The following is a 288,358-nucleotide window of genomic DNA, read 5'->3' as shown; positions in this document are numbered from 1 at the left end:
TGGCCTTGACCCTGTCTCGTCTTAAGACACATATGGAGCTCAGACAGGAGAAAGCCTCGGGGACGTGATCAATTACACTCTGTCATATTATAAGAATATCTCCAATAAGAATATTTTATAAGAGCTTTCCATTAGTGTGGAGGAAGTGAAAGTTGCCATTTGTACTTTGATACATTTGCAGTCAATTAATTCTGATGTGTACTGAATCATCAGGTCACTTTGACTTTAATTGTTTTTAAAAGTGCATTACGATGAACTGGTCAAAAGCGATGTAACAGATCAGCTTCTGGTCAGACTATAGTGACTGCACCATGCCCTGAGGCAATGTGGATACCACTGTTATCACACTCTCCCTGTTGATTCTGCCCTTTTTCTCTTGCTGCCTTATCCCTTGAGAAAGTCTAGGGATCTCTGACAGGCAGGCCAGTAGATGTCTCAGCTCAGGGCTTCCTGTTACAAGACCATAACAGACTTTGCTTGGTGAGTAACAAGGACACATTCCCTGGCTCCTTGCACGTCCATTGGGAGGCTGTGGATCACGTACGGGAATCAGTAATGTAGGCTGCAGGCCGGGGTGAAAGTCAGGAGCAAGAAAATAGGTGCTTGTCAAGTCCTTGCCTTAAAAAAAAAAAAAAAAAAAAAAGGCTATATTATTAAAGGTCATATTCAGTACAATCCTACAAAATGCAAAAATTCACCAGGTAAATGGCGAGGTATCCTTTAATAAGCTGTTCGCCAGCACTGCTCGCATTTCAACACTGATACAGTCAAAAGGAATGCAATGTAAAAGAGCGATGACTAATCCGTCTGTTTTTATTTTAAACTGTTTTAGAACCTATAAAACCTAGAGCCGACTCAAGCCTGGGCCTGACAGGCCTACAGCCTATTAAATATTTCCACATTCATAGTGAAAAGCGGAAGAGATGTGCAATGCTAATGTTTTTATTACCTTAGTTTTATGAGTTGCCAAAATCATCATAAGGTATTATTTTTCAGGCTGAGATGTATGCTGCAGGGGAAATTAGGAGATCTGAAAAACACTAATAAAAATGTAAAGTTTACAGTTGCTGGAGAGGAAACTGGATAAAAGTAACCAACATCTGTTTGTTTAGGATCGGCTGAGGTCAAGGATTTGCGGTTTATGTATGTTACATGCTTTAAAACAAACATTTTCCATGGCTCTTTAAAAAGAATACCATTAATCTATCTTGTTGACATGGATGTCTGTATATCTAAATACCCGCTGCATCGCTGTTTCTAAAAGCTGAACCATTAAGAATCAACACTCCACATACCAGGCAGTTAATGTGGTGGAAATTTGCCAAGTCTGGATTCCATGCAAACTGAGCTGCCCCGTCCTCTATTGGCCTGGGAATACACAAAATGCCCCACATGCATTATGTGACACTGAATTGTGCTTTGGAAAACGTGGCTTTTAATGTTTCCCTAATTGGGGGGCATTAATCAATTGTGCTCCATCAGCAGAGGCTAAGAGGGCCTGTAAGCATCTGCCCACCATCCAGTTCTCTGACCCAAGACCAGCTGGCTCTCAACCCACGCTCTGCTGCAAGAAATCACTTTTGACTCCATCCATCAAAGCTACATTAATATTCTGTCTTAAGCAGCCCACTACTTGGACTGCATTCACGGTCTTAATTACCTTAGGCCCTGCCAGGAGAAGGTGACCGCAGAGACCAAAGCAACTGTATCAGCTCTCCCTCTCTGTCAGTTACCATACATTTATACTCCATCAGGGACTAGTGACTCTTTCAGGCTTGTCCGCTTTGGCTCGTACATACCGCGTACGAAGGACGCGGGGGTATCAGAAATCGGGGACAATGGCAACAACTGCACATCTAATTTAGCTCCTTGTTTATCACAAGTTTGTAATCAGATCCGCCGCACAATGCAGGGGAGCACAATGGAATGGTGATCAGGGAGCTATTGTTTTTCAAGCTAATTAGCCTCTGGCCATACCTCTGAATCCTCTGGGGCGTACAATCCTGGAGTTAAATGTGGCTAAAAGTGGCATACATCCCTGGTACCATTAAAACGAGCCTTACAAGTCAATGGTATTTGGGGATGTGTTATATGATGGCCTAGTTATCTGCTCATTACATTGCTCTGTTGAACATAGCCCAGTACTTTGGGAGCCCGGTGTCCACACAACAGTTGTTTTTGCTCTAATGTGGTCCATTTATGTGTTGTGCTGCCAACTCACATTGTCTTGCCCACAATTGACACTGCAACTAAGCCCAAGAGATTATATGGTGAACGGGGTGGTGTCAACTGTGACGACTTTTAACTTTTCCAGCACTGTATCTTGGAAAACAATTTCATCATGTAGTATTTTAAAATAGATGCGAGCCTCAGATGATTTTCATTATTCTACAGAAACTTTAATTACCAGTTAGTACTGCAACAATACAGTCTCCTAAAAAAGACATTTAAATACAACTGATTTGAAACAGTAAAATATGTTGTGAGGGAAACGTAATGCTGAGCAAATTATGTTTTATTTTAATATAATAAGGAAATCTTGCAAATTAATATATCTGGCAAGCCACACAAATGTTATACTACACATATCAGCAAAACGTTTGCTATTTGGTTTTTTTTTTAACTTGTGTTATTAACATTTAACTGAAATCATGATCTTTCCCAGCTGGCCATCACCATTGTCAGATGTTGATATTTGGTTTAATTCAGGTTGTAATGTCTGGAGACCAAAATTCAACGTCAGAACAACGTCTCAGGCCAACCTCAATTTGACACAGAATACTTTTGACAGATGACGTTGACATTAAGTTAGTTTTAAGTTGAGTTGTTACCCAAAATCCAAAGCCTTTCAAACATCTCATTCCAATGGCATGCTGACGTAGAATAATGACATTTAGTCGTACGATATATGGAGCAAAATTTGACGTCTACAACACATCACAATGTCGTCCATGTAACATGAAATTCAAGTGTCATTAGACATAAAAAATATCATCAACCCAGTTTTCATTCTAACCAAAGTTTAACCTCTGTCCATCATAAGAGTCCAACATATTTCTGACATCATATTAATGTCAAGTGCCTGAAGCCTTAACCAGAGTGTGTTTGCTGCCAAAACCTTGACCAAGAATCTGGACTCAAACCCAAAGTTCTAGTGCCAAGGTCCTGTACTTTGTGACCCGCTGTCCTCTCCAGCCAAGTCCATGCGAAGCCTCTGCAGTACATGAACATAGTGTTTTGTTACCTAAATGACAGATCTCTGAATGTGATCCAGGCAATGATTACATTGGCACAACATTGAAATAAAGAAAACAATTTAGAAATGTAGCGATATAATGTCTAGGAGACCGAGTTGTATAGTAATCCTTAAAAGAAACTAGATAATGCAGTAATTTGACAATAATTTGTGCAGTATGCATAATCATTCTTAAAAGACAGTGTACAGCTGTCAATTGAGTAACCAGCTCAGTACATCTCAGCGATTGGTCTTAACTGTTGACTCAAACATTCAGCACCCAGGGTGGGAACTGTTACAGCCAGAGAAAGCAAGAGTTCCAAACCAGCCTTGTGGACACAACCTCTGACCTTACAGCATTAGCCCCTGACCTGCAACAGGTGGAGACAGTGTCTTTGCAGCCAGTTGGACCAAGTGTCAGGGGCTTTCTAACATCTACTCTCAGCTCGCTGGACAAATATTATCATTTTGCTGAGGACCACTCAGACAAACATGGTGTAGGCTACATGTGAGGTCTGATAGCACATGTTATTGCGGGTGTAAATGCTGTGTCTGGGACTAGATGGGGTCTGGGCTAGGTGACCGAATGTGGAAAACACACCAGACACCTGTTTTACACTTACAACTCTACACAATACTGGGAGTCCGATGAGAAGTGGGGGTGCAGAGATAAAGGAGAATTTATTATATCTTCTCAGGGACGGTCACCCAAGAATAGTGTGTCATCTAAAGCATGTATATATGGCGTAATGTGAATCATTTTAGTCGAGTGTAGTCACAGGGTGGGCACAACAATACTGTAATAATATTATATGGATGACTGAAATTCCCGTCGAAATCAATTAATCACATTATGTCGGTCTTTCTACATTCACAAAATTATGCATTTGAAATTCAAACAAGTTTAAGCTGTTAAACTTTAATGCCAGAAACTTCAATCTGTTTTTGGAAGAGCATGCAAAGTGAGAGGCAACAGCATTCTTTAATGTAAAACCCAGTAATTCTTTGTCAAGTTTAACAATTATTCCTTTCAAAATCTTTCTGGCTTTGCATCTATCAGACACCACACTGTTTTAGAGCTTATGGTTATTAGTAATGGGGCGAGGAGGCACAGAGTGGTCTGTTGGCTGCAGACCAAATGGACAATCTTTGATCTGCAACTGTGCAGCTCTTGGGGCCAGGCGGCTTCATGGGCCTATTGAAAAGAAGAGGCAGGCGAAGCTTCACCAATAGGTGTCGGCAATCTCCCTCTGGTCTGTCTTCATCACGGGGAGAATGCACGCAAGTGGTCCTCAGAGACTCTCCCTGACGTAGCTCTCAATGGCAAACGAGTTTTAATGGAGAGGTCAGGGAGAGTTCCTGACCAACGGAGCCAAGGGCCAGGTGGCACATCACAGCGTCCCTATGTGCAGCTATCCCCAGAATGCGACACAGTGGCGTCGGCAACTTTGCCTCTGATCAACAAGGGGAGGGCTGGGCGTGATAGCGTCGCCAAATGCTGAGGGGACTGTGGCACAGGCCCGCCGTGCCAACTCCCAGTCAGGCCATTCTGTTTTCTAGTCTGGAATGAGCTGAACGGCACAATGTGTTACTTCAAACTGCCAAACAAAAGTGATTAAATCAACAACAGGCATGATCCTATGGCTAACTCTTCTGTTTGTCTGTAAAACTTTGCTAAAGAAACAATGATCTTGAAGTGAAGCAAAAGTATAACAAGAATTGTTGTAAAAATTGGGATGTTATTCTGACTTCTGCACTGTTGATTATGTTTTTGTAGGATTTCATTTGTGCTACAACAGATACCTTCATCAACTGAATACCCTTAGTTTACCCTATTGAAATAAAGCCCTGTGATAATGTGGTAACCTAATTAATATTTTCAAGGCTGACATGTTGTACAGCAAGACAGGATGCAGAGATAACATTAGTTACATGATTGTTTGTTAGTGGTGGAAGAAGTATTAATATCTTTTACTTGAGTAAAAAATAGCAATACTACAGTGCAAAAATATTTTACAAGTAGAAGCTACTAAAGACAATTACAAAGGAGGTATTATATAAACATATAACAGTAAAGTATTAGCATCTAAATACACTTAAAGTGCCAAATTCATTATCCAGAACAGCCCAATTAATGTGTTTGTCACTTTAATGGTGCAGTTGGTAAAGGTGGAGCTAATTTAAATTACTTTATATATTGTATACTGTATACTCTATTTATAATGTGTATTAATAACTGAAATATGCAAAGTAACTAGTAATTAAAGCTTTAAAATAAATAGAGGAGTAAAGAGAACAACATTTCCTTGAGTATAAAGAGACATAATATGGGCATACACATGTAAAATAATACCTAAAAATTGTACTTAAGTACAGTATTTGAGTAAATAGATTTCACACAGATAGATCCTTTGTTGTCATTATATGCTATACAATGAAACTTTGTTGGAGCAATCCAGTTAGCAGCATATAAATGTGTTATTTTATGAAAAAAAATAGCAACTACTAAAATATTTTTACTTTGTTTTATACTTATTTTGTGGGTAAATGGCATTTTGGGTGTTTGAGGTTTCAACACTTGTAAAACCTGACTGCTCTATCACAGTCAGAGATCACTGAGGATGAAGTGTCCCCTTTATCAGAGCACTGCTAACACATTAGCGCCTTTAATAATAACATGTATCAGGGAAACTGTTGCAAAGTATCATCGGATTTTATTTTCTACAGCCTCATTTCACACACCAGCTCAGGCAGGTTTAACTTTGCTTTGTTGTTTTTTTTTATATTAAAGTTTAAATTGTGTTTGAGAGGTTTAAATTCTACCTTCATAAAACAAAACACAATTTTAGTTTGCTTTTATAGCTGGCCCGAGGTACAGGATCGAACCTGACACATCTTTAACAGAGATGTCAGCATGACATGAAACAAACATTTGTCCATGTTTCTGTGTCTGTTAGTGAGGAGTGATTCAGTAATGCCATCTACTGGCTGCATACTGTTTCACTCCTCTTGAAGAACTGAGCATATAGACAAATGGAAATCAGCCTTTGTGTTTATTTCTGTGCCTGATTACAATTCACCTGTCCACCAAACAGGCATCATCTTACACATTAGAGACTTTTAGTGTCCCCCCCTTTCAGTCATTCATCTTCACTTTAATGGAGCTCAGTCCCTTCTGGAGAGGACGACAAGGACTAATTAGGCTGCGCGCGGCCCACAAAGTGGCTCTGTCATCTAGTGGCCATTGAAGAGAACAAACAGTCCCTTGCTACTCTCAGCTGTTCGTAGATATTAGAAAAAACATTTTGAAACACCAGCTGTCTTGTGGTTTTCACTGCACAATCCTCTAAAACCACAAGCCTTGCAGCATAGCAGCATATCTGTCTGCCTCAAGTCAAAAGATAATGTAACCAGAGCCTGTTGCCGTATACGGTCCAATAAAAAAGCTTTGAGGATGACAGTGTCCACTTTTATATGCAACCAAATAGCCTGTTAATGACCTGTTAATAAAACCAATTTATTCTAATTCAGAGCATAAAGACCTCTTCTCAACTCAGTTTAACCCAACTGAAGGATACTCGCTGAAACCTTAAAGTAGCTGTGATGTTAAAGTTTGTGCTCAGCCGCCACTAAAGCACTGTTAACACTTGCTGGGTAGTTTTATTTGCATACAAAATGTAAATGTGTTCACTGGTTGCATTTACACATGAAAGAAAGACATGTTTGCACAGATTCTTTCTTCACAGTACGCTCTGTAATTAATGATGAAACAGCCATGGTAAGAAGAGGACTCATGCCACGTTTTTTTTTTTTTGTACACAATTAATCATGATTATTATGCTCATGAAGAATCACACAATGTCCAAATATTCAGCTGGATCAGCCTCTTAACATACTAAAAACCAAGTTGAGTGTGATTCATTTCTCTTTGTCAATACCTCCAATTAAAGCGCATGCCAAACACTCATTTCTCTTTCATATTCTGCCATCTAATCTTTAAACACTGGCTGCATGTATCCCTGCGTGGGGCACGCTTTTTTACGGAAAAATAAAAACAAAACAAGACACACACTGGAGAAAATGCAAATCAGTGTTTACACATCTGTGTATACATTATCGCTGCGAGTTGCCTGATGCAGTGTTGCCTGCAAAAACGGCAATAAATTCAGCTCTTCACTCTGGAATAATCATTAGTGAAAAAGACAGTGCTGTGTACACAACATTATCTGGTTTCCATTGAGTGAACATTTGTAATTTGTGTAAACAGATGTGCAGCCTTGTTTTTACACCTGCGCCGTTTAATTAGAAATGCACACCTCCCCACAGGCTAATTCTGTTATTTATCTATTTTGAGGTGGGATGTTCATTTGCACATTGCGTGCATTTAAAATATACTGTGTTTGTAATCCCCTGAAACTAAGCTGTAATCCTCAGACGCTGTGCATCTCCCCAACCACTGTAATGCAGTGTTACATCTCTATAAGGCAAAGCATTTCTTATTTATTACAGTCAGTTTATAGGCAGTGATAACAGTGTTGCTAAAATGTTAGGTAATTATCTTACAGTATTCGGTGTAGTTTATTAGAGACAGTGTACACTAGCCAGTATGACTCATTTTACAGTCCCTTTGCAGATACAACACAAAAAGACCACAAAGTCAGCTGAATAAGGACAGGGTCACACTCCTCTTGGTCTCTAAACCACAATGTGAGTTCAGTGAATAGGAAACGAGGAAAACACATTTTAGATTCCTACATATAAAAATGTTTTCTGTGGGAGCTGCACTCCTTACAAAAAGCTAACTGTCCAAAAGCAGCCCTCCTCCTCAGAGGAATTATACAATCGCTCTGGCAACAGATGCGGTACATCTGCTATCAGTTGTTTTCCGCCTAACAAAATCAGCACCAGGGGGGTGAAGCTTTGCAACGTACAGTAAGATCAAGACAGGCTTCGCTGGATTTGAGCAAGTCGTCTAAACTTAGCCATTTCTATTTTTTAAGCCAGTGGCTGTGGTGGAAACTATTAGCACTCTTGTCAGTCACCTCAGCAGCCAAGTGGTTATTTAAACTATTAACATAATGTTTGGCAGAAAATAAGTCACAGACGTTTGCAAATTATAGGCTAAATTTGCAATCTGCAATTCATAACTTGAACTATTGTGAACATTTTAGCATTGCATACAGAAAAAGACACACTGGAAGTTAAGTCACACTGAAAATATTTATGTGCAAAGATTTACAGTCCAAACTCAACCCAAACCCAACTTTGCTCTCTCATTTACAATTTCTATTCATTGTGATTTTTTTAATTTATTGTTGAGACAAGACACTGATTATGTAAGGAATAAGAGAGAAATATGGCCAAATATTGAAACATACGCATTTGCCTGTACATATCACAAAGCTTGATCAGTCTCTTATTTATTCCCTTTCATTAAGGGGACAGAAATCATTGCATGCAGACTACACACTGCAAACATACACAGCGACAGTGAACAGCTTGACTTCTGATCCCCGAAGAATGACACATTATCCTGCATCTTTTTTTTGGTGATAATTAGCCTTTTCACGCAGTGCATGCTCAAATGAGCTCCACCCTGCGATGGGATTATGGGAACCTCAATATGAAATCATCAGCTACACCAAGCACATGGGAACACTTGCCCTACCTATTACATCTTTGCGCAGTCGAGAAGGTTTTCTCTGCAGCTGTAGTGCAATAAAAAGTCTGACCTTGATCATCTCCCCAGAAGCTCAGATAAAAAGGAGATCAAATGCAAGCAGCGAGGATTTACCCTCCGTGCCTCCTTCCACTAAAGCTGACAGGTACTGAATTATGATATAGTAAAACACTTAGGAAATATGAGATGAGGTCCATTTAAGGCCGTTCATTCACCTCCTCTGGTTGGAAATGAGCGTTGTCAGAGCCTTATTCATGTGAGAACTTTCTCAAGGAAACATATGTGATAAAAATATAGTAATGTGTAGACAGTGATATCAATTAGTACATTAACTATGATTAATTATGACTGGGACAAAGACAAGATCTAATGAAACGGCAGAGGCTGTGGGCGTCAGTAACAATGCAGGGACGATGCAAACATAGAGGAGCCAGCACCTGTAGCCCTGCAATGTTTTTAGCAGCCCTTACTCCATGAATACATGACCATAATTCCTCTCCCCTATCATTCATCACAATAAGCTCTCAGACGATGAGGGTTTTCCTCTGCTGCTCCAACAGATGGAGCTAGTGCTGCACTGCAGAGCTCTGCCGTCAGCCAGCTAACCTCCCAGATGGTTTGAGTGAACACAAAAGCTTGTGTGTGTTTTTGCCATGTAATACCTTCCTGTTCCTTTTCCTTCTACATTACCATCCTGTTAACGGGGTGCGTCAAAGCAAAGCGCTGCCATGTCACCAGCTTTAAGCTCATTAGTGTGAAGAGAGATATACTCTACAAATGAGTAAATATTTTTGTTTGCAGGTGGAAAAACTAATTATCAGTATGTTCTAAATGGTGCAAAAATACAATGTTCATGCTGATGGTAAATGTGTGAAAGTTTCAGTGCTGTTGTTCATGTGCTAATGGAAATTAAATGATGGCAAATTGGCTGTGATCAGCTTGATTTGTGACTTTGTGTTATGGAACAATATGTCTGTTATTATTTTTCACAATAACACTTATTTAAACTTTTTTCCCTTTTGTGACTCATATTCTCTAACAGGCAGGAGAGACAGAGACATACATGAACACACACATACACACCTTAGTTAAAACAGACCCTTAGCAACCTGCTTTGTAGTCAACACAGACAACTTTAGCATTAAGCAACTACTAGAGATTTTTTCTGTTTAATTAATGTTACGTTAATGAAGTGAAAAAGAAACTGTCACAGAGTAAATGTGTCTCATATGTACAACATCTAATAAAAACACATACAGGTAACACCCAGATAACACTAAAGGAGTGTCTATGACGAGCTGGTGAAGTCACAGCAGAAAGTGAAATGTAACTGTGCGTATGTCTGGTTCTGTATGCATGCGTTATGATGACCTTGAGCAATCTGAGACATCTATGAAGCCTTCCTTACAGCAGTGTGTATAGTGTGTGCTGTTTAGTCTTTTATTCTGTGATAATGAACGACATCTTCCACAAAAAGAAGAACTGTGAGTGTAGTTGGAAAAAAAGGAATGTACAGTGTGAAGGCTGGTTTTGATTTGCTTGTGTTATGCATATTTTTCCTTTCTTTTCTTTTCTTTTTTTTTTATCTGAGGGGAAACAAACAAACCAAAAAAACGTTGTGACAATCCCACAAAGACTGGCTTTGGTGATTTTTCCCTAAACATTAGCGCTGTTATCTGATGCAAAATGTGACGTGCTTTGTTTTGCAATTGGCACATTTGCCTGCACAGCGAGAGGACAAAGCCTTCAGAATCTGATTGAAAAGATTTGTTTTCTGCACTTTTCAATTACCTCTTGCTCGACGTAGAAGCCCATTTCCCACACAGTGTGCCAATTGAAGGGTGGAGAGAAAAAAAATGGCAGTTAAGATGGACCAAAAAAATAACAGATGCACCTTGTTGACACAACATAAGAGATGGCATGCTTCATACATTCATGACATTCCTGAGACAAAGTGAAAGCCAAGGTCTTTGACTAAAATGCACTTCAACACGACTCCTTGATGAAGGCTGTCTGACTTTCCAGAGTGGCTTTTGTCCTTATGTTTGCACAAGCAAAGCAGTGGCACTAATGCTAAAAGTTTAACCCAGTTTCTTAAATGAGTTCAAAAGCAAAACTCCCTGTTGTACTTCTCCCACTTGTGAGAACCATATATTCAGTAATTAATGCAAGAGTATCAGAGGCAAAAACACTCTTGGTTGGTCTATTTTGCATGTACGGCCCCAATGAGAAACAGATACTAAATGTGTCCTTGGTGTGAAGGAATATGGATTGCAGAAGCGACTGATGTAGCCATTGATATGCACAGCAGTGTTTTTTTTTTTTTTCATTTTGTCTTCCCACACCAGAGACCTCAACTTCTGCTTTTAAAATGAACCGCCCACCTCAATCAATGAGTTAATTAACATATTCTAGACTCGCTCCAAGGAGTGTTGACGAAACTTAACACCAATCTTCAGCTGCAGTCAGTTACCCTGTGGAATGAGACAGTTCCCAAGGTCGTACTAATCAGACAGCTGATTCAAATTATATTCAGCCTAAAGGGCTCTAAAGTAGCAACAGTGGAGACAATCCACCATCAGTGGATGTTTAAAGAGAAGATGCTGCATCCTGTCATGTTTGTCAAACTAAACTGTGCTTTGCTACACAGTTCTCTTAAAAATGTCACAGTGGAAATAATGCACGGCTTTGTTTAGTTTGCAGCAAACTGTTTTTCGTCCTCTCAGGCTAGCTCCTCCGAGTATGCAGTGCAGACTCTTTTTTCAGTTGGGCTTGCAGAAATGGTTACATTATACTTTTATTGCAAGGAGAGAAGTCAAGGGAATCAGTTACCAATCATCCTTTGAAGTGCTTTTCAGCCTCAGCTTCTTTCTTGCCAGCACCAGCGCCACGCTGCCCTCTGTCAGACTGAATTGCTCTTTTCTCTTAATAACCTCAATGACGAGCTCTTTCTCTTCCTCTCGCTCTCTTTTCTCTCGCCTGCTCTTTATTCCTCTGTCACTAATGCTTACCCTTTAGGAGGGCTCTCTTTGCATCATCTGACGACCCTCTCAGTGTTCGCGAGTAAGCGAGGTATAAGGGAGAATCATAGGCTTACACTTGCCCTGACAAGCATTCAGATGAAGCATTTAACTGATGAAATGTTGTAATTTCTGAGGGTTTTTCTCAGCCTGAGGGAAAATAGATTTTAGGGTTGGACTCTGGGTTAGATGTTGAGTATTTCACATGCTTCTTTAAAATTTAGATGTTTTTATGTAACTATAAAAAAAAAGAATTGCCTTTTTGTGTTCAGTTCTCATCTTGTTGAGAAATATATCTTCTGTAGGATGGGTCTGTCAGTGCGTATAAAAGTGCTGATGAATATCCTACATCAAACTTGAAAGCCTGTTTGTCTATTGTTCGTACAAATGACATCTGTCTTTTAGGAAGCTGTGACAAGTGACAGCTGATTCCTGAGTGAAAAAAAAAAAAAAAAAAGGTTGAAGAATTTGTGTATGAAACATGGACAGCAGAGGTTCACAAAGATTGTTTGGCATCTACTTGTCTCTGAATTTCTAGAAACATCCCACAGAGCTGTCCCTGAATCTGCCTTCATCACTGACATCTCAGCAATAATGGCAGTGTTGTTGTTTTTAGACAAGCCACGGAAATGGCTGTACTGACAGCAGATGGAATTAAAGAGGTGGCTGTGTTGTCAAGACTGCACTAAAGGTTTGTCTAAGGTAAACAGTACTGTGTGCAAAATAAAGATTAGAGAGCTCATTTAAGATGGATAGTCTGTCATCTAATGTTCAAATTATCTTTATGTTTGTCATTGTATGTATGTCATTTCCAGGTTGTTAAATATAGCAGCTTGGTCAGCGGCTCTTGGTGTCTGATACCAGTGCACAAGTAGGTATGAGCGTCTGCACGAGACTCATTGGGCTTTCAGTATATTAGATGTTAACCTATCTGTGATAATATTAAATGCTCAAGGAAACTGACATACTCAAAATAGCGAGAAAGTCTGTGTAGGAGTTAAGGGTTGATGTATGGGTCGAACATATGCAGGACTTTCACCCAGGAGGCCAATGTTTGTTTCTTGTATAAAACCAAAAGTCAATGTTAGTTTTACCCAAAAATCACTTTTGATCTTTTCCTAAACCTAAATAAAGATAGCTTTATTGGTAGTTTAATAAATGTCTTGTGGGTGTGGTTAAAGCAGGTGGGGGGGTTGGTGGTAATGACCTATTAGCCGCTATTAGCCGCACCTGGAGGGAGAGTTAGAGAGGCTGGTGCCAAAACCTAAGTTTCCTTTAAACATGGAATTGCATTCTAAAAAGACAATATATGCATGTAACAAACGGAAACTGACACATTAAAAACTGATGCAAGAGAGCTACATAAAAGGTCGTAGTTTAAAGCATAGGGCCACTGACGAAGCTGCTGTATGTGATGAGTTTGGAGTGACGTGTTGGTCATTTCCTGATTGTGTACATTTTGAAATCACACCGATTGTCACAGTCAGCATTGATTAACTGAACAGAGGACAACATATGTTACTGCACAGTACCTGCAGTTCCTGAAGGCCAGGTGTCAGTAAGGGCTGGAAAAGATTTCAACGGGAAACACCATAATGAGCAAGCAGCTTAGAAATATAGCAACATTTCAGCTGAATATAAAAACAACCTACTTTGTGCCCCCTTAAACTCCCTCTAATGCTCCATCCCTGCTTCACCTAAGAGAAGAAGTCATAGAATTATCTGGAAACCAACTTTGATTGACTGTGACTTCCTTTTATACTATTATTAAATATTAATGACGGACAGATAATGGAAGCTTTATTACAGGAACTTTGAAATTAGCGTGGCACAATTTGGTGGCACAGTTTTACGAGTGGCTACAAATTGGAAAGTGTGTGGAGATGTTTAATTTTCATGTTATCAAGGAGGTTTGTGTGGTGAGATGTGAAAGCTCTGGGCCATGTCATAAAAATGCCAAGACTGAACCACTCTCAGCAAAGAGATAAATAAAAATCAGCCTTCAGTGTAATACCATTCAAAGCCACAGGCTTTCAACAAATACCTTACATCTAAGAAACTTTTCCTCACCTGTTAAGTTGAGATTGAGACCATAGTTGGAGGCTGTTGTATTATGTGTAATGTTCAGTATCATGCAATCCATTAAAATGCTCTATATAGTCAAAAATTGCCAAAGAGATGAATTAACTCCTGTCAAGGATTTATTGATTTATTAAAAGGACTTACCAAGTCAGCAACTAAAGGAGAGTCAGCACTTGCTCGCTTTGTATCCGTCCCTGACATCTCATGGACTCACGGACTTATCTACAGGCTCGGCTCAGCCTCAGGTTCAGGAGACTCTGACCTAGAGTTTCAAACTGATTCTCAACTTGCGCCCTCGGTGATCCTCTGCCTCATAATTGTTAGATCAGTGAAGAAAAGTCTCCCACCTCAAATGACCCTCCTGTCAGGAAAGTACCCCTGAAATTGATCTGTATCTATCCATACTAGCTGGGTGATAGTGACGATCAATCTCTTTCTTTCTCCCCTCCCCACAACTTTTCTCATGATCCCGCATTACACCTCCTCTCCTCACCACCTTTTCTCAGTTCACAGTTTTAAAAAAATGCTGGCGGGGAGGAAATCACTGGTGTTATTAAAGTGTAAGAGTTGGAGTAAGACTAAAGTGGAGGAGAGGGTAAAAGCACAGCATGTGAGCATTTCCACAGCAGGAGGGTATTGGTCAAAGAGGATCAGTAGGCAGTTACACATCATCAGATGTCATTGGTCACTTATAATGTCAGTTTCACAGTATGTGGTGGAGTAATCCAAAGTGCCTATTACACCATGGTAACCCAAACACAATGGTAACTGAAAAATAGTTAATTATGTATCAAATGACATCTTTAAACGTGCAATATGTAATTTTCTGCCGCTAGGGGTCTCAAACCAAAACAATAACAGAAGACGGAGTTGGATGACGTCACGAAGTAGCATGGGATCATGGGAATTGTAGTCATATAACACATACATATCTGCCGCTGGCCGGAGCGCTGGTGCCCTGGCGGGCAGCAGTGCTTGCAATGCACTGGTGGAAATGATTAATATTTTGATAACATCAGCCAGATGTTTGCTTACCTGTCTAGTAGAACACACGCGAGGTCGGCGTCGAATTGTAGTCCTAGATTTTCACGAAGCTCTCTCCATCTCGGAAAGGCCACACCAATATTTATCCTTGATTTAGCTCTCTTCTTATCCCAAATTCTTCTGGGATCGCTTAGTTGACCCGTACGTTTCTGTTTTACCGGCTCGTTTACCAGGACAGCTTCGGTGTCAGAAGGTGCAGCAATCGTCAATGCTTAGCCTAGCAACAGTAACGTTCACTCTCTGACGTCTCATCCGGTCTACTTCTTCTTCTTCTCCTTCATTTAATGGCTATGGTAACTGGAGTTACGTCGCCATTGACATGTGACCTAATGACACGGTCCGTAACTTTTATTAATATTTCATATTTATCTGGGTTTGAAAAATTGTTGGAAACATTTCTGATAATCAAAGTACACAACTAAGCAAAATATATAATATTGGTTTAGTCCTTTTTAGACATTTTTATGTGGAAAAACTACATATTATACCTTTAAATAGTCACACAGAATGAAGAACTTACAACCATAAATACAACCCTAAGTCCACAAAAGTCTTGCAAATCCCTTTTGACCTATATTCAATTGAATACAGTACAAAGACAAGATATTTAATGTTAAAACTGATTGACTTTATTGTTTTTTGTAATTATACACTCATTCTGAATATACTGCCCGCAACATATTACAAAAAAGTTGGGAGAGGGGCATGTTTACCTCTGTGTTACATCACCTTTTCTTTTGACAACACACAGTAAGTGTTTGGTAACTGAAGACAATAACTGCTGAGGTTTTAAAGTAAAATTCTCTCCCATTATTGCTTGATATACTGTTTCAGTGGCTCAGCACTCTGGGGTCTCTGTTATCGTGTTTTGCTGTGTCGTGTTAGTACCAACACTATTTTACTATGAAGCCACGCTGTTGTAACACGTGAATGACTCAGCCTTACGAGGATGCCCCTCTCATACCCAGTCATAATACTATCACCTGTTACCCAAAATGTTTCAAAAAGATCTTTTTTGACCATTCCAACTTTCCCAGGCTTTTTTTGGAATTTGAATTATGTACTGTAGTTAGACACACTATAACATTAGCTGAAAACTTGATAACTGAGTGGAACTGAGCAATGTCAGGATTTCAACCTGTAACATTATGACATGCTACTCCTGGCTGATATCCGATTGCAAGGCAATTTTGCTCATTTATACTCAGAATGCAGATGACCAGGAGTAGCAGAGTTCACAGGCTGCCAAAGGAAATGCTGCTGGCATGGTGACCTTTGATAAAAACTCGCAACACACTGGGTGTTTCTAATTGTGCTACAGTCATCCATTTAGACTGTTCTTGCAAGCTTCAAATAAGCAAAAACAACTGCGTGGCATTGCTTTGTAAGGCAGGACTACATGTGTATATGTGTATGTTGCCTGAATTTTGGCTTGCAGAGAAACACTACAACCGGTACAATAATACTTGGCTCACAGTGGAGTTACCTGACCTTTGTGCCAGCAAAAGCTTGGGGGAATGTTTTTTTTTTTTTTTAAAGGTAAAGTTAGCTGATAGCTTTTTTCATTCACAGCAGAGACTCAATGGATTTTGTTGCCTGCCTTTGTGCTTACTTCAACTCAAACTGGCTTAAGCTGAATATCAGTCCAGGTGATTAGTGACTACATGACAAACAGAATCCATACACTGTCACACCGTCTGGAAGCAACCACAGTATTTAGTGTGCCTACTCTGAATGCACACTTAGGCAGCAGTGGGGAATAAGCTTCATCTATTTTTGGCGGAGCCACAGTGTGTGGCAGGCAAGAGCAGATCGAATTCTCCTTCTAACAGGTACTGAATGTGAAATACCGATATGAAGTAATTAAGAGGAAGGATCTATTTGTAACAACTAAAACACAGCCACAAATCTTTGATCCATGTCATTCATAACAGGACTTTTAATGGCTTTAACTTTAGCTTTAACTTTGGAGCCTATCCCAGCTGACACTGGGCGAGAGGCGGGGTACACCCTGGACAGGTTGCCAGACTATTGCAGGGCTAACACATAGAGACAGACAACTATTCATGCTTACATTCACACCTACGGGCAACTTAGAGTCACCAATTAACCTGCATGTCTTTGGACTGTGGGAGAAAGCTGGAGTGCCTGGAGAAAACCCACGCTGACACTGGGAAAACATGCAAACTCACAACAGAAGGGCTCCCCCACCCTGGGTTTCAACCAGGAACCCTCTTCCTATGTAGCAACAATGCTAAACACTGAATCACCGTGCCGCCCTGAAATCAGCAGTCAGTGACGTTATAAAACAGTCAACAAAACAGGTTTTTCAAGTGCTGTAAATCACTGTAACCATGAGAAGTCCTTGAGCATACAGTCATAAAAGTGTACACATAATATTAGGCTGATTGGTCCAGTAGTATGTGATATAGCTGCCAACAGACATATACCCACAGGCACACAACTAAATACATGATCCCCTCAAGGTTTACACCTGGCAGAGATAAAAATGTGCAGCCCACACAAGGTCAGCAGTTCTAAGATGGTAGAATACAACCAGTCCTTGGTAGAATATGTCCACTTGATTACCTAAAACACATTCAAACTGGTAAAATATATAGAGCAGTAAGTGTAAATGGGTTAGTTTAGATTTTTTCTACATCTAAATTGGTCTTCTGCGTTGAGTTCTCTGTGTCAAGAAAGGCATGTTACATCATATTCTAAGGTCAGCAACTCAATCCTCAAACTACTCAGGCACATGCTCAAGCAATATGGCTGCCTTTATGTGCATTCTCTCGACAAGAGGTGATAATATAGCATTTGTATATGACACCATATAAATTTAATGCTGTGCCTTGGCAGTAAATATCCATGGGAGTTAGTATAGTCTACAGTTTAATGGTTGGCGTGGGTCACCAAGGTAAGCTTTTAGCACTGGGCCTGACAGGCAGGATGAGCTTAATGGACTGGAGTTCCTTCTTAGGCAAAGTGCACAGACGGAGGAGCTAGGCTGGGCCCTGGCTGATTGGCCATGACCCCAGGAATAACACAGTGTCAAGGAGGCTGCTATGTCTCGCCCGTGACTCAACTGAGAGCAAGAACTAGAGTGGTTACCACTACTGATTCCCATGCTGAAGTCCCAACACCAACACCCTCTCTGTTGTGTGAGAAGCCTGTGCTTAATGAGGCATGCAAGGTAATTAGCAGTGACAGAAGCCTCAATGTACACGTACTGTCTTCATCTTCTTTTCACTCATATTGCCCTCTCATCTTCTACCCTCCCCCCTTCTACTCTCTTTCATATCCTTTCATCTCTCCTCCCTTTTCCTACCTGCTCTTCTTCATGCCAAACAGATACAGCCTATTTTTGTCAAGAGGACACTAGGTACTGTCTGAGCAAGCACCCAGCAGTAAACACAACTGATACGGTAGATAAAGAGATAGACAGAAAGACAGAAAGTCGTCCCATGAAACAGGCGCATGAATGATGGACAGGCCCTGCACTTACTACAGATGATTAACTGCAGAACACAGACTTTTTTCCCAGGTCCCATAAGGGACTCAGTCAAGGTGAATGCCAAGACATGATGAAACTTGAAGCAATCTGACCCCCAGCAAGTGAAAATGTGAAAGCTGTCTTTCCAACTGATCGATGTTAAAACACATATTTTGTCACTTAGTGCAAAACAAGCCCGTTGTTCGTCGGTGCGAGGGGGTAAGAGAGCATTTTGTGACATGCTCAGGCTTTCAAACTTTAAATTTATTGAAAGATACCTTAAAAGCAGCAGTACGCAACTTTTCACCTTGCGGCAGGAAGCACAGTCCTGCTCTGCTCCCCTTCAGTTGTTAAAGTTCACCTCCCAACACTTGCCACTCATCCTGATGAGCTGTCTAACTTGAAATGGCACGTAGCCTGAGGCTCAGGTAACTGGTAAATATAAAGCCACTGCAGGTATAGAGGTAAGAGATTACAGGTACAGTATAAAAACAGGAACGCTGTGTTTACTCCTATTTTCTTTTTTATTGCCTGTAACATATTTAGCTACACAAATCGTTCATTTCTTACGGCTTTCTACTAAATCTGAATCTTCAAAACCTTCTGAATGAAGACAACCTCAAAACCAGAATTACATTAATGACAGCAACAGCTAATTTCGTGCTTTACAGATGACCATACAAACATGTACGCTGTGTTTTCGCTTTGAAGGTGTGGTGGGTTTTTATTAAAAATGTCTCAAGGCAGTGGGAACTGGCAGGGGTGAATGTGGATAAAAACGTCCTCTGCACATGGATGCTTTCTATCCTGTGCTCAGATACTGTAACAAGAGACGTGGTCTGAACCACAGAGGTGGTTAGTCACACGGATGGATGGGCAGAGGCTGAGGGAGGCAGGGGGGTGGACTTTAAGGTGTGATGGTGGTGAAAGGTGCCGGAAGTCAAAACTGGCTCAAAGTGGTGATCCAAAGTAAGCCAGTGGACTGGCCTTGCCCATTGCTCTTTCTCGCTTCCATCTAACAATCCCTCTATCGATTCTGTGTTTCCTAATGAGTTCTTTAGGGCCATGTGGGATTTCTTTCTGGCGATCCTCCATTTGCTGTCTTTGCTTGATGAGAGTGTGGTGCTGTTTCCCCACTCCACCCCCCTTTATTCATGAGTCTTCTTTTAAAGCCTCTACACATAAACTTCCCCAGTGAAGTTATTTGCTCATTAGCTAATATATAATAATTTATCTGTCAGGCAGGATTTAGTTATTTGAGGGAAAAAATAGTCTTACTGTCTACCACATTCAAGTTAACATAGCTGTTACTTGCGACCCTCCTTCTAGACTGTGTTCAGCTTGTTATTTCCTGAATTGTTTAAACATTATCTTCTGTAATTAAACACAAATCTGTTAAACCTCTAAAAAACAGGAACAACAGACAGAAAACAGACACACAAAAACACCCCTCACAAATCTCTACACCTTAAAAACTGAAATTTGTGTTAACTTGTATGTTGGCTTCACAATATTTGTTTTGGCATTAAGATAATAAAAGGCATTTTCATTTTGTGCTTTTTATGTACTAGTGTATTAACCTTGATTTGCGTTTAAGCTTACATGCCATTCTGCATACTTGGAAGGCTGAGTTGAGTTCATATCTAATGTTAGTAAGGGGTCAGTACATAAATACTTACTAGACTTATGGTTCAGACGCTGAATTGATTTGCCCTTAAGTGAGGAGTCTAAAGTCTGAATCAGGGCAGGATGAAACAAGAACCATGGTGTATTTTTTTATTTCATATTTAGTGCCAGCTACTGAATACTTATTTTCAGTCAAACAATCTGAGAAGGAAAGATCATTTTGTTTTAGCTGCTCATAAGTCATATCCACATTGAGGGATCTCAAGTAAAAGTTGTTTAATTTTAAGGGGTCTCCAGCCAAAAAAAGGTAGGGCACAAAAAGTGCTGCAGCTGAAAATTGTCTCAGATAATGCCCTATTTGTTCCTCTCCGATTGATATTAGAAAAACACTTTATTGACAGGTGTTTAACAAAATAAATTCTTAACCCTATGGGCCCGAACGACGCATAGTGCGTCCAAATTCACACCTGTTCTCTATGGATTTTCTCCACAACCATCATAGCAAGAAGCCACGCATATCACATCAAACAGCGGAACCGTAGCTTTCCGACAAGACCAAGCACTTGTCGGTAGTCTAATGTTTTCACAGCGAATTTTTTTTTAAAAAAAGTTACACTAAAATTATTTATAACAGAGCTTTCATACAGCTTTGCACACACATTACTCTTGGATGTATTACTCGTGAATGCAGGGTCGCACAGGAATGCCACACATATCACATCAAAGCGCAGGACCAGAGCTTTCCAGTGATACCACACACACACCATTGTGCTGTCATCCCATCACGCTATAAATACAGATCAATTGTCTACAAAATAAAAACCTGACGAATTTCTTTACAATCCATTATACAGATCTTGTTATCACTCACTTCATATAGTGAGGAATAATATTATTACTATTCTTCTATTATCTTAGATGTAAATATTGCATGTTTCTTTCAGATAAAACACATTTTTGACTTGTGAATGAGTCAATGGAATTTCTTGCAATAATGAAAAAATGCTGGCAATCATGTCTGCCTGGCACAAACCACACTGTGAAGTGACAGAATGTCCCACCATCATGGCTCTTATATTGCCAGATTCCAGAGAGTCTCCCCTCTTCATATATGGCAGAATATGCCAACTTCCAATTTGCTATGGTGAGATACATTTAAAAATGTAAGAATTTAGTAACAAAGATTTTTTTTCATTGATATAAAAATTAATATAAAATACAGGCACATAGGAGGACATGAAATGATGGCAAATCTGGGTAGCCTAGATTGCCCTGGGGGAAAAAAAAAAAAAAAAAAGATATAGCATGTGTGTAGCCTTTATATGACTGTGATATGAGCTTAAAAGTAAAGGCAGGAAAAATACCCCAAAAAGGCCTAGGGCCCAAAGGGTTAAAAAATGAATTTTATGACTGTTACCTGCTGTTAAAGGTTTACTTTGTCAGGCGGAACCATTAAGTACACAATGACACATATCCTGATTCAATGGTTCGTATGATATCCTATGAATTAGCTCTCCACGAATGACGTTATGTATTGTAGTGTGGATGACCTGACATAAACTCTGACCGAATTTTGTTAAGTGAGGAGAAGCAACTGTTCCCAGAGCTGGTTATCTGGATAACAGGAAACAGCAACTTAAGTGACAGGAAGTACCTTTTAATGTGTGTATTGGAAAGCTTATAGCTGTGTCAACTGATACTGCTTGTTTGTCAGACACTATAAATTGTCATGATGTACAGAATCTTTGGCTTCCTGGCGAGCAAACCCTCAAATGTCCAATCCTGTGTTTCGAGTCTCTTCATTCCACAACAGTACTTAATGTTAAGCTACATAAATAACATAAAGATGCAGAGGTTAGGTTTAGGTAAGTAAAGTTACTGTGGTTAGGTTTAGGAAAACAGACATGGTGGCAAAGTAGCTTAGAATAACTAAGAGTTCACTCAAAGTTGACACGGTTCTGAACATTGATCTCCTGGGGAAAGCCTTGGGGGACCTTCCTATGTTTCATGACCCACCCACCACTCCAACCTGTACCAGACTGCTTTGTTCTTTATTCGTTATTCCTACAGCACATCCGTCTAACAGTTAATACACAAATTACTGGCTCATGATTAAGTGAGATACAAATTTTGGTGCATTATTTTTCGTAGGGAAATATACAAACAATGTATGAGAACAGCCCAACAATTAGCATGTATACTAACAATATTAAGGACCCTGTTGTTCAGGTGTATTATAATTTGTTTCACCATGCGTCCCAGATAAAGCCAAGAATATTTATTGTAGTCGGTTCTTAATGAGTCTAGAGGTGGGCAGTATATGTATCTTGTACATATTATATTATTACAGCCATATTATCTATTAATAATCGAAGAACTTGTTCTCTAGCTCTGTTGTAAAATTCCCAGGACACTGCCCTGATTTAGTGCAGACTCCTCCCTTAAGGACACAGCAATTCACAAAGGATTTGGTAAATATCACAGAAAGAAACCCACCAAGAGATCAGTGCTTTCTCTGGGAGTGAGATATAAGGCTAGATTCTCTGGCACCATTCATCCATCCAGTGGTGGTTTGATTGCTTGGATTGTCTGGTTACTCCTGGCACACAAGGTGAATCTCTTGGATTACCTGCAGCCTTTCTTCTATCTGTTGCTCTGTCTCGCTTTGCAGCAGTTGCCAAAGGTTACGGCGGTGGTCAGGGATCCATTTTTCATGTTGTGCACACAGAGTAGGTCAGGAAATCCTCTCTGTGCAGTCACATTTTGGAGAGGGATGATTTATCCATCCATATACATCTATATATACATATTCTATGCAGCTACATCCTGTGTTTATTTTTATCCACCTGTCTGTGCCGTTTCTTCTCTCCTTCACCTCCTCAAACTGCTTTTTCAGTGTACCATTCTGGTGCAGTACAGACGATCTCTGCTCCCCTGACTCACCGCCTCTGAAACTCAGCACCATGTGACATCTTATGACATCTTCTGTGCCTCTAGTTTGTGTCAGCATGGCAGAGGACACGAGTCAATGAACAAGCCCTGACCACTGAACCGTAAAGTCTACGGGAACTCCTGTGGGGACAGCACTGGGAGGGCATGAGCAAGAGCACAGGGATGAGCCATCCACCAGATCAGCTGGCTGTACCTGATATTTTGACAGCTGAAGGTGATCAGCATCACCTTTATGTAACTGAGACACAGATGGGAGAGGTGGTTGACAAGACCATCAAAACGACCACTATGATCGGATTTTCCATCACAGATTTCAGTAATGTCAATAAAGAGAATTCTATTGCAGGTCAATAACTGGATGACACTGAAATATATTATGCAGATAACTGTGACTAAAATTGAGAAAAGAAAATAAGGTTTACAGCACAGCTCATGTTTTAAAAGTTAAACATTTTAACTTTAAGAGATTATGATTCATGCTAATTAAGCCGTTTTCTCATATGAACTCCAGATAATAAGGAGAGGGTTGGCACCTGGGTAGGGCATGTAGGAGGCAGGACATGAGGCGGATTACACTGCCGTCACATAGCTGATTGGTAATTTGGTCTTTTGCCATTCCTTGAGTTTGTCTGATGATTTCAGTTTCAGCCCATTTCGACAGAAGTTCCTGAATCTCATCATCTCTCCAGTTAGACTTTTTAGTTGCCGTCTTTGTGAAAATAATCCCCTCTTCTTCACCCTCAGATGTTCTTTCTTACGGTTTTTCACAAAGCGCATGATGAAAACATCATCGACACATCAACCTGCTGCATTCACTCATCGGCTCAATCAGACATTACACAGACTTAGTACAAGGAAGCTGGTAGGGTCAGATTAGCCCTTTAACGTTCACACTCAGACAAAGCACTGTTATAATGTTTGTAACATGTTACTATACCAACATTTATCAATTTGTTACCATGGAATTTGTATTATTACTACTCATATTTCCACATTTACCATTGGAGATGATCAGAAAATAACACAAATAAAATTTTGTTTTCATGATATATAGTGGAATAATATTAAATATGTTGTATTAACAACAGGGAATATTCAAACTTTTTATATATACATAATACTGTAAATCTATCATCTTAGTATCATTACTCAACGTAAAAGGACAATTCAAGTATTTGGTTGAACATAGCTTACAGACAGTAAAAAAAATCATACTTACGAAATTTTGTCAGTATATATACAATGGATAGCATTAAACATATCATTTAACAACAATGAATGATCAGAAGTGTTTATTTTGTAGCAAATAGTCAGTTTTAGCTACATTAGCTTCGCTTCAGTACCCTTTACCATATCAGGATAAATCAACCACTTAGTTGAGCGTGACTTTTATTTTTGGTATACAGTTACATAAATCTGTTTAGTAAGACCTCTTAAACTATCACACCATGAAAAAATACACCTAACTTTGAAAATCTCACATCAGAGAGCCCTCATGTTTAGAGAGGTTTTCTTCGTTACTAACTTCCTGTTGGTAGCAAAGTGAAAAGGCATATTATTTAAAGACACAGCAACATCTGGTGGATTTTTATTTTGCATAAAAGACCTAAACCGAATAGTAGCGATAGCTCAATCAGGTTAAGTTCAACACATTTTTCATTATAATATAATGACTCAAAGTGTGCTCTACCAGATGGTTGAGCAGGACCTAACTGATTTCTGATTTTCGCATTTGCGTTGCGTTCTCACAGCTCTTTCAGACAATGTCTGGATAATTTCAGGTTTGCAGTGCAATTGTGATAGGGGATTTAGGGTGACTTTGAAGACTCATTGCAGTTCTTATCTACCTTCCACGTACCTTTCTCTGATTTGTTTTTGGTTTGCTATTCTGCTCTGTTTTTTTTTTTAGTTGTTATGTAATCATTATCATTTACTTATTTGCTTTCTTGACACTCTATACTTGCAGTTTCATTCTGTAAATAATGCATCAGCTCTTTTATCTTTGTAAAAAAAAGAAATTTATAAAAAACGCTACACTTTTTGTCCTGATTCTGAACTGTTGCTTATGAAAAGAAACCAGTGAAAACTCTGAGTTCTCATCAAGGCAAAAACAATTTAGTCCTATTTGACACTGGCTGTCTTTTTCTCCAGGGGAGGTATCTTAGTGATCTGAGGACTGGACCCTGCAGACAGTGCCTGGATGTTTTCTTCGCTTTCTGCTGATGGAGCTAAGTGAAGACAACAAGCTACACTCCACTGTCAGCTACCACCCACCAGTATCTGGCTTGCTGCTAATGATGCATGTGTGTGACTATACTGTAGAGGAACCAAGACCTTGCCGAATCCATTCATGTGCATCTGTGTTTTAATGTGTAGGTGAGAAGCAGGGTTGGGAATTGGCATGCTGTCTTTTATACATTAAGGTTAATCAAGTTAAGTGTCTGAAAAATATATTTTCTTCCACTGCTCTCACAGTTAAAAGCTGCTAAGAGCTGCACTGAAATAGAATCTGTGCTGCTGTTTCGGTCAAAGTTCCGGCCTCTTCAGATAAATCAAGCATCTCAAAAACATTTTAATACACCTAAATGCATTCATTCATTTGTGTTCATTTTCCGTAGCCGCTTATGCAGTTGGGGGTTGTGGTGGGGGCAAGCCTATCACAGTTGACATTGGGCGAGAGGCGGGGTACACCCTGGGCAGGTCACCACATTATCACAGACTATGTCTTTGGACTGTGGAAGGAAGCCGGAGTACCCGAAGAAAACCCACGCTGACACGGGGCGAATATGCAGGCTCCGCACTGGGGGGCTCCCCAGCCTTAGGGTTTGAACCCCCCACTGTGAGTTTGAACAAGAAACTCTCTTGCTGTGAGGCAACAATGCTAACCATGGCACCAACGTGCCACCCACTCCTGAGGGGCGGTAGTGGTGGCACGATGGGCCGCACATAAATGAATGAATGAACTAAATGAAACGAAATAGGGGGCGGCACGGTGGTGTGGTGGTTAGCACTCTCGCCTCACAGCAAGAGGGTTGCCGGTTCGATCCCGGGCGTGGGAGCCCTTCTGTGTGGAGTTTGCATGTTCTCCCCGTGTCAGCGTGGGTTCTCTCCGGGCACTCCGGCTTCCTCCCACAGTCCAAAGACATGCAGATTGGGGACTAGGTTAATTGGTGACTCTAAATTGTCCGTAGGTGTGAATGTGAGCGTGAATGGTTGTTTGTCTCTATGTGTCAGCCCTGCGATAGTCTGGCGACCTGTCCAGGGTGTACCCTGCCTCTCGCCCGATGTAGCTGGGATAGGCTCCAGCCCCCCCGCGACCCTCAAGAGGATGAAGCGGTTAGAAGATGAATGAATGAATGAAACGAAATAGGGAAATACCTCATAAATGATTATTCATGCAAGGTAACACATTTAGACTTACATGTGAATCTTTTACAGTTTAGATGCTAAACCTCAAAGCTCTGGTGTGGTCTAATTGCACTGTAATAATGAATGGATGTCAGCCTGACTCCATTACCCTTAAAGTTCCTAATGAACCTCGTTTCTGCTCCTTTGATCTCAGCAACTGAGAAAAATGAAAACCCACTCTGTGGCTATTTATGAAAACATGCATGATACACACACCCACACAAACAAGGACACATGCACACCCACATTCTCAAATGTCAGAGGGGCGATGAGCTACTTATTAGAGAATGTGCTCCACAGAGAAGCCCTGCTTTAATTAATTTTGTGCCTGCCAGTGACAAGGAGAGGAGAGGGAACATGGTCAATTTGGTCTCCATGGAGATATCTTCAATCCACTTGGAGGTGGCTGTCCTGAGTCTACTTCTCTAAAACTTTGGTAATGATCTCAAGTGTCAGAAAAGAGAAACATGTATGTGACTGAGTAATACAGTTTGTGTATAATTACTTTATTCATAATAATGATAATGTAATAATGTTACAGTTTCAGAAATCCCAGTGTGACATTAGCTCTGACAACCAATTCATTCTAGTAAAATGAGTCACATTATATTGCACCTCTAACTGGGAAGCTTTGGCATGGACCATGAGCATTAGACCCTCAGCTGAACCACCCCTAAGGCCTCGTGTCTGACTAACAAGTCTCTGTAGCCCTTATTAGGCTCGTATTAGCTGGACACATAGTGCCATCCACTGCCCCCTATCCTCAGCGTCTGCTGTGTAGGATGACAAACTGTTTCAAGACTCTTCCACCCCCAACTTCTGAACAAACACACAATTAAACACTGACTTCTTCCCAAGAATTCCCTACTTTCTCCAAACAGATGGATGTATACAGTATGTGTGGTGGGAGGAAATGTGGGAGACAAAACAAACGACCAGAGAGGCTTTTTCCTCTTGCTCATCATTGTGTTGTGGACTGATCACTGTCCCAGGATTTGTGGCTTGCCACCACGGACGTGCAGAGCATAACCATGACAACCAGGTGCAATATTTCAAAAGGGGTCAGAAAGACCAGCATAGGCAGAAAATAAACTGCTTTTTTAAGGTGGAGGAGGTAAACAGCGGTGATATGTTAACCTTGTATACTCTCTGTGGTGAAATCTACACAAAAACTAATTAAATTAAGAATGAATCTGGCAGTACAAAGAGTAAAATAAAGTTTACAGGTAAAACTTCAAAACGTCCTAATGCGCAATGACAGAACAGGCATGTTCATCTTCAGTTCATTATACTGTATATCCTCAAGGCAGCAAGATATACTTTGGCTCATTAATCAAAGTCAATGCATCCTTGGAAGTAAATCTGAGGTCGGTGTAAAGGAGCAAGGCAAGACAAATTAGGCTTGAAATCTGTAATGAGACAAAAAACTTATCAACTATAACAAAACTTTATGGCGTATTATGTGAAAGTGTGAGGATCCTGAGTGCTAAGTTCATTATGAACTTTAGATCCTTTCCTATCAGGCATTAGCAGCTGCTGGCTAAAATGGTTTGCAAAGTTGATACTCAGAAAGTTGATATGTACAAAATATGCATATATTCTGCTCAGCGCTATGCATACATAAGGGGTCTAACTTTGCCTTTGGAGAGTGGGTCTATGCATTAATGCCACATTATCTTTAACTGATCACTGGTGTTTGGTGCAGCATTTGCATAGAAATTTTAGGCCTGTTTCCACCGCACACTTTTGGTATGGTATCTTTGGAACCAAAAGTAACCCTTCAGACATGGTACCTAGACCCTAGGTCCTAGGAAACAGTACTCTTTCATGTGGGTGGGGTTGTTGTCACTCACTGCTCCGTCCAGCACTCACTGTATTTCATCCTTCATCAGTCTGTATCTCGTGTATCGTCCACAGAACGAGGCTGCACGCTGACATTTTCAGAACACAACAGAAGAGGCTGCAGTGAGAGTCTTTCTTGATGGGATATTTAACAATAGTGGGTTTGTGCATTTAGTCCCTCTAAGGCAGGGCTGCCCAATTTGGGGCCCACGGGCCAAAGTTGGCCCGCGACCGATTAGTTTTGGCCCGCGGCCCATGCTCAAATTTTCAATAATTAAATAATTATTATTTTCCCGCTGCCAGCAGTCGGAATATCTCTTTAAATATTTATTTATTGTTGCACTTCCTCTACTGACCACAAATCAGCATTGTGTTACATTGAGGGTAGGGTGGCGCTGTTTAGTTCCCGTCAGCAGTGATGAATGTATTGGAGGCCTAGGCGTGAAATGTCTGGCACTTTGGAGCATGTTCTGCTCTGTATGGTTAATGTTTCAGCTGAAATTAATGTAAACACAGTTCAGTGATTTACAAGAAAAGGCTAAAAAGCTAAAGCTGTTGTTCAATTATATTCCTATTTGAAAATGATTGTTCAAGACAGTGGAGACTGTAATATATTGGTCTTGTAGGGACATGTTGTGTCCCATGTTTTTAGAGACATAGGCCTGGTACTTATTATTTTTCTGCTTTCAATAAACAGAAATGTTATTCATTTTCTAAATTACTTTGTATGACTGTTTATTTTGCATAGTTATATCATAGTCATTTAATTAAATGCACTGCAACATGAATGTTTAGTTTTGGCCCGTGACCCTCCACCCTGATTCATTTTTGGCCCTCCACTGAGAAGTATTTGGGCACCCCTGCTCTAAGGCAAGCTCAGGAGTTAGTGTTGCCGAAGCCCACAGGAATGACGCTCTGCGATGCTTTTTTTTCCCTAAGTGAGGATTAGAATATATGCAGTTTACATTATCCGGTTGAAATTAACACATATAAGCGCTTGAGGATCCACTCATTACTAAAAGTGTATGTCATCCAAGAGAGACAATAAAAGCTAATGGAATGGTCAAAGTTAGCGTTCAACCTTGAAAGTTAGTGGCAGTCAGCCCAATGAACTAAATGTTCTCAGACTCCAGCTGCTGCAAGAGGCAGCAAAACATCCTTTCATTTTATAGTTGACTAATAAAACTCTCCACAGTATGAACAGTGGTTACATGAGCCTCAAAACCAGCCACAACTCAGCCCTGAGCAGAGTGACCGTCCTCTATTGACCAATCAACAGACTGCAGTGTTCACAGCTCCACCTTTTAGTACCAGATCTGTGTGCTAGGTACCCCAACAGAGGGGGAACCGAAAATGGGGACAATATGGAAAAGTTCCATTGGTATGATCCACAACTATTCACAGTGGAAATGGACAAAAGCACTGAACTGTACCATACCACTCAGTGGAAACTGGGCTTTTGTCATGCATGTTTTCCTTGTAATGAAATGTTACTATAAAAATAAACATCCCTTGCTATGGAGATTTGCAGCACACATACAACACACTATATATTTACAGTATAGAGAGAGACAGTCAACAAAGAAATTGAAAAAATATATGTTTCACAAGGACACAGGGACTGGCAACACTGTAGACTGGCAACACCGTAAAAAGTTTCTTTAGTTTAATAAGAAAAAAGTTGTTTTATTCTTTGAAGTGTTGCAAGTCCTTGTGAAACATCCATGTCAACATTGACCAATAAAGATGTCTTTCTTCTCAGTCTGGTTCTAGTTCAAGGTGCCATTGAGTCCCCTTACTCTGAATGAATCCATACATGTGGAACAGACTGAACTGCATTTAGAAGATGGAAAACATGTTATTGGTTATACCTGCTATCAGCCCCTCCATTGCCCTGTCTCCTAGTAATTGTGTTTATATATAACCAATGCCAAACAGCAAATACGTTTTTGAGGGAAATATAATGCAGAGTGAAATAAGTTTTCTATTATAACAAAGAAAGCAATAAAAGTATCTGACAAGATGCTTAAACATTTATAGTAAATATATCAAAATGTGTCAGAATGTTCACTGACAACATGTTTTTCTATGTTTCCTACCAAAATAGGTAATCTTGCAATACACTATATGCCCATAGTGACTACAAAGCATCGTTGATAATAATTACCTTTCTCCCTAACATTTAATCAAATCCAGGATCTTTCCCTAACCTTAACCAAAGTGCTTTTGTTGCCTAAATCAAACCACAGACAAGTCTGGATGCAAACTTGAGGTTCCAGTGTCACAGTCCTGCACTTTGTTGTATAGCTGCCATTAACCCTTACCATCTCCCTACGAATCCAAAGGCCATACATACATGGAGTGTTTCATTTCAATGACTACATTATCACCACAACATAAATATGACAGCAATTTAGCAATATTCAAATGTAATGTCTAGGAGTTAGGGTTGCCCTTCCACAACCACTGATACTTAGACTGATGTTTTCACACTAATCCAACCACCTGAAAGTTGTGACTGGCACTAATGCAGTGTTGTGATGTTTTGTAAATTCTTTTATGGGCTCTCCCAGGGGGGATGTTGAACGGGAAAGAGAACTGAATAATTCAGGGGGCCCAGAACTATGCCCTAAAAGGTGTAAAGGATAATCGATCTTATTGTTTCAGTGTCCTGAGTAAGCTGTTGTCAAAAGGTCTAGGATTCCTGGCAGGGCTCCTGATCCTCCCTGAACCTGGACATATGTACAGTAGTACACAAGAATTTATACACACACACCGACAAAGCTGACATATTATTGACAATGTCTTTGATTTCATAGGTCAGCCACATTGTTGAAAATTAAATTAGTTAATAATGTGAGTATACTTGGCATGTTAACATAACTTAAGGCCTTTGGGCTAATGATGCATCATCAATAAGAACAGCACAACAGAGCATCAGAGGAAGAGCTGCAAAACGAGGCTATTTTGTGCAGCAGCTCTTCACACACCTTATTAAAATCATGCTTTGCAGGGACACAACTCAGAAGTTCAAAAAAGTTTGCATAGCAGTGCCTGAATAGAAACCCTCTCCTTGAAAATATATTTATTCACTAATTGTTTAAACATCAATTGAGCTTTGAGTTGTGCAAGATTCTTCATAATACCCTTATTATTCAAGCTCAAGGTAAAAAGGTGGAAAACTCCAGATCAAAGAGTTTACTGATTTTATTTTATTATATACTTTGATATATACTTTTTATATATACTCTTTATATACTTTTTTCTTTTGATGACAAGTGATTTTGTTTTACTCTGAAATATAAGACATTCATTTCGATTTAAATACTCAATGAATGACATTTAAACTTAGGTAAACTGAACTTAACCTGCTCATGAGCAAACTTCCCAACACTTTTATTTAATTCTATTTTAATTAGAAAGAAACCTTTCTTGTATCTTCCCATTTCTTACCTTAATTTTCACAAAACTGTATGTACCACATTATAGAGACAGACATATGAGATAACAATGAACTCTTGATATGTATCAGGTTGTGTTAAAATCTATACATATCCACAGATTTCTCACTGGCAGACAGTTAATACTGACATACACAGCTTTGCCTCTCCTTTGCCTTTCTGTACAGAAAAGGCCACTCCAGTAGACTACTGCAACATGACATGTCAGGAGAAATAATACTCCTCAGACAGCCAGATGTGCAATGAAAGTCTTGATTGGGGAAAAGAAAATCAGATGAACAGAAAATGTGCATCATTTGGCAGACACACAAAATGTAATGACCCAGCAACAGGTTTAAAAACCAACAAAATAAAACCAATATTAGTCCAACATGAAAGGTTCGTGATTTCAAACCGAACAAAAAAGCACACTCAGCAACGGAAACAAACGGCCTCAAAACACAGAGTAGATTCACAGTCTGCATTATCTATATTTCTGACAGCTGTTTCTAGCAGTGCTGTAGATGCACTGCATACCTCTGGCTATAACAATCAGCTCGAGTCAACAACAACTTTCAGCAACAAAGGAATAAACTAAAAGGAATCTGTCTTTGGTGTTTAAAGGGGTTAGTTTGGATTCAACAAAGCTTCACAATAATGAAGTCTAACTAAAGTGATGGAGGCAGATGTAGACCAGCAGCTTCCGTGTTCAGCGAGCCAAAGTGAATCTGGCGGCTTTGATGAAAGCATAGAAGAGGAACTAAAGCCCTTAATGGCTTCCCCGTTGGAACAGATGGGAAGGTAAAGCAATGAAAATACTCTCAATGTAGAGTACACATAAACTGTTAGATATGTTTGGGTGGGCCTTACTTTAGGTGGGTAAAATACTTTTTGATGGTGCCCCTGTCCACAGTAATGCATTACTTAGCCTCTGTGTTGGTACTCTGCCACATTTCAAACTACAATACACTGACTATGGATAAGTAGCCTCTATAAACCCACTTGACAAATATATGTCCTTCCTTAAAAATGCCTGAACACAAATCAGCAATAGAAGTGTATTGCAAACCCGCCCTCCCACAAGTGACTCTGTTAACTGACAATCTCCAGCTGCATGTGTCTGTGGTTGTCATAGTGATGATGGTTTACAACACAAATAACATGTCACATTTTCTCAAACAAGACTCCAGGGATAAATCAGATAGGTACATTTTGACATTGCAATTAAAAACTAAACAAAGAGATATTTACAAGGACAGGTATACATTGCCTTCCCATTTTCAACAGCTGCTGTCACTGCAACAATTGCAGATGCAATCAGCATTCAGTTGACAAGGTCACTCGTTAATCCAAAACACTGGCCTTGACTTGATTTTTAGTCGTCTGCTCGGTAGTTATGGACCTCAAATTTCTTGTTCACTTCAGTTTGAAGAGATACAACCATAAAAAAGAGCTAAATGCTTTTCCTCTGTCGACTGAGGGCTGCCTGGCTGCTCCTACATTACTCCTCTGTCTACCTCCACCAACATTTCTCTTTCCTCCGATCCTCAGGCCACGCCCCCTTACAACTGTGATCCTGGGGAAAAAGGTCACCTGACCCATGTTGGCCATGTCAGATAATGCATGGCAAAATAAAGCATGGGTGAAATGGATAAAGCTCACCAGAGGTCTAACCTTGCACTTTAATTTCAAATGATCTAATGTTTATATACTTATGCTCAGAAAACCAAAAATCACTGCACCGTGTGTATTTGACTATGCTGTATGTAACACATCCTCGTACTCAGGACCAAAAAATACAGCACAGAACCATGACAAAATGGTTTGTCAGGGGCCCATAACAATTAAAAAGTGACTCGTGAAAACTTTGGGATCTGCCACCGCAATGGTGGCAACTAAAACTAATTTGTTAAGCAGGGATGATTGGAAGAAACTTACACTGACGTTTGATAGGAAATGAGATATAAACCACAGACACCAGGTGTCACAGCCACATATTTGGACACCTGACCATCAAGCCCAGCCTCGTCCCTGATCTCTGTTTGTCACATTATGTACTTAAAGGGGCAAAAAGCGAAATCGTTTCACTGCTAGGTTTGCTATTGTGCACTGCCTGTAGACCAAAACAAAGTGTGTCATGAGCCACTCCTCCATCTACCTCTGCTCTCCACCCCCCACCCCACTCGCCTCGTCTGTGCAGCCGAGCACCGCAGCATCTCCACGGACTGTTACATCCAGTTTTTTCCACAGGCTCCACTTCACTCAGCTTCACTCAGCTGCCCGATAAACCTGCTGCTTCTTCCCACTTCAACCTGAATAACAAACCAGGGCTCAGTTCTCTGGTTGGATCCAAACGGAGAGCCGGGGCTAGCTGGGAAGCTAGCGGAGGCTAACTGACTGTGCTGGCAGCTGAGTGAAGTGGAGCCTGAGGAGGAAGCACCGGTTAGCCCCGGTTTCACTACAGGCAGATTCACTCGCCACAGGGGCTGGAGATCAACACAGAGAGAGGGTGTGTGAGGTCATGCTATATATACTCCAGATGGAATTACACCTCTAGTTCTTCACATAGCGATTTTTTAATTCCTTCAATCTAGAAATGATGGATTTCGCTTATTGCCCCTTTAACATAACAAGACAACATGATGTCACAAAGTGATGTTTTTCCAAAGACTTTGTTGCTCTTCAAACTAAGTGAACCACTGTATCCCCATACAACAGTTTTTATGATATCTAACAAACTAGAGCCCCACAAATAAAGTTAAATACGTAACATAAAGTTACGTAGGTTAGGTTTTATGCAAGTAAAGTTATGTAGTTTAGGTTAAGGAAAAAAATGTGGTGATGACTTACTTTAAAATAACCCAGAGTTAACTTTGTTTCTCAGGGCCCCAAACACCCGTCTCCTGGGCAAAAGTCCTGTGTTGTTAGGCCCATTCACCACCCCACCCTTCCTCCTTACGCAGACTTTTTAGCCTTTATATGACCTCCTTCTTTAATGCCATCAGCACATTGGTCACATTGCTGCAGTCTTCCCAATTATGTGGGTTATACACAAATTACTTGCTCATAATGACACTGGTTATGTATCAATTGGGGTGCATTACTTTTCATAGGTATAAGACAAACAGTGTATAAGAACAGCCTGCGTGACTTCCTCCATTGCTCCTGTCATACGAAGGACAACAGCCTACAGTGCATTAATCACGTGATCACAGCCTCTTAAAGGGAAATTTCGGTTTATTTCAACCTGTCTCCTATCATCCTAAATTTGTTTCAAGTGACTAGTGACATAAAAATAATAGTTAGCATGTTAGCCGTTAGCCTAGATACAGCCAGGGCGCATAGTAGTGTCAGACCTGTTAAAACGTAAGTGAACGGGCATACTTCAAGTGCAAAGTTAGTCCACTAAACAAGGATCACAAAGACCGCCTCATATTGTTAAGATAAATGTCAGAGAACATATAGAAAACGACATGTAAACGTGTTGTCTTACCTTACCGGTGTGCTACCATGTTTGTTTACCATCAAGCTCTGCTTTCCAAAGCGCTGCCGAAATATTGCGAGAACAAGCAGCGATCTCATACTGTGCCTGAAATCTCACGAGAACAAGCAGCAACAGCTGGAACGCAGAACCGGACAGTAGCCTGAAAAGTTCATTCATTTATTTTATGAAAGATTTATAGAATAATGGCTGACTTTTTTGCCAGACTTCGACTTTGTGGAGGAGGAATTTGATTTTGCAGAATTTGATGGCTGCCTTTATTTATTTGAGCCAGAATACATTGAGGAAGAGCTTTGTGAAATTGAAGAACGGAGGAGGAGAGAGAGAGAAAGAGAGGTGCAACAGGTAGAGGACGAGAGAGGAGGAATGGCTGCTGCAAGGCTGAGTAGCTCTGGAGATTGGTGGTGTACCTGTGAATGCTGTGCCCCAGTGCCCACAGAAGAGGAATGCCTCTGTTGCAAGGAATGGGACCGGTTGCAGCCTTATTTTCAAGGTCTGGATGTGACCGAGGACGAGACACCTCCACCTGGAGTAGTATCCAGCTGGGCTTTATCAGGGCTCGCGAGATATATTTCGGCTGCGCTTTGGAAAGCAGAGCTAGATGGTAAACAAACATGGCACCACACCGGTAAGGTAAGACAACACGTTTACATGTCGTTTTCTATATGTTCTCTGACATTTATCCTAACGATATGAGGTGGTCTTTGTGAAAAAAAAAGCTTGTTTAGTGGACTAACTTTGCACTTGAAGTATGCCCGTTCACTTACGTTTTAACAGGTCTGACGCTACTATGCGCCCTGGCTGTATCTAGGCTAACGGCTAACATGCTAACTATTATTTTTATGTCACTAGTCACTTGAAACAAATTTAGGATGATAGGAGACAGGTTAAAATAAAACAAAATTTCCCTTTAACTCAAGATTACACGGGTTGTATACAAATGGTGGAGCATTGCTTTCGTAAGTATGATCAGTGGATGGCAACAGCCTGCTATGGACATTGATCATAGCCTCTTAAACAGAGCACCACTGACTCATAGAAAACACTGTGAAGCGCTTCATCTTTGGGTAGGTCAAGCTTGGATTTATCTTCATTATGCTCAGCATTTATAATTACAAAATGTTAAAATTCAGGCTTTACAGCCTCAGTGGAGAGTAAGAGCTGTCTGAGCTGAGCAGTATAAGTGAGCTATGCTGTTGCAAAGCTGAACTTGTATTGCCCTGTAAGGTCTGACAGAACAGTTCGCTGCTTCTCCTAACTAAGATATCCCCTGTTAAATTGGCATCCCTGTTGTGTTGAGTAGGAACTGGCGGACTGGCAGAGCAGGAAGTAATGGGGGCTGAGAAAGGCAGTGTTGATTTGATAAATACTTTTTGCAGTGCTGGTGATGCTCTTCTAAGCAATGCTGACCCCCTGGCGTGATGGCATATGTTAATAAAAAGCACCGCAGGACGTCCTCTGCATCCTAATCTGCTGGTGACAAAATGAACTTTGAGTGTGTGTGTGCTTGTGTGTGATTCAACATCTCTGTGCTGCAGCATCTACTTGACAACTGTATGAGTTATGTGTGTGTGTTGTGCACATGAACATGCATACGTGCCCATTCCTGTTTTTGCACGTGGCAAATGTGTGCATGCACCGGGAAGTGACAGGCACAGCACCTGATCTACATATCAATTTTCCTCATTTGAATACACCACTTATTGGGTGATGGTGGTGATAATTACCTGTTGTGCAGTGAGTAGGGCACGGGCTCCCACTGGGCCTCTCTTTGTCAGCCTGGGTCACTGAATCTGTACACACTACAGTGGAGTATGTTACACTGGGGACTGGCGAGACATGACAGCACAGTGAAAGTCCCAGCTTTCCGTTACCAGCACCAGACAATCCCCGGTAGCGTGCGAGGGCCATCATGTAGGTAATGACACAGGGAAAATGTGTCTTAACATCTGGGGATATTTTCAGCAGCAACTTGGCAATTTGAGCCTAATAGTAAGATGTCTTCCAGAGCACAATCTGTTGTGTCAAGAAAAGGTTAAAGAGTTAAAGGAAAGGTCAGGAGATAGTGTCAGCTTTTGAAGGTTGTGAGAGCATGTGATGGAAAATATCCCCATTTTATTTTTCACAAAACACACTGAAGTGAAAACTGTTTGTTGGCACCATGGAGATTATATCTGACAGTTTGTCAGGTGTCAGTATGATCACCCTCGGACATGGATGCTTCATTTTATCTTGTTTCTTTGAGAGACTGTGGACTCACAATGCCCTAAAGCTCTTGAGCCATAATTGGAGGCAATATTGCAACACTGATGTAAATCAATTTGTGTAACAAAGTGTGTTTCTAATTTAATCAGGTGCATGTAGCAATGTTCTGATTTCCATAATTCACACACACACAAAAGAAGTACAAACTGTGTCATTGTGAGCACAGGTGAGTCATGCTTTCCAACCAGCAACTGTACATTCGACCGCCTGCAGCACCTTTAGCCATCATTCTGCATGGCTGCATCCTGAAGATGCCACTGAACATTAAAAATGATCCAGCTCATGCTCTACAGCTGTATGTTCACTGTCACTGTTAAACCTCTCTACTGCGGCCCAGGGCGCGCTGTGAAGGGCCCACAAATGGAAATGAACAGGTGTCACTTTAATTATGTGTCCTCTCTTTGGAACCTGGCAGAGTCGGTCAGGAGATGGTGGCTCTTTTAATTAACCTTGGAGCTCTGCTGTTGAAACACAACAACAGCGCCACGCTGGGCACTTGCAAATATAGGTGGACAATATCTGAAAGTCTACATGACTCCCTGGCTTTTAATTACAAGCACCAAGGGAGTGTGCTCACTATTCCTCAGCCTCACATGCGTTTTATTTGCCTCCCTTCTCAGCCTGTCTGCTAAAGATAGCATCGGTTTTGCATGTATCAGTCCACTCAGCTAACACCACTACCATCAGGCCATGGCAGATTGCTTCTTTTATGTCATTTTAACTTGAAATGAGGTCAGTCCACCCTCAGAAAGTATTTTCTGTTATCTTTACATAGATGTCTGGCAGCCTAAAATGAGCCAGCATTGGAACTTTCAATTTCGAGAGCCCTCTTCTGGTTCGGAGAGGGAAGCAAATTGATCACTTTGCTCTTCTCTTCAGACTGGAATGATGTCAATATTTCAATATGTTCATAGAGGTAATGCATGCCTCTACATACTTTCCTAACTCTGAGTTTTATTTAGCATGGTTGACTTTTCCACCAATGTGATTGAGATGTTTATTCAATTATACCTATAATTATGTACAGATGTTGCGTCTCACATGCTTATCGCTTCTTCTTCTCTGACCAGATAGAACAGGCTGCTGGAATCAAAAGCCCCTACTACACAGCCTGTTTAACACGAGACTGTTGCGCCATTAGGGGCACGATTGTGCAGTGGTTTGCAGTGTCACGTCTAGGGCTGTACCCAAATATTTGGATATTCAAATATTCGTTTCTATGGGTAGGTATTCGTTATGAAAATTTGGTATTCGATATTTGTTTTTTTATTTACTTTTTTTTTCTTTACATATTTTTTGGTGCTAAATGTAGTCTGTTGTTGTTGGTAAATGTAGGTTATCAATAAAAATCAAAACTTTTAAATTGCATTGTTAAAAATGTGAAAATATAGCATAGCCTACTGAGCTTGTGCGCACAGCACGCTTGAGCGCATCCGTCTGAGCCTGGCAAGGCAAGGCAAGGCAAGTTTATTTGTAGAGCACAATTCGTACACAAAGTAATTCAAACTGCTTTACAGAACAAGAAAATGCATTAAAATCACAATACAAAATAAAAACATAAATAATCATTATAAAATGAACTTTAAAAGAGAAGAGGGCAGATAAGATCCTTTCAGTCATATGCACAGTGAAATAGAGCTGTTTTGAGCCTAGATTTGAACATTGTCAGAGTAGAGGCCTGTCTCACATCTTCAGAAAGACTGTTCCAGATTTTAGCTGCATAAAACTGGAATCCTGATTCCCCATGTTTAGTCCTGACTCTGGGCACCAGCAGGAGGCCGGTCCCTGAGGTCCTCAGAGTCCGAGATGGTTCATATGGCACTAACATGTCAGAGATGTACTTTGGTGCTAGGCCGTGGAGAGACTTGTACACAAGCAGAGCTGCTTTAAAGTCTATTCTCTGAGCCACAGGAAGCCAGTGTAGAGACCTGAGCACAGGACTAATGTGCTCGTACTTCCTGGTTCTGGTCAGGACCCGAGCAGCAGCATTCTGGATGTACTGCAGCTGTCTTACGGCCCGATTGGAGAGGCCAGTGAGCAGGCCGTTACAGTAGTCTAACCTACTAGAGACAAATGCATGGATAAGTCTCTCCAAGTCAGGCTTAGACACTATACCTTTGATTTTGGCAATGTTTTTTAGATGGTAAAAAGCTGCTGATGTTATTGATTTGATGTGGCTGTTAAAGTTCAAGTCTGAGTCCATTATTACCCCGAGATTTCTAACCTGATATGTAGGTTTTAGAGAGAGAGACTGGAGGTGACTGCTGACACTTTCTCTTTGTTTCTGTGGACCAAATACGATGACTTCAGTCTTGTCTGAATTTAGCTGGAGAAAGTTGTTTTGCATCCACAGAGTGAATCCACTGGTCCATATTCACCTGCTGTCAGTGAGACATAGATCTGAGTGTCGTCTGCATAATTGTGGTAGGACACATTATTACTTTGTATTAACTGGCCTAAAGGCAGCATGTAGAGATTGAACAGAAGGGTCCCAGGATTGAACAGAAGGGGTCCCAGGATTGAGCCTGTGGATCAATGCCAAGTTTTACCACTTTATCACTATTTCTTCTAACTTGTAGCTGTTTTTTTGTTATCCTTTGAATTTAATATGAATTCTGGAACTGTTTTTGTCAACGTTTGTTTCCCCTGTTTTGTACAATAAATTATTGTTTAAAATTTCAACAAGTTTCTTTTGGAGTGTGTGACACGAGTGTGTTTTGAAAATGACCGTGGACTGTCACCTGCTCAACGCATCAGTACCTTCGGATGCCATGACAGTAATAGACAATAATGTCAAAATATCATTTACAGACCGATTTAACAGACGATCACTGCTGCCCGACCCGCAGGTCCATTTGCAGGTCCTGCGGGTTACGGGTCGACCCGCGCATCACTACTCAGCTCAGTCTATAAGGCTGTACACAACAGTAAGGCTATAGACATTATATTCTATTCAGGCCGGCAGAACCAGCAGCGCATCGGCTCTACAGTGCACGGCACTGCTGATTAACCATTTTATTGCAGCACACAGTGTCTGCCAGCAACCAGTTACTTGCAGAGGCTTCCTACAACTTGTTTCAGCCGTTCCGATTAAATCAGAAGACAAATTAAACAGGATGACTAGCCAATGTGAAAATCAAAAAAAAGCATAGAATAATGTACTGAAGGAGACTGTTGTGCCATCACATTTTTTGTGGTTTGAGAGCAAAGATCCGGTCGCTGCTGTGCAAAACTCCGCAATGGTGTTCTCCGGGTACTGCTTCCTCCCACCATCCAAAGACATGCAGGCCAGGTTAATTGGTGACTCTAAATTGTCCGTAGGTGTGAATGTGTGCCTCTGTGTGATAGCCCTGCGATAGCCCTTGGCAACCTGTCCAGGGCATACCCCGCCTTTTGCCCGATGTCAGCACCCCCGCCGCGACCCTAAACAGGATAAGCGGTTATGGAAAATGAATGAATGTTGCACCATTATTCGGCCTCACTGTTCCATATAAAAGGTATGGACACAAAATTGTGGGGCATTGTTGCTTCACTGCTAAGCCAGCAGATGAGGTAGTCACAGAGTTGAATCGAAATCTGTATAAAAGGGACAGTGGACAGCTGGCATGGTGGGACTACACGCACGCATCATGCCTCACGCCTCTTTTGCATGATGTCTAAAATCACACACTGGGTCAGCATTATGTCAGCTTTGTTTGGTTAAGTGTAAAAAGCAAAGCCAGGGTAATGATCAATCTTCTTCACAGCAGTATTGTGAAATGGTTTAAAAACAGCTAAATCTTATCCTTTGATTTAACTTAATTTCATGTCATTGTCATGCTCATGTGATGCTGTTATTTACTGTATACTTATTGAAGCAAACCTCTCATACTTTATGTTCTCCAATAACACAGGAGACACAATCAAATGTGTCAGGAGTGTTTTAAACAACCTGCAGCATTCAAACTGTAGATATAAATCATGTTTTGTGGAGCTTGAACCTGAATTAACTGACCAGATTGCCTTTGACTTCAGTATTACCCACAGGCAAAAGTTATACTTTATCAGAAAATTATCCATTTTGTACTGAAACAATTTTAGATACCATGCTGATGCATGATGTATCATGTTTCTAATGTGCAGATTCAGTGATCATCTACAGTGGAATCTGCGGGGCTTAAATGAAAAACTCTCTGTCCTGTGCGTTCTCTGAGTTACCTACCCTTTGGGAGTGCTAATGCAGCTGTAAATGTAGCTAAGAATAGACAACAGACAGAGTGTATAAGAAATGAGTATGGAGGATGTCATGGGGAAATTTTCGCCTTTAAAGAGGGATGTCTTTTGTTCCTCTGCATATGGCCCTTTGAGTCACGTGCTTATCACCAGTTCATGAGGAGAAGCATGGGTGAGGCCCAGTAGGATCATTTGACATGTCAGGATTTATTTCAAGTTAATCAACTGTGATGGTGAATACACAGGTCAGTTATAAGGATGGGTTTGGAATTCAAGTTACACCTCGACATGAAATGTCAGTCAAATGATTTATGAAGAGGATCTTTTCTCTGACATTTGGACTTAAAGTGCAGTTTTCTTACTTTGCCCATTGTCTATCTTCATTCATATGTCATCACAGACATGGATGGATGCAATAAATCTTGTTTTCTGGTTACACTACCGTTTTGATCACATAATGTGCCTCTAGGAAACAGTAAAATGTTATTGCATCGTTGTGTCTTTCAGAGTATTGAACATTCACATTGTCACATTGAGATTCAGCCGATTGGTTCTATCATCCACCTGCAGGCTCTAACTCCAATCCTCATGGGCTTTAATTTCATTAAAAAAGTTAAAGATTCAAACTAAATGTCATTATTCCTTTTTCTTATTAAACCACTGTAATTTCTGGCTCTCCCAAGAAAGACTGCAGCAAAGTTAAGACATACATTAACCAAGAAGCGCTCACACAATACAGAGAGCCAGGTAAATGTGCTGACTATATGCAATATGATGCTTAAGAGTTTGTTAAGGTGAGGAAGCAGTATTATTTTTCTTCAATTGGCAAGCGAGATGCTGGGTGCCAGAGGATAAAAAGAGCAAACAGAGGGCCTTTAGTACTGTAGGTGCTTATACAAAGCAAAAAGGTCAACGCAAATTACTGCTCACAAGTCGAGGAAATATGGGACAGCTTTAGAGATTTGCCTGAAAATTCAATATGCACACACCTAAATACCAAGGTTGTATTTTTGTCTAGTGGAATCTTTTTTTTTCTGTGCACGAACAGGTACTTTTCATACACTTGGGGAGAATGAAAATGCTAAATGAAAAACAAACCTATTGAATCTTCCTCAGTCTCTTTCTGCCAGTCTCTGCTGAGTTCTCTCTACAATGAATTTCTATTTATTGTGAAGTACTGTGCTGCAGACGCTTTGGTCAGATACAGCCAGGTTCCATTTTCTGCCTCCTTTTCTAGCTCTCCAACAGCTTCTGATTCTTTTCAGGACTCCTCTGGCAGTATTGAGTTTTAGGCCTTTGGGCTCGACGGGTATCACTCTCAGACAGCTTGCCTTCGCCTCGCACCCACTGCACTCTGGTTTGAATTAGTGGATGCTCTTCAGGTCTCATACTATCCCCCCCCCCCCTTACTGTAGATATTGGATTTTCTCCCTCAAACTCCACATCTTAAATCTGAAATATAACGGTGAATTGCTTCAGGGCAGCATGTGAGCGTACATGTGTTTGTTTGCGTAATGGAATGCTCGCCATGATGTTGCTCACCATGTCAATGTGCAAATAAAGTCAGGATCTTGGCCCACGCAGAAATCCAATCAATAATGCTGTACTTGATCATGATCCAATTTGCCTGCTGCACTTACCTAACAGTAAATACAACAGCTTTTGAGTTTTGCTGGCTCTTGCTTCACTTGTTTTGTTGTTTTTTTCTTTTTTTGAATGTGTGGGTTAAATAAGGAATGCAGCCCTGCTACTAGTGACATAACTCTTTGGTTCTTTGTAGCAGGCCTATAGAACTGCTTGTCAACAAGGCTACAAAACAAACTCATTTCTGAAAGGTCAGAGAGGTAGCAAGGCAAAGGCAATCCATGACTTAATACTCCATCCAAGCACCTCAGAAAACTTTACTGACTTCAGAGTTTTATAAAGAAGTGTCTCCATATTTTCTCACTGACCTCTGTGACCTGAGTGAGAGGAAACACACATATTTACGGCACCATGTATTTGGGATTATGGTGTTGTGGTGGGCTTTTTTTTTCAATGGATATTTGCACATTGTAATTTTCAAAAACTGTTTTTCTCCAAATTTAATGTTGCTCCCAAAGTGTATGGGAGGATATTTTGACCTGTTGTGTTCCCACACAGTGTCTTGATGCTGTCATCTACAGGCTGTTTTAAGTTTATTATTTATGCTCGCTGGTCCCGATATTGACACCGGGCTGGCTGCAAGTATTTCCATACAACTGATTTATGTCAGCTTTTTTTTTCTTCTAATAATTCGCCTACAAATAAGACCTTTGTCTTCTACTCAGTTTCATACCCTCGGTTTCACTGACACAACAATGACACAACACATGCAACGACTCTACAGTATGGAAATGTTCTCCAAAACTAATGAAATGATCTGAATCTGATCATTTAAAGTTACAAAAAGAGTAAAAAAGAAATGCTGATTACTTCAGCAGCTCATACAGCGTAATTGCAAAAGTCATCTCTTCACATTAATCATTCTCTTTGCACAGACAAACACTGTATGACACTTCAGACACAGCGATGTGTAACTGTCATTATACAAACTGGATAATGGAAATGCAATGATGTTTTGTAAGGATGCAAATTACGTGTTTCACTGCCAGTATATCGGTGAATACTCTCTTGAGTCTCCCTTTGCTAACAACATTGAAATAGAACAGAGGAAATCTGATGCATATTTATAGGCCTATAGATATCTAAAGATATCTGCATGCAGTTACATGTGAAAGCATTAATGTCAAACTGAAACATCATTCTGTTCACTCAGTGTGTGAGAACATAGGAAATGTGATGCTGCAGGTATCGTGCTTATATCTCAATTTTCAAAGTTTTTGGACATATTAGTGTTAACAGTGTCTAAGCTTCACACCACTGGGGGTGGTGGGGTTCCCATGGCAGTCGTTGACAGATGTTCAAGAGCTGGTGTTGCTAGGAGACGCTCTGTCAACTTCTTTAGTGCACTAGTGATTGGAGCATGGTACAGTCCTGTACAGCCTATTAAGACCTCTTCAACAAGCCCACAGTGTTGCTTGTGTGCAACCAGGTCTCATTCCGAAGTCACTGAATACCAGCGCTTGGGCAGTGACTTCCACGTCAGACACCATGGGAAAAAGCCGTCCTTTCACGTTGGCATGATTCATAGCTGGTCGCCGTTAGTGTATAAGAAATGTGGCTGGACAACAACTAAAGTTAAGGGGGGAAAAAGTCTGAGTTGAGTGGGCAAGCAGAGGGGGTGGTGGATGGGTGCAGCTATCACTGACTTTAACTCAGGAGGCCGGTGTTTGCTTCCTGTAGGGATGTGAAGCTAAACCCTGTTATTTTTTTCTAAACCTCACCATGTGCATGTGTTGGCTAAACATAACCATGTGCATTTGTTGTTGAAGAAAAAACAAAAAATCAATTCACGGTGTTCTACCAACATAGTATGCTTATTTTGAAAGAGACTGTTTGCAAACTGTACATTTCCTGTAACAACGGAAGTGTATTTTGAAAAGACATAATGCATGCAATAGGCTGAAGTTGACATGGTGTCCCAGATCGTCAACAACGGACGCACCCAGAGGCGGCACAAACTGCCATTCAAGAAGTTAATATATGATGTAAATGCTTCTTAATATGGGTTTGCCATCAACAACCAACACACTAAACCAGCTCCAATTACAAAACATTCTGCCAAGTCACTCTTTTTAATACACACACCCACATAGTGTAGCCACGTCTCTCCCTCTCTCTCCCTCCGTCGCCCTCTCCATCTCTCTCTCTCATACACCACACACATACGTCCACTATACACATCATTACAGCATCATTTGAACCAATGAATCTCCAGACTCAATGACTGGATTTAGACAGACCCAAACCCAAACATTCCACATTTTGTGTAATAATGAAAGCCAAGACAGGCGCCAAGAAGAGAATTAAATGCATGTCTTACCTTTAGAAGAGTTGCAAGCGGTGACTGTTGGTGCTGAACCTCCTAAGGACAGTGTCCTTCCACTCAATCATATACTTTCTGGTTAAGTCCATTTCAAACACCAGCTGAACCAAGTGGGCCTTTCTTTAGGGGAGCATTACGTGTCTTTGGTCTGAAAACATGTTTCTCAGGGTAGAGAATGAGTTCTCACATATGGCTGTGGAGACTCCAAATGTTAAAGCATGTTTGAACACAGTCAGTACACTGGGCACTGTGGTGAGATGTGAGTGGTACTTGGAGATGATGTGTATGGCAAGCCATTTTAACATTTAATCGCTAGACTGGATATTCATTGCTGATATCTGCAACATAATTTTGCCTAGTCAAAACTCTTATTCAAGATATCTATAATTAGATTTTGCCTAGTCAAAACTCTAATTACAGATATCTGTAATTCAGTTTTGACTAGTAAGATTCAAACTATTTTTGCCATTCATGTGTATGGGGTTTGTTGTTATAGATATCTCCAATGTAGTTGCGGATATCTGCAATTGTTATTGCGGATATCTGCAACTGAATTGTAGATATCTGTAATTCCAGTTTGAGATATCTACAATTTAATTTTGACTAGTCATAATTCAAATTCAAGATATCTTTAATTATCATCAATTGAAGATATCTACATGGTCCTTTCTAGATATCTTGAATTAAGTTTCAGATAGTCAGAATGACATTGTAGATATCTGCATCTGAATTATGACTAGTCAAAATGACATTATAGATATCCGCAACTGAATTATGACTAGTCAAAATGACGTTGTAGATATCTCAAACTGGAATTATAGATAGTCATAATGTAATTGTAGATATCTATAATGACAAACCCCATACACATGAATGGCAAGAATAGTTTGAATCTTACTAGTCAAAACTGAATTACAGATATCTATAACGTCATTCTGACCAGTCAAAACTGAATTACAGATATCTATAATGTCATTCTGACCAGTCAAAACAGAATTACAGATATCTATAACGTCATTTTGACCAGTCAAAACTGAATTACAGATATCTGTAACTGTAGTTCTGACTAGTCAGAATGACGTTATAGATATCTGTAATTACCAGACAGCAGGACAGCTCCATCAAATACCTGGCTATCAATCTTTGATGTGTCCAAGCCAGCTCCATCTAGCTCCGCTAAAACGGTGTTTGTTTATGTATGTGCATCACCATTAACAGCGGTTGCTATGGTGAGCAGAGTTGTGTTCACGACAGCTGCCAAATCCGGGCCGTTTTTAATCGTATAGTCCAGTGAGATTAGAAAAAGGCCGCTCCCTCCGACATGTTGTCAAAATCATATATCTTCCCTCTTGAAGGCTGCTGGTTGTCAGTCAGAAATCCCACAACGTCAATGAGAGGAGACATAATAACGTTACCTGTTCTTCCGTAGCTGCGTCGGCTTTGATGCTGTATTCAAGCCAGTCTCGGTTATGATACCAAGCGGGGACATGAACGCTTGCTTCCGCTGAAAATGCTGGCAGGGTACCGCTGTGAAACAATTTGGATGGGCTGGTCGGTCCCCAGGTCAGCCACGGGTGCTATTCCACAGGTAGCACTTAGGCTAGCAGGTGCATTGCTAGCTTGCTAGCTTCGGAGGCAGCGGTGCGGGGGCCGCGCGCGTTTGCTCCCTCCTCCGTAGATGGAGCTTGAAGCGGCAGCACCGTGTCGCCACTTTCTTATGTCCATTCTCCGTACGAGGAGTTATTTCAGTCCGATAATAGCTTGTTCTCACTGTGAAAGATGCTAGCGCCGTCTTGCTAACTCACTGTACTTTCTCTTGACGTTATGGCAACGAATCAAACCAATAGGTCATAGGTCAAGCATCGGACCAATGAGCATACGTCCCCAGATGTGACGCAAATGTAACCATCAAATGTGTGTTTTTTGTTGTTGTTGTTTTTTTTTTAAATTTTATTTGTTTTATTTTTTCATTTCATTTACCAAAGATGATTTCATGGTCAATATGACAAATTCAAAGTAATTAAAATACAAAGTTTGGCACAAAGTCTTGCCCTGCTTGTGCTCATCATGGATTAACCACTATGCACTTTGTGTTAGCTAGTAAGCTAGGCTAGCTAGGTTGCTCTTGAATGGTTGAGGCCAGAAAGACTAGCTTGCTAATGTTAGCCAGACGTCCTATTTAGCATTTCTTTTCACTCATGTTAATTTGGAATTTCATGTGATATTAGAAACAATTTTTAGTCCCTGCACACAGATATTGCACCACTGGAGGACACTGATGTAGGAGTTACTATTACCATATAAAAAAACATTCAGTTCTTCCTTTATAACTAAATAAACACACAAAAAACAATATATAGATTCCTTAGCAAAAAATAAGTCTGACTCACTGGATGTGGGAGTAAGTCCGCCATCTGCCGGCTATTTCAGCTGACATTCTACCCCCTCTATTATCTGCATCATGGATGTATGAAGAGAAGTGGATACAGTGTTGGAGGTGGAGCCCCATTTATTCCTATTAAAGTTGGCACATGACGCCAAAAAAGTTCAATTGCTGTGATTACCAGGATTATCAGCACTGCTTCTGCACTTTTTGACCCATAAAGCAGGAGCACTAGAGACTTCCATTGGCTGAGCCGACTGCTTTCAGTTTAGCAACTTCAATGGGAATATAACGATTCAGTTGTGTGGCTCTTGTATACTTTCTAAATGTTCTTGGCCTGAATCGATCCAACACATTCTCACTCCGACCTCATAACACATCGACGTTTGGTCATGGGCTTTCCGCATCCAGATACGACGTGAAAGGTACCCTAGGTGCGTTGGTTGTTGATGTTCTGGGACACCATGTCAAGTTCTGCCTGTTACATTGTCTTCTTCAAAAATATGCTTCCGTTATCACTTTACCTACACTACACCAGTACATCACCATAAATGTATGTATTTTTCCTTGAACAATTAACATCAGTAGTTGGATTTAGGCCACAAAAGCACGTGGTTAGGTTTAGAGAAAAAGTACAGGGTTTAGTTTTATAATCTTATGGGCTGTAAACGCTGCTCTCCCGGGTGATGCTCGTTGTTTGCTGGACCCATCTACCACCACTCCCACCCACCATAGTTTTGTCGTCTTAATATTCGCTCTTGTCCTGTCACATTTCGCCCATATAGTTTAACAGCGCTCAGCAGCGTATCATGCCAACGTTAAAGGACAGCTTTTTTTGAAGGCTTCGTAGTGAGACCGGGTTGATGGATTAACTTCTAGTAGTGAAACATATCATTTTGAGAGGATTATGACGCTCAAAAAATTATATCTGCTAATTTACATCTGCAGGGCATCATATGACGAATGTAATTAAACTGTTTGGCTACTTCAACAATTGGCTTCAAAGCCAAGCGCACTTCCTGGGGGCCTGATCTGCATGCTTTCATTATGCAAGGGCATCATTGCTACATTGTCAACCCAGAGCATTTCCCCCCTCTATACCAGAATGAAAGCTAGTGCTTCCAAACCTGTATCCAGCGCTGACACAGAACTGTGGAGACATGTGGATACGCAAGACTAAGTAAAAATGAATAGTAATTTTAGCTTGACTTTAATTGTCAGTTTTGTATTTGTGCAGCAATATGTTTCCGCTTGAAACCTGGCAGTTTTTGCCATCAACTTGAAAACACAAGAGATTTAAAACCACATTTAAATAACTAAAGACCTGTTCTGTGCTGTTTACCTCAGGTCTCCTGATGATCTATCGCTGACATTTAAATTAATACTCATTTGAATATGTGCGCACACTATCCGTCTTTTCCCATCTCTTTTTAGTCGAGATACTCTCTCCTTTCTTCTCTCTCTCCCACTCAGCTTTCAAAAGGGTTTATCACTTCATTGCACCCCAACTGTTCTCCACAGGGGATTTTGAGATAATTAGGATTTTTAACATTAAGAGTAAATTAATGTTAATCTTAAAGAGCCCTTTATGAAACACAGCACAAATAAAATAACTTGTGGGACACAGCCATACAACACCCTAAACTAGACGTTTCTTTGACCTGATGAATAAGATTGATGTGTGGGATAAATGATACACTCACAGCATCAAAGGTTAATTAAATGAGATAATTAAATAAGTGGCTTCTCGGGTGAAAATTGCTCCTTGTGGATGGAGTAGTTAAGGCACCTGAAAGGTATTTGAATGACTTCCACATCAGTTCTCTTCCATCCATAGACTTCTAATTATTATCACAGATGGAGGTGTTCTTCAATCACCTAATTCTGCACCCTGATTAGACCTGACATTTTACTCCTGAGTGTCAAAAATTTTCTCCATATGTGCAAATGAGTTCAAAATGTCTTCATTATGCAAATAAGGCGGGTAACATTTCAGGTACTCCAGGACAAACACTCACAACACATGACTCCTTCTATGCAATGACACATGTCATGATTGTGATTGTGTTGTGACAAGGTTGCAATACAATGTTGTAGGAGATGATTGACATGCCAGTTAAAGCAGTATTTATGTGATTGTCGCAGGTTTTGTGGCGTGATTATCACTTGCTGTGCAAACCAATGCACAGAAAACAAACCATGCACTGGCAGTGTGTTGAGAGAAATATGTTGTCATAGGCTGCGAACACAGGGGGGCAGTATGGAATCATAATCCCTGAGTGACATCCTCACGTAAATGAGCAGAGTTCAGGCTTTCGAAACAGAATATCTGCAAGTCTTTGATATCTGATCATAAATGGTTGATCTCTGCCATTTACTCCAATCTGTCATTTTGACTTACCTGATTTATTTTTGAGCTGCTGAGATTGTATTTGCTGCAGACACTAATGACATCTTCAAAAAAAATAAAGAAGAAAGGAAACAATAAAGAAGGAAATATGATGAAAACAAATCCGATCAGTATTAACACTTAGTGGTATCTTGCATTACAAAGTCTTGTTTTTTTTTTGCTTTGTGTGCCTAATTAGCAACTTTGAGCTCACATAATGTCATCACAGAGGTTGTTTTGTAATGTGAATGGTTCACATCTGACTGGCCAAGAGACACTTAGAGGGAATGTTCAGCTCATTAGAGAAATGACTCATTGTTTTCTGTCCTTTCTCCATTCCTTCCTTGACTACAGGCTTGGTCACAACCCCTGGGCCTAACCCCCCCTCCTTCCTCGCTTGTGTGAATAACTCAATAACTCCCATCCATAGCACAATTAAGGCATTATTACACCCTCCACTGGACCTCACGCTCAGGGGTGAATCGTGGGGGTAGAAGGGGCCTGGCCTGACCCCCATTTCCATCCCAGCCCACTGTGAAGCCTTGGCTACTCTTCTCCCTGACCCATTTTACACTCCCCATGTGCCCCGTTTCTACACAGACACACAAACTATCACACTCATGGCACACACACACACACACACACACACACACACACACACACACACTTACCCCCCCACCCCCCTTTCTGTTGTCTCCATTCAGCAGGCAGAAACATGGCATCGTGAGTCACGTCAGCGCCAGCAGCTGTGCAACGGGCGCCATGTGGGGTGCTAGTTCGGCCAAGCAGTGGGTGGGGGTGGGGTAAGCATCGTTAGGGGTTGAGGGCTGTGTGTGTGGGCACCTCTCCTCTGTCTCTTTCTTTTACCCTTCTCCTCTCGTGGCTCTGCGTGAAGGAAGCCATCTGCCTACTGCCAGTCAACCAAGGCTGCGAGAGCGTCTGTGACACTTTGCACTTTGAGCTTCACTCACCCACCTCTTCCTTCGCACACAGGATGAAACCATGCTGAGATCGACTGCTGACCATCTTTGGCTTTTTCACTTTTCTGACACTGCTAAGTTACTTTTTCCCGCAATTGTTATATAGTTTCACAGCTATCGTCCTTATTCTTTTCACCTTAAGACATGCTGTTGTATCATGTTGTTGTTTGGCTGTTCGCGCTCTGGCATTGTCACGTTAAATGTTTTTCTTTTCGCACACAAAAGAGAAACTTGGCAGCATTTGTGTCAGCCTCTGAAGAAAAAAAGGGGCTTTGAACAAACTTTAACTGAGAGTTACATTGGACTTCATCTGCCAGAGCATCTTCCACTAAATGCATTCTGTGCGTTATGAAGTGTGAATCAACTCTGAAAATTGTGAGCGCAAGAGAATTTGTAAGCTCAAAGAAATAACCCACTCCATCATAGTTTATCTATGCAATAAACCATCAGCGTTGAGTCAATATTTTTGTAAAGACTTCCCTCCCAAGCTGATCAACGGCAAAACAAAAATCCTTTTATTCTTTATCATTGAATCTGCTCCAGCCCCTGTCTCTTGATAACATCAGAGACCAAGGTCTTGTTTATCTGTATTCTTGCTTTGGGAAAGGTTATTTATTTATTTTTTATTCAGTGGATTAACTGAAATAAAGGTCATTACTGACTTTCATCAAACTGCAATAAACAATGTTTCATCGTGATTTACAGGAATTAACTAGATAAGCTTTGGTTTCAAACAGCCATGTTTCAAGCTGCCGAAACAACTGCTCATTTTATTCTCAGAGAAACTATCTCTGTGTCCGCCGTCCATGTGTTATTAATATTCATACACGCTAACATTTTCTTGAATGCATTCAACTCCAAAAGATGAATCTAACAAATGGACTTGCAATAGAAGAGAGGCTTGCACTCCAAATGTCACGTCTGCAGGCTGTTTTGAATGCACTCCAAATGAAAAGCAATTTAAGACTTCTAACCATTAGAAAGAGCCCTCACTACTGAAGTGCAAACCAAACCTTAATTAGGAAAATGATGATTGTTCTGTGCACGCGGCCAATTTGCTTTACAATTGGCCAAGCCTCTTTTCTTATACCACCCTCTGACAATTTATATACTTCAGCCCGTCTACATTTGCAAAATGTCAACATGCCAGAGATTAAATTAAAGCAGGTCTCTGTAAAGAAGACACATCTATCACATCATTACTGGCAGAAGATTAACTGGTTGACATTTCTCTCCACTAAATCGGCACAATAGGACCTGATTCAGAGGATTCTCTGTCAACAAGCCCTGTCAAACACATAGTGCATGATGGAGAATATAATTAAGTCAAATATCTGTCACGCATCTCTTTTTTTTCCCTCCATCCAAAGAACTCTAAAAGATTGTATGTTGACTTCGTTTGACTTTTGTTTGTGCTCAAATGTCAAGGACGCTGTGCAATTATGTTGCTGAAAACGTCCTTTCAGTCAATTTGACCATAAATCACGACGCACACACACACACACACACACACATGTCTGCGTGTACCGAGGCATGTATAATGATACATGCCCGCAGCCCCATGCCTCACCTGTTATTATATAGTGCAAATACAGGCAGAATAATTAACAGCCTAATAAGGAAAGCTAATATTTGATCAACCCAAATTGCCCATAGTGTGAGCCCAGTCAACAGCACTGGAACAAACAAGAGCAAACCTTAACACAGAGAAAGGTCATGGGATCAATAATTCATTTAAGATGCTCCCTGGGATTGACTCTGCAGTCGCCTTGTAATCAGGGGGAGAGATTTATTTATCTTAACCAACTTTAAATCCACATTCCTACGGTAGAAAAAACATTGCGCCACCTCGGTCGATTTTCAGTGCCCTCACAAGGCCATGAGATTTTCTGTTTTATTTACCCCCCAGGAGCTGGCAAGGAGCGGCTCTTTAATAATACTTCAACAGTGGACTAAGCATCTAAAGAAACGTTGAAGGAAAGAAAAGGAAGAAAGGTCAAACCCAAGGATAGAAGTGTATTTACTGTGGGGACGTACACCTGCAAGTTTTTTTAAATGAAAACATGTTACTCTGATGTATTTTGTTGGTTGAAATCCACTCAGAAAGATAGAAAAAATATGTGGTTACTCTTTGGATCTTTTCGAACTACATATCATTGGGAGTCAGTTGAAGGAGCTGTTTTATTAAATAACGCCCTTGTCATGATTTATGTATTCATTATCATCAAATGTCTCTGGAAAAGAACATGCTACGCAGTGCTTTCAAACATCTATCATTTAGTTAGGATGGCATTTCAGATGTGCAGTGCTCACACTGACTGGATGTCTGATTCACAGACAGAACCAAGTCCTCTGATTTAAATGTGCAGCCCTGCTGAGTGGAGGCATCTGGAGGCAATGTCAGCTTAAACGCTACAAAACCTGCCTGGTCGGAAAGATTTACCGAGTCGCCAATCAAAGCCATGTCCAGGTGTGAAACTAGATCTCCAAAAAATTCAATAACCTGAAATAAGGATGCAAATTTTGTTTTTCTTCACACATTCTACTCCACCTACCTGATGTGCAGCTAGTGGGTGACATGTTGTATTCCTGCTTTCGGGATCCTCTCAAGATTCCACGTTTCTTTGAAAGACAGATGCTGGTTGAATGAGTTTTCCTGTCGAAACAGCTGTCCTTAATAAACAAATGACTATAAAGGAGGCATTTCATAGGCAATTGCGTCAAGGAAGCAGCAGTGTAGAGTTCTGCTTCAACATGTCACTCAACTCACTTTTCAGCTTGCTATTAGACCATATGGTTTACAGTTTGGAGTCCATAAACAAGTTTGACTGACAATCCAATCAGACTGCCATAGCAGAGAGAGAGCAAGGCGATTTTAGTCTTAGTGTAAGTGTTGGCAAACACACTATGATGTAATGACCCCGACAAAATGATTTTGGTTTTGTTGGAGGGATTTTAATGACTTCACGTGTTGTTCAGCCTCTTCGCTCTGTACCTGCTGCCACTTTCTCTCTCTCGCCATGTAAATACCTGCCTGTAGATAATTTTGTAATAGAGTGCGTCGGCGCACCAAACGCTTACTCTGCCATTCGCTCTAAATTTGTGCCTTTGTTAAATTGGATTCCAAATGCAATTATCTGCCAAGGTAATTCATGACAGAGTAGCCTGCTGTAACTGCTCATTTGAAAGGATGCAGAGTCATTTATGTGTCATTTTGGAACAATACTGTATCTCTGGGAAGAGGTGAGGCCCACGGGGAGCTCGGCGAGCTCTCTACTTTGTCAGGAGAGGCAGGAATCAATGATTAGTGCCTTCCAATAACTAGTTCCAAGGAGAGTGTTTAAAGCAATACTGTAAGCAAATGTCTGGCCTAGATCTGTTTAGTAATGAGCTGGATCTCCATGATTAGTCAAATCCATCACAAATGGCGCTATTTGTATAATGTTTGCAAAACACAAGCATTTTTTATTCAGCATGGGAAAAGCTTTTCCAGGGAAGTCATGTTGCTGGCAGATGGAGTCTCAATATCAAGACCAGACTGGTTCTAACGCTCGCTTTGAGGTAACCTAATGCAGGCACGGCGAGTTCTTTGTCTGTCTGGCTGCTAGTTTTTATGTGTAAGCAGTGAAATGCTCACTTTTTTTCCTTCTTCTAAGCCACACAGTGTTCACAAATCACAGAATTGTTTCTGATGCGAGACTTCAAGAATGCTACGTTTCCATGCAGGCTGCAAGTGGATTAATCCAGCTAAAGAGTAATTGCCCTTGCATTGTATTGACTCTATGCATGAGGGAATTCAAATCACTTTAAAGTTTCAGTTCTGTAGGATTGGAGCCAGTGCTTGAGACAAGCTAAGGTGTTTATGTGAGTTCATTTAATTTGGAGTAAGACTGCAATGGTCCTATTAATGGATTAAAGGGCTGCGTGTAAATGTAATTGTGTGAATCTGCTGACTGCTGAGGAAAAGATCAGAGGGGGAAGTGAATAAACAGCCCGCTCTTAACAAATACTGTAAAACTATGCTCGTCAGGCACAAAATACTCAGAGTGCGGCTGATCAGTGGTTTCCTTTACAACAGTCAAGTAGTGATAAGTGCGTCAAGCATGCGACTGTGTGATTGTCTCTAATCTTGTGTCGCCACACCTGTAAGCTGCTGTAAATTGTGTGTTGCTAACTCTATAACCCCTTTAGTGAGCATACTCTTAAGCCCTTTTCCACTAAGCAGTATGGTACAGCACAGTTCAGTCTGGTACGCTTTTTTTCCATTTCCACTGTGAGAAGTTGTGGATGGTACCAATAGAACTGTTTCATACTGTCCCCATTTTTGGTCCCCCCTCTGTTGGGGTACCTAGCACACAGATCTGGTACTAACAGGTGGAGCTGTGAACACTGCAGTCTGTTGATTGGTCAGTAGAGGACGGTCACTCTGCTCAGGGCTGAGCTGTGGCTGGTTTTGAGTCTTATGTAACCACTATTCATACTGTGGAGAGTTTTACATATATTAGTAAACTATAAATGAAGCTGCCTCGAGCAGCAGCTGTAGTGGGAGATAAAAATAACTGAATTCACTGGTCTGACTGCTGGCAACTTTTAAGGTGGAATGTTCAACTCAATGCATGAGTTGATGACATGAATCCATCAGCACACCTTAAATTTAAATGTGACAACTTTGACCATTCCATTAGTTTTTATTGTCTCTTTTGGATGACATACACTTTTACTAACTAGTGGATCTTCAAGGGTTTAAAAATATATATTAATTTCAACCAGATTATGTGACCTGCATATATTCCAATCCTCACTCGGTGAAAAAAGGAGCATCGAGAAGCATCGCTCCTGTGGGCTACGACAACACTAAACCTGTGCGCTTGCCTGAGAAGGACTAAATGCACAAACCTGCTAGGACCTACTTTTTAAATATCCTATCGAGAGAGAGACTCTCACACCAGGCTGTTCTATTTTGTTCTGAAAATGTTGGCATGCAACCTCGAGGTGCAGATTGATGAAGGATGAAATACAGTGAGTGCTGGATGGAGCACTGAGTGACAACAACACCGCCCACATGAAAGAGTACTGTTTGTGGTGGAAATGCTAAGCAGACCTAGGGTCACTGTACCATGTCCGAAGGGTTAATTTTGGTTCCAAAGGTACCATACCGAAAGCGTTTGGTGGAAATGCTGCTTCAGAGCCTGTCTATGCCTGATACTAACATGCATCTTGGGTGATCCGATCACAAGTGTATGGCATTAAATACATATGAATGACCACCACGACTCATTGTGATTCGACGACTCAAACCTCTTGCCGAGGCAGTCTTGGACATATCAAGGCAGGACATGGTGGTTCCTTTGGTGACGGCGCTCTAACGCTGTATAACTTGCCCATTTTATGACAAGTTGGACTAAGTGTTGCATGATCATACATCTTTTTGCCCTATGGAAGGAGACATGTTGAATTCTGCTGACAGCGATATCTTCAGCTGTACCGACACATCTGCTTGCATGACTAACAAGCATCCTAGCGAGCAGCTAGCGAGAGTTCATTGTGCCCTTTAAATTCTAGTGCAAGTGACACAGGCACTAATGAAGTCTGCACACAAGTGCTGAGATGCATGATAGATACAGGTGTGAACAATGATGTTTCTGAGCTGTGCACTTGTGTCTGGATCATCGAAAGGCACGTTAATACCAGGTATAAATAGGCTCTTAGTTTCATCTATATTCTTCCTCTCTAATGTGATGCAACACAAACCAATCTTTAAGTAGAAGAACCTAAAGCAGCAGAAAGTAAAGTTATATAGAAATGATTATAGCTTCTAAATATGTTCGAACAGGTTGTTAAAAAGAGGCAAGAGAGGCAAGGTTGTAAATGCAGCAAACAGACCATAGCAGGTTCATTATGGTTATGTTTGTAAATTGGTTCTTGGGTTTATTTGTTTTTGCTTAATTATCGCTGTACAGCACAAGAAACAATGCTCTGGCCTGATCTCCTTCCCTTAAGGTGTTGTGGAATATTTCACCTGAGCTATTAATGATTTATGCTTCTCTCCCGAATTGTATATTTTGTTGTAATATTAATGAGAATTCCATTTAATTTTTAATTGTTGTAGCAATTGTTTTTGGAAAAAAGGCCGGTCATTGCAGAGAATGGCCGCCTTTACATGCATACCAGAGTGAAACCCACACTCAACATTTCCAATCTACAAAAGCAGCAACTCCTTCTCAGTGAGACCCCTGATCACAACTGTTTGTGAATGCAACCTCTTAGTCTCCGAGAATATCCTACTGAACTTCTGAGCAAATGATATATTCATGTAGAAATAAAAGCCTCCCCTGTGAATCTCGCTCTCCAATCTGCTCATTAATTCTCCTGACAGACAATAGTGCAAAATAAACACAAACTCAAACATCATTTTTATTCTCCAAATATACAGAGCAAAAGCATCATAGATTCACAGACCAGTACAGTTAAAATACAACCATTTTTCTTTTTTTTGTTTTTTTTTTTGTAGATACAGAGGGCCACTGCCTGAAAATAGTGGTTTACCCAGTAGAATTTACATGTTGTCTTTTCATTACAATTATGCTTATGGTTCACTATTTATACAAACTCTCCAAATGACCATCAAAGTTAAGTACTTTTTTCCAGACCTGGGTCATGTAGTATTTGCAAACTAGTTTGCGTTATTTGGAATACAGAACAATTCAACCAATCACAGGGAAACGCACTCATTTGACTTTCAAATACTCTTCTGTGATTCTTTCAATTTTCTGTGACTAATCGTACACTGTGTGCTGCAAACCAAACCACACTGATTCCTGGCGTGCCCTGCAGGCTAATGCAAACTCTGAGGATTATTTGCAAATGCTATTTAGTCCAGGCCCTTTTCCTTACACTCACATGTTATAAAAGTACTAACAAGGTATTGATTGGAAGAAAAGAAAAGAAGTGAGAGAGAACGAGAGAAACAGAGTGATAGAGAGCATTTACACAGTAAAGAATGATGATCAGTTCAATGTGTCAAATGGCATCCTCCCTAATGAGTTCCATTAGGAACAGTAACACTTATCATACAATGAGCGAGACTTCAAATAGCCTCATGTAAACCACCCTTTGCAGGCATAGGCGAGATAATATTGGCAGTACTGACGTTCAGCATTTCTTTGTCCAGGTTTTTCCCCAGTTTGTTTAGACCCAGCCAAAAGTTTTGTGCAGTAAACAAATATAATATAGCCAGTGGGCAGAGAAGCCATTACAAACACTGACCAACAAGAACTCATTCCACACTGCTCATAACTTCTGTCTCTCACCTTTTGAAATGTGTGTATCCAGTGTACTACAGGCTAGTCTTATGCATCTCTGAATAATAGACTACCCTGCATCCTCTCCACTCTGAAAAGGGTTGCTTTGTTTTATCAGGAAAGGGCAGCAACCCCTTGTAATTGTTCCGGGTCTTTGTGTTTATTCATCTGTTATGCCCTGGCATCTGTGCAGTGCTTGTAGCCAGGCAAACAGGCGCCGCCAGCACCAGCCGGAGAGGCGTCCACAGGTGAGGAGGGCAGACTTTCTCCCCACATGGGCTTTGATTCCCAAAGACTGACATGGCACTCACATCCTGTGGTACTCTCATGCCCACTGTTGCTGCTGCCATGGGGGGATGGGACAGAAGGCTGGCCCATCAAATATTTATCTGTTTGCTGTGCAGTGTGCAGATTCTCTGGACTGGGAAAATGCATTATGTTTGGATCAGTGCGAGAGCTGCATCAGATACGTAAAACTGGACCTTTAGAGAGGAGTGCATATTTGTTTTGTTTTTTAAGGAGAGACATGCTGAATATCTGCGTTCTGCTAAGTTTTGATTGGTGACCATGTTTGAATTCAAAAGCTGTGGATGTAAAATGACACATAACATATGCAAATAATATAAATGGAAACTGTATCCTGTCCCATGCAAACTAGATCACGCTGTAACTGACTCTTGCTGATATCGAGGTAAGAATTTGATCCTCCACTCAAATGCTGAGAGAAATACAGAAAAAACGGAACAGGCATACTTGACAGTCATCATGGTGCCAAATGCAATATATTGCTGGGCATCTGGGCATCTCTCAGAAGGGCTGAAGGTATAATAACCTCTTACTGCATCTCACTTCAAAGCTGTCCCAGCTAAGCTCAGCTTCTCATCCTATAGCCTCCCGTGTGCTCCGTGTACAGAGTGTGAGTTTCCCCCCTGTGAGATCCGCGGGGAAGAGAAACCGCTCGCACAAGCCTTTCATGTAATTTGTGAGAAACAAGTAAGGTTGATGAAATTTTTGGATGGGAAACAAAGAGAAAATGATTGTCTGTCGTACAGTTTTGATGCCACATAGATTTGTGGAGCTCTAATATGGTGAAATCTGACTGAGAAAAAGAAAGAAAAGCCAGGGAAAAAAAATTATATACAGAGAAAGACAGCATTAGAGATTTATATACAGTCTGCTAAGTGCCAAGCTGGATTATCAGCGTTGAAACAGAGCTTTTTGTCTTAAGCTGTACAATGGGCGCCAATCCATTTGTAAAATTAGAGTCCAAACCGCTGCCACTCAAGTGGAAAACCCCATTCAAATGCCCTGAATATAATCAAATGTAAAGTGCTTACAACAACAACTTGCTTTTGTTTGAAATGCCGTGCTTGGTTTTTTTCATAGGTTGTTTCAGCCTCACTTCATCCCGATTGACTGCTCCGCTGTGGAAGATACTAAAAAAACCCTACCTAATTAGATAAGATATATTGTAACCTAGTAGACTTTCTGTTACGTTTTAGTTTGATTTGACAAAACAGAAGTGACATTGAGAGACACTGTTTTCAGACTTGTTTTACAGCAATCTGCTGTTATTTCCCAGAAACTCCTCTTTACCCTTCAAAGAGCTGATCAAATAACAAGCAAGCTGATTCTATAAAGGTATGTCTGGGACAGAACCTTAAAAGACATATGAGGCTTTTGATGGCTGAAATCAAATGTGATGTAATGTATGATGTAACTGTGGCTGTTACAGAAATGATCTGTGTTTACTGCCAATGGTTGTCCTTATCAAAGGGCCTGCTTTAATACAACTTAAGTAGACAACAATGGGTTTTGTTCACAACCTTAACATCTTATTCAGAGGTCCAAATCTTACTTGACACAGTGAGGTGTGTGGACGGATCCAGGATAGAATTAAGATAAAAGATTTTTGCTCATTTGCTTTACAGTATCTGCACCACGCACAAATCTGCATTAAGATTCCCAGTGTTTAGTACTGCAAAAAAAGCAACACTCTCCAGTCATCACTTTGCACAATGAATGACTACGACACTCTTGACGACAGGCTCACTCTGAAATCTTCAGTAAAGTATGAGCAATTGTGTAGCTGCGAGTTAAATCACTACTGTCTCTACTCTCAACTAAAACAAATACAGTGTCAGTGATTAAACAATAAATCCAATTTCATATATGTCACATACAGTGCAGAACAGAACAAAATAAAAAAAAAAAAGGATGCACTTGAAAAGAGTCAGTGTGACACCATCAGCTCCACAGTAGCCAAACACATGAACAGCAAAGAGCAAAATAAAACACATTTTCTAAATTTGCTCTTCATGTCCCTTGATGACCGGCACGATCACAGGTAGGTATACAGTCAGGGTGCACTAAGCTCCAGTGTCAACAATGATATTGACAATAGCAATGGGATAACCACACAATAAGAAGCTCAGCTAAAATATAAGGTTTACATTTCATTCAACAGGTACCCTCAAGTAAATGGCTGATGATCTGCGGCGTTCGCAGGAGAAACTCACAAGTACAACACATGTTGCAGTTTGTGGGCTTTCCTGCCACATGCCTCGGAGCTGGATTTGGTGTGGTAACACCGTGGAGGATGCAGCTCCCCATCAACAGAAGAGCTGATAGTGTATGTCTATCTCGCTTAGTCAAAGTTTGTATTGACACAGATCAAACAGACCCTCAAGGCAAAGTAGATATGGACAAGAAGAGGCGCTCATGTCTCATTTAGAGTCCTCCGTGAGGGAAATTAGATGCTAGAAAAAGAAATTACAGTCACGTATGTACACTGATATTCTTTTTGTGTCACAGTAAAATAATGACTCAGGGATTTAAAATGAGATCTCAGCCCCTCTTTATCTGCCCAGCTATGTGGCCCAGATACTGCTGCGGAGAGAAAAACAGTCGCTCTTTTAAACGTTCGAGACGTCTGTGGGCACATGGAGAAAGTTTTCTTCCACCCACACAGGGGACGAGTTTCAACAAGCCGAGCTTAACATACAGTGTTTGAAACGGAAGGTGGGGAGAGGAAAGAGTTATTGCTTTAACAACTAAAAACCACATGCACATTCATTTTTGTGCTTCAAACTACAAGGGAGCAGCAGGACATGGGCTCGCACTCATTATCGTGACGTTCGTGCTGAGTGTTTCAACACTTGTAACAACAGTCTCAGTTTTTCTGAATGACAATCTTCAAAAGGCAAAAAATGGTCTTTGCCGGGGTTTCTGATTGTCACACAAAGCCTTTGTAGTATTCCTGCCCAATTCCACTGCCGAAACTAAGTGTTGAATATTCATATTCCAAAATTGTGTTGTCTCTGTGTTGGCAAATAACCTCTCTGTGGCACAGTTCTGATAATGGGCTAAAAAAGGAGGTGGCTGATGAGTTAAGCATGAGGGAAATATAAGGCTTCTTGATCCACTTTTTGGGACACTGAGAAGTCTGAACAAGTCACATGGTGTATTAAAGCCAACCAGCCCCTGCATCTCCCGGTGTCCAGAGGAAACAGTAACAACGTTACTTAAGGGGCTCCTGGGAGCTGATTCTGTCACAGTTTTACAATCCTGGCTGCTTGTTACACCCCGTTCAAACGCTCTCCCTCCCCTGGTGGTCAGACGTGGGTCTGCATGCGCTTCTGGAGCGGCCGGGTGAGGTCTGAGTTCTGCGAGGAGGACTGGGAATAGTGGGAGGAGGAGGAGGCTGACGCCTTGCTGTCTTTATCGAACTGCACGTAGCCGTCCGGCTTACTGTAGCTGCTGACGCTGCTGTCACACTGCGTGTCAATAAAAGAGCTGGAGTCGCTGAGCGAGCCGCGCTGGAACTCCCGCTCACACAGCTCAATAGAGCTGCTGCCCATGCCCAGCACGAAGCGTTGGCTGTAGTCATAGAGACGGTTGGGTCCTGCTCCCAGAGTGGAGTAGATGTTGGTGAAGGACATGCCCGTTGGTACCCGCTGTTTGCCCAGGGTACCTGTGTTGGTGGGGTTCCTCACCTCGGTGGACTGATTCCCAGCCATGGTGGGCGTGTGATGCTCCTTAAAGGTATTGACACTGTAGTAGCCATTTGTAGGATCCTATTGAAAAACACAGGAAAGAAAGATTATTATCACGATTATGATCAATTTTTTTCCCCCTAAGCTTTACGTAATAGCAAATCAATATTGGAGAAAAGGGGGACACTAAACCACTGCCTTTTTTATATGCCTTTACATTTCATTTTCTCAAAGCACAACTGGAGCCAAGGTCAAACTGGCAGTAATTACCTTTCAAATTTTGAATAAATAAGAAAACAGGCTGCCGTGTTCATCATGAGAAAGAAATAGAAAACAGTGGCGAAGCTTAGTGCTAGGATTTAGTCAGCCCCCACGCTAACCTTAAAATCACGTTTCTTGCTAATTAAGCGGGCCTTGATGATTCATAGTTTGGCATCCAACGTGTCACTGCAAAGTTCACTAACATACCAGCTTTAATTGGACCTAAATGGATTGTAGTGTCTGTGATTTCATGTTTGCACTGAAATAGCTTCTGAGGCTACAGCTGTGCCACTTGTTTGTCTGCTCAGCGGCAGGCACCGTGCTGTTGCTAAGGGTCCAGTTAGGTCATTAGTGTGTGTGTGTGTGTGTTTTTATGTCCTCTTGTGAATGTATGTGAATGTCAAGCCTAGTGAGCATGGTGGCAAATCCCAAAGGAAGAATGCTTATAATGGGGAAATGAGAGAGACAACCTGAGAGGATTCTCGTTATGCTTGTCATTATCAGACAGCAGACAGGGAGATTGTTTGCGCCTGGCCTTCATCTCTTGTTCAGTCCCCCCTTGTGCTCTCGCCTTGTGCACGCTGTCATTAACTAGGATAAAAAAAAAATCTGGCCCCAGGGGGGAGCAGGTAAGCAGGCAAACACAACAGAAGCGCACTCCAGAGAGCCAACGCCAACATCCGTTTGGACAAAGGGACTAATGAACAGGTCAGAATGTGTGATAAGCACCGGTGTGCTGCAGAATCTCAACGCACATCACCTATATCACCCATACAGGGTCAAAATGATATCATCTTTGTTAAATATAAACTGCAGCGTGAGAATGCATCTTCATCCTATTCTACATCCACAGCCATCGACAGTCATGTTGACAAGAATGCAGGTCGTAGGTGGAAGAAACACCTGCTGAGATAATGTGCTGTGCTTGATTTACCGACGCATTTACATGAAAAACGACAACAGAGTTCTTCTTAAGGTATAGTAAACAATTTCACCACACTTTTGAATAAATTCAACAGAAACTTGCTCATAAATATTGAGAATTTATCTTGCATAAGGGCAGGATGTGGAAACAAATTGCTGCTCCGCTGTATTTCTAAAAGATTTAAAAGCAGTGTGCAGGATTTAGAGGGATATATTGGCAGAAATGGAGTATGATAAAACGTTTTCTTTGGTGTATAATCACCTGAAAATAATAATCATTCTGTTTTTGTCACCTTAGAATGAGCTGTTTATATCTATATAGGGAGCTGGTCCTCATCCATGAAGATGTTTCTACAGTAGCCCAGATTGGACAAACCAAACGCTGGCTCTAGATAGCACCATTTGAAGTTGGCAGCCCCTCCGTGACAAGCAATTTCGGAAAAACATCTATTTTCTAATACAAAACCAATTTATTCAGTGTTTTTTCTGGTTTAAATCATCCAGTCTGTTTGTCTTATCCATAGGATGAGACTCCTATGGATAATTTGGCTCTTTATAAAGACCTCCTGAACATCAGGATCTTAAGTTATCTGAGAAAAAGGTGAGTTTTATCAGTGTTTCGTCACTTAAAATCACCGGGTCTGTTTGTTTTAGAGAGGAGGAGAGCTCTGTGGATAATTCGGCTCCTGGTAAAAACCTCCCGAAACAATGAGCATTGAAGGATCCCAACCAGGATAAGCTTAAGCTGGTTGCAGTCTGCCGTCCTCACTGCTAGATGCCACTAAATCCAACTAAATCTTACACACTGGACCTTTAAAGACAGACAACAGAGTACAAAAAACCCTCAAGTATTCTATTTTTCTGCTCTTGACAGTTGGACTGGAAATAAGACAGTATACAGAATATAGTGGTGTAACAGCTTCAAGCAAAGAATAATTGACTAATTTGAATGAAACCTTGTAGTAATTATGATTTTGCAGGTGGCTTTACTACAGTAGAATAAAACACACATAGAAGGGAAAGGTGTCCTTCACTTGAAGTTAGCCTCTCAGGGAGTGAAAAGGGGCTTTAAACATGAATCTGTAACAATCTGCCAAACTGCGTGCGGATCATTTATTGCAAGAGTTACAAGTGGTAAAGTGCTTTCATGTGCGATAGGAGAACTGAAAGCAAAGCGCCTCGTCGTCTGAACAGACTGCTCCATTCACTGCCATGTAAATGGGCGGACGGCTATAAATAGCTCTAAAGTCCGTTTTTATTACATTCATTGAATCCTGGCTGCGCTGAATAAGACACATTTGGTCGGATCTGACCATGCTGACATTTTAGTATTTTTTTCATACGCACAGAGCCGGCCTGCATACAGGCTCCAAAAGGTTTATGGAGCAGGACTTTTGATATTAAGGGACGAACACATGGAGTGGATGTCATTGATCAAACAGCGGATTGAGCGCATTGGGTCAGACTCATATATCAAGTTTCTAAAAATAGCATTATTGTCTTTTGTTACCTGCCACCAGAGGGGTCGAAACTGGGCTGTGACTCACACTGTGTTTACTCATTCTTTTTCACATTTTGATTGTGACACTGCCCATCTAGCGGTGATGTAATCAAAATGAGTACTTTAGCTGCAGCTGGTTGTAAAGATTACATCATCTGGTGTAACACAGTGGGTCAGTATATTAGATACGGTGTGATTTAGATAACATGATGAGCGTCTTATTGAATTTCCTCAGGATGGTAAATGACACATTGCCAGAGTTTATCCTAAATTTAGCTTAGCTTTTACAATCAAATTACAATCCCATAAAATTTCAGTGTGTGTTATAAGCATTGTCGTCTCACAGCAAGAGGGTTCCTGGTCCAAACTCAGGGTAGGGGGTTTGAACCCCAGGGTGGGTGAGCCCTCTTGTGTGGAGTTTGCATGTTCTCCCCATGTCAGCGTGGGTTTTCTCCAGGTACTCCAGCTTCCTCCCACAGTCCAAAGACATGCAGGTTAATTGGTGACTCTAAATTGGCTGTAGGTGTGAATGTGAGTGTGAATGGTTGTCTGTCTCTTTTACACTGCCAGATTTTTGGTGAATGTTGGGCCGATTTGCCGGCAAGCTGTGAGCGTTTAGACACACAGAGTCGGATTGGCGAGTTGATCCGAGGTGCCCAATTTTCCGCCTCGTAGGGTAGACATATTGGCGGAACCGTTTTGGTTTAAAAAGAACGAGGCGCCCTTCCGCCATGGGAGGAGCTGTTGATGACTTGTGGGAGGAGCTGTTGATGACGCCGCACGTGCGAGCCACTAGCGGTGGATAAACAGGAAACAGCTGATAGCAGGAATGAGCAGCTAGTAGCAAGAGGGAAACGCAAACCTAAAAGACACTGTAAAGATGAGCAACTGGGGAGACAAGGAATTGCGCGCCCTCCTTGTCCTCGCAAACGAAGAGGCCATTAACCGTCAGATGACGGGGACGGTGAAGGATGGGCCAATTTATGAGAGAATCGCTGAAAGACTGGCCAGCTGCAGCTTCCCTCCCACGTCACTGTTTACGTCACACGCTGAGCTACACGACGTTACTTGCTCACGCCCCCATTGCCCCGAAAAAGGTGCATTCTGTATAAACAAAAGTAGGCAGGCAGCATTTCGCTGCACTCCCCGATTTTGTTTTTATACTGTCAATGCTGAAAGAAGACTGATTGGGCTTTCCTGCAAATTTGCACAATTCCTATTTAAAAAGGGCTTATGTGTCAGCCCTGTGATAGTCTGGTGACCTGTTCAGGATGTACCCCGCCTCTCACCCAATGTCAGCCCTTAACCCCCGACAGGATTAGTGGTTAAGGAAAATGAATGAATGGATGTTTTGATGCTTTGATACAAGTGTAGATTGAGTCTTACCAAAATCAAAAAAGAAAGAGCATGGTAACAGTGTGTACTCTGGGACAGAGTAGGGGAACGTGAGTATCTAACAGTAATGTTGCAAGAAAGCAAGTAATGTCTCTGCCCTGATATTACAACCCTGGGACCAAAAAGAGTTGTATGTATTGTTATTAAAGGTGAAACAAACTAAACTTTCCTGGGCGAGATACTCAGGCTGTTCTTAATAGACTGGAGAGGTTCACAAGTTTATCTGCAGGTCCCAGTGGTTTTGATTTGACAGACACATTAATGGAAACAGAATGATGCTTTAAAGTGTGCTGAGGAAGATTTTTAAAAAAGAAAAGTATTTTCCAAATTCAGTATTGACTACTAAATCACTGCTGCTGAGAGCAAAATCAGTGCACCTTATAAACACTCAACACTTTCCCCAGTCCTGTATGTGCTTTAAAGCATCCGAATCCCATCTTTATGGTATAAGTAACACTTTAAGTAACTTAAAAAACAGCTTAAGGGCCAACCAGCCTCTGATTTCTTGAACCACCTTTGATGAGAGACTAATTAATAAAAATTATACCTCCAACTTGAGTCATTTTGCCTCTGGATTTATCCTTGGAAAATCATGTGTAGCAAGAGGGGGATTAATGTTTTTCTGCTATTTTGGTACCAGAGTTAAAGACCACCCTCTACCCCAAAGGCGTTCTCTCTCACCACCTTTTACCCGCCCCTGTGCGGTCGTTGTTCATGAGTTGTACCTTAATGTGCTGATACTCCTTCTCTTCCTCTTGTAATACCTCCAGCTGCTTCAGAACAGACTCCTGCTGGAACTCTCCTCGTTCAACCTGAATAGGAATCAAGAAAAGAGTCTGTGTAGTTTCCGAAACTCTTCCACTCAGAGTAAAAAGATGTTTTGAGATGGAAGGATTTCACTTTCATCACTTGTTCTCCTCTTTTATTATCAGTCAGACATGTTTCACCTTCACTCGGGGCTGGCAGGGACAATTAATAATGTATCCGTGAATATCTTTTATTTATCTCAACAAAATGCAGATTTGTAAGGTAGCTAAGCTCATTTCCCTGCACTAACATCAAGTGCCGACTGTATTAAGAATTTCTGAAAGAAAATGTAAAACCTCACACTGCAAATAGCCCAGCCCTGGAGCAAACTGCATGATAACCAAAACACTGGTACAGTTCCAAAGAGGAAACAGTTCTTTGTGTGTCTAGGAGGCATGTAGATACAGAAGTACACCCACTGTAGGATTACCCAATATGCATCAGCGTCTGCATAGTTACAATGTATTGGGGCCTGTTCCGCTCATAGGACTTGGCATCAGATTGATAAATATAGACCCTATGCCTTGACTACAGCACATCTAAACGCCTTTCTGTTCTTCCATTACTCAAACATAACATATTGCATGGGAAATAGCAATGACAATAGCATTCATTATTTTAAGAAAGACAACAAATTTAAACATAAAAAACATAGTTGAGATGTTGAGAAATGGAAAAGTAGTATGTTGCGACACTCACACTCACCATCAGTTGTTTCATGGAGGTGTGTTCTTCGTTTTCTCGCGCCGCGTTGTGGTCTTTGTGCACAATCTCCACCCGGATGTCATTTTTCGCCGACACCACTCCTTTCAGATCTGGCAGAAACAGATGACACATATATCTCAATAAGCTGGATAAACACCATCCTGTATTTGTTGACATTATAATTCCCCCCCAGTGCAGTTTGCAGTATTACAGAATTTAGCAAAGATCCCTGGGTTTGGTTTGTGAGAGCTCCCCCAATTTCCCGAAAAACAATACAAATCATTATTAATCATTTGTTTCCTGCCAACACAAGATTATCTTTTTTTCTGCATACATATGCAATCTCACACAGCCTTTCCACGGGCGGCTCATTCTGTTCGGGACAATGCTGATGATACTGTCATATAACAAAGTCTTACTTTCTGTCTTAATTTTGCTTGCAAGTTCTCTCTGGTGAGCACAGATGGAGACGGGCAGTGAGGGCATAACCAGGTGCGCTTCCTCTGTAGTATACAGACAATAGACATGCTGAAGGGACCAGTAGCACAAATTGGTTCTTGGATAGAGACAGTGGCTGACTGTCTCTAACCTGAGTCACTTGGTACATGGGTGGGTGGCAGTGAACATAGCGCAGGATGTAAATAGCCTCAAAAGCGAATGCAGCCAGACTGAGATTGCATGAAATGAGCCCTTATTACAATCTGGCTATCTCTGCACCACAAAAAGATGTCCATCACAAGCAGTGTTCCAGCAATTTATCTTGTGTCAGAAAATTTCTTGCAGCAGCTGGCAATGTAATTTTTTATTTATTTATTTTTTTTTTAAATAGATGCTCCATTTTTAAGAAACCTGCAGACAACCAAACTCCTGCAAGCAGATGAATGAAAACAATATCTGCATCCGCATAGATGGACATTTTTTTCTGGGGTGCTTGGGGGCGATACAGTACTTTGGCATGCATGCTTCAATGGATGTAACAGTGGAAGAGGAGACGTACTTCTCTGGGAGCGGGTGCAACAGAATGCTCCGATGGTGCCCATGAGGACAATGAGGGCCACAAAAGCTCCCACAGCAATGCCGATGATCACCGCCACTGGGAGAGATTCTGCAGAGAGCAACAAAGAGAAATGTCCTTCTACAATAACACACGACAAACATCTCAAATGTGCGTCAAATTCAATATAGGGCACATGACGGAGAGTACAGAACAGCAAGCAGGTATAATGTAGAGGCCACTTTTCTCTGTCTGGCACATACATGCGCCAGTTCTCCTCTGCTCTGCCTCTTTTCTGTCTCTGCAGCAAACAGGAACTAAGAGGAGATATGCTATATTTCATCCCTCTAAGTGACTTTGACATTATCCCTGAGGCACAAGGCTAGGAAATAAAAATACACAGACACAGTGCCAAAGGAAAAAAAGAAGAAAGAAAAAAAAGTTGTGTACTGAAAACGAAAAGTTATTACCAAACCTTTTGTTATCGGGGTGGGTAAAGATTTTCCCAACTAATATTGTCTCATTATCCTACTGTCTAATAACTTTTAATTTACACTCATTTAGCCTAATAGAAGCCTTTCACCCTGGGCTTTTATTTTCATTGAGTAGAGCGCGAGGCTGTGTGCATTAGTTTAGGCATAATCATGTTTGTGTGTTTCTGCAAGGATGTTACAGTGCATTTGCGACTAGGAAGAGATTAAACCTGCATCTATATGCCGCTCCGACATTAAAGGTTCTCATTAAAGCACACTTTAATGACCTGAGTTACCAGCCCACGTTTATGACCTTCTCGCATTTTAAACAAATGCAAAACAACCAAGTGCTCTTCCTACACCATTAAAGCCTATTTAATGTCTTCATTGATCAATGTCACTTTCACATAAGCAGCTTATAATTTATCATTTGCGATAAGTGGATAGAAAACACTGCTTCCCCTACCGTAGAGGGGAAAGGGTCAACAGATAGAAAGGATTCATTCTTTTAATCAATAGAAACAGGGGGTGTTGTAAGTCGCTCTTTTACATCGAGAAAGCAGGACGCACAGTGCATTTTATGTTCAGCATGCAGTTTATGCTAAAGGTCACGAGTTCAGATTACCAGACTCATTTGTTAGGAATTCATCAGTGTCATCAGCACATTAACTGTACATCAGACGTTTCAGAATTTAGCCCACACAGTATAGCTTTGTGTTATCATCTTCGGTTTCAAGTTGATAAAATGCTAATTTTTAAAAACTTTTTTCAAATAGAATATATATCGAAATGGTGCTTATGTGTATATAACTGCTGTATCAAAGTTAAAAATGGCTATATAATATACTAAAATCTATGTGTCCATGTGTCTTAATTGTTTTTGTGCATCAACATGATTCATAGATGACCAATGCATTATGAAATCACGCCTCATGCATACTTACACATGTACGCAAAAACACATTTGCACATGAACATACTAACAATCACTGTACAGTCACGGGCTCAGAGTCACAGTCACAGGGCAGGCACAACCACAGTGATGCACACAAAACTCTACAGCTTGGTTCTCGTCTACCATCCATCACTATCTAGAAAACCACAGTCACGTGATTCGAAGAAGAGGAAGGTGGAACCTGTCGAACCTTGGCTCCCACCTTGTTCCTTAAGGCGTATGATCTCGGTGTCCGAGCCAAAGCTGTTCCACGCGGTGCAGTTGTAGATGGTCTGGAAGTCAGCCGGGACGATGTTACTCATGGTCAGTGTGGAGATTACTCCCTCCTCTGTGGTGACGGTCTCCACGGTGTAGCGGCCAGATGTCCCAGACTCCAACACGGTTTCCTTCCATGACCAAGCCTGAGAAAAGACAGAGGGTAAACAGATGTATTGTGTATGAGATTTTTAGCATTAGCAGCAATGTAGAGCAGTGTTTTATTACATGTGTTCATGTATTGTTTGTATTTCGTGTTGTACAAGTTGGGAAAGAAGGAGACACAGCAAATGTATATGCATTGGTGATCCCCTGACCTTTCCTCTAGCACTACCACTAGGGTGACATTTCTGTTTTTTAGGGAAATATATTATCAACTATTGGATGGAATGCCATGAAATTTGGTTTGACATTCATGCCCCATTTCAGGATGCATTTCAATACATCTAGCACCACCAGCAGGTGGAAGTTTTAATTTGCAAGTTCAGTTCATGACCAGTCAAATGATGTGCTTATGCGCTAATGTGCAAATATTAGCATTTTTATTGGGAACTTGTTACCATAGTGGCATTAGCATTTAGCTCAAAGCGTTGCTGTGCCTATGTAAAGCCTAACTGTACGTTCAAACCAACAGCGACCAGAGCTTCCAAAACGGCGGAAGTCATTAATTTTCAATGAGAGCCTGGTGACTTGGGGGATTTGGGCGACCTGGTCATCAGCCACATGTCTTGGGCGACCAAAGTGACCGGAGCAGGTCCGGAGGGGAGTTAAAACTTGTTTAACTTTATGGTAAGGAGCTCTGATGCGGTTCAGCAACAACCAGTCGAAATGCTGACGTGCTTCGTTGAAGCGGGTCCCAGAGAACAAGCCATGTAGTTTTGGGTCCTACAGTACACTTGTTCCGACAATGGATATTGAGAAGTTGATTTCTTGCGTTGGCGCCCACTCAGCCCTTTATAATGTGTCGCTGTTCGGTTACAGAGACCAAAATAAAAAGAATGAGGCTTGGGACCGCGTCGCGGAGGTAGTTGGTTGGTCTGGTGAGTTTTAAAGTGTGTAATGTTAGTAATAGAAGAGAGAATTACAGGCTAATGTTGCGACGTAGCATGCAAGTCTTCCTGGCTTGGTTTGACATACTGCTTCCGCGAGAGACTTTGCCTCTTTGGAAGCTTCTGGTTTGAACGTACAGTCACAGAGCTGATAGCATGACTGTAGACTCTTAAAGACTTTAAGTAAGACATATATACATATGCATTAAGGAGGCCTACACACAATACAAAACACACATGTTGCCAATGGAATCTACGTTTGCACAGTTGAAAAGCCACAGCCAGGAAGCTTGCTCATATGTTAAAGGCTAACGAGCTATCTAATACAGTCAGTGACTAGAAGAATAGAAACATGTTCAACTCTGACCGTGATAACAACTACCATATGTTATGGCAGTGATAGAACAAGACACCTGCAGTAGTATTAAAGCTTACCAAGCAAATGCACAACTACCCAGTGTTTATCGGTGAATCCACCCTTCAGTGTGTGATTGTGTTCATTGGGAGGTGTTTAATGGGATGGTGCTAACCTGCAATCATTATTTGATTTCACCTATATGTTGGATGATTCTTGCACTCTGTCAGACAGCTTTGTGTTGCCAACGGTAGCCCACACATCTCCATGGAAACACACAACGACCATGAATAGATGAACTTAGTGCTCTACAGTAATAAAGGCATAGGTGAGATACTGGTCACTGAGCAGACATCAGCTCATTGTGCTTGATTAGTAGTTTAATGATTAAGGGAAGTATCAGAGTGGAATGAATCTGATGTTATATTGTTCATGGTAAAGACACTCTGTTATCTTTAAAATGTTGTGTTTTTTTTCTGGCTGTTTGCTGCTGTTCATCTCATTTGACAAGCTGCCAGCTCACTGATATCCCTGACATCTTCAGCATTCTTTGAGCTGATGTCTAATGGATAATTGCAAATTGCTTGTACTGTAGGCAGATCTCCTCTAACTGCTGGGTTTGAATTACAGCGCTTTTTGGAGTGGGCTGCTGGGAGACTCTAAACAACCATTTGTAGAGCAGTGATGGCTTTGAATTAGAGAAATATAAGTAGGTACTGTAGGGCAGGAGATACAGTGTATTTGAATATGGTAAATAATTATGATGGCAAAAGAAGGATGAGCTTAAAATGTTCTTCAGAAAGAAAAAAGATTACACCTTAAAAACAATAACAAAACTTTTAATTTCTATTAATGATCCAGTTCCTTAAGGTTCTGAATTGTTAGAAGAAGATTTTTCATACTGTAAATTGTGATGTCAAATGGGTACATGCATTGCATTAGATGCAAATTTTGTACGTGTTAAATAAATATTAAAAAAATGTTAACATGTTTTCAAATGACACCGTTCTTGCATTAAAATTCATTTCAAATCAATTAACATTTGGTGTCTCTCTGACAGACAGCAACTCAAACAGAATATTTTGAATTAATGTGTTTTGAAATACTAGCAAAACAAAATGTCAAAAAACTGAGGGGGCTTGAGATTTTTGCAGGGCATAATAGGTAAAAGGAAGTGATGGATGTGACACATGATGGACTAATGTGAAGTGGCGTTGCCACTTCGAGTGATGTGGACGAGGGGTACGCAGGAAAACAATAGATATTTGCATATAGTAGGCTTATTTATGCAGTGCTATGGTAATGTAGCACGAGCCATTTAGTGGCTGCTTTTGTTCAAGGCTATAGTGAGAATTACATGGTTAGTTTTTGCTGATTTTAAATGAACAAACGAGGAAATTCATTACACTGGGTAAGAAGCGAGAAAGACAAATTGATACTCAGGGGATAAACAACACATTCAACTTCAAGCTTGCAATAATGGACAGGTGGCTAAATAGAGTTGTGAAATACAGTGTTAAAGTGTTACAAAATTTGGCATGTTTCAAGAATGCTGTTAATTGACTTCTCAGATACAAAATGACTAATATGAAGAGCTTTCCTTGCCCTTTTTTTTTACAGAATATTTTTGTGGAGTTCTACTTTATCTGGGTCTAAGAATAAAGGATGTTGTGTTTTAAAGCCCTGTGTGTGACAAATATCAACTTTGGCCATATAAATGACACTGACTCGACTTAAAGGAACAGTGTGTGGGAATAAATGGCCTCTAGCAGTAAGCATTGCAAATTGCAACCAGCTAAAACTCCCTGTTAGAATTCTGACAGTGTTTATTGTTCAAGAGTTTTTAATTTAGAGCCGAATAGTCTGCAGAGGTCCAGAGGGGCTGCTCACTACAGTCGTGGACGCAGAAACGCGAATGGCCCCATCTAGACCCAGTGTTTGGTTTGTCCATTTTGGGCTACTGTAGAAACATGGCAGTGCAACATGGCGAACTCCATGGTCGAGGTCCAGCTCCTATGTACATATAAACGTCTCATTCTATGGTAACAAAAACACAAGAGTTCTTATTTTCAGATGATTATACACTAAATAAAATATTATTATGTTATACTTAATTTCTGCCTATATACAGTATATCACCCTAAATTCTACACACTGGATCTTTAACTTGCCGTAACCACATCTCAGGTTTCACATCTGTAATTTCTGTAGACATAAAGCAAAAGAAAGTAATGCTGCACTGTTACTTAAATAAACAATTTGGAATCCAGAATAAACATTTCAGACCCAGCAGCCCGGCCTCCACATGAGCCCCTCTCAAATAAACCTGATATTAATTATGTTGCTAGTTAATGCTGGACACCAACATAATAAAAACACACATTAGATGACAAAGTATGGCAATTAACCGCATGCATATGCACACACACACAGACACACATACACACGCACACAAATTAATAATAAGCACAATGTGAGCTCAGAGAGTACGCTGCTTATATAAGGTCCATAAATCTTAATGGGATCAGTGCTAACAGAACATGAGTGTATTTTTTTCATGCCTACCTTTTCATATGAACAAAAATGATGGAGCTAATGCTGTAAAATTCTTCAACTTATCTTTAATCATGTATGCTGCCTATATGTAGTTAACAAATCAATAGTGCAGTCGGGCATTATGTCAATAGCTCAGTCAAGCATTGTATTTCAGACACAGATATTAAAGAGTGGTCATTATTCAGTCTAATCTGCATCGTTCAGGCACCACAGATCCATAAAATATCTACACATGAAGGTGACGGTGAAATCAGATAATAATAAAAATAAAATTAAAGAAATAGTCAAGTGTACTTACAATGCGGTCTGGAGGAGGTGTACTCCGAATGAAACATTTGATTTGTCCTTTTTCTCCGTGTAAAGCTTGCTGAGTCTGTGTACTGGAGATGGTCGGCGGGCCTGGAAAAAGTACCATAAAAAAAAGTTTGAAGATGAGTTCCAGAAATTGAAACATGAATAATTAAATTCATTTTCAGTCTCAGGTCATATGACAATTCTGCCCAATGGAGTTTTTGTGGCACATTATACCCTAACTGCTGTCCTGTTCCACACAGTAACACCTGAAGTGTTCAGTAATTTGGGACTCATGGGGAAGATTGTGTTGCAGCGTGATATGAACATGCCTCATCCCTCAGTACAATCTACCCAAGGACACGGCAGGACTGAATGAAGGGCATGAGTGGGGGCCTAGACCTCATTCTGGATCAAGAAATTGTTGATTTATGGCTGGCTTGATTTCTCCCATGGAGATAAACGTCGGTGGAGAGTGCTACAGCAGTTCTTTGGAGCGTAATCAGCACTACACAGATGGAAAGAGAAAAAAATGCCATTGTGCGGAGATAACACACTTGTCGCAGTGTATAACCTCAATCAATTTGCTTGCAGCAAATTTGACCCCTGAACCAATAGTTTCGCGAAAAGAAAAAAAAAATAAACCACTGAACATTGAGCCGCAGCTCTCTACAAACACTCAAAAAAAAAAAAAAAAAATCAAAGACATCCATCAAGACACTGTAAATACGCCTCCTATAACTTCTATACAATGTTTGTGTGAGCTTTATGTTTCTTCATTGATAATTTTGATTAAATGGAATGGCTTTGTTATAATTACAGGGTTTGTTCAATCAACACGGGTTGCAGGTAAAGGACTTGGAGCCAGCATGTGTTAAACCTTGGTCAGGCTACAAGATCTTGCCTGACAAGGGCAGCTCAGCCTAAACGACTGGTCTGCTTGCCATCTGGTCTGGAGGCTGTTCACACCAGGTGACAGCACTAATATGAAGACAAGATGTCACACATGACCCAGTTCTGTCTTTCAAGTGTATTTTCCCTTTGGTCTCGAAGAGCCCACTGTAAGTGGAATTTCAGAGAAGCAAAGTACGGAGGCAATGGTTTACATTTACCTTAGTCTTACATTTAAATACATTCAATTACAGTGCTAGAAAAACACTGTGGAAAAATTCTGTATATGATCCAAGCATATTTTTTATTTTACATAAGGTAATTCCAAGAAAAGTTGTGTAGCAGTTTGCCAAGAGTGTAATGAAGACAGCTGGTAATCTTGCTGATTCAAACTACATGAGAATGAGTCGTGTTTTTGTTCAGCTTATTTTCTCTTTCAGTATTTTTTCTCATCATGTTTTCTTGCATTTAGTTGTTGTTTGCTGTTTGTATTTAACTGCACATTTCTGATGTGCAGTGTTGATGTTTATGATTTTTTCTTTGCGCTTGACTGGCTTTTCCAACAGTCGCTCAAAGACTCAAGATATGGGCCTATTCACAAGACAGCCCGCGCTCACCGAAAAAATGACCACACGGGTGGAGCATGCAAGGTGGTGCTCTCAAGTGGCTGTAGTGATTCCTACAGGAGCAGAGGAGGAAGTGACGTGATGTAGCCAGCCTGTTCTCATTCTGAAGCTACTTTTCATGGCGGCGTGATATGCCACCAGTCGAAATGATGGCACTAGTCACGGCACTATGATACGTGGATGGATGGTGTCACTTCATAATGCGTTGGTATGATAGGTGGCTGGACAGTGTCAATTGTAAATGCTGCTAGTAACAGCTGAAATTCAGGAGCTGGAAAGTCCCTTTAGCACGGATGGGAGGGGAGGTGGATTGGTTCAGGAAACCCTGGACTTTCATCAGGGATCACAGTGTTTGCTTCCCATATGAATGCAGAGCCAAACCAGAATGTCTTTTTCTTAAAATAACCATGTGCTTTTGTTGACGTCCTGTCCTGCAATGTCAACATCAGACACAGAAGGATACCTAGCATGTAATATGTAGGCGCAAAATTCCACTGAGAAAGCAGCGATATGTGAGGACTTGGGATGAGAACGTGTTGGACGCAGCATATAAAACAGACAAAGTCCTCGTAATGTACAAATGCCTAAGAAGGCCTTACAGGGTGGGTGAGAGGGGCGGTGGATGGGTCAAACAAGCACAGGACTTTTACCCAGGAGACCGGTGTTCACATCCGAAAGTCACGCTGACTTCTTGAACAACAACCTTGCATAGTAGCTATGTGCAGCATGCTACGCTAGTTGCGTATGTGACATTTCATATGTCATGTGACAGTAGTGACAAAAGTAGTTAGTTATGTTTTTTTCCTAAACTGAATCAAGTAGTTTTGTTGCCTAAACCTAGCCACATAGTTTAAGGGAGGAACTGTAACAGTTTTATGATGCTACAGTAAGAATGTGTTTAAAACTGTGATCATTAGAAAGGCAATATATAGTTTTGGGGCTGGTCATATAAGTCGTTTTGGAAGTCAGTGGAAACTGCAGAAGACAGATGCCCAACCACACCCAGCCTGACATAATCAATCATGTCCAAAAAAATCACATGGGCTTCAATCAGTAGCCTTGAGTTTGTTTACAAGATGACCACATCCTGATTTAAGTGTTCTGGTAAAATTTGCTCTGAGCCCTCCAGGCTTATTGTGAGAATATTCAATTAAACATAACACACGCACAAAGTGACATTATCCCTCTCATCCACCGTTATTTCTATAGATTTAAAAGCTGGTTTTCTAAAGACATGTTCCCACAAAAATAACACAGGGAACTGTTTTTATCTTTTTTAATGGTAAAAAGGCCTTTAACAAAGCTGTTAAAATCAAACATTAAGCATGTCTCTTGTGATGGTTAAGGCTAAGAATGTGGGTTTGAGGGGGTGGCAAGTGAGGCAGCTTCTTGATTAGTGAGACAACTCGCTTCTCCGCCAACTTCCCTCAAACTCCCGCTCTCTGCCATCTCTCTGACGATACATAATTGCAGTTTATTACCTGTCTCTTATTAAAATGAATTAGCATTTTAATGAGACTTTGCCAGATGGCGTCTTGGTATGCTAGCTGGAGGATGCTGGAAGGCTGCTACCCCTGCAGAATCAATGCTGCAGACAATTTAAGAAAAAGAATATTAAAAGCTGTTCCCCTTCTTTCACTGGTCTGTCAACATGTAGTGACAGTAGAAGTACAGCATGCATGTGCTATAGTTCATATAAGGACATTTTTACGTGCATGTATTAACCTGTGATTGGGAGATGAAATGTGAGTATGTGATTTGTATGAACTACGACTGTCTGCACACGACGAGATCGATTGCTTGCAGGCTGCTAAAGGCCGGTGGTAGTGGCTTGGGAGGATCTATTCTATGGATCAGAGCTGCAAATGAGGAATATAATTAGATAGCTTTATCTCACTGGCTCAGCCTGGGTTTAAAGTACGTGCCTGTATGCCTGTGTGTGTGAGTACGTGTTTGCTACTCAGACTATGTGATCAGAGCACAAACACATTGGTAGCAGAGAGGTGGGTGGCACTACAACATCAATGTTAGCAGCAAGGGAGGTAATCAAAATGTTGGGAGCAATGTCTCACTCATTCATTTGAGGAGGTGTTAACTCTGGAGTGGACATTGCAATCTGATTACACAATATCGGTGTGGGTGTCAAAAGGCCGGGGCTCACATTTCCTTCCAAAACCGTGGCATCGGCTTTGAACAAAAGCTTGACATTTCCTCGCTACCTCAGCGCTGCTCTTTTGATTTTTCTGTTTACCTTTGTGATAAAAGAGAACATAAAACAGCTACAGGGCAACTGAAACAAAAGAAAAATGTCTGGTACGGTCACTGGTGGCCACATTTTCCTCAGGGAGAAATCCATGGAGAGTAGATCCTGTCAAAGCTGCCAGGCAGAGATTGATATATTTTTTTTTATATTTTTGAATAGTTTAACAGACTTCAGACGGCTCTGTTTTCAGCATTTTTTTCTTCTTCTTTTTTACTTTTTGCCTTCAAGCTGATGACAGTTTGTGATGGGTTTCTTTATACAGTCATCTGCTGCAGGCATGCTACTGAAAGTGTTTACATTGAACATACACTGCTACATGTAGCTACATGCTAACATCAGAGAAACACGTAAACTTGGTTGCCAGTGTTGTACATTTCTCACTGATCTGGTTGTGTTTAGAAGCTTTTATCGGTGAATTCTAATGGGAGAAAGTGTGGCCATACACAACATTCCCCGGTTGCAAGTACACTGCTATATGTAGCTACATGCTAACATCAAGGAAACATGTAAACTTGGTCGCTAGTGTTTTACATTTCTTCCCGATCTGGTTGTGTTCAGAAGCTTCTATCTGTGAATTTTAATGGGAGAAAGTGCCACTATACGCAACATTCCCTGGTTGCAGGTACACTGCTACATGTAGCTACATGCTAATATCAGGGAAACATATAGTCTTGGCTGCTAATGTTGTTAATTTTTTGGATCATTTTCCTGCTGGAACAAGTCTGGTTGTGTTTAAAAACTTTCATTGGTGATTTTTCATGGTAGCAAGTGCCGCTATACTTCAGTAATTCAGGTGTGATGACATTGCAGAGACACTGAGTGTGCAGAAGACCTGGAAATGCTGACCAATAAGAGCAGACCGGGCTTTCTTGAGAGGGGGGCTTGAACAGAAAATGACTAAAATGAAGCTTCTCAGACGGAGGGTAATTACAGGTGTTTTGCACACACAGCGTGACAAAATACAAGCACAAGTAAAATAAGCAGAGTAGGTCCCCAATTTCATACTCGAAATGTAAATACATAGCTAAAATTATGTGTCCACAAATAGCGGATACATAATTTCCAAAGGAGCATTGCACCAATGACGATTCTGACTATTAACCCCTGTACTTTGAGTCTCAGTTATTTCACACACTCCAGTCATTCTGGGCTGTGAACACACATTGGTTAGTAAGAGTGAGTGTATTGTTATTACTGCTGTTAGTTCAACTATGCTATGCATTAACAGTAGTAGGTCGGAGTGGATGTGGAGCCGCAATCACGAATAATTTCATCTTTATCCTTAATTGGTCAGCAGAGGCAGTCATCATGTTTAACTTCTGCAATAATGCACACTCTCATACCCCTGAATGTTCTGACAGCCTCGTCACATTTGCCTTGCTTTGGCTCGATACATCTTTACAACAGGGACCAGGCTGTATTTTCTCCCCATCTTCTTTTCCTGCATGCAGTGTGAGCCATGCTGTCATCATTTCACACTGTGAAATGCATTTACAGTAATAACTCTGTACAGATGGCACAGGTCAGAAACACTAAGCATTTTGGTCCCCAGCCACAACTAGTGCTTTATCCAAATTTGCTACTTGTGAAGGGCAATAATGTCTGGATCTGCCTCAAAAACAATATACAGAATTATAGTTCCACTTCTCTTCCTTGCATTATGCTTCAAGCTATCAATTTTAGTAAACAGTAACGGTAGTCTTGAATGATCAGCCAGTGCAATGTCAACACTTGTGTTCAACATTTTGAGGAATTGGATCTCAAAGGGGAAACATGTCAAGAATGAAGACGAGACTGTCTGATAAGACATTATAAAGGATCTTACTTGTTCTCAGCAGCAAATGCACAGACACAACAATATCATAAAGGAAAATGAGCTCAGAAGAAAGCACACTGACAAGATAGCAGTTTCAATAGGCTGCTACCAAGTGTTTACAATGTGTTGATGTGGTTATTCAATTACATTTCATGTCTCTCTTTGAAAATTGTGTTAACATTCAAAGAAAATTATATAAAAAATGTTTTAGCCTGTGGTTACTTATTTAGTTAACAGGTATATTCTCTTTTTTATGAGCCTGTGATGAAATTCTAACTGTCATATGATTTCTTAACTATTTGACCAGACAAGGATCCAAGGTAAGCTCATTGATTATTAGCAGTGTGAACTGACCTCTAATGTGCTGGTTGTTTATTTCTAGCCTTCCTTTCCACTTCAGTGAATGTACCAAGACGGATTTCTCAACCATTATGCCCTCCCTGAACAGACAGAGGACACCTTGGAGCTGCTGACCTCAGAGCTGTTGTGCTCCAAAAAACCTTATAAGCCTGCGCCTAAACTCCAATATGAGCCATCCTGTTAGAAAACCCCACATGTAGCTTTTTAAACATAGTGAGGAAATAAATTAAAGATATTTTTCCACACGTAAAAAAAAATGAGTGTGTGTGAGCTGAATAGACACAGTGCTTGTGACAGGTACATGCAAATGGGAGAAAGTGAGTTCAAAGTCTTCCAGGAAGCCTTGCAGATCACATCTTACTATGCTGAAATTTAGCTGGTCAGATAAAATGTGCTGCATTTTAAATGCAGTTTTCTCCTTCATTAATTTGCACTTTTCTTTCTTATACGGTGTCATTGCCAGTTTAAAGACGGCTGGAATGCTAATTAAGCAGGCACATAAAAGCTGTCTAGAAAGAGAAACAGCAAAAAGAAAAAAAAAAGTAAAAAGATCTATAACAACCTAGTGCTCTGTGGGATATTGAGGGATTCTCCGGCCCTCCCTCTCCCTTACTGTGGTAATGGGCTTTCTCTCCCTAGGCTGCCCAAGAACTGTATGTGTGTCATTAAACATATCGCTTTGCCCAACACAAACGATTGTACAAAGCTACTCACGCTTGTGGATATATTAATTAATATGTATTGCATGAATATATGGTCCTTAAGTGTACACAGGCTAAATCCTTTGAAGCATGTCAGATAACTTCTCTCAATTCCAACTTCTGCAGGACTGTGGTAAAAGCCATGCATATATATTGTATGCTATATAAATAATCACACGCATGGACGTGCACAGCCCTCTTTCATACATGTAGCCACTTGACGGCCGCATATGAAATGCTGAGGAGCTTTTTCCATTGAAAATGTTTGACTGGAGTAAGCAATATGTATCCATTAGTGACTTAAACACAAACTGCCTCCCCTGCTAGCTGTTTGATTATAATTAAATTACATTCTTCCCCAGGGAAAGCAGGAATCCTCATGTCTATGTGGTATGCCACAGTGGGAGCCGGTGACACACAACGGCAGAGAAGGGAGAGACAGAGGGAATGACAAATTATAAACACATGTACTTTAAATGATGGCATTAAGGAGTTGAGGGATAACTGCAGGGAAAACAAACAGTGAAGAAACATTTAAATGTGCAGCAGACACCGCTGCATAGTAAATGCTGTGAAGATGCACGGCATTGCCCGATATTTACTGCATCACGGTCGTCCTCCCCAAAAGCTAGCTCATCTATTATGTTAGTATTCATTGAGACCTGCAGACTATCAGTGATGTTGGGTTTATAGGCTGATGGGTGATAGGCAGCGCCCACATACATCTGCAGTTGAGACAGTAGCATAGGGCAATCAATGAACCTCCCCCAACACGCCACCACTTCAACCGCAGTGTTTGCACTTTCACAACTTTGACAATCTGATTCGCCTCAAGGATCGGGGTAGGAAATGACTCAAGATTCCTCATGTGGTTTGGAAAAAAGAGATGAATTTCAATTATTCAGAAGGGTAAAACAGGAAGGCGGCTCTTGAATGTCAAATACCAATTCAGGCAGGGAGGTGCAAGACGCAAGAGAAGACAGGAGGAATATAAGCAAATGAAAAAAGAAAGACTAGAAGACGCAAGAGAAGACAGGAGGAATATAAGCAAATGAAAAAAGAAAGACTAGAAGACATCCAAAACTTGCTTGAATGAAGTCTGCAGAGACTAAATAAACATGCCATTTCAGCTTTTGTTGTATGTTTCCCAGTGTGCTCTGAGTTGTGTTATAATCTTTATTAAAACAATCCGTCTTCTTTCTCTCACGGCGTCGTTTTTGAGAACAACACGTTCTCCATATAGTTACATGGGCAGAAAAGAGATGCATCAAACTAAAGTGGTACACTGGATGTTATGTATTCTGTTTACATATTAAGGCTGCAGAAAGGATGCCAGTATAGGTTGCAACGGAACGAGAGACAATAGAATTAGTCATGATTTTTTCCCTTATACGCCTCTTCTGCCTTGATTTCAACTGAATTCCTGGCTGAGAAGGAGGGGGCTCATCGCAGTTCATAGAAAGTCATGGTTCTGATCTTGTGCTGGAGGGAATACTGGTATCCCATTCTCTCTGATATGCAAAGCTAACGTCTGGGTTTTGAAAAGAAAATCTTTATACACACTGTTTGCTACTTGATGTATCTTCATCCCCAAATCAGCACCAGCGTTGCTTACAGGCAAATTCTTTTGTTAGCTTTCGAAATGTACAATGATACACTGTCAGCATTAACTCAACATCATCTTGCCAGCTTCTCCAAACCCTTGCCTGGTTTCTTTTCCTTTTTTATTTTTTGGCTTTTTGGCCGACGCCTCTTTCAGATGGACACGGGGAAAATAAGAGACATGTAAATCCCACGACTGAGAACCTCTGCCACACCGAAGCATGCTCCCTGAATATCAAGCACTGATAATGAAGTCATTTGTTTGAGAGTTGCCAGGTCTCCCACCAAGGCTGGTATTCATTAGTCAGTCAGTGCCTCAGAAAAGGCAGTTTCCCTGTGACTCACGCAGAATATAATTAGCATTTAAGTACATTTCACCTGTTCATGAAATGTGTGACCATATCTTGAAAAGACTAAGTCTATATTTATTGCTTTCTCTACTTAAAGGCTTCACAATGATGACAGTTGATGAAACGCCTCTGTTTTATCACATTACCTTTGTCAGGGAAAATTAATTTGCATGGGCACGCTATGTGCCACATCCTTGTGCTGCGTGTGTGTGTGATGGCTTGTGTTTTGTGACTATGTCTGCCTAGGAAAATGAACCGTGTCTCCAAGAAACTGCCATACTGAAAAAAATAGAAATACAGACGAGAAATAAAGCTGCATATTCTGTTGGAAGTTTTATAGGTGGAAGGCTTTTGTAAACCACAGAGGATGCAGAAGACTGACTCCTGTGACAAATTGCTTTCTTTTTGCCGCCGTTGACCCCAGACCTCAAGATTCACACTTGTATGTGAATGCATTTGACAACTTTGTGGGTGTGCATCTGAACCTGTCTGTGTGAAAAACATATCAATAATAGAGCTTACCATTGACAGTGAGAGAAACCTCCTTCTCCCCCGCTCCTACACGCGGGACCACTGCGCGGCAAACATATTTCCCAGCATCTTCTTGTCTCACGGATTTCAGTGTCAGGAGGTTCTCATTGCTAAGAACCTGCAGCAAAAATAATGTCAAAGATGATCAAATGCAGTGACAGCAAAGGCACCTTTGCATTTGAGCTAGCAGCACAGTAGTGTTATAGGAAAGAATGAAAGGCACCATTTAATACCTTAAAGGGCACCTCTCCTCAATTATTAAAATCCAATTTAGGGTCTGGGCTCAGTGGAGTAAAGGGGTTGGCTTTGGCCTTTGATGTTGACAAAAGCAAAGGTGGAATGACTCTGAATTTGTACATCAAATCAACAAATCTCATGTGAGAGCAGGTCACCAAAAGGCCGGGACTGTAATGGCCTTGAATTCTTAGGTTTAATGGACATTTCAAAACACATGATAGACACTCCATATGGGCCACGGAGGTGCTCACATCATAGAGAGTCTCAAAAGCTTCATCAGAGAAAAGCAGCCTTGAATCTATTCTAAGCCACAGCATGTGAATGAATGTAAAACATACTTGTTGGCAGTGCAAATCAATACACTCACCACTCCAGATCCCCTCTTCATCCACACTATGGTAAGAGAGGGATTTCCTGTCCAGGCACAGTTGAACACGGCGTCAGATCCAAGGTCCACCTGCAAGGACTGAGGCTCCGCAGCCATGCGAGGCCCAACTGTTGAAATAAACATCATTTACTGTCGATGATACATCCATAATTAAGCATCAGCTGTGGCAGCACCAGCTCTTGGAGCTCTGTGTCAGAATATACAAGGCAGTAAAAATCCATAACCGTGCATTATCACGTTGCTGGCATTATTGAAAGGCATGCGGTATTGCATAAAGAGCCACTCACAATAGACGTCAACGTTGCGGCTGATGTTGGTGCTGCCAAGAGGGTTGGTAACCTCGCAGGAAACGGGTTCGGTAAAGAAGGAGTGGTCCACGATAACCTCATACGTGTCTCCAGAGACCTCCTTGATTATGCTCCCTCCTTTGGCCCACCTGGTGAAAGGATTAGAAGGCAGAGAGAGGAGAGATGGGAAAATGAAGGAAAAGGGGAAAAGGCATTAAGACAGGTTTTCACACCTCCTTATGTCAATAGCATTCTTTTGTGTGAATAAATCATCATTCTGGGGCAGGTTTTTCTGTGCTGGCTTCAGCATATTTTTGTGGCAGCCCTCCATGCTGTGACAAGCTCCCCGGTGACTCGGAGCAGACAGCACGTTCCTCATTACGCCAGGCAGAGGGGGAGAGAGCAGCACAGAGTGCCAGCTAAGAAAAACAAATCACAGAATGACAAATGGGTATTGCCCCCACCTATGAAGACGCTGGTTGACGTGTACTGTATTACACACAACAGCTGATGTTAATAAATTGACACGGGATCACATAAAGAACATCTGTTTGTGTGCGTGAGTGATAGCTCATGTGACAGCGATACAGACACTCCCTACGTGTTTAGGTGAGACTTTTATGAAGTCACGGGCAGCGGTGTCTTGCTCTGCATGGTCTGGATGGCTCTCTGCTGCTACAACAGACAGGGCCCATTTATAAAAGTGAAGCGAAGGCATCTGTGGATGTCTCGGGTCTCTTTGGAAAATTTAGACGGTGCTGTGGGACACACAATGCATCACGCATCTAAACGCTGCCATCCTCCACAATAGAGATGTGACTGCATGCTGATGTGGCAAATGAAAACAATGACAACGGAACCGGTGCCTGTCTCCATTTTATATTCCTGCCAGTACTGAGAGCAGTTTTCACGGGATAGGGAACTCATTTGTTTTCCATGACTAAGCTGGCCCCATGCTCGACTGAAATGCTATCATTTAAATGAGAACAGATTACCTCATTCAATCAGTAAGTGAAGTGAAGCAGAATTCTAATTGGGCTTCATGGGATTGTTTTGTGCTTTTCTTTTCCGGCAGTAGATCTTTTCAGAGTTGTGTTCTTGTGTGACAAGGATACAGCCGAGAGCTCTACAACACCTGTGTTTCCAAAAATGCTGAAAATAGGGCAGCATGGTGTTTTGGCCCGTCTGCCCTTTTACATAACTCGTAGTAGTTCTCATATAGTGTCTGTGTGTGTGTCAGTGAGCATGAACAGATGCACAACCCAAATAGCCTCAAGACAGAGTAATATATACACACTCTACATCTGCAATGTCTCAATATCATATCCCCAATATATTAGCACAGGAAATCCTGTGTATGCTACATACTGAAAGATTAAAGGGATGTGAACAGCATTATGTTAATGAAGATGACTGTCGATTGTAGCAGTGTGTCTGTGAATATGAATATCATTATGAATGTTTCTGCTGCTGTTCAAATGACGATGATGATAAAGACGATCATGATGAGGACGATGGTATTAATTACTGGTGACGTTTGCGGTAATCATGTGCAGACAATAATGACGATGATTAGTATAATGACAACAATGATAATGATGATGAGGACCATGATAAGAGTGATGATGCTGATGACGACAGTGATGACAACAAAAAAGATGAAGATGGTGATACCAGTGACCCTGGTGGCGAATTTCAAAGTTCTTTCTTGTTCTTGGAATCAGCAGCTGACAAAACAACCCCTCGTCACATATTGACGTTCGGTCGTGGACTTTCCACTTCCACATGCAACACGCAAGGTGTGTTGGTTGTTGACGCTCTGGGACGCCATGTCAACTTCAGCCCGCTACATGCATTGTCCTTTTTCAAAATACACTTCCGTTTTCACAAGAAATGTTCTGTTTGCATTTGGTACGCTTTGCCAACACACACGTGGTTGGGTTTAGGAAAAAAGAACACGGTAACGGGAAGCGAACACCAACCACCCAGGTGAAAATCAGTAGCTGTTGGACCCATCCACCACCGCTCCCATCCACCCTACTTGGACTTTCGCAACTTAACTTTCATTCTTGTCCTGCCGCGTTTCCCCTTGATGCTGCTGGACGCTGTATATCATGCTTACGTGAAAATATGGCTTTTTTTGTCAGTGTCTGACACCGGAAGTTGCTGCCCGAGTGTCGGATTTCGACAACTTCGGAGTGAGACTGGGTTGATGGAACGGCTACTAAAGGGAACTTTAGAGCTGGGACACATGCTGCGTCTTTTACCACCTGGAAAACATGAGGTCCGGCACTAGGTGCTACTTTTGTGCCTACTCTGTGCTAGCTGTCAATGGCGTGGAGGCAGGCTGCACCTCACATTGCTAAGCAACTACAACTGGCATTATATCACAGTGCACTTTCTAGAAATCCTGAGTTTGGAGCTGATCTTTCTCCAGGAGTTGGTTTTTAATTGTGTAGGTCTAAAATATTGTCTGTGGTACAAATGTAAAGCTCTGGGTAGCCTAGCATTAAAATAATGAGCTTCTCCTCCATAATTATCGTTAACTGATATTTACAGAAGATAGAAAAAAATATTTGGCGACTGTGATTGGTTGCTTCTCGTCACGATACACAGTGCTGCATTCCAAAAGTTGAAGTTTGTTTATCTCAGGGCCTGAAAAACAGGCTTATGGGAATACTTGCAAAAGCAACGGCGTCACATTGACAACAACAGATTTGAGGGCACAAAAACACAGCACGTGTACGAGCCCTTAAGAGAGCACGCTCTGACAAACATGACCACTATGACGATGACAACAATGATGATGCATATGTATCAGAATTCCACCTACACTTTACCAGCTCATACTGAAGGAGTTGTAATAGGGACAGATGTTTGGGCAGCCGGCTGCTCCCGACTGGAGGTTGCGGCTGCCAGGTTTGGGAGCCCTTGACGGTGTTAGTGGGAGCAGAGACAGAATGGCTTCGTCCGCAGGGAGCATGGCAGCTCTGTTGGTGTGCTGGGCCATGTCCAAGACTCATGTCTAAACATAGCTGGTCCACGGTAACACAAACACCTGCATTCCCTTTGGGAGGTTAGAAGGGCCGGTGCGAGCTTACTCAATAGCTGACTCACTTTACACTGCTGTATTCTATTCGGGGATTTGATTCAGACAAAGGGTGTGAATCCTGTACGCTTGAGCGTCTGTGTGTGTGTCTGCAAGCACATGTGCATAAAAGGTGTGTGTTTTTGCGGGCATACGGGTCTATGAGCTAATGCTGTTATACACATAAACAGGTCTGCCGTTAATGGAAGCAGAGGATGAAGGAGACGTGGAAGAGGGGGAGAGTTTTGTATTCGCTGAATGTGATTAAGGCAATAAAACAGTAACAATTAAATTAGGCAGGTATCTGTGCCATCAGCATCAAGACCCACAGTAAATCAGGCCCCACAGTTATTATCAGCATGGTTAAGCACAGCACAGTGCAGCGCCATTCCATTCTCCCTTACATGCATATTGAAAGTGATGACTGCTGAAATCTCAGGGGAATATAAAATAAATATGCAGGTTTAGTTATAGCTTGCTGTCATGTTGACATGGACATAAATTACAGAGCCACCTTATGTTCTGCCAAGGATTAAGTGTCGGTAGACACTTATATGTGTGTACTATTTAAAAAGAAAGACATGTCATGTAGACTACGCCATTAAAGCTAAAGGAAAGCCGGGATTGCTCCAGAGAGTTGGGAGAAGCCTAAAAAAGACAGGAAAAACCAACTTTTGGGGTTATTCAAGGACTTTCTTTCAGACTTCTTGGATCTCCTTTCCTTAACTTTTAAGCAGTGTTACAGACTTTAAATGTTTAGTCCGAACTTTTCAAGGTAATTTCCAACTTGCTATTGTCGCATTGATTTGTATGTTTGCAGAGATGGTGCACTTTAATTTACAATTTTGCAATTGTGCTGTGAATTACTGAGCCGATTACATTTTAGGTGTTGCACCTCGGCACTTGCATTTTTTTCTTTTTTAAAATAAGTAACACTATGAGATAAGATGATTTTCTTTCACACATTTTAAGTGGCTGCTGCGAGAGTAGGCATAAGAATGCTGGCAGTCTTGTCCAAAACCAATGGCATTTTTCAATTAGCTACCTTCAAGGTTTGCAAAGAGTTATGGTGATTTTAGTGTCAGTCAGAAGTAAACAAACAATCCACAGCAGCAGCAACAACACTGAGAACATAAGTATGGGGAGGATTGGAATATTGTCTGCTGCAGTGCCATGCAATGGGTGTTTTTTTTTTTTTTTTTTTGTTTTTTGTCGCTCTGTGCATAGCTGTATGTGCAGACGAGGGACCTGATTTGCTTTGTTTGTTATTCTTTCTCTTCTCTCTGGTGGGTTCTTGTTTGGATCTGAGAAAACCCTCTGTGTCTTCATCAGAGGGTGGTTGAGTGATTGTGATGTATGCCAGTTAGCCCTCCTCCTATTATAAACAGTAATGAAGATGTTCCGATCCACTCGTCTTTTCCTCTTAGAGAGTGTTGATTCCCCGAGTGCAGACTGAAACGCATGCCCATTACTCTTACCTCATTCACACTCAGCACCACTTTCATCTTCTCCTCCAACCCCCGCCTCCACGCCAACTCCTCTCCTGTCCTCTGACTTCCTCCCTCTTTACTCTCCCCTTGAGCTGTGTTCTGGCAAAAGTTCAGGTATCTGTAGAAATATATCTTATTTCCATTTTCACGTTTAAAGTCAGATTTATTGAATTGGGATGGCAATCACGAGAGGTTGTAGGCAGCAGAAAGCGCCAAGCCTTTGACTGGTGCCCTCGCTATCCTGGGTCTGTGTCTCAAGTGTCCATTGAATTGGAGGATGGCAAAGTGGCGCAGTGCACATTGGGAATGGATGGCTCTCTCGGGGATGGAAAAGAGGCCATCCGTCTAAGAACTACTCTGTCCTTGTGCCGTATCTGATCTGGGGGAGACAGAGTGTATTAGCACTGAAAAATGGCCCCACACTGCTTGACCAGCTTCCTGCTCTTCTGTGTGATATTGCTCTATAGAGGGGGAATTTGTGGGGGGCTCTCCCGAGTCAAAGCCTCTCAGGCAAGCATTACGAGGCCCAAAAATCCCCAGTCTACCATGTCTTGAACTCCAATGGTGCAGGGGAGTCCTGAAGCGCTTGTGTACGTAAATTGCAGATAAATCTAAATGGGCGACTATGAAACCGGGGAACTGGTGGAGAGCATAACCTTGAAGTATCAAAAGTTATTAGTCTGTGTGGATATTATTCAATCCTACAATGGATTGTGTTGATGACAGAGAGCGAGGCAGCCGAGAGAAAGTGAAAGAGAGAAAGCAAGAAGGGAAAAATAAATTGGAGAGTGGGAAATTGGCAGTTTTAGTCTCTTTTAGCTTCAACCTCCAACCTTTTTTCCACTCCGCATTTTGTCAGACTAAAAGAAAAAGTCATCTGAACTGCCATTGCATCTTAGCTCCTGATACCCCGGGGAGAAGTCTGATTCTAGCATTGATCCAGTCTCGTAACAATAGAGGTGAAATCCCTTTGCAGGTGCAATAGACGTCCTGTCTATGCTGTGCACCTACACAATCAAATACAAACCTTGTTTTCCACAATATCGCTGCCCTCCCTCCTCCTTTTCTTTCTCAAAGGGCAGAATCCATCAAAAAGGCTACATCTCTGTTTTGCCACCTGTGAGTGTGTTGTACATCCATTTCATTTCCCAGTACCATTACAAGATTCAGAGCCGGCCAATTCCCTTTGCTATCGATTTCATTCCATTTATTTTTCGCCAGGTTTTTAAAACCTCCCACACAGAAAACCATCTCTTGACAAATCACTTGAGTGTTACACTTCTAGCGGGCCATGTAAGACTTCATGAGAATAATTACTGTCCATTCTGTTGTTTCATCACAATTACAGATGTAAAAAAAACAAAACTAAATTGATTTTAACAAGTGCAACTGAGAATGTGCCTATCAATAAGCTTTAATAAGCAGGAAATGGGTGAGAGGAATGCAGCTTTACACAGTTTTGGAACAGAATATATGAGGGTTAATAAAACTGCTGCAATGAGATGTTGGTGGGTTTTTTTCTACAACATTTATTAGGTTATTTTATTGCCTTTTTCTCTTTCTTTTTTTGGATGAACTTGATTTGGATTATTACATATTTTGTAATACAAGCCCAGAAAATAAAAGACTTGTGTACATGTTGAATGCTTCTGCAGAGCAACATTTATGTACAGTGCCAATGTGGAGCCAATGTAGGTACTGTTTATGTAGGTGTTAAGCAGTGATACTGTAGGGGAAAAAAAATGCTTTTAACAAATGTTATCCTTTGGCGATAAAAAAACCCTTTTATTGAATATAATCCCAGGTATTGTTGGATACTTTTATGTACTGTAAAAAGTCTGTGAGGTTAGCCGAAGCATGAAATGGGCAGCCATCTGTTGATGTACTATTATGAAAGGTGCAAAGGTGTTTTATTTGCACAATGGACTCAGACAGCATTGAAATATCTCGGTAGTTTTTTTATATTCTTTGATGCTGCAATTCAAAGTAAAACTGAACAAACTAATAAAGTAACAACTAATCAGACTGAACAGGGATGGAATGACTGATCTCTCAGTCAGTGTGAACAGGTGTGAATTTGAGTGTGAATGGTTGTCTGTCTCTATGTGTCAGACCTGTGATAGTCTGGGGAACTGTCCAGGGTGTACCCCGCTTCTCACTCAGTGACAGCACCAGCATGCAGTTACAGAAATGAATGAATTAATGTGTTTTATTTTTTTAACCAGAATAAAGTATCTTTTGTCTCTGGAGTTTGTCTGTTGCCTCCTTAGTTAACTCTGCTTTGTTGACTGCAGTAAATTGTCTTCTTGAGTCATATTGTAATCTTCCTCTGAGTCAGTTTTGAAATTTTGTTCGGGTAAGATGAATGATGTCTTATGAAAAAGTCAAGATCTTTGTTTCTATCCCTTCTCACAATGGATCTTTTCTTGTAAAATCATCTTTGGGACATTTGAGTAAATTTCACTGTGTCCTAACTGGATGTGATGCAAGTGAGCATCAGTAACTAAACCAGTTGATTGCATTGTTCTCTGTTAGAATGTCCTAACTGTGAGTGACGCAGCACGACGCCGGGTGTTGTTTGAGCTAAACTTTTGTTGGACACGCCATTTGTATTTTAGTTCTTCCACTCGTGTTGAAAGTGCCACAATGGATGAGGAATGACTGATTTACAAGGTTAAAATGAGGATGAGGAGTTATCTTTATGGAGCCTATCCCAGCTGATGTTTGGCAAGAGGCAGCATACACCCTGGACAGGTCGCCAGACTATCACAGGGCTGACACATAGAGACAGACAACCATTCACACTCACATTCACACCTACGGACAATTTAGAGTCACCAGTTAACCTGCATGTCTTTGGACTGTGGGAGGAAGCCGGAGTACCTGGAGAAAACCCACGCTGACATGGGGAGAACATGCAAACTCCACAAAGAAGGGTCCCCCACCTTGAGTTTGAACCCCCCTGTGAGGCAACAATGCCAACCACTGCACCACCGTACCACCTAGTATTGTTGTGAATATGAATAATGAGGAGGTATGTGTTTAGCCATCTTTTCAGTGGTTATGTCTCTGAGCACACAGCTGATAGGTAAGTGGTTTGTTTGCATAATATTTAATGGATTCAGTGGGACAGGGAGCATCTGATGTAACGTAATGTGGCGCAATGGTCAGATGCTCACTTCCTGTAAGTACATGGTGTTAAATTATAAAAATACCATGAAGTAAAATGATAACTGCATGAGCTTGAATTCAAACTTGCAGTTTGCACTGTCTGCCATATTCAACCACTACTGTACAACACACACACACACACACACACACACACACACACACACACACACATAAAAACACCAGCAGACCCCCGGGGGTAAACCTGCCTCCTTCCCTCTGTATACTGTGGAGCACAACCCAATCTCAGAAAAGCTGTAATCTTGACAGCTTCATCAGACGTCATGCACATTATGTTTCCAGCTTTCCTCCAACACACTGATGGACATTTAATGTTCAAGGGAGATGATATGACCACAAAGCAAGCAGCTATGCAACAAAGTCCTGTATTGCTTTGCTGCAGCCCAGTGGAACATGACAAGCTATCCCAAATGATTTTCCTGAGGTGTATTTTCATTATTCAGTATGACAGTGTAACATTGTTTTTCTACTCTTCATTTCAAAGTGTGGGCAGATGTAATGGTGTCATGGCATCATAAGAAGATGTCTGGCAATGATTAATGCTTTCAATAATGACTTGTTAAATCTGGCTTAATGTGAACACGCATTATCTACCAGCAATATTGATTAGAGAAAACCTCATTTAAAGTTAATTGTACCAACTTTTTCTTCCTGGTTTACATTACAGGGTTTTTGTGTATGTGCAGTCAAAACACTTCTTTTTCTGATCTCACCTGTAGAGTGTGACAGGCGGGTTGGCCTTTGCAGAGCAGTGGAACTTCACAAGGTTTCCTTCCAGAACGGGCTGAGGCTCCACTGAGAGATTGACAAGTGGGAGATCTAAAACACAAAACAAAACATAGAGACACAAAGACAACCAATTACAAACTGGCAGCCTCCTCAAACACCCTGTAGTGAACTGTATGCAAGCAACAAACACCATGTTGTTGACTTTTTCCCAGGCTAAATAAGTTTCCGACAGAAAATTAGTACACATTTTGCAGAGCGGGCAAAATAGATACCTTATGAATAGTTTAGAAAATGTGCAACCACAAAAGAAAAACACAGACATGCTAAATAAATCCCCAGTTTTATGCAGAGGACCTACATTTTCCAAATGGTTTTTTTTTGTGACCTAAAACTGATTTGGCAGCCTTTTATGTAGCTGCACCACACATACAGTATTGCAGGTAAATATGCTCCACTTAAAACCACAAGGTAAAAAGTCCCTTTATTCGTATTATCTTACAACACACACTGTGGCAGCATTTAGAACAGTTGTGACAACTTATCACAGTTTGTGGCAGCATTTTCTCCCAAATAATAGGCAATTACTCTTGAATAATTTGATGCCCTATTTGTTATCTTCTTGCCACCCACCTAGGAGGTCTAGGCCCAGCTGCTAAACAACACTGTAGTGTATTTCACAGGTGTGGGAAAGAACATGCTATTTTTATCCTCATATATTCATTAGCGACGTTATAAGGAGCGAATCAAAGGCAAACTTGACTTGATAATGAGTTTCAGTAAACGGCAATTTGAAAACAGTGAATAGTCCATAGTGCAATTCCCCGCAATTAAAACAACGAACAACCTCGGTGATACAGTACAATTAAAACAGTTCTTAGAATAACAAGCATACAGATTATGCAAATCTAATAAACAGCTTAATTTATCCTAATTGACAAAGGTGGGATTCTTTTTGAAGATACGTGTTAATTTCCATATCAATCCCGTCCCATGTGAAACAAACAGCTATTTACCCAACAGACTCGGAGAATGAATTTCAAGTAGGTGAAGCTATGTGTCCGTGTTTCTAAAAGGAGGCTGGGTTTATATTGTTGAGAGCTTTAAATGCAGATGGGGGAAACTGATCAAACCGACCTACAGCTCACCATCAGTTGTTTTTTTTAATGTATTTCTAATGTTAATGAAGAATCAGATGGATGGAGTGTTCCCTGTTAGAACAATTCACATTGTGTCACTGTGAGTTCGCTGTCAGGGAAACTAAATGTTGTCCAGCACATGGTGCTTCATGGCCGTGCATTTTTCCATCTTATTTTAATGTTAAAAATGTTTGCACACTACTGGCTAATACACTTGTCTCATGTCATATTCAGGACATGCATGTAAAACAGCCTGTAGTATTTTCATTGACTAACACTGAGAGGACAAACTGTTTTCTGTGGTGCCACTATCTCAGACTAAACCACCACAGCTCCACAGCCGTGTGTCATTTGCAGCACCAGTGGCATACTGGTAAAGCATCATGGACAGCAGATTAGACACATAGGGAGAGAGCTGGTTCTGGGTTTGATGCCGATGCAGCCATCTGTTTCAAAGGTGTACTTAGTCTATGCGCTCTGTGTTCAATAATACTAATGTACTAACTAGGGACTGTGTTTGGATTTGGATGAATAGCAGTGGTGGGCACAGAGATTCATACAGAATTAAAGAAGCACACAAACACCGCTGTAATGAAGCCAAACAACCCTGTGTATAGTTATGGAGAGAGATTCTCTGTGTGTGTGGGCATGAAGTGTAGGAAAACTGCTTTTTACCCTGTGGCTGTGCAGATGCTCTGGGCTGGCTCAGCTGCCACAAAGCCCTAGAGAGGGGGGTGGTCCAGGTGCCGTATTCCTCCCTGCTCGCACACACCAAATTCCCCATCAGGAGCCTTATTTCCCTCCTAGACAGTTGCCCCCCTCCATCCCCCACCCCCACCAACCACCCTGCCACTTTCAAATCCGTGAGCTCCACCTGTGCCAGTTCTCCCCAGGCCAGTAAAGAAAACAACAACACTGTGGATCCTGGAAGACTGAAGGCCGCAGTGAACCAGCTAGTCTCTCCAGGTACCGAGCAGCCATCTGTGTGTGTCTGTATTTGCATGTGTAGGCACATGTTTAAGGGGGGGCTTGTGTGCATATGAAAGGGCATGTGGGTGTGTGTTATAATAAAACAGGAAACCTATCCATGCCTTGAGCAGCAGTGTTAGCTGCCCAGTAGGTGTTTTCAGCGTCGCAAGCGGTTAATTGCACGGACAAAAATATGGGCAGAGGGAACCTCAGGGGCAAAATGACAGATGTGGTAGTGGTGGAGCTGGTAATAAAATCCAGCTAAAAAAGCTGGAGAGTACAGAGAGAAACAGACATAAGAAGAGAGGGAGGGAAATCTGGAGGTGGTGCCTGTGCTAATAGACACAGTGTATGCGTGAAAGCTAATTGTAGAAGCTAATTCACAAGCTGTCTTCACTAAAGGTGTTCCTACACTGTACTTTTCAATCATGCCAACCTTTTTCTCTGGTCTTCCCGCCAAAAGACTTCTAAGAACACAAATGCTCGTTACTGTCAATCCGGCTACTAATTATTGCTCTTTTCAAATGACTGAGGCTTAAAAAACGACCATCCCTTAAAAAAGACCTCAATCTCACTCAGCGAGGGGTAATGTCATGACGACTTTACATCTATTTCTAAGTCAGATGAGCAATTTGTTGGATAGTTGTATCTCCCCGAAGAACCACAAGCAAAGACAGCCCTGGGAGCAACAGCTGTCAAAAGTCTGCCAGCAAAGGCCTTGGGTGTAAAACCGGGACTGTCGTTTCTCTCACCTTTGACCCTTCAGATTTGACATCTACTTAATAAAGAAGTCCATTTGCCACTTTGATGTATAAATGCATGAGCTGCTGAGCGAGTGCATCTGAGGCATCACGCAACAGCGCATCAATATGCAAGATTGTTAATTCCTCTGATTCGTCAAGAGAGTAGTAGCGAGGGACCGAGAGGAGGAGGGATGGATGAATAGAGGGAAATGGGGATAGTAGGACTGATCGGAGCTCCAGTGAAAACAACAGGATGAAGGGGGGGGGGGGTGGTGTTGTGGTTGGCCGACAGCTTTTGATCGGTTAGTTCAAAGTGGAGACCAGATGGTGTTTTTGGAACAATCTTCCAACTTCTCTCTGTTTCCTGGAGATAGTGCCAACATAAATTGTTTTTTTCCCTTTCTTAAAGCTCAATTTCCAATCTCTCCGGGTCACTGTAGACAGCTGTTCTCCAGTAGGACCAGCCTCAAACTCCAGGAATGTCGGCTGCCTCTGAAGGATGGGGAAGCTGTTTGTGGGCCATCCGCTTGTGGCTTATAGCCTTAGCAATATGGGCACACTGTCATATGGTTGGCTGAGTGGAATACTTGAGGGGAGAACAGACTGACTGAGAACCTGAGGTCCAGCATATTGATCATGAGATACTCAACCGTAGAACAGTGAGGAATTTACTCAGTCTAATGAAGGCAGATGTTCTGCTTTTCAAACAGCAGCTTAAGTGATCAAATCAAAGGATGGTAGTCAAAGCTTTGTTTAGAGCATCAGAGAGATCTTCAGGACACTGGACGTGTGGTGTCAGCATTGCAACATAATAAGAGATTCATCTAATGTTAAAAAAAACAACTCATGCACCCTTATCCTTACACTCTTTTTCTCTCAGTTTCTAATTCTGTCATCTGCCTTCAGATGAATTTGCCATTATCTGCTTGATTAAGCAGGGAGAGCATGTAGCTGCTACCAAAAACAAATCCTCCCCAATTGCACATCTGCATGTTCTTTATTAATTAGTCTCAACAAATGGCATTCATTTTCCCCCCACATGGCTCAGCTTGTTTGCAATGCAAACACACGGAGAACCTTGGCTTTGCTCGTCCCCGGCGCATTCATTTCCCACTACGTGTTTGAAAGCGGGCTTCTATGTGGGGCAATGCTGTGCAGATATGCAGCTGGACTATATTTGAGGAATATTTTAAGTTGTGTGGATTCAGCGGGACATGAAACTGTGGCATCAGAATCATATTTCACCGCAGTGGTTTTATGCCGGGGGGTAGCGGAGTTTAGTGATTAAAGAGTAAAGGGCATAATGCAAGTTAAGTCATGCTGCTGGAGAAAACAGCATCAGGGGGTAGCCACCCCTCCGCTATCAAATAATTACAGTCTGCTAATGGACTGGTATGGACAACCGAAGTCAGCAGTCTATCCAGGGTTCTGAATCACCTCTGTTGGCTCTAAATCCCTCTCATTTTGGCAACATCACCAGTACATACTGTATTTAGATGCTAATTTGTCCAACCCTTGGTCAGATAACTCTGTATGAACTTCTGTGGGAATGAAAATGCTGAGGTGGATGTAAATCATGAGCATTAAAGTCATGATAAAAGAAAATACCGTAGTGAAATGCATTGGATTTTAGGCTGGTTTAAGCTGTAGAGCAGTGTGCCGGGTTGTGTTTAGATTGCTCTCATTTGGATTTCTATAAGGATGGAACGGAGAGTGAAAAAGGGCACCTAGGCTTAGAGGTGAGCGGAATACGAAATGTTGAGAAGGGGCACACAGACTGAGAAGATTTTAATTACTTTTGTTGCCATTAATATTATCTCACTAATACGGTCAATTAGAAAGCTCTGGGAAGGAAAATAAATTAGACTATTAATTCTAAATATTGGGACTTGCACACAAGGAGACATGCGATGGAAAATACCAGCCTTTATTCAGAGAGAGTAAACGCTCAGTATCCACAGTTTCAGGGAATACACAACCATCTGGGGACATTTACTTTTGCTGCCTTACTGAGAGTCACATCAGAGCATCAATATGAATCTAATCTTCAACACAGAGCCAGATGTCAAAATGTCAGGGAAATATTTGCAAGGCATTATCTCTGTAGTCGATAGCAGCTACCTGTCAACTCATAATTTCTTAGTGGTAATTAAGGCGAAGCTGATATGATTGTCAACACATTCACAAGACTGTATACTTTGATATCATTTCTAAGTATTAAATTTTAGGAAGGCAAATTGAACTTAGACAAGTAGGCATGAGTGTACTTAGGTCCACTCTCAAACTTTTGACTTCACACCCTGTCACCAAAAATGGGGTAAAAGCTCTACCCAAAGATCAAAGGGACTCTCAGGCCAGCAAGTTATAATTTAACTCAATGAGATCTTGGAAGGAATGGAGGAGTGATGGTGTGCACTCCAGCCTCATCACTGACATACTGCATCCGGCTCTCACCAGGGTCCCACTTAGACTAATAGCAATGGTTCACCAGAGACTGACATTAAGGACTCGTGCACATTGCAGCAGGACTTGTAAAACACTGATGCACAACATGCAAAGGAACAAAAAAAGGAGTTTATTTATGCACTAAGCATAGCAACCAATTAAGACTGTTTTTATATGCGTGGGAGAACTCTCAGAAAAAATTGGCAAGAAACAAAAAAAAAAGAACAATATATATATCTTTATTATTTGTTCTTTTTTTCCCCTCAAAGACTGAAACTGCTCTTTTTTTTGAGTAGCTACGAAAACAACACAATATATGAATTAATTAACGAATTTGCATTAAACTAAATTTAGTCATTATCTCTTGCAAATGGCAAATGAGTTTGATAGCTCTTAATATGTGGATGATAATTACTCATGTTTGGTATAACTATTTATGTATAAAGTATATATATATATATGTGAGCATTTTGTTGTGCACACAACAAACAGTATGTGCATAGCAACAAAACATGCCAGTACTACACAGCATTACATTTCTGCAGGGCTTTTTCTAGTGACCAAACTACAGTATCATTCACAGATGTATGCTAAGTATATGAAAACATCTACATTTTGATTATGAATGCATGAACGTGAAGGGCATTAGGGACAAGTTTACCATAAAAGAAGTAGCACCCAAATAGACTTTAATGCAGAGGTGTGAGCTAGAGTCACATGACTTGGACTCGAGTTAGGCTAGAGTCAGAAATTTGATGACTTTAGACTCGACTTGACCAAATCAAAAAAGACCTGCAACTTGACTTGGACCTTAATACCAATTACTTGCGGCTTCACTTGGAGTTGACGCTTTTAAATTGAAGCCCAAATACTAAAAAGTAAGTGATTTAATTTATTTTCAGTGATAAAAAAATATGCCATGAATCATTTCATTTCCCTTCATTTCCAGAATCAACTAATGTTAACATTATCCATGCCCAGAAAGTCAGCACAATTGTGTCGGAGGACAAAACCATGAAGCGCTAACATTACCTTACTTAATATTTGGAAAGAATTAAACAATTAATAATGTTGTTTGCGTACAAAAATTATGTGGTGGTCAAAAAAAAATAAAAAAAATTTAAAAAAAGCCTTTAAACAACCAAACTTGTTTTGACAGATGACTGCAAATAAATAAATAAATAAATAAATAAATTAAAACAAACAAAACAATAAAGCAAAGTTTAGGACTTGGGATTTGACTTAGGACTTGAGTGCAGCGACTTGAGACTTACTTGACTTACGTGACTTGCAAAACAACGACCTGGTCATCGCGACAGCCCCATGTAAACCTGGTAATGTTTGATGATATACAACTTGACAAGGACCATTTTATGCTGAACATATTCTATATCAGTGCTGGCCCTGCTACCAGGTAACCTTTCTAAAGGCATTACACACTGCCGACAATTATGAAGCAGTACTGTTAAATCCTGACTGGTGACTGCTTCTTGTTGTAGAACAGAGGGAACACTGGGTACAATTCTAAAGAAGAGATGGTCAAGTGTTACATTTATTTCACAAGCTGACATGGAGAGCCTGGAGGAACCGTTGCCTTGATAGGTAGGATGATGGTTTTCACCTCCTTTGAGAAAGGCTCACTGAGAGAATGGTATAGTGGGCAGAAGAAATAGAGTTCTGTTTCCTGTTGCTCCAAAAAACTAACACATGCTCCCCTGTTTGGCACCGTTCTCCTGCCTGGCAGTGGTCTCTGACTCTGTACAATATTAGGACTTGTCTTTGCTTCTTATTCTATTATTATCACCAGTGCATGAGGAGCAAATAGATGAACACGTTCCCTTTTTGAGTAGCTGGCACCAGTAATGTTGCCACAGATTCTGATAATTAGTTTTTGGAGGAATGTATTTTGTTGACAGCTATGACAATACCGGGTCAAGGTTTTTGGTGTTTGGATAATGAAGTTGCGTTGTTTTTCTAAACTAGATAACTGAATAATGAAAATATGAAAATCAAGTCTTCCAAGAAAGCCGTGAACATTTGCAAGTACAAAAGGATCTTTATATCAGTGTTTTTGGCTGCAGAGTTATCAGGGCAAGGGAATATTTGGTTGGGGGAAGATTTGAGGAAAGCATATTCTGCTGTGTGTTTGATTTGTGCATGCGCCCAGTCGTTTCTCTCATCTGTCTCCCCTGTGCTGTGTGTTGTCCTGTGCAGGTGTTCGCTCATTTGAGAGTATGTGAGTCTGTGCTGTGTCTAGACTAATCCTTGCTCACAGCTGACTGTGTCCCATTTGGGACTCTGGATCCTCCAAAGTCTGCATTTCTAGACCAAATGTGTCGGTAGAGGCAAACAAAGCCTCATCCATTTCAAAAATATCTTCTCCAAATATGCCCATGTTGTACGAAATTCTGAGGACATTATTGAATTATCTAGCCCGTCTGATTTGGTTCAGCCTGGCTCTCAGATCCTTTAAGGACTCACCCCTGTTTGCTGCATCCTTTGGGGGATCCAGCCATTGAATTAGGACACGGCTTTTGGGCTCTGCCTTCTCAGTGTGACAACAGCAGCTCCCCATTAATATTTACCACTTGGTTGTCCTGCTGTCCTCTGCAGAGGAGCAATCACACAGGCCAGACCTATCCAGACCCTTGTGGTGTCAAAAGAAGGAGGTTAACCCCACAATACCACTTCCTCACAATATTAGCTCATCTCTGTAAACCTTTACAAGACACAATTTATAAAATGCAACTGAGAGCTGAATGCATAAGCTCATGTTGTTACAGTAGGCATGTGTGTCAGCTGCATGCAGTGGTGGAGTGTAACTAAGTACATTTACTCAAGTATTGTGCTTGAGAACAATTTTGAGGTACTTTGACTTACATGTGTCCATATTGTGCTACTTTATACCTCTATTTTACATCTCAGAGGGAAATATAGTACACTTTACTCCACTACATTTACTTGACAACATTAGTTACTTCACAGATTCAGATTATTAATACAAAATGTAAATCAAGTAATAAATGAGGATGTGTTATTACAGATTAATTCTAATTGAGCTCCCCTCTTACCAGCTGCAACATTAAAGTGATGAACACATTAATGCATCAGTCACTATAATCCAATATTCTAATGTGTATTATTCTGAAAAGGGCTGTTCCGCATATTAAGTAGTTCTGCTTTTTATTTTGAGTATATTTTGATGCCAATACTTTTAAACTTTTACACAAGTAGAAGTTTGAATGCAGGGCTTTGGCTTGTAACTGAGTATTTTAAGACTGTGGTATTACTGCTTTTACTTTAAGGAGGAGTCCGGTATTTTGCACTTTGAGCCCCATTTCTGAGTTGTTTATGATGAAATAGAGTGGCTAAGACCAAAATAGTGACAATTGCTCATTTTTGGAGAAAACTGCTGCCTATGGCCATGTGTGAACCTGTCCTATAACCACCCTAAATGTTTGTTTTCAAAGCCGTGAAATTCACCGAGTGGTCAGTGGTGTTCGTTAATGTTCTGACATAAAAATTGTAGCAAACTGTGGTTTCCGTGATAATTTGTTTGACATTTTGTCTACCCTATTGGTTTTCTATAGGAAGCCTCATTGTCCGTTGGTAGTAATCCACCACCGGAAACAGAAACGGGGTTGTTTACGACAAGGTTGTAGTCATTGTAGTCTTTTAGCTCAGCGAAAGTGCCGGCTCGACAGTGCTGTGTGCGCTCCTAGAGGAAGAACGAGAACGAATGAAAAAGTTTTGTAATAAGTTTAAACAACTGCACAATGGATTACTCGCTTGTAAACATCCGTCGCAGTACGATGCCTTTGAACACAACAGCAACCTTCTTCTGCTTCTTTTCTGTGTTCCAATACACTGCAATGGTTTCCTGCTGGTTGGCGACACCCACGTAAAGGAGCATTATTGCCATCTAGTGGGCTGGAGTGTTTAATGCTTCAGGGTCAAAGGAACGATCAAGCGGAAGTTTACACACGGGTGTGAGGCAGCTGAAAAATAGTTCCACAATCGAGATGAGTTCGCTATGAGTTTCATGGCTTTGAAAACAAAAGTTTAGGGTGGTTTTAGGACAGGTTCACACATGGCCATAGGCAGCAGTGTTAAGCCAGGCAGGGGAAAGCCAAATTCTCTGAAAATGAGCAATCATCACTATTTTGGTCTTAATCACTCTATTTCATCATAAACAACCCAGACATGGGGCTCAAAGTGCAAAATACCAGATCTCTCCTTTAAGTAAAAGATCTGAGGACTTCTTCTTCCACCACTGGCTGCAGAATACTTAAATAAATCTGTGTTGTCAAGATATGGTTTACATCTACATCATAATTTGTATTTTGTTTTATTTTTGTAAAAGAAAAAAAAAACATGAAGTATTTCAGATTCTTTTGTTGAGCCAAGAACCTTGTAATCGAATTAGGCAGCACTGAAATTAAGCAAATTGATGCCCAACACGAATGAATCAAAGTTCAATTACAGCTCGTTTCATTTCAGGAGAAGCTTAATTTGAAAGTGGTTCTTCGCACAAACTCCGGAGGCTCTGCTGAACTGTGCTGAACACTTTACCTGTCAAGTCTGAGGAAGTGGGTGGGGGAGTGAGAAGGAGGGAGGGAAACAAGAGGCTAAGCCTTGTGGGAGACTTTTTGAATCTCGACAATTAGTCTCTGCTGTCGCTCAGTTTGATCTCACACTGTGAAAAATGTTGTCGGGAGCTTTAATTGTGTAAAGAGCACATTTTGGAATGCTAATTAGAAATCTGCTGCACTCATTTTTCAGGGTTAAATCATACATTCAGAAGCGAGGATGATGCTATGATGGCGAGCATTTATCACAGACACATCATTATACATGGTGACAAATCAGTTTACATGTGGGCAGACTTCCCTCTCTGACTGCATGACAAAAAAAGAATGACGAGGACAAACTGCAAGGGTTGCAAACACTAACAACTGTTAATCATTTTTACTCCCGCGCCTGAGTTGGCCTGATCGTGCCGTGCCCGCTCTTGCCATGCTTGCCTCTTGTGGTGCACATAATGAAAAGAATGGAGCCGTCAGTCATATTGCCTCTCTAAATAGCATTTTCTGCTTTATTAGTCATACTTAATGGTGTTGAAGGGGCCGAGAGTGATGCAAAATCCCTTTGTTCAAAGCCCCTCTCTTACTGTGAACGGTTCTTGATCGAAAAAAGATTCCCTGACAATTGAGGCTGAATGTGTTTTACACGCTGGGCTTACTTTGCCTATTTTAGAGGGGAATTGTGCATGCTCTCATCGAAAAGATTGATGGCATGAGCAAGGAAATAAAAGAGGTGGAGACAGTGTGCATAGCGCCACAGCAGGCAGGTAGCTGGACCAAAAAAGACAGTCCCATTCATTTCAGATGGACAGCTCCTTTTGATATTTCATTAAAAAAAAAAACGAAAGAAAAAAGGAAAAAGTGATGCATCATCAATCCATCCACCCACCTACATGGTATGAAAGCAAAATGGAAACCAATTATAAATATCCATCAGAGCCTAAAATGAATCCTAGATGTTTACAGTGTGTTAGTCACGTATGCCTGTCAGACAGTTTCACGCCTCTACATGTGAGAAATACCTCAAATACTGAGCAATGCATGTCACACAAAGAGTTTTTCCCCCCATCTGCACTGATCGCTAACCAAGGGACTTCAAAAAACAATAACTTAAACAAGAAAGCGTAAAAGTGAAGGGGGAGACAGTGAAAGCAATAAAAAGGGAGACGGAAAGGGAGAAGTGGTATGCTTACGTTGGATGTCAATTGTGACACTGGTCTCCTTGCCATTGGGGATGGCCTTGTTGGAGGCCTTGCAGATGATCTGCTGACCCGTCTCGATGTTGGAAGGCGATAGGTAGAGCGTGCTCACGGTGCTCTCTCTCCTGCCATCCCGGAGCAAGGTCTGCAAAGAGTGAAGCAAAGTTAAGGAAAGTTAAAAGTGACGGCGCTGATAATTGCAGATGAAATGTTTCAGGCCTCTAAATCGACGCCATGTGGTTGGTTGGTTGGTCTGATGGATCGCCATACTTTAATATTTAATTTTTTATAATTAATAAACAGAATCTCCAGTTGTTGTGATTTTGGGTGGTAAAAAAGTCAAGTCAGAGACATATTTGATTGTATCGTCACTGGCTCAAAATGAAGCTGGGATCCTAGTTTAGTCCTAACAGTTTAAATGATATACAAACAGAAAGAACAAACGGTTCACCAGATAAGTTTTGATGGAGGAGGTATAAAAGTGGAACAACAACAGAAAAAACCCCCAACAAAACAGCAGCATGTCATGAATACACACATCTTGTCCCTTGGGAGACCACAGGCAAACCCTCACAACGCTCCAGCCTGTAGTTTTACTGCAAAGCTGATTGAAATGAAAAAATAAAAAAGTAGAAATATGTTTTTTGAGCCTCTTTTGTGTGTCTGGAGAGCTGCGCTCTAGTGCATGGCTTGTCATACTCCACAAAGGAAATCAATCTTCTTTTCAGCGCTCATCCTCTGAGCCCTACATTGTGGAAGCCATCTGGAATCGGTTGGTAGCGCTCAGTAGCTCTCACTCTCCCCAAAACGCTCTGGGGAGGGCTCCGGGAGTCTATGTTAACCAGTGCGGGGCAGAACAAAGTCACTGACTAGAACAAATTGCGTGGGCAACGGGGCACAGTGTGGTCAGCCACAAAGTCAAGATGCATTTCCTTGCCATCTCTTTAGAGGAGGCTCACTGTTGCTTTGTGTCTTTGAAGAAAAGAGGGCCCTGCTATAGCGAAGTACATCAAACATTTTCTTAACATAGAAGCAGAACTGCTGTGTTGACCAGAGGGAGCTCACAGTGGGCTTGCTTTACTGCACTGCTACCTTTGGATTAGCCTCACACATGTATGGATTGTTCATGGATATTTCCTTTACTTAGATTCTAATAGCAAACCACACAGCAACAAAAATATTCATGTCACACCTCAACGTCTATACGAAATTTCAGTCTGCAAACCTATACTTTTCCAAATGTTATGGCCATTTACTTACATACAATAGGTTCACTGAGCTCTACAGAGGCACAAAAGGTAAATGCAGCCAGGTACATTACTGTATATTTAAAGTGTTCTCACAAAGTTTAAGAAAGCTTAGCAGCATATGGTATATTTCAACCTCGTAATCACTACCCATTAATCATTAGCTGAGCCAAACTGTGGTTCGTTGTCAGTGTGCAAACCAGTGGTAATTATCTTCTCATTTCTCTCCTTTAGTATAAGGCATTCTTTTTAATGAAAGTGTAATCTAACTATGGTCGCCTCTCTAAAGCATACTGTATTCTGAATAATATAATTATACTGTCATTGAACTTGTAAAATCAGACGCCAAGACATTTCAAAAGAAATCTTTTTTATCTAACCACTTTATAGTTCAAGTACCTAAAGGTACCTCTTAAGTCACAGCAGAATGTCTGGAGTATTGTAGTGAGGATAAAGATTTTTTTTTTCTCCTGTGTATTAATAAGCATTTTATAAGTAGACGGATATTATAGATGCCATCCATGTTCCTGTGAAGTCCATTTGTATGTGAAGAACCATGAGATGAAATTCATAGCTGTGCGTGAGTCACTTCTAAAGCAGAGCACATTAGCTGTCAGACGTGGGATATGTCAATGTAATATCCTTTCTGACACAATCAGGATTGTTTCCCTCGTCGCTCTGGACCTGTCTGAAGTCATTAATCTTAAGAAGGGGGTTAGCTGGCTGCTGCATTGAATTCAACACCATGCCACATTACAAATTGATAAATTTTCATATCACTGCCTGGAGCCTGTGTGAAGAATACTCTTAAAATTAACTATGCTGGGAAAGGAAAGGCAAAAGTAACAAGATTGAGATGGAAAGAGCAGGGTTTTTTTTCCTCAGGAATAATTAAAGCTGCATCAGGTGATTTTTGACCACTACAGGGTAAAGGAGACGGAGAAACACACAGCAATGAGCCAAACTATTGCCTATCAAGTTGATTCATGCTAACATTAGCAGAAACAGGGGTACCTCACCGGCTCTCTGTCTTTTGGACAACCTTTTTGGCTTTTAGTCTTGGTTTGGGCCATGCGTCTCTCTGCCATCTACCACATTTTGTATTTTGTTGAGGGGGTTCACTTACTGTCAGTGTGGCTTTTATTGTTAGATAGACTGTCTTCTACCACAACACAACAACAGCTAACCTGGCTTGACTTAAAGCTGCAACTGCTGAGCCAAATGTTAATTAAACAAGAAGGTGACCTGTCAGTAAAGGACCAGACAGTGGCTTCAAAAAGCCTATCCATCCGGATTATTTAATTAAAAAAACGGCTGAACCAAATGGATTATCTACTGAATAAAACTTGATGTACTGCCAGCCGAGCTAATTCACTGTGTTTACCTCTGTTCTGCCTACAGGCCTATTTTAACGCTGCTGGTAATCTATTAGTTGTTTCAAGAAGAAGTTTAAAATGCCCATAATGTATACACCTGAACTACCACAACTATAAAAACCTTTTAATATGAAAGTCCTTTATCTTTACATTTTCGGATGTCTAATATGTAAAATTTAAGGCAGAGTTTTTGTTAGATTGTTTAAGGATGTTAAGTGATCATAAAAGACAATGGATTTACCACAAACATTCACATTTTTATTTCAATTTTTGAAGCATTTTGATTATTATAGATGTGCTAAATGACAATATCTACTTTTTGAATTATTCTTTTAAAGGCAAAGTAAGAACTAAATTGCCAAACTGGACTACATTAAAGTGGATGTTGTACATCAGAATCAGGGACTTGTGTCAGGAGTGTCATCAAGAACATATCATATTTGTGACCAATTATCACATTATCTTTGGTGGCAGCACTCAATGATTTTGGTGAATTGCCCGCTAGTATTGTAGGTGTTGCTGAGAAGTCAATTCATGATCAAGGTTCTAACTAGATAGTCTAAAGTACTATTCGGATGGGATTAGTTTTACATAGGGATGTGGACTAATTGCAGTTTACCACAGGATGTCTGTAATATAAATGTCTGATTTGCACGAGACAAGAAATCTATGTAATTACTACCAGAGATGGGCGTGGTAACTCGGTTTGCACCCTGGCGTCACCTCCCTGTTGACATGTGCGTGCTACGTTGCTTCCTGTAAGCATCAGCTGAAGGATAATAATGATTAATGATTAGCCCAATATGAAATATTGCCCATGATCAGGATTGTGTGCACACAACGATTAGCAATATGAATTTATATTAGGCCTACCTAACACAACCAGAAGTCTCGTGCCTCTGAAAAGTGGTTTCTTCTCGACCTTTTTGATTGGTCTCCCATGTAGGGCTATGCGATCATTAGAAGAATGTCCACTATCACGACTGCCGACAACACCGAATGCTTCTTCAAACGCCTGCATCATCAAAAAACACGGAAAACTAGTTGCAAGCATGGAAACAAGGATTGCGTTCGCACGGGATTAATATTACCCAAGGTATTTTCTTTGGACCATTTTACAGAAGGTAAAAGTCGACGTAATGTTTACTGACATTATCTGTAATGATTACAGACATGGCGTGTTCGGACGGGACTAAAATCCCTGGTAATAATTACTTCACCCCACGTCTCCATGTTAAACTAATCCAGTCCATATAGGGCTTAAGGGTTTCCTGTGGACAAAGCTAGCTACTATACAAAAATCATACATACATACATCATACATTAAATCTGCACGTGATAAGAAAAATACTCTGCTAATGGAGTCAGTTAAGAGTTAACACTTGCAAATAACAGACTAGCAACCATGAAGTCACCATATCATGGAAGCTCTTGCAAATATTACAAGCATATTATATAAACAGAATAGCCTTGCTCCACTGGCTGCCTGTAAAGTTCAGAATTGTTTTTAAGGTTCTCCTGTTTGTTAACAACATGGTCTGGCCCCATCCTACATTGCAGACCTTCTAACTCCTTATTCTACCCCCGGGTCAGCTCACCTGGGGGACCTGGGGGTAGAATAAGGGGTTAGAAGGTCAGGCTGTCCTACGGTCCAGTTTCAAACTCAGGTTTGATTGTACCTTTTGCTGTGCCTGCCCCCAAAACTGGAACAGCATCCCCCTCCCAATCAGGTCTGCTCCCTTTATTAACTCTGTTAAGTCCAGGCTCAAAACCTACTTTTAATCATTAGTGTTTGAGTTCCCCTGGAGTGGCCTGGTCTTGATGATTGTCTGACGCCCATTTTAAAATGTCATAACTTGATTAAATGGGCTTTGGTGGTTATAAGCATCATAGATATGGGTTAAAAGGTCCTGCTACACTGACTAGTCTGTTATGAATGCTGTTATCACCCATTACATGCTCTATAGCATCAAGAGCAGTGTTGTTAGCTTTCACTTTCACTTTCATTTCAACAATGTGGTTAGGTTTAGGAAAGACATCGTGGTTGAGTTACAGATCAAGTAGTGTCTCTGGAATTTCTCAATTATGGGATCAATAGAGGTGTATCTTATCTTAAGTAGGTGACATAAGCACTAGGTGTAAGTCATCTATGTCATGTGACATAGGCTACTTCACATGACATCTCACACTTAAAATGACTCACCAGTAACTTTTGCTTTCACACTGAAACATGAACCGTGGTCTCCTGGGTAAGTCCTGCATTTGTTCCTTTCACCATCCTGACTGACATCCCTACACAGCAGTACTCACTTGCTATACCACCGACACGTCAGCTGACCTCCCCCATTGTCACAGAACAAATACGTGGCAGTTTAATGTGCTGATAACACACCAGTCTGCATCAGGGGATCCTACTAACCCATATCTATGATGCTGATAACCACTACTAACACACATTTAAGTGAGCGATAACATTTGAACCTGGTGATTCTGACAGTTATAGGGGATGTAGATGTAGACAGCCTTCCTCAGGGACGGGGCCAAATTTACCAAGTGAGCAATAAGCTAATAATACACACATCATTAATATTCTGCTAACCCATCCAACACGCCTTTGATTTGATATCAAATTAATCTCTGGGTTATATTTAATCAGCCATTTCAAACAAGGGTTCTTTCACTAAAACGGATGATTGCTTTAACATTGTACTTTATGTTTATGCAGAAGTGAAAATATGGCATTTTTTTAAACCCTGGTCGCTGAGATGAAATAGGTTTCTTTTGTTTCACTTAACGGACTATTCACCTCAATAAGATCATTTCAAAGGTCCTTCAAAGCAATTAATTGAAGAGATCTATATTTCAGATCACACTTTTAATTTTCATCCTGAATGAATTAGGTTAATTAGCTTGCCGAAATCATACGAGATCTTTAAAAACTAGCACAATGACTTAAATTAATGTTGAAAGTAAAGAGCCCTTTGACTTGATATCATTCTCCGCTGCTGGGAAAACTATACCTGTCTCATAATGAATAAAAGTTGACTTGTTTAATGCGCACTCAGATTTTAATAGGTTATTTTATTTGTAAGTATTTTCCCACCCTATTACTCAATGGGTGTGACGATTAAAATGCAATAAAGTGTTCCAATTACACACACACACAAATAACCTCCCATGAAGGATGGGGGGGAAATAATGACACAGGTAGGCAGAGGAAGCAGCTGCTTTGAACAGTTATAGGAAAGAGGAGTGGGGGAAAAAAGAGAAGACCTAGGAATGGAAAATGGATAATTATTTTTTCTGCTGAAAATGATATCCATCAACGGCAGCAGCTTCATGTACTTTAGCAATTTTACCTGATATTAAACAGCAACATCATTTTACTGCAAAGCTGAGAGGGGTATACAATAAAAAAGCACTATTCTGCTCTTGCCAGCAAGAAGAGCTCATAAAAATGTCATTATTTTTCATTTTTTTAAGCCTCCTAACACGGAGATAACTCCCCAGTCTCCTGCTCACCTCTCAGCATGCCACCAGAGCATTCAGAGAAAAAAAAAGTAGCACACTGGGGAGGGGAATGCATCATGTTTTTCAAATGATTTGTTGTACCATTCCAGTGTAAAAGTATCACAGAGCAAGTGTGCACACCTCCGAACCACAGCTCAGACCTGGGGGCTGCTTATTCCAAACAGTCCTTTGCTGTTTGCCACTGAGCGGCTCCACTGGAGCAGATGGGAGATGAGTGTTTGTGGGAAGAGAGAACATTATTCATTAATTTCGTCTGCCCACATTTTCACAGCCAGTCTTGATATTTGAACCATTCACCTTGCTGTGACAAGCTTCTGCCACTTCATTATTTGGGGAGCCCCCTCCATCATGCACTGAAGTTCTGCTTTTTTTGAAAGCTACCCTCACTAATGATACAAACTGCATCGATTCGGTGACTTTCTCATATGATAAAACGGACACACATTTTTGCTAAGCGATAGCTTTAATCATACACTTTCTCTTTAACCACTGGTCCAGTAAATAGTTTTCTAAGAGGTCACAGAGATGAGCTTTTGGAGGCCTTAGTGGAAAATTATCTTTGGGTCAGAACTATCATTAGATATGACACCATCAGGAAAGCCATTTCTGTGAATCCTCCACCACATCTGCTCACATTAGTCCTCTTGATCGGCGGGATATGAGGAGACCATCAGAGCAGATGATTATGCTTACAAAATGTCCCCCCTACTGCTCTTCGGACCCCCCAAAAAAAGAAAAAAAGCTCATCTCCTTTTAATCGAACCCATTGCTTTTTAATGGTAGGCAATAGAGATAAGAGGGAAGAGGGACATACTTGAGCTCAGAGGAGACATGTGAGCATCCATCAGCTACCAGCACAGAATGTCCTCATATCTGCCTTTGCTCTGAGAGGAAGTGAAGGCAGGAAACGCACTCTCCGCCCACCATTAGCGAGCGGCACCTCAAGCAATCACTTTATTCAAATCGGCCTGGTGCCGTACCCCAGTCCAATCAATGGCATTTATCTGGTCTTTGAAAAAAGCTGATAATGGGATGAGGCAGAGTAGGGAGCGAGGGAAGGCGGGGGAGGTGTTAGTGCTCTAAAGTGCCTGGTCTCTTTATGTCCTTTGTTTAAATGGAAATAGAACATGACAGTGTTGATTGCATGATTAGCCTAAAGGGTTAGTGTCATTCAAGAGTCTATGGGTTCAGGTGATCACGCCACCATGCTGCTGTGTGAACAGTGGCTATTGTGTGCCACAGCATCAAAAGTGGGAACACGATCTGTCAGCGAGAATCATACTTCGCCCTGAAAAGGTTCAGGCAGATTCCAGCACTGAAATGACAAAATAGATTTTCTAACAGGTTGGGAAGAAGAAGAGAGACAAACGCCACTGAAGGAGGAGATCAAAACACCAGTGAGAAGCGTAAAGTCACTGATAGTTCCCCGATCTCACCATCTGCTTGTCTGAGTTGATTTGTATACCGGAAAAAAAGAAGGCCAGCCATCATTTTTGGAATCAAAACACAACCTGGATTTTCAAGGGTTTTCATTTCAAAAAGCAGTCTGGGTGCTGAGGCAAACGCCCACCAATGACTCAGACAGTCACTCTGAAACATCTCATGGGTGTTTAGCACTTTCACAGTAGTTATTTACAGCAGAGCAAGACATGCAGAAACAAAGACTGTCCTCCCCCCAAAAACACAACAACATGGCTCGTTTGTGCAACAACTTATCACAACCCATATTTACGTTTACTGATAGACGGTGACCTCTAGTGGCCGTAGTAATTATGACGGCAGCAAAGAAGGAAGACTTTATATCAAGAGCAACATGTCCGCATGGGTAGGAGACTGGGGTGGTCAGATCGGTCAAACAAACACAGGACTTAGTTCCAGAGGACCACTGTTTGTGTCCTGTGTGACACCAAAAGACAACGTTCAGTCATTTTAGCTTTGATGTTATGTCACGCTATGTACTTAATGTCACATTATGCTCAGTATTTAATGTGACAATGTGACATGAAGTTGCATAACATAGTTATTTTACCCCAAACCTTGATTCTTTTCTAAAGCCTAGTTCACATTACACGATTTTCACCGCGATTTTGACGTTGCAGAGAATCTTGAGAGCCACCTTGGGTCAGAGGTGAGTCGGCAGATAGTCTGCCACGACGAGTCCTCATGTGTGAACAAGGCTACGAGCAAGTCGCCCCCTCGTCTGCGACTGGGACTGGATATCTGGCAGGAGGACGTAAGAAATGTGAGGAGGACAAGCCGCAGGGTTGCCAGGTCCACTTATTAGCCGCGACTTTCTCTTACTTGTCGCTTACAAATATTGGTAGTCACGGGTTGCGTTTTTTTGGGCTTGTTTCTAAAGTGCTTATTTGGGCTTGCTCTCTTAACGTCGCCTTTCTCTATATATCCGCTGCTTCTTTTGGGCTTGTCTCCATAGCCCTGGTTGCTTGTTTCTCTCCCAAGATCTGGCAACACTGACAAGCCGGCAAGCAACAACAACAATGGCGCATCCACAGGATTACGGGGAGCGCGCTGTTTTTGGACACAGGCCCTGAAGGCAGATCTGATTCAACACTGGGAAGAATATCCATGCCTTTACGACGTGTCGTCTCCAAGTTAAAAAACGTAGTTTGGTGACATCACCGCATTATCTGGGGCTCTGTCGGTGAGGGCTTGGTGGAGAAATCTTGTGGTGTGCACACACAGGTCGTAACGCAGTTGGCGAGACTCCCGATGACAGAAAGACATGTCGCTACGTATGACCACTCAGAAGATTACGAGCATGTGACTCTTTAGCCCCTCTCCAGTTGTTTCCATTAGCTTTAGCCATGGATTTGAAAAAGAAAGGAACAGTCTCAGAGGGTAAAAAAAAAGTATTTAATAGTGCATGGACAGATTTGTCTGCTTTGACCACCAATGCTACAAACAAACAAAGTACTAAATAATCAAAAAATAGTTCACTGCAGAGTAGCCACCTTGTGGTAAACATATTAATGAATGCTTATTTAGGCCAATTGGGTTTGTTGAGTTAATAGGCTGTGTTACCTTCATTTTAAGGCTCAAATATATCTTGCGGCTCCAAAAAGTTTTTTTTCTTTGGCCAAAAATTGCTCTTTTCACAGTAGAAGTTAACGACCCGTGTATTAGAGGGTAGGAACAAACAACCTATGTGGCTGTACTGATTGGAGGACTTGTTGCAGCAATGTAGTACTAGGTGTTTTCCTACAGTCCAGAGCAGTGGTTCCCAACTGGTTGGTCATGGTCTTAAAATGGACTGCAGGGACTCGCAAACATGTAAAGTTTGTAAAGAACACAGGACAGTACATTTTTGGCACAGAGCTTTTATTTTGAAGTGCCATTTCCTGCTGTAAAGCGAATCACTAACAGACAGCTACCTGAGAGAGACAGCAAGCTAGCTCGACAACACGGCCAAATGCAAGCATGAATGTATTAAACTGTGTGGACCTTGAACTAATGGCTAATGACCCCGTGGCTGGACCAGTTGGGAACCACTGGTCTAGAGAATGAAAACACACCCACCATGCAACCCTCACCCTTCATCCCACCCCCACACCCTTCAAACCTGGTATGACACACACCTCCATGCTTACCTTGGAGTACATGGCCCCATTAAGGACCTCTCCATTGCGGATCCAGATGATTGAGGCTGCCGGCTTGGCATTGTCAGCATGGCAGGTCAGATTGAGTGGGTCACCAGCCCTTAGGCTCACCACAGGCCCTCCACTGATGACTGGGTCCTCTGGGGGAACTGTAGATACAGACACATGGAAAGAGACAGCATTAGCCACATGATAACCACATAATGATAAATGTAGACTATTAATAAAGTGCGTAGATGTGTAATTAAGTTATAAATCAATATGTAATATGCATTATTTTTGATGATTGCACACTGACATGTAATGACTTCACTGTTGTTGTTTTTCCACGCAATTATCAGTGGGATGTTTTCTGTTTCCACAACATTGCAATACTGGCAGTTTGAACCACATAAGACAAAACTCATTTCAAATGGCACCTGCAAGGATTTGACTGCATGACACCCAATCTCACCACACAGTCAATTCCCATATAATGAGAGTGCTTATAAAGCCACCAAAGTTATTGTATATACATATTTTTTCCTAACAAAAAAAAAAAAAAAACCTCTACAGTTGCTCATTCAGGCAGGGTAATAACTTCACAGTAAGACACAGACTCATCCTGTACTTAATCAAAAACTAGCATTACATGGTGCGGTTAGAGGCACGGAAAGCTTTACACAAGTCCCAGCATGACTCTCTAAATAACAATCAACTCTTCCATCAGTCAAAGCAGATGAGATTTACCCACTATACGTACAATGCGCACAGAAATGTCAGCATTTAATGTAATACAGTCTGTGTATAATATGTATAACCCCCCTCAGATACACAGATGTGCAAAGGCTCCTCCATTCCCTCCTCTAAGCTTTGACAAATACAACAGAGACGAAGGCATCACAACAGCTATATGTGCCTCTCAATGGCACTGATCAAAGTCCTCTCCCTGTTTTACCCACGAGCTGATCTGTTTGTTTTTTCTTTCTTTCTTTCTCTCTCTCTCGTTCTTTTTTATAACTGAAACTCCAGTGAATTATTGATTGACCTGAGTGCTCATTACAATGCAGATCTGGGGCAAGATGAAATCAAAGGCTGCAGGCAGCTGCCATATTCCCCCTGCAAAAGCATCATGATTGGAAGGAAGGTTATTATGGGTTAGATTTATGCTGTCAAACAGCACTGTGATGAATGAAAGGAGATAAAATGTAATTGGGATACTGTTTTGTACATTTAATGACAATAAGTATAAAAGGGCTCTTTTATGGCAGACATAAATGAGAGCATATAGTGCCAGAAAAGTACGCTTCGGTATTCTATGCTGTTCACTCTGCACTGAAAATACTGACAGAAAATGTTTTCACTTTACATACCTCAACTTTTTTCTAAGTTGCTGCAAATTTGTTTTTAACATTATTAAACAACTTCATTTCAAACTTAGCTAAAGTTGTAATCATTCAAACTTTCATTAAATTTCATTAAATCAGAATGCATTTCTGCCTTATTACATTATTTATGGTTGGCATTTTTCAGAAATAGTAATCCAACGTATTTACATTCTGTAATTACCTTTTTATATGATTTTTTTTTTCACACACAAGGGATTCATATGAAATGATGCGGCACATAATTCAGTGTCACTATTTAAAATTTTATCAGCCTTTCTGCTCACTGTTCGCTCTCCTAATGCTGTATCAGAGCTGTATTAAGTTTGTCACAGAGGTCAGCGCTAACCGCAACCATTCATTAAAAATGTGTCCTGAAAATGAGACATGGACATTTGTTTTGTGGAAAACTACTTGCCCGAGCGCAGCAGTAACAGTTGCAATTATTTATGAACGCCGTCTTTATTAAAACAGTGTCAGTTTGTTTGTTTGCAGAATAATCAGATTCACCAGTTGCTCTCAAGTTCTATTTCTGACAAAGTAGCTGCTTGAGGAGTGTTTGCTGTAGTATTAAACCACTTAAATGTTAAAGATATACTAGGCAGGAGTTTCCTTAAAAAACAATGTACATACTCATATAAATGTAATCCCTTTTAATCATCAGTTGAAGTGTGTGATGGTGTATTTTTCTGCAAAGACGCTGCTTTCTGCTTGTACTCTCTTATTTTCTTCTTATTTTCTATGTTAAGGACGTTTATGGGTGTGTACCCTCGGTGCTCAGGTAAGGTTGGGGTGTTATTAAAAGGTGACCAGGTGCCAGATCATAAGCAGCAGGCAACAAAGAAACACATTCATTCATTTTCATCTTCCGTAATCACTTATCCTGTTAGGTGTCGTAGGGGGGCTGGAGCCTATCCCAGCTGACACTGGGCGAGAGGTAGGGTACACCTTGGACAGGTCGCCAGGGCTGACACATAAGCCCCTTTTACACTGCCAGATTTTCAGAGAATGTTGGGCCGTTTGGCCGGCAAGCTCCGAGCGTTTAGACACACAGAGCCAGATTGGCAAGTTGATCCGAGGTGCCCAATTTTCCGCCGCGTAGGGTAGACATATTGGCGGAACCTTTTTGGTTTAAAAAGAATGAGGCGCTCCCCTGCCACGGGAGGGGCTGTTGATGACGCCGCATGTGCAACCCACTGGTGGTGGATAAACAGGAAACAGCTGATAGCAGGAGTGAGCAGCGAGTACTAGTAGCAAGAGGGAAACGCAAACCTGAAAGACACTGTAAAGATGAGCAACTGGGGAGACAAGGAATTGCGCACCCTCCTTGTTCTCGCAAACGAAGAGGCCATTAACCGTCAAAAGACGGGGAAGGTGAAGGACGGGCCAACTTATGAGAGAATCGCCGAAGGGCTGACTAGCTGCGGCTTCCCTCGGAGTACGTCACTGTTTATATCCAATGCTGAGCTACACATTTGGTTACTTGCCTCCCCATTGCCCTGAAAAAGGCGCATTGTGTATAAACAAAAGTAAGCAGGCGGCATTTTGCTGCACTCCCTGATTTTGCTTTTATACTGTCAATGCTGAAAGAAGACTGATTGGGCTTTCCTGCAAATTTGCACAACTCCTATCTAAAAAGAACTATAGAAACAGACAACCATTCTCACTCACATTCACACCTACAGCCAATTTCGAGTCGCTAATTAACCTGCAAGTCTTTGGATTGTGAGAGGAAGCCGGAGTACCCAGAAAAAACTCACGCTGACACGGGGAGAACATGCAAACTCCATACAGAAGGGTTCCCCGCGCCCTGGGGTTCAAACCAGGAACCCTCTTGCTGTGAAGCGACAACACATTACTATGCCGTCCAAGAGGCATATATATAGCGGGGCAAAATGCCAAACAAGGGTGAATCTGGGTTTAACTTCAATTTAACACAGGTCCGAACACACAGATGCACAGACTGGACCTATACATGCACTAAGTGGAGAGATGTCAGAGTGGGCTGCCCATGACAGGCGCTCCGAGCGGTTGGGGGATTCGGTGCCTTGCTCAAGGGCACCTCGGCAGTGCACAGGAGGTGAACTGGCACCTCTCCAGCTACCAGTCCACGCTCCATATTTCTTTGGTCCGGACGGGGACTTGACCCTCCGGTTCCCAACCCAAGTCCCTATGGACTGAGCTACTGCCGCCCCACGTCACAGCTCTTCCTCACAGACAAGCTCATCTTTGTCTTCAAATGCTGTGGCTAATCAGTGCACAGGGCGGGGGTGGCATTATGGTCCTTTGCTCTTATGACTAATGCCTTTGCATCACTAAAAAATATTGACTAAAAAACAAAGAAAAAAACTGTTTTGCCAATTTTTCAGACAACATCCTTGTCAGTACCACACGTATACAGTGAGTAAGGACTGAATCAGACCAGTGTGGGAACACTGATGTCTGGACTCTGACTTGACCAAACTGAAACTCTGACCAGCTGACCAGTGAATCTGCGATTTCAAAGACAATGCCCACTCACTAGTTCCTATTGTGCGTCTGAGTTTGAAATGCAGTGTTAATTCTGGCAGGCTCCCTTTCATCTGGTCTTCATTGATATGCAGGGAGGGGTTGGGAGAGGTAGAGGAATCTCAGGTCAGCACCAGCAGATCAGACAACAGAGTGTGCTGATCTAGGCAAGTAAGGGAAAAAAAAAAATCTTTGTGAGAATGTGGTCACCTTCTGGTCCTTTATCAGCAATTGGAAACAAGGTCAAGGAGATCACATTAGTTTATTCTTCTGCTAAGAATAGAGCTAGTGCCTGGTATGCAAATGAGACAGGGAGCATGTGAACAGCATTATGAGCCAGGAATCTCAAACAGCTCTCCCATTTGTCATTAAAGAAAATGGACAAAATGTGAGGCTCAGCGATAGCACTGTGACAGTTGATTGCAGAGATCCAGCAGTATTGGCTTGCTGTCAGTGCTCTCTTACACATATGACTGAAACATTAATTAAATGCCAAGCATATAAGGCGGTCATAAAAAAAGGGGGTTTTACGGAGAGGAGGAGATTAGAAAGGAATGTCTGACAGTATGTGACTGATAGGACTCAGGCTTGAAATGAGGTGATATTTCTCTTATTGCTTACAAGTGCTCAAAACTCTCAGAGAAGGAGAGATAAGAGGCTCCTTTGCTCTCCCTCAAAGGAAGTGTTCTTCCTGTACACACATTAGCACACATCAGTGCTATAAATAGGTGCAACAGGGTCAGAAGGTGACACCACTAATGAACGTGGACGAAAGGTTATACTATCGCAGTCACTATGTGCTTCCCTTTGACCTTTAAAAGTGTCTACTATTATTCACCTGTATGTTTCCCGTTGAGGGATGTCAGAGCAAGAGTTTATGATTCTGTGCATAGTGGAGCTACATGGGAGAGAGGGAGGTCACACGCAGACCAAACAGAGCACTGCTACACTTTCAGGTCATGTCCCCCTGGAGGGCTGGCTGCCAGCAAGACACTGAGGGTGAATGGTGAACAGACAAGGAAGTAGACGGACATGCCTGGCTGCCTCCATCCTGCATCCATACCTTTTGTACCTTTCTGTCTTCCATTGTGTTTGAGGTCTTACTGTATGTAGAGATTGTGGAGACAGTTTGTGACAGCCTGGACAGAAATCTGTGTGGCGAGCACATATGCTTGTGCTCCTTTGGCATCTTCTTGAAATCACCCTGACTAAAATAGCAGTGGAAAAAAAGTCTCACCGAGGCAGAAAGGCAGTTAGACTTGATAACACAATAGTTCGGTAAAAGGAAACTTTATTGTTCTTGTTCTTGGCAGGTGGAAGCGTTTATGTCTGCTTAAGAAACGGGAAGATTTGACCAATAACCCAACATCCATGGAATACAAATGAATGACTAGGAAAAATAATTTTAAATAGATATTTTAGCTTTTTCTCTTCATCTGAGATCTTCCACTGATCCCGCCTTATGACTGCCAGGTCTGACAGTTATACAGAGGCCAAGCCTTGAACTTGAATCAGCCATCATCATTACTGGGCTGTTTGCAAACTCGGCAGTCCCTAATGGTTCTAAATTAGCTCTTTACTGCAGCCATTCGATGGACTTGGCATAAGTAGTGTGGTCAGTGGTACAGATTGATCGCTCCTCTTTAATTACAGGGCTGACTCACAGCAAACCCTGCTCCGCTCACTACTTTCTTCCTGGGGATAATAATGTAATCTCTTTCAACGCTTTCACAAATTTGCATTCTCCCATGCATGCGGAGACGTGGACGCTGTCGGCATGCATATACGCACAGACAACGACGTTCATGCGTGTCTCAGTGATTACAGGTTTTATACAAATCAAAGATAACTAAAAGCTGATCAGTCACAAGGGATTGGATTTTTTTCTCTTTTTTTGCATGTATTATTAGAAGATGTAAGATGTGATTTCAACTAAAGACTTAAGCTGTAATACACAGAGTTTGTTGGGGTAACTTTTGACCTAACGCTATTACATGTATGATAGATCAGACCACTGTAATAGTGGGTTTTAAGCTCCAATCAGTGTTTTTTGTTTGTTCGCTTGTTTGTTTAAAGGAGAATGGCCTGTTACAACTTACATTGAAGGAGCAGCGTATGCGATTTAGTGACATCTAGTGGTGAGGATTGCATATTGCAACTAGTTAAAACTTCCTCTCCAAAACAAATGGACCAGGTGATTAAAACCAGGAAACACATTAAAAAACGACTCATCTCAGGTGTGTTGCTAACTATGGTGGCTGCTGTAAAAACACTAGTGGCCCTATCTAGAGCCATGGTTTGATTTCTTCATTCTGGGCTACTGTAGAAACATGGCGATGCAACATGGCAGACTCCGTGGACTGGGACCTGCTTCCGAACAAAAACACAATTCTTATTTTCAAGTGATTATACACCAGAAAACATACTTGTCATATTATGTTCCATTTCTGTTAAGACCTTTGAGTCATCCCTCTCCTTTGGATGGGTAATTCCACTATTTTGTTTTAAGGCTGCTTACATTTTATGGAGGTCCTCCACCTCACCTTACCCACTCTCAGAAAAGACTTCATTTATGTATTTTTCCAGATCTACCAATGCTGGACCCAATTGACCACAAGCCCCACCTTGGTCACAAAGTCTGGACGTCAGTGAGATCATTTACTTTTACTGCATAATCAAAGATATCCATAAATGAGACCAAGGCATATTGATGTGTAATTAACTCAACAGTGCAAGGCGGTAAGTCCGTCACCTCCAAGAGGGGTCTGAATAAACCCTGGGGGTCATAAAGCTGCCTTTTGTCCTTTAATACATGTGAATTCCCCGAACCTCAAACATAAAATTCCCCAAACACAGAACATAAAACTTGGATTGATGTGAGGGGAAGCTGATAACATGAGTTGGCTGAGAAGTCCTCTTCAGTCTGGTAACAACTTGTGTTGCTGATGGTGAACCTGCTGGTTTTTCCAGGCTAAACCAATATTGGGCGGGGGGTCGGGGATGGGACTTCTCGAAAGCAGCCGATGAAATCCTGCGAGCGCCCTGGCTTTCCAGGAGCGCGAGCAAGGGAGAAAAAGCAATTTGGAGGCGAATGAATGAGAGAAGGCTCCTCACAAGGAGGCTGGATGGTGTAGGGGAGGGGAGGCTGGCGACGTGTAGCTGCTGTAGCGCTGTGCTTCAGCAGACGTGTCCTGAACAACAATGAGCCTCCTGACTTGACTGTCTATTTCAGAAGAATGCTCGCACGGGCCGCCTGTCACCCCATCGCGACAGCTTGCAGAGTTTGTGATAGATAGATCAGAAAAAAAAAAAGACAATAAGGAGAGGAGAGGAATACCCAGCGCAGGTGGATACAAGAGACATGCGTGGCTCACTGGCCCAAATCACCGGCCCTCTTCAAGTGCTGTCATTGTACATCTGTTTGAGAGCCAGAAGATCCCGAGCCATGTGTGAGCACATGCACACACTCACAGGATGAGTGAAAAGATACGAGTGAATGAATGAAAAAGATTGTGAGACAAACGCACAAAACCATTTTACTCTCACAAACAGGATCACAGATGGCAATCTCAAACAATATGGCAGACTGTACAAAATGTATACACAAAATAAGAAAGCAGCAGAGGACTGATTTTCAGGGAAGTGTGTGCGACCACATGGTAAACAATAATAAACTGGAAGGGCAAATATGGGATAGGAGATGGAGGCAGCCGGAAAAGGGGGAGGACAAACGAAGGGAATAGGGGACAAACAGAAGATTCAAAGGCAGGGTGGGGTATTGAATTTTAATAAGTGTAGTAAAGAAATGCTTAGTAATCTTTTGGTAGCGTTGGTGTCATGATCTACCGAATAAGCAGTGCCAAATAAAATGGAGAGATGGAAGGATGAAGACGAGATGAGGAGTGGGGAGATGCCAGAGCTGTCAGAAACATGCGGAGCCTGCTCCTTCACAGCGCAGCCATGTGCAGCCCGAGAAGCTGCTCTCCACAGATTGGGAGGGTGCTGACATCGCTGCTCACCACCCGGCTGTGTTGCGCTTATAGCTATGTGTGTGTGTGAGTTCGAGGGTGGGTGGCAGAGGATTCGGGTTCCATAAGGACAGTTAAAAATAAAAAAATAAAAAGCACTTGTTTCAAGGTTCTGCCAGTTATTAGCCCCCGTAGCTCTCGATTTTTGTTAGTGCCAATCATTAGTTTGCTGACAACAATTACAGTTATCTGAAGCAAGCCTATTTACTATGTAGTGTGAATTCAAATCAGCTCAGCACCTGTACGCAGTTGGTACTGTTGTTTTGCAGAGCACAGATGTATTCGTGTCATTTCTCTTCCTTCTGTTGAAATGCTAAGAGGGAAAAAAAAAAAAAAAACATCCTACATACAGTCTGTCTACCATAATCACGCACCTGTTCCCAGCCTCTCTGATATCATAGATGTAGTTATCATTCCATCTCGTGTTTCAGACAAAATGGCAGAAAAGGCAGCGCTACATAAACGTTAGTCATATTTTCTCCCAGAATGACTGCCGTTTAGGACACCTTATCTCTCCCTGTACTTTCACTGAGATGCTTGGCTAGACCTAAATTAACTTTTGTAAGAGACAAATTGGTTACTTAGACGGAAGGCTTTAAAGCTGCTTTTTTCCCCCCACACTTTTACACACACAATTTCACCACTCAGGAAGAGGGATATGGATACGACTGATTTCTGCAGCCTTAAATGATGAAATTAGGAAAAATGAAAACACGTGGATCTAAACACACAAGGTACTTAGCATAAAATCATGTTCCAAGTAACTCATAAAGAGGCAAACAACAACACCACTCCTTAAACATTCATTCATTCATTTTCTGTAACCGCTTATCCTGGTACAGGCTCTCGGGGGGCTCTGGAGCCTATCCCAGCTGACACAGGGTAAGTGGCAGGATGCACCCTAGACAGGTTGCCAATCTCTCACAGGGCTGACACACAGAGACAGACAACCATTTGAACTCACATTCACACCTACAGGCAAGTTAGAGCCACCAGTTAATCTAACCTGCATGTCTATCGACTGTGGGAGGAAGCTGCATAACCTGTAGAAAAACCCACGCTGATGCAGGGAGAACATGCAAAGCCCACACAGAAGGGCCTCAGCCAGCTGGTGATTAGGATCCATAACCCTCTTGCAGTGAGACAACAGTGCTCACCACTGCCCCACCATGCCACCCACCCTCAATTTACGTACATTTCAGTATACGCTGATGATAATAACAATGCAGGTGAACAGATGGAAAACAGAGGAAAATTACGTCTTTGCACAAGCTTTCTTTTTCCAAGGAATAACAAATTGCACATATTGTTATATAGTCGAGCCAACGATGTCTGTCATTACAGACCTATCATTGCTCAGGTCTAGTTCAGACTCAGGTCCCCAGTTGCTGTGACAACTATCACTGGCTTAGTAGTTACAGCTCACACACTCTCAGTGGAGACCACTGCTAGCACCATGGACAGCGTCTCATTGACTGTGTGGAATATTAGCCCATCTGTGCCTTGTTTCCGCATTAAAACTTCAAATCCCTCCATCGCTTTTTTCTTTCTTTTCATCCTTTAACCCTGCCCTCAAAGTTCAGCCCCATTACTAAAAGGATGCCAGCATGATCCTTGAAAAATAATGAATTCAGACTTATCCACAGAAACGGCTGATTCAGCTTCGGCAATTGGAAACAACAATAACAAAAGATACCCTTGGGCTTTTGTGTACATGAACATTGTTGCTGAAGCACGGGTCCAAAACATTAACAATGCAGGGAAGGGAAAACAAATATCTTGCACACAATGGCGCATTCAAATGGCATGCTATCAGCTATGTTTATCAGAAGACAGGGATCATATTGTGTTTGTGAATGCCTGTCATCTTGAACGATCTTGGCAAAGGTCTTTTAAGTTTCACCCTTTACAACAACTTTACAAACATCTCATTGTGATAATGGAATAAAGCAGTCATGGGCTCACATGCAAAGCTAACAAAAAAGCACGCTGCTGAGACTATCATCTCGCAGCAGCAATAATATCTATGAAGACAAAAAGGCATAATGACACGTGCATTATTAACTGATAACAGAACAATTATTATTGTCTGGAACACTTAACAGTGTGCCTGTGTACTTTTAATATTATAAATAGTGCAATAATTAACTCTTATTAAATGTTAACACAATTGTAACGTCTTCAGACACAATGTAAAAGCACCAGTAGGCTACGCTGTTTCTGACAATTAAAACATACATTAACTTTATTAAATGCATATGATATAATACTACAATTGCAGCGTATTACGGAGTCTGACAGCGACGTATATATGTAATATTTTCTCCTAATGAAGAGTCAAGCTTTGCAACCCCACTTTATTTGCTTCAAGCAAGGTTAAACTCTTGAAGCATTTCCCAATTTCTGCCTGATCTCAAACGTGTGGTCTGCGAAATGACCTTTACGACCCTGCACTTGGCAGAGCTGGAACATAGAGGTTACAAAAAAAAAAAAATCTGAAATGTATATATAAAATGTAGCTGCAAGTAAACCAAGCTGATCACCCACACTTGCAACAGTTTGAAAAGCAACAGTTTTTCTCAATCCTTTGCAGTCTTATAATCAGCAAAAAAAAAAAAAAAAAAAGTTAATCTGAGTTAACTCTTAAGTTCACATGAGAAAAAAATTCATGAAAACACTGACAATAACTCAAGTGTACTAATGACTTCAGATTGAGTGGAAGTATATAAGTCATCTACACCAATTAGTTATCTTCAGAGTTCATCTCTGGTAAAGTTAATACCTGATGAGCTATTTTAAAACCTCAATTAACAGAGATTACACAGATGTACAAAGCATCTCTGCATTAATTGTGTATGCTTTTAATGCAACACTTTAAATGAAGAGAATCCAGCAATCGAACTCCACGGCTGTGCATTAACTTGGAATGAAGTAAAAAGACAGAGTCGGAGAAAGGATGAAAGAGACAGAAACATTTAAGACAGAAACTGATGTATGAAAATGTCAGCAATGAGTCAATAAATGGCACCGCATTTCACTGTGACATTATGACACATTTTACATTTGTGGAAAAGATTAACGCGCTTCCAATTTACGGAAAAACCCAGAGCACCTCAAAGTAGTTTTTCAGCCAAACACCTTAATCAAACAATAGTGAACTCCTTTCTCTTTGTTCTAGTGGTCCCCAACCTAAGGTAGAAAGATTAGAGCAAAGGTCTGGAATGTTGCCAACTTGCTGCAAGGGATATAATTAGCCCCAGGGGTCTTTTTTGGACCTGAAACCCTCCATTCTCTTCCTTCATGACTAATTCACAAGACCTTGATTCTCCTTTGGCATGTGAGGGCAAGCCTGCAAGCCATGCAAATGCTCGCAAGGGTTAAGTTCAACATCCATTTTGCTCTCGAAGCCCTTTAATGAAGGAACTTCATTATTGTTTGTGAATGGGAATGTGTTGTGTGTTTTCCTCTTTAATTGCATTGCTCTTGCACTTGAAGTACTGGCTGAAGTGAATGAAAGTAAAACAAAAGCCTTCTTCCACTTATTAAACATTTTCCTTTAAATGGGCAGGTCAGGTAAGGTCACCGCCGCTTCATCTTTGGCTCAACCAAACCGCTTGGCTCACAAGGACGAACTCAAGCAAATCATTAAAAAGAAAAGCAGAGTTTCTCGTCTCTGGCAGTGATAAAGGTCTCTCTCTATGTGTTAGTAAATATTTATGTTATGTTATTTCCGAGCCTATCAAAGTCAAGAGGAGAGAAGTTCCTCTGATGTGGCACATGGAGGAGTTTGGGCTGATATTGAGTTATGAAAGATGGAGGGGAGAGTTTTAGATTTATTCTGCTGTCAGCTCGAAGAAGGGAGGCTGCGTGTGTGTGCACTGGTGGATGTGGGTGTGCGTGTAAGCATATTGTGTATATGCCTATGTATTTGTGTGTATGTGTGTGTGTGTGTGTGTGTGTGTGTGAGCGCATAGGTGTGTGGGGCCGTAGCTGTCTTCCGAGTCGATAGACACACTCTGTCACCACTGGCAAGTAATTGACAGCTTGGAGTTTGCAGTGACACAGGCCTTGCATATATTTCCTCCATTACCTTGTGTGTGTGTCAGCCTGCAGTTCTCCCTGGCAGTGCATTCAGGAGTCAGCTAGCTCGGCAGGGGATTAAACAAACACCTTCTATTTGGGCTTATGGGGAGGAATGATAAACTCTCTCAGCCTCAATCAGCCAAATAGGTAATAAAGGCTTCCCCTTTTCTCATTGCTGATTGGTTATTTAAATACAGTAGGGGCCAACTAGTGTACTTCCCGCTGCTGTACGTCGCTTGCAGTCCAGAGTCAAGCATTTGCAAATAATTTGTTTCTTTGTTTTAATTACGTTGAGTAGTCAGTGTAGGGTTTGCCAAACCAGGAGAGCACAGTGTCAAGGGGATTAAAGCGAAAAACCAAGAAGTATTTGCATCTGCTGTATATGGCAGCCATCCACTCATATATGAATAAAATGAAGTGGCAGTTTCACATATATATATGAAAACTCCCAAGGATGCTAGGAAGGCTACAGAAACAGGCAATAAATAAAATGTTTAGAGATAACATTGCTGTAACCTAAAATGTCTTAAATTGCATTTAGTTTGAAGAATACTTTACCAACAAAATAACCACTTGTAAACCAATTAGTCATGCTGTGTGATCTTGAATTTGTGGCAAAAACATCCATAGAAAACGACAAGCACGTGATATATTGATTTACTGGAGACCTTGTTTAAAAACAGTAAAACTATTTCAAAAATGTGTGTCCAAATTCAAGCACACAAAGTCTCATTTCTCCAGTCCTGTGCTCGTACTTCCCAAACAAAGGCATTTTGGCTACAAAAATTGGAATCTGGCATTAGAGTGTTTGGGAAGTACTGAGCATTACATATGCTACATGACATGTGACACAGGTCCATGTCATTGGTCCGACAGCACATTGGTCCGACATCCCATTAGTCCGATGGTCCGCGGTGCTGAACGACTCCCGGCGGCCGTATTTCTACATTGATGGTGCGCCGCGACCGTCTCTGGGTCAGCTGGGAAAGTCTTGAGGCGAAGCAGGCTCACAGCTTATGTGTTTGTCACTTTCTTTTTCATTTTAACCCACACCATGATCTTTTCCTGACCCTAACCAAGTGGTTTTTGTGCCTAAACCTAACCAGACCTTAACCACAGGGCATCATGATGATTTCGGAACGGACTTCGGAACAATGGGTTTAATATGGTTGGAACAATGGGATGTCGGACCAATGGGCAGTTCCCTGTGACACATCTAGTGAACGAGTGTAGCATGCTAATCAAGTTATTAAAGATAGTCAGTGTTGACTTCGGGAAGCCAACATCGCTCTCCTGGGTGAAAGTCCTGTGTTTCATGTATCGGTAAAGGATTTTTAACTACAGTCTGAGTATCTTGGATTTTGCCTGCCTGTACCACAGACTTCCACACTGAGTGAACTGGCCAGTCATTCTTCTTGGTCTTTATATGACTATTTTCCCTATCCACGAAGAGCGAAAGTCCTTTGTTTGTTTGACCCAGCCCCCAACCTATCCAATGGGGGCTCCTTTGATTTTTGTGCATGGACATTGTCACTTTTTATATCGTGTCACTGTAATAATTACTACAACTTTTTGGTCAGAGTTGGATGTTTTTCCATGGAGACATACAAGGAACAAAGTTTTCTTCACTAATTCAACATAACATGGCATGACTCACTGATATAGTCATTTTGTGGGTGAGGTATTCCTTTAAACGGCTGAATTACATTGACAACAACCTTGCTGAAACACCTGGATACACACTGGATTCTTCTCTCCCATCTGTCCTTGACGCTGTGATCAAATGGCAAAGTTTCTGTGCAAAAAACACTCCGTCAGAGCAGCTAAACTCTGAGAGACCGGAGCAAGTCGAGAAAGGACAGTAGTAGACGGTAGGAAAGTGCAGTTGCATTTTCAGCTCTCTGTAGAAGTATCCATAATTATTCACTCATATCCATTTGCAGGGGGCTTGGCAGCCAGAGAAACGTTATGCCGCAATTTGTCTTCCCCTCTCTCTTTTTACTCCTGCTGCCTTCTCCCCTACAAATCGTTAGTTTCACTTTTCATTAGGCTGGATCAATAAGGCGGATCAGCCGCTCGTGGCGAGGATACTGCATGGCAGACGCTCCCCCCCCCCCCCACCCTTTCTCTTCCCCATTCCTTCTCCCTTGTTCTCTTTTGCTCCATCATTGACTCGAGCGATCTATCCAGCAGTCCTCCAGCGAGGGAGGTTGTGAGAGGCGGCAGGAGACAGGAAGCAGCGGGAGGCTCGAAGGGCCCAAGAAAGAGACGTTAGCCTGCGATCACACCGGTGCTAACCAATAAGGCAGAAATGGCATCGCTGAATGATAACCCAATAAAGTTTAATTAAGAACCAGTAACCTCTCAAGCTTGCAGTAATAATGAAAATGGAGGCTGCATGGAGAGGAAGGAAATTAAAGTGGAAATGTAAGGGTCTGTAAAAGTTCAGTCATATTGACACTGTCTGCCAAATGGGAAACATTAGCATTGATTTAATTCCTTTCTGATGGTTTTAATACAAAATCTTTTGTTCTCGGGTTTTACTGCATGTTCATCATGTTTTGAGAGAGACTGGATGAGAACACCTGTGTTTGAGCATGTACCTATATTCATATTTTCTGTGTAATTGGAAAGTGAACAAGGACTCATACTGTATACTTTTATTGTTATGAAGCACCACTTTTGTAAGGGGCCCCTAGAGCTCTGGTGCTACTTCTGCCCAGTGTTTAGGCTCAAGAGTGTAGATTTGGGTTGAACATTTGGGATGATGCATACGAGCTGTTTTTCTCCACACACCTGGATGTGGATCTCAGTGTTTTATCAGAGGCTGCACAACACTGCTTATGCTGCCTTTATCCTGAAATATCAGATATCACACTTGTAGCTAAAATAATAATAAAGACATGTTCTGTGATGTTGATTTGGTCCTCTTAGCATGAAAAACGAATGACAAAGTGAGAAGCCAGTGACGCCAGTGAAGCTTTTTCCGCCAGTTGCTTTGCACCTCCACAATTGGGGGCGGTTGCTATTAGAGTGGTGTTGTTTGGACTGTGTGTGTGTTTAATTCGGACTCACCCAGCACAGTGAGACGGGCAGGACGGGACCTCATGGCAGCCTGGACAGCCTGGCACTCAAACACGGCGTCATCCATCAGCTCGACACGCTGGATTCGCAAATGATGCTCTCCCGATCCATGGTCTCCAATCACTGTGTAGCGAGGATAGCCTACAGGGCAAACACATTTGTTCATTTTAGTTAAATTTGAAATTAAAACACTGCTCAGAAGATAAATTTGTCATTTTAAAGCTGTGAGTGCTGGACCAAGCACATCTGATGCCCAAGGCAAGCTTCCCCTGGTGGTGTAAATTTGTAAATTTTGTCTTCTTTTTTTTCCCCAAATGGTTTTTGCCTTTTGATTTTCTCTTACTCCAATTCTGTCCACATACACTCCACTGCACTATTTTCCTTAAGTTTGATCTTTTTTTAAATTTTATTTTATTTCCTTACATCCAAAAGAAATTGGTGCCCACACTCTGGGCGGTGTCCTAAGTGGCTGGAGGATTCACCATTGCTTATAACAACAATAACAATACACAATATAAAGACAACACACAAGCTTAATGTATCTTATTGTGAAGTCAATTTTAATTGGCAAATGCATTACAAAGACAATACTGGCTTGAGCACTATAACTGAGCTGCATTACAAGTGAGTGTTATAGATTACTTCATAGGTGAGCACCGCTTTTGATTGTTCATTTGCTAATTAACTCACAGTACAGAAATTAACACATCAAGAGTCAAATACATGTTTTTATGGCACTCCTGGCAATGTTAATGAGCTGCTGTAGAGGTTGCTGCATTCGGCAGAATGAGGTTTTACTGCAGCCGTAAACAGGATCAGCTACAGTTTGAGTTGTTTCAGCAATGCTCTGTGCAATGATTTATAGTTTAATAATGCAAGAAATCAGAGCAATATCCAAGAGACCTGGGCATTTTACACAAGTCAAGTGAGATGGTTTTAAAGATATCCCCCTAACTATTATCGAAATATGCATTGAGAGTATGTTGTGGAGTGCATCCCTCCGCCGGGGCAAATAAGCAAGAAGAGGAATGCGTTTGACTGGGGAGCTTTATGGGGTATTTCTCATGCTTTTAGAACTGCTCGTCTCTGAAGATCCCTTTTCTTTTTCACTCCATCTTTCTAATTATTGGTGATACAGTATGTGGAATGAAATAAGAATGTCTGTTCATAAAAAATGCACTCCAAAAAAAATGTTATGAATTTCCTGCAAAGAATTGCTTTTTTCCTCCAGTGGTCCTTAAAAGTAATTAATCAATGACGAAGCGAGTAGATAGGATTGGAGAGTTCTACAGCCGAACAAGGCGAGACTTTTAACAAAGCCCCACTTTAACTGTGTGCTTTGTAAAAGTAAACTTCACACTTTAAACTCACACACTTGTCATTTCCTTTCCAGCAAAAAAATCTGTCAGTACCCATCCAACTGTTGGGTCATTGCCAACAAATGTTGGGGAGAAAAATATTGATTTCTCAGTAACACCCAGCCAATGACTCATGTTCACTTCAGAGATCCCCAAACACTCCAGTCTTTCACTGTAAAGGTTTTTACAGGCTGGTTATACGTTTCTGCGCCCAAAAGGAACATAACAGACTGGGCAGCCTTAGAACAGCTTTTAAATCCTTGAATTTGTCTACTGCAAAAACCCATCGTCTGCTCAAAGTCCAATTACTGACTGTTGCTTCATTGAATCCAGTTGCCTTTAATAGAGCATGAAGTGGGCCTCATTTTATGCTGGTGGGGTGAGTTACAGCCGATTAAGCCACTCTCTGCATTTCATCCTCCTACGTGTAGCCTTTAATCTTAAGGGTCTATACAGTGGGAGGACGAAGGACAAAAGAACGCCTAAACATAAACATTAAAGCTGGGGAGGAGATAAACAAAGAAAGGCAAAATAAGTGGCAGGCTAACTTAAAAAAAGTGAACAAAGATTGAAGCTGCACTGGATGTTTTGTGGAAAAACTAGTGCCTCCTTTTTTAAGTTTCACCAGACTTTCTACAACGTGTCCTACACAGTGATACCACGGCTTCGGTAACACAGGTTGTAAATGTCACAGGGTTAATAGTGACCCAACCTCAGAACCCTGTCTGATGACGATAAGCCTATTTTGGTAGATCTGATGTAGACTTCCTCTTTTGTGTATTGTTAACAGTTCAATTAGCAACGTGAGACAGGTCCAGACAACACTTCAGCTAATCTCTATAAACAGAAATCTGCATATGAATGCAGATGGATGAGGAAAAAGCTAATAAAAAGCTGAATTGAGGTCAGACGTTGGTCGATGGTTTCCCAGATTGCATTCTGCCTCTTTTGCTCTCCACGTGGATTATTTATCTGCATGCAACCAAAGCCCGTTCAAACTTGATTGGTCAATACTAGTCAGGCTACAAAAGGAAGCCAGAATGCTTCAGATGCCAACTTCTTGCTCTGTTGCCTACAGATTCTGCATATTATGCAGAAAGATAACTGTTTATAGAGGTTAATAGAGACCTGATCACAACTAAAAGCTTCCATTAATAATGTTAATAACCATTGAATGAAAAAGAGCTTCTTGCTTTTCCATGCTCAGGATAATGCCTAAAATAGAGGACGCACCATTATGCGCACAAGGTCATCCAGAGAAGCATTTTGCTTCAATTTTATGTTCATTGATGAGATTCACGGCAATAATGCCATTGCAGATCGCAAGGGTAATGATTATTGCACATTCTGAATGATGTGACCTTGAGTTGACTCCAGTCCACCAAGCGAGTGCTGAGTGTACCTACCCCAGAAACAGAACATACCTCAAGTGCACTTCTGTTTTGCTCGTTTTAATTGTTGCAAGGTATAAGCTATGTAAATTCCTGTTAAACAAACAGATGATCTGGCCAATTACCTCATCTGTGCCTCTGGCAAACTAAGAATAATTTTGCTGTGTGAGAATATGGCGCCGTTCCAGTTTCATCTCCATGTATTAGCTGGATCCAAAAGGAAAAGTAATTTGCATTTGTGGAGGATAGTAATGATAGGAATTTCCTAATCTCATTTTCAAACAATGGTAACATACCATAATGCATTTTTATCACCTCGTAAGCACCTCGATCATGCATTTTGTCAATTTGACTAAAGTCATAGTGGCACACATGAAGACTGATCACCCCTGCACATGTGATATGTACCTGTAAAGGGCCATTGATCTTAGATCTCAGCAAATTTCAAAGACACAATGTGTTACCCAAAGCAAACAATGTAAAATAGGCCCATTAAGGAGTAATGAATCCATCAGAGGGGAATGGATTTGTCTTGGGGCTGGATCAATGGTGAACGTGTGTGTGTGTGTGTGTGTGTGTGTGTATGCAAGTATACAGACACTTGAGGCGTGGCCTAGTGATTTATAGCGCTCACCTAGAACATGTTTCACACAGTGTACCCACAAGGGGATGGAAACAGGTTAGCTGCAGCTGTGAACAGGTGACCGGTGTTCAATTTGCTCTCATGAGAGGCAAGTGTGACACATGCATGCTGCTGAAGGTTTGCTACATGCCAGCTTATCTTCCCTAGAGCTCATTCTCCCGTATCCCAAGTGCATGGCGTAATGTATACAAACATTTCTTTCTCCGTCTTTACCGCGTGGCAGGAGAATTCACTTATGCTTTGTCTGTTGTCACCATGATCATGCGTGGCAGATTCTCTGTCATGCATATTCATGACATTGATTGGTATGTTCTGAGCGGTTGTGGGGCTACTTTACTTTTCTTTAATTAGAGTGGAAAGGCGTGACACAAAAGGGAATGAATAGGAAATTCGGGGACAGATAGGAATCATTGACTTTTGTGCCGTGATTTCTTGCGCTGAATGGTGAAAGAGTTCTCTCGGTTTTAATCACTGCTCCCGTGAATGGAAACAGGTCCCAGGCGGAGAACACCGTTGCCGACACAGCTTCTTTCTATGAATAGCCAAGCAGACCTATATTATTGAAACGCTCCATGCAACATTTGATTCGTCACACTTTTTATGTATACAGCTGCCACTTTCCTTTCATTGTGTACATCTTGCAGTGGATGTACCATCACTCTTTTACTGCCGCGTGCATTGCTTGTTTATGTAGGCAGGAGTGATAAAAAGGACAGCTGTGGAGCTCTTTATTTTGAAAAAGTGTCATCCGTCTCAATAGAAGGCACTCAGCCCCTGTCCGTATCATACTGTTGATTTTAGCAACCTATCTTCTTCAGGCAGGCAGCTATTCCACCTCAAACAAAACCCTGTGCATTTTTTAAAATGGTTTAGGAGAGAAGGATCGCTCCACCTGTACATCTTGGGCCTGATTATTTGGCGAAATAGGAAGAAGAGAAGGGTTGTGGAGAAGGTCAGGGTTACTGCATCTTGTCCACGACTGTCAAACTCTTCACAGATGTGTTGTTAAAGGTTGATCTACTGTAGTTCCCTTGACTTTTCTCTCCGTTTTCTTTGTTCTATTCCTCCCTCTGTCTTTGTCCACCGCTGAAATGAGATTTCAACTTGATTGTCTTGTCTTGTTAAATCAATAAAAATAGAAGAGGATAAAACAAACTCTACATCTCTGCTCCACTCTGACCCCAAATAAAATTGTGCTCTCTCTTCCTTCCACTCTCTCTCATTCTATCTCGATCCATCATAAGTACTCTCCCCCGTCTGCCTCCTCTCCCTTCAAAGGAGACTCGAAGACTGCAGGACCATTGTTTACTGCAACCTCTCAGTCTCCCCTGGGCCTGATAAGAACCTGAGGAGGGAATAGGATGGCTTTACTGGGGCTCTGTCGGCCACTGAGGTTTAATTACAGACCGCATCGGCGACGTTTACTAAAGGTCAGAGGGTAGAAAACCCCCAGTCTCACGCGAAATGCTGATGTAATCGTTCCTGTTTAAAAAGAGACTTCTGCATTTTAAAAAAGGCTGCAGCTGGATAATTTGTTGCACTGAATTGAAATTACTCTAGAGTTTTTAGTGGTCACCCAGGGTGGTGTGTGAGGCCAATGAGTAAGCTCTAAAATAAAGACCGTGCCCTTATAGAGTAATGCATCCTACTGTGTGTGGAGAGCTGTGTACAGATTCAAATGGATCTCTGTTTTGGAAGAATTTAATGATCATTTCAGTAAATGATGCGTGCGCACTACGCTTTTATGGATTTTCTCATTCAATAGCTCAGTGCTTCAAAGGTTGTAAATGTTTATTTAGAGGAGTGATGTGCTTCCTTGAAATTCATCAAGGTCATGAATATACATAAAGCCTGGATTGGTGGAACAACAGGCTACTAAATGACAGTGCAGTAGTCACTTTTACTCCAAATTAAACAATTAAGGCAATTATACATGAGGTGCAGTGTAATTAGAGGACGCCAGCTACTCTTCAAAAAGCCATTTAGCAGCCTGAAGCACCAGAGAAAGACCAGTGCCACTATTGATTTCATATTTCATTCGGATTTTTGTGCTTCCCTGCCAAATGCAAAGTATAAGAGATTTAGGTCTGCATCTAACATGGAGACAGAAATGAATTTTTAATTCTGTTTGGTCACGTTGAGTGATATAATTATTGATGTTTTACATAACACTTGTAATGTAATACTTGTGTTGTAACACACTATTACGAGACCTCTTTTATCCGTCTGTGGAGTGATATATTTGGCAGAGGGTAGGATGTCGACATGTGGGGGCTTTAGATGACAAAAAGCAGCAATTTGAATATGACAGTTATATTAGAGAGTGTAATTAATAGAGGAAACTGAGGGTGATGGAGAAATGCAGGGTGACACGCACAAGGGAATAAACGCTGTTACTTACCAGAGAGGTCCCTGCCAACTCCCAGCGCCAGGCCATCTTTGATCCACAGGACAACGCCATGGTAACCGGGGATAGTGCATGGTAACGTCACGGGCTGGCCTGCCACCACCACCAGGTCCTGTGGCTGCTGGGAAAACATGGCAGCCCCTGTAGAGCAAAAGAAGAAGGGCAAGGTTAGGTCTGACCCATTTAAACCATTACATCACTTTAATGTAATCAGGAGGAGAGGGCATAGAAAATTCAAGATCAAAGAGGGGAACAAGTGTGGCTTTACAAACACCTGCTTTCAGCGACTCAAGTGCTGAATGAAGGGAAAATGAAGGGAAGTGCACCATATGCCCATTTCCACCAATTTCACTCAAACCTCTTGTCAAACTCATGTTAAAGGAAGCCTAAAGGGTGATATACAAATGTGGCACATTCTTTTACTATTCATGATACAGAGACAAGATACTGTACACGCATCAGAGGTGTCAGTGCGGTACCAGGACTGAAGCACAGCCTAAGAGACAGCCGTCACAGCTCGGCTTGGTTCATTTATGAAGGATGTCACCGTACAGATGGGCCGGGCTCTTACACACCACTGTAGATAACACGATCTTGTCTGCCAACACTACTCTAGTGGCATACATTAACTCGAGCTCACACCCATGTATTCCAACTGTGCAACTGCTATTAGCTGCACTCCTCTACTGTGTGTTCAGGCGGAAAGTGGTGTGCAGTGAACTCCATTAGAGGCAGAGGGTGTGTTAATGGGGAGGGGTATGGTGGCGGTGGAGGGGTGGTGGAGGCTGGGGGAGGTTATGCTGTGGATCAGAGTGGAGGGTGCAGAGTGGTACTGATGTGTAGTTAGAAACACTGGCAGGCTGCCTATCAACTAAAGCCTACACACACTGACATGCATTCATACAGACGCACTCAGATTTGGGAGCAGGAACTGCAGCAAAGGTTTAAAAGTGTCACTTTCTCTCTCACACACTTTACTGAGGCAGTTTGTTAGCAGCTGTTTCTTATTTTTAAACTTCTAAGTTCCATTGCTTGGATCGGAATGTCTGCCTTTTTTCTTGAACAACTTATTCTTTCTCCTCGATTTGTGCAGCAACACAAACACAGACATGCATACAAACCAGAACATGTACTCCCATCATGCTGAAATGGGCGCACACACACACTTTTTTTAATCATATGCAAATATAAAGCTGATAGAAGAATAACATGTAGTGAATCACAATAATAAGCAAGCAAAAGACGGCGGAGAACGAGAAAGCGCGTTTTTCATCTTACAACATCTTTGTATCACATTGCAGTCATCTTCTGCAGTTCTTTGTATGATTGTTTTGATATTCAGAGGAAATTACTTATCCTGCTGCAGACAGGGAAATTGATTGGCTTTGTTCTACAATTTCAAACCACATCAGAGAAAAAAGATTGTTGTCATACAAGAAACTGATTTTAATTTAGTTGGAAAATGCCATTAGAATCCCCACAAGTCATTTTTCAGCCTTGAACTGAATTCCATGTGATGGATAGCTTGTTAGAGATGTAAGCAGACGTTTTCATATTGATTCATGCACTCTCTTTCCTCACACCTACGTATCACACACACACAGACGAAAATACACACACCTCACTCATTTTAATTAATACACAGTATATCCATAGGCGCAGGTTTCAGGGGAGGAACACAGGCGATATGTCCTCCTCAATATTTAGAACACTGGTATTTGCCCCCGCCTCCCTGCCCCAATGGAAAACTGGGAAATAGCAGAGGACCTTTATTTTGTAAAACCGCTAGACAGCTACTAACAGATGAAACAACAACTGTGGTAAAGCAGGGGGCAGCAGGGAACTTCAAAAGCAATGGTTGCCCAAACACAGAAAGAAGAAGAATGTTGAAGCTCCACTTCGATGGATAGTGCAGAGAGTTGGCTGCTGCTGGAGAATGAGGACAGAAGCAAACATGAAGCTGCTCTTACACAGCTGTAAGTCAGCAAGAATTAGATACACCTAAAAGTGGAATTGTTGTCTGTTAAAAACAAAAATAATACTAATCAGAAATTTCACTAAATAAGTCATCATATTAGAGAATAAAGTCATAATAGAATACATTGCGCCGAGTGATATATGCATGGTTTAGCACTTTCTGACATTCCAGGGCTACAGTTATTTTGACGTGTAAAAAGTTTGGACTACGGTGCTGCATCTTTCGTCTGACTGGCAGCTCTGTGTCACGGGTGTGCTGCCGACTGAGAAGCTGTGATTTATCAAAGGTGGTGAAGTTAACATTTGTGTGGACAATAAGAAACACAATGGTGAAATCAAAAATGCTTTCAGAGCAGCACACAGCCACTTCCCTGAACTTTGTGTCATCCAGAGACATGTGTCTGTCAGACGGTCAAATTCTCTGATAACTCATATGTGGAATATGTTTTATATGTGCAGACTGTTTTGAACATGAGCAGAAATCTTCCTAAATATTCACTCCTAAAGTCCAGGAGTTTATAAGTGAATTAAAATTCATTTTAAAGCGGTTGCTTCCCCAAACAAAAGATGCAAAACAGGACGTAAGAGTATAATGCCTATATGTGTGCTGACTCAGCAGGGATAATATTAAATGATACAAGTGGATCTACAGGGGAATAAATATTTGAAAGCAATACAGAATTGCTGAGAATATACTTTACTAATGAGAATACTAAATTTTGCGTTTTCCTTTACATTAATAAAGACTATGCGCACATCTACGTCATAAACTGGTGCAGAAAAAAGGGTACAAAGTAGTGCATAAAAATTCACCAGAATTCCGAATGGGCTTTTCATCATCTTGCGACTCGACTGTTTCTTCCTGCCTCACCAGGCCCTTTGTAAGCGTGCATCTATATCGTGGGTGCTGCAGGCTAGGTGAGACTTTATCTCACCATATGTATTGCCCTTCAAACTTAGGCAGCTTTGTTCAGCCCTGACTGTGTTCCCACGTGAGGAGCTTATCTCCGCTGTACTCTGCTACACAGCCAGCACGCAGATGAAGCACGCCAACATATAGACAGCTACTCGACAGATCTCTTGGCATGTTCCGGAAAAACAATGTAAACGCCAGGGAATCTTGTATCTGCTCAGTCATGACTGATATTATCAAACAGTTCAGACTGGGCTGTAATTGATTTAACACTGGACGGACGTCTCTGTTGGCAGCACACTCGCCTGCATGCTTCCTACAACCCACCTATATCCTCACTCCCGTCGCCCTTCTCTGGACTCCTCGCCCCAAGGGTTATCGAGAAAAAAATAGATTTGAGATTATTTTTCAGAGACAGGCTACCTGTCATGCTGCTGTGCGTTCTCTCTAGACAGAGCAGCTCAGTATCAGATTGAACCTTCTTAGGTGTTACATATATTGATGTTGTGTTTGCACAGAGGAAGATTTGAGCACATCATTTGCAGTAGGAGTTCATGTTAATTCTGTGAGACATTATGCCCTGAAACCGTCGTAAACAAATACCTGACTTCTCAAACAGCTCTCTTAACAATGTCAACTAACTGTACTCAAAATAATTGCACGTCTCTCACACAAATACACATAGGTGAGCCATTACTTCACCTGCATGACAAGCAGCACATTGTTGATGTTGCCACACATTCTTACTCTCAAATCTCTTCAAATACTGACACTTGGTTAGTGCCCGAAGCATCAAACTATGACTCTATGTATCCCTCTGGCGTCACTTTTGGACTCTCGGGGATGGTGTGCTAGTTTCTGCTCATTACATGTAAACTATATTTTCTAAATGTACTTATGTTTTCAAAGGAAACTGTGAACAGTTGTGAAACGTCTCAGTTCTTCAAAGCTTTTATTAACAAGACAGCCTGGTGTGTCTCATATAGATGTATAAGTAACTGAAGCCAACGGCTACTGACCAAGAATGGGTCTTTGACTAGTTGGGAACGCCCCGGATTTTGCACACCGAGATCAATTTAGTTGTCATTGATCGGGAAGCACTACTCAACCTGAGAAGACATTTGCATAATATGTATGTCTTAAATAATAACCCTAAAGATGTCATTTGGGTTCTCTTGGTTTAGGCTTGGAGACCTAGAATTCTTAAGAAAAAGCCTGTGTTTCAAGCTGGAGGGTGTGGAGTTTGACGACATAAAAATTCAATCTAAGACATGACACAATTACGTTGCATCATGGGATTGTACGATACAGTGTTCTATAATCTTGGCCTATACTGAGGACTAAAAGTAAGTCCCTAGTTTTCTGGAAGTGCAATACTAAATGACAAGAATAACCCTTTAAAAAGACCCTCAGACCAAAGGAGAAGAATCGTAGCTGCTACATGTAGCAAGGTTACTACAACACATTCTCGCTCCAATCTCGTCACATATCGACGTTTGGTCATGGGCTTTCCATATCCAGATACAATGTGCAAGGTACCCTGGGTGAGTTGGTTGTTGATGTTCTGGGAAGCTCTGTCAAGTTCTGCCCGTTACATGCATTGCCGTCTTTTAAAATACACCTCTGTTTTCAAAGGAAATTTAACATTTACATACAGTCTTACATACTGTACAGCCAAACAGGGTACGGCTTTATAATCTTACGGGACCTGAACACTGCTCTCCCGTTTTCCCCCCTGACACCGCTGAACACCTGTAAACTATAATGGCGACCCACTGGGTATCATGCCCACGTGAAAGGACAGCTTTGTTCGTGGTGTCTGACATCGCAAGTCACTGCCCAACAGCCACATTTGCCAGATTTTGACAACTTCAGAGTGAGACAGGTTTGGTTACTGTGGTACATAGCATAGCATATGCATGACACAATAAGCATAGTGAGTATTCCAATTGGAATTCCGATTGAGCAGACCCAATCTTCGAAATCATCGGCTTTCGGGTTTACGAAAGCTTCTGGGGCCAAGGGCCAATATTTCAAAGCTGAGCCAGTGAAGCAAGTGGAAGTCCAAGCCAAGACTTCCCTTTCATGTGCTGGCCATTTTGGCAAAACTTTATAAACAGTTATCATCATATGAATGCAGATTTAAAAAAATAATAATAATAATGCTAACTCATTGTCTCAGATTTCAGCCAATATGTTCCGCCTCTCTACACAGACTGTTTACCTGTCATTCAAACCTGATTCATCAACATCACTCGGACTACAAAAAGACAAGAAACGAAAACTAGAATACTTCCAATACCAAAGTTCCCTTCTGCAAACAGAATCTTTTGATAGAGAGTAGAGCACACCAAGACCATTCTCAAACAAGGAGTCTGCCAGTTGCATCACATTTTAAGGACACTGAATGTCACTTCAGTGTGCTTATCTTGAATGGGGCTTGAGACTTTGACCTCTGTATTACATCAAGCATGCTTTAAGCAAATTTTCTTAAAAGTTTGCACTGCAGCCATTCAAAGACTGATGTCCTAGAAAGGCTATTAAAATACACCGGTGATATAGAGAATCAAAGACTTAACCGACACCCACTTGTACTTGTCACTTGAGCAGTTAAAAAGTGACCTCCTTCATTCAATTTAAAGCCTGGCTGAGTCTTCATAGGGACACAGCAGTAAAGAAATGAGGTGATGTGTTTTAGAAGGCTGGGGCTTACATCAAGGTGGCTACATTCATTCATCCATCCCCTCTGCACCAAATAAATCTCTGTCACATCTGCCACATTTATCCTTCACTGGGCATCACAGTGTTGGCAAAAAAAAGCAAAAAAAAAAAAAAAAAAAAAGCGCCCATCCCTAATCTACCTCTTATTTATTGTCTGCCAGGCATGACGTGCAACAGAGCGAAGACAACCCCTGTCCTCTCACTTAGTCATGAAAAATATTTTCATAACAAAAAGGCCCAATTAAGTATTAAGCGCCCCACTTTAGACTTCATCACTGATGATAACATGATGGGAGGAGGGTGATTGTGCTCAGGTAATAATGCTTTATTAAGCATCCTAATGGGGTTACTAGAGAGCTTGGTCTAAAAAAAGAAGAAAAAAACATAAATGATAAAATTAAAAATGGTCTAGACATGGCAATTTGCTGTGAGACAAATGGGCCTTGACTTCAGGGGTTAGGTTCTGTGAATGTGTGGGTATACAGAGCAGAACCAGACGTCTTTTGTCTGTCGCCAGAGACAACAGCCTTGTGGGTTTTCTCACAGCAACAGCCAAACCTGTACTATGAATAGAACTTCAAAAAAAAAGTTAACTACTTAGTATTTTTTTTTTCATGTATTGTCTGGGAAGATTAGTGACAATAACAGAGAAATGTTTTACTTCAGCACTTTGGATTTGCTAAATCGAGCGTTGTGCTGTTGCTCAAATCTTTCATAGGAGCTTATCCACCCGTTATCTAACAGCCATCTTTTCTTAAAGACACACTGCAGATTTTTACAATATAATCACATACTTAACAAAGAGGGTCAGTACATTAGAAAAGAAAGAAAAAGAAGTGTACCAGCATAATGTTCAATTATGATAAGAGCAGCTAAGCAGTGGTCATAGTGCAACTGCAGGGCACTTCCTCAAGGATATAAAAGAATTCCTTACACAACATTTGTCTGCACGGGGTTGTAATGCACATACTTGTAACTGACACCTCTGTCTGTGCAGATGTTACATAACCATAAATTAAAAATGTCAACAAAGCTGAGGTTGTTTCAAAGAGAAAATGTCAAAGCTCGTCTGTATTTATCCACAAACATTCTCTATGCACACATATCTTCTGTTATATATTCAGGTAGGTAAATATCAGTGTTGTACTCCTTTGTAAATGTTTAACGCATTTCCTCATACTGAATATGTTTATATGCATCAAATGACGATCACAAGACTATGATTCGTGCTGGGTTTAATTGAATGCCCTATATTTCCAAAGGTGAAGCCAGAGATCTTTGAGAAAGACTGCCCAGTTGCTCCAAATGGTGGGAAAACGGCAGGTAGTTAAAAACTGTGCACAGAGCTATATTCATAATGTGGACTGGCACTTTGCATCGCCTAATGTTGTCATTTCACTTGAGATAATTTGTTTACCATTGGACGGCTGCTGCATTTCCACACACTCCAGCACTATTTTCCCCTCAGTGCTAACTGCCCCCAATTTCATCGCTCTTTGCCAATCAGGCCTGGAAATTACCGTTACGGACACACATCCAGCCCACTTCAGAGAAATAATCAGCATGCTGTCTGTGCGGCATGTGGCCACACAGCACCAAAGCTTAGCGCAGGATCATTATCAAAAACTATTACCCCTCTGGCCTGGGCATTTTATACCAGCAATTTAGAAGCACAGGAGGGCTTCAGAATATGGAGGAGTGGGTGAGTTGGTCATGTATTGTAGTTTGGTAGCCAATGACCATGGTATCTTTTTATGACATTGCTGCTGGTAGTTTTCAGCGGTAGATAAGTGGAGTGAAGCAGTGGAGAGAGAAACAGGTGGGGGAACTGAGGGGGAGAGGTTTATTTTTATCTTCCTCTAATCCACTGGTAGCGTTGCCATAGGTGACGCATGCCAGTTGCTTTTGATAAAGGTATGACTTAGAGACTATCAAGTTATTCTCATAGATCCAATTGCAGTGACCACCTGGACCTCAGAAAAATACCATCCACACACCCTTCGGGGGCCTCTACTGGTCCATTTGTTTAAACCACAAAGACGAGATTCACCTCACAGGACCCAGAATGGTACAGTTTCCAAGCACATTCATACTTTCCTTTTTCTACCCTCTCCAAACCTTTGTAAATAATTTTTTAGTACTTGTAAAAAGGCTTGAGTGGTGCCTTTTTGGCCTGTAGTTCAATATAAATACAGATCTCCTTCAACATAGATCTTTCCCAACAGAAACTTGTTTACTGCCATGCATGGCCTGTATCTATCTCTGTACCAGACTTCCTGCTCCTCTGAAGCAGTGACGCACATTCTTGCCTGTTGTCATCAGACACTGATTAGTCATAAGCCCACAACTCCAGTATGCATTCTCTCATTCTCACCATAGGTCTAATGTCCATGATTTGTGCACTTTAATTATTTGCAGCATGATCATTAATTTGACACCGTCAGTGAAGCGCACTGCTGTGAGAATCATCAATCCATAAAAACCACAAAAGAACGACTTCTATCTCGCCTGTGGTTATATGACTCCCGTCCATGTTTGTGAAAGTCAGTTGCAGATTGATGATAAGTGCATTCTGTAAAATGTCTGGAAAAACATTCTGACAAATTAAAAAAGAGAAAAAAAAGGGAGGCAGGCCCATTTTCAGAGATGTTGAAGCAACATTACTGCAATTATGTGACAGAAACTTGGCAGGAAAATAGCCAACTAATTATGAGGCATGGCCACTGAAAGTCACGCTTTGATCAACTATGTTTTATATCTAATTTATTCACAATATAAATTCAGAAGCAATGGGTCATCACATAAGTCACCCAATAATTCTGATTAGCTGTGATTGATTTACCCCTGTGGTGTAATGCGGCACTTAGAGGGTCATTTTCTTGATTTTTTGGCACTTTAAACTTATTAAAACCATAATCAGCCATATTTCTAGTATAACATGTTTAGTACACAATAAATAGAGATGCATGACACATAGAGCCAGTGCACTACACACACACACACATACGCACACGTACATACATTGTGCTAGACAGCGCGCTAATCTCAGCGTTAAGTCTGAGGGCGTGCAGGCAGTAACTCTGCAGATGAAAGAGACTGAAAATGAATGGCTAAGCTCACCTCGCTGAAATAAATCTGTGAAACTCCATGAACGGTACAGCATGTAGTTACAAAGAGAAGAACTCTGCACCCACAGCTGATGCACAAGAAATTGTTTAAGTACGACACCTTTTTATAAACTCAAGTCATTCTGACATAAATTGCCTTCAGTGTGTTCTGTAAAGAGGAAATTTCATGAGACCACAGACGAAAAAAAAAATACCTTCACAGAGAAAGGGAACAGCAGGAATGACAAGGCCTCAAATATTTGCTGTAGTATTTATGCTCTGCTCTGGGTGGTACATAGGTATTCACTGTCATAATGGCATTTTTTTTTCTTATTCCCGTCAGATGCTGGTTTTTGAAAACCTTGCTTTCACCAAGGTTTCGACGCCCTATTTCTCAGAGCAGCTCAGCTTTTGTTACATGGGCTACTTCATTAATATAAAAATGTAATCCCTCAGATGCAGCTGGCAATGTCACAACAATAGTTACCGATAATGAATATTTCATAAAGCTCTATCAAGCCCATTAGAGGAGGCATGTAATACTATCAATCTGTCTTCCTCATCACAGTGTTCAAATCCTTTTTCCTGCCTGTCCACTTGTAAAACAAACACTGTTGTATGCAGACTGATAATACGCCAAGCCTATCTGTGCTGTGATGGCTGCCATTATTAGTAAGATTTGTCTGTGGGAATGCAAATTCATGAAGCAAGGAAGATAAACATCAGTGCTGCTGGAAGACGTTGTATTTATGCCCTCTCTCACACTGTGCATTAGTGGAGCATGACAGTTGCCAAGGCATAATCAAGACGGATCGCCTCCGATGATGACTTCTAAAAATTACAAATGGCAACAGCGGGAAGGCCTTACAGGCACACGCTTTATCATCAGCTACATGGCCAAAAGAAGTGAGATTCCATGGACATCCGTAGCCGGAATATCAGGGGCCACAAACGGTTTATTAAATCTCTCTAGGCTGCATCTTTTCTGGGAGTTCAAACACTGGGGGCCCAAAGGTCATCACGACATCATGAGCCATGGAATGGATTCCTGCGTGCATCCAAAAAATCCAGTGCAGAAAACAAACAAATCTGTTTTAACTTCTCCTACAGTGGATAAAAGTGAGAGTGCTTTAATGAAATATAAAAGTCTTCAAGGTCGCCAGCCTCTAAGCAGTCCAAATAATGTGAAATCAAACACAAAGTAGTCCACTTATTGGATGTACAGTATGTGAGCTTTGTTCTGGAAACACAAGACCAAGTCTGACCACTGATGGTAATTACTGTTATAAAGCAGCAACTCCTGTGGGCTGGTTTCCAAGGTAACTACAGTTCAAAGAGAACGGTTCAAATATTCTAGTTAGCATAAATGCGACTGAACGCCACATAACCCTCCTCCCCTGGCTGGTATTGATTAAAAAAGTGTGGGGAAATGAAGCGACTCGCTTTGCAACCGGACTACTTTTTTTTTTTTTTTTTTTTAGGATATACTTTTGCATAATGAGAATCAGGGACATAAAAGAGATGCAAATGAGTGAGGGAGATGGAGAAGAGGAGAAGTTTGGGACCTCAGATGGGGCCTGATTGAATAGGAAGGGTCCCTTCTGTTTCTCTACTCCATCATTACATCCTTTCTTTGTCAACTTTCACCACTTCACCGCCTCCTGCCTCTTCAGTGCTTCCTGTCACTGGAGTATTTGTTTGAATGTTTATTTTCAGAGCTCAAGGCCAGCGTCGCTATTGTCTCTTTGCTGACACATGAACACTTGAGTGTTTACTGAGTGTATTATGTCAAGACAATGATGGTTTGCGAGGGGAAAATGTTTGTGCAGGGGAGGGACCTTGAGGGGTGTTCAAAGTGAGCCAACATTGGGATTGATCATGTTCATTAAGGAATGATGAGCATTTGAAACAGACTCAGGTGGCTGATTTGATGGATGCGGTGTAGAGAGGGCCTTAGTCCAATAGGGCACATCATATATTTTGAGGGAAAGTCCCATTTTTCTATTACATGATATGTCACAGGCACAGAAAGCCACATTAAGCTGCCTTTTGTCCAGCCATAACTCATATTTTGTAAGGCTGACAAGATAAAAGTGTACCTTGACTTTCAAGACTTGGAGCAGTCTCTTTGAGTGAGATTAAATCAAGAGATAGATCAAAGCTCTTGGAAAATAAAGCCAAGAGGGATGTATCTGTGTGTCGGGAAGGTTTAGGAAAAGTGTCCAATTTATATAAAGGTTTAAGTAAGTCAAAGAAGTTGCTAACAAGTTTTCATGTATTTAAGAAAAAGTCTGTATTTGATTCAGATTTGTTGCCGTTAAAAAATAAAAAAACAACTTCAGCATAAGGTTTTTCTTTTTGCTAATGAACACATTAACTTTTTGTTTCCCCTTATTCCACAACTTGTAACTTGTGTTATGACTATATCCAGGCTACATTTCTTTATAAGAAAAAAAAAATCATAGGAGACAAACCCACAAAAAGGTGAACTGGAGAATAAGAGGCTCCATAAATAAGCCACCTTCTCAGAAATGTTTTGTCCAAGAGGAGGTTCTCGCAGCGCAACAGTGATGGCACTTTGAGTTGTTTACTGTTTTCAGCATTCCACTGAAATGCATGTCACATCTGTCAAGGTTTCTCTTGCAAAGCTGTGTTGTATTTTTTCTCACACACTATTCACCCTAAGCTGTGGAACACACATCAACACGCATCAACATTTTGTTCTTTATGAGGAAATATTCAGTCACAAAAGGCGGTGAGTTAACTCTGCATCGTTGCTGGCAGGATGAACAAAGGTACAGCACAGAGTGCGTGAGATGTGGGGAGAAATAAGGCTGGGCTTGTTTCCTTCAACTGATTCACATGTTGTAAGTGGAAAAGACTAGATGGATGGATGGATGGATGGATGCATAGAGAGAGAGAGAGAGATAGACATATAGATACAAGAGGTGAGGACTTGAGTCACATGACTTGGACTCAAGTGATACTTGGACTGTAACACCAGTGACTCATGACTTGTGGCTGGACTTGAGCCTTTTGACTCGAAAATACCTCAAACCTTCCACCAAACCCCAAAATTAAAAAATATGTTATAAACTGTGCCACAAATCATTTCATTTCACTTCACTTCCTGACTCAACTAACATCAAGGCTATTAATTTCTAACAAGTCAACTCTCAGATCCCCTTAGTTCAAATAAATGGTTCCCAACTGGTGGGTCGCAGACCAAACGTGGGTCTCAGGTCCATTCTGAATGGACCTCAAGTGACTTGCAAATATATCATATTTGAAAAAACACTTTTCGGCATAGAGCTTTTATTTTGAAGTGCCATTTCCTGCTGTAGAGTGAGTGACTAATGGACAGCTACTCAACAGAGACAGCAAACTACCTGAACAACATGGCCAAATGCAAGCATGACCCTAAATGTATTAAACTGTGTGGACATTGAACGAATGACAAAGGGGAAATCTGGACCCTGTGGCCGGAACAGTTGGGAGCCACTGGTTTAAACCAGTGTTACAGCATCCAATCAAGTTGCAAAAGAGCACTATGATGAACTGACATACGTCACAGAGTTAGAAAAAAAATGATGCCAAAGATCATTTTGTTTGCGCACAGCTTCCAGTTTAAGGCGAGGCGAACATAAACATAGTTAGCCAGCTAATGCTTAGCTAATGTTAGCTAAAAAGCTAAGTTAGCCCAGTAAGACACTGGGCTGGGAATTACAGTAAATGGGCGACTCTGTTGTTAAAATAGCATCACATTTGGTGAAGGGCATATTATGACTTGTTTCGAAACTCAAAGTTTAGGACTTGTCAGTCTTGACTTTGGTTTTGACTTGGGACTTGGGTGCAAAGACTTAAGACTTAAGGGGTGATCACGCAGAAATGAGACGCTAGAGACGTGGGCGCTTCAAAGACGCTTGAAACGCTGGAAGTGCTTATTCAATGTGCACTAGCTACTGGCGTTTGACGCTCAAAATGTTGAAAATATTTTAACTTTTCAGCATCTACGCGGGTCTAAAAAGAAGCGTCTACAAAAATGCGCGTCTAAAAAGACGCCGGAAAAACGCCTGTATAAAAAGATGCTTGAACGCCGGTCAGACATGCCGTATCATAGGAAAACAATGGTTTTACTGGCATCACATTTCTGGCGTTTCATCTCGGTGTGATCGCTCCCTTACTTGTCACTTGCAAAACAACGTCTTTGGCACATCTTAGATAGATAGATAGATAGATAGATAGATAGATAGACAGACTGATAAACTACTAGACTGATAGATAGATAGATAGATAGATAGATAGATAGACAGACTGATAGACTACTAGATTGATAGACTGATAGATAGACTGATAGATAGATAGATAGATAGAGATAGATAGACTACTAGATTGATAGACTGATAGATAGATAGATAGATAGATAGACAGACTGATAGACTACTAGATTGATAAACTGATAGATAGATAGATAGATAGATAGATAGATAGATAGATAGATAGACAGACTGATAGACTACTAGATTGATAGACTGATAGACTGATAGATAGATAGATAGATAGATAGATAGATAGATAGATAGATAGATAGATAGACTACTAGATTGATAGACTGATAGATAGATAGATAGATAGATAGATAGATAGATAGATAGATAGATAGATAGATAGACTGCTGGACTGATAGATAGATAGTACATACATAAATACATAGTGGAGGACATTTTTTCAAGAACGTAAATTCCTCTCTTAGGTGGCTTAATTCAACACATTCCCCATTTCCTGTTGGCTTCAATGGATTTGAGTAGAAAGAACGATACAGAAAGAAGGATGAGAGCCCTGCTACTACCATTTCTCAAGGGACACAGCAGTTAATGCTCACATTTCTCCAGTTGAGATGGATTTATAATTATCCACTTCCAGTGATTAATGGTCTTATAATTATCTGCGATGAAATATATCAACACAGACTCGTGCGGCTTCACTCACAATCACATTCCATGATAATAAGAAAAACACTGTAAGGATGAAGGGATAAGCAATGTGTTAATGATACCAAGTCACAGCGATTAAACAGGATATTTCCACAAATGTTAACTTGGCTTGGAAACACTCTTATAACTGCAATACAGCCATAACCCTCTGTCTCTTTAGGAATTACTGACATAACCAGTGTCACTGTTACTTTTCTGAAAAAACAAAACAAAAAACATCCTGATTTTTAACAATCACCAAGCAGAAATTGAAATGGTGTTCCAAAAAAAAACCCGAAAAAAAAAGAATGCGGTCTCATTAAAAGAGATGTTCTCGCCAAGCTTTCTCTGACTCATAAAATCCCCATTCGCCACCCTCCAGACAGTGGAGACATCCATTTTACTCTCATTGTCTTCAACTATTCGCTTCCCTTGGAGACAGCCTCATCTCATTCTTCTTCGCCGGCTGCTGTGACATTGAAAGAGACCCCTAATCAAAACATTTGTCTTTCTTTCAGCCTGCGCTCAGACCGGTGAATGAGAGCTGACACCAGAGGGAGATGTATTTGTCCCAATCAGGGCCTCATCTCCGTGTCACCGCCGGGCGAGTGTTTTATCTCGACAGGGCACTGATGAATCCACCACTTAGCCTTGATTTGGAGGAGCGGCTCGCCACTGCCAAAGTGCCAGGTTAAATCACAACGTCAGTGGCTCAGCCATAGCCATTACAGGCAAGTCAGGCATTCTGTCTTTACCATAAATGCTCATAAATGTTGCAATGAGAATCCATGCCTTCTCTTTTGTCAAGGGAGCTGTAATTGCACTGTTATGTTGCATTAGGAATGAAAATGATAGTTTTTTTCTTGTATTCCCATTTGTGTTTATGTGAGTGTCACGTAAGTGTCAATTATGGTCTTAAGATGTCTGATCTCTTAATTTATTTTATCTTATAAATGTGGCATTAAAGTAGGATAAATGTGGAGTCTGCCTTTATCTGCAGACATTAAAAGCAGATGGAGTGACACCACTCCTTAGGTGGTGTTACTCCATAGTTATGCCACCGCACAGACTCTTAACACATCTTTTAGCTCAAAATTCTTAAGCGTGCATCACATGTGCTGCCTAATTAAACTAACCAGCTAAAAGGAAAACAAAAATAGGCAGCGTGTGTTACACATGCCAACACGCCACATAACACATAAGACACATGGTAAACGCTGAGGAGAAGACTGCTGATGTTTTGTGTCATTTTGAAAGGGCGGCGATTCAAAGGAAGGGCTCAGATGTTGGACCTCGACATCTAAATTTCCTCCTCCTGCCTCTGCCATGTTTGAATTCCACAACAACTCCACAGACAGTTGCTCATCTCATGTTTGATTTTCCCGACACATCACTGTCACCAGCGTCCCACAATGAGGGCGTTAATGACAGCCTCCATTGTTCCATTGGAGAGTATTCAACTTAACCCGCCTGGTTAGCAGGTTGTACAGTGTCAGCAGCCCAACGCGTAAGCGCAGGTGTTGAGGATGAGTGTAATACACTTTGGATTTAACCAAATGCATGTCCATCGCTGCAAGCGCTTTCTGCTACATTAGTGAAAAAAGCTTTTTGGGAAAGTGGAGAAAGCCGCGCATGTGTGTGTGTGTGTGTATGTGTGTGTGTGTGTGTGTGTGTGTGTATGTGTGTGTGTGTGTGTGTGTGTGTGTAGAAAGAGAGAGAGATGAGAGGCAGACTCCTGCTAGCTACAGTACCTGTCAGACAGAGTGGAATGTTGTTACAAGACAAGGGAGGAAAAGGAGGCTTTATCAAGGTGTGCAGGATACCACTGACACGAGATAAGAGGCCTGAGTCGGAACTACATTATGCCACACCTTCACTAAGAGGACTCTGTCAAGACAGGAGTAAAGATCCATTTCAGTGTGGGAGCCACCATAATACTTGACTGCAGAAAGCCATTACCTTTCAAGTGTACACTCTACCTTTAAGTGCATATAAGGCAATAAGCAGACACTCTATCCTGTAATTTCATTTGGATTCCCAAAGCCTTTTCTTTGAAATCTGCCCTTAAATGGACAAAAAATATTATTTTCAGAAACTGTAGGCAATGTCTTTAAAGTGCTGAACAATAGTGGAAAGGCGCTTTTATAAGAGCTGTGGTTTATGGTGAGAACACCAGACAAGATTATGGTCTGCAAAGTCTGTACGTCATGGATGGCACTTGAGTTAGGAGCTCAACAGAGTGTCCTAGAGCGTCCTTTACCAGTCTGTGTGGTTCTTCAGCAATACATCACCAAACCCCAAAAGGGGACCACAAAACATCTCCCCTTGGACTTGCTTTCACACTGCTGCCTCGTACACAACACCCTTTCCGTGAAAATCTCTCAATCAAAGCTTCATTTGCATTTCAAAGTAGCACTTTACAGCCATGGAGAGGACATAAAATCACACCTGCCTTCAAATAAATAAATGGGAATTCAAAATGATGTAAAAAAAAAATGATATAAAGCAAGAGCTGGCAGAAAACTAAGCTTGTCATATTTTATGTCATTTACAGTACATTAGCAAATGCCATAAAAGTGCACAGCTGTGCGAGGTGCAGTCGTTGTAGGATTTAGGGGACTTAAGGCAGTAATATAAATGGGGGGGTAATGATAGAAAAAGGTTTGCCAGAAACTGTGTGGGCAAAAAGCCTAAAAACTAATTGAAAATGCTGCCTTTTACTTTAGCATTTTCTCTTCGGGATCATGCAATATTCTAAACAGATCCATTTATATAAAAAAGCTGTTTATCAAACTACTTTGCTTGAACTGAAATAAATATGCTTTACTTAAGAGAAGGCTTTTTTCCCCCACAAGTGGATGGTCCTTCACCTCAGTCAGACACATTTTGTTAAATGTTCTGACTTCAACAGATGCTGTATATCTTCCTCTTTGCGAATAAAAGGGTCATTTTTAATCCATAAAGCAAAATATAATATATTTCCAAAGGCAGCAGAGGCCTTTGTAATTCCAAAAGCATTTCTATAAAAGACATTCAACTAAGAGACACTATTTGTAAACCTAAATTCACTCTACTCGACTGGTGTCTATCACGACCAGCAAGACCAGCCGGCTGACTGGACTGTGACGGGCGCTCTTGTTGGCCATTGTTAGCGGGAATCAGTGAGTGAACACAGAAGCCATAGTCGTCAGTGGATCACAGGAGTGGTTTGATGCTGAAGCTCAGGTACCTCTCATCTTAGGTTACTGTCTCTCAGTGCTCCTGGCCTCCCCCGGGGCACTTTGCCACATCCAACTCAGCATCCTGGTTACTAGACTGTGAAGCCTCAAGAAAGCCTTTTTTTTTTCAAGACTACTCCTTTTCTTTTTTCCACACCTCTTGAACTTTCTTTTGCCGACAGCATTGCCCGGGGCCATAATTCAGCTCCCGATAGTGGAAGAGCTTTGAACCCCCACACTCCTCCCACCGCTACCTCCAAACCCCCACCCAACATTGTCTCTATTTATACTTTTACTCGTTCCCATTTTTCTAATTTGATATCAGCTTTTGCCAATTTTCATTTTCTGTGTAGGTTAAACACTTTGAGGGATGCAGCTGAACGTTTTGTTTTAAAAAAATAAAGAAGAAGAAAAAAAAAAACAAGGCGCCCTCACTCCTCTCAACTTTACCTCCTCCACACTTCTAACTCAGCTGGGCGTTGATTTGACTAATGACTCTGACAAGGTTTTACAATGCAGCGCTCCCACCATGAAGTGTTTAGTGAGGAAGCTGAGGAGTTTAAGAGTGGAGGTCAGACATTATTAGGTCACTGTTTTTTTTTCAAACCTGTAGAGTCCACTGAGTGACTCCCACGGCCTCAACAAGCGATGATGAAGTGTATGACTGAATAGTTTCCCTCCGCACTTTGTATCTCATTAACATTAGAGGAAAAAGTCAGGTTACAGCCAGTGCCTCTTACTCACAATTTAGCTCTACTAAGGCACAGGAGATAAAAGAGGGAGGGAGAAAGAACACTGAATGACCACTGTGGGTTTTAGAGTGGGGAAACATCATGGACTGCCTTTGCCTTGGTGAGAGCTCATTGGGAATACAGACCGTTACAGATGCATCAAAAGCAGTCATAAAAACGGTGCCATCCACTGTGGAGTTCTCTCCAGAGACCAGCTATACCTCATTATATCAAACGATCTTCCATTTAAACCTGTTAATGATCCAGGGTGGGTCCTCACCACCTCTCCACTTAGTGTGCGTGACTATTGGGTTGTGGAGGCACATCTTAAACCACTCTAAGTGCTGATGACATGGGTTCTAAACCAATTAAAGGCCCTCTCAACAAGAAGCAGTCATAGTCCTCTGCAGTTTTTCACTGGGCACTTACAGGCTCTCCTGCGCCTGCTTTTTGCCTGGTCACTGAACTGCCTCTGTGACTCCAGCACTCGTGGACTTACCCTTGGCTATTACCTTTGGCTGCCATTGCCTTGGTTGTCGGAGCCTTTGTCCCATTGCTGGGCAGGATGCCAGTTGCAGGCTGGAAAATCCTGCCATCCTCTCACACAGACACACACAGGCATATGAACAGCATCTAGGTGTACACACAAACATACACGCATATAAATATGGATGTGCCCGCATACAGAAAGGGAGTGCTGCTTTTGTAGACACTAATGGAGATAATGTTGCGCTATTGAAGGTCAGGTCAGGGGAGATTAGAGTGGCTGCCCCGCACTGACAGTCTGACCTTTAGTAAGCTAGTCCTCACAGTGTGACTTCTCTCCTGTTGCCTTGCATGGTGTCTGTGGCAGCGGCTTACATTCACTGCCCAGAGGCCTCAACGAACTCTATGTGTCCATTCATTATCATTTGGAATAGGACCTCATAGCAAGTCTCAAGGCTTTAAAAAGTCTGAAACATTCAGTACTAGAATCTTCACCCTGGTATTTTCTTGCAGAATCAGAAAGTGCCACCACTGATGGAGGGACATTTTGGAGGGCAGGAATTATAGGCTGTAAAGTTCTACCTATACAGACAGCTGAAACAGTAAACAAGCACTTCTCCTGCTCCTCGAAAAAAGTCCAATAAATGGACAGTGGCATGGGAAGGTGAGGCTGCAAGAACATCTCCGTTAGCGAGTTTGTTGCAATCAGCTGGAGTGAGTTGGACCGGCGATGTGACGTGATGCCCTTTGGGATGATAAACATCAGATTCTGCTATGCTACCACAGGCGGTGCTCATGTGTGCATGTGTGTGTGTTTGCTTGGTTGTTTGTGTCAGTGCTACCCTTCAGGTGTGAATGAAGAAGAGTGGAGCTATGACTCCCAGGCAGTTTTAGACCCTACAGGATGACAACTCTTTCCTTCAACCTGGCTGCAGAGGAGCAATTAACATATCACAACCTGAACCTTCTGTCCTAAGCTTTCTCCAGCTCTGTCTGACTCCCTGTGTCTCAATTTCTTTTTTTCTCTCTCTCTATCTGTAACACAGCCCTTTCACAGCTTTGTTTCCAGTGCTGTCATGTGCACCCCGCAGATGACCGAAACTGCAACAGTTAATTCTGCGGTGGTTGACAGCAGGTGTAAAACCACACATGTGGTATGATGTTCTATATACTGTTGCATACACAATACAAAACAACATATCCCTCGCTAAAGATTAATGGTTTCTCACATGCATGTGATAAAATTGTCCAAAATCATTTATGTTCAGTTTAAAGCACTGGACACTTTGCTACTGAACTGCAAATTGCTTCTGCCAAAGCCCCGGTAAATAACAAAAAGAATTCATAAACCAAAGGCTGAGTGTTTGCCTGATAGGAAAATTCTTGAGTGCTGTATATAAGTGGGGATTCGGACAGAAATGAGCTGTGTGCATTAACATATATCCCTTGTAGTGACACCATTATTACCACTTTGTTCCTTCATACCCGCATTTAACCTTGGCTGAAATAGTGCTGAATATGAATAATAGGTTGCAGGTCCTAACCTGTGTGCCGGTGATACCCCGTGTTAAAAATACCTTCAAATACATTACCAGGATAGAACAGTATGCATAATGCCTCTCCATTAATTTGCAGGTGCATATTTTTTATGAATAATTATCGCTGGTATCCCTGAATCGCCGAGGTAATGAAGTCATCATGCAGAGAGCGGGCGAGGGAGAGGGATGAGAGAAATGGGAACTTGCCAGAATAATGGGGGCTGAGGCCACTGGAAAATAGCTCTGCGGAGAGGGCGACAACCTGAGAAGAGACACTTTCTGTGATTCTTAAAAAGAGCGTTATTAATAGAAGTCAACCTCGACTGAGTTCCACTTCAAATGAAAATAACTCTTAGTCTGGAAAACATTTGTGCCCATGAGAATCTATCCTCTTGACTATTCAGGCATGTTAGTGCAGCATAATATTAGCAGCCCAGAAGAAAAAAAAAGGGAAACTACCCAATGTATGACAATGTAGTTCCTTTGGGCCAGCACAGCATGGTGTCTTCTACATCTGCTGGGATGATGTGCCTAATGATGCACCAAATGTGTTCAGTATTAAACCTGTTGGGGATGTATTCACTGATAAGTATTAAGGTCTAGTGTGTGGGATTGAGTGGCATCTAGCTGTGAGGTTGCAGCACTAAAACTCTCGTGTGTGTAGGAGAACTACGGCGGCTGATGTGAAAACATGAATGGCCCAAACTAGAGCCAGTGTTCGTGTCCGTTCAAGGCTACTGTAGCACATTATGGCCAACTCCATGGTGGTGGGGCTCATTCTAAGTTAACAAAAATACAACAATACTTATTTTCAGGTCAGTATAAACTGATAAAAATACAGTTATGAATATTGTTAACCATTCTGCCAATAGAAACCCCTGAATCGTATAAACCATGTTTTATGTGTACACACACATACTCACACGCAGTATGTTTGTGGTTGTTTGTCTTGTTGTATGAGGGCAGACAGAAACAAACTTTGAGAAGTGATATGAGTTGAGTGCCCATGTGAATCAGATTAGCATGCGGAGCCCAGACAGGAAACCACAGCACAGCCACTGTTGCTTAAAGCCAGTGTTTTTGAGAGTAGCCATGCTAACTCAATCAGAGATATGATTCTATCTACAAAATAAAACAGAGCTGAGAGCATGAATATGAACAGAAAGGGCAGATGGGAGGTTTACAAATGTTATCCTGCACAACAAGGACAGACACTGTGTTTCTGCTTTGCTAATGGCTGTTTGTATTCGCTCTCACAGTTGGCTCTGAGAGATAGAAATGATTTATATGCATTTTTCATCTATATGGGGCACTATCAAACATTGATGTTGATATCCCTCCGGAAACGTTGATCGAATAGCCTTCTTACCCACAGTATATCTGCCAGCTGCCTCATCTGTGGGCAGCATGCATCAAAACTAGGTCTGACACGATGTGACTTTTCATCTGCGGGCTTTGGAGTCACATAGGTATAGATTATGTCTTCTCCCTCTTCTCTCTTCTGTCTGTCTGCATTCGCCCTCTGCCTCTCTCTTTCTTCGAGCCCAAAGCATATAATTTGTCATCTGGAGAAATCGTTCCCCTCTCTCTTGCCATCATGGTGGAGCATATTTTTCGTGATCTCCAGGATCAAGGGGTTTTCAATAAAAAAAAGACTGCGTATCATCCAGTGACCCTGGCTTCACACGGCAAGGCTCCTAATGAGCCCTCAGCAAATGGGCTGATTTTTTTCGTGTCTGTGCCAATTGAGCTGTGACCCGGCTAAGGCCTTGCAAATCAAAGACATCTTGAGTCTACTCATTATTTACTTGTGACAGCTAGCAGAGAAACATGATTAAAGCGAGCCAACCGAAATAGAGGGGAGAAGAGAAGAAACGGTGCTGTTGAGATATGCGGTCCTTTTTTTTTCTTTTTTTTTTTTTATCAAATGTTTGCTGTGCACTTCAACACAGCTGAAGGTCATAGCTGCCAATTAATCAGAAAAAAACAAACAGAGGCTGTTTATCACACTATTTTATATTTACTGAAAATTCACCCATGCAACAGAAAAAAAACATTCATTAAAATATTCTTACAATCAATTATGCCATCGTTCTGGAGGTGAAGTGTTTATATGTGAAACATGGCGGAAGATCGTGTCCCTGGGAGGAAGATAAAAAGATGGCCAAGCTATGTCTGTGGGCTCATCAATCACTGCTAGGTGTGTGCATGTTCAAAACCTTTAATATCTCAAAGAGTCACTTTGTCTGGATGTCACCACACTGTGTCACATTGCTAAAGAACATTCAGAAGGTCAGCCCGCTCGACAGGCTTCTCATATTCATGATGTTATGTTTAGGAAAGTCATTCCCTTGTCAAAAGGTTGAAAACATGAGTCACACACGGACATGTTTGGAATTATAAACTCACAAACAGAATGCAGCCTGCTGTTTTACAAAGGAGTTTTTTTTTTTCTGAGCAAGTGCAGCAAAGACAATGAGAAAATACCAAGCCTAATATTACTCCAATCAATGATAGTCTTCATTAAGAGAGGTCCCTGATGAGCAAAGAAATCTGACATGTGCACTGGTTCGGTGCTTATGCGCTGCCAGAAGAAAGAAGCCGACAGTAGATTGTGTGTTATCAAAGCTCCGCTGCTCGAGCATATGTTGGCACAGACAAACATACATGCCAGACACAATTTAGCCATTAGAGGAAGCTTTTAGATGTCAAGGCAACACGTCCTAGAGGAAGAGATGGAACAGGCCTTTAGGGAACTCAGAGTGAGAGAGAGAGACTGAATCTAGCTTGTCCCCACCAATGTGGAGAGGGCTTAATTAGGGCCCGGGCATTTCATTAAGGCAGCCATTAAAGTCAGCTTCGTTTAGTACAACACTGGCATGCCACAGTGGGACACTTGAGCCATCACACACACACACATGAACATGCACGCAGCCATGGCAGCGCTCATCCAGTGGACCTGAACAATATGCAGCGGGGCAAATTCCTTTCACTGTAATTAATAGGAAGTCTCCCATCCCCCACCCCTGCGGGTGGAGAATACATATTGTATCCTCCACCCGCTTCCCTTACACACACAGGGACCATCCGTCATTTTGCCTTAATGTGTTTAGTTGCACCACACAAGGACGAGGGATTTTGAATGAAATCATAAAGGACACTTAGATTGCCGTTACATGGAAGAGGGGATCCCATATATCACACCCCAGTGTGTGTTCATTTCCAGGAAATGACTCGGGCCTTATGCTGTAATAAATGGTTGATCCCTCTCTCCATCTCTTTGTCTCCACCTCATAAACACATATAATATAGGAGGATGGTACCAGGCGGTAATGTTGTAACTTCATTATGTTACTGATTGGGATGCATTTCATACGGAAAATATTCATTTTGTGCTGCTTTGCTTCCCTAATCATAAACAAAACATATTGTGTCCTATTTCCGAAATTCATAATCCTCGCTAAATGCAATGGGAAAATGGTGTACAATGTGATTCTGCTTAGCGTCAGTTTAAGCCAAGCCATTGACTCGCTTTCCGCCAGCCTGCTTTCCATTCTTTCCAGTCAACTGATCTCTAAACCGTTTGTTAGCCTCTGCATGCAGGGACTGCACAAGTCATCCCATGAAGGGATTGGAAAGATGTGGGAAAAAAAGGGGGGGGGGGTAAAAGTGAGTGAGGGAGAGATAAAGTCATCTCTGATCTTAAGTGACAATTTGACTTGGCATTTTGCCAGGAGAACGCCATACTGATGAAAGAGTGCATAAATAAAGGATGCAGAGAAGATGTCAGCCAGCTACGGGAGAGTGGAAGAGACGTAGAGGTAGAGAGAGGGGAGGAGAGACGGAGAAGGAGAGTGAGCCGTTTGGACACTTCTGGCTAGATTCCCTTGCCCATTACCGAGTCTGGATCTGACTTCACATACCATTAGAGGCAGTGTAAATCAGCAATTAGGTGCACAAATGAAGAAATGTCAGCTATTACCTGGAGCACAACACGCTGACAGACCTTGCCACGGAGCATTCCAGCACAGCCAGGATCCCTCGTCTTACAGCCAGCCAAACACCCACACATGTTCATACACACACACACACACACACACACGGGTCTCCACTCACAGTTCAATTGAGCGGTTTCTGACTGGTTTTGGCAAGAGGACGGCACTGAGCTGCGTGGCTCAATTAGACATGTTGTTGTAGTTTACAGTAAGTATGACAACTGTACCCTGTGGAACTGTCACAATCTCTTCTCTCTGCTGAAGGCCTCAAAAAGCCCGAGCAGATGAAGAAAAATGCAAGAGAAAGAAGGTGGGGGTACACATACCTGCAATATAAAAGCAGAGCATAACATTGCAGAGATACTTTTTGCTTCGTGACCAGATCCTGATGAAAGCAATCAAACGACTTAGACTCAGATAGGTGAGATAAAAAAATGTTGGGCTCTTTGTATGTTTTTTTTTGTTTTGATAGAGAGAGAAGAAAATTAAAAAGAAAGCTCCTGTCCTCATTTAACTCCCCACATTTCTTCTTCAGTTATTCTACTGAGGTAATGCTTTTTAACCCTGTGGCCATGGATCTATCCAAACACCTGTTTTCTATCTGCTTATTCCCACTGAAGGTCACAGGGAGCTGACGTCCATCCCAGCATGCATGAGGTGAAGCGCGTCAAAGCACTCTGGATAGCTTGTCAGCTAATTTAAAGTTTCCAGTTGAACTGATCTCATGCGTGTGGACTGATGGAAGAAAACTTGCTAACACACGAGGGAGAACAACATGGAGCCAGGACTTACTGTAAACCCAGGATCCCTGAAACAAAAAAGCCTCTATGCATGGGTGGATTATGAGACAACAGGGCCCTGGGCACAGATATGCAAAAGGCACCACCACCTCTCCTTCACAGAGGCAAGAAACATGTTACGAGTTATGTATTTTTTGTGGTTTTGTGTCTCTGTATGGTAATTTTGTGTGCTGTAATTTTGCATCTCCTTGTGGTTGTTCTGTGTTGCTTTATATAGTAGTAATTTTATGTCTCTTTGTAGTCGTTTTGCATTTTTTTATGGTTGTTTTGCTCATTTTTTGTAGCTAATTTATGTTTCTTTGCAGTTCTCTTGCATTGTTTTTGTTTTTTTGTTTGTGTGTGTGTCTCTTTGTGGTCATTCCTCATCATTATGTGTTAATTTGTGAGACATTTTGCAGGTAAAGGCCAGGGGGCCCATTGACACTTTGGGCCCCTGAGGCCTGTGCCTAGTGGGCCCATTCAGAAAATCCATCCGTGCCCCTGTGCCACCTAACAGTAGCGCTCATTTAAATCATTTGCAAAAGTGTTGCCTCTTTGTACTTTGCCATTCTTTGAGCTGATTTTTACTTATTTATTTATCCATCAGCTCCCATAGTTCATTTAGGTAGGTTTTGTTTAAAGGCTGGGCTTAATGTGAGGAAACCTACAAAGTGAAGGGACAGAACAGAGAAGGCGAAAATGTGCAGTGTTGAAAAAGCAGGCCACTTTGCAGCACTGTCAACAGAGTTGTCCTAATTATGCAGCCACCCAAACAGAGGCCCCTCTAATCCGCAGGCACACTGGCCTGTCAGATTTCCTGCGAAGATCAAGAACACACACACGCGCACGTACACACTCCACGCTGCAACTCTTTCTGCATACTCACCTCGCGCCCTAAGCCAGCTAAGGCATAACTTTACAGTGTTGAAGGAAATTTACACAAGTGTGATAAGATCGAACATGAGCGTGCGGTGCCCTACATTTACTCTTGTCCAAGTGTTGGCTTGCCAGTGTGAAGGATAGGGTGCTGTGACCTAGGGAGATGGAAGCGTTAGACTTCATCTCGAAGCACTCCCCTCCAGGGATGGGCTTACTCTAATGCAAGTTATTAAAGCCAACAGCTGCATTAGCCGTGGGGAGCCTTTTGTGCGAGTGTGTGCTCCACATGTTTGGGCGTGAGGAGTGTAGAAATGTACAGTAGTGACACTAACACTCAGTGTTGATGTAGGCAGATATTGCACGCAAATGAATATTCTGTTTTTTTCTGTGACTGTCGTCTCTTGCAGCATTTGCCGATAATTTCTGAAGCAGCCTATAGCCTCCTCGATGATTTCCCTGGTAATTAGGTATACTCCCAGTGTTGCTAGCACTAAATATAATTATGCACTTCATATAGCTTCTTCCTCTGAGCTAGGTAACACATTATAATGAATGCCTTTTTATTCCCACTGCACCCTCAAACATATACAATACCTACCTTTACACACATAACACACACACACATACACACACACATACACCATCACAGTGCCTGGTGCAAGCTGACATTTTAAAGGGAAAATTTGCTACTTTTTATGTTAAAGTCCAATCAGTGTTGATGATAAATGCAGTCAGCTGAGGCAATGAATTCCTCAGTGCGTGCTATATTGACTGAGAAAGCTGAATTCCCCTGCTTGCGTGCAAGTTTTGCACTCACAGCTGTTACTAGCCTACTAGCCTTTAGCTATTACTTTTGCTTTGTTGGTCAAAACATAGTGTTAAGTGACAAAAATATTCACTTCTGCCCTCTCGGGCCCTGCTGGTCTCAGTTGTCTTTTCCAGTTTATCTTTGGGATCCTGAAGAAGGTCTCTGGCATGCCTCTGTCCAAATGAGGAGTAAAACTTTCATGCATAGTAACACACACAGGGGCTCTCTCTCTCTCTCTCTCTCTCTCTCTCTCTCTCTCTCTCTCTCTCTCGAGGCTCTCCTGGCGTCTGTGACAGCATCCAACAAAATCTGCCCACGTTAAGAGTCATTGCAGCAGCATGATTCAGTTTCCGTTGGCATCACAGGGCAGTTTGAGCAAAGGAACCATCAGTTGGTGTTTGCTCTCGGGACCTCAGGTTCTGGAGGGTCCCTGCTGATAGTATCCTCTTGCACAACAGCCACAGCCTCAGCCTTGCCCTGCTGCTTTTCTTCTGCCCTGTACTCTGGCCAGTATAAATACAGCTGAACATCCAAGTCAGCCAAAGTAGTCTAAAAAATATCCTTGCCCATACTATCCTCTGCACACATGTTTGTAATTCTCGTTGGAAACAGACAAACATAGTTTGCGATACAAGCAAAGAAAACAAGGAAGTTCTGTTTTTCAGTCGCTACTGGCGGCTGGATGCAGTCAGAGCAAGATTTTGTTGCTTCAACTTTCTTGGTCAATATAGCACGCACAGAGCAATCAATTGCTTCAATCGACCATCAACACTGATTGAGCATCTACATAAAAGCTGGTAAATCTTCCCTTTAACTTTATGCTAGGATCATATCGGGTGCTATATGGGCAAATTAAAGTGACACCATTTTACTCCCTACAGCAATGGTAGGTTAAAGGTGAAGCTATCTGGCACGGAAAAGTGTTACTTAAAAGGGAAAAGCTGTTTTGGCTTGAGTTGACCAATTGGCACCAGGGCTGCTCCAGTAAACAAGAGGGAGGAGAAAAATAAATTAAGTCAGACTTTAAAGTTCCTCTGCACTTTGGAGGGCCTCCAGTCTGAATTTGAGATATTCTGCCATGTTTTTTTGGCCCTCCATAATTTTGTGTATGTGTGTGTGTGTGTGTGTGCGTGCGTGCTGTCTTGTTTCTGTTAGTGTGAAAGAACTCGTCACGGTTAGGGAGGCAAGGCTGAGGGAAAATGAATAGCTTGTTGACTGGGTGTCTGCAGCTCCTGTCTCCCCCTGACATTGCAGATGCTTCCCATTTAGGTAACGGAAAGCTGGAAGGGCTTGAAGATGCTGGAGATACTTGGAAGGATGAGGGCAGACAACAACCATGCTGCTGAAGGCAGCAGCTCCCTGCATAGAGATGCGTTTTTCAGGCTTAGCCTGGCAGCAAGTTTACACTGCAGCCCCCAAACGCATGACAGGCGTGGCATCCAGAAAAAAAAAAGCCAGCACCATCTCCCAGATGGAATAGGAGGAGATGCCTTATGAGTCCTGTTATGAAAGGCGTGGAATGATTTCCCAAAAATAAAACCGCCCATCTAAGCAGAGTTTATATTCTTGCTGCATCTCTTTTTCCCCTCTCTCTCACATACACACAAACTCAGCTGAGTAAGCACAGATGCCTGAGTGACTTTTTACCTTTGCCCAACTTCGTTTTTTCCTTTGCCAGATGCTGTTTGTCTTCGACCCTCTTGCTTATAGCATCCAGGGCCATCTGAACAACTCTGTGGTAGAATTGTGCGCTGCTGGGTTTAGAGCGGTGTGTGGGAAGGATTAATGTGACAGAGCCTCCCAAACGTGCCACAAAACCATCATCTTTAGCCCTGGCAGCAGGAAACGCACACAAAGGGGGTTAGTAAGATGAGCTAACTGGCTGGCTGCTATCTACCACGACCCCCCCACCACTAAAACAGGGCTTTGTATGCTAATGAAACTCCACAGATAAGCAACGGCAGGCAGGAGAAAAATGTGTGAGGCATTAAATCATGCCTCTGCTAGCATTAAAGAATAATAATAATGGAGAACATCGAGACGTCTCTGGTTATTGATGTGTCTTTTATGACATGCCTCTATAGAAGAGAGTGTGACACTAATGTCTGCCCTGTGGCAGGCAGAGAAGGAGCATCAGAGACAGTGGCCGCTGTTCATTTATTTGCATAAGAAAAAAAAGAATGCTGTGTCAAAAAACACGTAGAGTAATAATTTCAGAATCCAATTTAGTCCCCTTATGAGACTTGGAAGTATATATCAACAATAACACCAGAATTTACACACAATTCAGGGTTATCATTTCACTTTTTTTTGTAGATGTCTGCACAAATGGCTTTGGAGATTGGGAGAGATGAAATACTTATCAAGTTGGCTAGAGGGAGAAGAAAGCTTATATTGCAGCAGTTTCTCTTCAATGCACCCGTGGCCTGATTGTGGCAGAGTTTGGTTTGGGGAGACTCATGCCCCAGGTGCCACCCTGTGACAGTTGGGCGCAGATGGATCTAAACCACCATTTGCACCGTTGGCAGCACTTTGCTTCCATATGCTGTGGAGTGGGCAGGCAATGTGGGACGCTCAGCTGGCTGTGTGGAGTGGGTCAGGGGGACAGGGTCCTTAGCCCAAGGCTAGCTGTCTAGGGATTTGCAGTTTCTTTGTTGTGCATGGCATCAAGACTATGCTGGCAACTTACTGAAGCCCAAATCAACCAAACAGTGGAGTGCACAGAATCTCACTGACTCAGGGGTTAACGAGGTACACAGATGCAGCGGCGGCAGTGGTAAAAGTTGTCTCACAAGACCTTTATAGGAATACATCCAGTGAAGGTGAAAAGGAGGACCCTTTTCCATTTTTATTCAAGAACAAGCCCTGTTCATTTAGTCCTCATTTGAATATTTTTAAAGCTGTCATGGTGATTCGATGTTCAAAGATGTGCTACTTTGATTAATAGGGAGTGCTTTTACACTCACTGATCAAATTATCTTATTAAAATAAACAAGACTGTTTCCCACATCTTTCCCCCTGCTGCATAACATCCTTTTGGAGAGAAGCTACTTGTCTCTCTAACACTGAATTCCTTCTTTCCCTTCTAAGACAACTATCATCTGTAACACCTCCTCTTCCTCTTGGTCAACAGATATACAGTATCGCAGAGAGGAGCCCTATAATAGCAATATAATATGTGTGTAAATAGTATGTCCTTGGTCTTTCTCTATCATCCTTTCTCTAGCCCTTATTTGTCTCTCTCTAAAGTCACCAGCAGTGCATTCTGACACTGAGGTCATCAAACAGCCAGAGTTTTGGCTCTATTTCGGTTTCCAATCTTTTTCCGCCCTCTATGTATTTGCACTGTACAACCTAAATTCTCAGAGCTCCACCTGTATGACCCCACCCAGCACCTAAGGCCTGGATGAACACACGGAACCACCAGCAGATCTCTACATGCTGTACAGCTTCATCAAATGTGTTTGTGTGTTTCTCCGAGGGAGGGGGGTTGGTGGTAGGGGTAATGGAATAGTGTCTTCCTGGGGCGAAGGCTGAGCGCAGAGATGGTAGAGAGCATCGTTAAAAGCATATGAGCGTGCTCATAAGAGCGGGGGGCCAGGCTGCTCAGGAAAGGGCAAGCTTTTATAGGGACAACCTTTGGCTATGAGTGCAAGCAATCAACATCTTTTCTTTGTCCAAGGCTCTCAGAACACTCTCTGTCTCTCTCAACATGGTTGTCGTCACACGGCCGTGACAGAATGTTGAACCAGCAGGTCAAAAGTCCTTAATAGGTTGTTGGTTCTCAGACGCAATAATGGCGCTGATTCACTTTCTTTATAACACCGCGGCGTTAATGGAGGGCCAAGGGTGACAGTAACACCATATGAAAATAATAGTGTTTGCCATGTACTGGCTTGTTGATTTGCTGCCTGATGGATTTTTACACAGAGAGGTGGCAGGGGTTGGGGAAAGACAGAAAGGGTAGACACTTCAAATTAATGATGGTCTGTGGCAAGTCTGCTCTGGCCTTGGCCAGTCTGAGAAGAGAAGATGTATGTTCAATGACTAAAAGGTTTGTTCTAATTAACAGAAGTGACTGTGTCTGGATGGAGAGGCAATAATCAGGTTTGGGAGGACGAGAAGGAGAATGGGGACACAGTGACCTGTGAGGGGAGAGCGACGAGCAAATAGAGAGATGAGGAGAAAGCAATGCAGACTTGGTTAACTAACTGAGACAATCAAAGTGCCCTCCTACGGCCCTGTAGCAACAACCTTGGGTGACTCATTGATGTCCAAACAAACCCTTCCCGGCAGAGCCATATTGTAGTCTTGGATAGCTTTATCTGCTCAATGTACATTCCATGTCTTTGGCACAATGACAGTACTGTCCATCTTTCAACAGATCCTCTTCTCTGAAAAGAGCAGCATTGGAAATATGATTCTCCAGCAATTTCATATTGTACGCCCATGAAGTACGTGGGCTTGCACAAGGGAAATTAAAGAAAGAACGGTCGAACTCAAAGCAATTGTATCAGACATATCTTGACTTTAAGTGGCTAGTATTAGTCAAGCTTTTAAAACGCTGGTGCCTACATTTCCCACTCAATAGCATCTTTCATTTGACCTTCCCTGCCCTAATCATTCAAACGCCATGCCCCTAGTTTGCTTTCTACCAAATATGTGAAGCCTCAAGCCTAACTGAGACTAACCTTGATGACATCATCAGTTATTTCCTCTGACCTCAGAAAGGTCCCTCCAGAGCCACAAAAGACACTATACAACTGTTATCAAAGGCTAAGCTGAGCTCTCCACATCATAAGTCCCACACCTTTTCACTCTGTGCTTCAATAACACATGAGAAAGCTTGGAATCTAACAAAAGCTCAGTCAACCTACCTGTTTGCTATTATACTTAGCTATAGTTATACTATGCTATATGCTAGGGTCATATGTTGAAAGATAACCACATTTTGAAGATGGTTAAAGATGTGGCTCTGGGACTGTCATGGTCATTATGGACACATTATATTGCATGTAATCATGTCTAAGGTTGGCTACTGTTAGCAAAACAATGGCTAACTAGCTAATGTATCTACAGCAAGAGGAGTTAGCCAAATGTCAGATCACCAGTGTCAGCCAGGTTTGCTTCCTCCTTATTTCTGTGGTAACATAAAAGGAATTTGGAAAAGGACAAATTGGTTGCTGACATTCGTAAGTGCTATATCGTAGGCAACTGGACTTGCTTGCGTTTCTTGAAGACGTCTCACCTCTCATCCAAGAAGCTTCTTCAGTTCTAAATGACTGGTATGAAGTTGCAGGTTGTTAACCCTGTGTGGGTGGGAACCCTTGCAGAGTCGTAGGGGTCACGTGAGCTCTTAGTTTCAGAGTCGTTAAGGTCACTTGTGTCATTTAGAACTGAAGAAGCTGACTGAGAATCTTCACCAACAGGTTGCTGACATGAATTACTTATAGCCAGATCAAGGCTATTATCTCAGGAAGGCTACGTGGGGTCCTAAAACAACCAAGCACCATAGTTTATAGAGAGCACTTTACTGATCCACAGAAGGGGAAAGGGGGACACATACCCAGAAGTTCAGCAATGTGTTGACCAATAATCTTTGGTCTCTACTTCTCCCCATTTCTTAAGTCCGAAAGCTTCAATAAGCATCTCATATATCTTTCAGTCATGTACTGGAGCTCTTGCTGCCTGCTTTGTAAAGCTACATTACGTGACACCCAGAAACACTGCAGCACCTGGCTAGGTAGAGCCTGCATCGCCATGTCTTCTTTATGTCAGCTTGTCAAACCTAGCAACAGCAACTAAGGGGGCAGGGCTTAGGAATGGCCAGTTAAACTGATTTTTATGCATAAAACTGGTGGACTAACCCTTTCAGAAACTTGCAAATGAACAAATGAAACTTCCTCTGGTGTACGTCCACTATCAACAGGACTGACAGATGTGGACGATAGGAAAGTTTAAACCAACAAACAAACTGGAAATTGTCATCATTTCCCTTCTACAAGGACATGATTGACACATAGCAACTGCATCATCCAAACAAAGGTGATAAATTATATCAAATGCTGAAAAACAAATATCTAAGTCTGTAAGTAAACACATTTTAGAGGTATTATGGTTTCGCACAAAGCCCTTTGACACACATTTGCTAATTTGATGTGAGATTTAGTGTGAAATCGAGCAAATCTGACATCCATTGACAGCCTTTCCCGTTTTGCATCTGTGCAGAGGTCAATACTTTCTGAAGATTGCTCTGAAGAGTGTGATATTTACACCTCTGCCGCCTATACGCAACCTCTTCCGTCTAAGTGAAATGAACCGCAGTAAACTCAGTACCATGCATGTTCACTACCTGTCATCTTTCACACAATCTGTAATTGGTTTCAGCAGTAGCCAGTGTTTCTCACTAACAAGTTATTTCATCAAACTGTCTACACATGTCTTTTTGTCTTGGTTTGTCTTTGTATAAATCCATTGTGAGCCCTTCTATTTACAACTCCTCTCACAGAATACATTCCGCCCGGCCGCTGTGTTATGTATTCCCCTTCATTTGTAGGTAGGTCTAATTTGACACCTGCCTCATCATTTACAATTAGGCATTATGGGATGTAATTGGCCATCTGCCTCTGCCATCTTGTGTTCCTGGAGAGGGGCCATGTTTGTCTCCTGCTGTTTAGAGAGCCTGTACACTTGGAGATGCCGTTGCTCTGAACGTGACCCCTTGATTCTTTTAGCTTAACGAAGAGCAGCTGGGGAAGTACCTGAAATTTATCATTCAGCATTTTACTTATACAGAGCAAAGGCCCACACAACACAGGCATAACACTTTGTCACCAAAGCACTTCAATTACATATTTTGAAGGGGGAACTTTATAGAGGAAGACTAAGCTAGAATCCTTTTTCTATGGCTGAGTTCTCAACTCAGCAGTGAATTTTGCACAATCTAGATGGGCAATACTCCTCTGCATCTGAACAAAGACTGAAAGTCACTGTTTTGTAACTGTTGAGCACAATTGAATCCTTTTTATTTTAAGATATAGTGCCAGGGAGAAAATCAGTGGCTAGTGAGTATCTGACAAAAACATGCAGAGATTGAATTGAAAAGATTTAAAGGAACAGATACATTTTTGCCTCCTCAATTATCCTCACCTCTAGTGAACTCAAACCCCTTGGCAGGTGCTGTAATTGCTCAGTTCTTCCTGTCAGTCACAGTTAACTCTCTCCGTAGCTGTTCCCACTTTTAGCTCCACCTGTGCCCCGTCGTCTGCTTGATGCGATGACAAGCACCACGTTTCTGATGACAGGCAAGAAAATCTTGAGTGACAGTGGCTTTCATTCCTTCATCCCTGTCACTCACGCTGCCTGGCCACTGGGAACAAGTGTTTCAACTTAGCTTGTTGTCTCTGCGCTGTAAGTGCTTAGCATTGACAGTGAAGAATTATACCCTCGCGCATTTCTCAGAAACCCTGTGGTTGATGTGGGCATTAAAAGGGACAGCCCACAAGCTACTCTGCAATAAGTAAATGACCTCATGCATGTTGCAATGATCAAAAGAGCCTTTGCCAACAGGTTTCATTTGGCTTCAGGCACATTGTTTCCCGCAGTTTGAACAGTGCCACTGAAATCACTACTCTTCCTCTCATATAATGGGTTATTTCAAGTCCACCATTAAAACATGGGGGCCACAGTACCTGTGGGACCAAAATGTGTTTGCCCACTGGCATACTGCACAAACAATAGCTCAGTCTCTCCAAAATGCAGATTTATTGCTTGCGGCAACGAGAGAGCTGCAGTCTTGTTTGCCACATATTACAGTTTCCAAATAAATTATATCTATTTACCAATACTTTTTGTTTGCACAGTTTAGACCAGCGTTATACACTCGGTTCAAAAGTGAGAAAAGCCACAAAACTCTGAACAAAGCATGTAAAATAAAGGTTATAACAAATTAATTCAGCAAATAATACTCAAAATGTGACCATGACCAGGAAATCACAACTAAAAAAATGCTTTGTGTGGTGTGTTTACAAAAGGCAAACATCCCAAAAATTGATTTAATATCAGACTCTCTGGGGAAAAATGGTAACTTGAGACCTTATTCAGAGCTCAGCCCAGAGATTTCCACTGTGACCCCTGCACATCTTCATTTATTAACATTTCTGTCCTCCACACTGTCATGGCTTAATTAGCATGGCTTTAGGAGCATGTGGGCACACACATTCCTAAGACGTGTGTGTGTTGCTCATGTCAAGAGCCACTAATAACATTTTTTCGCCTTTCAGAGAGATACAATACTGTGCTGATACTAAAAGAATCCATGGGGTTACTGCCTGTCAAAATCAAGCTCACCACAGGGAACTTTGACCACAAAGAAGTAGCATATCAGCAGGGGCTGACTCTTCTTAAATAAGCTTTACACTGTACCCATTCCAGCTTGTTTTATTCAGTACAGCTCTCCAGCTCATACTCTGGGTGTGTGTGTGTGTGTGTGTGTGTGTGTGTGTGTGTGTGTGTGTGTGTGTGTGTGTGTTTTAGGAAAAGACTAAGAGAGAACGAAATATAGTCAGTTATTTTTTTCCCAGGCACACATTTTGATATTATTTACCTCACATATTGATCGTGCATTTCCATTTCAGATATACTTATGTTTGCAGGTCTGTGTCCTTTCAAGGCAACAGCAAAAACAAAAGAGAATTTATCATCTCAGAAAAACAACAAACACATAAAATCTTCAAACTTTTTTTTTCCCTCGGACACTTGTTTATAACTTAATGCCTCTTAAGTCAATATTGGACCGGCGGATGCTAAAGGGTAAACAGAGGCCCAGAAGAACACACCATGCTGCGCTAGCCAGCAGACATCTTACCGATTTGTTTCACTTTTCTGGGTTAGATCTAATCAATTCCTGTTGTCATCAATACTGGCTGAGAAACTTTAGAGAAAAGTGAATCAAAGAGAATAGTCTTGCACAGGGGTGTTAAATAAGAGTAGTTTCAGATGGAAGGAGGCCCTTGAAGTACCCTCAAGTTTCTTTATTTATCTATTAATTTTTTCTGCTACTTTTATACATCATATAGACACTCAGATATAATGGCCTTTGCCTTTTAAAAATGAATGTGAGATACAGTGTATGATGTTGCATTAATTAAACAACACAGAATGGGACATGAGAAGATTCAGATTCAGATTAAAGATGCTGTATAGTTAGGTGGTATGAATCAGACCACTGGGCCAGCAGGATGGCCAAGATTTGAACTTTAAGGCGAATTTGCAGCTTTTGAAATGTAAATGATGTAATACCGGATTGCCTGGCGGTGTGTGTGTTTGTGTCGGGATTTTTTTGGCTTGAATTTATGCTCAGTCATTTCTGCTTCTCTCAGCCTCTCTCCTGGTTTGCTCTTTGTCACTTTTGCATCCGGTGCTGTTTATGCATGCATCGCCTTGATAGTGCTCAGTATTAAGGTTACCACTACAACTCCACCTCTGTCTATCTCTGTCTTTTACACATGTTCCCATGCAGACAGATCTGCAGTGTGATATAGTATACCCTGTCACTGAGGTGGGAGTCGACTGGTTGCTGTGTCACTATGACAAAACATGACAGATGTGTTTAGGCAGCGGAGTGCCGGACCTGCCACACAGCATTAGGCTCACACAGTCAGAGAGGAGAGTGCCGGGTATTCCCACACAGGGAGTCCAATCATAGACATAATAATGGTTTGTCCACAGTGAGGATCGGATGTCTGAGCCGGCCTGAGAGACTGCTGCCGAACAGGAGAGCTGTAACTCAAATCATCCTGGATATCAGGGATTCACTGGTGGGTTTGCTGGTGTGTGTGGATTTCGAGGAACACTTAATGGGCTCACAGCTTACAGTGAATTTTTAACAGCTGAATTCAGATGACTTACCACAAATTACTGACATGAGCTAACATAAAATGATCAAAGACAATCTCATTATTCTTCCGTCATTCACCGAGACTTTTCCTCAAAATCTGATTAATCATTAATTCATCATAAGGAGGGGCCAGGCACACAGTCAGTTGGGGGGAACTGACAGATTTGACAGGTATCCTAACGCAGCTTTTCATGTTCACATCTCATCTGCTGCTCAACTTGTCTGGAAAGCAATCGGTGAACTACAAGGCAGCCTATTGTCCATAAAAAAATCGAAGCTGATGACAGATCCCTCTTGAAAAATTCAGTGTTTTTGATGAATTATGAAATGGCGTGATGGAAGTTGCGGCGGACCTTTCTTTTCATAGAGGCTCGTGGTCAGATGAGTCCACCCACCCCATAAAAGAGCTGACTTGGAAAGATAATGAACATGCCTTTTGTCCCTATTATCCGCTCACCTGTGGTCAGTTTTACTGTATTGAACAATGGCAATTACCCCGGATCCCCTGATAGCAACTTCAACTCAGTTTAGTGCCAAAAAAAAGTACAAAGACATGACTTTGTGAGTAACCTTGGGAAAATGGGGCTTTGATTACCATAAAATTAACTGCCAGATTCATTACATAATAAGACATACATAAAATGAGTAGAAGGGAGCCTTTGCTGTGGACCATGAGGAATACTTATACAATATGATTACCCAAGGCTTAATTACCATATATGAATTAATCCTATAAGTCCAGCCTACACATGTGAGAGAAATGACACTCTGGATGTATTTGTTTACAGTATATGTTTGCACATTTGACACCTCTTTACCAATTAGCCTTAAAGATGCTCAAATAATCTTGGTATGTGCTAATGTGTTAATTTGAAATAACACTAAATATATTTTTTTGAAAATATACACAAACATTGCTTGAGCAAGGCTCCCTGGTTGGCTGGCTGGCTTTGAGGACAATTTTCACAAGTCAGAGCTCAAGTACTAGAGCAACACATTGGCCATTTAATTATGTCACTTTGGCAGAAAATAATAAATAAATAAACAGATCAGTGCTGCATCTAAAATGAGCACATGCTGTTTCCCTACCCATCAAAAACTACATAAAATCCCCAACAAACATGAAGGCTGAGCAAATTCCACCTCAGTTAACTTTGACATGGATGGTTTTACACGCTACGCATGGGTATACTCTTTTTTTTCTGTTCTCCGTTCGCTCGGGTTAACCAGCTGAGATGAAAATGTGTCTGTGAGAAGGAGGTGCTGCTAGGTTGGGTCTTTGTTAGTGAGTGATACACCATTTTTTGGTGTTGTTTTAGTGTCCAGGCTGTAGTCTATACGTCTTTCTATAGTCTGGTCTCATCTCTGAAGGATAGTGGACACATCAGGCCTGGGGGAGCGTGAAGTGCAGCTGCTGTCAACACGACTGTGGTCACAGCAGAGGTCAGCGGTACTCTGACCCTCCGGCTAAATAACCGGTCTCTTCAATTTCATACCATGAGTAGATGTCTCCGTTTCACTTCTACTTAAATACACACATGTACGTTTATCACCCCACTTCTCTAAAACCCTATCATATCCCTATCATGCAAAGCTAGATGTACACAATCATTTAAAACAAACCCATATACTCGTATAAAGTTCTGGTGCCCTGCATGTGAACAAACCCCGAAATTAACAAACATTAGTGATTAATTAGTGAAGCACTGACATCCAAAGGCCCCTCATGTGTTACTGAATGACCACACTGCGCTTCACTAACACTTAAACAAAGTAGCCCTCCATGGTGAAACCACAACAAGCCACGATAAACAAATCCAATACCAGCATAAGCGCCTGCATATTGCAATATAAGTGCCTGCAAATATGGCACTGTATGTCACAAGCTCGCCCACTGCTCCCATCCTGAGTCATGCGGCTGTCGCCATGGCAATTGAGTTTCCTGATGAAAGCCGTCCACCAATGAGATGCCTACGTCACTCTAATCGGTCAGACAGCCTGTTCCTGCTTACAGCCGCACATCTACCCACTAATTTGTCAGCCGTAGGCTTTTGAATCTGCACATTTCCTTTCCTCCCCCCCACCCCCCACTACACGTACAAGAGATCCTAATGAGAGTGCACATGTTCAGCTCTAGACCGAGAGTGGTTTTGACTTTATACCTTAAGCTAGGACTGAATTCAACACTTGATGTTGCGGTGCGGGTGTGACATTTCCCAGGCAAGGGCATATTCACACACCTTTCACAAGCCTCTGCTTTGGGGCAGAGGCTAAAAATAATTTGAGAATGTTGCAGTGAAGCTGTTGCACAATAAAACCCCTCCTGAGCCTCAGTCTTTTACTGCTCCCTAATTGGCTACAGGACCTTCTCACCTATTTTATTGGATGTTTTGACAGTGTGGGAGCCAAAATACTGCCAGAAGCCTCGCAAGGTTTTTCATTTTATCGTTGAATCTCGTTTTGTTCTCAGATGGGGCGACAAAGAGCTCGAGAACTTTAATCACATAATCAGGCAAGATCTTTATGTCTTCATCCCAATATTATTCTATGTACAGTAAGTGACGTATTGACTGACTTCTGTGGGAATATCAGCGGTTTCTGAATCATCCAGTGGATCTCGTAACCGAGAGCACTGCATATCTGAATATGTTATAAACATGGCCTATTGCTCAAATGACACAGGATTAGAAGTTGGCTCACAGTGGAGTTTATGAGAGACTAAAGCAGATTTAGGTAGATGAGTCATGGGTGGCTGATGCCTGTAAAGACGACTATGCTTCTTGCATATGTGCAAAATCCAAATAGTATCACTCTGCAATCTCTCTAGTGCTCCGAGAAGTTTTTTGCAAGGGGTGGCCAGATTAGGCCACTGAGAGTCTTGGGTCTGGCACACCAAATCCAAAACTTTTAACTGAATATCAGGAATTCAGATATGTTTTATTGTGGTATGTATATGTTTATTCAAAATAGGCTGGTTGTCCTTTAACTTAAAAAGACAGATAAATGGCTTTAAGATTGATTGTAAGGAACAAACATCTAATGGGAAAGCGCCTTCTCAAAGTAAGGTGAGACTCATGGGTACCCACAGAACCCATATTTGTTAAGATATCTTGAAGTGAGGATTCAAGGGACCCTTACGAGTTGTTCTCTCACCAAATTTTAGCCTCATTTTGGAGTGGTTTTTAGCCCCTTCCCTGACAAGCTATGCCAGCGTGGTACTAATGGATGCCTTGATGTCTAGTCTCACAGGATACCACTACATTTGCACTAGCTTAAAAAAGTGAGCATGCTACAGCCTCTTAAACACAGTAATGGCAACCTCTAGTTATTTTTGCAAGGGATGCTGGGGTATGTGTGTGTGTGTTGGGGGGAAAGGGTGGCAGCAATTGTATCTGCCCCTCCTTTGGGGTGCCACTGCAATCTATGCATCTTCTCTCTCAAGCTGTTTGTTGTCAATCTCTTAGATCCAAGCATCAATGAAAAGTGTCTTGCACTGTGCAGGCTGCATTTCCTGGCTGTCAAGGATAACATTGTTGATCCTTTAAAAGAGCAGCATATAAAAGGTGACTGTGCATTTTTTAAATTGATTCCCTTCTGGAAATTCATATGAGATCACATCTCATTTTCGTGGGAAAAGAGGAGAGACAAAAAGATATGCTAGTGCTGCAAAGCATCCAAGACAGAGTGGGATAGTTTCCATTAGCTGGCTTTGACTGCCACTCTAGGTTTGTATACTATTGACAAACTTGGACTCCAGAGTGCAAGTGAGGGAGCATAAGGCTAATGGAGAAACCTGCCTGAAGGTGTGGCTTTCCACCCTCGGGCTCTATTGTGCTCCCGAGCAATATGGCCCGGAGTAACAGGAGAATTAAAAACAAGCGCTGTCAATTTTCATTATTAGGCATCAGGTGCTGTGCCAGGTCCAGCAGTCATGCTCGGCTGCTCCCCACCACCCTCGGAGCCTTTTAACCGTAATTGACAGTCTTAAGTCCACTATCCTGGGTGCTGCTGAGGAGACGGACACAGAGAGGGAGAGAAAAATAGAGATGCTTTGCAGAGATACAGTAGAAAAATGGAGAATGTTCTAGGTAACCTCATGACTAATGTGTTCCAGTCTTTTAGCAATTAATTAACATAAACACCACTATTTCAAAATTCAATCTGAGTGCAGGAAATAGCCAGAGTTTTGTGGAAAGTGCAACACCTCAGCTGAGCAAGGCTAAATATTCAAAATGCTCTCCTTATCATGTTGATTTAATTGGGACAACGGAGCCTATTACATTGTCTCTGACTCCCGAGTAGGTGAATGCCTTTATCTGCTAAACACTGCTGCGCATTTACCACTGAACAAGTTGACTCATAAGCTGTGTAACCATCCCTACTGCTCCCCTCTCCTCTCTCCTCCCTGCCGTTAAATGCTAAACCGGGCGAGCCATGCTAATCGGTGGGAAGAGGCGACTAAAGCTGCTGCTAATCCATTCTGGAATTACGGGGGAGAACAAATTAAGAAACTTCAACTCATTAGCTGAGCTTTAATTCACCGCCCCTCCTGGAGTAATCCCTAAACTCAGCCTCTCCAGTTAATTATACTGAGGCCCTGGATGAGAGGCCCTTCATTGTGTTTCTGTTGTTGTTGTGCTGTGTTAAGTTTGTGTTTGTGTGTGCCTGTTTGCCTCGGTGGTTTCAACTCAGAAAAAGCAGGCTAAGAAACATCAATATCACAGCGGTATCCTACAGTGAGAATCACCTAATGCTAAATATTCTTCAGTTGGTGAGATAACTGCAAAGCTTTGACAATTCCAATGATTTATTTATTCAAGGGTTCAGGCTGTAAGGGAGATGAAGGGGTGTGTATGTGTGTGCGTGGGTGTGTGTGTGGATGCACTTTTCTATTTGCGGCGCGGGGCATGAAAGTAAACTACATGAAAATATAAACACAGTCGATCAAAAAATATGCACCGAACTCTTTTCTTCACGCGGGTTTAAGGGAGTTTTTGGGGCCCTTCTGTGCATGTGGGAAATGGTAGGTACCGCTGTGATGAGAAGAGGCAAAGTCAGAGAAATCAAAAGAGTCCCTTTCAAGAAAAAGTCACCTGTGCAGAGCTACAAACTAAATGATTTACAGGCTTTGGCATTTTCTCTCAGCTCCGAGTATTGATATACACAAACTTGTGATGCTGGCCCTTTTCGAGCAGGAACCAAAGAGGCATAAAATTCTGTGAAAGTGACTTCACTTTCTTTTGAATGTTTAAAAGGTAGGAGATAATGCAGTTTAAATGTGTGACACTGACATTGCATGTATCGGTATTCCAGCACCTTTATATGGACAGTTGCAAAGTATTTCCCACAGTGACCTCATTATCATCCCAGCATAACTCTTTTGCAACTATTTTCTGTTACTGGACTTGTTTGCGATGCTTCATGTCCCCCCAGTGAAACTCTTAGCTGTGTGCCCAAAAGTGGAAATCAATACCATCCACATTTGATGAATGGTGTAGCTACATAGACAAAGGTGCTAACAAGGACACCTTTACTGACTGTTGTGCCAAGTGAATATGCTGTAACTCAATGTGCTGTGGCTCAGAAAATAACAATACCAGTCAGTCCTCTCAGAAATGCACGTTACACAATGGATTTAGCTCTCGTGTCTGCAAGAGTGTCGAACTCATTTCTAATCTACAGCTGCAAAATTTCCATCCGTTTTTTAGACCCCAGGTACTTTGTAAATTGACAGTAGTTGCTGTGGCCACTAGTGCCTTTTTAGAGAGGATTTCAATGGCTTTCTGAGCTGTGCGGATGGATTCACATTTGAACTTTGTCATTACATGGCCGATAAGCCACCCATAAGAGAGGCTTTTGTAATTTCAAATATGGATAAGTGGCAGTAGAGGATCAAGCAGGAGCGATGGATGGATACATGGATGGGAGGATAGATGTGCATGCCTGTGCTTTAAAACCACTTCATGTGCCTCACTTATCTTGCCCAGAGACACATGCGGTGATTGTTGTAATCAGACGAAGCCCTCCGGGAGGTCTAATATGGAAGCTGTGTAATACCTGGTTCCAATTTGCTTTTGTTTACGCTCCATTCGCACAAGTGGCCTGGCCATTTGCAATCACCGCCTCAATAATTAACCCCAAGTATTGTGGTCCACGAAAAGGACGGATGCTCTTGTCGCCCCTCCCTCCCACACCCTGCTGTGAGCACATTGATTTGTGGGCCACGGGAGGTTAGTGCGGGGGCCGCTTGCCATGGATCTCCCATCAGGCTAATGAGGCACGGCGTGACAGCTTTGGTGACTGGGTGAACGGAGGACGCTGCTTGTGGCTGTTCTGTCACTGAGTACTACATACTGCTGCCAATAGCCCCTCAGTGCTGTGCTGTTGTCCGGCTTTAGGGCCTTGTTAAAAACAGGGGTCAAAAAACAGTTTTGATGCACACTTCAATGTGTGTGTTCCAGTTAAGAGCACAGAGGTCCTCCATTCACAATGGATATGATGTTTGTGGACATCAATTACGAGATCAGACCCTCGAGACTAAACACAGATACTCTGTATTTGGAGAAAAAGCGAAAGAATTGACTTTGTGTCCGTGTGTGGGGGCGAGTGTGTTCACATAAAGGGAAATACACTTTGTCAAATTCAATTGGAAACTGCCTTTTCAAGCATCTGAAGGCACAAAGTCAGGAAGAAAAGAACTGAAAAGAAACAGAATAGAAAGCCTTGATCTTTTTCTACTGTTGTTAATTAGTTTTTCTGCACATGAAAAATAAGCTTTTGTTCTGTTTGGCTCACTATTGTTCTGCAGCGCGATAGTGTTCATTGTGTTGCGGATCTCAAGGTATAATAAATGTTACTGAACGCACACACACACACACACACACACACACACATTTCAACATGATGGAATTGTCACAACACTTGAACCCTTTACACCCTAACTCATTTTCTCACACACGCGCGCTCAGGCACACACAAACACACACGCGTGCTCACTCGTTTACTGGATTCCATCTCCCCTAAAGGCTCAATCTGACGCCAGATCAGATCTCATCTGACGCAAGGCGAGACCACATCCACACTTCTGCCAGCAGCTAGAGTGAGAAAAAAAATAATCTGTCGTTAATACCTGAACCTAATTAGCTCTGAAATCTGAGGTTAATTAAACAAAAGAAGGTTAAATTAAGTGACTGGGATTTAAGTGGCGACATACCGGATTAAAAACGCCCCCGTCTTCCTCTGAATCACTCATCCTTGCTATCCACAAAAATCCTCTTCTCTCCTCATGCATTTTAAGACATTTTGGACCCGTGTAAAGAGGTCTGTGCTGCAGTTCATGTGTTTAACCGTCACTTTCATACACTTACTTTACTGGTGCACACACAGCACAATGACACCAGATGTTCCTCAGAATAGCACGATGCGTGTTGCTCATGTAAAGGTCAACACAAAGGCTAGTTATTATTACAGTCATCCGTGCGCAGTGTATCCGTTTGCACCTCTCTAATTGTTGGTGCCACAGTGATCTGACTTAGAATACCTGTCACATATTTCATCTAATAGGCGAACAGTGAGAGAAAATTACAGTCAGGTTTCTCACATATAGATAGAGGGCAGCCTCAAAAGGATCAGAGTGCTCTAATGAATGCTTAATTGACATATAAACTAATGGTCATCATAAACCCTCCCTGAGTTGGCTCGCGACTCGGCACAATGAAAGCTTTTGTCTCACCATAATCAACTTTGATCTGCAATAATGCACTGTCAGCGAACTCTGAGGTAATGGATTTTTTTTTTTGAAATATCATCATTTGGAGGTCAGATACGAGTAGAGAAGAGATACTCCTGTTACTCTGCATAAGGTCAACATTTTTGTTTATTCATTTGCAGGGTACCCTTGCCCAATCATCCCATTCAGGATGACAGACAACAAAACACAAATTCTCCCTACTCCCACACACACACTGTCTCCTCATCCTCGCTGGACTGTAGAGATGCATGGAGTGTTTTTAGCACACCTGACGTACGCACACACTTTCCAAATCATGTTATTTAAAAAGTTACACAAGCCAGTAGGCATTTTTTTTTTTAGAAATGAAAATATGGAGAATCTAAATTGCAGAATAAATATTTTACCTATGCAGAAGCATCTGTACCTCCACCAAGGCCACCTAAGTAGAAAGCCTGCCATGTTTTGTCTGAAAGCGCTGCCTCTCCGCAAATGACCTTTCGTGGGTGGAGAGAAAAAGCAGATTGGCCATTCAGTTCTTTTTTTTTTTTTTTTTTTAGGGACAGAGGTGACATGATGATAGCCCAGCCATCGCTGGCACTTGAAAGCCCACTACTCTTAATGCTGCCACATGTGTTTGTTGCACCGGTCCGTCTGCACTCAGGCTTTCAGTGCTGGTTACTCTCCCTCGGCAGCTCGCTAATGACGTTCACTTGGCTTGCAGGGAGAAAAACCCAGCTCTCGATGAAAGACCCTAGGTATCTCAACCTTATCAATAATGCCTCTTACCCACTATAGCATGCCAGTGTAAACAACCTTAAAAGACAAAACAAACAAACAAATAAACAAAAAAACATCTATTTTCCGAGGCAATGCTTTTTCCACTAATGGCCCTCACACAACCTGTTGCCTCGCTATTTTCTTCCACATGGCAGACTGAGTCAAAAGAAAGAAGGCGACTTTTTGAGCAGCGATTTGGTCTTTTCACATGGAGGGAAAATGTGCTGCAAGTGGGCTGTGTGCTAATGCTATTAGTGAGCTGCCAGACTAAGAGAAATGAACAAGCTGCTCAGAACGCCCTACAAAGAAATCTACCGCTGGATCCCTATAATCATTGGATTCCTGTGTAGGCAGAGCCCTTAGTTTAACCACCATTCTCTCCCTACCTGAGGTCCATCATTATCAGGTAGAGAGCTCAGCACATCTCCACCTCTGCTGGAGTGCTTCCACATGGTGTGTGGGTACAAAAATGTAACCCTGTTAAACATCTCTCTGTCTGCCTTCCCCCGCTCCTCTCCGTCCTTTCTCCCCCCCTCCTCCTCTTCTACAGGATGAAAGGAATGGCCTGAGGGGGGTCATTTGTATCTGCTGCCCCTGTTCCTTGTCTTAGTTGTCCAGCCTGTAGGCCATCTAGTCACATGGAACCAGGTGTCAAAAGGAGTAATAGCACAGATCGATGTCAAAGGATGCACTAGCAACGGGGGGAAGCTTCCTTTCTCCCACATTTTTCTCTTTCCCACTGAATCGAAACACACCGCTGGGGAATCGTTGGCTTTGCGAGCTGGCGGTGGTGAGGTGTGCCGAGGAGCCAGCGGGGTGACATGCAAACATTTTTATCCTCATCTTACCATGCCCGCCTCATCCCCTCCAGGCAGGGCATACATCATGAACATGTAGGTGTGGGCCGTGGCAAAGTTTTGGATGATTTGCAGAATATGTCTCATTTGGAGCTCTCTGAATCAAATCTATTTCTACCACACAACACCTTCATGGTAAAATGATTTTTAAAATTGCTGATTTAGTATAATGGCAATATCATGAAATTCTGAAATAGCCTTAAAAAATCACTGCTGGTTAAATAACGGCACTCATAAGAGCTTGTTAAATTTGAAGCTTTTTCAGGTGTTTGTCATCATCCATTTCTTCCACCGCCACTGAGAAATGTCCAAACTACTGTACACTGCTGACTGATCCATAGACCAAAGCCTTTGGAAGAGATTACCAGAGTAATCATCAGAATGTGGTTCCTCCAGGAATCAGTTATGAGAATGAATGGATTACATGAAAGTAATTCCAAGCTCAATATCAGAAGCTATCCCAAAGCCAAGAAAACAGATTCTGATCTCATACTGCTGCTGTTTCCTCCGGCTCTCTGCAGCAGTCTAAGTACCTTTGAGACTCTCCAGTGCATAAACCACCTTCGGTTTATAGCACTGTCAAGGTCACAAGTTCACAAGGATATTTTGCGCATCTCGTTCTACACACCTGCCCGTGTTTCCTTGAATGTTTGTGAATCTTGCCACAGTCCCTGGATGCATTTACACATCACAGACATTCATAAACACATAAGTGATCCTATGTGTTTAGACACACACACACACAAACACACAAAACATTCAATATTATTTAAGCAAGTATCCCTTAAAAAAATGTTTTGGAAAAGGAGAATCCACCCAGTGTTCTCTCCTGCAGTAATGATATGGGTGCGCATCTGTCACTCTCTGCCCGTGGCAAGACCCCATCTCCTGGGAGAGAAGGTAACAGGCGGCTAATCAGCTCCCTCTGACATCTTCATCACAAACAGCCACACGCAAACACACATGGCCGCTCGGTCGCACACGTACAGACGCGCACACACATGCCCGAACAAACACAAAGACTCACAAACACAGCGCAGACAGATAAAAAGGATTAGGGTCTAACAGGCCAGCAGACAACAGGACAGAGGAAGGACATGCCGTGTGTGTATGCATTAGCGAACTACAGCTCCCTCTCTTCCTCTATCTATCTATCTGTGCGTGCTAGATTATGTCTGTCTCTCTTACCTTGCGTACACAAATGTGCACGACATGGGGTCCCATCTTTCCCTGCTAAACACACAGCTCTTTCCTCCTCCCCTGCCTCGATCACTCCTCTGTGATTAACAGACAAGTAACGTAAAATTGCTTATTGACTTGAACAGAGGTTATTTATAACATCAGTGTCTAATTCCCCTCAGGCCTCCGCATGCAACATCTTTGTGACAGGTTTATGCTTCAGCCGGTGCACAGGTTTGGCAACAAAAGAAAGCATTTACTACCCCGTGCCTGATTTCATTATTTCCTATTTAGCATATGCACAGTGGGCTGCACACAATGGCGCGGCAATAAGAAGCATGCATTTTTATGACAGTGAATGCAACAGGGTACATTTACATTTCAATTTTAAGCATTTAGGCGATACATGTATCCAACTACAATAAGCTAGGAATTTGAATAAGCCTCGATTATACAGTGCCCACACTGCCAAAAGTACAAGCAGAGAGTATTCTACAAGTGTGAGGGTAAACGCAGCAACACCCAGGCAGTTTTGATGCTTTGAAATGTTTGTGTCACAAGGGTTTCTCTAAGCAAAACAACTACAGTGCAACAGTGCGTCATTTATCATTGTGTTATAAAACAACTGAATGAGCTTTATCGTCTTTGAACATTGGTTGTAGAACACCACAGCTCATCTTACGGACAAGAATGATTTCTGACAGAGGCTATTAGACCTGGCTCATTTCAGCGATCACAGGAGGTTTACAAAATGTTGCATAGCCTGATGTCCCGGTGACCTCCACTCTGCTTAGCGTGAGCTTGATACAGCCACGGTAAATTATCATACATCTATTATCAAAGTGGGAACAGCAAAGACAACACAGCGGGACTCGCACTGATTCCCCTTCTCATCTCTGGGTGTAAACAAGAGCATGTTTCTTTATGCTGTCTGGGGCGAGATCACTTTGGGACCCATGTTCAAAAAGAACAAGAAAGTGTCTTCTGTCTTCTTCTAACTTGTGATAGTATTGATTGCAGTCTGACAGAAGTAAGTGAATTTCTTCTGGGGAAGACAAGTTAAAGTCTATTTTAGCTGAAGCTGTGCCTGTGCTGCTGCCTCTACTGCACTTTAGCATAGGTTATTAATGTCACTTCATGGTGAGTACACTTAAAGCTGTAACATTCATAAAACAAGTTTTTTGCTAAAACTGTCACTAATCTGTATGCGGACAGTGGCACATGAGACAGATAACCTGTATCTTCTCTATCTTTAGGTGAGAAATAGGCAAAGTGGTAACAGACAGCTGACTCAGCATGCCTAGTTTTAAAATTTGATTGTAGATTGATGTGATCGATAGCTGCATTAGAGACACTGATTGGTTGTTTTCCTTCAGCTGCGGTAGATATTAGAAAATGCGATAAAAAGCATTATGACATATATCTGTCTTATGTACTACTGTGTAGATGAAGTGACAGCATCAGGCCGGCTCAGCCCAGGGTCAGACAGCAACACAGCTGTGCTCCATTGACTCTAATGCAATCATTTCAGATTTCCTTCATTTTCAGGCTGGTTTTGTGGATTTGGAGCTAAATGTTGTGCCTGGGGCACGTCGTGTATTATGATACTCATTACTTTGAGAGGTTGGAAAAAGATATACGTTTCTTCCCTGTTCCAAAACCAAAATCAGACCCTGAAAAGTGTAGGGTTAGCTAGATAGCTACTGAAGGTATAGCCTACTGAGTGTATACACATGCTGTTTTTGCGTTGTTGTTTTTTTTAAAGATTATTTTTTTGGCCCTTTTTGCCTCTATTGTATAGGACAGAATGAAAGGGGGTGAGAGAGAGATGGGGGGGGGGGACATGCAGAAATGGTGGCAAGCCAGAGGCTTCCCTGAGGTCCAGGTGCTGGCAGCAGCACGGATGGTGAAGCCAAACACCGTTCATCTGCACACACTGTGATGCCACACAGCTGGATCAATATCAGCAAAGTTTCCCTTTATATTCATTGTCTTGTGTGTTGATCAGCAGTGATGTGGTGGTTCACTTTTACACTGTGATCTGTAGCCTATAGTTGGGCTTTAGCTTCTAACTATCTTTGTCTTTTTAACCTGTTGTTGCTGCTGAGTCAGTTTGACATCCTGGATATATCCTTCAAACACAGACTGTAGACCCCTCTGTCTGCTTCTCTCTGGAATCACTGGTTCATCTTTCCAAAAATATGATAATATTTCTTCAGAGAGTGCAGTTAGTGACAGTGTGGGCTCCATGATTACTCTGACAGCTTGTCAAACATCACAAAGGGGCGGGGCTTAGGGAAAGGTCAATTAAACACATGACTGCTTCTTCTGTTAAGTAATTTCACTGAATAGCTTGAGTTTTAGTGGAGTTTTTACTTTTAAAATTGAAGTGTTGGGGCGTCGGTGGCTTAGTGGTAGAGCAGGCGCCCCATGTACAAGGCTGTTGCCGCAGCGGCCCGGGTTCGACCCCGGCCTGTGGCCCCTTGCTGCGTGTCACTCCCTCTCTCTCTCCCCATTTCACACTTGTCTGTCCTATCCATTAAAGGCTAAAAATGCCCAAAGAAATATCTTAAAAAAACAAACAAACAAACAAAAAAGAATTCAAGTGTTAAACTACAAAAAAAGAGCAGAAATTGTATCACTTGATGTGCGACAGTTTAAGTTTGAGCAAACTTTATTGGAACCGCAGCCAAAAGGGTTGCAAGAGCAACAATACTGGACAGCCAACAAATACCACCATGAAAATGTGCCAGTATCAGCATCCAACAAAACATGACCAGATGACTCAAAATCATGTTTTGCTAAATTAAATTTAGTTACACATTTTGTCATTAAGTCTCTTAGAGAATCAAAACAACTGTTGTTGACACACTCAAATAGAATGCAGAAGTACCAAGGCTCGCACCCAATTCACTCATAACATAAGACAGAATGATGAAATGCAACTGTTTTCCCAGTCTGATTCACACTGTGTGCGTTGCACTCTCGGCCCCGTCAAATGGCCCTTTTGTACCCTTTGTGAATATTTCATGAAAGAGGACTCTTCTGTCAAGAGACAAGCGTCTGCACTTGGTGGTACTATTATCTCTTTTTTTTGTGAATATACGCCCTGACGACACAAAAAAGTCTCCTGACATTCTGCAAAATGTCAGCGATAAAGAGAACACTGAACACACATGGTGACCACAGAAGTGCTTTTAAAACTGCACTCTTGTGGAAATTAAAGAATTAAATTGTGCTCCCAGTTACATCCCGCTGTTGCGTTTGAGCATACCAAGTGAAATAAATACATTTCAATTAGGGTTGGGTGATATGGCCTAAAAAAAAAAAAAATCTCAGATTTTTTCACAAAAAATCTGATTCACAATTTAAATCGATTTTTTCCCCTCCTTGTTAAAAAAATATATATATATTTGTGGCTTGGTAGCACATACCTGCACATCCTTTCAGCATGTGAATAAACCCCAGCTTTTCCACAGTAGCCTATATATGGGCACCATATCTCTTGCAATACATTGTGACTGCATCTGTGATCGCTTTCCACTGGACCCCTTTCTTATCATACGGCAGTGTTTCCCCTACCATCATATTGGATCACAACAGAAGTCATTTAAGGTTACCTTTCCTGTAGAACAGGTCTATACCTTGTCCTTTTATTAAACAAACTAAATAGCCTAATGTGTGTGGCTTGTGTGTGTGTGTGTGTGTGTGTGTGTGTGTAGTTGTGTATGTGTGTAGTTGATGTAGGAGGTATGAGACGTTAGTGCGCCGGGTGTGGTGTGTGATGTCAGACGGATGTGCCCCAGGAAGAAAGTGAGGCATGTGTTATGTTGTTTACATCGAGCAGCCACAGTGAGGAAGCCTACGCAGTTCTGCATGCTGTTTTTGAGTTATTTCCCTCTATGTCAAAGTCAGACACTGATGAGAGAGGCTGTGCATCATCCCTGCAGTGCTGAAAATAAAGTGCCGTTCTTTAACGCAGACGAAGTCCCGTTGTTTATGTGTTGTTGCCACAACGAGCTAACACAAGCTAAAGGAGCTAATGGGCTTCAGGGGTCCCTTTACTACAGTTCGGGGGTCTGCCAGCTTGGCGTTGGTAACACTTACACAACGGCATGTCATTTATGTCCCTACACGGCTCTTTGTGTTGTGCACGGCGGAGTTCAGCGCTGATGCGCGCGCGCACACACACACACACACACACACACACACACACACACACACACACACACACACACAGACACACACAGACACAGACACAGGTGTGCACACAAAAGCGCTGAAGAACTCGTTCCCTTTCTTGAGAAGGAGAAGGTGGTGGCGGATTTTAAATAGAAACTCGATTTTCATTAAAACAAATCGGCCTAAACTGCAAATTTGAATTAATCGATAAAATCGATTTATCGCCCAGCCCTAATTTCAATTAAACTGTTGGCAATAAAAAACACCAAGACAACTGGATAATTGGAATAAGCATTTGATAAATTGACCAACAGTTAAGATTACCTCTACACCTGTCGGTGAAGCTGTCTCCGCACACCTGCTGCCAACTTGGGTGAGATCAGCATTAGCCTGACATTAGCCCAGCCTCGGCACCCTAATCCCTGGGCAGAGGGCAAACACCTATTGGAAATTTTGCAGGGAGCAGCTGCAGAAATGAAGCCTGATGCAGGGAGGAAGAAGGAAAGCCATGAGGTTATAAAATCAATCTTCCTCCTTTAACCTTCTTTCTCTCTTAACCCTTCCTGCCTATTGCTCACCTCTCACCTCCTTCCCACTCTGCAGCCAGGCTAGACTTTATCTTTCTCTCTCTCTGCCTGCTTCCTTCTTTGCTCATGCATAAAAAATATGTGTGCTTGCCCTTAATGCACACACACACACACACACACACACACACACACACACACACACACACACACACGCACACACATAAAGTTCAATGCTGACAACCAGTGGGCTAAACCTAGCGTTTACCTCAGCAGCTGGGTTCACCACCAGCTACAATTACAACCATTAGCATGCTTAATTAACAGATTCGCTGGCAGCTCACGCAGGCTGAACATGGTTCCCCCTCTCTGCCAAAACCACCAGGCCTCCAGAGATCCAACTCCCACACCGCTGTCTTGAAAAGGTGGGCAATTTGCGGGGAGGCTGGGAAAGTACCATTGTGCTGCTCAGTCTCACAGGACACAGATAATAAAATAACTTCTTTTTTTTTTCCCCGCTTGGCTGGCTGTCCCATTTGACCTCGGCTGTGTTTGATGCAGACTGCTGCGGCAGTGTCTTTTGACGTGATGCGCACGGCCAGAAACACTAAACATGTAAACAAAAGCTGTGTGAATAAAAACATCAAAGCTGTGTTCCTCCTCATTGTGGCTCACTAGGTGAGAGACACTGGCAGCAGCGCTGGCTCTGGCACATGTCCGAAACACTTGAATGCTGCCTAGTGGTACCAATAAATGCCCACTCTCTGAAAAGCTCAATCCCACCTCATGCTTTAAGAAAGTGAGGGTGGTGAGAACACATTTCTTTGAAAGGGAACGTCTTTCAAACGTGTACATATGCATTTTTCTGTCTACAGTAAGGAACAGTTATTGTTCCGTTCCCACATACTGACCAGCTGCTCATTTGCTGCTAAACACTTTTTGTTGAAGTCACACCGACTCCTACGCGAGTGGTATGTGAAGGAAGAGGGAGCCTCATTACTCAGAGCAGAACAAGATTTTTCAAATAGCAGCTCTTGACCACTTCTCGCAACATGTTTGTTTGCTGGGAAATTGCAGCAAATCCCACTCCTTCCTAAAGTCTGCAGCAATCAGTGCACTATTTACAAAGAGTCGTCACATGAGGTCCATGGCATTCTATTGCAATAAACACATCATCACCATGTTTATGCTTGATTAGGCATAGTCTGATGTTAGAGAAGGCTACTCAACATGCTTGAATGTTCTTTTATGCTGTTACTTACAGTGGTCCTCTCTGCAAATAGACGTTACATTGTATGAAAGGTTTGCAGAAAGTGTAATGCTCTGACAATTTAAACAAAATACTGCACAATGGTTCAACCACACTGACAACTGAAAGGACAGAAAGAGACAAAGGTGCCTCTGAGCAGGAGTGGAAAAAAAATACCAGTCATTGGTAAAAGGAACTGGAAGCTTAGCATCAAAACGTGTGAGGATTTAAATGGGAACAGGTTCCTGCTTCACAGTCAAGTGCATAGAAATACCTATACCACACTGGAACGAACAGACAAAGTGTTGCCTCGGAAAAGCTATTCTTCAGACTTCACAATAGAAACAGAAGGTTAGTATAGGGTTAGCACTGTATCAGCTGAACATACTATGAATTGACAAATCACAGTTTAAACCTCTTCAGCCTAACCGCTGAGCGACCGCAGTGGGTCCAATGAAAAACAGGTTCCCAGAGTAATTAGAGCCAAACTGCACCCTTGTGGTTCTATAATGATTAAGGGTCACTTCTGCTTCTCTGGACTGGAAACTAATTCAAAATCCAAGTTCTTACAGTATCCTCCCCTGTCATGCAACACTGACGTGAACTGACTAAATGGAAGTTTGAATCGTCTCATTCATCTTCTTCTTTTTCCATTTTTATCAGTAGATTTCACATTTTCAAGAATCATATGGTCCAAACAGTCTCAATGCCTCACTACTATACTATAAAAAACTGCACAATGATGGAACCAATGACAGGTAAGACAATACTGTGCATAAGTGGTGTGTGACCAACTGTAAGTGGTATGCACGTCTTATACTTCAGTTCTCCCGTCGTAGGTGATGTCATCCAAACTTGACAGAAAAGTAATGGCAAAGAAATATAAGAAGAAAAAAATGAAAGGTGTCATGGCTGGAAAATCCTCAGTAAAGTACTTGGGGATAGGGATATAACTTTATACAACAATAATGTAACGCTAGAATGATGCTGGAGGAAGGGAAAACCCAATTAGATGTGGGCACTGGTGCACAGTCCTCCGGAGAGACGGACTGGCTCTGTTAAAAATGTATCATAGTGCTCAGCTTATTAAGATGTCATCTGTGCAAGCTCTGCAGGTTCAGGGTAAATACCCTCATGGCATATTCTTCTGTGGGCACGTCGATCCACCCTGTCGCCGCTTTTGCAGTCGATGGCTCTTTAGTGGCTGTCATTGGCTGCCTAGAATGCTTCATAAACATCTTGTGCTTTTTCACCTAATTAGGCTGGAGGGATTTCACTAAAACACAGGCAAGGGTGGGGGCTCTCTACTCACGCCGGCAGTACTGAGGAACCTAGTGTAAACTGTCACCCAGACCCTACCCAGTGCTCTCTTTTCCCCTCTCTCCCTCCCTTCCCTCTCAGTTCTCAGACTTAACACTGTCACATCCTTGCTTTTTTTTTTAAAATCATTTTTTTTCTATGTCAGACAGGCTTGCACGCATTGTAACATTTCAAAGCCGCACTGACTGTTTGTGGTTAGAGGGCCACTGGGGCCAATGTGCGAAAAAGTTACATCCTTCAAAAGAATCTTTGCAATCTTTTGTGAATTCCATGTTGTTGTTTGCTTTCATCAGTGCAATGAATATAAGATACAGCAATGCCATTTACAGAGATTTACCATGTTTACTATGCACACTGTATTCATCCACATCATACATTCAAATACTGCCAGACTTCAGTGTTTATAATTGATTTTATATCTCAAGCATTATCTGCTAAAAGCAACAACAATTTACAATCCAATTAGACTCCTGGCAGAGAAAATACTAGCCTGATGCAGTTATAACATTTGTTGACTGACTTGTTCTGTATCTGGTTTCTGCCAACAATTTTCACACACACACACGCACACACACACACACACACACACACACACACACACACATTCATGAGCACGCATCACACACGCTGTGTAGACATGTGTGAACGAGACATCTCCATAACCGGACCAGCTGACCTGAGACTTGCAGAGCTGCTGGTGACTCCAGGGAGAAGGATAATAGAATTTCTCCAGCCGCCTTCCTGTTAATTACAACAGACCTTGGCTCTGAATAAATATTTATTCAGAGGGTACAACAATCTGCATGAATATTGTACACAAGCAAGCTCTGGCCAGCCAGAACAATGGTTGAATATGCTGTGAGTAAACAACATAAGAAAAAAAAAAAGAAATTCACAACAAAAGTAATAATAGTTTGTATATGGAGATGTGTGGGAAGAGCATCGCAGCGCTTTTAATTACCAGCAAACCACAAATGCTAAAAATAGATGCAATGGCACTCATGTACGGTACTACAGGATATGGTTAGTTGGTATATCCTCAACCTTTTGGAGCAGATTTAGAAAAATACGCTTATTTTAGAGTCAATACTTTTATGAGTTACATAGTTGAGAGGTTAAATGATCTTGCTGATCGATGTGTGGGTGGGAGAAGGGTCAGACTGCAATAAAATACAGTGCAGATTTTTGTGGAATACAAGAGCTTGTTAACGATTTGTCAGTGACTTTGTCAGTGATCTCAGCATCAGATACGGATGCACACACTGGCACCTTTCGCGGCAGTATGACATGCACTTGGTGGCTACTCCTGACGCCGCCGGCAACCACTGTAGTATAAAGAGCAAGAAGTCAGTACAAAGTGGGTGGGAGGGGAAGTGGTTGAGTCAAACAAACTCTGGACTTGAACCTGCTGTTCTTGTCCTGTGTACAACCAAAAGCCAATTGAGTTATTTTAATAACAACTTAATAACAACACGTGGGCTAGTATGTAAAGCATGCTACACTAGTGATGTATGTCATGTGATGTGACATTATCTTAGTAAGAATCACACTTATTTTAAGCCAAACCATGATGTTTTTTTTTTTTGTCTAAACCTAACCACATGTTTTTGTTGCCTAAACTAAAGAAACTAAACCTAAAGACAAAAAGTTTTACCTACATTGTAAATTTAATGTGCAGAATCTGTTTTGGGTGGCATGATGGTGCAGTGGTTAGCATTGTCGCCTCACAACAAGAGGGTTTCTGGTTTGGACCCATGTTGGGGGGGTTCAAACCTGGGGTGGGGGAGTTTGCGTGTTCTTCCCATGTCAGCATTGGTTTTCTCCGTGTACTCCGGCTTCCTCCCACAATCCAAAGACATGCAGGTTAACTGGTGACTCTAAATTGTCCGTAGGTGTGAATGTGAGCGTGAATGGTTGTCTGTCTCTATGTGTCAGCCCTGTGATAGTCTGGTGACCTGTCCAGGGTGTACCCCGACTCTTGTCCAATAAGCAGTTACAGAAATGAATGACTGAACAATGCATAAAACAGGCATCAATTAGTCCACTAGCATCCAAAACTGACACAGGAGGCTACCTAGCATTTTATATTTTGGGACGAGTTGGGATGAGAACTGGTTGAATATAACAAAAGCTTTAAATAAATGTAAGTACATTAATTTCTTCCAAAGTCTAGCATTAATTATGGTATGAAAGGGGAGGAAAAATGCAATACACATTTCCTTATTTATTGATCAAGCAGGTTTGGACCATATTTGTTGCTGCAATATTAGAATCAGCATCTGCAGTAACATATTACATTTCCACCAACACCACTTAAATATTCTAGGTCGATGGCTTTGTTATGGCGTTTATTTCTACAGAAAACATTTGCAAATAACATACTGTGAAAAAATACATTAAAAAAAGTCTTGCCTATGTCCTCTATGTTCGTTGCCCATGCACTTCCCACAGCAAAGATATGGAATCGCAGTGCAAACACACTGCTGAGTTGCAGAAGTTTTCTTTGACAGATGGAAAGGAAAAAAAAAAAAAAAAACATAGAATCTATACTTTGGCAGGTTCACTGGCAGAACCACCAAACAGTTGGCAGGGAAATGTTGAAGCAATATAAAGAAGGACAGACTGGATCCAACACCATACTGAGGTGATTGAGAGGAGTAAAGAAAAAAAGAAAGAAAGGAACAACATGTCACTGGCCTGGTTTATCTATGTATCTATATTGTTAGAGAGACTTGAAATGTACATGTAGAACAACACATATGAATATGAATGGAGCACTCATGCACTCTCTATCTCACACACACATACACACACATGCACAGACACATTCCCCTTTGCTCTGTGGGCCAGGCAACAGCTGTGTTTGGTGCAAGTGGAAGAGCAGCTAATGAACCAAACAGAACGCTTGACAATTCACATCTGCTGACACTCTCCAGCTGCTGCCAGCAGGCTGGCCTTTGCAGGCCTCCCTAGACCAAGACCTAACGCCAGGGTAAACACCTGGGAGAGACACCATGGACACACACACACACACACACACACACACACCCTCTCATGCGTATACAAAACACACCACAAAACCAGCACACGCAAACATGCACAGATTCCTGAAAATCACCTGTGAGTGTGATCTCTGCTATGCCAAAAAAGCCTGAGTTGGATGTTTTAGAATAACTGAGGTCGCAGTTGATGTGGAGGCGGGAGTGAACTGAATCCATTTGACCACAGTTAACTTTAAACAAAACCACGAACGCCACAAATGAGTAGTGATGCGTTTACTGTCAGTGGTTGCATAAACTGCTCGATGCATTTTGTCACATGCAGTTTTACCTGAGTATAGCTCAGAGCACAACATGCTGTTTGAGCCACTATCTATGATACTGTGCTATGTGTTTCACTTCACTGTCACTTTCTCTGTATGCAAAGGATTATTTATAGCCAGGTCTGAAGAGGAAGAAGCCTTGCTGTCATTGCAGCAGACAGGTTAGTGGTCCTCGTCTTCCACAAGGTCTCATTACAGCCAACACGCAGGACAAAAAGAACTGAGCCCCTGATGTCTCCCTCATCTCATGCAGACTGTATAGTATAAATGCAGTCTGCATCGCAGACATACATATATTTATTGAAAAATAACAAATTACAGACATATTGTACAGCACCCACACATAGGTTGAAGATAGACTGATGCTCCATCTGCTGTAGTAACACTGAGACATGAAGCAAGCATGGCGAGCAGCACCGTGGCAATGTAAAAGCAGCCTTAGTGCGAGGATGCTAAGATGAAAAGTGTTCTCCTGGGTGCTTGTCGCTGCCCTACTCTGTAGCCTCATTTAGTGAGGAATGGCTCACCTGTTCAGTGAAACCAACATATATACCATGCGCTCACACACAGATAGGTCCCATGTGTCTCCCTCTGTCTCCATGCCTCATCTCATGAGCCTGTTTCCTTAGCACGCACTCACTCACACATACCTATACACAAATTTGTTCTCACAGAACACCCTTTAGTCATCGTATCCTTCTCCCACCCACTATCTTCCAATTTGCCCGGGATCTTAATGCGGTGAAAAATGGCTCGTCTTTTCTGATTGCATTTGATAACAATTTTGTCAAGGCTCCTCTGGCAGCCGGCGAGGAGCAGTCCCATCAGCAGCTGTAGCTAATTAGCCACTATCGCTAGCTCTTTTGGCTCACCCGCCGCTGCTTCCCTTGGCCCAGTCGCTTCTAAGTATAAATTATTGGATTGTCGAGATAAACGAGGGCTGGCAAATAAGTGAGCAATAGAAGGAGAGAGATGAGAAGAGGTTCAAGGAGGAAGCATGTAGAGGCGAGAAAAAAAGAAAATGCTGCAGGGATAGCAGTAATTGTTCCTGCCTCCGATTCTCATAGTTTACCCAAAGCTAGGACCTTGGACATGACAAAAGAAGTTTATGTGGTAACTATTTAACATGTAACTGGTAATCATGTCCTGGCCATGGTCAAATGGATTCAATAGCCTGTGACCTTTTCCAAACTACTCAAAACATGCCTTTATGTTGGTATGATGCTGAAGTCTTCTGTTTACTTCTTGATATCGATTTGTAAAGAGGACACAACATTTTCTACACATTCACTAGTTTGAGATTGTTTTAGAAGCGCACAATTGAATGCCCCTTTCCTTTCATTTCCCCATAAATTCCCCAGACTGAGTTAACAATATTGAAGATAACAGCAAAACATAGCAAAACCCAAACTCTAGAGGACTTGGGCATAATTTGCTGTGCACCACTAAGGTGCTGATAGTTGCTGACCGTACAGGGAAAATGCAACTGAATTACTGTGATAAAAAAAAAAAAAAGAAAAAGAAAAGAAGTGGCCTGATGAAAACACAAGGCAATCACAGAGAACAGAAAGTCTAGTCAAGGACAAGTGGTGAGCGATAACACATGGGACAATCTTTTATCCCCTTCTGATTAATTCCAGGTCCTCCGCGCTGTACACTGGATACAGTGTCATCAGCAACCTCTATGTTAATGGGACTTTCACCAGGCTTGCAGGAATCTGGCCCATAGAGAGCCGTTGGAGTGTACAGCGATTAACCTCTTGGCCATCAAAGGCATTTGTTTGCTGTTTTTCATCCTTCATTCTGCTGCAGATATTGCATCTGCGGCACATTAAACATCTTGAACCCCAAGAGGAGGAATGATGACAAGACTGGCTGACATGAGGCAAAAGATAATCAGCATTCTCATAATGACTAAATCAATCGAAAAGGCCCCATCCTTATGGAACTACCAAAGTGAATCCATGAACTGTGCCTTTACAGTTACAGAGTCTGATTTGGAAATCTAAGTCTTTCTTTAAGGTAAAAAGGAGTCAAACAGAACTGAGAACGCACTTCATTTGGTAAACGAACACAGCGGTCTCACATCAATGGTCAATGGACTGTTCACTTAAGACGGGGAAATAAATCCCACTTCTCGAGGATAATGGTCCTTCAGAAGATTCGCTTCACATCCGCTAACGAATAGTTATACGCTATGAAATAATTTGCGTGGCACCTGTTAATCAAATTGCAGGGCCCTTGAGCAAATGAGGAGGCAGTTAAAGTCAGAGGAAATTAATAACAACGGGACAGAAAAGGCGTTCATTTAGATTGAAATGGCATCATGTTGCATTGCAAAGCTCGGCACCTGTGTGCGTACAGGACCCAAAGCAATTACTCATTCGTCTGAAATGCTGAGGCTTTGCCCAGTGATCAGCAGGTACCGCTCCTGATCTGATGATACTGTCTATTTTTATCACACTTTACTCAAACTTGTACTTGGGCTCAATTTATTTTTTAATTTTTTTAATTCTATCAGATATTCATCTTGTGCAGGGTAGTCATCGCTTGAAAAATAACTCAATGAGATAGATGGCCGAGCACTGAATCTTTCTCAAGAAATTGTTACTTAGGCTTTTGGAACTGTCTCTCAAAAATGCATTAAGGCTGGTGCATCATCAGTTAGCTTACTGTCTATGCCTCATTGGCAGTATCCCAATAAAATTTACAATGAGTCATGTAATGCAAAACTCCAGACCATCAATTTTACCTGGCCATCTAGTTGATGATAAATTACTGTGACATAAAACATATGATTTGTGTTATGGCTCTTCACAGCCTGATGAAAGCACACAGCAGAAGGGGACAGAAATTGTATTATATTCACATTTCCCTAAAGCCTAGACTAGATTTCATTTATTTTGTATAACATGACTTTATGCGATGTTTGTCAAGGGATTTCAGTATTTACTTAGGGGAGCACCCAAGTCCACGTTTATGCAGTATTTTTTTTTTTGCTTTGTAAGAAAAATCCCAACACAGCAGAGACTGATCAATCTCAAAGCTTTTGGAAATGTGTCCAACCTTTCTGCATATCTCCCACTGACACTCTCCTGTTGAATTCAGGAGCTGTTTTACCTCAGAGTGTGAAAGCAATCCAGCAATGACACGACTGTTACTTTGACTGCCTTTGCTTCCGACGTCCCTGCAACGTTTCCTATTATCACTTGATAAACCAACATGGATGTTCGGACTACATGGGCTGCTGCCTTCCTGCCTAACAGATTGTCAAGTAAAATACACTGTAAGATTAATGACAGTAACACAAAATGCAGTCTGACATGCTTAGCTGTTACGGGTATAACTATTGCCATTTCAAGCCTTTGCAACATGCAAACATTGTCTCTGCAGGAGGGTTTTGTATTTGACTGTGGTGAAATGCTAAATGCAAACTGACTGCATGCCTCCTCTATGCATTTAATAAGGCGAGAAGCAGGTATATAAAATTCAACAAAGTCTTCCACAGGTTCGTTGACAGGTGTCTTTGTGCTAATTTTGTGCGAACATATGCCAGCAGGCTTTTCGGTGTCAAAAGGAAACATAGCCACGGTAACTGTGATACAGTCAAGGTGAACGGTATAAATGGTGTTAGAGAGGTTCATTTTGGTTCAACCAGCTCCCTGTAAAGCCAACACTCCACGGGCGTAAATATGGACAGTGTAGGCAGTGTTGTTGCTCTGGAGGTGGGGGGGCTCATAGAGAGAGCAGGCCTTCCAGCAATATGTGGGGTGGAGAACCTGCCCTTGCGAGTGATTCAGACAGCCATCTCGGAAATATGCCTGTGTATAAAGAGGAACTTATCTAATTACGAATAGTGCCATTTGCCATTATCTGTATGCCCCCAAAATGGAAAACAAATCTCCATCATGGTTTTCATTTTCTGGGGCTAAATAGTAAAATTACAGTCTCTGCTCATTCGACATAACTGTAAAACTATAAACTATTAATAACTATTCAACTTAATAAACACTTCCTTATTTTCTTTGGTATTTATGTCAGATTCTGACACATATGCAATGATGATTGCTGGGTAATATGTACATTGATGTTGTTAAATGTCAAGGCTTGGTGTAATGTGGTAGCTATTTCAGGCACAAAATCTGTCAAGACTGACAAGCTGAGCGCAACTGCAAGCCAAGCGAGCAGTCATGCCTTTCAAACATTAAAGCTGCAGAACGATTCTCTGATAACTTTCTTTTTGACCTCTTTACTTTCCCTGTACAACAGCATATAAGTCACTCATTTAACTGTAAAATCCATATTATAAACATATATATATATATATATATATATATATATATATATAGGGCCCATCATAACTACATTAACACACACAGCCTGTTCTCATTCTGAAGTTGTCAAATAGAGCAGCTTTGTCTGTGATTATGGCGTCAAACACCAATGCCAAAAGCCACCTTTCACAGTGGAATGATATGCTGGCGGCGTCAGTTTGCGATGCATACGGACTGAACTTTTTGTGGTGTTATGACATAAATCTGGTGGGCCAAATGGCACCTGTTGTGGCAGTATGGTACACAGACAAGTGGCAGCAGTTCATTATGCAGCCGGCCAGAACGTACCGTAGCGGGATGATACATCAGTGAATGGCATCAGTTTGAAAACCTGCCAGTAATTACGTAATAAAGGAGCTGGAAAGTCCCCATAGGGTGGGTGAGTGGAGTGCTGGGTGGCTCAAACAAAGCCCGATCTTTCACCCAGGCCGATGATCATTTCCTGTATGAATGCAGAGCCAAACTATGCTCTTTTTCTAAACCTAACCACATGCATTCGTTGCCTAACCTAACCATGTGCTTGTGTTAACTGATACACCGTCCCGGAATGTCAACAACAAAGTCAGGAGAGTACCCAGTGTGTAATATGTAGATAGGAGCAGCACTGACCAAGCAATGACATGTGATGAGTTGACACACAAAAATCTCTCACCACATCTGAGTTGAAATGTGTGTTTCTGTGTGTGTGTGTGTGTGTGTGTGTGTGTGTGTGTGTGCTTACAGGAAGTTTTCGCCGGGGATAAAAGAAAGCACACAAACAAGTTACTGGCAGCCCTCAAAAGCTGCTAACCAGTGTGAGATTTGCAATTCGTGTATTGACCTTCACATGTCAAATAGGCCTACATCAGAGAGAATAACATTCCCTCACTCGTACTTTGTGTGTGTGTGTGTGTGTGTGTGTGTGTGTCTGTGAGAGAAAGAGAGAATTTAGGGTGTGCTGGACTGAGTGTCCATATATATATATATATATATATATATATATATATATATTTTTTTTTTGTTTTTTTTTTTTTGAGCAAAAGAGCACTGGCAGGATACTGGCAGCACCAGCACCTTTGTGAAAAGTTCTGCGATGCTGGATGCAGATGCAGATGCTGTCCTCATTGGGAACAATTAAAAAAGGATGCTGGCGCTCAGAAAATATGCGATATGGACACTTTACCCTATTATTTATTCCTCCTAAGTCGCAGCACTCATTATTAATTAAAGATATACTGACAAAAGTCTCAATGGAGAGCTAGTGCATAAAACTAAGCTGTTTTTTGCCATTTAAATGATGAAAAGTGGATTTATGTGAGCTATGTGTGATAAAATAGTGATGTGGACTGGATCATTACTGGGCTCAGTTTAAAATCATTACATTTTAACTTGCCCTTCATCTCTGACAGCATTAAAAAGTATTGATTTTCGTCTTCTTGTTGGCAATCCAGAGCTTCCTCTCCACAAACACCCCTCGTTCCTATTCTCCCATCCTCTTTCACTTAAGCTTCCGCGGGTCTATTGACGTACAGAATCCCGGACGCTTGTGAATGACAAACTGCCCCTTCAATAAAATTCTTCATAAATCACAAATAACGGTGTGCACCCCTATGCCACACTTGACAGATAACAGATGGATTAAGGATGCTGCAGGAGTAGCACCAAATGACGCACCCCATTAGGTATAGGGTAGAGATATTCAAATCAATAACTCTGTCTTGTTAAAATAATCCACCTCCTTCCCTTGGGGTTTGGACTTGTCAGCGGATGACAACTCTATTTTGTTTACCTTGTCACTTTCTAATCACGCTACTGTGGGCCCTGGTCCTCAAAGTGTATTATGTGATTTACAGGAAGTGACTGCAAGTGCGTAAACCTTTGAGACAGCTGTCTGATCTCTGGTTGAAGCATTTAAGTAATTTAAACATTCCATTTTCTTTAATATGTCATTATTTGCCATTTATCATAATTTTCTGCCATTTTATAGACACAAGAGATAAGACTAAACTGAGTTACACATAATGGTTATACAGTAGTACAAGGTATAGCTGATAAAAATAAATGCATCAGATGCTCCACATTGAGGCGGAGAACTTGAATTGTGAGCTTAATTTGTCACTTGTGACCAGTCATGACAGTGTTAATCTGGTCATCTCAACGTAAGATACCCATGAAACAGCTGAATGCACCAGAGGCCAAGATGCTCACCACTGCGAAAGCCTCATTATCTTAAATAAATTGTGTCACACTGTCAGGAAGAGTTGATAAATGGGCCAACGCATGACATTTAAAATAACAAATTTGTCTTATGTTGGGAAAAAACACGTGTAAGTCCAAAGGAAGCCGTCCTGCTGTGCTCAGATCTCGTGAAGCAATTGAAGTACAAAGACCAGAGAAAAAACAGAAGAGAGAGAGAGAGAGAGAAAAAACATGGAATCAGAGTGAGTTGTGACTGATTGTTTTTGAGTAATAGCTCCACACACTGTGTTAGATCCTCCAGGCCCGCTGCACTGCATCTGGCCAAAGACAAAGCTAATCGCGGAGGACGGTGACGTGAGGAATTGCGGTGGATGGGCCCACCGCGGGGCAGCTAGGCTCACGCTGGGTGTGATGTTTGCGCGTGTAAATGTGTGTGCGTGCGGCTTCGATCATGAGCTCAGTGCAGGGGTTATAGCACAAACATCACAGAGGCTTACCTCAAACTCTGCATCTTGTGTGTGTGCCTTGTTTATCTTGTTGTGTATGTGAAAGGGTGCATTGGTGTTTGCAAGCTTTGACTTAAAAGCTAAGACCACCCCAAGCTGCGATTGCTTCGCCAAGCATACAAGATACTTTTGCCCATTTTCTGTGGCTGACTGTTTACAAGACAAACAACATTAGTCATCCTCGACAGTTGCTGCTATCACTCTTGTTTAATGTTATTCCAAATAAAGTGGCCAACATTGTCTCATCTTTTTATACGACTTATATTTGTTTACGAACATCCGCTATGTGAGTTGACAAGACTTGTGAGCATGAGCATGCCAATGACTAGTTCATTGCACGCTGTTTTTTGTACGGAAGGCTAAACTCAAGCTTCCAATGAGCCTAGTCTGAATTGCAGTGCTCTGAAATTGGAAAAGAGCCAAGCTATTTTAATGCAATCATGTTTTTCTTTTGCCTTTTCCACCGCCATGCTTCTCTTGTACTTCAGCATCAATATGTATTTCATTCCTCAGGTCCATGTTTGAAATTATAGAGAGCTCTTGGGATAATGGCGAAGGATTCGATTCACTCTGGGCACATTTAGCACAGAAAGGAGCTAAAGAAGTTCGTCACATTTTAGGGGGGGGGACTAACATACCTACACAGGATAAGGTTGGTAAGAGGGTTCTGCGTGGCTCTAAGCCTATGATATCACTGACTCCCTGGTGAAGGATAGAGACAAAAGCTTCCAAGCATCTCCGGTGAGTGAATGATGAGCGAGGTTGTATTGCTGTGGACCGACATTGTGTTAGAAGAATGGGATTGGGAGGGAAGTAGTCATTTGCCAACTTAGACACCACAGGGAAGCATTGTCAAACAAGAGTGAGGATATTGAATGAGGGATGTGTGGGGCGGGGAGGGGGGAGAAAGTAAGGGAAAAGAGCAGCCTGCTGGGTCCTCTGTACTCGGGCAAACAGGAAAAAGTAGTGGAGGTTGTGAATAACAAATTAATTAGAAATGGGAGCAAGATAGCGATGGATGAGAGGCCCGACGGACAGGGTCCAGGGAAAAAAAAGCCAATCACGGAGCAGTGGGCTGTGAGCCCCATCCATTATGTGGGGACTGACAAGTTACCAGCAGTCAGAGCAGGAGCTGCACTTAATAAATCAAAGCTGACAACTCCTCCTTGGCCCTATCTCAAGTACAGCTTTCCCACTTCCCCTTCCCCAGCTTCCATTAAGCTTCACCTTCTGCGGATACCAGCTCCACCACTGCCCACCTTCCAAGGGCTTTGCAAGCACTGGATCTGTTATTCCCTTGGTTGTTTCCAAAAATATGTACTCCACGCTGGATTAAACCGTGGCAGCGACAGTCGGGAGGCTTACAAGTTTAAAAGGGTGCTGAATCATGTGACCTGTAGGGTTGCGCAAATCACAGAGAAGAAATCTACTCTCACTTAAGAGGCAGGACATGCCACATTTAGAAGCTGAGCAGCCAATAAGCAAAATGCTACTTCTACAAAACAATGAGTGGCATTTAACAATAATGACAGGGAAGTATATGGGAAATGATTCAGTACACTTTTTGTCTAATTGACAGCTAATGGCAGCTGCCACAGGAGAGTTTTGACACGATAATTGCGTGAAATTGCGTTAAGGAGTGAGTCTGTGTATTTCTATAGCCCTCTACGTCCACCTGCCTTTACTCCCAAAGTGTTCCGTTTTTGCAAGTGAAATAGCCTTTTTCAGAGCAAGAAGAAAAATCCATTGAAGCATCAGCTCAACAAATGGATTGGATGCCATTATTTAGCACTTGTAATTTAGCACAGTTTGCTTTTTGACGAAGGCAGAGCTTCAGAAAAGTTAAGTGTTAATTAAAAAGAAGTTTGGGCTTCTAACAGTAACAAGTTTTTCTTTCTTTCTCTCCTTTTTTTTATTATTAGGTCAAAAATCTTTCAAAGGGTGATCAATTAGCACCTGCCAGAGAAGACCGATGTCTAAACAAGTCCTGTGCACTACAGCACACATTTTCAGCAATTAAGACTCTTGCTTTTACTAAGTGGAAAGGGCTCTTAAGGGAACTGTTACACATACGCAAACACATACACGACGGAGGGAAACAATTACTAGTACAGATGTTTTAACTGTAGACCTTGCTGGGATCAATTCTAATCAGGTGCCTGAAGATTGGAAATCAGCCTTGTTTTCACTACATCTTCTGGTCCCAATAAGACTGCTGCGTTGCGGCATGTCTTTGTTAGCTCTTTACCACAGGCGCACACACACGCGCGCACACACACACACACACACACACACACAGTGCATGTGCATGAAAGCCTCATTTGGGTTAAGCTGTAGCCTAAAAGGTTAAAAGAGTGGCTTTTTATCATGAAGGTCACACAAATTATGGACGTGGGGGAAAAAAGAAGGGAAAACTGGGCAGGGTAAGTGAACCAGTGGCACTCTGAAACACGATGGTTATTAAAAAAAAATTGATTCTGACTCACAGTGCAAAGCAAGAGCGGGTGATTTAACCCCAAACTGCTCTAGTAGAGCTGCTCACTGACCTAAAAGAGACCCGGCAAATCAGGTTGTGTTTAACAGGTGCACATGAGGTGTTGCTGAAAAGTAAATGTTCATTCTGCCATAGCTCTCTCTCTGCTACAAAACATATTAAAAAGACCTAAATAAAGTCAATAAATACATAAAAAAAGGAGAAATCTTTAACCTGTTTTTTGCCCACGGTAAGTGGGAAACAGTTATGTCCAATGATAAGGTAATGACCAGGTAATTTTCTGGCACAATCATGAAAATGCTATGCAGCTTATTCTTTAATGCCTGCTTTTTTCTGCTCCATTATCTCTGCTCACATGTGGCAGATTTTGTTGTAAGACACATTTGTTCAAGGTAACGGAAAGGTTAGTTGCCTTTAAACAATCACTATCACGCTGCGCCTACAGTAGCTGTGGGCTGAGAGTGGACAAGTCCTGCAGAAACACTGGATTATTGCAGCAAACACTTTTTTTTTCCACCCCTGAGCATTTAGAGACTCTCTAGCCTGTGCTGACATACAGCATGAACTGTATACCTGCAGTTTCCTGATAAAGGGAAGAGAGATTTCAGAAATGTACTGAACACAACAGCCCCCGGAGTGATGATGGTAGTAAAGAGGAAAAGCCACTGTTTCCCTATCACAACAGAAAGCTGGTGGGATGATATGAGCAGCGTCATAATCTGGAGATCTTGTTTGATTTGATAATTATAAATGCAAACCCCACCAAAAAAAAGTGGAATAAACAGGAGGCTGCTGAAAGGCAGAGGCAGGTGAGCTGAAGTCAAATCTGGAAATTTACATCCTTCTGTGACGAGCTTTTACTCAGGGAGTTATTCTGGTAGTCAGAACGTGTTTAGGATGTTAATTAAATATACAAACATACACGTACATAAGTGGCGACTGCTCTGAGACAACAAGGGAGGCTGAACGTTCCCCTAAAATTTCATAGAAGAAATGATCAAGTATGCACTATTGAATTTACATTAAAATAAGAATCTACATTGCATTAATCGTGCGCTAGGATGCGTTTAACATCATGACTATGATGTTCAAACATCAGCTGTTTATCACCAGTTTTCAAACGCGACCTCCCTGTTATACATTCTCGTGTCAGCACGGTGGATGCGGAGCCTCCAAGCATTCCTATGAGACAGCGCTGAGCAGGTTTTTTTCACGCAGCAAAGCAATACAGTCATTGGGTAAATGCGACAAAATCGTCACTACCAGGGAGGCTCAGCTTCCCTGGGACCTCATGGAGCGGCAGGCGGGAGAGGATGCTCGGTGTATGCATGGTGATTGGAGGAATTGTCTAAAAGGCTGGACCCCTTTGTGATTGACAGCGCTTTGGAAGTACACACCGGCATCATCGTGTTTCAAGCTCAGTGCCACCCTCACAGCTCCCTCACACACACATACACGGAGCACTTTGAAGCATCCAGTTAGGGCTGATGTGTGCAGTATACCTGTACTCATACAGGTCAAAATTAACCTTGTAAATCCCCTGGTCCTTTTCAACATCAACAGTCATAAAACATACAATTTACATACATCTACAGCAGTGTCCAAACATAAACAATTAATGCAAACACATTACCAACTAATGCGTTCAGTAATCTCACTGGTATCTATTATAATGAGCATGGCACATTGTGACTGGCCATCAAAAATAACCCTGTGCAAATAATGAAGCTTGTCCCTTTTGTTTAAATTTTGTAGTTGGTGACTGCTCCAAAGTTTCTCCTCAGAGAAAAAAAAAAAAGATCATGCCCTTATAGCTGTGTTTCTGAGCAGATTGGTGCTCTAATTTAGCCATGACCTCCCTGGCAGTAGAATTCGGCAGCATGCAGCTACATGCCTACCAGAGCATTTTAACCCATTTGGGGGGGTTTTTAGTTTGAGCTGAAAACAACATGATGGAAAAGTACTCATTTAAAAATAATTGTGATTCTTAATGCGTCACAAATTGTACATCTAGATTTCCCATTGCACTTTCGATATGCTGCACAAGCTAAATGAGCACACTGGCTCAGGACCAAATGCGAACACAGGTGTCTTCCCATGACACAGCCCCTGATCCGAGCGATTTTTATCCTGAGACAATAAGAATAAACATAAGATTACTCCCCTCAAAGGACAAAGTAATTACCAGCCTCAAAACCCTCAAAATAGACTCTTCCTAATTTGTAGCTTTGGGTTGTATACAAGTGGGTGGTGCATGAGCAATCACTTCCTGAAGCAGTCCTCCACAGCACCATTCAGTATCTTCACTGCTCATCCCTACCCTGTACTCCGTTGCTGTTCTCTCGGGGCACCACTTGCTATGCATTTGCTCTTGAGGAAAAACTTATTGAGGCTAGATGGGACCTTTCCCATGCGAGGTAAGTTGTCAGTCCACTACATATGACATTAGCTTCTTCCCTGGTTTAAGTAATTGGTGTGCCTGTCCCTCAGCCCAGAAGGCTAGGGGTTAGGGGGCTCAAAAGGATGGAGAAGGAATGGAGGTAACGGTTCACCAGCAGCAGGTATGCCTTCACAGAGCCTTTCTGATGAGGTCCCATGAGCGCTGTGCATCTGCTGCTTCAGATAAGCATACCTCAGATGCCACTGGGAGAGGTGGGAGGGGAAAAAAAATGGAAAGATGGATCTTCTCCTCATCTTTCCCCATTTCAGAATGAAATGAAGAGAGAATTTCTCCCAAAGTAATACATGGAAATCCACAGACAAGTCTGTTCCACGTTGCCGGGGCTGGAGCCAGAACGCATGATGTTGTGGTCATTTGAGACAGGGCGGAGAGAGAGAGAGAGAGAACTGGTGCTTCCTTAATCCCATACTCAATTTTCCTCTTCAGGAGACTCACATCTTCCCTCTGAATTTAACTCCAGGCTTTATCCCTGAGCAAATCTCACTAGCAAATAAAATTAGGAGTTGGTAAAAAAAAAACAAAGTGATAGAAATCTTAGATAAACTCTGTACAGTCAACAAACTGGCTTTCCTGTGTAATTCTCAGGTGCTAAACAAGGATGGCGAGCGTGCACACTCTCACAGATCTGAACTGGAATCCAGAAAAGTAACAATCCATCTTTGTCTGGTTTGATTCTTCCCTCCCGAGGCCGTGTGACAGACAGATGGCTGCTGAGATTATACTAGTTGGATGTGCTGCCTGCTTCCTCCCTGAAGTCGCTCTGTTTGATGTTGCAAGGCCAACACTTCCAAAATAATAACAGGCCCACAGTCTAGCTCATGCATTATGAAGACAGGAAGGAAACAGCTGCAGAACATCAGCAACACTAATAACATTGGCTTCAGCAAGAAAAACAACACAGTGACAGTAGCCTTGGTTTAGTGGTTTACTTTGCATTCTGGAGCTTTTCTTATATTTTCTTTTAAGCACACAACCCACCAGCATCAGCCCACTGCAATTACACTGTGTACATGAGACAGCACTATCTCATACATGCTGTCTGATTCAATAGGTAACGCCAGGACGACACACCCCTGAGAATGTGTCGGAGAACAGATGCAACAATTATCATACGCTTTTTACTAAAGTTAAGCCGTTTAATATGCAAAGGACTTTATCAAGTTGTTTGAAAAAAAAAAAAAAAAGATTAATTTGAGATGTTTCTTCACTTTGTCTGGTTTTACTCAAGCTGACCATAAATGAACCTGATATTTAATCACTCGCCTGAAAATAATCGCAAACCAATTTATTTCCTAGAGCTTTCAGACTATACCCTATTTGAGATACGGCTCTTCAGCAGACAGTCATCCAGCTCTTAATTGTCTTTGCAGATGACCTGCTTTGTGTGTGGATGCTTATACAGTATATACCCAAGTTTGTGTGCACATGTGTGACGCTCAGCATACATAATTCTGCAGTGACAGCATGGAGGATCTCTGGTTCAGATATGGTTGGATGGCTGCAGGGGAAATTGCTCCCTCTTCCTCACTCTCCAACCAAGGCTATTTCTCTCACAGACATGGTATATACAAGGTCAGACAAACTACCTGAGAAAGCAGTCATTGATTCCAGCGAAATAACAAAGCATCTATTCACCCAGTCAACCCTAATTCTAATTTTGCGTCGTACTGTATTCTTTTTCACTGTGTACTGAATCCCCAACCTTGTACAAACGAAAACATCTTTGTTTGGTTAGAATTTATTCTGGAACAAGTTTGTCTCCAACACACGTACAGTAATCCTTGACCCAGAGAAAAAAGGCTGCTCCAAATGCTACATGATTTAGCATGAATTATAGAGCACGGTGAATTTGAATCATTCAGTAAGACAAACCGGGAAAAGGTCAACATCCTCATCCCTTCAGGTCCCATTCCCCTCTGTGTGACTTTGCCACTGTTCCTGAGTAAATGTCTGGCTTAATTAAAACATGACCAAGACGTCTCTCTGCGAACACCTGTACGATCGTAAATCCAGCTGTACTGTGGCGGTGCAGCGAGAACGAGGGGGAAAGACGGAGAGGGAGGCTTGTGTGTACGAAGGTGAGGGGGGGTGTTCTTGGGGGACCATTTCCATTCTTCTACCACCATCTCTGAGCTGCAACACCCTTGACCCGCTTGTCACCAATCCGTCATGATGGCTGAGTGACGGCCTCAGCGCATCTCTTAACCTTCTTTTAATCAACCTGTCTCTCTGCATCACCTTAAACATAAGACGCGGCAAACAGGGGGGACAGGGGGCATTTGTCTTTGCATTACGGGCGGACGGCCTCTCCTTGAGAAGCCCACCAGATTCATCAGTGTGATAAAGTGGTGTGTGCACTCTTTAAAAGAAGCCTTGGGAAGGGAGGGAGAGTGAGAGAAAAGAGACAGAGAGGGACAGAGATGGAAAAACCCCCAGAAATGTTAGGGAGAGAAGAGCAAGCATACGAGTGGTGAATGTATGTGTATTAATGTGTGTATGTGAGGGAGCGTGTGAACTTGTTTGTGTTGAACCTTGAAACTCAAAGCTTGTGTTTATAGGGAGCATCCAATCAATAATGATGTGCAGTGAACAACGGGTGTTAGGGTAACCTGCCTTTGCTTCTTGTCAGCATTGATTGTAAGATATTGAAAAGACATGGGTGAAAAAGCAAAACAGTATTCGTATATACAGTATATATATATTTATCATTTAGTATATATATATATATATATATATATGAATATGTACCCATATAGAAGAAAAAAAATAAAACAGCAACAACATAGTGTTTGAGTCAGTGTCATGTGACTAAAGAACCGGTTTCCACCCAGCAGTACGGTGCGGTCCAGCTCAGTTTGGTAAGCATTTTTTCCGTTTCCACTGTGAAAAGTTGTGGATGGTTCCAATAGAACCATGCTGTACCGTCCCCATTTTTGGTCCCCCCTCTGTTGGGGTAACTAGCACACAGATCTGGCACTAAAAGGAATGTGAAATCTGTGAATACTGCAGTCCGTTGATTGGTCAATAGCGGACCACCACTCTTGCTTAGTTTTATATTACTAAACTATAACTATAAAAATAAAGGATGTTTTGTTTCCCTTTCGCAGCAGGTGGAGTCTGAGAAAAAAAATTCACTGGGCCGTCTGCCCGCAACTTTTAAGAAGGAACGTTTACTTGTAATGTCAATGCATGAGTTGATGACATGAATCCAACAGCACACCTTAAATCTCAATATGACAACTTTGATTATTACTCTAGTTTTTATGGTTTCTCTTGCATGACACAGACTTTTAGTAATGAGTGGATCTTCAAGTGTTTTTTTTAAAAAAAAAAAAAAAAAATATATATATATATATATATATATATATATATGCTCCTGCCGGCTGCACTTGCCTGAGAAAGACTAAATGCACAAACCTGCTACTATGGAGAGAGACTCTCACTGCACTGCTTTTATTTTGTCTTGAAAATGTTGGCATGCAACCCCGTTCTGTGAACAATAAACGAGGCACAGACTTCCATCGGTGTCACCAGTGATGAGGAAATAAAATGAGTGCTGGATGGAGCAGTGAGTAACAACAACCCCACCCACATTTCCAGTCCAAGGCACCATATTTCAAGGGTTACTTTTGGTGTCAAAGGTACCATACCATAAAGTGCTAGGGGAAACGAGACTTAAATGTGCCCAGGTTTTATTACCTGGTAGCCTGGTTCCAGACCATAGACCCCGCCCACTCAACTGAGTAGGCTTGCATCTCTGGTCTGGCATACTGCAATGAATTTGCGATTTATCTCGTCCAAACGATGGAAGAACCAACGAACGCCAGGGGTGGGGGCAGGTCTAGCAATTAGCCAATCAGCGCCATGCTGATGTCAAGCTGTGCACCAGTGGGTAACTGGTGATGATAGCAACAATGGCGACCGCAACAGATCCTACAGACCACATTAACGATGCTATTGAGGTATTTTGCCACTGCTCGTGTTAATGGAGGACCAAATTAAGGAAGCTGCTAAACTGGATTTAATGGCGATGCAGCTGGGAGTGCACGACGACAGAGACATTTTAAACGGGCAATGCTCGCTTGTTTTCGGCACCCCTGAGGCATGGATACTAATGACGTCAGATTCTGGGTGAGTCGTTGATCTCTACTGATTGGTTAGGGAAAAAATTAAATTCCCTCCCCCTTGTAAATCGCCTTCAATGGAGGCGATGTCAGACTGAAGGTTCTGGGAGCTTCAGTCTGACACTCAGAGATATTCAACAGAATTTCAATTGTTTTGGACAGATGTAAAAAAACACAGAAAATTGAACCTGTTTCAAAAAAGGTTTTTGGACGAAAACATGCGAAGCTGGTGAGCAAGGGCTTTAAGAGTCCACAAGCATGCTACTGACTCTGTGGGGCTGTCCTTAGGCACAGTGGTACTTTGAGCTAAATGCTAACATCAGCATGCCCAAGTTAACAGGTAATGTTAGTCATGTTCATTTTCAGCATAGGATGCTAGCATGCTAATGACATGGTCATTAGCATTAGATAAACAGTACAGCTGAGTTTGATGGGAATTTTATCAGTTTTACAAGTATCTGGCCTTGAACCAAAGGTATCGCACACACTGGGGGAACATGAATATCAAAACAATTCATCCTGATGCTGTGCATTGTCTGGCAACCATGGATTTGCTGTCTCTACCAGTCCACTTAGCAGTTGTTGAGATATTTCACTGGGTAAGTGCTAGATCAAAGGAAGAGGGATCAACAGAGTCAGGAACCATGGGTCTCTATACAAAGGTTCATGGGTATGCACAAATTGATACTATCACCCCTCTACTAGCGTGGCAAATGCAATTTTCCAAATTTAGACTTAACAACCATAGTTAAGATGCACATTTCAAGGTTCAAACCAATGTGAGTCATTGGCCACAAGGTCAATCTGTGCAAAACCAGACTGAATGGTGCAGGCCATTAGCCATCAAGCCCACTGTTGTTACTCCTCTCAGCAAGCTCCAGCTGAACAGCCTCCCCATTTTATCTGTACGATTTCAGACAGCAACAGGCTGGTTTCCTCTTGAAGTCTCCACCTACCTGTCATCTTCGATCGACTCCAGCAGTGCTTTTGTTTTACCTCCTGCCAAACCTGAATCTTTATGACTCACCCAGAGCTTCCTCCTCCTCCAAGCTTCATATCAAGCGTACACACACTATTATTGATGCCAACTAACTTTCATACTTGACTATAAACACCGGCAAATCCTTAACCCAGCCCACCCACTCAAGAGGAGGCAGCCATGAGCATCTGCTGTGCCGTCCCAACAGAGTACTGGGCTCCTTTACAGGTTGAAGGTCGATGCTCCACCAAACAGGCTTTGTGTTCACCAGGGAGGCCCACTTCTTCAATCAGAGGGCATGCTATAATCCTGCCGAAAAGCTGAAGTTCTTTACCCTAAAATCTTTTTAGAGATGCACCACAGACTCATTAAGAGAGAGACTATCAGGGGGAGAAACAGAAAAAAACTCAATCAAGTGTTTTTTAAAAAAGTCCAAATCTAAAGTCTTTCTATACAAGGTAGAAAAATGGACCCATTAGATAAGGCCTGACAAACCGAATTATCAGACCTTGATAACGTAGTTAGTTAATTAACATAGCACAGACTGAAAAATGTTCATCATTTTCCTAAACCCCTTTGCCTCTTTTCCTGCATTCCCTCAACCCTCAACCCACAGTTTGTGCGTTAACAATCTAAAAAGCACCCTAGGCATTTTCCCATGTCCTTCCATTGTCTTCAAGGACAAATCTCATCACAACACTGTACCTGCTCCCTGCACACAACAAGAAAGTTACAGACACACACTTCACACTGAAATTCACCTCACATACCCAAGGGACTGGGGAGAGCTGAGAAATCATTAAAAACAATATTTCATACAATGCATACCAGCGCAGTCTTTTTCACCTTTGACTGTGATAATCTAAGTAGCAGCTAATTGATTACCTGCTGGAATCTAAAAGGACTGAAAAGGTCAAGGTATGGCACCATGCAAAGGATAAACACTGCAGGCAGCGAAGAAAGGTCACGGCCCTTTTGCCTTTTTGAAGAAAGGAGCAGTGGATGAGCTAACAGGAATCCCAGGGGAGCCACAGCATGAGTAATTTTGGGGCAGACGGCACTCTTGTCTAAATATAAGCACTCAAGCTGTGCTGGCTGGCACATGTTGAAGACCCAGTCTTGAGACAATGTTGAAATCCAGGTCAGGAGGAGATAGCTTTGCTCTGAGCTATAAGCTGTTCGGAGCAGTAGTTAACACTGTATGCTGCTGCTGCTGCTGCTGCTGCAAGGTATTTGATATGTACATAGAAAAATATGCTAAATAAACTTAGATGTGGATTTTGCCTCAGCAAGGTGCATAGCATTACTTTTCAAGGTGGCAAGCAAATTCTTTTAATTAAATTGTGAGGGAAAAAACTGGCAGTGTTTTTTGGCTACATGTAGATTTTATCTGATATGATGAGCTGAATATGTGCTCTACTAGCTTGTGGTGTAGATATCATGAGTCACAGAAACTGAATAAGAGTAGAATGGACATACCCATTCAAATAAATGCAGCAGGATGGGAAGAGCAGAAGCAGTTATCATGGGTTTTATGTGCAGATCTGCATATTTTCACATCTAACTCTGTGAATTTATTTCAACCATAGGAGAGCTGGTGATTGTTAGAACAGTAGATTAAATAACAAGATGACTAACACAACTAACTAAGACGGTTTAACATGTTGTTTAACAGTGAGGTTGGGCGATTGACCTTTTGCTAAGTCCCGTCCCTGGATGCAGACTGGCCAATCATAACATAACATCGTGCCGGCTCAGACCAGGGTCCAACAACAACACAGCTGTGCTTCATTGAATCAGATTTCCTTCATTTTCAGGCTGGTTTTGTGGATTTGGACCTAAATGTTGTGCCTGGGGCACGTCGTGTATTAATGATACTCGTTACCTGGAGAGGCTGGAAAAAGATATACGTTTCTTCCCTGTTCCAAAACCAAAATCAAACCCTGAAAAGTGTAGGGTTAGCTAGCTAGCTACTGAAGGTATAGCCTACTGAATGTATACACATGATGCTTTTGCTTTTTAATGATCATAACAGTGAAACAAAGACCGACCCTGCTGTACAGGAACCAGTGAAGGGAAGCAGGGAAACTTTGCTGATATTCAACCAGCTGTGTGTCATCAAAGTGCGTGCAGATGAACGTTGTTTGACTTCCCCTGGAGTTTCCTGCCCATCCAGCAGCAGAGGTCCAGGTGCTGGCAGCAGCACGGGGGGTGAAGCCAAACACCATTCATCTGCACACACTGCGATGCCACACAGCTGGTTCAATATCAGCAAAGTTTCCCTTTATATTCATTGTCTTGTGTGGCAATCAGCAGTGATGTGGTGGTTCACTTTTACACTGTGATCTGTAGCCTATAGTTGGGCTTTAGCTTCTAACTATCTTTGTCTTTTTAACCTGTTGTTGCTGCTGAGTCAGTTTGACATCCTGGATACATCCTTCAAATGTATTTTGTAGACCCCTCACAAAGGGGCAATTAAAGGTCAATTAAGCTATGTTTTTTCTTAGTGTGATGAAAGAAAGAAACTTGGATTGGTGTAAGACTGTATTTTTCTGTGTTGCCCCACTGACTTGTGATGTCACCATAACAGCAAACAACAATCACCATTTTATTCTATACTAGTCAAATGACCACAGCAAACAGTTCAATGCCTGTTCTACTCTAGTTCTGTCTCTATGTCATGGGTATTCTCTTGCCAGCCAGCTCTACCGTACTTTAGTCTCTTTGATTCCTCATTTTGATGGTCACTGTATTCTCTATTGTACGTGAATTTAATTTACATTGAAGTGTGGGATTATAATGAGAAAATGTGTTTCTGCACAGGGTAAAATGACATGGTTTAGACTAAATCCTTGTCATTCCCACAGTACCTTTTCAGTCCTTTGAGTCTCATGTATTGGATAATAATGACGGGCTGAATGCAATAAGTGTAATAAAACATTATGACACTGCTCCACACTGACTTAACTTCAGAAATTAATTTCACAATATATAATATGGCTTTAACAACAAACATTTTGCAGCGTTTTTTTTTCTTAGTCATGGCATCATCTCTGTAACTGAATATGTAATGTTTTACTCCTCATTCCAATTCAAAATCCAAACATCTACCAAGCCTCAGTAGCCAAGTGTGTGCATTAGCAGAGATTTACATCTGTGCACACACACACACACACACTGCTAAATCCATTATCCCGACACACTGTCTCTATCCTCAAGAGTCTGTATACTCAGGTGTCTGTTATCATGATTTGGAAAGCTGTGTTATAAAAAAAGAAGAAAAAAAGACAGTAGTTCCATTTATTTGTCACCAAGCTGCTTTTAGCGCATGTCTGACGACAACGCTCTACTTTGGCCTTTTATCCACCCGTCCCCAAAAAAGGCAATGAAGTGAAATGGTGGTGACAGCCACATCCTTGCCGGAGCAGGCCAGACATTGCTTGTTAACACACGCAGAATAAAACAAGACTAATGTACACTTCAAGGGCAAAGAAAAAGGTTGAATAATTGAAAGCCCCTCTCTCGCTAGGACTACGTGTTAAAAGAGCCTGACGATCACATCACATTGCTTTCACTTTTCCAGTCCGTTTCCGCTCTAGTGCCAGGCAGCCCCCGTTGGCACACAGGCATTAGGTATTCTTTCACGTAAGCTCTGTTTCTCCCATGAGTGCCTGAGCTCTATTCAAGGTACAAAGGGGAGATAGTGTTTGCAGTCTTTGATTTACCGATGGGGGCCCCATAAGATAAAAGGAGCTTGGGAGTCAAACTGCACCAAATACTGGGCTTAGTAGACAGCAGTTAACCGACAAGGCTCCCTCAGGACCTGCGGGTCCTACTTGTCAGCTTGACATACTTCATGTTGCCATTTGCACTTTTACCATGGGGGTTTTCCTCCCTATGGAGCCTCTAGAGGGCTCTCCTCTTAGACAGAAGCACGATGGAGTAAGAATCCATGAGCGCTGCAGGTTTCACAGGAATACAAATGCTGGACCAAAGGGTCATTTGACCCTGAGCTGTAGACAAATCTCAAGCTCTAAAACACACTAACTAAACACACAGACATATTTGCGTAAACAGCCACACCTACACACATGCATGGAAACCAGGTGCAAGTGCATAAAAAAACTCAGGAGTTATCGCTAAATTAGCTTGGCTGACTATAGCATAATCTGACACCTTCTGCCAGACTTGCAACTCTTAGCCTTTTTTTTATTGTTTGCTTCATGGTTTTATAAAGGTATTTTAGGAGTACTCTGGGAGCTGCATATACTGCATTTGCTGACACATGTATATTTCACAAAGTGTCAGGGCTGCAGATCAAGGTGTGAGGAGGGGAGGAGGGGGGGTTCTGTAATAACCACGACACATAATATTAGTCTTAAGACTAATGCACCGCAGAACGCTGCAGTGCTTCTGTTGTTTATATGAAATGAGTTGTTTATAGTCATATTCAGAAATTAATGTCATGAGTTCTGCAGATTAGGCAGGACAACCTACTGACACTCTGATGATCATTCACTGCCATGACCCATCAATCAGATTTGAGGTGTCGGGAGATACAGGCTGCTTGATTGATACTATGTGTCATTGTGCTGTGAACAGAATTCGATTTAGATGGTGACTGAAAGCCTCTGGGAAGTTAGTCAATATGTTGCTTGCCAAACTATAATTAGCCCAGTGGGTCCTTTGTGCTGGGGCAAGGTAACATTGTGAGTCAGTTGTCAACTTTAATATGAATGTCAGCTTTGAAAAGTGATGGTGTTACAAAGGTGTCACAGCGTGTTATATATGTTACAGACAAGAAAGCATTCCACTTGATGACATTATAAAATATTACATCATGTGCTTTACTGGTAACAAAGTCATTATGATTATTAATGACTTTTTTTCAAAGCCACGAAACACTCATCATGAGGATGTATCATCAGGATTGATTTCATAAACTGTTACTGCACAGTTACTCCAGCAGCAATCTATTAAAAAACTTCAGTGCACATATATTTTTTTCTTTTTAACCATACTGTTGGAGACACAAAATGTCACAAACAATCTTGCATTCTGCTTCTCCACAGTTCTGCTCAAGATACAAAGGGCATCTGACACAAGGTAGGAAGTGATTAGCAAAGTTAGAATCTCAAATCTTGCCAGGACATATCTTTACCATAGAAAAAAACTATTTGAGTTTCTGCGTGGGTTTCTGATAGATGTGGTACACGATGATCAGCAGAGTGCTTTTCAAATGAGAGGTGCTGCTGTTGAACTCATTAATGGACGGGGAGGAACGAGAGGAACAGAGATCATATTTATGGGATGAAACAGGCAGATGAATGTGTGTGCGTGCATACGCACACAACAAAGCGCACTCTTTCCAGACTGTAGAGTGATGGCATGTAATTATTTCCTCAATGGCCGACCATGTGTTTATCAGAATGTTAATGTATGCATAATAACAGGCTCCGCAACGCCTGCAAGAATGTCAAGGCTGCCGGCCCGTCAATCAAGCCTCAAAATAGAATGGCAAATAAGTATGCACTGCTGTCATGCTGAATGACAGACAGAGCCCCCTCATAGCCCTTAAGCTGACAAATATCAGGCCAGTGCATGGGGTGGAATTATTGTATCAGGGAGCATAGTGAGCGGGTGGTCATTTGGCCACAGGCGAACCAGCACCTGAGTGTCAGGAGCACTGAGCTGAGTAGGCAGAGAAGAGTAGACAGAGAGGGAGAAAAGGGGGTGGGGGGTGGAGGGGGTAAGCTGCAGATGATACAGACACAAGTATGGACAGAGCAAAAAAATCAGACAGGATAGAGATAAAAAAAAAGAGTATCAGCAGAGATTTCCATCATGCGGTGCAGGAGACAGTAAAGAGCAGACAAGGCATCAATGAGCTACCAACTTGTAGCTGCTATTGATTATGAGTGAATCCTCTGGGAGACCCCCTAACCCCCAACCCACTATTCACCTAACAAAACAAAAAAAAAGTAACTTAAGGAACAAAAGAAAAAAAAACGTGGGTTGAATGCTTCTCAGACCGTGCAGGCAATGCCTTATGTTAGAAAAGAAAGCCTAAAGTCCCGAATCCTTCATTTCTTTTATTTCTGCAAGATATTGTTTGACAGCATGTAGGTGTGGAAAGTGCGCAAAGTTAGTGTACCTGCGGCAAACTTTAAATACTTTGAGGTGTAATCGCAGAGTCGCTGATACTCTATCCCTTGCTGGATATGACTCTGAAGTTGTTTGTTTCTAGCATAGCATTGGATCGGAATGTTAAAGACAACGTAAACTTGGAAAGTTAAAACTAAAATGAAGCACCATTAAGAAAAACAAAACAAAACACGCAGCTGGATTTCATTCTACCTTGTTCCCCCTATGTACCCTCACCCCTCTTGGTTCTTATAAATACTTATCAACGTGACAGTATTTATCTGCTGTGCCTTATTAAAGAGTAGAATCTGATTATCATCATCTACAGGACAGATTTTCTTCAGATTAGTTCAAAGATGGCTATTTAAGGAAAGGCTATGTTGGATAAGGAAATGGGGACAGAAGCAGGAGAGGAATACCAGTTAGGCTCCCCGGATGGATCTCTGTGTGTGTCCGTAAAACCCAAAGACTTATCTCAAGATTTTTAGCCCCTGTCTGGACCACACGTTGTGTAGGATTATGACCAAGGTGTGAGGATGATCTGTTTCCAATAGACATGTGAAGTGAGGGAGACAGGCAAGCAGACAGTGGCTTATCCATGTAGAGATATTTTCTACGAATCTCTCTTAGGACTTTGCAGACTGCAGTGTCAGAGGATGCACCGATGCAGACGCACACCAACACACACTGGGTGTACTTTGGCGAGGCAAAGTTTAGCTGCTCTTCTGGGGAAAAAATGTTGCATTGATTGCAGTCATTCATCAAAGCAGAGGCATCTGCTTTATTGAGAAATTCTGAGCTCAGGCCACAACGGTGAGGGAGGAACCACAACTCATCAAAGATACAACAGCTTTGTCCTGAAAATTTTAACTTGTGAGAACATTGCTGTCCTATCTGTCAGTGACTGGCTGCCTGCCACAGCACTGCAGTGCATCTCAGCATACACATCCGCAATTGCAGAAGAGAGGTATGCAGAGAGAACGCACGGCTGATTCCTCCGTTCTTCACATGTTAGAGAGAGCTGCGGCTGTCACACGTGATCTCCGAGGCTCTCATTGACAAGGACACTGGGAGCAAAGTCTCACCAGTGTAAATCTTTAAACAGCGAGGTCACCTGCACAGATTTAAGAGAATTAATGCCATGGCTCGGGGGACAGCATGGCACGTCAGTTTGTATGAGCGAATGCCACTGAATCGAGTTAACCAAGCAGAATCGTCTTACAATAATCAATTCTTAATTTCATGCTGAGTGCCTCAGATTAATCTGCGCTGCAAGGAGAAGCCGGTGAGCTTTGATTTTGGGCTGTGTTACCGCGCCGCTTGTTATATGCAAAAGGCACAGAGATGGTGGAACTGGAAAATGATGGGTGGGACTTTTCTGTCCTATTGAGACATAAACAAAACTCAAACCATATGGCTTTAGAAGTTATTATACTGGAAACCATTGCAATGATAGCAAAGAGACTAGTAATGGATACAGCTTACCGTAGAGGAAATAGAAGTATTCTATCAGGCTAAATTAGAAAAATGCCTTCTGGAAACCCATGGCCAGACTCGGTGACTTTAAATTAAAGAACCAATAACATGTGGTTGCAGTAGTAGTGGAAACTGCATTATGCATCGCACACATTGAGAGCTTGAAAATCATTTTCTATAGGGATGTTTAGCAGTAGGTCCCGCCATGCATTTAAATGACCTCATCTCATAGACCGATGTAGGATTTATGAGCTTTTTCAGTGTATAATCAGCAATATCCAAGTCAGATCAGTATGCCTCAGTAAACAGTTTATTGAATCAAAACAAGCAGATTTCCCCTTAATGACAGTGTTCAGTGGGCAACACTGACAGCATCAGTGGGAGAGATACTGATATGTTACATATCATTTTACACAAGTCTAATCAGGTTCTCCTCCAGCACGACCTTGATCAGAGCAGCCTTCAAACTGTTAAAAAGGCACACATACACACACACACACACACACACACACACACACATTTGGGCCCGGGACACTGTCTAATCACTGGGGCCAATCTGGTGCAAAACAATCACCCAGTTAATTGAGAGCAGTTTAGTAGATGAGTGTATCAAACACACACACAAACACACACACCCACACACAGAGAAAGAGAGCTTACAGGGACGTCTTAGTTATTTACTAAGTCATTTCTCTTATCACTTAGGCTTTGTAAACAGCCAATGGGGAGGTAATGCAATCTCCGGTGCTGCTCACTCAAGTCTCAGATCGGTGTAGGGAAAAAAAAAAAAACAGAAAGAGAAAGCGGCACACCCCCATTCCCCTAGTCCATCACTCATGACAAAGTGGCTACCCCACGAGGTGACGTTGAGAGGAAAGCCTATATATTACAGCCTCCTTCCGACTTCTGTTTATGACAGTTGTGTAAGTTTTTTCACATGGTGATTCAGTCGCAGAGGAAATATTAAAATTATAGCTCTGTGCTGTGTTGAGTGGAAGCCCTCAGTCAATAGCCTGACACAGAACTGCGCCTGTCAAAGATTGATTTAGTCACTGACCTTGTGTAATTGAATCGTAACTAATTGTAATTAGCAATCAGAGGGTGGAACCACCCACCTTGTAGAGAGCAGTATGTCTACCGTCGGGGAGGCTCACAACCCTGCTGTCACTTTTACTGCTTGTCAATCGAGAGGCCCGGCCTCAGACGGAATATGAATCAATCACCTTGTGCATATAGCGGAATTAATAAGGCATACAGTAACTTATTGCTGTCGGAACAAAGACACAGCTCACATCAAATCAACTGTAATGTGTGACTGTAAAATTCCATTCATGTGACATTGCAGTTCCTGCCGTTCCCTGAAACAAGAAACTACCCTAAATGTTTTTTATGTCCATTTTTTAGAGCCAGTCTGGCATGTTCACACCACAGTGTTACAGAGACAAATCTGTTGCTCTGGGGAGTGGAGTGGTGCTTTGATTGCTTTCAAGTAAAGAGGTGGCAAAAAAAAAGAAAGAGACATGTAACATTGATGATTTATTTTAAGTTTCTGTAGCAAAAACTCACATTTTTGATATGTTTCACCTTCCCTCAGATAGCGAGTAACATTTAAGCAGCCGTTACAAATTACTGGCCTGAAAGTGACGAAGTGGTCTGTTGCATTATGGTATATCTTTCTCCTCACCATCCCCACCCAACTGCCCACCACAACTCCCCCCATTCACTACCCCCACATTCCACCACACACACACACACACACACACACACACACACACACTGTGATCAGGGAAAATGCCTTCCTTTCACATAATACAAAGATAAGCATGCTATCTCACACCAGTATCTGTCAAGTGCCATTAGTTTCCCAGCTATTCCATTTCGCTCTGCGGATCCATACTCTGTGCCTGGTAATGATAAAGTCACTTAAATGGATGGCTCTCGGGCTAGCTGTAGATAATCTTCACCGAAGAATAGTCGTTGGTGTTCCACTACTTCAAATGCTCACCTTGACTTTGTAACTATGCTGTAATGCATGTTGCACCGAGCAGTAAATATGAAATTTATTAAACAAGTACTGGGCATGGCTCTGAGCGTGGATTGGAAACACTCTGGCTAGTCCGCTGAAGAACATGACAAGAAAATGAAATGTTCTGCATTTCATTTAGATGTAAATGTGATTAAAAGCTGCATTTGCCATACCCACAATAAGCAAGGTGTGGAGCACTGACTTTAAATAGGGTTCAAAACCAGTATTTATTTTGCATGTTGTGGGCCGTGATAATTTGCTGATGAAGGCCAATGAAAATCAAAGTCAGTTTTGTCATGCCATGGATATTTAAAGGATCAAACAAATTCAATCAGTCAAAACTGATAACGTGCACAATGCAAAAGTCAGAGTTAAAATAAATACATAAATAAATAAATATTAACCTTGCAGCAATGTGCCCCTTAAAAACAACCATAAAAAAGAAATTAACTTTTCATGAAAGTTGACAAAAAAAAATAAAACAATGAGCTCCAACTAAACAACAGAATGATATAGCTCTGCTGCTGTTTTCCATGCGACCTCCCCTGAGTATCATCAAATGAGAAGGACTGCGTATAAGCGCACATCTAATGCAGCTCATGTTAAATGGAGAGCAGCTCAATCTTGCATAAAGATATGATCTCTGCATCTACAAAGCTGGCTGAGCACAGCACATATTAGTCATCCATATCGCGCCCCACATTGAATTCCCCCAACATGCCTGCTTCACTTATTGCCATAGCAACTTACAATAAGTACTCCCAGCTCACAGTGAAGATTTGGTGTCTACACAGTTAAGTCTCTAATTCCAAGCTTTTTGGTTCCATATCCCCACTACAAGCCTATGACAATCAACTGCAGATGCAGATGCAAAGACTGTCAAACCTCAAGCTGCACAGAGATATAAACCACATATAACTTAAGCTTGCAATAACTAGTAAATCCTATATAACGTAATGATGGAAATATCTCCCTTTCATGTCCTCTGAGTTCGATAAAATATGACTTCTGCAGTCATTTTCTCACATAGTAATAAAGCTTATAAATGGATGCTATGTCATGCAGAATTTAAGGTGTTTCAAGGGCTAATCCGCCACAGTTGTTGGCAGCTGCTGTTTGTTTACATATGGAGCAGATGTTGCAGATGGTATTTTTGGGTAAACTTCATGACAGACTTTGGACTGAAAAAAAGCAAACTGAATGATCAAAAGCAGAGCTAACATGCTGGGACAAACTGACAAAAGATAGCAACTAACTTGGGTTGTCATCTTGGGTTAGAGCTGCCGAACTCACAGCTGTGAGACAGAGCTGGGCAAATTGGAAAGGATGATGGGGATGTTTCTGTTAAATGGCAGCATTTCAGATTCCCAATTAAGCTACAGACTGCAACTTGACAAGACAAAGACTGTTTATAAGTATTGTGAAAAAGCCTTGTCTTAGGGTAGGCTCACATTCAATGGAATTCTAAGTAATCACTGACCTATCCTTGCTGTCAGTCAGAGGGTAAATCTGTGTCAGGTCCCCCATCAATACAGGTGCTTAGTAGAGAATATCTGGAAGTGCACAAGGGCCATTGGTCAAAGAGAAAAGCTTAAGTCGGATTGTTTTTGTGATGTCTCAATGTGATAATAAAAACTGTATTTTTCATTACTGAAAAATGATGGCAACATAATAAGAATCACAAATGTGATTTGCTGTTTAGTGAGCGCTACATTTTAAGGATTCCCCATGGATGACTGCCTTCTGCTGCAGGACTGATACTGGAGAAACAAGTCTGAAGAATCTGTAATTAGATCAACTATTCTATTAAAGAAAGCAGTCCTGTAACAATTAGTCAACTTTCTTCAGCAAGAACAGCTCTAATCGGTGATGATTACTTTCAGAAATACATTAAAAAAATACGACTAATCAGACTTTTAATCTATAATTTTAAACCACAGAAAATGTTTCTGTATGTTTTGGCTTTCATAAATAATATACACATATATGGCTTATTCATTAGATTAGATTAGGAATGTTAAAGGGTAATAAATCTCTTCAACGACAAGTCAACAAAAGGACCTTGAAGCTCTTTCCTTGACTCTTGCTGTGGAGAAAGCACACTTTCTTCAGGACTTGCATAAACAAACATTACTGTATTCTGCAGTCTAATCCTACTTAAGTTCAATGCTCTTGGGGTACTTTTGTTGGAAAGGAAACCAGAGGTGCGTGCCAGTTTCTTTGAGACTCCACTGCCTCAAAAGAAGATGTGAAGAATATAAGCTCCCCTCAATGAGGCGGTCATTCCTTTTGTTCAGCAAGGACGAGAACTCGTCTATCTCCTATAGGTTTACAGTCGGCGCTTGAGCTTAGCTGCGTATATTTGAAGTTAAGCTGAATAAACAAGGCAATAAATCAAATGACGCAGCACACAACTGTTTATCTGTGTAAATGAAATATAGAACCTCAAAGAGAGAGAAGGAAGTTGTGGATGCAGATCAAAAACTTACTCAGAACTTCTGATTCAGCCAAGAGGGATATTTAGAGGTTGGCAATTATTTTCTTATGGATGACCATTAACTTATGATGAAACTACATCTATAATGTAGCTGTATTCAATCCATAATGGATTAATTGAAGGAAAAACTGAGGCACTTGATAGTGGGGTTTTGAAATCAGATACTATTCAAATCAACTGTGATGGTTTTTTAAAAAGCAAGATAATGACCCTCATTTTAAGTCACAGTGGTTGGCATTTTCATCACTAGTAAGACAACGAGCAACTTTTCTAAACAGTTTTTCAAATATTTCAGAAGAAGATTATCTAGGACCCGTACGCAACAAAGATTGACTTAGTTGAAGGGGTAGCACAAAGGTAAACCCCCAGATGCTGAACGTGATGGTATTAAGAGTTCTCCATGTTTCTCCATGTTCTCTGGAAGGAAGATAAAGTGAGAGTATTGGAAGAAAATATCCATGCCAGACAGGTCAAAGAACACTAGATAACTACTTTTTTCGCATAGAAAATGTGCAAAGGAAGAATAGTCCTGGGAAGGTCATTCTTGTTTAAACACAAGAATATGGACTAGGTGTCAAGGAGAACTGCTTCATCCTTCTACATTATATTTTTTAGGGGTTTTGAGTGCTTTGTTTGGTTTCCAACAAATCCTGCATCAATGCTCAAGAGAGAAATATTGCTTGTTGACCTCTCTGGCGGTCACACCAATCACAAAGTGCTTGATTCCAGGCAATAATTGGTGCTGGGTTTGAGGTTTGCAGCCGAGTGGATTCATCAGGAGGAGTCAAGGTACATTTCATTTATCAAGATTTCTCATCCTATCAAACTCAACAGTGAGCCAATTGGTATTTCACATCCCTGAAATTGCCCTTTAGCCACAAGGCTGGGACCCTTTGTTTCCAACACTGCACAAGCAACACATTCATTCTCCTCGTGCTATATTGTTGGTTGTACTTTGTCTGTTACTGATTTAAAAAAAACAAAAAAAAATAGATTACATTGTAGCAATACAGTGCATTACCTTCCCTCTGGTAGCAATATGTATTTGAATCACACCATAAAAAAAGCACACATCTTTTCATAAACCTAACATATTCCACCCACATCAGGCTTGCTGTCAAGGCATCTCCTCGTAATCAGTAAGTCCTCTCGCTTTGCATTATTGCAATGCAATATTATTGTTGAATCAATAGATGCTCAAAACTAAAACTAACTGCATCCCCCCCCCGCAGTAAAAGCGTAAACGTACATTTGACTTGACACCTGCATGCTTTAAGAGCAGGCCATCAAACAGCAATGGATTGGTTATGCAGAGTATAAAAGTAGGACATAAAAAGCCAAATTTGGTTTCAAGAGGAACAAGGGGTCCAGGGGATGTTGCACCTTCCTGTCCAGTAATGTGGGCTTGCTAGGTGGATTAACAGATGACCTAAGCTGAGTGTTACAGATTGTTGGGATTTAGGGATTTGGTGGGGAGGGATTGACGATAGTGCGTGTATATCGGGGTGGAGATTGAGAGCAGATTGCTGTGATTTGGGCATGATTATCCAGCCGGTATTGTCACTGATCTCCATCATCCTGTTTCATTTTCTCGGGAAGTGCAGCTCATCTCAGACAGGGAATCCAACTGCCCCAATCCCAGGCAATGGACTCTTTTAATGGAGAGGATTAAAGGTACCTCTTCCCCTGTTTCTGCGGTGCCTGTGTTTCTCTCCTGACCTGATGAGGACAGTCTTTGGTCCAAACATCAACTCAGATGCCATCATTATAAAACATCTGACAAGCCTCTTGATTAAAATGACATGTCTCGTTGGGCCTGTTTATACGTCTGTACATCAGTTTTAAAGATAGAATGGAATAGCCTTGATACAAGTAGTGCAGAAGCATTGACTCCTGTCGATAGACTGTTTCTGGCTAGGACAGGTGTGATCAGAGCAAATCACAAAATTAGATCATTCTGAGCAAAAAAAAAAATCTGCTCTAGAGAAGGTCTGCCAAGGGACAGGGGCCAAAACGACTTGCCAAAGAAGGAAATTAATTTGAAGCTATAGCAAGTAGTGAGCATTGGAAGGCAAACGATATTAATCTCAAACATGAGCATATGTCGTCAGGGTGTTTCTTGGCACTGTGAAGTCCATTAACAGCCAGTTTCTATCAAGTGCGATGGGTTGTCCAAAGCCTAGGTCACGGTAAGGTCAACCAATCTTTCTCAAACAGCACATTTAAAACAAGGTTAATCCCAGTGCTGTCTCTGCCTTATAGAGGGCGCACTAATCTGAGTGCTCCATTAAAAGCCTCGGGAAGGTTAACTCAGAAGCTTTATAGCAGACACAAATGCCCACTTTGAAAGACATGCCTACACACACACACAGTCACCCACACACACACACGTATACCTGTGTCTACATAGCCAATCAACAGTTTAGCCTTCAGGGATACACAGAAAGGACAATGGGGATGTTTTCCAATTTCGTTCTTGATGTTTAACATCTCAGAGTTAACGTATGTTATTGCAACTCTGATTTCCACTGAGAAAGAAAAAAAAAGACAATCCCATTCATTTTGTAGCCTTTCTTTCCTCTAATTACTTCAGCCTCAAATTAAATAGCTACAGGACTATGAAGTAAATCAATTTAACTCATTAACGTCCTTTTTTTAATTTTTCTCTCTGTCGGTTTTCACACTCTTCATGGTAAGCACACCAGATAATTTCATCAGCCATCATATGTGCATAGAAAATAAAACAGATGTTTCATTTTATAACCACTGGCGGGTTCATCATTTGATTTCCTTGAAAAGAAAAATGAATAAATAAATAAAATAAATTATGTGAAAATTGTCAGTGAAAGATAAGGTTCAATTAAAAAAAAGGAAAATTAAGAAAAAAAATAAATCAAGTGGAACGCCATCATCCATGTCACCTTGCCTTGCCTGCAGTACCACTTAGGTTAAGCTGCTTTGGCAGAGTGACACATCGCCTAACTTTTGATCTCTGCTCAATCTTTGTGACAGGAACCTCTGCGAGACAGGCTGTCGGCACAATTTACACCACTGTGGTGGTGTGAGTGAGACTCTCACCACCACAAACCATTAACAAAACCCCCCACATCCCATTTTATATCCATGCCTTGTCTGTGTGATGGGAGCTATCACCAGTGTGTGTGTGTGTGTGTGTGTGTGTGTTGGGGCTGATATACAAGGCCCAGGGCAGGTGACAAGCACAGGAGCTCTAAATTTGGAGTCAGTGGCACCTTAATAATGAGAGTGAGCGGGCACTATGGGGCACTGGCAGGCAAGATTACAACCCCCTGACTATACAGCTGCCTGTGCAACATCCAGCGAAATGCTGCCATAGTGCCACTTTAGTCAAACAAAAGTGAGTGTGTGGGTTTCAAGTAAGAGTAGTTGCCATTGCTACTGAGTGTCTCTAGTTGTTGAGACTTGATTTTGTCTTTACATTTTTCTTTTCTATTGCTTCCTTTCAGCCATTCAGCTGGGGGAAAAAAACAAAAGTTTTTATCGTTGTTTGACTTCAATGTCACTTTGTCAGAGAACTGTTTAGCTACTTGTCAGCGCAGATTATTTCTAATGCTTCAGCCAAGTGTTTCAATGTCAGCAGCACATTCAGTAAACAACATGATTCATTCTCTGCAAACTTACAACAACTTTCAGCAAGCATTATAAAGTCTTAAAGACTGGAATCTCTTTTGTTCTTTAGATTTATTACAGGACCTATATTCTGTATGCTCAGCTTTTCCAATGAGAAAATAGGACAAGCACATTTCAACATCTGTTTTCATGAGTTATACGAGACTGTGAGGAGTGCTCTCTGTATCATGTGGATTCAGATAAGACGAAAAGGAAGGGATGCTGGCCCTTGCAGAATGTCTCTGCTAGGTGCAACACACACCAAGAAGAGTATTTACTAATGCTAATGAGATATTTTAAGCAGAGGTTAACATTTCTTTTACAGGAGGTCACACTACCCCTAAGTATTATATGATATGGCATGGAGGGACACTGATATTAAAGCTTCAGGCTGTTTTCGCCGGTTTTGTTTTCAACCTTGGGAAGGCACTCTAACTCTGTGCTATAGGAATAGAAGCATTATGCTAATGAGAGCCTGCCCTGTGAAGAATACATTTGCTGTTGGAAAACATTTTGGCTTCCGCCTTGGGAGCTAATTGAGTACTCTGACAATGCAGTGCTTGGCTGGTTCACGTACACACAGGGGTGGAAAATTCAATTTCGCAGCAGGTTCAGAGCACTCTGCAAGGAGGAGCGAAAGAAAAAGGGATGCCTGGATTAAAGAGTCGAGCTGGCTCTGTGACTCTGTGTCTGGCTCAGTGGGCATACTCTTTTCATTACACTGCTGTGTTTTATTGTTTTATTGACCAGCTGACAGTGACGTTTAACATGTAAATATACAGTGCAGTGCCTGTTAAAGATTTTCCAGACGACAATTTAGCATCCTATGTTAAATTACTATTTCTTTTAATACCTGCAAATTACAGTATGTGAATAAATGATGGCCATAAGCGTATTTAGACTTTTTGTTTATTCAGAAAGGCCTCACATCCTAACCGGGCATACGGGAGACACCTTCAACCTTCTTTTCCTCAGCCAAATATTTTTTTTTAATTCATTTTTCCAATGATCTACCTGTTTGCCCAAAGCAACACACTGTACCCCACAGCACTGCAAGATAAAGGACCGCATAATCCAACAGGCAACTTCCCATCAGATACTGCATGTCAAGCAAATTCATGCTCAAAAAAAAGGGAGAACCATTTTGTCATCAGTCATCAGTTTGCTTTTTCATTCATCCAGTGCCATGGTATTGTGCGTTGCTATGATGGCAGCAGCCTTTATAGGCAGGAAGCTCACACTTACTGTCTCTAGTAAACAAATTAGAGCGTCTAATGATCGGTCCCTCTTGTTTCTCTGTGTCTGTGGGTACTCTAAGTCTTAAGTGTGTTTAAATTATTTTTTTTATGCCATTTTCTTGTTACGACTCTGCAATGCAATAGACAACTTGTATGAGTTGATATTTTCCTACCATGAGGAGTGCTGAGTGCCCAAATACCTATGCTTATATTTGAGGATCTGCTAATTTGCAAGCTCTTAAAGCCTAATGGAAGTCTTAATTAAAGCCTTACTTGAAGCAGGCACATTGGAAAGTTTCCTAATTAAACCTCTATATGTTAAAAACACACAGCAATCGTAAGACTCCGATACACATTATCTGCCTAATTAGAGTGATCAGGCTATTGTCGGTTAGAGGTGATTTCCAATTAAACACAAAGGCATGCAGATAGTTAGACAGATAGACAGATAGACAGATAGATAGATAGATAGATAGATAGATAGATAGATAGATAGATAGATAGAGATCTACCATCACAGTGATCTTCAGCTCAGCTGTCTGTCACTATGACCCCCACATGCTGTCTGCAGTTGTATGATGCAATCCAAGTATGTATTGCAAGTGGCAGAGGGACCCAGCTGGTGTCACTGGCCCAGACCTTGACCCAGCCACAGCACTGGGGTTGGTCCCAGTCATAGAGGATTGCTCTTTGTGCCCATCTTGCTGATATAACTCAGACAAGAGGGCACCACGCAATGTCAGTAGATGGCTCTAAGAAAACTGGAGACAGACCTAAACACACCCACACATGTACACATACATTTGCTTTTACATATTCAAAATGACACTACAGTATGGTGACTCAGTGACCACGTCATACGTCATGTATGAATATGACAGCCGCCCAGGAGGTCATGCTTTAGCTTTGTTTGTGTGTTAGTCTGTTTGTTCGTTAGCAGGATTCCAGATAAACTACTGGATCATTTTGTTGAAACTTAGTGGAAATGTGCAGCATGAGCAAGGGAAGAACATATTACATTTTGGGGCTCTTACCTTGAAAGCCACACATGCTTGGAGGTGGCTGAGCTGAAATGGGGGTGATGAGTGGTGCAGTGCTAACAAGGGCAATAGTGCTGACAGAGCTAACAGTGTTAATAGGGGTTGGCTCACACTCACTAAGGGTGAACTGACTCGAGGGTGGACGTTATGCTTCCCCAGTGATGCCCTCTTACAATTGTGGGTCAGGACAACGTTATCAGTGGAGCTACCAGCGCTAACAGAGCTACGGTAACAATGGCAACAGTGCTGGTGCTGACGGGCTAACAATGTAACAGTGTTAATGAGGGTTAGCTCACACTTACAAGATGACCTGGTGAGAGAGATGTGGCGTCCTGCAACTGTGGATCAAGACAGTGTTACCAGCGGTAACTGTCATTTAATCACCACTCTCCTGCACATACTTGGCCCAGGTAGTGTGCAGTGCAGAGTGATGGCAAATAGCTAGCCAGAGGGGACATGGAGATGTAGGAAGGGGGGGTTAGCCCTTGGAGGAGGTCTGCGCTCTCTGAGTGGCCTTCTAGTTGATACATAATTCATTCACTTGTTTATTTTTTGTCTGTTTGCATTGCATGCTGAACCAACATGTTGTCAAAATCTATAATCAGCAGTTTTAGTTCTGTGATGCTTTGTTGGTGTTGCCGACTGATCTCCACAAATAAAAAGATTCAGTCAACACAGTGAAGGAAGCAGCAGAGAAAGAGGATGTTGGGAAGGAAAAACAAGTGTACTTTGAAGGTAGGGTTACAACACTCTTGGGACAGCCTGCAGATTCCTCATTGTCATCAACATAGACATGCCCTTGATCAAAGGCGCACACTGCCCCCATTGTTTGCTCCAGTGTGAGGGGGGAAAAATACTTCCTGCGGTGCTCCTCAATACTGAGAAATCTATTTGTTCCAAATCCCTTTGAAAGTAACACAGCTGAATCAAGTTCTTGTCTGACAAATTAAAATCTGCGCAAAGACCAAAGCACTGTTTAGTACACATTGATTTTAGGCCCTGAACACAGACAAAAGCCATATTTTCTTTCTTATTTCTTTTTTTGACGGAATACTTTGAACCTATTAACTGTGCTGTTTTGTTCTGCCATAGCAACTAGTCGCGCAGCAAAGCACAAGTTTGAATTTGCATTATAATGTGGAGGGAGCACGTTTTCACTCGGCACTACACTTTTAGAGCTCCATGCACGACAGCAGCGAAATTAGCTCGTAGGCATCGCGGTGCTGTGCTGAACTCAGCCTCTCGCTAAATGACTCTTCATTCAGGGAGCCCTTTTCTCTTTTGGAATACGGAGCAATTAGCATTTGATGCTAGAGGTGCTATAGATTGTGCTTTGGCATAGCAGTGGGACTGCAGAGACTGTGGAGGAGAGGACGAGTGATGTTAATTTCAGTATGGGGGTGGCCAGTCGTGGGAGGACAAAGTGGAGATGGCAGCCTTTTTTACATTTCCAGCTAGTGAGCAATATCAACCATGTACCTGGCTTTACTGAGGGCATTACTGGAAGCAATTCTCAATCTCTTGTCTTATTTGCACTTCATGCCAAAAGTTCTCTATGTGGGTAGCCTTCAGTATTGTTAATGACGCTGCCCTTCTGCTATATACCAACAAGTCTGCAGTGCTCCTTAGTGTGGCAGAGAGAGACAGATAGAGAGAGAGGGAGACCAAGTAGGGCATCTCAGAGCAGCCAGGGTCTCCTGAACAAAGAACAAGAGTTCATCTTTTAGTCTGGTGGATAACAGGGCCACGTGGCATGATTTTCTGCTGTTCTTTCTAGGGGGCACCGAGGTCCTTGGCATTTCTGACACATACTGCAGCAGTGACAAGTCTGCGAGTGGGCTGGTGCTTTGTCTGTGCTTATTTTTCAAAAATAAGTATAGATCTATACATGCTCAAGTTTAAACTCGCAGCTTGCATTGTTGTGTGTCTGAGAAAAAAACTAAAAGCAGAAGAAAGGTAAGGGAGAGAAAGATAGTCAGTCTAGGTTATACTGCATTTTCTCCCTTCCCCTTAAAACACAGTGCACTGCCATCAGTCATCTATTTGCTTCACTGTCACACAGGCATATGTTAGAGTTGTCCTGTCATGTTGCATTCCGTGAACTTTAAGATGCCCCTGACCTGTTTTATGTCGCCGGAGGGTGAGGAAGCTGCGGGGTGGGATGATGGGATGCAGGCTGGTGTGCTGTGTCCCAGCGTGAGTCTCTAGGGTCAGGTATAAGAAAGTGCACATGTGACATGCAGTCATGTTAATACTTACATGTTGCTATTTATTTCTTTATTTCTTTGCTGTCATACCATGCTCCCCTAGCATGCTCTGGTTCAGTTTCCCCAACTCTCACTCCAGCCGTGTGACTTAATCAGTCTGACAGACTCTGGGTGCCTGGGGAAAGTCTCTCTCTCTCCGCAGTCCCTTTCTCCTCAAGTTTACGCTCTCTGTGACAAACTCATTCTGGCACCTTTCGAAATGCAGTGCTCTCTGTTGGACGGCCCTCTGCGGTCTCTTCACACTAACACACATGCATGCACACGACGACTAAGTGCACAAACTCCACTGATCTATAGAGTACATGTCACACACAAGGCATGCATCGATGGTGCACACAGGTACACACACAAACACGAGGATGTGCAAGAATTACACACAAAATGTGGCTAAAAAGCGGGATGCACAGTATCCCCCAGGCACACATATTATGCCTCACACCCCTCTCCCTTGGATACCCTCCTCGTTCCACTATAAGTGCTTACTCAAACAGCCCCTGTGCATAAAGAGGAAGCAGTTCTGCGTATTGGTTTATTGCTACTGAGTGACATTCTCAATTAGTTTTCATCGGAGTCTCGTGTTGTCTGACCTCTTGAGTTCTTTTTCAGAGCTCATTATAAAAGCGATGGGATTCTACGTCCATGGTGCCGACTAACCTTGGCTCGAGTCCAATGCATTCTGGCTAACAAAGTGGGCTAGAGAAAACTTCAGCCCTTGGTTAAGGACCTCCCCGCAGGACTCAGATGCTTTACTATTTAATTCAGCAACACAACAGCACCCCCGTGGCTTCTTCAACCACTCCACTTAATCTGAGAACTGAAAAAATAAAAAATAAAAAAAATTCTGGAAAAGCCAAATGGCAATCCCATACCTCAGTCTCTCATCTTTTGGGACCTGATTAAACTTGGGCAGAAAGCCTCGTTCTAAGAGGCCAGATATCACTGTGTAGCAGGGGCAATAAGGGTAAAATGGGGAAAAGACTGACAGTGATACCTGGGGAATTGCATCCCAAGAAATATTTTCTCAACAACCTTGAATGTAGTGTTGAAAATTGAGTATGAGGCACACAGACTGACACTGAGATGTGTTTTTGCAATAAACCAAGTGTTATATTGAAATAATTAAAATAACCAAATTGGCAGTGAGTGGAGCTGCTGGAGGAGAAAATATAAATACAGCAAAATGAAAGTTACAGAATTTAATAAAGGGAATAAAAATAGTGCTTTATTACAATCATAGGCATGACAGCCACCCTGATACAATGGCCATTTTTAAACGCGTCCCATGAACTCTTACCTCAGGATTTCTGAATGGAAATGGGGTTAGGTAGAGTACTCACAATTCTTCCCTCATCTTGAGAAGGCTAGATGCATAACACAATAAAACAGGATTGTTGTGGAACTCAAAATGTTAACTGTACTGGTATTACTCTATGTACATCAGATAATTAGTCATTTTAACTTTAAACTAAGGAACCAAAGTACATCAGCATGTGATTCCTTAACTCTCACACTGACGTAGTTTTCAACCAGCCTACATACTTCAGCAAAACAGAAATTCTGAAATTCAATTGTAGCTTTTGGTTTTGGTGTGCCACCCCAAGAGTGTCAGTGGCTCCATCTGGCCATCTCTGGGAAAAATGTCTGGGGGCACCATTGGACTACACCGAGGAGTACCCAGAGGCTTGTACTACCGAGCAGGACTTGGGCCTAGCAAGGTAACTTTAGAATTAACCCTGTGTTTTCAGCCACATCAAGCTGGTTCACTCAAGAGCTGAAAACCCAGTCTGCTCTGGAGCAACGTCAAAGGGTCAGGTCACCATAAGTGCCTAGGCTAAAAATAAAATATTACTCTTCTTCACTGAAAGAAGGAGAATGAACTAATACAAATGCCATAATGCCAAACAACACAATAAGTAGTCTGAAGTGTTAGGAATGGGAGTCTAGGGAGATTCGTCTTTTGTTTCATAATAGAAATGGGTGGGGGTATCCAGACCACATGACAGCGTTGCCATAGATACGGCATGTGTATTACATGTAACAGAGACGTTGCAGCTCTGCAATAGAGCTGAATCAAATGAAATCATATCCATTGTAATCTCTTCTTGCGATGCACTTAACACTTCCTTTTCTGTTGTACTATGGACAACAATTTGGGGAACAGCAATTCCTGTGTAGGCGGGTGTAAGGCAAAGCTAATCAGCCATTGGTTGAGGAAGTACGGAAGTCCACGGATGTCGATCCAATCACATCACTGCCGCTGAGAGCTAGCGCTAGCTCTATTACAACTTTCCTTTGGGAATGTCCACAGACGACAGAGTCAGCCAGTGTGCTGACGTCATCAGCGTCTGTGTAAGAGACTATATAATAAGGAGAAAACAGCACCAGCTGAACCGATGAAGAGAAAACAGGAATTAACAAGGCTCACCATGCTGCAAACTAAAATGATACATTTTGATGACCCTACTCACTACCTCTGGTAGGGGACATTAACATATGGGATCACTCAAAGAGGTAGGCTGGGAAACAGTTGGGTTCCAACACACAATATGCTCAGTCAACACGTCAGATCAAAGCGAGAGCAGAAGGCAGACTTGTGACGATCACTTTAATGTCATACCTGTGGCACCAAACATCAACAGCGACAACCAACATGGTCTCATTCTGAAGTTGTAAAATACTGGTGCTTGGGGTACAGGCCTGGGGCTGCATTCACTAACGCTTTACATGATACTGTATACACATGCACTAGGAACGCATCTGCCAACATTATTGCTAACAAAAACTAATTTAAAAGTTAGGGATAAACTGTGATGCATTTAAATCATATTTTAATTCATTAATTTGAAAAAAAGAGAGAAAGGATTTAGGAAGCATGTATCTAATGTCACAAGAGGGACCGTCACACTAGGGAATGAGTGACATAAGTGGCAGATGGAAAAAGAAAGTTGCACAGGATAAAGTAGAACCTCTGTGATTGGCCTTTACTTCCCATGGTGCCAAGTTATAAAACTCACCACAGAGTGCTTCAATTAGCTTTACCTGTATTCTATCAAACAGAAGTGACTCAGACTCTGATCCCTGTCTTTCCTCAGAGGCAATGTGTTCACTTTGCCAAGCTGGGAGCTTTCATTCTTTCAAATTAAGTTTAACAACACTTACTGTGCACCTGGCAGTTCATGTGCTGATGGGGGCTGTTGCATATTTTGGAACTCATTTGCATTTCACATTTTGGCTGCTTGTACTTCCTTCTGCATTTGGCTTTTTTTCCCCGCAAGACAAAGTCACAAAGTTGGAATGGTCCTTTTGGGCCCTCTCTGACCTGCCATTCTTTCAGAGGTCTCTAGATGGACAGCTTTCATACTGATAGCACCTGACAAACACTTCCACTGACATGCCAGTTCACCCTACTCCCATCTCTTGCCGTCCTCTTCCACATGCCTAAGCATTCTAACAACATGGGCTTCCAGGCTTTCTCTGGCCTGGCTGAATTGATGGAGCAAGGGTCCTACAGACCAGAACAATATGCAGACCTTTTTCTTTCTGGGAGGCAAAACAAGGAGAGAGGCAGGAGAAAAGCAATGGAGGGGGAAGATTTTGAGGACTCAGATAAGGGACGTGTGTTAGGTCTGCTCAAGGATTCTCATTATTCTCCATTTTCAACAGAAGCAATGATGAGAATGAAACATTTCCTATCTCTCAAAGTGGCAATTTGCCCATTTAATGCTTGTGTTATGCGGGTCTGACATCCTTTCATCTACCCTCTTTGCACTAATCTAATTCTTTTTTTTCCTTTTATTTCTTGGCTGATAATTCTCACTTTATTTCCATTAAGCTTTGTTTGTTCACAGCGATCTGTTGCTGTAATTTATTAGAACTGTCAGCTTAAATGATGTGGTGTGCCGACACAGCCCAGCAAATAGTGCCCCCCTTCCTCTTCTCCTTTTATGGAAAGCTGCCCTAGTTTTTTTTTTTTTTTACAGGGAGGATGAGGGAGACATTACAATTAAGGTGGCGACATCGACCCCCTGGTGGCCATGCTCAGGGACCAGATGTCCTGTCAGAGAGATGCTGGCCCTCACCTCCAGGGAGCTCTGGGTTGAAATCTGGTTCATGTCTCTGTGGGGGAACACTACTGCTCCTGTACCATCATTAATTCAAGGATAACAGATTCTGGGGGTATGAGCCTTTTTACCATTGTTGCATCCTCCGCAACAAAACTTACCGAGTCATTTGTGCTTCTTCTTTCTTTTCAATTCAATCCCTGTTCCGCTCTCTCCGTATTCACAGTGGTCAGGAGCTTATTGTTCAAATCAACCTGACGTGCGTCATTGGCAAGCCAATCTCTGAATCTTCAAAGCATGATCACCACTTGTAAACTGACACAGCGAAAAAGGGAGATAAATTAAATCAGAGGCAGATTTCAATAGCATCAGTATGCTCTGGGATTCACTCTGCATCACCTGTTGAGGCCCGTTCATGCGTGCAACACATTTTTGGGTTTGTCACCTCATTAACGATGGAAGAAATTAGCATGGGTTCTCAGAAAGCAAAAAAGTCTACTTGCCTTGCTAAACTGCCTTTTTCTTTTGGTTCTCACCCGTCTTCAGGTTCAGGATGTTTGACAGATGCTCGCCTATCAATGCCGTATGAAGTACATGTCATTTCCCTCACAGGAGGCCTTAGACGAAACGCGATCACAAAGAGACCCCACAATCTTCGCTATTTCATTTCCAAGCCCTGGATACTGCCTTTCTCTCTCATTTTGTCCTGTTCTCCTTTTGTACAAGGCGACTGCTGGTTTTTTGAGATGAAAGACACTTGTTTGGCAGCCTTCAAAGAGTCACAGAACTCTGAAAGTCACTTGTATTGCAGAGCTGTTCATTCTCCATTTTATATCCAATATGGAGGTGATGATCAAAAGGATCAGAGCTGAGGGAGAAGCTAAAAGATGTCCGCTTTGGAGTAAACAACAACAATACCAATCCCCAGACCCACATGAGGCTCTCTTTCAAGAATTGTCCTTCAGCTAATGCCAGAGTGCAGGCATATGACTATTTTCGTATATAAAAATGTCTTTGGAATTGATAAATCTAAAAGGTTTTAACACATATTACTCATAGCTGTCTTTTTTGGGACTTTTGAAATGAGTGGACAGTTTTAGTAGTTTCAGACTGGGTAAATTAGGTCCAATCCATCACATACTGTGTCTAATTAATCCATTAAACTGATTCTACACATCTCAAAAAAACACAGAGGAGAAATATCAAAGCGTTAAGCAGTTACTGAAAGCCTGCAGATGAGGGCTGACAGTAGACTCCAAGCCATTAACGCTCCGCTCAATGTGGAGCGCACCCATCTGGAGGAGACTCTTTGGGCTGCAGGAGATCCAACAGAAATTTATGAGATAGTTCCTCCACGTTTCAAATGAGGCTGTGTTCCAGTATCTGCTGGGTCTCAGCAAATTGCATTTTTCTTAATGAAAGCCTTGCTAATAATTCACACCCATAACCTGGGGAAAGTTTAAGGGCCATGCACAGGACGTGAGTGAGAGGGGGTGGGGGAGGGGGCGGATGGTGACACCCCAGTAGATCCCACTGTGTGCTGCCACTATCATCTTTAGATGCCCTTCTGCATTTTTAATGGCCTGCTGTGCCCGTGTCACCCAGCATCGGGACAGAGGCATTGACTTTTCCCAACCAGATCACAGAGAAACATAAGCTAAAAGTCACACAAGGGTACTTTTAAAAATAATAATATAAATCTTTTGTTACTCTACCACTTTGCTGCAAACAAACAGCACGACGTCCTTTGAAAAACCATTGAGAGGTGGTTTGAACCAGCGCTGTTTGGAGTAAGATAGGCAAACAATGTGAAGTAATAAAATTAGCATACAACGAAAGCGAGGAATAATCACATTTGTGCTTGTTTGCACACATGCACAAATACTCCACTCAGACAACAAATACAGTGGCATTAAGGATTAGGGCTGCGAGTCGCAGATATGTTTTAATTTGTGACAAGAATGCTCTTCCTTTTGAGATTTTTTTTTCTGCCTTTGTTGTTCTTTCTTCTCCTCTCTCTTTCTTTCCCAAAGCACTAGATATATTTGTTTACCTTGGAAGGCATTGTGTTGTCATTACCATCATCCGTCTACTATAAGATAACATTGCCTTTCAGCGGGGAGAAAATCCTCTAGTCATCCTGAAAAAAATGAGAACAAGACTTTTACCTAAATGCTACTTTGCTTCCCCTCAACGACTCCATGAAATCTTCAGATGTACTTTCTATTCTCATCTTTCTTCTCATTCTACTTTCTGTGCATCGGTTGTGACCATCACACCCCCCTTGGAAAAAAAAAGTTATATATAAAGACATGTGCATGGTCCAACATAAATTTCATACATCACAAACCCAGCCACTGCAAAGATCAGTGCTTTTAGGATGACTACAAATCTCAGCAATAACACTGCTACCATTTTCCTCCAAATGCCTCATGGGTATCAGTGATGAAATGGGACCTAAATTGCAGTGACCCTGAGCACTGAGCCTCTCTAAAACTAGATACACCTGTGATGATGACACTGCAGGGTAACCAGGGTGCTGGCAATTGACAGTCCATTTTATCGTACTGGTCCAACTTCCTGCTCTTAAAAGAAGATGAGTTGACCATGGTGGACCTGCCTATCCACCATACCCATCTCACCCGATGTTACGTCTTTACAGGGTGCTATCCACTCATCCGTCATTACACAGGCCTTTCTCTAGTAACATTATCACTTTAGATAAGGCTTCAATAAACTGCGCATGGCTTTTAGAGCTCTCTCGCTTGCCACTCTAATCCAATCTCTGATGTGGAGTCTGTTCATCATCGTGCACCGCAGGCATTTTCCATGTCCCTGCACTCTTGGTTGCACAGGAAGTAATGGATGGCCTTGCCCTTGGTTCACCCCAAGGCCTTCTGGTTTCTCAACTGTTTGTCTTCAGGTTGTCTCAAATGGGTCTGCACTGTGGTATTTTGATTTGATTAAGTCAGGTTTAAAAGGTTAGAGACGGAAAGAGGCAAAGGGGTTGCCCTGCCCAGTATTGCGAGCAAGTCCGGTGCCATTTAGCATTGGGCAGTGGCCAAAGGAAAGTGGAAAACTGAAATGACTTCTGTGCTCCTTTGTGATTTGCACTAATGTCCCCCAGGGATTGAGCAATGACCACTGTGAATTCCCCCAGGACGCCAGCCAGATTGAAACCCCTGCCAACAGATTTGAAAGGATAGCAAATCATTTAAACTCCCCAATGTGCATTAGCATTTTTTCAGTGCCTGGGCCAGCCTCCACAATATTAAATTGCACTTGATAAAATAAAATAAAAATCAGAGAGTGCGACAAGAGCTCTTCAACCTCCAAATCAGCAAAGTGAATATTGGAGTGGTCTCTAAAAAAAAAATAATTATACTTTAATTCACTTTGTTTACTCTACCAGGTTTCTGACATCCATTTGAGGAGGCCAGCTGATAAAGGAAGACTTAAGACAGAAGGCAGTGAAAGGTGCGGTGTGGCAGGGACCCAGAGTAGTGAATTATATCTAGGGACTGCCTTTAGCTGCTCCTGCTTGTGACACCACATTATTACTGCATATAAAAATAGGCTGCATATTAAAGTGAATCCCCAGCAGTACCATATTAAAGAAACATCGGACGCACCAGCTTCCAATCAATACTGGTATTTTCTTATATTATAGGATATATTAATGTTTGAGGATCAATAGGAGCCTTAATTTATGGCATGTTATAGAACCTAGTGATACTCCTCAGCCCCTCTGTGCTCACATACTCCAGGGTTTCTCATCCGTTATTATGCTCTAGCAGATTGCGCATTGGTAATGCAAGTGAGGCTATGGGATGCATGTGTATTTATGTGTGTATCTTTCGATGTATGCCTTTTTGTATGATGGCTGCGCCAGATGAAGCTTTGCCTCGTAAACAACCATAATGACACAGAGCCACAGGCCTCATGCTGAAATCGTCTCGAGACCAATGGAGGGGTTTTCTATCAACATGCAAACCAAGCACCCCATGTCGCAGATTTCCCTAAGACTGGTGTCAAATGCCCCTGCATTCCCTCAACAAATACACAAATAGGAACAGAGGTGGCACAGTGCCAACATTAGTGCTGAAAGGGTGTTTTGTGGGGGAGGGGTGGTATGCGGGGCAGTTCCTGGCTCCTGTGCTAACATTGCGATCCTCACCAGTGAATGGCCCTTTCTTCCCAATTGCTTAATTGTCTTAGTGGGACAGGCAGGTGGCTCAAAGCCTCATTTGGCATCTGGTGGGAAAAAAAAAGAAAGAAAACATGCACATCCACATAGTGTATGGGAGTGTTGGGGGAGGGTGGCGGTATTAGACATTTTTCATTCTCAAAGCTACACATTCCCCCTTGGCAGATTTCAAAAGTTTTGGCTTGGATCAAGAGCAAGTTTGTGCTGCTATTGTGTCTGATGTGCTTCACTGAATAAAACATCTTTTGGTATCAGTGCCAGATCAAATAGCCTTTCAAAAAGCCATGCCTCTCACCATTGGTGTCTGGTACCATAGAGAGAACTGTTTTCCTATCCGTTTATTAAATAGAAACTATCGAGCCCTTCCATTTAGCACCGCTGAGCACAATTTAGATGTATCTGCTGAAATGGAAGCACGCAAGTAGGGAGGTAATGCCAGAGGCACATCAGTACATTTGACTGTCCCACATCATGGTGTTTTACAACTGTTTCCAAGAGTGGACCTCATTACACTGGAGTCCAGACATATACACCAGCCTCGAGGTTTCCTCACACACAAAAGTACTGTACACGCTATCTGTTGCCATTGTTGTTTTCAAAACATGTGCAGCAGTTGTAATGGCAGGCAGAGACACATCCACATTCATCCACAGGTGAGACGCTTCTCCCTCCCCAGATTCTGCTTGTACAAGTTAAAAGGCTGATTTGCATTTATATTGCCATTCAAGGCTTGCAGCTGTAATTGTCGTGGCATGGTAGCAAATGCACAGACACCACACACACACACACACAGAATGCATGTGAAGTGTGCCGTATGCAAGCCTTTGCCATGAGTCCATTGCTATGAATCTTTGGCATAAGAATGTTGGGACAGTGACAAGCCGAGGAAGAGATGAGGTGAGTTCATCCAGGTGCAATATTGAGCTGTCCCAGAAACTTCCCGCCAAACACCAGGAAGTCGTTATCAGATCAGCAACCCAATTCCTCAAGTGCCTCCTGTGCTGAAGCACCCCATGCATCTTCTCAGCTCTTTCCTAACAGAGCCTTTCACAATCATGTCGACGCATTGGCTGGCTGGTTTACTCACAAATGTTTGGAGCAATAGTGGGACATATGACAAGACACACACGTGTGTGTTGCCAGGATGCTTGCATATGATTTACTGCACATATAGCACAACCATGAAGAAAAAAAAAACAGGGACAGGATGTTTCAGTCTAGGATGGTGAATTTACACATGAGCGTTTTTCACATACCAATTAGTCCACACAGGTTTCTGGAGGTCACAACAGCTCTCTGCATAGGCTACATGTGCATTACTGAACATGCCTCAGCCTCTTAGGAGTTGTAAAAAACATGTACTGCGAGTGGTCGTATTTCAAAATGAGCAAACTACTCAGCTAAAGTGACAACACTTAACACGCATAGATAATAAACCTCGATTTCACACGTGCAGCTGCACCGACCCAGGTGTCAAGTTCGAGTAAGAAGCATGTGTTTTAATAAATTCTGTGTGACTTACCTAATATTCAGTTCCATGTTATATTATTAGCAAACTGTATTTGCATCCACTTAACATTTATATTCAAGGTACAACCTGTACATTTCTGCACATACAAGTTAGAGCAGAGGTTGCAAAACATGTATATACACAACATTGTTGCTATGCAGTAACAATGCCATTAAGAAACCAGTTTTGCAAGTGAAAGCATAACCTTCCCAACAAGCTAATGCATACATTTATTATGAACTTTACATCTACAAGCTTTATTTTAGGCTTTAGCCAAAGCAAAATATAGCAACATTAAATCAACTATATCAACATAAATATACATAGAATACATAGAATAGTGAAAGGACATGGTAATAGATCCTGTTTCCTTTTCAGCATTCTGTGTTTTTGAGCATTTTGTTTGTTTGCTCTTTTTCCACCTTTTGTGCACGCATTTTACATTTTCACCTGCATAACCTTGTGTTCTTGTTTTGCTCACCTATTTCCATGACAGATGTTGACTCAAGCAACAGTGGTGCCATCCGTGCACGGTAAACAAGGAGCATTTTATTTCTAAAAAACACATCTAAAAACTCTGTGTTCATGGATCTTTTTTTTTTTCCTAGTTTCAAATATGTGGTGTGAGTGCCTGTTTCTCAGCTCAATGCTTCTATACAGTATAACTCCCGGAACGGGTAAAACTGTATTTGAAAAAAAAAAAAGGTAAAATGAAATTCACTTATCCCTGTGGTGAGAACTTTCATTCTGTCAAAAAACAGGAGGGGAATAATATGTGAAGGCTGAGTGTGAGACAAAATGAACATTTAAGTTGAACATTTCCTCAGCCTGAATGTCTTGAACAAAAGTCTTATTAATGCCTCAGATTTGCAAAGCAGGGTTTTGACAAGAAAGGAGCAAACTTTGTATTGTTCCACTGTTTGAACCCACCTTGTAGAGCACCTGTGTTCTACAAGCAATCACAGATCCCAGGAGCGGGTAAAAAATTTCTATCTATCAAAACCTCGGCTAGGTAGACGCAGGATTAGTGGAGTAAAGAGCTAAAACACCAGCATTTCTCTTTTAGCCCCACTGTGCCCGTGCTTTGTCCTCTCCAAGGAAAAATAACACAGGATGATCCCCCACTTCTCAACTCACAGCACCCCCACAGCCCCGTGGAGACGACTTTAGTTGCTTTGCTTGTTTTTTTCATGTGCATTAAACTGCAATTTAGAAGCCATTAATCCATTCCATAATCTGTCACCAAATAAAATCCTGACTAGGGTTAGAGCGGGCTTTCGCACAGTTACACAAGATTCTTACATGGAGCTGTTTTTAAAAATCATCCAGCTCGGAAAATTTCTCATCCTGTCCTCCAAGGACAAACGTCTCAGATGTATGGAGATGCGACAATAAAGAATGAAGAAGTGCAGCTGCTAACCCTGCCTTCACAGGTGACCCAGTGATCACAACAGCATCTGGTTGAATTACTTAACACTGCCGCCCAACAGACATGTAATCCGGGATAATGCCCTTTTGCTGAGTGCTCCAATCTGGATAAATTCATCCCCGAGGAATGAGATCCAGCAGCAGAGTCTCAGAGAGAGAGGAGATGAGGGGCTTGGGGGTTGATTGGTTGGTGCTAAAGAAAACTGTTGGGGCTGGGGAAGACAGTCTTCTAGATGGATAATGAAGCCCAACAGTAAACAGCTTGATTTTGTTGACTGGCTGACTGACTGCATGAGAGGAAGCAGATCATTGCCTGGTTTTCCAAGAACACTCCAAACTAATCATATTCCTTTTCCTGGCTGACCTGAATCCTGACAGACTCGAAATGAGGCTTTCATCCAAACTGCAGTCACCGGATATACTGTACTTACTTACGTTCCACATTTTTATCTTGGTGCTGCCTACAGCTGAATCATTTGGACGCTGTCCTCTCACATGAACACATGCCAATCTCCATCTCTATGTTTATTCATTGATATATTTATTTATCTCATGTTTCATCAACCAAATGAAAGTTTCAGCCAAAACTGATTTTTTCTTGGAAACAGCATCGCTCATTAATGCCACAAACCACCGCCAAACACTGGGACTTACAAGTTCCAGTTGTCCAGTGGCAGCCTCTTAGATTATTCATTCATATGTTTACTTATTACCATAAATATCCAACAGGGCACTCGGCTCAGAGGGATTACAGAAGGCTTAATCTATCGTGGCACAGAAATGAGCAGGGGTCACAGCGGCTGAGGTGACTTAAGCTGGCTAGCCTTGATGGGACATGCAGCACAAACAAGAAAACAAACTACATGCCACTGGGCCCCATCGTCAAGTGGTGGCGTCATCTGTCACTCACTGTGTTTGTGTGGCATAATCCAGACAGGGTTAGCATTACTCAAGCCAACTGTCATGTATGGTGAGGGTAAGTCATACAAACAGGACAAGAAAGGCGTTTCTCACCAGGCATATTAATCAGACTGTGCAAGACTCCTATTAGAATATAGATAGTTTTAATGGGCATGCTGTGGTTGTTAGTCATGTTTACTCGAATTGAAAATATGACTGCTGGAATGGCAAGGCTTATGACAACGTGCGAGAAAAATGTATACTGGTTTTAGCATTTCAATAGAATGGGGATAAATCAATTAATTACCTCTAAGTCATTATGGTCGTAATCCATGCATGAGACAGCAGTGTGTCTTGCTTACAAATAACTATTCATAATAATGAGGCTGAAAATTGGTATTTATGTTTGAGTAGTGTTGTGCAACGTAATGGGCTGTATTTCTCTCTCTTTTTTCTTTCCCTTTGGAGAAGCGAGAATGATTTCTCCGTCTATAAAAAATCCAGACATGACATTGGAAAGACATTTAATTATATTTTGGTTGAGAAATATGTATCAAAGCCTGCCGCCCATGAAAAGCGGATTTAGAGTCGTCAGTCAGCAGTTAATAGACAGCAGTAAATGAAATAGGGGCTGATGGGGGTGCTAAGACATGCTTTCCAGGACTAAGAAACAGCTTAGTCTGGCTGGGTGGTGAAATCGGGGGTTCTGACACGATATACGACGTGGTGGGAGATAATGAAGGCGATTGGGGGGGAGGGAAGGGGCAGGAGATTGTTAAAGAGATTGGGATTTCATTCCTGTGCAGCAGCACTGCCCCTAGTGGGCAAACCTTGAGTTAAGGATAGCCCATCAAGATTTAATTTCCCTGAGAAAGTGGACCGGAAACCCAGTGGCCCAGACAGTTTGCATAAAATTTCACAAGGTGTCATTTAAAGAAAGAAAAACAGAGGAAAGAGAGACACAGAGGAAGAGAGGCAGATGGAGAGAAAGGACTGAGCCCATACACTTAACAGTGACAATGTGTGATTTTTCTCCAGCACATTTTCTTCAGAGCCTGGCACATCCAGTACAAGACTATTCTTAAACTCCCCCTCCTCCACCGGGACGCCACACTCTCACATATTTCACCCTTTCCCTGACAGGGGGTTAGGGTTCTCAATCACACTGCATCTCACAGCAACAAAATTAAATAAAGGAAAAGATAACAATAAAACAAAAAAAGCAGTAGGAAAAAGGGACGGTTCGTCAGAGAGTGAGGGGGAAATGTGCGGCTGCGAGGTGAGGAGTGAATCAAGAGCCAAGTGAGGAATGTGAGAGACGATGGACACTGTATAGATTGGATGGGAGGAGGAACAGGGATTGGGGGGGGGGGGGTGCAAGGAGATGGACGAGGTCCTGGACAAGTTTGGCCTGAGCTGAATGTGTTCCTGGAGACTGCCTCCCAGATCCTCCTGACTGGTGCTGTGTCATCTGTCACTGGCAGGAGAGGTGACAGCGAAAGAAAAGGTGCCCTACATGCGGTAACGGCACAGCAGCTTTCCTTCTCCTTAGTCTCCCTCTCTGTTTTGCTCCGGACCATTTATTTCTCAAAGTTGAGAGAGAGAGAGAGAGAGAAAAAAAAAAGTACTCAGTGCCTCTGCATATGGACTGACTCTTCCCTCTTGCTCATTCTCTCATTTTCACGCTCCCTTTCTTCCGCGCTCTCTCTCACAGGATAGCTGCGTCTAAGTATATGACTGCTATGGCCACAACTCCCCTCTGTCCCCCTGTTCATAAAAACAAGATTGTTTTCCGCAGCTTTCTGCTGACACCGGCTCGGCACATAAACAGAGCCGTAATTTGTACAACAGTAAGCTACAGGGAAGCACTTTTTTTTTCTCCCCAGAGGCATGCATAGAGAAGGTAGGTTGTTATCCCCCTGTTTACCTGGCAAGAAAAGAAGTATTTTATATTATGGTAATAACCGACTGCGCTGAAATGCACAGCAATCCCATCTCATTCCCGTTGCAGCAATCGCCTCATTCCAGCTGTTACTATCTGAGATATGGTGTTAGTTGTTCCTAGAACTGGGGCTAAGCCTGTGTTGTTATGCGAATGGAAATGCAATGGTCACAGAATGAAAGTCCAAAACAAAGTGTGCTGTATGTGTATAAATCAAACCCGCTCTGCAGTTTAAAGTCTAATTTAAATGGGACATTATCCATGCTCTAAACTTGTAAGAAATGGGGGAAAAACAGGGCAGTAGAGATACAGCAGGAGTCAGTTGTGGATGCAAAACTTAGCAGATGCTTAACAGAGAGAAGGAGAAGAGACTAATGACTGATCATGCATTTCTGCATCGCAGTACAGATGGTACAGAAAAGGCTTTACAATGAAATCAGTGGGAGAGAATGCAGCACAGCAGCAACACTCTGAACAGTTACAGACCCTTCAGCACTGCGTCTGATGTGCTGTAACTGCCCCGTAACGAAGGTCATGACCTAGAGAGAAAGCTTCTATTGCCTTGACTCTATGCAATCTCTGGGTCGACTTACACAGCTTGTGTCACCGTCCCAGGTCACACACAGTCATAAAGAAAACAGACAGTACAGCTGACACCCTCTCTGGCAGGGATCTACTCGGGAGACGAGGAGAGGGAATTAGAAGCTTCATAACTCCGGTTTCAAATTGCTCTGTCCTGATATCAATATTTTCTCCCCGTTTCTAAATGAAAAACGAGCCAGCAGTAAAATATAATCACAGCAAATCATATCTGAGAGTAGTATTTTTTTTCTTTTTGTGTGTGTGTGTCACAGGCTATAAATCAACATGTGGAATAGCTGAACTCTGTGCCGTGGAAAATATTTTTGTTCCCAAGTTTCTTTTGTTGTTGCATTACCGACTTTGATCTGTCAATGTCAACACAACGTGTCAACAAACTGAGATCTCACATTGGAGACGACTTGGATTTTGCCTTTTTATGTGCAAAAGGTTACAACTCCCTTTGGGAAACAACTGTACACGCACATACACACACAGATGCAATGACGCACACATTCATTCATACACACAGTGCCCTCCTTAGAATGTAGTCCAGCCTGAAAGGGTCAAACTCTGAAAAGAGGTGGCGGCTATGTGATTGACCCTGACCCTGTGGGAGCAATAAGCCGGGGCACTGGTTGCGAGCCGGGCTGGGAGCTGATAAACATCCACTGTGTCTGATTCAGCCCTGCGTGCGTCTGTATTTCACACAGACAACACAGAGGCAGAGTTCTGCTGTACTTTACTCACCTCTATTGTTTTCCAAAGACAACCACCTGGTGGCAAACGGGGGAAACAACTAATCCATCCTCATTCTGTCCACAAACAGACTGTCTAGGAATAAAAACAACAGCAGATACTGTCCAAAAGGACCAGAGTTGCCAAGCTATACTCATGAGTCTGCCTTCCAAAGCACTTCACTGTTAACTTTTTCTCTCTCTTTTCTTTCGACCAGACCCCCCGTAGTTGGACTCAATGGGGAAGGGCTGTCAGTTCAAAACAATGTGACTCAGGAGTGAACGCTTGACTGAACTGGACTGGGGTTAGAGGGCTTTGTTTGTGTGTGTCTATGTGTGTGACAGGAATATAAAGCCTGCGTTGGAAGTATTTAACTTGTCTGGTCTGAAGGCTACGACAAACTACTGATGGAGAAAAGTGCCACGTCCTACTCCTCGCAGCTCCTTAACCCCCTGGACAGCCACAAAGACTTTTCCCCCCTTATTTTCTCCATTCTCTTTTTGTATCGCACATAGCAGTGCACACGGGAGTGCTGTATTTTAGGCAGTTAAAAACACAGATGGTAGGGCAAGCTCAGACATCACAGCAAGATGAATTCAGAGACACCGTTCCCAGCCAGCAAGTCACACAGCAGTCAGAAGCACGCGAGATGCGATGAATAAGCAACTTAATCTGGAGAACTTACCATGTCCGGAGATCCACAGGAGCAGGAGGACCCAAGGGATCATGGCTGTGGAGTGGAGAGGGCAAAACCTACGGAAAACAGTGGGCGAGTGTGAAATTGAAGTTGGCAGGCACAAACACATGCACGAGATGAGACAGTGCTCCTCTGTGCTGCTGGAGGGGGGGGACGGATGCTACAGTCCCTCAGTGGTGTCTCCTTTTACCAGTGGAAGGCTGGTAGTCTGTCTTCAGTCCCTCTCCTCTTCTGCTGATTCTTCTTCTTCTCTGTCTCTCTGCGCGTCTCTTTTCCCCCCGTCTGTGTCACTCTTCAGAGTTGCCGTGGTCAGCTCTGCCTCGCACGCTCTCTTGTTGATGTGAGCTTGTAGACTTTCTGTGTCTTCGCTGCTGACTCTGAGCGCACACACACACACACGCTCACTCTTTCTCTCTCGCTCGCACGGTTTCCCGTTGCCCATCCATTCTCAGTCTCTTCAGCCCTCACTTGCCCCCCCCTCCTCCTCATTCTCTTTCTCTCTCATGCTCTTTCTCTCTTGCTCCACCACTCACATAGCAGACACAGTCAGGGGATAGAGCTCCACAACGAGACTCCTCCCTCCCTCCATCCCTCTCTCTCTGTCTCTCCTCCTCTCTCTCTCTCTCTCTCTCTCTCACTGCCTCTCAGCCTGGCTGTCTGGGTGGCTGAGGCTGAGTGTGAGGCTGGGAGACTCGGGTCCTCACTCTGGGAACGAGAGCTGCCATGGGAGAAACAGAGAGGGTGCGGGTCCAATTAGAATGAGAATGGGAGCGACTCGGCCTCTATAGTTACAAATAACACAGACATCTACAAAAACAAAAAGTGCATTTTCACCCCCTCCTCCCACTTAAGACCCTGTGCCTTTTATTTTGGGATTCTATGGATGGCATCGGATTTTTTGGGCACAGTGAGCAACCTTCTTTGAGAGTGCTTAAGGACTACATTAGCATTCAAGACCAAAGTTGTAGTATTCATTAGTAACTTTTTTTTTTTTTTTTAATCAGGGGTTGAATTAGATTCACAGTCACTCACTCAAGGAGCCACGATGCAAGACGTCATAACAAGCCCAAGTGCATTGCATGCTTACTAACAAGTTTTCCTTGATATGCCTGTAAAATATTTAAAAAGGGGGCATAGGTTCCAGGTCAGGCGAGCTACACATATAAAAGTGAGCTCCTACTATAAAAACACCACATTTTACAGTACATTAAGACGTCCAGATGGTTTAGAGTGTAGAAATTTACTATTTAATTTCATACGTTATGCACACAAATTAATAATTTGTACCTCAAATTAAAAGTTTGTACCATTAAGTTGGTGAATTTGCTCCTTTAAATAACAACAAAGAAATATTTTAGCCTCCGTCTTTATATACCCCCCACTCCTCTGATGAACACTATGAACTTATTGAAGAATTATTAAATTAAGTCACGGGTTGTCATGGTTACAGGCAGAACCCTGTAATTGTTTGTGTTTTCACCTAACTGTGAGCCTGTTAATCATTTTAAAATGCATTTCAGTTATCTAAACACAAGTACAGAGCTGAGACACATTGCTAAGGGCTGAGTATGGCTTAAAAACTTACAATACCAGTTCCAATACCAGTGCCCTTAAAGTGATACTGATACCTTTCTTTTTACCAGGCACCACAGGCCACAGTATAGCCATCCTCTCAACATTTTGGTGCCATCTCAGCATGCTGAACTGCCAACTCTGCCAATTATACCATACTCGATTTGACCACACTACTGACTGTATGAGAAGTAGGTGCTGCGGAGGTGGGCCATTGGCTGATTGGGTGATTGGCTGCACGTAAATCCACACAAATTGATTGATTTCTAGTTCTGGGGACAAAAGGATCAAATGCAGGTATCGTCTGACTGAAGAAGTGTCGATATTACTTGGTACTGGGTCATTCTGGTCAGTTCCTTTAAAGGGAAATTTCGGTTTATTTCAACCTGTCTCCTATCGTCCTAAATTTGTTTCAAGTGACTAGTGACATAAAAATAATAGTTAGCATGTTAGTCCTTAGCCTAGATACAGCCGGGGCGCATAGTAGCGCCAGACCTGTTAAAATCTAAGTGAATGGGCAACCTTCAAGTGCAAAGTTAGTCCACTAAACAAGCTTTTTTCCCCACAAAGACCGCCTCATATCGTTAGGATAAATGTCAGAGAACATATAGAAAACGACATGTAAACGTGCTGTCTTACCTTACCGGTGTGCTGCCATGTTTGTTTACCATCTAGCTCTGCTTTCCAAAGCGCAGCCGAAATCTCACAAGAACAAGCAGCAACAGCTGCAAGGCAGAACCGGACAGCAGCCTGAAAAGTTCATTTATTTATTTTATGAAAGATTTATAGAATAATGGCTGACTTTTTGCCAGACTTCGACTTTGTGGAGGAGGAATTTGATTTTGCAGAGTTTGATGGCCGCCCTTATTTATTTGAGCCAGAATACATTGAGGAAGAGCTTTGTGAAATTGAAGAACGGAGGAGGAGAGAGAGAGGCGCAACAGGTAGAGGACGAGAGAGGAGGAATGGCTGCTGCAAGACTGCGTAGCTCTGGAGATTGGTGGTGTACCTGTGAATGCTGTGCCCCAGTGCCCACAGAAGAGGAATGCCTCTGTTGCAAGGAATGGGACCAGCTGCAGCCTTATTTTGAAGGTCTGGATGTGACCGAGGACGAGACACCTCCACCTGGAGTAGTATCCAGCTGGGCTTTATCAGGGCTCGCAAGATATATTTCGGCTGCGCTTTGGAAAGCAGAGCTAAATGGTAAACAAACATGGCACCACACCGGTAAGGTAACACAGCACGTTTACATGTTGTTTTCTATATGTTCTCTGACATTTATCCTAACGATATGAGGCGGTCTTTGTGGAAAAAAAAGCTTGTTTAGTGGACTAACTTTGTACTTGAAGGTTGCCCGTTCACTTACGTTTTAACAGGTCTGACACTACTATGCGCCCCGGCTGTATCTAGGCTAACGGCTAACATGCTAACTATTATTTTTATGTCACTAGTCACTTGAAACAAATTTAGGACGATAGGAGACAGGTTGAAATAAACTGAAATTTCCCTTTAAGGTACAGAGTACTGATACCCAGCCCTACAAATCATGAGTCACATCTGTGTCTCCAGCTGACCAACTGTGTTCAGATTTTGCTAATGCCAATATCACTTCCACAATAATGTCAAAGTGCCCCATGCAGAATTATTAGGCCCACATTATCACCAGACACATTAGTGCTTGTGTTGGTACAGCTGGAGATATCGCTGTTGGCAGAGTCCAATACATCGTCTTCTGTAGGGCAAAAATAATAGACAGTCATAATAGGCAAGTAATAGTAAAGATTCTCTTTATCTTTCTGAACCATTTCTGGTTAGCACTGGCTCACTGTCTTCAATACAAACACCATGTCCTGCATTGATGCACATTTTCCCATGTAAACAAATTTTCAGTGTGAATTTTTATATTTGAGGGGCAAATAAAGTATACAGAACAATTTTAATAGTTTCAAAACAAACTTTTGAGAAAGTTGAATTTTCTGGTTACTGCTTCATCATTATTAATAATTTCCAAACTCAAATGTGATGTTTTAGTCATGCCACACGGCTCTAGGCATGGCAATGTCTGTTGATCGGCCAATCCACTGCTTTAGTCCAGACAAAAATATCTCTGAGGTCCACATTTGTGGTTTTACCTTTAGACAGATTGCCATGACCTTTGGCTCAGACATCCGTGCCTGCCTTAGGCTGAATTGTGATAACTTTGGTGATCATTTAATTTATTCATGTAGTGCCATAATTAGGTGAAAAAGTCAGTTTTTCAGTACTTTGGTTTATGACCAGTAACCTGCAAAACTAACAACATTTCCAGAAGCCTCAGCCGAACTTTGTGCAGAGTACAAATTGTCAAATGTTAGACTAAGTTGGTAACACTGGTAAACATTAAGTAACTGCACCATCTAATGATACTGTAGCTGTTATTGTAAGGTTAAAAAAAATGCATGAAATTACTGAAATATATCTCAAAGAGCAAACAGCACAGTTCTCCTTTGACACAGTCCTAGATATTTAAAGACTTTGATGGCTTATTTAACTCCAAGGTCTCGGGAAAAAAATGATTTAATTTTGTCTTTCTTATAAATAATGATTGACATTCAAATCTGGACTGGAGGGAATGACCCTCTATTAATATAAGATGTACAGTAATGCCCAGAACCTCAAGATCAGAGCTCTGATAATGACACAGTAAGCACTGCATGAGGGCCTCGTCTACGTCATATCAATTTAATCCATCCCTTTGACTTCCTAATCTAATCAAAGGGCCAGAGGATGACAGGTGGTCTTTTCATCAGTGCAACTAACAGCTACACACAAAAACAACCCCACTGCGGCCGAACCAGAGGATAACAGATTTGCATTCTGCCTAAGAACATGATGAGTAGGGGCAAAGAATAACAATGGAGCTTATGTGCTTGAAGGTTGAGCAATGAGGGTAAACGAGGTAAACAAATTTGTATGTCCACAACCCACCATCATCAACTCGGTACAATAAACCCTGAGCCTGGATTACATTTTTTTTCTGTTACATCTGAAATATTTGGGCAGATTTGTGGACGATGAGCTGAACTGAAGTCATCTTGTTTGTCCTGCCATCAATAGTAAATGAGATCAAAATCCTACAAGAAAGAGGATAAATCTGGTCCAGACTAATTTGGAAGTGTACTATCCAGGAAGAGTTTACTCAAAACATGTCCTCTTTGCTAAACTGAAACCTACTTCTTTTTCAAATGCCATTTACACATAACAGATAACAACACCGGCGTTTTACTGTTTGCAGTCTTAAGTGCAACTGCCAAAATCCTTAGCCAGTTTGAGAAACCAAATGCTTAAGAAAAAAAAAGAAAAGATCAACAACATGTTTTGTATTATAATGTCCTTGCACAGGCAGAGGGGAAACATTAGGAGATGTGAAGTCTAGAAAAGGGCTCATACACTGTTAAACCCACAGTGCACCCACAGGGGGCATAATCTTAAATGACTCAGGAGACAGGGAGCTCTTCTTCTCAGAGTTTAAGAGCCTCTTTATACCAGCTATGACCATAATCCACAGTCAAAAAGACATGCTCCGGAGAAAGTGGAGCTGAGCTAGAACAAGATGAAGATATAACATTAATCGGTCAGTGCTTCCTCTAAATCACCCATACTCTCAACTGCAGATCTACAGCATAAGAGAACTATAAAAGTTAGTTTGAGGTCATTCTGTCTGAACTGATCATTCATTCAACACATTTTATGTGTGCTTCATATGTATAAGAAAAACTGCTATTGCAAGGGTGCTCCCCACTCAAATCAATAACAGTGCCACTGATATATTCTAAAGGATAAACTGTAGTTCAGCCAGTATTTTAGTCATGGATATTGCTCATGTTTAAAACCACTGAAGCACAGCGCCTGATTGAGAATTCCAGTGTCATTGTTATGTTAATGATAATCACGTTTGATTTGATACAAAGTGCTTTATTTTCTGTCCTACATACACTTTCTGCTTGGGTGCAAATAGACTTAATCCACCTTTGACATTTAATAGCAAACTGCCTGAAAAGTAAGCTAAATAGATTTGAGAAATGCTTCACTAACAGAAACATTTAACTTAAAAAAATAAATAAAATCTGATGTAAAAATGTTTGCAATTTTAACATTGTCTGACTCACAATGGACAGTTTGTTTAAAGAAATATGACTAAATATATAAATATATCAAAACTGTTGCCGCAGAACCAGAGTTACTGGGCCTTATCTTACCCGGCCCAAGCTGATGCACTGCGTAGGGCAACTGTCATTGCTTGTTACAGACTGACGCAGATGTCATTTTTACAGCAAGCGCCCACATTGTGTAAGTATGTTCTTGCGCCGATCGGTGATCTCATAGGCATGTAGGTATTAAAACGAGGTGTGGGCGGATGCATTGTTAGCGTATATTTTGAAGCAGTAGAAAGTGACGCGCCACTGGCCAAGGTCAGAATGGCATCGTAACTTACTGCTATTCATTCAGAGGTGCCTGGGAGGCATCCCGATCAGATGCCTGAACTGCCTCAACTGACCCCTTTTGACGCAAAGGAGCAGCGGCTCTACTCTGAGCTCCCTCTGAATGTCTGTGCTCCTCACCCTATCTCTAAGGCTGGGCCTAGCCACCCCATGGAGGAAACTCTTTTCAGCTGCTTGTATCTGCAATCTCATTCTCCCAGTCATTACCCAGAGCTCATGGCCATAGGTGACGGTTGGGATGTAGATGGACCAGTAAATCGAAAGCTTTGCCTTCCGGCTCAGCTCCCTCTTCACCATGACGGTCCGGACCAAACCACCAATCCATCTCACACTCCATTCTACTTCACTCATGAACAAGATCCTGAGATACTTGCACTCCCTCGCTTGAGGCAGTAACTCTCTCCCAAGCCAAAGGGGGCAATCCATTGTTTTCCAGCAGAAAACCATGGCCTCAGACTTGGAGGTGCTGACTCTCATCCCAACCGTTCCACACTCAGCTGCAAACCGCCCCAGTGCATGCTGGAGGTCATGGTGTGATGAAGCCAACAAAACCACCTCATCTGCAAAAAGCAAGAGATGCAATTCGGAGGTCCCCAAACTGGACGTCTTCCTCCCCCTGGCTGTGCGTTGAGATCCTGAACATGAATTACACAAACAGGATCACACCTATGATTGATCAAGGTACTAAATATGACCCCTTTGCTCTTTGTGCATTGCACTATACCCAGATAATACATTAACATGCAAAAGTGGTTGAACATGCTGTAAATGCACTTGTGCCATGTAATTTAGCCCATGTGCTACAGATCAAGTTGGGCCCATTATCTTTTCTATACTGTGCATACTTCTTCCTTGCTAAAACCTGGCACCTACATTACCCACAATGCAACTGGACTGCAGACAGTTTGTGTGGAGATTTACTGTAGGTGTGTTATGCATATAACGACTAATATAGTCTTCAAACGCTAGCTGCAAGCAGTGATGAAGTGCAGGCTACAGAAGTCTGTTATGCTCACTTGTCTTAAACTCCACACCCCTCAGATTTTATTTTATTTAGTATTTATTTCAAACTTGCAGTCTTCAGCCGCAAACAACACTGCGCCAGGTTACCCCATTCGAGGCAATTTATCAAATTTCATGCAGCTTTATACAACTTCACTTGAAAAGACCTGTAAACAAACTTTGGTGTGTAAAATCAATGGAATTTCCCATTAAGGTTTCATGACCACTTTGGTAACCTGTAAACTTACAATGAAAATACATGGTACATTACATTGAATAGCAGCCCCTCCAAGATATAATAAAGTTCTATTTAGTATGGCACAAAGCCACAGTTCTGTGTATCTGACGTCTTTGAGCCAGGCCTGATCATTTAATGTAACTGTGCAACAAAGAAATACACATCTATTTAAATACTAGTATTTACGGTATGCCATGTGACACGGGGATAAGGGATTGATTTTCGTGTTAGTCCAACTTTCAAAACACAGGATTATACAGGGCAGCCAGCAGTTTCCCTTCAAGTAAGAAATGGCAATAAATCTTATTCAGTACTTTCTCAAGCCTGCATGTCAAAGCTCAAGGAGCACATCTTGCACCGCGCAGCAAAACAGCAGCTCCTAACTAATTTAATTAATTAAGTTGGGTTACAAAGTGACCTTTGAAACTTGAAGGCTTAAAAATGACCAAGAACAGATTGAGAATCAATCAAAGTAAGAGCGGAGAAAAAAATGTAATTTGGAGGACATGAGTAACTGAGTGTTAAATTGTTTATGGAAAATAAAATGCTTGGCACGGAGAAAAAAAATAAACAAACTAAAATAATTAAATAAATTACATTGTAACTCTTCCAGCAGCATGAGTTAAGAGAAAAAAAGAGTGTTTTGAAGTGTCAGAGCTGTACTGCTGGCCTTTTTTGTTCCATGCCACCCATGAAATTTATCGCCTCCTCCCCATTCCTCCAGCAGATGAAATGCAAAGTCTCATCCTCGTACTCAAAAAGTGACACATTAAGATGATGGACAGGCACTCTGTTTTTGAGCTAAATGGAAAGTGACATATCTGTTTATTTCTCTTGGGCCTGCATATCCGCTGTTGAGACACCGAAAGGTCTGAGACACTGCTATCTGTGGACGTGTGTGTGTCCCAGCGTGCATGTGTATGTTAAGTGTGTGTTACCATCAATTTGTATATTGAAATTAGCAAATCAGCCAGTTGTCTTTCAAGGAAGGACATCCACTCAATCTTTGTCAGTCAGATGATTCCCCAGAGATGGTACATCTCTAGCCCTGATGCCTCGGATTCTCATTCTAATCAAGTCTGCGAAGTGGCAGAGCAGAGGATCTAAATGAATGGAATTAAACAGTATTGCAAGGTGAGGGAGGCTGGAAGAGTAACGACATCTAGTTTTCATCCAGAGCACTTTTTAAGACAAGGATCCTCCTTGGGAGAAACAGTATGCTGGTGGCGTACTGTTTTGTTTTTACATTTCATTATATCAGATGGAAAACAATGTGAATGTGTTTGTTGTTATTTCATAGTCTTAATCAAATAATTACTGTAGAGCACAGATTAAACACTAAACACGTTCTCCTTCATCAGATATGACCCTGACTTTTGGCTTTGTAATGCCAATGTTTCTGTTGATAATAAAAAACAAAATCACTAGAATTACCACCTGGCGGCTCTATGCCTTCACGAATCAGTCTTGTTGCAGTTAACATCCACATCTGTCCAGACCCACATGTAGCCATGACAGCGGGCAATGCGTCAAATATGGATAAGTATCGAAAGAAGTTACATTTTCCAAAACATGGACGCTTGTAACACATCTTCAACATGGCAGCACAGAAGATCTGTACAATCACCACAATTTCAAGGTGGACACCAAAGATTAGTGTCACTAATGCTGCATCAAACCAAAGATCTCCCCTTCTGTTCCTGAGATATGGCACTGAATAATGGCCAGAAAATTGTTTTCCTAGAATATTATCATGTCATAGTGAAGCAGACCTTTGAACTCTTGGATATAAAATGCTGACATTTCAGTATTTTATCCAATTAGATATTTGTGTGAATTTTGGTCATAATCAGCAATGAATTTGTGAGTTATGGCCAAAAACATGTCTGTGAGGTCACAGTGTCCTTTGACCACCAAAATCTAATCAGTTCATCATTAAGTCCAAGTAGACATCTTTGCCAAAATTTAAGAAATTCCCCCAAGGCATTCTTGCGACATGATACAAATGATACGATACTATATGATACAGTATGATGCGATGCTATATGATACAGTACCCTACGATACAGCGCGATGCTACATGATACAGTATGATACGATATGATATGATACTATATGATACAGTATGATACGATGCAGTGCTATATGATACAGTATGATACGATATGTTACAATGCGATACGATGTAATACAATATGATACATTATGTTATGATACGATAATATATGATACAGTACGATACGATACGCTATGACGTGATATGATACTATATGATACAGTACAATGCTATACAATACGATGCAATACGATATGATACTATATGATACAGTACTCTACGATATAATGCAATGCTATACGATACAGTATGTTACGATGCAATGCTATATGATACAGTATGATACGATACGTTACGATGCGATACAATACTATATGATACAGTATGTTGCGATGCGATGCTGTATGATACAGTACCCTATGATACAATGCGATGCTATATGATACAGTATGATACGATACGATATGATACAGTATGATATGATGCAATGCTATATGATACAGTATGATACGATATGCTACGATGCGATACGATACTATATGATACAGTATGATACAATATGTTACGATGCGATACGATGTGATACGATATGATACAGTATGTTATGATACGATACTATATGATACAGTATGATACGATGCGATGTGATATGATACTATATGATACAGAATGATACGATGCAATGCTATATGATACAGTATGATACGATGCGATGTGATATGATACTATATGATACAGAATGATACGATGCAATGCTATATGATACAGTATGATACGATGCGATACGATGTGATACTATATGATACAGTACAATACTATACAATGCGATATGATATGATACAGTATGATACGATGCGATACGATACGATCCAATGTACTACGATAGAGTATGATGTGATGCCTAGCAATATACTTTACTGTCCCCATAGGGAAATTCAGGAGCTGCACAAGTATTGCTGCCTTACAATAATAGTCCACAAAAAATAAAAAGCATACACTACGCCATAAAAAAAAAAAAAAGAAATCCCACATAACACCAGCACACAACAGAGCACCATAAGGGAAACACAACACAACCCCTGAGAATCAAGTGACATTATTTAAAATGACATTATTTAAAATGTAAAATCTAAAAATCAAAAAAAAAAAAAAAAAATCTAAAACCTCTGACCATCAAAATGTAGTCGCTGCATTCTTGAGTCCAAGAGGACGTTTGTGCCAATTCTAAGGAAATTCCCTAGGGCTGTTCTTGTAATATCACATTCACAAGAATGGGACTGAGGGACAGACAGCCTGAAAACATAATGCCTCCGGCCACAGCCACTGGCAATGCAAAGGCATAAAAAAGATACATGAATGGCCACATTATTTGTACTATTTTGATTCATGCAATTGCAAAGTCAAATACTATAACCTCAGGGATTCCTTTTTTTCGCACTGTGCTTCTTTATCTGAATTCTTTGGCTTTACTGATGTCTCACCCACAGTACTTGCTCTCCTTGAGACGGCACTCTGCTGACTTTGCTGATATAAACTTAACACATAATTATACTTTGAGATGGGGTAAAATTCAAGCTGCACAGCAAGACCTAAAAGCGGAAAACTGCAGGGTTCAAGAAAGCAAGCAAGAACACAAATAAAGAAGTGATGTCTACAGACTTTTCTAACCATTCATCATATTAATGTGGCTGCTTAATTAAAAAATATGTATACAAATTGCCATCAGAGATGTATTAATCAGCTTCCTAAATTCCAGAGACTACTACGCAGTAGAAAAAAGCTGTGCGAGTAACACCATTGTGGGCATGACTAAACTCCAATGTCCACTAAATGAAATGTAGATCTTTCCATCAGGCACAACCCAAAATGTAATATTCTAGACTACATGGTGATCATAAAGTGGCTAGTTTAAAAATCCCTCTATGTCACAGTTAAAGTTCACATCACGGTCAAGACAGACTTTCTTTGCAAACGCCCTTTTGTTCATGTAAACGGAGCAAATTCTGTTTCCAGTGCAAATATACAGCCCACTTCAGCCTGAAGCTCTTCTCTGACTGAGTCAAGTTCACACTGCTACAGGGTGACCGGGTCATTTGACTCTTTCCCATTTGAATTTCATCTTCATTGCACCGTGGAATTGAGGTTTTTACATGCTATGCAAAATAGTGGCAAAGATATGTTTGCCACGCTCATCTAGAGATAGGTAAAGAGCAATGGTCAGCAGTTTGCACCTCAAGAAAGCTTGTCAGGGTCAGAGGGCTTTGCATAAGTCAAGCTGGATTCCCTTCTTGTGAGGGAAATGGGTACATGTTGTTTTACATCTGACACATCGACCATCAACATCTTCATCACATGCATTACCTCAGCCTCCCTGACATGGTGCGGCGTAAATAAAAGCAGTGTGTTGAACTATGGATTTGCCCTCAGGCTTGACTCTCTGTATGTCAATGGCAGGAAAGTGAATACATCAGCTGAAAGGAAAATATCAGCCAAAGAACAAAATTCATCCATGTTATTCCAATCACACTTTTTCAGACCAGTGTGTCCTTGAGGTTGCTGAAGTGCCTGACACGAACAAAGTGAGACAAATTCCAGTCTTAACTCAGGGATTAAAAGGTCCAAATAAGAAAGCAAATGTCAGAATCTGGAAAAATAAAGAAAATGCAATGTAAAACCAATACCAATCGCATCAAAGTACACCTTAACATTCTGTTTAGAATTGGTCCTTAAAAATGTATTAAAAAATGTCAATTTCCTGAACAGTTAAACAGAGCAATGCTTGACTTCTCTCATACTCTAACCTTCAAAATAAGTGATTTTCCTTATTTTAATTAAATGCAGACAGACATTTAAAGTGCTTTGGGGTAAATCTCTGAGGGACGCATCCCTGTGGAGGACACATTGCACTGAACTGGGATAGCATAAACACAGATATGGACCATTTATTCAAAAAAGAAGAAAAACGCTGATGTTATGCAGAATAAAAAAAACATGGCATATTGGCAAATATGCTGATTCAGCCCATTACTACCTTACACTAATAATATTCTGTTAACCTGTAAGTGTTTTGCCAGTGGTATCAACTGAAAAATGCAGAATGAGCCACTAAATCTGAGCAACCCTAGATGCCCAAAGCCAAGCCTTTACCATCATACTCAAGGTAGGTTTGAGAAAATGTGAAACTCAAAAGAAAATAAGATGCAGGGAACGTTGCTTTAAATTACCATATTATACTCGGAAAGTCTGGGGTGGTAATTGCTACTGTGTTGTCTTCAGTAGACTATTATACACATTTTATTTTTACTCTTAACATAGGAACATTTTGGAATTTTTTGAATGGTTGAAATCATCTTCACTGCTTCTTACTATATTGGACGAGATATACTGCCCATAGCACAGCTTAAACATGACTCATTTATTCTTTGTAGATATTAGCAGTGTTGTAAAATACTGTTTAATCATGGATATATATTTTTAGTGACAAAATCCATTAAATATTTGTATTTTCTGATCAAAAGAGCTATATGTTGTGTGCACTGAACCAGTTCAATGCAGCAGCCAAGCCTTGTTCCTGAGCAACGCACCAGCTGGCTTTCCAGGGGGTCTCTGTGCTCAACAGTTGTTGGTGGGGGTGTCAACAGCTCTTGCTGTTGTCAATTAACACCATACCCACAAGAACATTGCGGACGTGTTCACCTCAGATATGCCCGTCTGATCCAATGCCAGATTCACACAATAATCACTCATGGGCATAGATATAAAGCAATGCAATCCACACTCCACGACCCTGTGTATAAAAACACATGTTGTCACTTGTCTTCATCAGTGATGTTATGCAAACTATACTGGAGATAATTCAAGTCTAAACACATCATTCCTCAGAAGTCGTGTTAACAAAGCGTGGACACCAATTTAACACTAGTGCAGTGAAATTTAAATACAACAATTAAAGGCTGACAGTAACCACTGAGCAACTGGAAACAGTATGAAGCCTCAAGCTACTGGAGAAAAGATATTTCTGTACCTTTGCACAGATATGATAGATCACAGTGGTAAGTTCTTGGCTGAAAAATCCAGTACATCCTCATATGACTGCAATTTATACTGGGCACAGAGTTCTGTCAAGTGTTTGGTTCCAGATTCTGTATTACGCTATTATTTTTCTCAGTTGTACATGCTGGTAGTGGTAGTATAGTCAGACAAATTCACAAAAGGCTTGTGCAGTGTTTGCAGCTGCTAAACCTGCACAAATGAGACAATCAAAAGTGTAATTCTCAGAACACCCGCTGCGGGTGAAATGCACCCCTAACTGCACTGCCAAGCAAATAGCATCTCTGCTCTCCTGTGGTATTTGCACTATTTAAATGGGGTAATATGCATATATGTATATATATTTGATACAAAAGTGGCCCCTTTCTATACAAATTAGCAAAAATGGTCCAATTTACAAAGATCAGCTTGAAAAGCCAGACACAGTTAAAGTGAAATGATCAGAGAGTTGATGGTAACTGAAGCACATTCAATGATACTTTTGTCTTTTTTCCACTTTACATCTCGTCATCTTGTTTAATTGTCAAGGGGTATTTTTGAAAACGATAAGAGTACTGACAGACGGAAATACAAAGTACAGTTTCTCTCAAATTCCTAGGATGAAGCTTTGAGGAATACCTCTAAACTCCTCAGTTAGCACCTGTAGCTCACAGATTTATCCACTTTAACTACTTGCTTTTGTTGCCTGAACCCAACCATGTGTGTTTGTTGTTGGAGGAAAAAAAAGGTCAATTCAGTGTTATGCCAACGTAGTGCGTATATTTTGAAAGAGACTGCACGGAACTGTTATATTTCCTGTGACAACAGAATTGTGTTTTTAGAGAAGAAGATGGGGTGGGCAGAACTTGACATGGTGTCCCAGAACGTCAACAACCAACGCACCCAGAGTACCTGGCACGTCGTATGTGGACGTGGAAAGTCCATGACCAAAACATCAATATGTGACGTCGGAGTAAGAATGTGTTGTTTCAGTATTCCATAGCAGTGTTGGGCAGTAGCATCACGACAAGTAGAGACGACAACTAACAGTTGTATATTGGGGCTGTGCTGTCTCTGGTACTGAAACAGAGTGGGAGGAGATCAATAGACAGACAGAACATCGGGTTGTAGTTGTGTTGTACATAGGATCCTAATTCTACCACCCACATCTACCCAAATTAGGCGCTTGGCAATGGTAATTTCGTACCCTGATTTTGCCACATGGATAACTGCAATCAGACACAAAACATTTTCACTCAGCTGCAAAACTCTATACATGTAAGTGTGTTTTCACTGTCAAACCATTAGTGCAATATGTTTTTCTGAATCAGACCTTGAAGCAGGGCAGATAGCACTTGAAAGAGATGCACAATTCACTGTGCTATCAGCAGCTGCAGTCGATTCTTTGTGAATTTTCCCTGTCAAAGTGCAGTCAAGTGTATTTGCTCATGAACTTAAATGCTCTTATTGTTTGAATCCAGTCTTTGTTGATGCTGTGACTGTGCAAATCATATTTTCAAAGTAAAGGCATTCTCTGCTGTTTGAAGGATGCCAAAGGTTTCTTTGACAGGTGTGGACAATCCTGTTAGAGATGGCGTTTGTGTTACACCTTAACCTCTTTTTCCAGTAAATCTATCTTTTGTTTGAACAGCTTCCCAGTATGAAGCTTTTCCGAGCAGGAGATTTAAATATATAGGCACAAGGAAAGGAAAGGGGGAATCTGCTGCTATCTCTGACTACATACACCTTTTATTTTCTTTCAAGAAATGAATCACACAAAACGTTTTGTTCAATATATGGCTATGTTGATGTGTATATTAATTTCCCCTCATTTTACTGTAACAATAACTCACTGAGTATTTGTGTTGCAAAGAGCTGTAACCAGCTGTCTAACACACATCACATTATGTATCTTTCAGTGATATTTAAGCTGCCAAACAGTGCATACATTAAAAAGTAAACATAATTATTCTTGCAAGAAAATTGTTAATTGCAGCAGTAAACAGTATCCAGACAGTGTGTAAACTGTACGCTGTAAGAATATTCATATAGTAGAATTAATAGAACACAGTCACCGCAAAACAGCACAAGTACAGAGAGCAGCCTGCAGCTGACTCTTGCAACCAATTGCAATAAAGCATGCTAAAACACTAATATAATGCTTTAACACCGTTATAAATTATGCAAGGGTTGAGAAAAGGCAACGCTGAAATTGCTGGTCTTTAGCCAGGTACTATAACCGGCACTGAAGGGAGGAAGTTAGCAAAGAGGAGAGGGAGGCAATGGCCTAAATAGTAAATAGTATAATCATTTCTGCTCATGCGTAAAATGTAATTGGTTTCTTTGATGTTTGGATACTGGGGTGCAAGGCTATCCGTACAATAGCCATACATGACTTTAATTCAAGACACAGGGTTTTCTGGCCTTTCAGCTGCCCCCTGACATGATAATAATTATCATAACTGCATCCTACATACTAGGCAATTACTTGTCATAGAAAGAATAACTGGTATTAAAAGTAAAAATAGCTGTTTCATTCATATATCTGCGGTAAATGCTGTAAAATAAAGTACTATCTTCAGATTGACCACATAAATGAGCATTAGGATTTATACTCTATATTATATTACTGTCTGTGTTACTACAGTAGCTTTAGCATCAAGTTTTTATGAGTTACATTTTCTTCCCACAAATCCTAAGGGTGTTAATGGGCTATTTTTGTTGAATGAGAGCTTTATGTGGGTCAGACTGTGTTTTCCTCTGACAACCTGTGAGCACTGCTGTTCTGCTGCAGTCTTGATTAATGGCCCAGAGAGTGTCACACTGACCTGAGATGGAAGGTGTTCATTGTTGTCAGAGACAGAGCAAAACAGCGCAAACCTTTGTTTATTCTTTTTTTTCTACTGCTTTGTTTGTCCCCTCATATTAAGAATAATAAGCTGTTATTAAGAAAAGTACTGGCTTTGCTGTTTGATAAATGCAATTATGTTTCTCAACAGGTCGCAAATATAAAGCTGTTAATGTGAATGGCACAATATTGGCATCTGTGTGAATAAGAGAGGACATTTTATTTTGTTTTATTTTATTTAGACTGTGAATATAGTGGCAGTTTCTGCAAATGTGACCAAGTAGTTCTCAACTACAGCTTTGACCCTTCTTTTTTTAATCCTACTTTTAAAAGCAGCAGCTATTGTTTACATTTTTCTCAAACCCATTTTGAACTGCATCTTAAACTGAAATAATTCAAGACGAAAATATGCACATACAACAAATATGGATTTTATCCCACATCTTGTTTCTTCACTTATCATGCCTAATGACTGTTTCCTCAGTTTTGCATTGCAGTGTACACTTTTTCTTCTTCTATTTTTTTGTTTTTCTTTTTTTAAGAGTGTGCCAGTGAGCAAAATAATCAATGGCCATCTCTATATTTCAAGTGCTGATGACTTATTCAAATAGATGGCTCTCCTCTCTCTCAGCACAAAACGGGAAAAAGAAAGACACTTTAGCGCTGAGTGACACTTCAATTAGCCTCTTGTCCTCCACTACTAATAATCAGATTGTGAGCCGTGTAAAGGACAAGGCAGGTCATTAAAATATCCTCAAAAACCCACAAGATTTACTGTAGGCTGTAGATTTTGCTTGTATTTGCTGACAGCCGTATAGTGCCGCACCCCCTCCTGCCCTCCCCAGATGAAATAAAAGCTATCTTGCTGTAATTGCTGAGGAAAACTGATTCACCAGTGTCTGCAACACTTTATGTGCCCTCTAATTTCGTTCAGCTCTTTCTTCGATTGCCAGGCCCCTCACAGGGGCCCTCATCTATTCCATTCAGTGCTCTTCAGTGTGATGTCGCTGCGGACCCAGATAACCAAATTACGCAGGCACAGCGTTATGACAGTGTAATCAGACAACCAGAGATTTGTCGGAATTATCTGACAATTTATGTCGACGCCATAAAACGGGAAAACTCCGTCATTACCTTGTGGTCTTCATGCTGCAGCACCATTGTAGGGGTAAATTTTATTCAGAGATGTATTGAACTATTGTATTCAACAAACTAACATCATTTGGGTAAAATAAACATCTAATTTAATATAAAATGTTGGCATATATTTGCACTCATGAGAGTCAAAGCAACATTCACAGTCACTTACAGTAATTGGTGCTTCAGAGTTCAAGCTCAGTGTTTGGTCGAGCATATTAGGCTGCAGTCTGAATCTGCTCAAGGCTGTTAACTCAAAGCTGTTTGGCCGAGCAAAGCTTTTTCAAACACGTGTGCTTTTTTTAGGCCAAGTCTTGTAGTTTGAAGCAGTTCTCGGCTGAAAACTGTGAGTGACACTGGCTGCAGCTCATGGGAATTTAACTCCAGGGGTAAAAGAAAAGGAATGAAACAGAAGAGAAGTCACCTTTAACAACAACAATGTCCGCTAATGCAGATAGCTTGCATCAGCTATTTCAGCTCCACTTGCTTCACTCTCAAGGGCTGCTCCTGCACACATATTCACTTAGACCAATACATATTAAAGCTCTTACAAATCAACATAATTTTGAGTTACATATTAAATAAAAGTTAATCCTGACAATATCACTTTAGAATATTTCTGTGGGGTAATGTGAATGCGACTGCAAATGTATATTGCAAGTGAATATTGCACAGAACAATGGGAGAGTTATTTTGAGTGACAGAATTGGGTTGTGTGTGTTCCCTCATCTTGTGACGCCGGTCTTTGTCCTGTTGACTGGTGTGAACAGCAGAACGACCGTTTAGTCTAAACCGCCAACATCTGGCCAGATTTGACCAGCATCCAAATAATTTCTACAACACTTAGCACTCAGCACTGACTGTGTATCAGCCCACAAGAATAGGCATCAGCTGTGTTGCTATTTTCAGCAAAAACATAATTTCTCGTAAGGCAGAACTGACAGCATCCTGTACACTTAAGAGTGTCATATTACCAAATGTGAAGGGCTGCCCTCTATTAGTCAGTCAAACATTAATCGACCAGAAGGGTCATTAGTTGGCAAAATTGCATTGGTCGCTTAGTCACAGAAAAAACAAACAAACAAAAAAAAAAGTGAAACTCTATTTGGAGCTGTGCCTTGTCAAAATAAATCAAAACCTATACCACTGGATCATGTGGGAATTTAATTTGAAAGGACAGACACAGGAAGTGGCCACGCTCAGCAGTCAGACAGGAGTCATGTTACAAATCAATCACAGCCGACAGATATCTTTCCCTTCTTCTGTAAGTATTCAGTCTGATAAATATGGAAAAGTTGATCATGTTAGCGCAGGGCTACCCAGAGCTTTACATCTATCCTACAGACAATAGGCCTATACACTTATAAACAGCACCTGGAAGGAGATCAGCCACTCATGAAAGCTGGCACAAAAAAGGCACAAGAGTAGCGCCCAGCGCCAATCTTGCGTTTTAAAGGCGGTTGAAGATGCGGCATGTGCACGGCCCCTAATTTCCAGGGCTGGTAGCTGTGGTTATTCCACAGGCTAGTTAATAACATGTCGGGCAGGAAATCCAAAGTGTGGGATCATTTTGAGAAGGTGAAGGATGAAACCAAGGTGACATGTAAACTCATCTTCATTGGTCGACTACAAACATGACGTATCATCTGAAACATGGAAGTAGCTACATGCCCATTAGCCCACAGAGTCATTAACAGGCGGCTCGCTCAGTGTGTGACGTGCACTTGTAGATAAAATATAGGCCTATATTAATGAAGGTTCATTAGTACGGTTTTGTATTTCTCAGTAATGTAGCACAGTGTTAGCAATGTTACTGACACTATTCTTTCTCACACCTTCAACTCAAACCATTGTGTTGCCCCGCCCAAAATATATCATTTAATAATTCCATTAATATCATAAACATGCGGACGACTAGTCGACTAATGGCCCTAAATGACGACTATTGGTCGACTAGGAATATTCTTCATCGAGGGCAGCCCTACAAATATGTATCAAACTTAGTACATGAAATCATGTGTCAAATACTCAAAACTTTCTGATCAGACAGTACTTATTTCCTTAGAGACACGACCTGTGTAAAGCCCACAAGACAAAGGGACAAAAGGGCGAGCAAGGTAATGTTCGCCTCTCCTCTCCAATACTTATTTTAGTAAAAATGTATTATGATAATGTGATAATGTGACGATGTGACAAAAGTATTATCATTAAGGGAAAAAGCTGTTGATTTATATTTGGACAGAGCTACAAAGCAGCACAAGTTTTCACATTAGTATTCGAACAACTGCTCACATTCAAATTACAATGCATAGATAAAAACACTATCATTTATTTAAATCAGTTTAACTGAATACTTTAAGAATGAAACAATCTATGCTTCCTTTGCACTTGTACATGGCGTTCTAATGTCTGTCCTACGGTTTGTGATTACCTTATTTTAGTCAGATGTGATCACATTGATATGGATTCATGTTTAAATCATTGTGAAGAAACTGGTTGCCTAATAGGCTATGTTGCTGGTATGTAAGGTGTTAGCTGGGGAGTCACTGGATGCTGCCTGGCTGGGTAATGTCTATTTGTGTGTGTGTGTGTGTGTGTGTGTGTGTGTGTGCGCGCATGTGTGGGTGTGTAAACACTGGGTAATTTACGTGCAATTAGTCCTTCCCCATCAAACTTAATTTGTGATATGGCTGGACTATCAAGGAGCAGCAGGGAGTCCGTTAGTGTAAACTCAATTGAATTAACTGGGGATGATACTGTATGTTTTATGTAGTCACTGGAAGGTCAACAATGTGCTGCCTGGTATTGACAGGCCGATGAGTCTGATTGAATTTGCTGGCTGATGCAACAGCAAACCTCAGGCCTGTCACGATGATTAGCCTATGCTATCAACTTCTATACAAACATGGACATGACCTTGATCACTTTGCCCACCTCCATATTGCCCATTGTTATTATATACATGTCTGTAAAGTAGGGTAAAACTCTAATGTCCTAAAGGGGCAAAGTGAGATACAGACAGAAGTCATTAGTACAACAAAACAGGCAGTACGATACATAACACACAGAGTCCAGTATCACACACTGTCAGGGCTAAATCATGGACAGTTATGGTCATTGCTAGTTAAGACAAGCAATAGCAGACGGGACAGAGGACGATCTGTAAGATTACCAAATCAACAGACAATGTTAAAAGAAAGAACAGACCCAATTAAAGCAGAATAGAACAATTTCATGATTGTCCTGTCCACATTGAAACTCCTCAGCTCCTTAAAAAGAATAGGCATTGGTTTGCCTTCTTACAGATAATGTCAGTGTTCACATCAAAATTCAACTTGTCATCTAAAGCAGCGCCCAAATACTTGTACTAGTGCATAAGAATGCCACCAACATTTTTGCCAATATAATGCCGGAATAAACAGGAGAGATTTCCTGACCATTAGGCCTACAAGATTTGAGCACAGCATTTTCCCTTGTGCCAGTGGAAAGAAAAATAAAACAGCCCTTGAAAGACAACAACACAGTAAAGCCTAGCTCAACACAAATCTGCTGACCAGTACCCTGCAGCTGGACTTTTGGAAAAGGCACAGTTTTGATAGTCTGGTTTGCCAACCCCTTACACCCGGCCAAAAAGTCTGTCGTTTGTAATTTTACCCCCCAACAATTTCATCCTCCACTCGATAAATCCACCAGCAAATCTAATGGCTTCCAGGCTGTAAACCCTCAGTGGCACACTGGCCAGATTATGGAGGTCACTGCTGTGTTCCTGCAGTTTCCAAGCTTGTTGGTTTTGTTTTTGTTGGTCAGATTTTATCTTACTATATAATGACGAAAACTCTGTGTGTGTGTCTGTTCCACATTTTTCTCCTCACTGACTTGGTCAATCCATGTGAAATTTGGCACAGTGGTAGAGGGTCATGGGAGGATGCGAATGAAGCAATATTACATCAATTGGCTAAAGGAGGGCGCCATAGCAACCGATTGAAATGTCAAACTTTGAATTGGCATATCTCATGCCCCGTATGTCGTAGAGACATTAAACTTTGCACAGAGATGCCTCTCCTCATGAGGAACACATTTGCCTCAAAAACCCATAACTTCTGCTTATATAGATTTTTCACCATTTTGAATTTTTTTTAAAAACACTTAAAATCGATCTCTTCCTAGGAAGTTTGAGCGATCTGCATGAAACTCTGTGAACATAATCTAGGGACCAATATCTAAAGTTCCCTCTTGGCAAAAGTTGGAAAACTTATTAAACTGAGCTTCTATAAGGCAATGAATATTGCGGAGGGCGTGGCTCATGACATACAGGTGTGTAACATCTCAAGGGTTTCACCCATCACCACGCAACTTTGTAGGCATATGACCACACATAATCTGAGGGGACCCCTCCATTGTTGACCCCATCAAACAAAATGGGGGGCGCTAGAGAGCTAATTTCTTATCTAGGCCTAACCGCCATATGGATTTTTACTAAACTTGGTAGATAAGTAGAACAGGACGCCTCAAGGTGACTGGAGAAATTTAACTCTAATTGGCAACTGGGTGGCGCTATAACAACAGAAAAATGCTTAAAAATGGCTAAAATGCGACCGATCGCTGTGGCTCCCCCTGTGGCCCAATGTTGTTGGGGTTTTTTCAAATTTTTGGTATGACTAAGTCATGGTATGGTATGCTGTACTCAATGGGTATGGACTAGTATTCTTAAAGTGAGCAATCCTGGGCCACTTTTTTAAGGGTATATACCTCCCTATACACTTACATATGCTTAATATATCTATAAATGTATGTATTTTTCTCACAAATAAAAAAAAATCCATTTTCTCTAAGAGGGTGTACGTGCATTATTGTGCTTTAATACTTTAATTATAATCAGTGGAAGGGCTGGGCAATTAATTGAACATTGATTAAAACTGACATTCAGAACCTTCAACACACATAATCTTGCCCATGTCAGTATTTTCTTCTGTTTTCTTTTAAGTCTGTTAATACTTTCCCCACTGTGTGTGTTCATGTACTATCCCCTTAGAAATGTACAACCACCTGTGTCGTCACATGTCCCAGTCCGCGACCTGGTAGCAACATGGAGGAGAACTCAAACTTGAGCAACTTGTACCTAAGAGAAATGCCATATCCGTTATTTGGACACATTTTGGCCTTTGTAAAGACGACACTGAACAGAGAGAAATCAAATGTAAGCACTGTGAAAAAACCATTTCAGCGACCAAAGGTAACACTGCCAATCTGTTTCAGCGCTTGGATCACTGTCACATTATCGAATATGAACAGTGCATGGCTAAAAACAAGGAGACTACTGTACAAGTGCCTCCACGAAGCAGCTCTCGACATCTACTGATTTGAGGTCATATTGTCCAGCCCTACTCAGTGGCATTAAATGCTCTCAAATGACATTTTTCATCGCAGTTATTTCTGTAGTTATTGTGACAGGCCTAGTAAACATGGTTTTTTTTTTTTGTCTCTTTATGTGTGTATGTTTGTTTGTTTGTTTGTTTGTGAAATTAGCCGAAGCAACTTCTGGACCACTTCCATGACTCTGACTCCTGACAGATGCTCCCATATGTATAATGGTCACCACATTTCGAGCGGGCTCTGCTTTGCTTCGGGCAATTCGATGATAACATCTGCTGTCAGAATTGTTCATCACAATAGTAGTGCCTTGCAGGACGGGCACAGCAATTGAAGTTCCTCTGAAGAATCATCTTTGTGATAACAGAACTGATTGCTGGAAGATTGCCAGGAAATTGGCTTTTAAGCTACCCACCAAGACTTCTGAAACATATCAGAAGATTTAATGCTGCATGTAGGGCTTTATTTTGTTCTTTAAAAGTCTTGAATACATTTTATCATGTTCTGAAAAAAAAAACATACTGAATCATTAACATTAATCAGTGTGTCCTTTTGATTTTCTGTTGTTGTATTAATCTTCTGCTTTGAATAAAAAATAAATAAATATTCTTAAAAAAATACAAACAGAATAAGGTTTTTTTAAGGCCTCTTTCAAGTGATGTTCAAGTGATCAGATGAATATTCTGATGCAGTAAATCCTGATTGATTAGTATCTGTATAGATTGTTTATAAATCCATAACATGGTGCTTTACAGACTCATCTTATTTTTTTCAGGGGTCTTTTCTAAGTTTAAGACCTATCAATTCTTGCTCCCACACCTAAAGTTATGCAACACAATAATAATTGAAAAAAAGAGACTCATTTACATTTAAATTGAAAAAATCACTATCTTTCTAATAATGATGTGCTCTAATCCACCTTCAACTATCATCTAAGGAGGTTAAATTGTGAAATATTACATGGAGTAGTCAGAAGATCCCATTCTTTTGAGTGTCTCCTGGGACCTAAACCCTGCTCTTGGAGGTTTCCTTTCCTCTTTGAAGATAGGGGAGGAGGAGGAATAGAATTGGGAGGTGTGGCAGGGAGTTCACACAATCTCTTTTAGGTTCGCCTTCACGTTGCAAGACACAGTGAATTTAATACCTTCTTTTATCTGTTGTGTGTGCAGCAGTGAAAGGGAGGAGTTGCAAATGTGAAGTCTTTATGCTCAGGTGGTATTCACTGTGGTGTCTTCAGGTGCCTGGGTGATTTAATTCAGAGTGGACGGATGTGGATTGATCAAGTGACCTGACTCCTGCTAATTGATTATGTATTTTTAAATTGCCAACAACAACAACAACAACATAACAAGAGAATATATCTGATAGTGTGTCTAAGGCTGTGTACAAAAGAAATTAGCTCATTCAGTACTCCCTATTCACTACTAGGGAGCACAATAAAAACCAACGTGTATTTTTTTGTTATAAATACATGATATTATACTGAATGTATATTTTCTCAGATTAATAAATACAAAGTGCTCGTGGCCATTTGTGTTGTGATGCACTGTACTGCTCACATTTCTAGAAAATATCCAGTGAGCAGCAGCTCTCTGGGTGAAAATGCCTTGTTGATGCCAGAGGTCAGAGGAGAATGGTTCAAGATGATAGAAAGGCAACAGGAACTCAAATAACCACTGGTTACAACCAAGGTCTGCAGAAGACCAACTCTGAACCAACAACACGTCCAACCTTGAAGCAGATGGGCTACAGCAGCAGAAGACCACACCAGGTGCCACTCCTGTCAGCTAACAACAGGAAACTGAGGCTACAGTTCACACAGGCTCACCAAAACTGGACAATAGAAGATTGGAAACACGTTGCCTGGTCTGATGAGTCTGGATTTCTGCTGCCACATTCAGATGGTAGGGTCAGAATTTGGCATAAACAACATGAAAGCATGGATCCATCCTGCCTTGTATCAACGGTTCAGGCTGCTGGTGGTGGTGTAATGGTGTGGGGGAGATTTTCTTGGCACACTTTGGGCCCCTTAGCACCAACTGAGCATGGTTTAAACACCACAGCCTACCTGAGTATTGTTGCTGACCGTGTCCATCCCTTTATGAGCACAGTGTACCCATCTTCTGATGGCTACTTCCAGCAGGACAACGCACCATGTCACAAAGCTCAGATCATCGCAAACTGGTTTCTTGAACATGACAATGAGTTCACTGTACTCCAATGGACTCCACAGTCACCAGATCTCAGTCCAATAGAGCACCTTTGGGATGTGGTGGGACAGGAGATTCTCATCATGGATGTGCAGCAGACAAATCTGCAGCAACTGTGTGATGTCATCATGTCAATATGGACCAAAATCTCTGAGGAATGTTTCCAGCACATTGTTGAATCTATGCCACCAAGAAGTAATGCAGTTTTGAAGGGCACAGAGGGTCCAAAGCAATACTAGCAAGGTGTGCCTAATAAATTGGCTGGTGAGATGGAAGCTTTAACCAACTGATTGTTTACATGTAGTGTAATCGGGAAATGCAAGCAGATGTGACTTTGAATGTGAAAAGGACACTGTGCAAATGAGCAATAGAAACACTCATGTTGACTTAAGTGACACACTCTTTTTGCTGCTACAGTCCTATATGTTAACAACCAGTTTTCAGTGGTAGCTGAACTTCAGTGTTAGCTAGACTTGTGCTAGTGCTACATTAAAGCATGTCACAGGTAAACATTTCAAATGTTTTCGAGTAAAATAAGAATTAAACACACCTTAGTTGTCATGTGGTTTTGGTCCTGCTTCACTTGCACTCTGGCAGGCTGCCCTCTGATGATGTCATTTTAAGTACCTGACTCAAGAGAATCATGGGAAATGTAGGAAATCCCAGTGTGCCACCATCCTGTAATTCACACTTATGGCCACAGTGGCCACTGGTGAGCAGAAGTTACACAGGATTGCTGCTAGATTAAAGGGGTCTTTCCAAAACTGGACCCTACTCACTCCCACTCCTGTCTCAGAGTGTCAGTCCGTTTGTAGTCAGTGTCAATACAGTGGCAAGCTTTGGGACACGTTTTCCTCTCTGCAGTGTAAAAAGGAGCTAAAATTACTCTAATTACTTTATGTTCTTTATATGTATTTGTATCACTTTTATTTGATTCCTGCTGCTGTTTATTGGGATTTGGTAGCATATATGATCTATTTTCCATTAAAGTAAATAGCCTAAATGAACTGATGAATAAATAAATAAATAAACAAATAAATAAAACATAAAAAAAAGAATAAAACTTATCCCTACAATTCAGTGGTGCTGTTTGTTTTTGCAACAGTTCCTGTTACACTTTACTATAAAATAAACACGATTATCATTTTATAGAGACTAGAGAGGTGTTGATTTGATCCTAAATACAAGCAGCATTAAATATGTTAATGTCTGTATGACAATATTAAATGTCTATCTTAGTTTGAACAGTTAACATCCCTCAGAATAGTCGTGTGGAACTTTATATGTACAGATCTCCTTCCATGACGGGTCAGTATGACAGCATCGGTGCAGGCTCGCTGTTGAAGGGTTTTATAATCTACTTCTGCTCCCCACTAGTTGTTTGAGATGGCACTTAATGTGGCAGTCACTCCAGAACAGAGTGGAAGAGGATAGTGAGAGGGTGTAGGAGTTGGTTTGGGAAAGGGCCAAAGTAACAAGAAACAGGAAAGTCACCTTAATGCAGGTGGCGGTGGAATAGTGGAGAGCTCCACAGCCACAAATTGAAATGATAGTTTCAAGACAAGAGACATGGTGTTAAGCACAGGCTGTGAGGTTACAGGAAGAGGTTATACCCCTACACATTTTAATTTCATATGTGAAATCACTGTGCCCTTGTTTTTTTCAGATTATTTGATAAAACTGTGCTCACTGAAAATCCAAAACAACAGGAACATGTTAAATGTCTTATTCTCTTTTGGCTTAATTGTACATCTCTGCATTACCTGGTAAAGAGGTGCAGTTGCAAGTGATGACAGATTTGGTCCAATGCTCCACTTGATCTCAGAAAATTAACCCCCTGTTCTCTTGACTTGAACTCTAACTTATCACTTAGTTTACCATCAGCATGGAGGTTACTGTGCAGTGGGGTGTTTCCCTGCCTCTTGCCAAAATTATGCTGGGATATATTCCAGTCCCCTCCAGCAAACCTGAACAGGAATAATGTGCATGGAAAATAGGCCAGTTAATAGCTGGTTGTGTGGGAGTAATCTGATTAAAAAAGTGCTGACCTTAAGTGGGAGAAATATTTTGATTCTGGTGACCCATATGACCTTACACCACACAGTCTGCTCCACAAATTGACACAAATCAAAAGAAAGAATTTACCATATACATGACCTCAGTGTATGTACAGTGTGCAAACTAATTATTTCGCAGAAGTGATGAATGATTGGAAATCATCATGAAATAGCCTATAAAAGTACTCAAAGTTTTTTTGACCTCATTAATCTTACAATTTACCAATGTACAGTAACACAACCCACATATATTAGCATTTCAATCACTGGCAAAAACCGCACAGCCTTCAACAACATGGACGTCAACAGTTTTCCTCCAACGGCATTTGCTCAAATCAATACAAAGTTCAATAGTCTTGATCCAAGATCTGTGTGCTGTTGCTTTCAGCATCCCCTTTGACTGTATACCATTATCTATCTTACAGCATAATTAATTGATTTTTGTATCAGACCTTGCAAATAGCCTCCAGATCTGCATAAGCTTGTCAAAGCAACAACAACACACTGACAAGTCATGCTGAGCATGATCAGTGAGCAGCAATTTAAATGATAGTTTCCACTAAAAGTTAGGCATGATCTCTGAAGAGTAGACTCAGCTGTTCCTGTGGTGGGGAGTAGGAGGAAGACAATAGGGTAAGAGGGACCTCCGTGACCTTCTAGGAGAAAAGCGCATAGGTCCAAACTTTGATTATCCAGCATATCGCATGATGTGGAACAACTTCTCTTCGCCCACTCATGCACCAAGAGGATTACCAGATCCAAACAGAAACAGACGTCTTTGAGCAAATGCAATTGTGCAAGTTACAGAATTATCTCTTATTATTCTAACCATTGACCTTGCCGGCGTTAATCGGCATACACACACACACACATACACACACACGACGCACACAACAGAGGCTGACTGCCGAGATGTATTTTCTGCAAATACTGTATTACCCAGGTCAAGACAAACACATTTTTGTAAGATAAAAATTATATCATAGTTAATATTTTTTGGCCTAGTGTTTATGGAGATTTTATTAAATATTCCAAATCCAGTGAGAGACAATAGACAATAGGCACTACAGGGCTTCAGGATGATACAATGCAGTTTTAGGACAACATGATGTTTCTCATTGTTTTGTTTCTCTTCCACCACGCTGGATTTCAAATGAAACGTTACCCACGAGGGCAAAGTGCTGACTTCTAGCAGGTGTTCACATCAATTGTGGGTGAACCGTGTAGGAGTCACAGTCCTTTTTTACCCTTGGGGAGTATGTTTATAAAAAGGGCAGCAATTTCTCTACGTGGTTCATTGAGTGTGGATGTAAACACCCTCAAATTGAACCTGAAAGGCAACAGAATTGCTTGTTCTGATCTGTAGCGTTCTGGATAGTTCACTGATATTATAGAAACAGTGCTATTACCGTGGTCAGCCATGTTTAGAGCTCAGGCTGCTGCCAAGCTGTCCCCTGGAAGTCCACTGGCTGGCTACGGGGTTATGTGTGGGCAGAGAGGAAAGGGCCTTGCTTGCATTTAATAAAGACAGCAGAAAGACCCTGCAAATCTTCATTTAACCACTTTACCTGTATGCTTTTTTGTGCTCAAAAATCAATACTACTGTACCATAAAGTTTCTATGTAAGGAACTAGTTAGTGATTATCATGAACACAAGTTAAGAAATGAATGTTTCCCAGATGATGAATCCTACTGACTTGATCTGCTGACTTTTCTTTTTTTAAGATATTTTTTGGGCATTTTTGCCTTTATTGGACAGGACAGGTAAGTGTGAAAGGGGGAGAGAGAGAGGATGACATACAGCAAAGGGCCACAGGCTGGCACAGGCCGGCAACAGCCTTGTACATGGGGCGCCTGCTCTATCCACTAAGTCACCGACGCCGCATCTGCTGACTTTTCTAGTGTCAACTGTACTGATAACAATTGGATGGATCGCCATGAGATTTGGTACAGACGTTCTTGCCCACCTGCACCGCAAAGTAAAAACTCACAGAGTTACTAGAATGGCTGTAGACTCTTCTTCTTCTTCTTCTGCTGCTTCTTCATCTTCCTCTTTTTCTTGTTCTTCTTCTGTGTTTTGAACCTGTCTAATGACAGTTTTTGGCTCAATGAATCATGTTGCTTGACACTCAGACCCTGAGGCAACAGGTGACAATTCAAAATATACAAATACATGGAATATAATGCAGTAAGGCTCTTAGGCATTCTGTATGGCTTTCATATGGGTGGCAGTAGCTCAGTCTATAGGGACTTGGCTTGGGAACCAGAGGGTGGCCAGAAGTCCCCGCCCGGACCAAAATATGGAGGGTAGACTGGCAGCTGAAGAGGTGCCGTTCACCTCCTGGGCACTGCCGAGGTGCTCTTGAGCAAGACACAGAACTTCCCAACGGCTCGGGCGCCTGTCCATGGGCAGCCCCCTCACTCTGACATCTCTCCATTTAATGCATGTGTGCATATGTGTGTAATTGAATTTCCTCCTTGGGGACTGATAAAGTATATATATATAAAAAAATAAAAACAATAATGTAAACTGTATTTATATAGCACCTTTGACACAAGAAATACAGCACAAAGTGCTTTACAATAAGGGCAGTATAGTATAAGCTCCACATGAAACTAGACATATTGGGCATAAAACAGGCAAGACAAGGCAATTCAACATAAAAGGACATTTTATTTTAACAGTTTAAAATGTGGATTACCTGATTCATATAATTATGGAATCGTAAATCTATAAATCACAAAATCAAGTAAGATTTTTAAAGAGTTGTAGCAGTGTGAAGCATAAAAAAGAAAGTAAAAGCATAAAGCGAGAGAGTTTCAGACCTGTCTCAGGGAAGTTGGAGCTAGTTAAACATATGTTTTTAGCTTTCTTTTATAAATATTTAGTGAGCTGGCTTCCCTGAAATCTATAGGCAGTGTGTTCCATAGCTTCGGGACGTAATTGACAAAAGCTGCATCTGTCAGTGTTCGTGGAGGCAAATAGTTTCCTGCAAGAACACTGACAGTTAACAATTATTCTCCTGTAGGTCAGCTTTTGTTATCCGTGCTGAGTCAGCGCACATGATTTACCCTTCCCTCCGCTTTTGTTTGGGGGGTGTAACTTCTTTGAATGGACATGTGCCACCTATTCATGTCAGTGATTCATTAATTAGTTTTCATTCATTTATTAACCCCTGGACTTTGCTGAGAGAGAACAGAAAACTGTCATGAATTTGTTTAAGTTGCTGATCAGCACGTGCACAGTAGGCTTGGGGAAATTCATTTTCTACTTTTTGGACAATGTACATTTGTTTCTTCTATAATTATATTGCATTATGTTTTTTTTATTGTGCAAATAAACCTTTCTCAATATGTTCTCATTTCTTAATTGGTGCAAGCTATATTTCAGAACATTTTAACAAGTTATAATTCTAAAAAGTTATGGGCCAAAATCTGCATTTTCAAAAAGTGGTGGGGACATGTCCGCAGTGTCCCTTGTGTCCCCATCATCCTCAGCATAAATTACATCAATAATAGGACTATATAAAAGTACATCCAGTTCCTGCATTGGCTTAATAGAAAAATTGTCCAGATGCTATAATTAAAAAAGACATGTTTTTCGAATACTTATTAAAATTAAAGTGTTCAATATTTCTTCTTTCTGAATACTCTGACAAGCCATAATTAAATATCACTCAATTTAACTGATTATTTTCTGTTTTTTTTTTCTTTTTCATACAAGATTAAATCAGTATATTTTCTAAGTTCCTCACTTTGATTGTGCTTTTTTATATATTCATGAAATCTACTTTGTTTGCTCCCGAAATTAATATTGAGCCACGTAGTTCCTCAATGCTCATCCACCAGAAAGCTAGTTTTGTTGATTTGCTTCCGTGTTTCATCACAGTCCATATCACTGTCACTGTAAACAAAGGAGACTAGAGGGGCACCAGGCTCAATGAACATGCACTCCTAACACTGCTTGTTCCACATAAATCAAAAGAAATCAATGCCAGATTGAGGATTGTGGCCTCTGTTGTGCAAATGAAGCCTGGCTCCTGAATAAGATAATAAATCCCTGCCACATTATTTCAGCTTTTGATAAATGGAGCAACATGAGAGTGGGGGGTGTGCATATGGTAGCAGGGTGCACAGATCTGACTGCGAACACCTCTAATAAAACATGAGGGAGGCCTTTGATACACTAACACAAAACTTCACTTGCTATACATCATGGATCAAAACCTGTTTCCCTGTCCAGAAATGTTTGTATTTACGCTTATTAATTTCGGATACATTAACTTCAAAACCACATCGCTGTTAAATCACATTAAGTATTTACAGAGCGTACGCACAATCACGCCAGCTTGTAATTTGCTTGTTTTGGGGTTTGATAGAGGGGGCTGATCTGGTCATGTCTTTAATGTTGCTCAGCTGTGCGTGGACTCGAGGGCCACAGCTCCACTCAGGAGCAGGCCAAATAGTATGAGAGGTTTACTATCAAAAACCAGGCAAGTTTTAGCCTCTGACAGATGTGGGATCAGTGTCAGATGCGAGCTATGCCAAAGGGCTGGATTGGTGCAGAGGGAGGAAATGACTTGACTCTCCTGGGCTCAGTATGTCTTTGTTCCCTGGCCCCCAGGGCAAGTGATGGCAGGAATACAGAAAGAAAAACTCTACTCTTGTACATGCCACCAACCACCCCTGCATCCATTCCACCATAAGGCTCTCTGCACCTCTTGATTGCTACCCGAGACCATTAGATCACCTTTAGTTCCATTTGCACTCTTGCCCAGCATGTCCTCTCCTTCACCTAACACCACTGCTGCACTTGGCTGGAGGACAGTAATGAATCAGAACCTTACTTCGTTTTCATTTGCAAGATTAAGCCTACTTTCACAGATTTGAATTTCAGATTAAACAACACATTTCCAGGGTATTGTGCATATATTAACAATTCAGAGTGATTACACGTGTTTTATATATATATATATACTTTATTAATCATCCTGAGGGGAAATTCAATTTTTTCACTCCGTTGTCATTAACACACAGGTCTGAAATACACACACATGCACAAAGTGGAGAGATGTCAGAGTGAGGGGGCTGCCTTGGTCAGGCGCCCCGAGCACTTGGGGGGTTCAGTGCCTTGCTCAAGGGCACCCCGGCAGTGCCCAGGAGGTGAACTGGCACCTCTCCAGCCACCAGTCCACGCTCCATATTTGGTCCGGATGGGGACGTGAGCCGGCGACCCTCCGGTTCCCAACCCAAGTCCCTATGGACTGAGCTACTGCTGCCCCCAGCATGTGTGCGTATGTGCATGTGTGCTTATGCATGTAGTGTATGTGTGAAAGCAGTGTATGTGTTACAGCTGCTCTGATTATACCTTGAACTTAAAAAGACATGGCTATTTAATTTTAATTTGGTTTCTGTTATGTGATGTGTTGATACCTGCATTGTGCAGATATGTACTTTAGTTTTGTGCTTTGATTTGGAGCAACTAAATCACCATCAAATCAATAAACACCGCAACAAACATGGGGTGAATTAAGTTAAATGGTTTTTCAGCCAAATTACGCCTTTTATTACCCATTAGCCTTTAATGCACTGTATGTATTTACAGCAATATACCATTATAATTGTTGAGTGTTTACCACATCCACTATGTCACAAAACATATTACCATCTGAAATAAAGTGTTTGTTTTCATTCATTCATTCATTCAACAATGTGCTTTTTCCGCCAGTGCACCACCAGAAAAAAATATTCCCCAAATATTTTTATGTTTCGTCATGTCATTATAGGCTACATTAGAAGGGTAGCTGTGATCGGCACATCTGGGTGATGCCTATACTACTAGAACAGAACCAGCATCTACGGCTGCTGGAAATCAGTGGAAATAAAGAGCTGGGTTCTGGTTTGTATTTTCCTCCATTCCTGAGCAAGGCCAACACACTGTCTCCTTCTTACACACAACTCTTTTTCCAGTGATGTTGTAGCTGACCAGTACACCAGGAACCCGTGGCTGGGTCTTCCATCTCAGGCTGTTGTCATGCACCAGCGTTTGTATATAATCCACCTTAGTATGAGCCAGTAAGTTGGGAAGGCTGCGATCACATGACCAATACACTGACAGGAGTAAAGAAGTAGGTAGTGGATGGTTGGGGTGGTGGATTGGTCAAGAAACACAGGACTTTTCCCAGGAGACTGGTGTTTAGGATTGTGTGAAACCAAGTCAACACATTTTAAAGTGTGTCATTACCGAACCTAAACACAACCTACGTAACTTTACGTTAAGTAAGTAGCTTGACAATGACACTTAGCATGTAATGTCATTTGTTGGGTTTGTGACACATTATAAATATTGTGTTTGTGCATTTGCATGAGATACCGTACAACACTGAAACAAACTCATTGTGCTGACGTATTGCGGTAAGCGAGTTGTGTCATTTCCGGTGTTTCTGTGACAGCGTCTCTGTACTGCTCTGGTGAATTCCACTTGCCTGCTTTCTCACCTCAGTTGCTTTAACGTCTACTTCAAGTCATAACCCACACTGGTTCTGTTTAAGCACCTATAGCTCTCCTCCTTTCTACGACTTTCTCGCTAATCTCTTAGCTGTTGTTTGCACGCTCTTAGCCTTGTTAGCTACATTAGCTTAGCCATGGCTTCTCCTTCTCCTGCTCTCTGTTGCTCGGTGTGCCAAATGTTCAGTTATGCCTCTGCCTCCTTTAGCGACAGTGGTAATTGTAATAAGTGTAGCTTATTTGCTGCGTTGGAGGCGAGGCTTAGTGAATTAGAAGCGCGGCTCCGCACCATGGAAAACCATTCAGCAGCTGCGGTAGTTAGCCAGCCCCCTGTAGCCGGTGCGGAGCCACATAGCCTAGCCTTAGCCTCTGCTAACTGTCCTCCGGTAACTCCCGTTCAGCCGGGAGGTTGGGTTACGGTTCGCCAGAAGCACAGCTCCAAGCCGAAGCCCACGGCTCACCACCAGCCTGTTCACGTTTCCAACCGCTTTTCCCCACTCAGCGACACACCCGCTGAGGATAAAACTCTGGTTATTGGCAGCTCTATTCTGAGAAACGTGAAGTTAGCAACACCAGCGGCCATAGTCAAATGTATCCCTGGGGCCAGAGCGGGCGACATTGAATCAAATTTAAAGCTGCTGGCTAAAGCTAAACGTAGATTCAGTAAGATTGTTATTCACGTCGGCGTCAATGAGTTCTTCTAGTTCTTCTAGTTCAGTTACCCAGCCATAGTTTTAATAGTTTTATACAAACGGTGTCTGTCCCCCGACCGCCTAAATTATCTAAATCTAAAATTAAACAAAGAGGAGTTGTGCATAACAACCTCATAAAAATTAAAACCTCTTCTGTGACAGAAAGACAAAACAGGAGAATTAAATGCGGATTGTTGAATATCAGGTCTCTATCGTCTAAAGCAGTGTTAGTAAACGAATTAATATCAGATAATCATATTGATTTACTCAGTCTCACTGAAACCTGGCTGTGTCAAGATGAATATGTCAGTCTAAATGAATCCACTCCTCCCAGTCATAATAATACCCACATTCCTCGAGGCAGCGGCCGAGGAGGGGGAGTTGCAGCCATTTTTAACTCTAGTCTGTTAATCAGCCCTAAACCTAAACTAGATTATAATTCATTTGAAAGCCTCGTTCTTAGTCTTTTACATCCGACCTGGAAAACCTCGCAGCCACTTTTATTTGTTATAGTGTACCGTGCTCCTGGCCCGTATTCTGAATTTTTATCTGAATTCTCAGAGTTTTTATCCAGTTTAGTTCTTAAATCAGATAAAGTTATTATTGTAGGCCATTTTAACATTCATGTCGACGTTGATAATGACTCCTGGCTACCGCGTTTATCTCATTATTAGACTCCATTGGCTTCAGTCAGGGTGTACATGAACCTACTCATTGTTTTAACCATACCCTTGATCTAGTTCTGACGTATGGAATTGAAATTAATAACCTAAAAGTCTTTCCACAGAATCACTCGCTATCGGATCATTATCTGATTACATTTGATTTCTTTATACTCGATTACACGCCACTCAGAAACAATTACTATTATAGATGTTTATCATATAGTGCTTTCGCAAAACTTAATTAAAATATTACTTCGTCGTTAAATTCAATACCAATACCTTCAGTAACAGAGGTTTCCCGTGCCGACTTTAACCTCTCCCGAATTGATCATTTTGTTGATAGCACCGTAGGCTCGCTACGAACAACGCTCGACTCTGTAGCTCCTCTTAAAAAGAAGTTAAAAAAGCAAAGAAAGTTCGCTCCTTGGTATAACTGTCAAACCCGTAAGTTAAAACTAATATCGCGAAAATTTGAAAGGAATTGGCGATTAACCAAACTGGAAGAATCTCGTTTAATCTGGACAGACAGTCTCAAAACTTATAAGAGGGGCCTCCGCAATGCCAGAGCAAACTATTACTCAGCTCTAATAGAAGACAATAAGAACAACCCCAGGTTTCTTTTCAGCACTGTAGCCAGGCTGACTGAGAGTCAAAGCTCTATTGAGCCTTGTATTCCCTTAGCCCTTAGCAGTAATGATTTTATGAGCTTTTTTAATGACAAAATTCTAACTATTAGAGGCAAAATTCATGACCTCCTGCCCTCAGATAGTACCTATCTAACCTCAAACACAGCTGTAAAATCTAATATATATTTAGATTGCTTCTCCCCAATTTCTCTTCAAGAATTGACTGCAGTGATTTCTTCATCCAAATCATCAACGTGTCTCTTAGACCCCATCCCAACTAGGCTACTTAAGGAGGTCTTTCCTTTAGTTAACACTCATATATTAGATATGATCAATATATCCTTATTAACAGGCTATGTACCACAGTCTTTTAAGGTAGCTGTAATTAAACCTCTACTGAAAAAGCCCACCCTGGATCCAGAGGTGTTAGCCAACTATAGACCAATATCTAATCTTCCCTTTATGTCAAAGATCCTTGAGAAAGTAGTCGCAGACCAGCTGTGTGATTTTCTCCAGGATAATGATTTATTTGAGGAATTTCAGTCAGGATTTAGAGTGCATCATAGCACTGAGACAGCTCTAGTTAAAATTACAAATGACCTTCTGATTGCTTCAGACAAAGGACTCGTCTCTGTACTTGTTTTATTAGATCTTAGTGCGGCGTTTGACACAATTGACCATCAAATTCTGCTGCAGAGACTGGATCACTTAATTGGCTTAAAAGGTTCAGCACTAAGCTGGTTTAAATCTTATTTATCTGATCGTTTTCAATTTGATGACGTACGCAATGAACCATCCATACTTACTAAAGTTTGTTTTGGAGTTACCCAAGGTTCTGTGCTCGGACCAATCCTGTTTACTCTATATATGCTTCCGTTAGGTAACATCATTAGAAATCACTCTATAAATTTCCATTGTTATGCGGATGATACTCAGTTGTATTTATCAATGAAGCCAGAAAAAAGCAATCAATTAACTAAACTCCATAATTGCCTTAAAGACATAAAAACTTGGATGAGCACCAATTTCCTAATGTTAAATTCAGACAAAACTGAAGTTATTGTTCTTGGCCCCAAACAACTCAGAGACTCTTTATCTGATGACATAGTTTCTCTAGATGGCATTGCTCTGGCCCCTGCCACTACCGTAAGAAACCTCGGAGTAACATTTGATCAAGATTTGTCTTTTAATTCTCATTTAAAGCAAACCTCATGGACTGCATTTTTTCATCTGCGTAATATTGCGAAAATTAGGCCTATCCTGACCCAAAAGATGCAGAAAAATTGGTCCACGCTTTTGTTACCTCAAGGCTGGATTATTGTAACTCTCTATTATCAGGTAGCTCTAGTAAGTCCTTAAAAACTCTCCAGCTAATTCAGAATGCAGCAGCACGTGTACTAACAGGAACTAAGAAATGAGATCATATTTCTCCTGTTTTAGCTTCTCTGCACTGGCTCCCTGTAAAATCCAGAATTGAATTTAAAATCCTACTGTTAACTTATAAAGCTCTAAATGGTCAAGCTCCGTCATATCTTAGAGAGCTCATAGTGCCATATTATCCCACCAGAACACTGCGCTCTGAGAACGCAGGGTTACTCGTGGTCCCTAAAGTCTCCAAAAGTAGATCAGGAGCCAGAGCCTTTAGCTATCAGGCTCCTCTCCTGTGGAATCATCTTCCTGTTATGGTCCGGGAGGCAGACACCGTCTCCACATTTAAGACTAGACTTAAGACTTTCCTCTTTGATAAAGCTTATAGTTAGGGCTGGCTCAGGCTTGTCCTGTACCAGCCCTTAGTTAGGCTGACTTAGGCCTAGTCTGCCGGAGGACCCCTCTATAATACACCGGGCCCCTTCTCTCCTTCTCTCTCTCTCTCTCTCTCTCTCTCTCTCTCTCTCTCGTATCCTATTACTGCATCTAGCTAACCCGGCCATTCTGGATGTCACTAACTCGGCTTCTTCTCCGGAGCCTTTGTGCTCCACTGTCTCTCAGATTAACTCATATCACAGCAGTGCCTGGACAGCGTGACGTGTGTGGTTGTGCTGCTGCCGTGGTCCCGCCAGATGCCTCCTGCTGCCATCATTAGTCATTAGTCATACTTCTTCTGTTATTATACACATATGATTATTGTCACACATGTATACTGCCAGGTATTAATACATACTTTCAACATATTGTACCGCAGTAACCAGAACTATAACTATAATATTATTACTTCCATTAATGTTGTTGTAAGATACTGTCATTACCTGCATATCTCTCTCTCGCTCCCTCTCTCTCTCTCTCTCTCTCTCTCTCTCTCTCTCTCTCCCTGTGTCATATGGATTACTGTTAATTTATCATGTTGATCTGTTCTGTACGACATCTATTGCACGTCTGTCCGTCCTGGAAGAGGGATCCCTCCTCAGTTGCTCTTCCTGAGGTTTCTACCGTTTTTTTTCCCCCGTTAAAGGTTTTTTTTGGGGGAGTTTTTCCTTATCCGCTGTGAGGGTCTTAAGGACAGAGGGATGTCGTATGCTGTAAAGCCCTGTGAGGCAAATTGTGATTTGTGATATTGGGCTTTATAAATAAAATTGATTGATTGATTGATTGAACACGTTGTATGAGGATATGTTGTCCACCTCCGCTAATTCATTTCCACGAGTCGTAGTGACTGACTTGCACGCCAATCGGTTTGTTCCCTTAGCAGGAAGACATCACATTTTGGGATTACTGGACCTTATACATTCTACTTAACGTAGACCTGCTGTCCTCATTCGTAGACACTTTTTTGTGCCATCTAGTGGTATTAAGTACACAATACACTAATCCTTGTAAAAACAAGATGGCAGCCATCTCTGCCAAGTCAGCCTGCTGCCAATTCTGACACAAAGTGATCAAGGTCCAAAACTTGAACACATTTTATGGTTGAAACTTGTTTATTTATGATTAATAATGTTTGTAGTTTGACATGGCAACAAATGTGACCAATTTTAGCAACAGGAACAAGTTAGGACACTGTTAATTAGGAAGAATTCATTTGTAGACATTGGGACTTAATTATTGTCTCGTTTGAGGACATTAGGACTTAATTATTGTTGACAGTGTTTTGTTTTTTATACTTATCGGGTCCTACTGATCCCAAATAGCTAGGAGAAATTAAAAATGCATACCCAACAAAAGTTCAGGTCTCAGGAGGATATTTATCCCTGTTTCATAATTCAGCAAATTATAGCCCCCCCTGTGTCCGAGGCTATTTGTTTTTTCAAAAAGGTCTAGGTTATTTACTTGGAATATACTGTCTCATCCCACTATTGTTATATGTGGATGATTTTCATACAAAGTGGTAACCACTGGATGTAAATGCATAAGCTGGCCAGATTTGTGCTCTGCAGAGGAGCCTCCATCTGGTTACACATTATTGCACAGCACTGGATTTGTAATGATCTGCAAAACACCTGAGGTTTTGCGCTCTGATTACTCACTACAACATTTTCCTCTTCCATTTTATCATGCCATGTCGAACTTCTATGGTTATTTTAGTAAAGTAATGCAAAAGTAGCATAATCAGTAACACATCACTCAACAAAGACAGTAATATTGTAAAGCAACTTATTACTTAGAAATTAAGGCAACCAGTAATACAGTATGAAATGTATTGTAGCTTCCATAGCACTGCCTGTTAGTTTTAACATGTGGCTGCTGCTCCTCTTACATCTGTTACCTGACTCGTGTTGCTTTGGAAACTCACCGACCAAAGTTTATGGTGGATAAAACTAATGTGACCCACTTAAGAGAACGCACATTCTCCACAAAGTGTTTACATTATATTGTCTGCACTCTGGATACAATTAGCTGATCTTTCCGAGTATGCTGTAGTTCAGTCTAAACGTGTAATAATGTGCATCATCTACATCCAGCTCGCAGCAAGTCTAGATCACACACTGTCTGCAGGCTGAATTAGTATGCAGGGTTAACACTGCTGAGTTCTGTTGTTCACTCAAAGCCCCCACCACTGTTATCAGCAGTCACTCAATGGTGCCGCCACTGTCAAATTCCAAGAGCTGTGAAATCACTGGAAGTTCACAACAGAAGCAGCTGCCATGTTTATTTCATTGTATCCCTTCACTCCACCCATCCCTACCCATCTATTCTACACAGAAATGTTTGCCTCAAAGGCATCACTGTTGAAAAGTCTCCCGCTTCTGCTGTCTCTCACTTCGATTTGGGCACTTAGCATTCAGCAGAAGGTTAGGCAAGAGGGGATTGTTGTACCTGGCACAAATATTGACAAGTGCTATTGTAGTTCTATAAGCCTCATGATTTGCATGCACATGGGAGGATATATTACACACAGAGCACAAAGGCATGGATGCCAAAATGAATTCATTTCAGGGAGAGGGTGACATGAGTGATTTCAAGTGTAGTGTTCTTTTTTGAAAAGGTTAAGAGCAAGTTGATTTTTACTATGTAGGCTATGACCTTGTATTTCATACTTATGAAACTGCACAGGTACCAGACAGAGATGCGGCATTTTGATTTATTCATGATTTATTTTATAACTATACCAACGTCAACTAGGCTACAATTTCAATGGGTAATTTAGCAATTCTCACCCAGCTTTGTATCATGACATTGTGGGTAGTATGCATAAATGAACTACGGTAAACTTCCCTCCGTCTTACCAGCACTCAGGTCTCCATGTTCATCTCTCAGCTTAAATCTGTCAGATGATGCAATTTTTGCTGTCCCCAGAAAATGCACCAGGCTTTGAAGTCAATGTTCGTGGTGGCCGAACAGTGAAATTACAACTTCCAAGTCTGTCACGTGATGCCATTGGGTCTAAAAATACTTTTTCCCATAGATTTGCATTGTGAAAAGGACATCTGGAAAACAATGGATACATTTTTAAGAGTCACAACCTCCAAGAAATTATTTGTTTTACGATCAGAATTTGATCCATCCCCTCAAATCACATCTGGAAAGTCTAAGAAAAGTATAATAAAACCATTTCATCCCCATTCACGTTAGCAGAGCGCTAACAGAGCGAACAGGGTCCTGCCTCCAATGCTGTATCCAATTGTCTTTAAACATTGATGCTCTATTGTTCTTGCTTGGATCAAATGGTAAAACTAGGCAGTGCTGATCAAATATGAACCAAGATTCATTCATGCCTCAGAAACATGATTCAGTTCATTGTTTAATAAGAATTCAAGATAGTTTGGTACCAGCTGGTTGCCATATTGTTTCCTACGTCAAAACGGCCAAGCTCACATTACGTCATGCACCAGCAGGAGGGTTTGTTGGTCCGCTGCAGCACACTGCATTCTGATAGTTGTAGGTTTTTTATCTCTTGAGCAAAAGCAAAAGTCACAGCCCTTTCCCTATGTTTACTCTGCTTATATAGCACTTATTTCAAAAGTATTTGTGTCCTTCACTGCACAGGCAGCCCCGTTTTATGAAAAGAGTATCTCTCCAGCAGTGAAATACTATACTATACTTTATGTATCCCCATTAGCGGGGCAAATGTAAAGTTGGCGGTTTTCTATCCTGTTTGTGCCCTTAATATGACTGCCCACATGGGGCTTAAAATAAAGGCCGTAACTGTACCATCGTCAAAGGCTTCTTGCTATGTCAACATCTTTCTAAAGATGCTTTCCCCCATCATTTTCATTTACTGTTCCCCCTCCTCTCTCTCATTCCTTGACATCCACCCCCAAATCATCTTCCTCCGCCACACGATCTGCCACCCTTATTCCCTTTGCCTGTCTCCTCCTTCCATCCAAGTCCTAATGGGCCCAAATAGAGAGTGACAACTCTTCCTGTTCTTCTACAAAATTCATGATTAATGTTTCATTAATCATGGATTTTTAAAACATTCTGCTCCCTGGGGCTTTCTTCTATACTGAAATAAATTAATAAATGAGCCAAGCGCACACAACCACTGAGAGACACTGCTTTTTCCGTGCCATCCTTTCTTATCGCTCAAATAATGGTCATTGTTTATGGCACCACTGCACTCAAAGGTGCTTTCAGGGGAAGACTATAAAGCCAGTCTGTGTTCCTCTGAGTTTTATGTGTTGTCTAAATGTTGTATCTTATCTTGTCAAGAACTACGGGACTTTACACCTTTGAATACTTATATTATGCAAACTATTAAGAATAGCTAGATAGATAGATAGATAGATAGATAGATAGATAGATAGATAGATAGATAGCTGTTGAATAAATCATTTTAGAGGGCTCAGTGTATTGATGTTCACAAAACAGACTGGTGAAAGGTTTCCTGAAATAACCAAGTAAAGGAAAACACAAGGAGGCAGGCAAATAAAGCTGATAAAAAAACAAACAAAAAAACATTGCATTTTATATGAAGGCTTTACAATACGCCGTAGGTTCATAAGTAACATTTGCAAAAGAATGAAGAGGAGACAGAGTTGGTTTGAAGCTTATCTTCAGTCTGACTTCTTGACTTCAATCCGTCGATATGTCTCACTGGGTCATTGTGCTGCAAGAAATGACTTTCAACATTCTGTAAGGAATAATATTTATAACTGATGGCCAGACTTGAAGTGAAAGAGCCAAGCAGCATTGTCTCATGTCTCTGCTTGGTAAACAAGCAAGTCTGGCATTTCATCCGACAATCCATCCCC

At 41.6% G+C, this 288,358-nt stretch overlaps 1 protein-coding gene across 11 annotated transcripts; it reads right to left on the bottom strand.

Moving 5' to 3' along the window:
• Nucleotides 1–57,974: 57,974 nt before the first annotated feature.
• Nucleotides 57,975–246,753, bottom strand: kirrel3b (kirre like nephrin family adhesion molecule 3b). Of its 11 annotated transcripts, XM_049576347.1 has the most exons (17): nucleotides 246,430–246,753; nucleotides 246,228–246,295; nucleotides 135,595–135,741; nucleotides 129,793–129,942; nucleotides 114,714–114,883; nucleotides 104,958–105,108; nucleotides 93,873–93,978; nucleotides 85,393–85,541; nucleotides 85,085–85,212; nucleotides 84,472–84,598; nucleotides 75,348–75,448; nucleotides 71,025–71,235; nucleotides 69,410–69,517; nucleotides 68,832–68,915; nucleotides 68,407–68,522; nucleotides 67,626–67,712; nucleotides 57,975–62,900 (listed from the first exon to the last, which is right to left on the bottom strand). In XM_049576347.1, the coding sequence occupies exons 2-17, from the start codon at nucleotides 246,268–246,270 to the stop codon at nucleotides 62,439–62,441; spliced, it is 2,340 nt and encodes a 779-aa protein (XP_049432304.1). In that variant the 5' UTR covers nucleotides 246,271–246,295; nucleotides 246,430–246,753; the 3' UTR covers nucleotides 57,975–62,438. The 11 variants fall into 11 exon arrangements, with proteins under 11 accessions (XP_049432304.1, XP_049432298.1, XP_049432299.1 ...); XM_049576341.1 differs by having other exon boundaries at nucleotides 246,228–246,753; XM_049576342.1 differs by having other exon boundaries at nucleotides 68,413–68,522; nucleotides 246,228–246,753.
• Between the last annotated feature and the right edge of the window lie 41,605 nt (nucleotides 246,754–288,358).

Source organism: Epinephelus fuscoguttatus, linkage group LG5, assembly GCF_011397635.1.
Source record: "Epinephelus fuscoguttatus linkage group LG5, E.fuscoguttatus.final_Chr_v1".
Classification (NCBI taxonomy): Eukaryota; Metazoa; Chordata; class Actinopteri; order Perciformes; family Serranidae; genus Epinephelus; species Epinephelus fuscoguttatus.
This window is presented reverse-complemented; position numbering and strand designations above follow the sequence as displayed.

What these genes read in the sequence shown, in the direction of transcription:
- kirrel3b (XM_049576341.1), bottom strand. Translation starts at nt 246,348, where the DNA reads ATGTGTTTGTGCCTGCCAACTTCAATTTCACACTCGCCCACTGTTTTC. An exon ending in CCGCAACGTTGACGTCTATT is followed by an intron (nt 85,213 to 85,392) that starts GTGAGTGGCTCT and finishes TTATTTCAACAG; the next exon opens with TTGGGCCTCGCATGGCTGCG. An exon ending in AAGCAAAATTAAGACAGAAA is followed by an intron (nt 68,523 to 68,831) that starts GTAAGACTTTGT and finishes TGTTTCTGCCAG; the next exon opens with ATCTGAAAGGAGTGGTGTCG.